Raw genomic sequence first — 288,358 nt, forward strand, 5'->3', positions numbered from 1 at the left:
GGGTTGCGCTGCGCAAGCCCTGCCGAGGGCGAGGAACGGGAGGGACGGGAATCCCGGCCCTCTTCTGGAGCTTGGGGGCTGGAAGGACGGACAGCCATTTGCCCGACAGGCGCTCGCTCTGCGCTAAGGCTGCTTTTCCTGCCCCTGGCCAAGTCTGAGCCCTCCTCGCCTTCCCCTCCGGCTTCCCGCCGGAGTCGGCGGGATTTCGGGGAGGTAGCAAGGCTATCAAAGCTATTGAGCTGGGAATCAGCGGGCCTTTCACGCCGATTCTTTGTAGGGAGCTCTGGGGTTGCTTTTCCCCTCAGCAGACGGCCGTTTGCGGGCCCCGTAACGCCGAGAACCGCGACTGAGAAACGAGCCAGCGGCCGGATCCTTCCTGGCCCGCCTGTCGCCCTCGCCTCCCGAGAGCTTGGAAGGAATCCAGTGGCGCGGGGGTGGGGTGGGGTGGGGGGCACGGAAGACCCCGCGCGCCTTCTGGAGGCCGCTGGCGGCACGTGGGAAGGGGGCGTTTCGCCGTCTTCGGCACTTCGCCGTCGGAAGAGGTCAAGGTCAGACCTACCCCGGGAAGAGAACGAGGAAGAACACGCTGCTTTTCCGGGGAAGCGAGTTTAATGCCGGGAGAGACAAGGCAGCCGCGCAGCGGGCCGCCTCGACCTCTGGAAGGGCAGGAGCGCGGCGCGAGGTTGAGAAAGAGCGAGCGGAGCAAAGTCGCCGTGGCGTGGAGCTATGGTCGCCGCTGAATCCCGACGGGAGGAGATGGGACGGCAGGGAGAAAGATCTTCGTTTTAGTTCAGACATGGAAGGCGGGGGTTGACCCTAGCAGCGCGGTTGGACGGTAGTAATCTTGAGAAACGGGGGGGGGGACCGGCCAAAGACTTCCCGGATGGAAGAAGACCGCGGTCCTGTGCCTACTTTCCTGGGCGTAAATCTCATTGAGCTCTATGGGATCGGCTTGTTAGTTGTCAGGACTGCCTGGAGGAGTGGAAGAGAGGAACGCAAAAAACTTTCCCCCGAAAAATTAGCTTTACAGAATTTCCTTTCGTTTCTCCCACAACACACATACAGCTATGTACCCGATCTGAGTAATCAGCGTACTTCGGTTCGGTGTAAAGGTTAAGGCACGAGGTTAGACACCAGGAGACTGAGTTCAGGTCCCACCTTAAGCATGAAAGCCCAACCCACCTCACCGGGTTGTTATTGTGGGGAAAATAGGAGGAAGAAGGGGCATTAGCTATGTTCACCACCTTGAGTTACTTATAAAATAATAATACAGTTGAAATAAACGATCTAAAATAAAAGATACGTATGGTGGCCTGGAAGTTTTGTGCCCATTAATTTGGATGCGTTCAGCCATGGAGAGGGCTGGTGATGTCCTAAGACTGAAGTTATTTTGGCCCTTTCCAAAGTGATACTCAAACATGGCACTTGTCCACAAGAAACCCCTCAAAGCAGCAGCATCTTTTCCTGGGATAGTTCAAGAAAATATGTCTTTCAAAGAGTCACCTACAGGTTCAGTCTGTCAAAGGAGGGTTCAGCCCTCATTTGATTGGCATGAATGGTTGCGAATCAGCAGAAAGAGGAACTTTTCAGTATGAAACAGAAATGGAATTTGCCCCTAGTTGGAATTTAACTATAGTTCTCTGTGATTAGTTTTACTACCCAGAATCCGAACAATCACCTTTTTTGCCCACCCAGAAGTAGAACTGGCTACCTCTGGTTCTCTGGTGGAGGCAAAGGCTGTGAAGCAATCTTCCTCTGTGCCCTCCCTTGTTTGCAGGCCAAATCAATGTTGCCTTAATGGGCTTTCTTCACCTGCACCTAACCACAGCACAAGCATCTTCTGGCAGCATCTTTTTTCCTCCTGCCATTCTATTCTCATGGCATTACCTGTATCACATCCACTGCCCCAGGATGGAGAGCATCTTCAAGTCATCCTTAAATATATACATGTTAAAAGGGTGGGGTTTTTTCCCCAACTCCTCCACCCTCCATCACTATCCAAGGGCAGCATCACTGTATGCAAAAATCTGTGAACCTTTGTTACTCCTTACCGTGAAAGAAAGTCAGGCATCTGCAGCTACAAAGTTGAGAGAAATCATCATTGGGTGTGGTCAACATCAGTTTAGTTTTCTGTTGAATCAAGGATGGGAATCATAGCAGAAGAGCATTCAGCTCCAAAGCAAATGAGGGTGATTTGCATCACAAAGTCACAGTTTTAGAGTTAGGGACACAGTTTTTGCTCTCTCCTTCACTTTAATGCTAATTTCCCCGTAACCCACAGGACTTCCCTGCAAGGCCCAGAAGTGCCCCTTTAAGGAGCCCTTAACAGGTACAATGCTTTGAGTCTGCCTACTTGATTGTGTACTCATTCAGCAGCAGAGAAAGACTTGTTTCTCTCACACACCCTCTAAGTTGATGGAGCTGTGGAGTAAATGCTCTCACAACATAAGCCTGTACAGGTAGTCTTCAACTTACAACAGTTCACGTAGTGACCATTCAACGGCACTAAAAAAAAAGTGACTTGTGGCTGTTTTTCAGTTACGACATTTGCAGCATCCCCTTGTGATCGTGTGATTATGTGATCTCCTTTTGCAACCTTTGGACAAGCAAAGTCAATGAGGAAGCCAGATTCACTTAACAGTTTACTAACTAATCAACTGCACTGCTTCACTTAACAACGGTGTCAAGAAAGTATGAAAAATGGGGTAAAACTCACTTAAGAAATATCTTGCTTAACATCAGAAAGGTTGGGCTCAATTGTGGTCATAAGTCAAGGACTACCTATATAGGCTGTGTTTGTGTGACATTTTCTTATGATTACCTGAGTGCTGATTTACTGGTTCAGTTCATCTAATATTCTGGGTTGGACACCCAATGAACCATGTATTAACATCACTGAGCCAGGTTTGCCAAAAGATAATAGCCTAGGTCCTGCTCTGACTGCTCTTGATTGGAATGCAAACTTTCCCTTTGCTGGAGAGAGTGCATGAAGGACACTTAATTTAGGCTCTGGAGCACAACTCTAAGCATGGTTTTCCCTGGTGCCTCCCTCTCAGACTACTAGCATACATGGTTATTGTTTGCACAGACTGGGAAGCAAAACACTGTTTCTTAGCAAAGGCTATCCAGGCTGCGAGTTTGCTGAACTGTGAGCAGAGCAGCTATTCAAAGTTTCTTTTGACGCCAAGCAGCTTTCCCCCCCACCCCTCAAGAAACAATATTGGCATTTCAGCAGCCAAGCAAGGCTCTTCACCTTTACACTTCCCAAAGCTTTCCAGTGGGGACAAATCCCATTTCCTCTGACACTCACAGCAATTCTTCTATAGGATGCAAGAACAAGCCTACTGAATTGAATGCAATTTCTCTTTTAAAGAAACCCTGCACAGATCCCAACACTCCTCATCTGCTCTTGAGGAGGCAGTTTAGGCTTTCTGTTTCAGGTGGGGAAAGGTGAGATCTGCCCTGTCTAGCTTGGCAGAAGTGAGGCTGTCTCGGATTTCTATGGGCTGGGCGGTGCCTAATTCTCGGCCCCAACAGCTGTCCCTCTATTGTCTCAGATGCGCAAAGGTGAGGCGGGCGGGAGGGAGGCTTCTAACTTCCTACTCTTGCCCTTAGGCATTTTCTGACGGGCCCGCAGAGCCAGTAAATCGACTTTGAGAAGGGATTACTCATGCTCCTCCAAGGGTTGATTCCTTCCCTTTCTGAGATGGGGGGAAAAGCCGAGCTCTAAAGGAAGGGCAAAGAGGCCACTCCGGAGGCGTTTAGGAGACTTGGACAGCTCCGCAAATAGTTACCGTGGGAGGCTGGGAGAGCGAGTGAGGCTGACGCTTGGCCCTAACGTGGGTGCTTCAGACCGCCTTCGCCACGCTGCCAGCCAAGCACATTTTGTGCTAGGCAAGAACCAGGTCTCAATTCAGGTTGCGTTATGCTGTGTGCCAGGCACTGTACAGGTAGAAGTGCTTGGCCCGCAATCGATGTCTTTGCCCCGCTCTCCACCCACTCCCCCCCCCTTGTTGCACTGGGCTGCTTAAAGAGGGAATCCGACCCCTCTGCAGAGGGTGGCAATTATAGGTTAGCGCCAACCCACCTGCTCTAGGGAAGAGCTCCCATTAACCGTCTCGCGGAGGTCGAAATACAAGGAAAAAGTGGCAACGCGTGGGCGGGGGAGAAGAGAGGATGGTGTGGACCAACGCGATCTGAAGAGGGCGAGGGGCTCGCCAAGACAGCGGGGGGTCGTCCGATATGATACACTAATTTTGAGCAGTTTCGCCTGTGGTTCCATTAAAAGGTATAAATAGTAACAAGCGCCCAATGACCTAGTCTTCCCGGTTTTTTTAAGATGATGAGGATGAGGATGACAGCAACAACAACAACAACAACAACAACAACAATAATAATAATAATAATAATAATAATAATAATAATAATAATAATTAATAATAATAATAATAATAATAAATCTCTGTTTTGGGGCCAGGAGAACTCTTGGTCTGTTAATTTTTCTTTCACTGTATTTCGGAGCGGCCTTTTTCTCTTGGCCTTAGCCTCTCCTTGCAGCCGGTTAATATAGCTCTTGGCCTGGGCTGCTTGAAGGGCCAGGTGGCTCTAAGGAGGGCTGATCGGAGCCGAAAGGCTGCCCTCAGCCGTCCTCAAAGGGCCCAGAAGCAGCCTAGCCACGCGCAGCAAGAGGACGCCTTGGGGCCCGTCCCAGGGATGGATGTACCTTCGGCACACTGCACCAGGGCTTTCTGCAGGATTGAAAGAAGAGGACCAGCTCAGAATAGGGAAAGGAAGCAGAAATCCTATTGAGAATGGTTGGTTCGACTTTTTACTTTTTACAAGAAATCCACGCATTTCCAGGATCCGGGAGGTGCGAGCAGAGAAGACAGATCGCATTCCGATCAACGGGGCTTCGGTCAAGGCACCGCCAAATAGGCGGAGACCCAGAGAAACGGGCGACACTACAGGGAAGCGCAGCCCCTCGTCTGCAAGGGGAACAATCCCTTCGGACCTGCCCCACTCAACTCTGAGTCAAGGGGACTCGGCACGAGGAATCCGATTCCTCGCGGGTGGGATGCCCGGTAAGGTCGGGCAGCGCTCTCTCCTCGCCTCGCTCGTCCCTGTTTCTACAGAGCCGAGCCAGCAGCCACCTCGGGGGTCCCGCTGGAGCGCTACGGGAAGCGAGCGGGCGAGTCAGCAAGGCAGCGGCGGAGCAGCCAAGCCCTGCTCCCCGCCTCGCCCAGCCTGAAAGGGACAGCGAGCGGGCAACGCAACTTTCTCCTCGCTCGCTCGCTCAGCACTGCTTAGAAACCCGCGCCCGTCCGTCACGGGACCTCTCCCGACGCTGACCGGGTCGCGCGAGTCCTTGGTCTTTTGATGAGAGGAGGGGGAGGAGGGTTACCAGGAGTGGGTTGAGGGAGGGGGCTGGGGCTGGGTCTCCGATTGATCCTAGCAAGAAGAGGCAATTGGAGGCTAGGCGAGGTGAGGGGGGGATCCAGAGCAGGGGCGATCTAGAGAGAGGGAGGGGGCGGGCGAGACGAGCCCCCCTTCTTTCTGAGAGGAGGGCGGAGGGAGGCGCAGGCACCAATGAAAAGGAGCCACTGGCTCTCCGAGGTGGTAGGGAAGAGGGACTCAACTTCTCTTCCCCCCCCCCTTCCTCCCGATGCCTGTTGGACGCGAATTGAGCAATTATCTAGTTTACCTTCTTGGAAGTTAGCGATTGGCGGGGATCGTGGCTGCTGCTATTGACCCAACACTTTCCATCGGGGAGGGGGGGGGGGAGGAACCGCGAGAGACGCTGCCAAGGAAGAGGAAGAGGAGGAGAGGTGTGCCAGCATCCCCCGCCAAGGAAGCACACCGGCGGCGGCGATGGGCTGGCGCGAGTCCATCGGGACGGGCAGGCGGCGTTCGCCGGCTGTCGGGATGGAGACCTTGCCGGAGCTCTTGCTGGTGCCGCAGGCGATGAAGACGCGGAGGGCGCCGGTGGCGGCAGCGTCCTCGGAAGGCTTGAGGTCGGGTTCCCGAGTGGCGGCCGCGGCGGCGGTGGCGCGAGGTTCCCTGCTTGTCGCGCTGTGACCGGGTGCAGCGGGGCCAAAGCATCCCGAACCGCGCTGACCCAAGCGAGACGCCGGCCATGGAGAAGAGCCGGCAGCAGCAGCAGCAGCAGCAGCTCCCCCCGACGGCGGCCAAGAGCCTCGCCGTCGCGCGGGGCAACATGCTGAGCGCTCCCAAGCCCCTGGCCTTCTCCATCGAGCGCATCATGGCCAGGTCGGGCCCCGAACCCCAAGCCGTGCCGCTGCTGCCCCACTTCTTGCCAGGGGGAGGCGGGACCCCCAAAGCGGCTGCAGCCACGGCGGCGGAGCACCTGAAGCCGCAGCAGCAGCAGCAGCAGCAGCAGCAGCAGCAGCAGCAGCAGCCGGCGTTCAGCCTGGGGCCCTCCATCCCTTGCATGATCCCCTTCGTGCCGCTGGCTTACGAGCCCTTCGCCAAGGTGGGGTCCGAGCCCAGGAAACCCCCCTTGGAGCCCGCCTCCTCCTCTTCCTCCGCCTCGTCAGCTCTCAGCTGCGCGCTCAGCCTCAAGCCCCAGGCCGCCGAGCCGGCCCTCAGCTTGCCTCAGCAGCCGCCCCACTACAAACTGGTTCGGCCGCGGGTAATCAAGCACTCCTCCTTCCACGCTCTGGGCGCCCTGAGCTACTTCAGCCGAGCGGCAGAGCCGCAGCCGCAGCCGCCGGGCCTGAGCCTGCACCCGGTGGCCTCCTATTTCCTGGGCTCGTCGCTGCCGGCGCCTGCCTTGCAAGACTCGACGGCGCCCAAGACCTACCTGGCCGAGCGCAACAAGCTCCAGGTGCTGCCGTCCGGGCCGGAGAAATACTCCCAAGCAGCCTTCAAGGACCTAGCACAGGCCCAGCTGCACAACGCCGCCGCCGCCGCCGCTGCCGCCGCCGCCGCCGCCGCCCACCTCCTAGCGACGGAGAAGCTGCCGTTCAAAGGGGTGTCGGCCGACTACAGCCGGGGCTCGCCCAGCGCCAAGCCCAAGGTCTTCACCTGCGAGGTCTGCGGCAAGGCAAGTGACCCGCGTGCATGGCCCCATCCTCCTCCTCCTTCCCCCCCCCAAGACTCCCCTTCTGATCGCGCCTGGCTCTCTCTTGCAGGTCTTCAACGCGCACTACAACCTGACCCGCCACATGCCTGTGCACACGGGCGCCCGGCCCTTCATCTGCAAGGTCTGCGGCAAAGGATTCCGCCAGGCCAGCACCCTCTGCCGCCACAAGATCATCCACACCCAGGTAGCGCTCCCGGCCGCCTCCCGCGTTAGCCTCTTTGGCGGGGCCGGTTTTCCACCTGGCCAACGGTGGTCCCAGATGAGTCCCGGTGAGCCCAGGACCCCAAGACATCCCTCGCCCGGCCAAGGTCCAGACTCCCAGGCCGTCATCCAGGATTCTCCGCCCTTCCTGCCCCTTATTCCCCGTCGGGGTTCTGGGGGCTGCCCCACTTTCCCCTCTCCCTCTCTTTTGCGGTGCTCGCTTCTCCTAAAACAGGAGCGGAAAGAGAAAGAGAGGCGACGAGGCGTACAGAGACGAAGGAATGGGGGGGCTCTCTTGTTTTGCTTCCTTTCCGCTCGTTTCTCACTCCTTTGCTGGGAAAATGTCCCCCATCTCCCGGCCTCGTCTGAAATAAGGGTCTTGGTTTGCGCAACCGATTGGTTATTCGGGAAACCTACTCAGTCCTTCTCTTAATGTGTTGTGTGAACTAAACCACGCTATGGTTTGTGTCCGGCTGGCAGATAATGCGAACGCAGCAATTGTGCTCTAATAATCTGGTTTAGGTTTTAGAGTGTTGTGTGAAGAAGACTCTACACTGGACAGGGCCTCCTTAAATCCATTTTAGTCTAGCAAACTCTTGAGGGCTCGACTCGGCTTCAGTCCCTCGAGAGAGTCCCAGAACACCCCGAGTGCGCAGAGGCCACAGATTTTCCACTTCGGAGCCAGCCCCACCTCATCTCCTCCCCTTTGCTGCCTTTTCAGGAGGGTGGGGCCCCATTCAATGAGCCTTTGGGACAGGAGATCAATGGCAAAATTCAAGCCCGTGATTGTTGCTCTTTACATCACATTACAGCCGCGGGATGACCAGGACGAGGTGCTGCCCCGTTTCTCCCAAGCGCGCATCTGAACGTGGATGTGCTTTTGATGTTGTTTTTCTCCCCACAGGAAAAGCCCCATAAGTGCAACCAGTGCGGGAAAGCGTTTAACCGGAGTTCCACGTTAAACACCCACACGCGGATCCACGCGGGCTACAAACCTTTCGTCTGCGAGTTCTGCGGAAAAGGCTTTCACCAAAAAGGTAAACCAAACCGCTGAGATTAAAGTGTCAAACAAGGACTGGCTCTGAATTATCGCTGTAAAACGGAGCCTGCAGCTGGAATGGCTTGGGGGGGGGGTCTGCCCATTTGTTTCTGGTGGGAGGCCTGACAAGTAAACCAGCAGCAGATTCTGCCCTAAAACTACCATTCCCAGCCACGGAACTGGAATTCAGCGCGTCTAGTTTTAGAGAAGAGTAATAGGGAAATGGCACTGTGAAAATGTAAATACCAAAAAGTGTGTGTGTGTGTATTAAAATATATGAAATTGTAAATGTAAAAAGTTTTTGACGTTCGTTTCTCAGATGTGGGAAACCGTTGCTGTCCATTTCTGCACAAAACCGATAAGGTTTTGCCTTATATCTAATTGTTTAAGTTTTATTTTTCGATGTATTTAATCGGGCAGGTAGAGTAAGAAATTTCTTTGATTTTTAAATGTTAAGCATGATTGTAACTGTAATTTCACAGTTACAATTCTTTACAAAAGAATGTTTACCTGGAAATAAGTTCCACGATTGGGCACAAATTTCAAAATACCGTGCTACTTGTACTGCAGTCTGAGAAAATTCTTAGTCTACTCTCCCTTTGTCAGAAAACAAAAAAATGATATCCCTATTCAGAAATGTCTAAAATTACAGCCTAAGGTTGGCTTTTTTTCAGTTACTGAAGAGTAATTCAAGAGTGAATGGGATTTATTCCCCACAGAACAAAGTTAAGCTTAGAGACTGTGTCAGTTGAGGAAATTACCCCTCCTGCTCTTTTTAACTCTTCCATTTCTTCTGAGAAAAATATCCGTTGTTGTTTTAGCCGGATCTGTAAAGAACAGAAGATAAAATCCTAAACTCAGAGTTACCGATTTGGGATTAAACCTCACTGTTTACAACGACTATGTAAACATGTACGCTATTTTCGCTGGAAAGTTTTATAGTTCACTTTTCGGAACTTTGTTCTGACAAAAGCTAATTTATTTCTTTAGTAAGACAAAATGTCTGTGCATCCTTGTATCCTGCTGGTGGTTGGCATTTCAGAAATGGGATGCTAAGGAAAACCGATTTCAACTGATCTACCTGGGGAACCCTGTGAATCTCGCAAAAATCTATTTAGTGATTGGATGCCAGACTTTGGGAGATTCCAGTTTGGGCTTTGCGCCTGAGTTGGTTCCTCCCTGTTCAAGATCATGGTGAAATTCTGTTCCACTGTGGCAAAGTTTTCTGTTCAAAGAGTAGCAGGCAAAACACAGAAGCCCAACTTAAATATTTGTTACGAGGGGAAACCTGCATAGAGGGCATGAAGTCCGCAAGTTGTGTGAATGAAACTATTCTGGCTGATAACGCGGATCTGGACTTCAAAAGGCTGGCTAAGATGTGAGTTGCAGACTCCTAAAATAAAGTATGCGCGCTGAGTTACAGAACCCCCATTTTTTTGTATTATTATAGTTCATCCAAATCAGCCAAACCTTTAGGCAGGATTGGGCATTTTTATTCACCAACTCCCAAGGACAAGACACGGAAATCTGATAGTATTAAAAGCTGTTCCACGTAAATATGGTTTTTTGTGGTTGACCGATGGTGATTTTGTATTATTATTATTATAGGGAACTACAAAAACCACAAGCTGACCCACAGCGGCGAGAAGCAGTTCAAGTGCACCATTTGCAACAAGGCCTTCCACCAGGTCTACAACCTGACCTTCCACATGCACACCCACAACGACAAGAAGCCCTTCACCTGTCCCACCTGCGGGAAAGGCTTTTGCCGGAACTTTGACCTCAAGAAACACGTCCGCAAACTGCACGACAGCGGCGGGGGCGGAGGCGCCTCCCTGGGGCTCCCTCGAGGCGGCAGCGAGCCAGACCTGCCGCCGCCGCCGCTGCTTCACCGCCCGTGAAGCGCCCTGGGCGCGGCCTTCTGCACCGCCCGCCTTCCCCGGCTTCTCGCGCTCGCTCCCGAGGAAGCCGCGCTGCTGCTGGCAGAAGCGGCGGGACTCCGTGAACTTTGGCTCCTTGGTTGCTGCCGGGGGAGGGGGAGCAAAAAGACTGCAACCGCCGCCTCCCCCCACGATTTGCGGAGGGCGAGGCTCCGGGCATGTATTTATTGAGCCTTGCCAGATCCAAGCCGCGGCCCGCTCTGTAACCCGGACGCCTTGGCGATCTCTCTCTCTCTCGGTTGTTCGTGTGTGTGTGTGTGTCTGCGGACTGATGGTGCTTGAGCTCGCCCGATAAGGAGAGGGGTGCTGGTGACAAAATGTAGAATGTCAAAGAGTGCGTGTCTTTCCACGTGGTCTCCTTTCCCGTTTCCTTTCCTTCCCCAAAGAGACTTTGCAGCCCGTAGCAAGCAAATGAAGAGGCGCGTCCTTTGGAAGGAAGCACTTTCGCTTTTAGTTTCATTTTCAAGTTTCTCTTATTTCTCTCCAAGCGTTTGGAGCTGACTCAGAAAGAAAAAGGTGGAGTGGGATTCTCCGGACGCCGAGCCCAGAGTTTGTTTTTCATCTGGCCACGAACTCAGCAGGCTCCTCGGCTGGCTCTTGGGAGTTCCCTGTTTCCCCGGAAGCATTTCCTGGAAGCAAATACTTCGGGCACCCTAACCCCCGTGCGGCCCCTTCGCAGTCACTAGCGAAGAGGATGTGCTCCCCTCCTCCCTAAAAAGACGGCCCCTGTCGGTCCTGGTCCTTAAGCCAGGAGGGGAGCAAAATCGCTCCTATTTGTTCCTTACTCCTAACGGAACCCGGGAAGAGAAATTCGGTCCCGTTTCCTCTGAATTACCTGGATCGGCGTCGTTCTGTAAATCGGTTTAACCCAAGACCCTAATGTGGATCTGGGTAGACTCCCTTGACAAGCGGGTTGTTTTAAGAGGTGAAGTGAACTCGTGAAGGGGCCTGGTAGCCCCTTTCCCGAAATGTTAGGCCTCTAAATGAAACCTGCCCATTAGAAAAGGGGCTATACTAGACTCCTCCTGATTTATTTATTTTTTGCCCCTAGGGGCCAAGGTGCTTCTTTTCCAACGAAGCTGAACCCTAAGGGCGCTTCTTTGTGGTATCCAAGGCGCCCATCTCCTTGCCAGCCCGGTCTCCTTGGCCGCTGCTTCACTAGCTTAAGGATCCCGGCAGACTCCCCGCGCTGCAGAAAGGGCTGACCTGAAAGGCCAGTCCAAAAGAAAAAGGGGAACCCGCGTTAGGTTTCTTGTCGAGGGCCCCGTTCCTTCTGCGGTGTCTGTCCCCTTTCCCCAGGACAATCCCAAAGATGTCCCTGGACTGCATGTGTGAATGGGTGCGTGCGCGAGTTTGAGTGTCTTTACCGAGAAAGACCTAATTTTGTCACTAAATACCTTGAAAGTACTCCAGTGCACCCTCGGGGGGGGGAAAATCCCCCCTCCACACACACATCTCCTTCCTGGAGGCCTCCACCGTGTCCCCTTGGATCTGACAATCCCCGTTTAGGCGTCCTCCAGACTCCTTTGCTGTACATAGAGATTTTTATCACCTGCTGTGTTGGTTGACTTTGCCTGCTGGTCGCTTCTGTTTGTCTCTCGGATTCTCGATTTCTCCATTGTGGGTCGCTTCTCCTTTTTCCTCCTTCGCCGTTTCCACGACCCACCTTTCATCTCCTTCCCACTTCCCCGATCATCCTATTCTACCCCTTGTGGAGGTTTGTACGGATCTGAAATTTCCAGTTGTATTTTTTTAAATTATTATAATTATGATTATTGCACGTGCAAGAAAAAAACAAAAAACAAAAAACAGGGACTGGGGTTGGTGGATTTGGTGGCAAATAAAAGAGGTGGCTCGCCTCTTTAAAACAGAAAAAGCGGTGGCTGTTTCTCCTGCCTGGCAAGGAGGAGAGGCCGGGGGAAGGGATTCCTCGGGGGGGGGGGGACCGCCCGCCCGCCTGCCTATCAACCTCGGAAGGTGAGCCAAGTAGCAGAGGTGCCAACGTGGGTCCTTAAGAAGCCTAGCCGGGCGTGGGTGTTGTCTAACTACGAAACGCTCCTGTCCGCTTGCCAAGCCACGGATCTAACTGCTAAAAGAGTTTAATTAAGACTCGAGGGTAATTAGTTCGGATTGATCAAAGCTCCGGGCCTCGAGAGACGATCCTCTGTAAACTCCGCCGCCGCCCCCCCCCCCCGGCGCGCGCTTCTTGGCAAAAAGAGCTGAAAGGGAGCTTTGTCCTTACGCCGTTCACTTGCAATAGCTGACCGGTAGGGGGGGTGGGGTGGGGGGAATCTGCCCTTCTGTGATACTGAGTGAAAGTGACGCGGAGAGGGGATGCAAGCACCGGCATCCACCCCTCGACCGGATCGCCCCTGAAGTGAGAACGGCTCTACTCCAGGCAGAGGCCAGATTGAGGATCTGAAGTCTTTCTCTGCCCTTTTCAAGCTACAAGTTTAGGGGCTCTTACCCCTCGCCTACTCCGCCTCCCCCCGCCCCCGCCGCCCCGGTTTCTTCGGCGGCTGACTAGCCCGAGGAAGAGTCGGCGGACTTGAGAGCTGGCACGGCGCTAATTGGTGACCAATAAAAAATCTCCTGGTTCTGAGCTGGGCGTTTTTTTGTTTTTTTGTTTTTAAGAGGGAACTTTCCCCCTCCCCTTTGACCGAGCGATCGGCTCTGAGCGATCAGGGGACCCAGAGAGAGTGGGGCAGATACAGTGTGTGTGTGTGGGGGGGGATGTAAAAGTCAGGAGCAAGCGAGCAGGCCCGACCGTCCTCCCCCGATTTTCCAAAGAGAATGAGACCGATTCGCTTCCTTAGACCAGGAAAAGGACGCGCCGAATAACTAAAACCGGAACAGATTGAGGGACAAGCGAGGTTGTGAGCAGTAGAAGGTGCGCAGCACTCGGACGCGTGCAAGCACCTCTTTACTGACTCAGGATTAAAGCCTGCCCCACGTGCTCTACGAGGCGGGTTTCTGAAAGAGCTTGGGCTGAAACGCCGGCTTCCACCTCACTGTGTCGTGAGAAACAACCCCCCCCCCCCAATAACGGCAGTGCTTAAAAAGGGCAAAAAGGGTCCAAAACCAGACTGGCGGGTCATCAGCAGCCATCTCCAAGTGCTGGACTGCGCCTCCTCTCATCCAAGCTCCCCGGCGTAGCCGCCTGAGAAGGCTGCCCTTTGGAATGACCACGGAGGGAGCCCAAGGAGAGACCGACGCTCAGTCCCGAAGCCCGCAGAAGGCGCGGGAGACCAGCCTGGTGGTGACAGCGCCGGGGACCCCGAAGAAGGTGGGAGGGGGCAAAGGAGGCAAAGGCCACCCCTCCCTCTCATATGGGCCTCCTTTGAGCTCCGCTTGCCCCCTCCCACCAAAGGCAGGCGGTCGTCATGCGCAGCCCCTCACCCAGGCTCCGAACCCTCCCTCCACCCAGGCGCAGCCCCATGGTGCTTGGGGTGGGATGTCAACGGCTGTCCCCCTCGTAGGATGCAAGAAGGGGGCGGGAGGACGAGACTCGCCCATTCGCTGGGGCGGGAAACTTTAAAAAAAAACAACACCCGCTTTCTGCCGGGGGAGGAGAAAGCACGCAAGCCGACCCGAGTCGTGATTTTAATTACATCCGACCGTTGCAGCCCACCCTGCTGGAAACTTTTGAGTTTGCCCGGACCGACCGCCTCCCGTCCAGTGGCTTTGCCTGAGTGCTGCGAGATTTTTCTCCGGCATCCGGTCCAGTGGGCTTATCAGCACCGAGCTATTTTTGGTTCGGGATTGGTTTTCCGCCAGAGAATCTCTTAGGCGGCGCCCAATTTTGCCACTTCAGGGACGCGGTGTCAGGATTTCTTTGACCTAAAAAAAAAGTGGGGGAGGGAAAGCAATCTTGGGACTTTTGCTTGGAAGTGCCCCACGAAGGGCTGCCGCGTAGAAACCCCGCTGGATTGTAGAAGCCCCCGCGATGGAGGGGGGAGGGAGTGGGAGGCTGAAGTTGTTAGCAAGGAAACATAGCTAGATCAAAGCCTCCCCTTTTGTTTCCCACTTCTGTTTCGGGCGGTTGGTGCGCTGGTTAAAGATAATGGGAGATTAACCCGAATCATCTGGAGGACACCAAATTAGGCAGAGCACTTTAAATGTTCCCAAGGACCACTCGTCACTGTTTTATATTTAGTTCGGTTTAGTTTGGAACACTCAGCTAAAGTAGAAACGGGTGGGGTGTGTGTGTGGGGGGGGAAGAGGACCTGATATTTTTACAGATGAGGTGATCTCTTCCTTCTTTTCTGGCTGTATGAAATCCGGAAAACCGAGAACTTCGACGAAGGTTTTTTTTTTAAAAATATGATTTTTATTGAAAACTTTTATAGGTGTATAAAAAAGATAACTAATACAAACTAAGTATAAAGCAAGGAAGAAAAAAGAAAAGGGAAAAAATCGAAGAGAAAGTAAAACGTGCAAGAAAAGCGAAAAAAGTTTTAAAAATAGAAAAGAAAGGAAAAAAAACCAGAAACACGAGAACCGGCTTCCGGCATTCTGCGCGGCAGTTCTAAGCGCAGAGAAGGAAGAGTCGTTTAGGGCGTTATTAGGGTTCTCAAAAGATGCGCTTCCTCTTGCGCCACGTGCGCCACATTGCTCCAGAACAAGGAGAGCCTCCGGCAAACTTCCCAACTTTTGCCCTCCGGATGTATTGGCTATTGCGAACCCTCTGGCCGGGGGAAAATGGACAATGTAGTCCGACGTAACTGGAAAGCGCGTGTGCGATATGTGTTGGTATGTGACTGTTCTCCTTAAGTCCCCAAAAGGTGCTTGGCTTGACTCTGGTCTCCAAAGAAAGCGGATCTGACCCCGCGGCCCGGCTCCCAAAGTGAACCCCGTTGAAGTCGCGGGATTTCATCTTGCAGCTGTACCGACGTGAGGACTCGAGGACCGCTGGGTGTCTCCCATCTGGCAGAGCGTCTGTCCCATCAGCTTCGGCTCTCCCTGAGCCCTGAAACCCTGTTTTCTTTCAAGAAGGTGCTTGGAAGCTAACGGAGCGCTTTCCTTTCTCCCGATGGAAAGAGCCGGGCAGGTAGAAGGCAACGAACTTTGGACCGCCCATTCTCAAATTCTTTTGAAAACAGATATTGAACCCAATCTTGGAGACTGCGGGTCCCCCTCCTAGCTCTATCCATCGTCCCGTTAGGCGCCAGGCCGTTTGAACAGCGTGGCGCTTAGAGGTCTTAACCCTCTAGCAAGCGTGTAATGGTCGGATCGATCGCAGGTTTAGAGGGCTGTATTCGCATGTGATCCATGGCCCACGGCGAGCAAGTGGGGTTATATACTCTTAAGTTGGCAGGACACGCAGAACCAGAAGCAGGTCGCTCCGGGGCGTATTAGCTCTGCTTCTCCTCCCTGTAATTTCCCCCTTCTCTCTCTCCGCCCCTCCAGCCCTCCAGTTGGCGAAGTAAGGAGTGGGAAATGACCTTTGCTTTCACTTTTCTCCCCCTTTTCCTGCTCCAACGGCGGCCCATCGATCCAGGAGATTAGATGAAGGAGACAAAAGCTCTAGGAACGCAAAGGCCGAAGCAAAAGGCTCCACGGGGGTGGGGGGTGGGAGTGGGGAGCGGGTTCCAGTCCTGAGCTACTCATTTCGAAAGGGCTTCCACGCCCGCGTCCCAAGCAATCCGGAATCTATGGGACGGTGCTGTTAAAAGAAAAAAGCTGGAGACCAATTGACCTGGTCGGCAGGAATTCCCTTTGAGGGGTCCTTGGTGCTCTCTCAGCTTGGTTGTTTCCTTGCACACGTTTCATTACCCAAAGTAGGTAACAATATCAGTGCATTCATGACGTTACCGAGTTCGGGTAATGAAACCCCTCATTTCAACCTTGAGCTATAAGTATTCTCCTTTATTGGAATTTCCCTTGTTAAGCGGGGCTGGGGTCCAATGAAGCGCCAGCAAGCAAGGTTGCTGCTGCTGCTGACGAAGACCAAAGCATGAGCCCTCTTCGTCTGTTCCACTCCCAAGAGGCAGAAATAGGGAACCCCAAAACTGGCCGGGAGGCCTTATTGTTCCCTCAAACCGAGAGGTAGAATGGGGGGGAGGGGATCGCGTTTGGATTAAGGAGATTTGCCACGGAGGATGGCAAAAGTAACAATGAAGATGCTAGTCCGTAAAATTTATCCTCGTATTGAAGGAGCACGGTTGTTATTTGTGCATAAGATTTGCATTTGCCTGCGCTGTACAGTTTCCCCCGCATTTCAGTTTTTTTGGTCTCAAAGGGTAGGTGGGATAAGGATAAGGATAAGGCTTTCTGCTTTTACTGGTCGTGCATTAGAAGGAATTTCAGCAAATGTTGCTTTGTTCTTTCTGCACCTCATCTGCTGACATCATATTTGCCATGTTTTTCATGCTCCAAAGCTTTGCAGGCAAGCCAGGTGGAAGAAACCTGATTATTTCTATTCTGGATTCACCTTCCTGCTTTAGTGGGGGTGTGTGTGAAGTTCAATAAATAAAACTTTAGCAATTCTGCTCTGACGATCTTCATCTGTCACCCAGGTCTTCATCTGTCACCCAAGCAATTACGTATATATTTGTTTGTGCTTCTAGGATGAAGAGAAACAGAGAAAATACCTTATTCCATACCATACATAAAGCTTTCACATTTTTAACTGTTTCAGAGATAGCGGGGACCCCCATCGGTAGTCAATCAGGATTCACTCAACCCAGTATTCTGTGATTGTTTGTGTATTAGTGTGTGAATTTAGATAGTTCAGTATGACATACTGAAATTCAAACTATCAACAGGGGATGGCTTCAGAAACCGACCAAGTTAAACAGAAAGTAGCTGGTTACAAAGCTCATTCTTATTTTGATTTGTTGGCTTATCTTACAGATACACCTCAGAGGTTTTATTGTACAGCTCTGTTATTTATTTATTTTGCAAACTGCCCAGAGTCCCATTGAAATCAATCAGTCAGTCAGTCAATCCATTGCTGCCTACCCTTATTCATATCCATTACAGTTATTTGCAACCTGGCACAGACTGGAATGCTTTAGTTCAACAGGTGCTGCTTTTCCTGGCATCAAATGGTGATGAGCAAGGAGGAAAGCAACCTCAAAGGAGACCTAGCTTGGTTCCAGCAATCCTCTTTTTTTCTACCTGAGGGTACCATTGCACATCTGCTGAAATGTCTGGGTTATGCTTGTCACTTCCTCCCTCTGCAGGGGCAGCTTTTGTGGTCAATCTTCTGGGGCTGTGGTCTCTGGGTTCCCCTGGATTTCAGCAGGGCCTCTGTCCTCAGATTTTGAGCTGGGGAAACAAACCACCAATTCTCCATTGTTCGCAAGTGATCATTTGAAAGATTCTGGTCTGTTTATCATTGGGGAAAGTGGTTTCTTCCTAACAATGCCTATAACTGGATTTGGTTTGTTTATAGGTATTTTCTTCGAAGAAGGAAAAAAAGGCTATTATTTTTTAATAGCAAAGAGCCTTCCACTTACACATGGGGAGGAGTGATGGGAAGAAAGAGAAAGATACTCCTCCTTAAATTCTTCGTTCAGTGGGATTCATGATTTTCATCACACTAAATTGGACATTGGTTTGATTGGTAAGGCAAAAGGTGGAATGACTTGCTCCCTCCCTCCCTTCTCCTGTGCAATTCCCCCCCTCCACGCCCTGTGCAATTCTACTCAAAAATTCACTCATTTTGGGCTATGTTCCAGATGCACTCCCCACCTAATGCTGCAAAACATGGAAAATTTCACAGAAGAATGGAATTTCTTCTCCTTCTCCTTCTTCTCCTTTCTCCTTTCTTCTCTTTCTTCCTTCTTCCTTCTTCCTTCTTCTCCCTCCTCTTCCCTTTCTCCTGTTTCTCCTGTTGAATTTGGTGGCCCTTCGTGTCTGAGCTGATGAAGGAAGGTGGCCCTTATTTCTCCTCATACATTCTAATTGCTATACATTCATCTTCTGAAAGGAGTGCCATTGTTATAAGTAACATCTATTATACAGGAGTGATCCAACATTATTTTCAGCTACAGAGAGACTTGTCAGAGAAAACAAACTGACTTAGAAACTTCAGTAAAGTGGGCTCAATCCTACTTGGAATTTCTCCCCTTAAATCTGGGAGTTCTCCTTATTGGGTTCCTCAGTCCATGGAGAATTTAGTTGTATACAATACAAAACACCCTTCCCTTAGTCTTTCCCCTTCACTCTGCTTCTCAAACTTCCCTGTTGGGGCTACTCTCATGGCTTCTCCAAAGCCCATAGTTTAAATTTTTGTGCACAAATTTATTTTGGAAATCAGAACTATCACTAAAGAAGTGTCAGAGTGAAGGTGAACATTACTTGTTTACTTCCTCTTGTCCATTAATATTTTCACACTAATAAACATTGATGCTGGATTGGACTCGCTTCTCAAGAGCTGCCTAGGAGCGCAGACCTTCTGTGGATCAGAAAGGGAGAAGCACAGTGAACATTAGATTACTCAAACAGGAACATCCAGTGCAAAAACCTAGATGGATTTTATTTCAATTTCAACTCATTACAAAACAAACACAATGAAAAAGGACCATTTTCTGCGCTTGTAGTTACACTATAGCGTACTACTGTTGCATTACTTGCAATTCACCCTGATCAATCTAAGATTAAGCAAATCACATCTTAGTGTGATGTCTGAAGATAGCAAATGTCCAGCGAAACAGTCATCTGGCTGGACTTCTTCAGTGATTCTAGTTCTGCATTAAGAGACCCCTGGCTGTACAGAGGTGGAAAAATTGAAGAAATGTTTGGCCAGCATTTACATTTTTCTTTTTCTTTCCTGAGAGTTCATCCCTATATATGTGGTTCTGCAGAGCTGGCAGTTGCACCAGTTTATGAATGACAATCATTTTTAAATTGTGTTGGCAGTCTTCACATTATACAGTGACCCTGAGAAAAAATGTTCTAAATGTTAAATTTGCAGCTCTCCTGATTACCCCTTGTTTAGAATTTAAACATACAGACCAAAACGGCTTTTTGCCTAAAAGACAGATTAAAAAAATAACTTAAGAATGATCCTTGATGTTTTAGAGCACTATGAAGTCCATCCAGGGAAACAGATGGCATTAATATTCCTCGATGCACAAAAAGCATTTGATAATCTAAACTTGCAATTTATGATCCAGCAACTTGCTGAAATGGACTTTGGGAAAAACTTTATGAATGCAATCCATGAAATTTATGATAAACAGACTGCTAGAATAATTGTAAATGGAGATTATACAGAAAATTTTAATGTCAAAAAGGGTACAAGACAGGGATATCCTTTATTCCAATTGTTATTCATATTAACATTGGAAGTATTGAACAGAAATATTAGGCAAGATATTGAAATTAAAGGACTGGAGATAAAGGATGAAAAATATAAATTGCAAGCATTTGCAGATGACTTGGTTTTTATATTGGAAGAACCTCTTGAAACAAGCACGAAACTGCTGGAGACAATAGAAAAATATGGTGAAGTGGCAGGCCTGACAATAAATAGAGAAAAGACTAAAGTCTTGACAAAGAACTTAACAGAAAAACAGAAAACCCAACTTACAAAAAAACAAACCTCCAAATAGTCAAAAAAGTTAAGTATTTGGGAATTTACTTAATAGCAAGATGTACAACAGTAAAAGAGGATAATTATATAAAATTGTTAAAACAAATAAAATTGGACTTAGAAAAGTGGAAAAATCTTCAACTGTCAATGCTGGGGAGAATAGCCACAGTCAAAATGAGTACCTTACCGAAAATACTTTTTTACTTTCCAGTAAAACTAGGAAAAGCTTTCTTTGACGAACTAAATATAACAATATTGAAATTTATCTGGCAAGGGAAAAAAGCACAAATCAAAGCAAAAATGCTACAGGAAGCCAGAGAAAGTGGAGGATTTGGACTCCCAGATTGGAGGTTATACTACCAAGCAGCTATTTTAACATGGATTAAAGAATGGATAATGCTCAGAGATAAAAGACTATTATACCTAGAGGGGCATGATCTGCAGATTGGCTGGCATGCCTTTTTGTGGTATGGGAAGAATAAAATTCACAGATACTTTCAGAACCACTCTATAAGAAATGTGCTTCTTTTAGAATGGGAAAAAATAAAAGAAAATAATTATATTAAGATACCCGAATGGCTTTCAACAATAGAAGCCTTTGCTTACCCAAACTTAATTAACTATGACAAACTTGTAACTTATAAAGATATACTGGGCAATGAAGGAAGATTGAAATTTAGACAAGACTTACAACAACAAGGTATTGACCTAGCATGGTGGCCATATTTGCAAATCCAAACAAGATATGAAAAAGATGTGAAAACAATGGGACTCTATAAAGAACAGACAGAATTTGATCTTATATTGTTAAAAACAGATGAAAAGCTGTTCAAAAAGCTTTATAGATTTCTGCTTAATCTAAAGATGGAAGAAGAACAAGTCAAAGATACAATGATAACATGGGCAAAAACCTTTGGATACACTATAGAGCTAGAAGAATGGGAAAAACTATGGGACAGAAATATTAAATTAACCAAAGCTGTACCATATAAAGAAAACTTGTATAAAATGTTTTATAGATTGCATATGATACCAGTGAGATTAGCGAAAATGTTTAAAAATACTTCAAATGTTTGTTGGAACTGTAATCAAAGACCAGGTACTTATTATCAAATCTGGTGGACATGTCCTAAAGGTAAAAGGTTTTGGCTTAAGATACCTCTATGGTTGGAGAAGATGACTAAAAATCAAATAGAATTTAAACCACAATTGTTTTTGCTAGGAATGATAGGACCTAACTATGAAAAGGAGAGTGGATATATAATATTACACGTACTAACAGCAGCAAGAATTGTATTTGCCCAATATTGGAAAAATGAAAACTTACCAACTGAAGAAGTATTAATTAAGAAAATATTAGAGTGTGCAGAAATGGATCCGATAGACTAACTTTAGAGATTAAAGAGAAAGAACAGTCAGTTTACTACAGAACTTGGAATAAATTTTATCAGTGGCTAGAAAAACAAATTAAAGAGAAAGGAATGTGATATGTAATTTTGACTATATATTAGCAAGAAAAATACTATGGATTGAAAAATTAACATTGTTTATGATAATTAACTATATTTACTATTGTTATCAATCATTAGATCTATTAGTGTTATGTACGTACTGTATATCTACCCAGACCATATGCTGTTTGCCAAATATTGGAAATACTATTGGGGGAAACCCCAACCCCAACCCTGACTCCAACCTCCCTTTGACCCCAACCCTAATCCCTATCCTTCCACTTTATTTCCAACCCTATAAAAACCAATAAAATCTTTTTTTAAAAAAAGAAGTGAAAAAAATACAGAGATCTATTCAATAATTAAATGGGAGAATTCTGATCTAATTCTGTTTTTCTACATTTTTACCCAATGCTTGCCTGTCACTTTTCAGAATGTAAGTGAACAATAATGACAATGCAGAGGACCAGCCTTATTACAACAAATACAAGTTTCTGACCTTTAATAAAAAGGGATTATTTGGGAAAAGTGCTACCAGATTTCTTTTAGTCTTCCCAGAGAAATATTTTTGATAAAGAGTCAGAACTGGAACTGCCACAGTACATTTTCCTAGAAGTTATTTTGAAGAATCCTTATACTTGAGATACTTCAGTTTTTTAATTTTGTGTTTTGTTTCATCTGAGAGCCATCTGACTATTTACTTCATTTCTGTTTACCTCAGATTACAAGTGTATTTGACGGAGAATTGAACTTGCCTGGGGCTGGTCTCACAGCTGAGCTCCTTACTCTTTTAAAAAGATTTAATGAATCTCTTACCGATAGCATTATGTAGAGAAAATGGTAAACTAATAAAAGGATATAAGATTCTACTATACGTGGACAATGTCTAATCCAACTAAATTAATACCTTGCCTCCTTATTCTATAAATTGGCATAAAACAGATCACACTGAATTACTGTAAAATACTGACAAATATAAGTATCGAGGTGTTGTGTTCTGATTATTTGTTATTGTATAAAGAAACTCAGCTACCTTTCTTATTTGGTAAATTTACACTAATTCCTACTTTGCAAGAAAAAAAAAATCTAGGTTGATCATTTACAATTCCTTTGAATTTGGGGTAAAATAAAGTTGATTAAGATGAATTTAACTCTAAATCTGAATTACATTTTAAAAGATCATCCTATTTTTATTCCACCAGATTACTTTTTTTAAAATTCCATTTATATCCCGCCCTTCTCCGAAGACTCAGGGCGGCTTACAAGCCTAGCAAATTAAGATAATTTATAAGATACCAAATTTATTTTGTTCAAAAAATTGAAATTAATTTTCCACATTTTCAGGTTAGCATTAATTTAGCATTAGTCAGTGTATGAAATAAGAATCAGAATTAATTTCCTCTTTGGCTCAAGTATTTGATTCCTGGCAAATACAGGGAACTTTGTCTGTAGGCCTTCATGCTGCAAGATATATTTGGAGAATATTAGTTTACAGATGCAGTGTTGGTCTTCTATATATATTTTTGTGCCCATTGAACACTTCAGAGAATATTTAATAAGGATGAGTTTTATTGTTGGAGTTGCAGTTTAGATGTTAGAACATAAACTTATATAGTTTGAGCTTGTTTTATTATATCCACATTTAGGGCTCAAATTAGGGTATAATGATTTTTTTTGATCATTGGGTATTAAGGATGAGTATGTCCTTCTTGACTATCTGGATTTATCCAAAGATGAAGAATTGTAGGGTTTGGTCAAAATAATTGTTATGTAGCACTGGAACAAATAATCTACACCTGATCTGTAGTAATGGATTGAATTGCAGTATTTAATAAAATTTGAATTTGATTATTTATTCCCTCACCTCCTCATCTTCTTCCAGATTGGAGCAGTAGGTTTCAAATGTTAAGACTTTCCTTGTTATTATTATTACTGCTATATTTTTCTTCTAAACATTGCTCAGCAAATGTTGTTTTAGGACTAATTCAAGCTTTAGTCAAATTCTATAGTTATGGCTCCTAATGCTCCAGTAACTATGAAGCATTTGCCAGTTTATTCCAGGATGTAAGCTGTCTGAATAAAGCTGTGTTTTGCAATTGACTAATGGTGAATTTGTCAATGTCAGTGGCATTCAAGTGGTGCTTGAGTTGTTTTGGGATTTCACCAAGGCACCTTTTAGTATTTGTTTGCTTTCTTTTGCCACAGTCATTCTATTTCTATCTGCAGGTCTTGTATTTTGTTATCTTCTACAGTTCTTTCTCTTCTATTCTGCTGTCTCTGGGTGCTGCCATCTCCACTATATTATCATTATCATTATTATTGTCATCGTTATGATTACTGATGTTATGCTGTCTCATTAACATTGTTACGAGTTTGTATTCCTGCATTAGTTTAATAAACCAAGAAAACTTATTGAGATGGGACAATGGTGACATGTATGTCAAGGGTCATGGACAGATTGTTGTGCTGAGACTTATTGGTTGAAAAGCTTCCTTCTACAGAAGCAGGGCAGGGGGTTGCTTGAAATGATACCTCTTATGGGAGCTATGTGGGTTGGCTAAACTAGTTAACTGGATCCACTTTCTCTTAATTTGATCAGAGAGACATCCACTTCATTGAAACTCTCTATTAGTGTCCCCTATCCTCGTTTTTTATAAAAGTTATCAGAAAAGGGGTACATGAAGATCACTGAGAAAGGGCTCTGAAAAAACCCTTATGGAGTTATGAGATTAATAAACTAAAATGTTGGATGAACCTTTATTGTCAAAGTACAACCATGTATACATTGAGATTGGCTGAGCCTCCCTTCGTGCCCCCACCCTCAACTTACAGTGACACAAACCCTCCGTCTTATTACACCATGTGAGCTAATTGCACAATGCACTGGCCTCGCAAGTCAATTATACATAAAGTTTATAAAATTATTTTCCATTCAAAAGCCTAACAGCCCATGGATAAAAGCTGTGCTTCAGCCTGTTGGTACGGCTGGCTATACTCCTATATCTCCTACCCGATGGTAGGAGAGTAAAGAGATACCGTCCAGGGTGTGAGTCATCCCTGAGAATTTTCCTCACTCTTCCAAGGCAACGAGCCCTGGCGATTTCATCCAGTGGTGTCAGGGGACAGCCCACAATGTCTTGTGCTGTGCTCACCACCCTCTGTAATACTTTCCTATCCACGGCTGTCAGGCCAGCATACCAAACCACAACACAGTACGAGAGGACGCTCTCTATAGTAGACCGGTAAAAGAGGGTCATAAGCCATTGTTCTACTCTGTTCTTCCTCAAGACCCTGAGAAAGTGATGCCTCTGTTGGGCCTTTCTGGTCACCTGGGTTGTATTAACTTTCCAGGTCAGATCTTCGCAGAGGTAGACTCCCAGAAATTTAAAGGAGGAAACTTTCTCCACACAGTCCTCCCCGATGTAAAGTGGGGCAGGTTCCTCCTTTTTCCTCTGGAAGTCTAGCACCAACAGAGGCTTCACTTTCTTAGGGTCTTGCGGAAGAACAGGGTAGAACAACGGCTAATGACCCTCTTTTACCTGTCTACTATAGAGACCGTCCTCTCGTATGGTATTGTGGTTTGCTATGCTGGTCTGACAGCCGCGGACAGGAAAGTATTACAGAGGGTAGTGAGCACAGCACAAGACATTGTGGGCTGTTCCCTGACACCACTGGATGACATCGCCAGGGCTCGTTGCCTTGGAAGAGTGAGGAAAATTCTCAGGGATGACTCACACCCTGGACGGTATCTCTTTACTCTCCTACCATCTGGTAGGAGATATAGGAATATAGCCAGCCGTACCAACAGGCTGAAAAATAGCTTTTATCCATGAGCTGTTAGGCATTTAAATGGGACATAATCTCTGTGAACTTATGCAGAATTGACTTGGGAGGCCGGTGTGTGGTGTAGTTGGTTCACATGGTGTGGTAGGATGGAGGGTTTGTTGTCACTGTGTGTTGGGGGGAGAGAGCATGGGGGGAGGCTCAGCTAATCTCAATGTACACATGTACTTTGACAATAAAGGTTTATTTATTTATTTATCATCTCTTTCGTCTTGCCAATGTTCAGGTGCAAGTTGTTGTTACAACACCATATAGATAGTTTTTGTACTTCTGCACTGTATGCTCTCTCATCCCCACCATCTAGATATTGTTGCCATCTAGATATTATTTTCTAAACATCTTCTGTCTTTTCCATTGTGCAAATATATATTGCTCAGGTGGGATAGTGTCTGATTTCATGGATGTCCTACTTAAAAAAAGAAGCAATGAAAATATTGCAAAAGCTGTTGAAGACTACCATTAATCTAGAATGGTCATATGATTAGATATCAGTTTCTTTGTTGTGTCAGACCACGGAGGCAGGTAAATATTGGGACTACCCAAAGCAGTAGGACAAACAGTACAAGTTTTTTAAGAGTAGAACTATATTCTCATTCTTTGGCAGAGTTGGGGGAGCTTGTGGAACATCAGATGAATGGAAGATCTGTAGGAAATTATTTTTATCTCAAAAGTATAACAGGGCCATAACAATGAAGGCTATTATTGACCAAATGTCCTGGGATGGAAACCTACAGTTCCTTGAATGTTAATTTGTTGAATATTCCAAACTTGATCTCTGTGGCTAATGTGAATTTCAAAATGAGAATCTTTTATCACAAACATTCTAGAACAAAAAACTCATTCTTTCTTTCTTCCTCCTATAATTTGTTCTTCCAGCAAAGCTATTGTTTGCCTTGCAACAAATATATAAGGAAGGTTAGACTGAGAGTTGTATGTTGTTTGCCCCAAGGATGTTAATGAACATAAAGGAGGTTGAATGTAGCATGCTAATCTTTTCACTATGTTAGTTTCTTGGCATGCATTAGCCATACAAAGAAATGAAGAGGTGACCCACAGGGGCTTCATCCAAGAAAGCAACAGTTGTTTTGAAATGTGGGTCCTAGTAAATATATTTTCCTAGAGCAGGGAAAGCTAATCTGCCAACTCTGATCTGCCACCAGGAGCCCTGGTGGTTTAGTGGTTAGAATGCAGTACTGCAGACTGACTCTGCCCACAGTCTGGAATTTGATCCTGATAGGGTCAGGGTTGACTCTGAAGGGTTAGTGATCCTTCCATCCTGTTCTTTGCCAGAAGAACAAAATGAAGACTAAATTGTTGGGACCAATATGCTGACCTTGTAAACTTCCCAGAGAGTTTGTAAAACACTATGGGGCATCATATAGCAATAACAATAGCACTTAGACTTATACCCACTTCACAGTGCTTTACAGCCTTCTCTAAGCAGTTTACAGAGTCAGCATATTGCCCCCAACAATCTGGGTTCTCATTTTACCGACCTCGGAAGGATGGAAAGCTGAGTCAACCTTGAGCCAGGGAGGATCGAACTGTTGAACTGCTGGCAGCCAGCTGTCACAAGAAGTAGCTTGCAGTATTGCATTCTAACCACTGTGCCACCACGGCTCTTTTTAAGTCTAAATGCTACTGCTATTGCTATTATGGGGTCCTTCTTGGAACATGGTCCATAACAATTAATTTTAAAACAACATCCCTGCTACATCAGGCCAATGGCTTATGTAGGCCAGCTTTCAATGTCTCATGATGGCCATTCAGATACATACTGTAGACAAGAGTGACTGTCCTCTTCCACTGTTCTTCCCAAATTGCTGATGTTTAAGGAATGTTCTTCCAGCACTAAGCTTTGATAGGTGACACTAAATTCTAACAATGGGAGAAAGGGAGAAAAGATCTCTATCCATTTATTCCTTAATGTGTCTGACCTGATCCATCTCTATCATGTCTACTCTCACATGCCTTCACTGAATTCTAAAAAGTCTCCAATCCTGTACCCTTTCTTTGCAGGATAACTCCTTAATTATGTTCTTAGCTCCTTTTAGTACTCTTCTAGTTCTACCATGAACTTCTTCAAGTGTCATGGGCCACCTTGTTCTCTCCCATGATGGTTAACTATAAAAGAGAGATTGGGCTTCAGAGATATGGGACTCATATGAACCTGATCATTCAACAATAAGTCTTGCTGAACATTTGAAATTTCACACAGTTACCTGGAATTCCAAAGTGACATGAAATTGTTGAATTGTACATGAAATTGTTCAGCTATCACAGGATTCCTTATTTCTTCCCATGCAGAAAATTTAGTAATCTGAAACAGAACTGACTTTTCATAGTTAAGGAGAAACAAAGCTAATAAGTGCTCATGTGAATAACTACAAGGAAATAACAGGCAGTGGTGGGATTCAGATATGTGAACAACTGGTTCTCTGTGTGGATGCCATTTCTGGAAGTCAATTCTGGGCCTAGGCAACAAAAAATTAGCTAATGGTTCTTCCAAAGTGGTGCAAACTGGTTGAATCCCACCACTGATATCAGAGCTGTGGGATAGATAGGAAAGTGGACAAATGAAGTCTCCAAGTCTCCAAAATACTTGTGCATCACTATCAAGCAGAAGTCATGTGGGTGCCCCTGAAGTTGCCAGGAGTAGAACAGTGTCCCCAAACTTTCTGGGTTGGTGGCCCAGTGGGAAAGGGAGGGGGTGGCACCTTTATGCGTGCATGCGCACACATACAAATGTGACTGTGCATGCATGCGAACGGGGCTGTGAGCATGCACGCTCCACAAATGGGGCTGCTAGCACCAGCATGAGGCTCATGGTGATGCTAGCGCTGGTGCAAGGGGGGATGAGCGCATGTGTACTGGCCAGCCACTCACTCATAGGTTGGGGACCTCTGGAGTAGAACACCTCTGAAAGAAAACTATATCTCCAACCAGATGTTTTCTTAAGATGCATGACTAGCTAGGAATAAATAAGAAGGAAACATCCAGATATCCAGAAGGCAGTAGGTTGTGAACATGTATATACAGATCTGGTCAAGAAGGCTCTTTAGAGAGCTTGCAGAAACTTGTGAAAAAATAATGCAAGATACTTCAGTAAGGAGCTGATGTTCCTTATGGGGAAGTATTATGAGTTCAGCAATGTTGATTTAAGACAATAACCTTTTCCATTTGATTTTATAAAGCTCATTTTTTGGCCAGGATATTGTAGGGGATTTCCATTTAGGCTATCATCCTGATGTTATGTCTGTTTAGTAGCACTTTGAACTCAGTTAAGAAAAGAAAGAACAACAATCAAAGAAGTAATGACTAGTCACAATAATGTCAGTCTGAAGACCTCTGGGGAAAACGAAGTGAGAATTGCCATTTTTAAAACTGAATTCTATTGCCAATCCAGAAGTGGAAATGGGATGAAAAAGAGATTTACACACTGTCTACAAAGAGAATAAAGGTGCTGAAATGGCAGCTGGGAAAAGACACCCAACCCCATTTATTCACTTGGGATATTCTGATGCTTTGTTTCCGTAATTATCACTTATCTCAGTACCAGAACATGCTGTCAATTCCAAGACAATGGTATCTTGGTACTCAACTGCTTTGAAACTCATTGAACTTGGTACTCAGCACATTTTGACACAAACATTTTGTTCAGGTACTCATTTGTTTGAGCTAGAACATGTCAGTATCAGCTGTCTTGTGATTCACTACATTATTCCTTATGGCAAAAATTGTTTGGTACTCATTGCCCCTCCTGGAACCAATTAACCATGAGTACTGGGGTACCACTATATTCCTTCATTTTTTTTAACATGTCCCCATTTTGAGTCCAGAATTTAAAGAGCCTTACCTGTATATTTTTCCTATTGTTTTGAATGGTTCTTTTTTCCTTCTTAAACTGACAAGGTCTCATTGCAGTGATATGGAAGGGAGAAAAGATACAGCATTTTGACACCTCATTTTAAGGAGCTGAAGTCCAGCAACCTGGTTTGGGGTGTGACCAGAGGTATGTCTTGGGAATGTGGGAATGAGTTAACCTCCTATCTCAGCTTTTTAGCTGGCATGTAATTTAAAAGGCGTCGAGTAATTTCATTCAGTTTGGAATTTAAATTGATCAATAATCGTATTTCCAATCTGCATTTTCTACCTCAGTAGAAAGAAAGAAAAATCTTTTCAGAAGTTTTAGTTGCAGGCTGGGGAGATTTGCTCCTTCTTCCCTTCTTTAGAAAAGAAAAGCAGAATATGAAATATCTAATGATGCAACATTCTGCAGTTGTCCAACTTACCCAATTATCTTTTTAGCTTCCAAGGGGATTACACTGTCCTGTGGGCTCTTCCTATCTTGAGGAGCCGGGTTGGTGCAGTGGTTAGAATGCAGTAAAAAGGTAAAGGTAAAGGTTCCCCCGCAGATGCGTGCTAGTCACTTCCGACTCTAGGGGCCGGTGCTCATCTCCGTTTCAAAGCCGAAGAGCCAGCACTTCTCCGAGGACATCTCCGTGGTCATGTGGCCAGCATGACTAGACACCAAAGGCGCACGGAACGCTGTTACCTTCCCACCGTAGTGGTCCCTATTTTTCTACTTGCATTTTTACGTGCTTTCGAACTGCTAGGTTGGCAGAAGCTGGGACAAGTAACAGGCGCTCACTCTGCTATGTGGCACTCGGGATTCGACCCGCCAAACTGCTGATCTTCTGATCGACAAACTCAGCGTCCGAACCCACTGAACCACCACGTCCCTATTAGAATGCAGTACTGCAGGCTAATTCAGCTGATTGCCAGGAGTTCAATCCTGACAGGGCTCAAGGTGGACTCAGCCTTCCATCCTTCCAAGGCTGGTGAAATGATTGTGGCAGGTAATATGCTGACTTTGCTACAGCTTAGAGAGGCCTGTAAAGCACTATGAAGTGGCATATAAGTCTAAGTGCTATTGCTTTTGCTATTGAGGCCTCCCAGGAACCTGTCATCAAAGACCACCAGTGGAATTCAGAACTGTATTTCTTTTCTCTTGCTTTCTTTTAAATTGTTAAAAACTATTACTAATTTTCTTTTCTTTTATTGAAGACAAGAGTGGTACGTAGTAAGGTAATACCTAAAATGACGGTGTCTTTCTGAGGATTAAAAAAAGTGCTTTCAGTGAACATTTTTTGCCTTTACCATTTCACATGTCTTCTTTGAACATGGGAGGGGGGGAAGGGGGGAGAGAAAGAATCTGGGTCACTACTGGAACAAAGAATTAGAGCCCCCTTCCTCCTATTGGGGGTCTACCTCTGAATTGAGGATGGTCCTTGGTCCCTTAAACCCCAAATAATCCAATTTATAAACGTAATATAAAATCTGAAGTGTCTCCCTGCAATATATTCAGAACAAGCTAAAAGTTATGGGGATAAAAATACTTTTCTTTTTTACATGAGCAGCCATAAGAATAAGGATCTCTCCCCCCATTAAGCTAATTTCTATCAGCAGTCATGCAGATTATATTATAAAATATATTATATTATATTATATTATAAAAACAGTTTTGCTTGAATCCCCAGGTAATTGTGAAGAATAGTATGTTGATAAGAAAAAGAAAGATGGGGAAAATGGATTTTATACATATTGGCAGAAGAATTGGTTTTTATGAAAATAATGTATACCTAGGCTAATTCTCCACATGTAAATTGCCTCAGATGGGTATGAATTGTGGGTTTTCTGCAGGTTACAGCCACAAACTGATTTTGTGCAGTTAGCGATGTGAATGGTTTAGTTTCCTGATGCTTAAGAAAAGAAGCTTCATTTCATAACGTGCTAGATGCCCATTCTAGGAAATCTGAATTCAGATTGGATTAGCTCACACATCAAAATGAGTCTGACTGTCAAAGGCCAAACTCCTGTTGGAGCTCCCTGCACAGAATAAAAGCTATTCAGTTTGGCCAGCTCTGGGCAGAGTAGCAGACCTGGTGTGCAGGCCATAGCTGAAGGGTATTGGTGAGGCTCTTGCTTAAAAAGAAGGGGGCACCTTGCCAAACCCTTACAGGCATTATCAACTCCTTAGTCAGATAGGAAAAGCCAGAGATGTTTAAGACAGCTCCTGAAGGAACCAGCAACATTTTTTTTTCCTCTCTGGAAAAATGCAATTAAAGTGGCTGAAGAAAAATACTTAGTTTTGGGAATTTATAAAAGCTATTCTAGAGTGCTGGTCAATTTCAAAACTTTCTAAGGAGGAAACATGAGTGAACAGGAATCTGATCCCAATAATAACATTAAGGAGATCCATGGTCTGCCTACCCACTGCTCAGTTTTCCAATTGTCATAGTCTTGGTTAATCTAGAAAACTGGGGGGGGGGAATCTATGAGGAATAATATTACCACTTTGGGTCTTCTGTTAGAAAAAAATTGTGCATTTTGGTTAATGTCATCATTTATTGCATCCTTGTCTATACAGTATGATAGCTAGTCCTTACACAGCATTATGTAGGACTTCTCCAGCATCTTCTCCAGAGAACTGCCTTTTACATAATGTATCTGAAGTAGGATAATTTAAACCTGGTCATTTGTACATTTTGCTTCTTCCTTGTCAAGTACTAAATTCCTTATACTTTTAGTGATACAGCTGTGAAATGTTGTAGTTTGAAATAGCTTGCCATGCGACCCAGTAGAGTGTACTGCTTAAGGACATGTTTCTCAAACTTGGCAACTTTAAAACATCTGGACTTTTTTAGGATAATGGCTGGGGAATTCTGGGAATTGAAGTCCAGACATCTAAAGTTGCCAAGGTTGATAAACACTGGCTTAAGGTGTTGGACTGGTGCTGAGGAAACCCAGATTCAACTCAATCCTTTTGCTCAGCTTACCTACCTCAAAGAGTTATTTTAGAAGGGAAATGAAGGGACAAAGCACAGTGTATGTTTCTTTAAACTCCTAAATCCAAAGTGCTTCAACAAACAAATATTATTCTATTTTTCATAGTAAATATTTTACTGGGCAGTAGTATATTTAGGGGGATGCGGTGGCTCAGTGGGTTAGGACGCTGAGCTTGTCGATCAGAAGGTCGGCAGTTTGGTGGGTCGAATCCCGAGTGCCGCATAACAGAGTGAGCGCCTGTTACTCATCCCAGCTTCTGCCAACCTAGCAGTTCAAAAGCACGTAAAAAATGCTAGTAGAAAAATAGGGACCACTACGGTGGGAAGGTAACAGCGTTCCGTGCACCTTTGGCATCTAGTCATGCTGGCCACATGACCACGGAGATGTCCTCGGACAAGCGCTGGCTCTTCGGCTTTGAAACGGAGATGAGCACCGGCCCCTAGAGTTGGAAACGACTAGCACGCATGTGCGGGGGAACCTTTACCTTTAGTATATTTAGAAAGTTATTATAGCCTTCATTTAATAAGCTTAATAAATTGACATAATCTAGATTTTATACTATGACATTGTTCATAAACCAGTATGTACAAGACAGGAAATTTCCAAAATGTGGGAAAAACATTCTCCTGTGATCCCTATTTACACATAATATGTAAGTAAAACCAGCCATTGAAAAGAGCCTTGATATTTTATAGACCTGTAGCTACAAAATATTCCCTTAAGAGAAGACAAAATATTTCAAGCAATAAACAAGTAAAATGTCCTGCTGATTACAGACATTTATTTCCTGCACACCGCTATGCATATCATAGAATTGGAAGGGCCTGTGGATCATCATTTAGTACAGCCCTAAGCAATGTGCAGGAAATCCAAATAAACCATGCTTGAGAGGAGACTTCTTAAAAATCTCCAAAGATAGACAAATTTCAACTCTAATAAGTAAACACTTTCTCTGTTGTATGGATCTTATCTTTTAGAATAATTGACTGGTTAGAAAATGTTTGGAGGTTAAAATAGATTTGGAGGATAATTTCAACATTTGGAATTTTGGTCCAGACTGTACATCCAATTTCAAGTGTGATCCTGCCAATACAGAGGGCAATCAAGACTCCATATCTCTTTCTTTATCATACAATATGATTGTAGCTTCCAGCAGTTTATTTATTTATGTATTTAATTTATTTTATTACATTTATATCCCGCCCTTCTCCCTGAGGACTCAGGGCGGCTCACAACAATAACAATTAAATAACATAGAGTAAAAAATTTAAAAGAGAATTAAACAATAAATGCAAAATTACGAGACAATTTAACCCAGTAAAAAGCCTAATTAAAAAATGTAGTCAGTCCAGGCCCGCTTGTTGGAACAACCAGGTCTTCAGGTCACGGCGGAAGGACCGAAGGTCAGGGGCCATCCGCAGCTCCGGAGGCAACTCATTCCAGAGGGTTGGTGTGCCCACAGAGAAGGCTCTCACCCTGGGGGTCGCCAGCTGGCATTGCCTGGCCCACAGCACCCTTAGGAGGCTGACTCTATGGGAGCGAACCGAATGATGGGAGGTTGACAATGGCAGCAGGTGGTCTTGCAAGTACCCCAGGCCTAAGCCATGTAGGGCTTTAAAGGTTATTACCAGCACCTTGAATCGCACTCGGAGGGTAACCGGAAGCCAATGCAGCTCGTGCAGGAGTGGTGTAACATGGGAGTACCGAGATACTCCCATAAGCACCCGTGCGGCCTCATTTTGCACCAGTTGAAGCCTCCAGGTGCTCTTCAAGGGCAGCCCCATGTAAACAGCATTGCAGTAATCCAGGTGAGAAGTGACGAGGGCGTGGGTAACTGTGCATAGGGCATCACACACACAGGCTCATATTCAGAGTTTCATCAATGAACACAATTAGCAGTTCTCTAATGTACTGTAGCATTTCCAAGTCATTAATCCCCCATTTTGCATTTCTGTCCTAGATGTTCAGTCCTTAAATGTAATACTCTCCTCCCTATGAAAGGACTTGTTCTTCTCAGTCTAGCTTTACAACATGTCCAGATTTCAACTCATTCTTTATCTTGGGTGTTGGCTGGACCAATTTTGCATCATCCACATCTCTGATAAGCAGCCCATCCATTCCGTCATCCAGATCATTAGCAAAAAGTTAAATAATACAGTAATGGATACAAGGCAGATCCCAGGGACAACCCCCTGCAATTTCCGCTCTGCAATTTGCTCTGCAATTAAGCATGAGTGAGTGTGATCAGACAGACAATTCAAATTGCACTTTAACAGTTTGTCATTGATAATATATGGAAATATGTCAACCTTTCTGAAACTGAGGTAGACAATAGCCTCAGAGTTCCCAATGTCCATCACAGTTTTTACTTTGTCAAAGGAGGTAACAAGATTTGTTTCACATGGCCATTTTTTTTGACAAAGCCATGTTCACTGCTTGCAATCTTTTCTTCAAGGTGCTTCTAAGGGCCTTAATATCTTCTCTAATATCTTTCCATGTATTTTTTAATTCCATTTATATCCCGCCCTTCTCCAAAGACTCAGGGCGGCTTACAAGCTTAGCAGTAAGCTATTGATGCTAGGCTCATAATTATGGGGATTCCCTCTTTTCTTGAAGACAGGGATCATATTTCTTTTTTCCCAGTCCTTTGGCCTTCCCTAATTTAGGGGTCCTTGGTGGTCTCTGAACTTGGTTGTTTTCTTTCAGACGTTTCATTATCCAAACTAGGTAATATCACCAGTGTTAACAATGATCAGTCCTAGCCAGGGCTTTTTTTCTCATAGAACGCTCAGAACGGAGTTCCAGCACCTTTTTTGGATGGAACCTTGTAGAGTAGGCAAGGCAGGTTGTATGACATGTGTGAGTTCCGGCACCTTTTTATTTTACAAAAAAAGCACTGGTCCTAGCATTGAGGATGTTACCTAGTTTGGGTAATGAAACATCTGGAAAAAAAACAACCAAGCTTAGAAGGCACCAAGGAACCCCCCCATTTCAATCCTGAGTACAATATTCTCCTCTATTGGTACTTCCCTAATTTTTCCAGGATTCTTCAAAGATAATCAATAGAGGTTCAGACAGGTGTTCAGATAGTTTCCTAATATTCTAGGCTTCATTTCATCGTAGCCTAGGAAATTGAAGGTGACTAGAACATCTTTTCTTACATTCATATTGATGTATACCTCCACCCCCTTGTATTTGTTTCCAGACTTTGTTACTTAAATCATCATTTCCTTTGATGAAGAGGCAAACAAGGAGTTGAGCTCCTCTGCTTTCTCTTGGTTTTAGATTTACCCAATTGAAATAAGCAATGAGCTATTGCCTTTTTTTGTCTTGTTGTTGACATATATGAAGAAAACTTCTCTCTAGATTGTGCCTGCTTGATAGTCTTAGCTTATTTTCTGCCTAAGCTTTCCTAACCTTATTCTTGCATTTCTGAGTGAAGCTTTGTAGTTTTCCTTGGTCATTAACCCTTCCTTCCATTTCCAGTTAGCATCCTTTTTTAGTCTCAATTCTTTTGTAACTTGCCTATTCAATCACACTGGCGTCTTTAGGAGGCTAATTTTCTTCTTCAGTGATATTGTTTGAGACCATCTTATCCTTAATTTCCTTTCCAAGAAGTCCCAGCTAGCTACAACATTTTGCCTTTTAAGATCTCCTTTCTCTGGTATCTTGCTTATTATTCCTCTTTCTTTATTACAGTTGGGCTTTTCAAAATCAGTGCTTTTTGTTTGATTATTTTTCCTAAGCTTTTTGTTAAAAGCAAGAATTCTAACAATATTTCATCACCCAAAACCAAAATTTCTATTATTTTAACTCTTAGGCATCAGGCTAAAAACTGGGAGACCATGAGTTCTAGTCCCATTTTAAGAACAAAGCCAGGTGGGTGATTCTGGGCCAGTCACTTTTCTTCAGCCCTAGAAAGGAGGCAATGGCAAACCACTTCTCAAAAACCTTGCCAAGAAAACTGCATGGATTTGTCCAGATATTTTTCTCTGAAATTTTATGCTCGGATGCCAGAAATTCCTCATCACAGTTGTGGTATGATTATGTTGTTGTTTTTTTGTGGCTTTAGTTATGTGCTAAAATAAATCTTCACCTCCTGCTTCTGACTTGTTTGTCACAAACATTTCTTAGCTGAGTTTTTTATTTCATATCTAATATTCTGCTTAGAATATAATTTTGAAGGAAAAATCCATTGGGATTCTTTGCAGGTATTTCATATGAAGAAATCAGAGCTGCTCGCTAGTTTAAGTTGTCCAAGATTCTACCTTCGCTATTGGAAATAGTGATTTTTAAAGAGAAAGATGTGGCGCCCTCTAGTGGACATCTATTATACTTCTAAATTGAAACATAAGTGCTGTACAGTTTATCTACTAATAATCCAATTTACTGATACTATTTAAAATTACAGTATTGTGGTTTATAAATATTGTCCCATCTCTCATCTTCTACACTTCCAACTCTTACAATGGGAGATCAATATTCTAAATAAATGAAATAATAAAAAGATTTTCTTATTAAGCACTAGAAAAAAATAAAGAGAAATTTAAAGCTAATCTCTTTTTCCTTCTCATAAAATATGCCTACCATATTTGGGCTTTGAAAATCCAGGCAGAGAAACAAAGAGACTTTCCCATATGGTTTTCCTCTCAACATTGGTAGTCAAATCATTAAGATTGTAAAACGAAGATTATATATCAGTTGTCTAAATATATCCATATGCAATAAAAATAAAAATAAGCAAACTTAAAACCTTTTAAAAGCAAAGTGATCCCAGTATAAACAATAAAGCATTACAAGGTATTTCACAGCCATATAACTCAAACAAGAAATTAATAAAGAAAAAACCCAAACATACAGTATAATTGATGGTAGAAAAAAACCCTGTACATCCATGAGATAAGAGCAAAGAGTTACAGATTTCTGTATGTCTTTGCTATACCAAGAAGCAGCATTGTGAGTTACAGCCACTTATTGGTCATCCACTAAGAAGGTGCCCACTTGAAAAAATTAAAGGGAGGAAAAGGAAAGATGCAGTGTCACTGAATCTCCTTGTGAAACCGAAGAATCTTTTTTTTTCTGCGCAGAAAGGCTTTGTAACATTAATTGATTAAACTGAAAAAGTACATGAGAAAGTCGCTTAGTTAAATGCTATAGAAAAAGGGAGTCTTATTGATCCAAGGTAACAGTGTGCATCCTGACTGCTTAGGGTGGATTTCAGAGGTGCCTACAGGGTACAGTAGCAAAAATAAAAATGGCAGCCACAATGACGCAAACAAAGTTCTGCCTTTCCTTAATGTGTATTGCACAACATAAAAAACTGGCAATTTTGATTATGCCATTGTGGCCACCATATTGTTTTGTTCTGTGGACACCCCTAGAACTCCTTGTGGAAGACTTACAAAGAAAAAGTTTGTGAATTGGGGTTGGAAACATCCTCCTTTTACAGTATTCTGTGCTATTCAGCTTTCACAGGTGACTAACGTGGGATTAATCTAATGAAATATTTGAACAACGTTCAGGTTATGGAAATGGTTTGATGGAGCCTCAATCTTTTACTTTTTATGAGACTACTGGAAAAGACAAACTGAGCTAAAAACTGGATGTAAACATGGAAAAGGTTACAGTTAGGATTTGGAGCATCTTTTTCCTGTTATCCTGGTGGTCACTCATATACAGGGAGTCCTTCAGTTATGACTGGAATTGAACCTGGCAATTGTGGTTGTAAGTTGGTCATAAAGAAGCTCACCATGTGGAGACTTCTGGTCTTGCATCATAGTGACACAGTCAAGGGTTGCAGGGCTCCGCACCCCACAGCTGGTTTTGCCTTGCCTAAATGTGTCTAAAGTCATCCCAGAGAGGTGGTGAAGAAGGAGGGGGCCCCCCAATGATCACAGAACAATGGTGGTTGATCTGTTTGATCTGGGGGAAGCCCTCCAAGCTGACAAGAGAAAGGCTAGGTACACCTCGGTGACTAGCCAAGCTACCAGCAGCCGAAGTCCAAAAGCACTAACCAGAACAACTGTGAACAGTGTGCTTGGAACTGGATGAGGATATCGATCTTCTCTCGTCTATTTTGTAACTGATTTCTTGGAAAAGATCCCCAAGAAGCAAAAAATCCTCTGAAAGTGAGAAGGGAGGGGACCGCACCCCCACCCTTCCATAGACAGAAGTGGCGATTTAATCTTTATGGGAGACAGAAATATATTTAAATGAAGTTAATAATACTACAGTCTGGATAAATCTGAAAATTATGAAAACTGTTAAGATTTCATATTTGAAAGAGTACTGATGAAAACTCAAGAAAATAATTCTTTGTTTTAAAAGTTGGAAAATGAATAGCTACTGACATCTAGTGGAGGATTGGAGCATAGAACACAGCTATATTGACTCAAAATTGGCAAAATGCCCAGAAACAAAGAACAGCTTATCCCTTTTGTTAGGCATATGGTGCTAGCCTACAATGTTGGGTTGAAAATATATTAACCATAATGCTATGTCTTTAAGAAGTTAATTGGCCAATGGGTGTGTAAGTGTTCTCATGGCCATAAGAGGAAGCTAGGAACGTAGCTTCTCTCTCTCTCTGAATTCACTGATCTCTACTATTACTGTTTTTGCTCTGCTGTTGGTTTACTACTGTTGTAACCTGAACTGTGTATTGACCTCTGGACCGGTAAGAAGACTTTGTAGCTTGGACTGTTGCTATTGTGTATGACTTGGACTGTTTATTTTTGACTGTGCATTTTTGTTCTTACACCACCTCAAAAGTAAAATACTTTTTGCTTTTTATAACTCAGTGTATTCTTGTGTGACTTTACTGCTCTCAGTACCATTCCTTGTCTGTGCAAACTCTTTGGTAGCACAAGGAGACCTCTGCACAAATAAATTTCATATCACTGGTTATGGGCCCAGGCCTGTACTGAGAGTAAGTACACACAGTATTCCTAGCTGAGTTTGTGTTAGTTATTTGGTGTACAATGGCACAAGAACTGTTGTCAGGCATCTCCTGGGTAACCCGGTTGGATGGGACAAACTATGTTTCCTGGTCCACTAAATGCTGCTTGCTTTTGCGCAAGGAAGGACTATGGGCTGTTGTAAATAACCCACCAGATACTACTGCTTGGAATCCAGATGACGAAGAGGATGCAAAGAAGTTAGACAACTTTAAACGAAGCAACGAGAAAGCTCTTTGCATTATTGGACTAACACTGAATGACCAGCAGCTTGTCCATATTCGTGGTGAGGAGTCTGCTGCTAGGTGTTGGGATGTTTTGCGAAGGCTTTATGTTCGTGACAGTGTGGGTGCACATATACACCTTACACGTAAGCTGTTTAGGGCTCGTCTGCAGACGAATGGAGATATGCTGCCCATTTAAATTACATGAAGGCAACTTTTCAAGAGCTTCATGAAAAGGAGCTGATTTTTTCAGAGTTGCATCAGGTCTACATTATTCTGTCATCTTTGGATGAGAGTTATGATGAGTATGTTTCTTCTTTGGAAGTCCTGACCAGAGAGGAACTGACATTGACTAACATTACTGGGAGACTGCTGGAAGAGTCCAGAAGAAGGCGTGACAGAGACCAGCTGAGAGAGACACAGCCACAAGAGGAGCAGCCATTCTCCACTGCTTACAACATCAAGAAATGTTATTCTTGTGGGGCTAGAGGGCATATAGCCGAATTCTGTAGAAAGGGTAAAAAACAGAATGTGAATAGCAGTGGGAAGGCTAAGAAGGGCGTTGGTTTGGCTGTTTCTGGTGAACCAACATCCAGAAACAATGAATTGTGGGTTGTTGATAGTGGGGCTTCACAATGCATTACTAAAGTGAAAGAGAGGTTTGTTAATATGAAAAACAGCAACCAATATGTTTCACTAGCCAACGGTTGGAAGATGAAGGCCTCTGGTGAAGGTAATTCCTATTGTCCATGCATTGATGAACAGTTACCTATGTTATATATGCCTAAACTAAGATTCAACTTGTTATCTGTAAGGGAATTGGTTAAGGTTGGGTTTGTGGTAACATTCAGAGGGGAGCAATGCACTATTGAGAGGAATGGAACCTGTGTAACTGCTAATTTGAAAAATGGTTTATTCGTTCTCACAAGTAACCAGGTTAGTACAGTTAAAGCTAACTCGATATGTGAGAACAAGAAGCCACATGATGAATGTATACATTTATTGCATAGGCGGTTAGGGCATGTAAACTTTAACTCACTACGTAAAACAGTGGAATTAGTAGAGGGAGTTAAACTGAAGCCATGTAGTAAGTATTTGAATTGCAATGCCTGTAATCAGGAAAAGAGTAAGGCAAGTCCGGCAAACAGGATAAACGGCTTCAAAACAACTGTACCTTTGGAAGTTGTGTTTGCTGATTTAATTGGACCCATGAAACCGAGTTTAGGAGGGTCATGTTATATTTTAAGTATATTGGACCACTACTCTCGTTATGGTTTTTGTTATCTGCTTAAGTCAGAGGCAGATACTTTCCAACAATTTGCAAACTGGCTGGAGTTTGTGGAGAGAAAATCAAAGAGAAAGGTTCAGTGCATAATTACTGATAATGGTACTGAATTTACAAACAAGCGTTTTGTTGATATGTTAGAATCTGCTGGCATTGAGCATAAACGTTCAGCCCCATATAGGCCTCAACATAATGCTTTTGTTGAGAGACGTGGGCAAACGTTACAAGCCATGATGAGAACCATGTTAAGAGATTCTGGCTTAACAGATAGACTGTGGGGGGAGGCAGCAAAATGTGCAAACCATGTTCTGAATATAGTTGTTAATACTTCTACTGGTAAAATACCATATACTATATGGCATGGTAGAAGACCAAACCTTGATTACCTGCACACGTTTGGCACCCCAGCTTGGGTCCACATTCCTGCACAACTCAGGAGTAAAGGCCAACATAGGGCTAGGCAATTATACTTATACTTTGTAGGTTATGAAGCTAACCATAGATCCTATCGTTTCTGGGAACGAGGCACAACTAATGTATATAACAGTGCTAGTGCAAAATTTCTTGAGCACGTTGGTTGGGATAGGTTAGAGCAAGAAACTGTTAATACTGATCCTCTAGTGTTTGAGGACTCCTCTGATAACGTAACTAGTAATGATAATACATCTCCTGTAAATATAAAAGATGAAGAGGAGATAGGGGAGATAAAAGATGAATCAGAGGAAGGAAAGGAGACAGAAACTCAAAGCCCTGTAATTCCTTGGCGTTCAACGCGTATCAGACATCCACCTGATCGCTATGAAGCTAGTATAATATGTCAAGTTAATGTAGAGCCATCTAACTATGATGAGATCAGGATGTATCCTGAAAAGGAATAGGCATCATGGAAAGCTGCGATAAAGATGGCTAATAATGCTGCAGTAAGAACAAGATCTAAACATACTGATCTTCGTTATTTGAATGTCAGACAATGTATCAAAGATAAATTAATACAGTTAGAGTATTGTTCATCTGATGTAAATATTGCAGACCATTTTACAAAGGTACAAAGTGCTGTGAAACACAATGCTAATTGTGAAAGAATGTGCATAAGATTGTAAGAGTTATATATTATTCTACCCAAAGGGGAGAATGTTAGGCATATGGTGCTAGCCTACAATGTTGGGTTGAAAATATATTAACCATAATGCTATGTCTTTAAGAAGTTAATTGGCCAATGGGTGTGTAAGTGTTCTCATGGCCATAAGAGGAAGCTAGGAACGTAGCTTCTCTCTCTCTCTGAATTCACTGATCTCTACTATTACTGTTTTTGCTCTGCTGTTGGTTTACTACTGTTGTAACCTGAACTGTGTATTGACCTCTGGACCGGTAAGAAGACTTTGTAGCTTGGACTGTTGCTATTGTGTATGACTTGGACTGTTTATTTTTGACTGTGCATTTTTGTTCTTACACCACCTCAAAAGTAAAATACTTTTTGCTTTTTATAACTCAGTGTATTCTTGTGTGACTTTACTGCTCTCAGTACCATTCCTTGTCTGTGCAAACTCTTTGGTAGCACAAGGAGACCTCTGCACAAACAAATTCCTTAACACCTTTGAACCTCAGTGACTTCTACCTCGAGTACAGCTGGGAACAGAGGAAAGAAAATATACTGGGCCACCTACTACAGAGTGAGAACTATACTTGTTTTAAAAACTGCTGACCTTCTAGGATTATAAACTTTTACTGAGCTGTGATCTCTAAACTCAAGAATTGTTTGCAGAAAAAGAAAAACCTTGACTTTGGCTAATCTTCTAGGGGGAAATTTACTGGAAAGCTCTTAGATGGTTAAACATTCTGGACTGCAACTTTGGCTGGCTGATAATCGTAAGACTCCTGAATAGAAGAACTGTTATAAAAGACTGTTTTTAGTGGTGCTTTGACAATTGGAAACATACTGGATTATAAAAACCATATATAAAGAACTATACAAGATTTGGTTGTTTGGATTTTACTATTGGCTGGTTTGCAAGGCTAATTATAGAGGCTATGGTACTGATGAAAAACTATCTGGAGGGGGGAGATAAAATAGATGTTTCATACCTATATAAAAGTGACAGGAAACCACACTTAATAACTCCTTCTTAAGGCCCTAGTCTGGAACATCAGAGATCTGCAGGAGCAATACTCCAAGATAAGGCAAATATTTTCCAGGAGGAAACATACACAATGTTGTGACAGATTCAAATGACAATGGTTTCAAATCATAATGAAATTAAAAACAACTTTGATGACATAAATGAGTACATCTTTAACCTAAACGTATAATTAAAAAACTCTCAGAAAATGACTACAAAGAATGAACAAACAAACCAGATAACAGAACATAAACCAGAGGACAGTGACCTAAATATGGAAGCTACAAATGAAGAGAACCACAGCTTAATACAAACAAAAGAAAATTTGCAAGATTTTGCCACAACAATGGAAATGGAAAAGATATTTTATTTTTCAGGGCTTCAAAATAGACCTGAAGATAGGAATGAAGATCTAACAAAATGGATTATAGAGCAGCCAAGAGAATTATAGAGTTTGGGAGACAAAAAACACACATCCTACCTAACTTGTCTTTCCTATTCCCAATAACATTCACAAAAATACAGTAAGAATCCTCTGACAAGCTGAACACACTGACTTGGAAAGCTACTTGGCAAAAGAAGAAGGCTAGAGTTAGATTCAAGAGATTTGATTCGACTTACCAGATGGAGTACTATATGATTAACACTTGTTTGAATATGGTTAAAAGAATAGATAGGTTATGGATACAAAGGGGCCCTACAGTAACAGGGATAAGATATACAAGTAGTATAGTACTTTTTATAATATAGGAAATGTAAAAACTGCAACACTCTCTACATGGGGCTGCCCTTGAGAACCACTTGGAGGCTTCAGCTGGTGCAGAATGCGGCCGCACGAGTTGTGATGGGGGTTTCCCGATACTCCCATGTAACACCTCTGCTCCGCGAGCTGCATTGGCTCCCGGTTGCCCTCCGGGTGAGATTCAAGGTGCTGGTGATGACCTATAAAGCCCTAAATGGCTTGGGTCCGGGATATCTGAGGGAACACCTGCTGCCGGCATCAAGCTCCCTTCGTCCAGTGCGCTCCCACAGGGAGGGTCTTCTCAGGGTGCCACCGGTAAGAGATTGCCGGCGGACGACACCCAGGGATAGGGCCTTCTCAGTGGGTGCGCCTGCCCTTTGGAACCAGCTGCCAGTGGAGATTAGGACTGCCCCTGACCTCCGTTCATTCCGCCGGGACCTGAAGACCTGGCTCTTCGAGCTCTCTGGCCCAGACTGAGAATTTTAATTTTAATTTTAATTTTAACTGGGGTTTTATTTGTTCAGGGACGGATGTAATTTTTTAAAATTGTTTTTAACTTTTGTATTTTTTGTTTTAATCACCCTGTAAACCGCCCTGAGTCCTTCGGGAAAGGGCGGTATATAAATGTAATAAAATAAAAATAAAATAAATAAAATAAAAATATTGAGATGGTGTATGTGAATGAAAAGTTTGGATATTTAAAGGTAATTAACTTTGAGAAAATTATGACTACTAAGAATGGTTTAAATACAGAGGGGAAATTAAGCTTAAATAAGAATCTTGAAAACAGGACATATAGTGACTTAATAAGATGACTTTTATAAATACAATTGAAACATAAATATATGTATATATGTATGTATGTATGCATTTGTTACGGGTTAGTTTTTGCAGAAACTGGAAATGTTGATTTCTAGCAAAGCAGTCATAAATTGAGGTTATGTGTGGCACTGCAAAAAGCTATAAATGAGGGCCCGTTGTCAAGAACTCAAAATACAGTCATGTAACCATGGGGAGAATGCCCCTGATGTCAGAGCTTGAAACCGGGTCATAAGTAGTTTTCTTGGGAGATCTGTTATAACGTCAAATGATCGTTAAGTGACCTATCGTAACTTGAGAATTACCTACATTTGCAGCCCACATTTGGTAGCCCCATAAAAATGATTGCAATGAAATCTTGATTTATTCTGCCCTCACTTAATGGATCACATGCAGAATGCCAAATATCCATCTGAACGTGCCACTGAAGTAACATACAAGTCCATTGCATCTGAAAGAGGCAAATAAAGTACCGTATTTTTCGGACCATAAGACGCACTTTTTTCCCCCAAAGTGGGGGGGGGGGAAAACAAGGGTGCGTCTTATGGTCCGAAAAATACGGTAGATTAAAAGTTTATTTTATCTTAATGTTACAAACTCTGTAGTGATTTACACCTTTGTGTCAATTTGCATAATTTGTACACTAATGAGTTGTTATGTATATGATGTAAATTGATACCAGTGACATAAATTGCACCATGTCTGAGAGATTAAGGAAGGAAAGGATTGATACAACCTGAGCCTGCCAGAGTAATCCACATGCATGTTTAATGTCATCACAGTCTTGGTCTGAATGGTTAATGGGTCCAGATAATATATTTCAGTGTCTATTGTTCTCAGCCAGCAGGGAATTTGATGTTATGTTTGTGCATGATGGACACTGAAATGCAATACATTTGGATGAGCACCAGGTAGGAGAAGATTGCTAGAACACGGTGGATATATAAATACAACCTTATGCCTGAGTTATGACAATGAAATGGACATTAAAAAAGGGGAAAATCCATTTTTTGTTACTGTTTAAACATTTGTAAGCAAAAAAAAAATCCCTTCCTAATCTCCTGGAAGAAATAGAGCAATCTAGATCTAGCCAGTAGATTGGGGTTGATAACCTGAGACCTTAAAGAGACATGGGGCTCTCTAAAACCCTTGAGTTCAACTCCAGAGCTCATGCACAAATTTCTACTAATGCATAACATATGGGAAGTAATAAAATTGTATCATACCAAACCATTTTTTCCCCTTCATGGATTACTGCCTTGTCGTGGCGAAGGGGCTTGCGTAATTCAATGAAGCTATGAGCTATGCCGTGCAGGGCCACCCAAGATGGACAGGTCATAGCAGAGAGTTCTGACAAAACGTGATCCACTGGAGAAGGAAATGGCAACCCACTCCAGTATCTTTGCCATGAAAACCCTATGGACAGTACCAAAAGGCAAAACGATATGACGCTGGAAGATGAGCCCCTCAGGTCGGAAGGCGTCCAATATGCTACTGGGGAAGAGCAGAGGGCTAGTACTAGTAGCGCCAGAAAGAATGAAGCGACTGGGCCAAAGCCGAAAGGACGCTCAGCTGTGGATATGTCTGGTGGTGAAAGGAAAGTCCGATGCTGTAAAGATTTTTTCTCCATAGGAACCTGGAATGTAAGATCCATGAATCAAGGAAAGCTGGACGTGGTCAAACAAGAGATGACAAGACTAAACATTGACATCTTAGGTATCAGCGAACTAAAATGGACAGGAATGGGTGAATTTAATTCAGATGACCATCAGGTATACTACTGCGGGCAAGAATCCCTCAGAAGAAATGGAGTAGCCTTCATAGTCAATAAAAAAATAGGAAAAGCAATACTGGGATACAATCCTCAAAATGACAGAATGATCTCAGTTCGAATCCAAGGCAAACCATTCAATATCACAGTAGTCCAAGTCTATGCCCCAACCACCGGTGCTGAAGAGGATGAAATTGACCGGTTCTATGAAGCCCTACAGCACCTTATAGAACTAACACCCAGAAATGATGTCCTTATCATCATGGGGGATTGGAATGCTAAAGTAGGAAGCCAAAAGATAACTGGAATAACAGGCAAGTTTGGCCTTGGAGTACAAAATGAAGCAGGGCACAGGCTGATAGAATTTTGTCAAGAGAATATGATGGTCATAGCAAACACTCTTTTCCAACAACCCAAGAGACGGCTTTACACATGGACATCTCCAGATGGTCAACACAGAAATCAGATTGACTATATGCTCTGCAGCCAAAGATGGAGAAGCTCTATACAGTCAGTAAAAACAAGACCAGGAACTGACTGTGGCTCAGACCATGAGCTTCTTGTTGCAAAGTTTAGGCTTAAATTAAAGAAAGTAGGGAAAAGCGCTAGGCCAGTCAGGTATGAATTAAATCATATCCCTGTTGAATATACAGTAGAGGTGACAAATAGATTTAAGGAATTAGATCTGATAGACAGAGTGCCTGAAGAACTATGGACAGAGGTTCGCAACACTGTACAACAGGTAGCAACCAAAACCATCCCAAAGAAAAAGAAATGCAAGAAAGCAAAATGGCTGTCTGAGGAAGCTTTGCAAATAGCTGAGGAAAGGAGGGAAGCGAAAGGCAAGGGAGAAAAAGAAAGATATGCCCAATTAAATGCAGAATTCCAAAGAATAGCTAGAAGAGATAAGAATGCCTTCTTAAATGAACAATGCAAAGAAATAGAAGAAAACAATAGACTAGGGAGGACCAGAGATCTTTTCAAGAAAATTGGAGAGATGAAAGGAACGTTTAATGCAAAAATGGGCATGATAAAGGACCAAAATGGCAGGGACCTAACAGAGGCAGAAGAGATTAAGAAGAGGTGGCAAAATTACACAGAAGAACTATACAAGAATGAGCTTAACGTCCCTGATAATCACAATGAGGTGGTCACTGACCTTGAGCCAGACATCCTAGAATGTGAAGTGAAGTGGGCCTTAGAAAAGCTGAGCAACAACAAAGCTAGTGGAGGTGACAGTATTCCAGCTGAGCTATTCAAAATCTTAAAAGACAGTGCAGTAAAAGTGCTACACTCAATTTGCCAGCAAATTTGGAAAACTCAACAGTGGCCACAGGATTGGAAAAGATCAGTTTACATTCCAATTCCAAAGAAAGGCAGTGCCAAAGAATGTTCAAACTATCGCACCATTGCACTCATTTCTCATGCTAGTAAAGTTATGCTTAAAATTCTACAAGCTAGACTCCAGCAGTATGTGGATCGAGAACTACCAGAAGTACAGGCAGGAATTCAAAGAGGCAGAGGAACTAGAGATCAAATTGCTAACATACGCTGGATCATGGAGAAAGCTAGAGAGTTCCAGAAAAACATCTACTTCTGCTTCATTGACTATGCTAAAGCCTTTGATTGTGTGGATCATAACAAACTCTGGCAAGTCCTTAAAGAGATGGGCATACCAGACCATCTTATTTGTCTCTTGAGAAATCTATATGCGGGCCAAGAAGCAACAGTGAGAACTGGACACGGAACCACTGATTGGTTCAAAATTGGGAAAGGAGTCCGGCAAGGCTGTATACTGTCGCCTTGCTTATTTAACTTATATGCAGAGCACATCATGAGAAAGGCAGGGCTAGATGAATCAAAAGTTGGAATTAAGATTGCCGGAAGAAACATCAACAACCTAAGATATGCAGATGATACCACTCTAATGGCAGAAAGTGAAGAAGAACTAAAGAGCCTCTTGTTGCGGGTGAAGAAGGAGAGTGCAAAACTTGGGTTGAAACTAAACATTAAGAAAACCAAGATCATGGCATCCGGCCCTCTCAATTCCTGGCAAATAGATGGGGAAGAAATGGAGGTAGTGACAGATTTTATTTTCCTGGGCTCCAAGATCACTGCAGATGGGGACTGTAGCCAAGAAATTAAAAGACGCTTGCTCCTTGGGAGGAAAGCCATGGCAAATCTAGACAGCACACTAAAAAGCAGAGACATCACCCTGTCAACAAAAGTGCGTATAGTCAAGGCTATGGTCTTCCCAGTTGCAATGTATGGCAGTGAAAGCTGGACCATAAGAAAGGCTGAGCGCCAAAGAATTGAAGCCTTTGAACTATGGTGCTGGAGAAGACTCCTGCGAGTTCCTTGGACTGCAAGGCGATCAAACTGGTCAGTCCTAGAGGAGATCAACCCTGACTGCTCTTTAGAAGGCCAGATCCTGAAGCTAAAACTCAAATACTTTGGCCACCTAATGAGAAGGAAGGACTCACTGGAGAAGAGCCTAATGCTGGGAAAGATTGAGGGCAAGAGAAGAAGGGGACGACAGAGAATGAGGTGGCTGGGTGGAGTCATTGAAGCAGTAGGCGTGAGCTTAGATGGACTCCAGAAGATGGTAGAAGACAGGAAGGCCTGGAGGAACATTGTCCATAGGGTCGCGATGGGTCGGACACGACTTCGCAACTAACAACAACAACAACAAACCATTTTTTTCCTTCTGATTCCTTCCATCTTTTGGAGTTTGCCCCAACATGTCACTTCAAGGACAGGTGTGTCTCTCAGTCTCTTTTAGGTTATGCTTTTCTGCAGTGGATTGTCCAGATAAACCTGCTGATTACCTTTTATGCAGGCTCTGGGCAGGGAGCTACCAGCGGCCTCCTTTTCCCATACATATTGTTTCAAACTGTTTATTGCACTTAGAAGACTGTGAGAAAATGATAAAAGGGAATCATTTTTGTGGGGCTACCAAATGTGAGCTGCAAATGTAGGTAATCGTCAAGTTACGATCGGTCACTTAACGATCATTTGACCTTATAACAGATCTCCCAAGAAAACTACTTATGACCCGGTTTCAAGCTCTGACATCAGGGGCATTCTCCCCATGGTTACATGACCGTATTTTGAGTTCTTGACAACTGGCCCTCATTTATAGCTTTTTGCAGTGCCACACATAACCTCAATTTATGACTGCTTTGCTAGAAATCAGCATTTCCAGTTTCTGCAAAAACTACCCTGTAACAAATGCATACATACATGCATGCATGCATACATACATATATATTCCATTTATGTTTCAATTGTATTTATAAAAGGGAAAAACTTACCATGCTTCAGTGACTCAGTTCAGTTGTGTCTCTCAGATCATTTTTTTTAGCAAATTACATAAGTTGCTTTTAGCCCAGGGTTACTTTAGGACTAAAAACAAATTATGTCCTTTTTTTAATGTGCTATAAAAACTGTACTTTTTCTTGGAGCTGCAATAGTCTGATTCTGTGTTGCTATAATTATTTGTCGCAAAGATATATTACTTTGCTTAGAGCACTAGATTCTTTCCTTCTAAGAAGTTATTTCAAGTGCTTAGCATAGCTAGTCAGTGGGTGAACGTTTACTGCAAATTATAGCACCGCATCAATAATCTAATTGAAATGGCAAGATTAAAAAGCTCATATTGTATGAAATGAAATCAAGGTTTCCCTGTATGTCTTGCCTATTTAAGATAATGAATACTTCCATAGCAACAAAATTCAGATGATAAGCAATTACCTTCTTCCAAGTCCTTGAAAAAGAAGACATTTGACACAAAACAAGAGGTGGAAATCAAAAGGAGAGAAGAGATTTGGACGAATAAGACTTTTTGCAACCCACTTTTTTTCTCTCCAGATAATAGCAATACAATTTAAGACTTATATACAACTTCACAATGCTTTACAGCTCTAAGCATTTTACAGAGTCAGCCTATTGCCCCCAACAATCTGGGTCCTCATTTTATTGACCTCGGAAGGATGGAAGGCTGAGACAATCTTAAGCAGGTGAAACTCAAACTGCTGAACTGCTGGCAGGTGGCAGTCTGCAGAAGTAGCCTGCAATAATGCATTCCAACCACTGCGCCATATTTTACTGATTCAATTGTGACAGAAAATGGAAAAAAGATAGAGGACTTCAAGCCAGAGTTGTTTGGGAACAGGGGCATCTACAAAATAGTGGTGCTAAAAGAATTAAAGAAGGCAATTAGGAATGGGTGGTTGAAACTTGTCTTGAGGGGTTTTAACATATGCAAAAAAATGATGCTTTGGTCACAAAACTGCAGTCTCCACCATTACTTTTCTGTGTCTCCCTGTGGAGTTTTTTTTGTGATTCCTTAAGGTGTTCATGGTCTCTAGGTCACTTCTGTGTCACCTTTAGAATCTCAGAGAACAGAGATTTATGTGACCTTAAAATAATTCAGTCTTATAAGCACCATCCTTATTGTTGTTGTTTAGAAAGAGCCAAGAAATAATCTTTGGTCATTCGGGTTTTTTCCCACGTAGAATTGGAGGTATCAGGGCGACGTTTCGACGAAATCTCATCTGTCATCCTCAGGCTGGTGGCTTCAGCTTCGTTCTTCTGGGAGAAGTGTGTGGTAGTGGCTGTTTGTTCTTCTTTTTTAAACTGCCAGAGGGGGTGTGTTCTGTGGGTGGAGGTGTGCTCTGATTGGGTGGGGGGTTAGCTGTGTTCTGATTGGGTGGAGGTGTGTTTTGAATGGGGGCTGTGTTCTGATTGGGTGGGGGTGTGTTTTGAGTGGATGGGCTGGTCTCAGCTGCCAGCCTTAGACCTGAACTGGTGAGTTGTGCTGCTTTTGTTTGGCTCCGTGTTTGTGGTGGTGCCATGTTTTTATAGTGGGTGTCAGTTTGCTTATTGTGTGGTTTGGAGGGGTTTAAAGTGGCTGATGTTGCAGCTGTAGTTAGGTTTCTGTTTTGTGGCTGTGTGTCGTTATCGTTGTGGGTTCGGATTTGCTTTTTGAATGGTTGTGTGGTGGTGATGTCATGTGATGTTATCATGAGTTTGGGTCTGGTATCATTCTTGGTGGTTGGAACTCATCTGTCAATCAAGGCGGGTTTCCAAATGGCTGGTAGGTGAGAGGTATCATCTCGTTTGTTCATGCTGTGGGGGCGTTTTTCTATCTCGATGGCTTCTCTGATTATTCTGTTGTTAAAATGTTCAATTTTGGTGATAGTTCTGGTTTTTTAAAATCAATTTCATGTCCCGTGGCTTTAAAGTGTTGGACCAGGGATGAAGTTTGTTCTCCCTTTCTGAGTGAGTTCCTGTGCTCTTCAATGCGTGCACTTATTTTTCTGTTGGTCTGTCCGATGTATGTGGTGGGGCAGGTGGTGCATGGGATTTCGTATACTCCTTGGTTTTCTAACCCAATTATGTCTTTGGGGTTTCTTAGGATGGTGGATATTTTTCTGTCTGTGTAGAATGCTGTTTTGATGTTGTGTTTTTGGAGGATCTTGCTGATTCTGTCTGTGGTCCCTTTTAAGTATGGGAGGAGGGCTTTGCCATTTTCTTGTTCTTTGTCTTGGGTTTTTGTGGGTGTCTCTCTTCGGATTAAGTTGGTAATCATGTTTCTTTGGAATCCATTGGCTGTTAGTACATTACTGAGAGTGTGTAGTTCGGTTTTTAGGTGTTGTTCGTCAGCTAGGTGTTTTGCTCTGGAGATGAGTGTCTTGGCTACGGAGTTGATCTGTGCTGGGTGGTGGTGTGAGAGTGCGTTCAGATAGCGGTTTGTGTGTGTTTTTTTATGGTAGATAGTGTGTCCTAGGGAGCCATTGGATTTCTTGTAGACTAAGACATCAAGGAAGGGAAGTTGATTGGTAGCTTCTGTTTCCATGGTGAATTGTATTTTGGGGTGTAGGCTATTGAGGTGTGTGAGGATGTCATCCAGTTTACACACACACACACACACACACACACATATATATATATATATATATATATATATATATATATATATATATATATATATATATATATATATATATATATATATATATATATGTAAATTATTCAAATTGCTAATAAAGAATTAGGGAGGCTGAGATGGCCATTTCGAACTTATTTTGTTCTCATCAGTCAGTCATACCCTTTATCTGAGATTCGAACCTGGGCTGATTATATATTAGGCAGTTGTTTTAACTCCCTGAGCCACAGCTTCTTTCTCTCTTTATTAGCAGGAAGCAAGGGAGATATGTGTTAAGTATTTGTCAAGGCTTTTTTTTAAATACACCTTGCTAATTAACTCTTTCTTTCCTGTTTTTGCCTAACCCAAGGCTATCCACAGGATATAGTCAATTTATGACAGCTCATTATTTGTGTAAATTATTCAAATTGCTAATAAAGAATTAGGGAGGCTGAGATGGCCATTTCGAACTTATTTTGTTCTCATCAGTCAGTCATACCCTTTATCTGAGATTCGAACCTGGGCTGATTATATATTAGGCAGTTGTTTTAACCTCTAGGCCACCGGTCAGTCCTAGAGGAAATCAACCCTGACTGCTCTTTAGAAGGCCAGATCCTGAAGCTAAAACTCAAATACTTTGGCCACCTAATGAGAAGGAAGGACTCACTGGAGAAGAGCCTCATGCTGGGAAAGATTGAGGGCAATAGAAGAAGGGGATGATAGAGAATGAGGTGGCTGGATGCAGTCACTGAAGCAGTAGGCGTGAGCTTAAATGGACTCCAGAAGATGGTAGAGGATAGGAAGGCCTAGAGGAACGTAATCCATAGGGTCGCGATGAATCGGACACGACTTCGCAGCTAACAACAATATATTGTTCATCCTTCTTAACTACATTTAAATAATTCTAATGCTCCATGAATAATGTGTTTTGTCATTGAAAGTTTAAAATATTCTCACACAATGATTTTTATACATCATTGTCTTACAAATAGAAAGCTGATTTACAAATAGATTCTATTTTTTCTATTCCCAGGATTCTTTTGAAACCATGCTCTTTCATGCTCTTAAACATATTTGTTTGGCAGAATAGTTTTACAAATCACACAGGCAGTTTTCACAGGCACTTCAGTTAATTATGTCTTCAGCTATTGCAGTAGGAGAGCCATGTTAGCTTACGGTATCCAAAAATCAGAAGGAGTCTGGTGGCCAATTTTCCAATTAATATATTTTATTAAAAGTTATAAGCTTTTGTGATCTGAAGGCCACTTTTTCAGATGCAAGGAGGAGTTTGACCAATGTAGAATTTGGATTTTAATGAGAGGAGGAGGAGGAGGAGGAGGAGGAGACAGGATGGCTACACAGATGAAGGTTATGTGGAAAAATCCCTCTTACAATTGTATTTATTTATTTAAAAGATTTGTGTGGCTTCCCATATGAAGAGTACATTCTGAGCAGCTCATGGAAAAAGTAAGAAACCATACAAACTATAAAAGCACAAACTAAAACTAAACACCAGTGCAAGCATCTTCCTAAGGTGCCCCAACAACCCTTCATAGGCCCAGTCGCTCTGTCCCAGGGCCTGGATGAAGAGCCACATCTTGATGGCCTTTCAGAAGACTAAAATAGTGTGGATAAGGTTTCTTCCTGTTATCTTCTTCAGGGTTTGAATCTGAAGCTTCTCAGATGTGGTAGATATTTACAATAGCTTCAATATTCTTTCATTTTATTAGCTGGCCTAATTTATTTATGTAAGACATTTAAATAGCTGTCCCTCTTGTAACAAACCCTGGTTGGCTCCCAATCAAAAACTGATACATTAAAACCATAAATCCAAAAGATAAGAATAGAAGAGTGTTGCCAAGTCAAGCTTCTGAAATGGAGTCATCTTATCTCATTTTATTTGTATTCCACCTTTATTATTTTTACAAATAACTCAAGATAGTGAACCTGTCCAAAACACCTTCCTCCTATTTTCCCCACAACAACTACCCAGTGAGGTAGGTTGGGCTGAGAGTGAGGGACCAGCCCAGTCACCCAGCTGGCTTTCATGGCTACAGCAGGACTTGAACTCACCATCTTCCATTTTCTAGCTTTATCTTACAGTTTAGGGAAAAACAAGGTCTTTGGTGCTTTTCAGAAGGCTAGGATGGTAGAGGCCTGCAGAACTTCAGGGGGCAGAGTGTTCCTTAGGGCAGAGGCTGGCTTCTTGGCTTCCATAAGGTGCAATCTTTAAAGGAAGGGATTAGGAGTGATCCCTCCATCTTGGAGTTCTCCAACCTTTCCACTTTTGCGGACTGAGTGGCTCCACACCAGAGGCCAGGATGTGCACGCACTCACCCACTGGTCATGCAAGTGGGGATGATGCATGTTGACTCACTGCTTCTGCGGACTAGTTCTGAACGGCTCCTGGCCCAGTAGTGGGCAGCAGGGGTTGGGGACCCATGCTCTATCTAGCCTGGTAAGCTGGGTAGATGTTTATTATTTACTTTGCATTCAATTTTACTTACAATTTTTATATCCCAAGCAACTCTCCCCTGTGTTGTATCTCTTCCTCATCTGTATTATCTTTACAATAACTATGGGAAGTTGGGCAACATTCTTACCAAAGGCCATTTCATTACTGAGAGATCTTTAAATGTGGGTTGAGTTATACTGGCAATATTTTATGCATAATAATTAAATTAGAGTAGATAGTTTTGGTAGTTAAAGAAACACCTTCCAACTAATTTACAGACTTCATGCCAGAATGGCTGGATGCAAAGGCCTTCACTCATCAGCGGGGCAAAGGCCTCTAACAAGAAATAAGAGTATAGAGCGGAGTCAGGCAAACTAAATCCTATCAGGTAGGGTGATGAGTTGAGGGCTGAGCTCGTAGTTTGCTGGGCTGAAGAAATGAAAATGCAGATGTGAGTCCTTCCTTCCTTCCTTCCTTCTTTTACACCTGATCGCCTCGCCTCGCCACGCGAAACAATCCAGAAAAGTTTTAAGGCGCCATTCTGGACTTGCAACTCTTCTGGAGGAACCATCGCGACTCCCCGAAGGATGCCCAGGGCACCCACCCAAGGAGGCGCGCCGGGCAAAGGGGAGACGAGGGCTCTGCCGAGCGGCCGCGCCTGGCGGAAGGGGAAGGCTCGTACCCATGAAGTGGCACGGGATTGGCTGGCGGGGAGGGAGGCATCTTTCGCCTTCACTCTCCCCGCCGCGCCTCCCGGTTCTGTAAATAGAGTCGCTTGGCAGGCTCTGGCGCCTGCTCGCCGGGGTGCAAGTCGAGCCCTCTTCGGGTACTGGTCTGGCGTTACTCTCTACCATTAAGGTAAGCGGTTCCGTGTAGGCTGGACGGGAGAAAGCAGGATGGGTTGGGCGAATCGGGCCTAGGAGTCTCGCAAAGTCCCGGCGCGCACACGCTGCTGCTTTTGCAGAACCTGCTTCGTCCTCCTTGCGGAGCCCCCTTGCAGTAGGCCTCGCGGGGAGCGCATGGGCAGTGGGAGCGGCTCGCCAGGTTAGCAAAGGGAGGTAGGAGCGAGTCCTCTTCCTCTTCTTCCCGTTTCTACACTCAACCTGCATCTCCTATGAACTTCTTCTTCTTGTTCCTGGCATTTCATGGGAGCTTCGGACCCCCCCCTCCCCTTTTCTCTCTTTCCCATTCCCCCCCCCCCCCGAACCTGTGGCTTTGGGTGTAGAGCTCGCTTGCCTTTTCCAAATTGTCTGGGGCACATTCCCAATCGGCATTCGGGAATTATGGTTTCAATACATGCAAGGTCCCTTCACGTTGAGGGGTTATTATTCATGCAAAGCTTGGGAGAAACATACTGGAGATGCATCAGAGGAGCAAAATAAAAATGTTCGTGTTGTTTTTTTTCTCGGCGTGAAAATTCCTCAGGCGCTCAGAGCTAAGGAAAGAGAGTGAGAGAAAGCGCTTGGCTTAAAAGTGTCTTTAGCCACCCGATCATAAAGCGAAATAGAAAGTTTAAGAAGTTCTGGGCTCCCAGATCGTCCTGTTAACAGAAATTCTTGGGAGTACTGAATGTTCAATGGTCTTGGGGCAGTTGGAAAGATTTTGCTTTAGCCAATTGCTTTGGAGATTAGCCACTTCCAAAGGCAATTTATATCTTTATATTTAACATATATAGCATAGCTGGAGAGGCGGTTTGGTGTAGCGAATACAAGCACTAGGGTAGAAACCAAGAGGGAGATTTCTAGTCCTGTTTAGGCACCCAGTTAGCTGGGTGACTTTGGGCCGCTCCTTCTCCTTCAACTCTGCCAGAAAGAAAGCAATGGCAAACCACCACTGAAAATGCTGCCAAAGAAATTGCATAGGAAATTGCATAGAAAGCAGCATTCATTCTTTAGAAGAGGAAAGTTTCCCCATCCAACATTTTACTATGTGAATTGGCTTTTAGATTAGTTCTATTTTCTTGTTCTTGCTTAGATTAACAGTTTGGCTATTTTATTAAATACTACTTTTGCAACTTTTCTGGGATTGTTTCTGTATCAGATAATGACTTTCTGTTTCCATACTGTAAAGTTCAGGCCAATAGCACAATTCAGAAATGTAGAGGAGACAGTGATTTCCATTTCCATTTCTTAGCAACTGTTAGCAGGGCTTTTTTTCTCATAGAACGCTCAGAACTGAGGAGTTCCGGCACCTTTTTTGGATGGAACCTTGTAGCATAAGGCAAGGCGGGTTGTCTGACATGTGTGGGTTCCGGCACCTTTTTCTTTTACAAAAAAAGCACTGACTGTTAGTCAGTATATGCTCCCTCTGACCTCAGAGAAAATAAATAGGTGTGTTGGATGCCTAGTTGTAATTGTAGTACTTATTGAATTTGATTTTATTGTGTTGGTTATAAAAATTCAGAGTATTTCTAGCATTTGTTCACTTTCATGAGTGGCAGCAAAGAAAAATAAGTAAATAACTTATTAAGATGAATTCTCACGGGTAGATGATCCTGTACAATTTTTTCTAGAGCCTTTTAAAGGCTAACTTAATTGGTGACCATCAACACATCTTTTTACAAGTTACATCAACAAACTCATTCATTCATAAATGTATTTATATATTTTACAGAATTTTAAAGAGCTCGCCAGAATAATTCCATCTTGAATTTCCCACATTTAATTTTATTGGATATTCTGAGTTCTAACACTGGGGGATGTTTTTCATACCATGATGATATATTAAATTCTTGTCATGTTTCTTCTTCTTTGGTTTTGTTGCAAGCTAAAAAGTCCCCCAAACTGTAGGCTTTCCTTGTAGAGGCCCAAGGTTCCCCCACATCACACTTTGACAACCAATACTGTAGAACAGGGGTATCAAACTTGCCGCATCACATGGCATGTTGTGAGGTATCACGATTTTTTTCCCCTTGCCGGAGCAGGAGTGGTCCCCAATCTTTTGGGTGCCAGGGACCGGTTCCGTGGAGAGAGGTTTTTCCAGCACACGTGGTTTTGTGTGCTGCCTGCATCTTGCAGATAGGGCTTTGCTTGTTTGTGTGGACCGGTTGCTGGCATGCTGCAGCCCTGTACTAGGAACCCCTGCTCTAGAATATCCTTTTTTCAGGTGTGGTGATCACAATGATAAGGAGTGCTCCAAATTTGAAGTCATCATAAAGTCACATAAGGAAATTCGGTTACTGTTGTTTTTATTCTTGGTTCCCAAATGATTCCATTTCAGCACTGGGTTGATACTTTTTATTTTATTTATTTATTTGTTAAATTTATCTGGCTATGGGGCTACTTTAGACATATTTTTCTTAAACTACCCATTTGTGACTCAAAAATAGGTCTTCTGATCTGCTTAGATCTTATTAATGTGTATTTGAAGTTTAGATGTTTTAAAAATGTGAATGACATCCTTGTTTCCATTTAATTTGTTTGCTGTTTGATAATTGGGATTGGTCCTATTAGAGCTTATTATAATCCCTTTTTGCTTTAAATATAATTAACAACTTAAAAACATAAGTAAATTTGACTAGTCACTGCTCTCCTTATAGAATCCCAGTCTGCATATTTTTCAAGCATGAAAACTGTCCATTTTTTTCATTTTCCTATATTTAAGTCAGTTAACAATTCAAAAGAATATGTGCCTTCTTATTCCATGTTACTCATTTTGGTAATTATAATAGTCAAGGTGTTATGTAATTGTATATTGATTCTAGAAGTGGCAACTAAACGAAACAATATTGCTGTTGGCAGAACAGTATAAATATCTTTGCTACAGAGTTTAAAATTGACTGTACACAATTACAAATTTATTTGTGGGACATTTTTTAAGGCTAAGGTTTTTTGTTACTTATATGTTTTAATGCTAGTGCTTGTATACATTCCAAAATTGCAGTGACCATGTAAATCACTGAATTACAAGGGCACTCTAACTTTGGAGGTGTAGGGGTGGTTGAAATGGTGGGTACAGTGGTTGAAAACTCCCAACAGCAAGAAGTAAAACTTCTTTCTCTTTGGTTCCATTGGAGATTACTTCTAATCTTGAACAGAGATCTATTGTTATATAGATTATGCCTTATCTTTTCCCCTGGAGTAGCAGAGACCAGGCCTTTGTCACCTTCTAATTCACAGAGTTTCATGTGTTTCAAAAATGTATCACTGTGCTTGGGTAAGACTGTATCACAGCAAGACTATAAAATGTTTGTAAGTTAGTCCAAATATATCTCAAGTCCACACTGGCATAAATCAGTGTGCAGTTTGAGAGTTTCTCTGGTAAAGAGGTAGAAGGCGATGTCCAAATTTGATAAATAAATAAATTCTTGAAACCTAACTTTCTTTTAGGCTTGTTGCTACTAGTAGTACTACTGCTAGGAAATTAACTGAAACTTGATTTTATCATACTAGTTCAGAAATATCTGTCCTATGTTTTCCTGAGCATAACTGAAGTAGTTCTGGTTATTGCTTTGAAGCCCAAAGTGGCCTCAGATATCCAGAGTAAACCTGAATATGAGAAATGCCACTTTTTCTCTTGTGGACCTACTTATGAACACAGATATTGATCTTCTCCAGGCACTTTTGATGTCAAACAATGCACATATCAGACATGGAGAACGCTTTCTGTGATGGAATTTGGAATATTTTCCCTGAGGAGTTTCACTGGGCTCCAATTTGTATCGATCTTTCCAGTAAACTAACTCTTTGAACTTTGTTTTACCTAATTCTTTAAAAAAATGTTAGATGAGGTCAGATCCTTTCTGCTAGCCTCCTTATAAATATATGTTGAAACATTATTTCATTTATAATAATATTACTTCTTAATATTAATGTAAATATCTAAGAGAAATTTAAAGTTGCATTGTTTGGTGTTTGTACCCATTTGCACCAGTTTGGTATGGTTGTCAAGCCATCAGATTAGACATTTGGGGAGACTGTGAGTTCTGGTCCCAGCTTTGGCACAAAAACCAGCTGCATGATCTTGGGCCAGTCACTCTTTCTCAGCCCTATGAAGTAGGCAATGGCAAACCATGTTGGAAAAATCCTGCAAGAGGTTGTCAGAATTTTTTTAAAAAAGAATTTATTTGAAAGCACACATGTGCCCCCCTCCCCCTGAAAACAACAACAACATTGGATTGTGGTCCTTCTGGAAGAGAATTAAAATCTGGCTGTGCAGGCTGGCTTGGAGCCCCTATAGGAGCACTCAAGGCTGGGAGCGGCTGAAGGGTTAGAGAGAAGATCCCCACCTCTGTGTCACCTATCCTGTAGCTTTTTAAAATCTATTTCATTTTTCTTAATTTTAATTGTTTTGTATTATCTTTTTATTATGCTGTAACATGCCCAGAGTCACTGTTACAGTGAAGAGATGGCATATAAGTTTCATAAATGAATAAAATAAGATGATAGATAGATAGATAGATAGATAGATAGATAGATAGATAGATAGATAGATAGATAGATAGATAGATGGATGGATGGATGGATGGATGGATGGATGGATGGATGGATGGATAGATAGATAGATAGATAGATAGATAGATAGATAGATAGATAGATAGATAGATAGATAGATAGATGATAGATAGATAGATATTGGAATTGTGGATTGTTATAATTTTGATCAATGTGGCTGCTAGGAACTTTTATTCATAACCATGAACAATGTGAATTCTAGGGAAAGGCTAGGATTGATTGGTTTGGATCTGTTTTTTGAGTTCTTCTTGGAGCACCGTTGCTTTTTGGAATTACACATGTATATATATGGCACTTCTCCTTTTTTGATGTGTTACCTGCAAAGTTCTGTTATGATCTTGTTTAGTAAAGAGGAAGACTGAAAAGGACTGAAAAGTGCTTTACTATTAGTATGGTAATGCTAATAGCAGTAATGGTAATAATAATGGCAATGTGCAATTATGGCTTATTAGCTGCCTAAATTTTACAGCAGATTTCTAAGGAGTCAATTTTTACTTCTCTCTTGTTCCATTAAAATGCTGCTTCAAAATATTTTTGTGCTGTATTTGTTTGTTACTGCATCTTTGCTGTGGCAAGGTTTTTAATCATGCTGCAAGCATTCAAGCACACGGGAGATCGGTTTGAGAGACATCTTTCAAGATGGCAGCATCATCATAAATCTGTCCTGGCAATCAGGAGGGAGGATGTTAATGCCTGGGAAAGAAGAGCCCCTCTAGCACCACGCCATGTCAAGATGTTGACCAACTTGGGGTACAAAGTTCTGGTGCAACCATCCAATCGCAGGGCCATCCATGAACAGGTATGTTTGGGTTGTGGTGGTGTTTGTGGGTACTATTTTAATAGAATGAATACATGTAATGCACGGGCAAATTAATAAGCAAAAGCTGTCTATACTGTGTATAGATGTTTTGTGGAAAGCTAATGAAATCCTGGCATGGATGGGCTGAAATGCCCTTATTCAGGGGTAAAGCAGCTGGAGGCTTTCAGGAAAAGAAAGACTGAAGAAGTAGTGACTTTGGGAAAAGATACCTGAGATGTCAGTAAACTCAAGCAGGACTTAGATCAAAAGCAAAACTCAGAAGAAGGAATGTACCAAAAAAAGGATAAGAAGAATTAGAGATAAGCAAGAGCAGCAGAGGTGAAGAAGGATGAATTTCACATTGAGGAATCTTTTGTTCAGAAGCTTCTAGTCTCTTTTAATGTGAAAGTAATCATATTGCAGTTCTGCTCTGGGCTGATCTAACTGGAAATCAAAAGGTTTTTTTTTCCCCTACAGGACTGTAGAACGGCTCCATGGGGAGGATTCTACTGTAGCTTTGTGATCCTGGAAACAGATGTGACTGCTTTAATGAGTGGCAGACTCTGTACAGGTGGTCCTTGACTTACAGCCACTCATTTAGTGGCCTTTCAACCTGACAGTGGCTCTCAAAAAATGTCACTGGTACCCACACTTAATGACTACATGATTCACCTTAACCACAGTGAGTTTGCTTAATAACCGTGGTGGAAAAAGTCATAATGTTGAGTACAACTCACTTGACAACTGAAATTCTGGTTCCAATTGTGGTTGTATTTCGAGGATTGCCTCTATTCAGACTTGCTCTTCAAAATCAGGTCGGAAGAGCTGCACATTTCTCTTGACCAGTATAGATATAAAAATTATACTCATTCAGAATAGCATCTAGAAAACGTATCTGTGTTTCCTGCTTTTGTTCATCTTGGCTGTGTCAGTAACCTTTTAACAATTGGTTGGCAGGACTATATTAAAGCGGGAGGCATTATACAAGAAGATATTTCCCAGGCTTGCCTTATTGTGGGTGTGAAGAAGCCTCCAGAAGATAAGCTAATTCCCAACAAGAACTATGCATTCTTCTCTCATACTATCAAAGCTCAAGAGGCAAATATGTCCTTGCTGGATGAGATCCTAAGCAAGGTAACACTGCACTTACTGAGAACTATTGTTATGATATTACCATTATGAAATGCAAAAGAAGCAGTGTGTAAATCCTTGTCAAGTGTGCAATTAGCTTGCCATACTATGGCAATTATCTATAATGTGAGTTAGGAGTTTTAAAGGCAAAAGGGAGGAGAAAAATACACACTCAATCTACTCTTGTGCGTTTTTAGACTATATTAATCTAAGCAGACAACATTCCCATAAACGTGGCTTACATTTCAGTAGACATGCAACAACTTGATTTAATTTCTTATTATAATTAAAAGATGTGTATCTTTAATGATTTCCTTTCTGTTCCCATCCATATTGTTCATGAACTTCCCTTCATTCACACAGTAAATTATTAATTGTTAAGTTAGGCAAAGGATAGGAGAGAAATTGTATTTCAGATTATTTAAAGAAATTCAAGTGGAGAATAATAAGTCAAATGCAAATTAAAAAAATCAAGATTGTACTGAAATAAAATAGTCATTAATAGTAGGAAATACCCTCTGCAGACATAGCTGATTTTTAATTCATATCATGATTTTTTAAAGCATACATAATATTTTAACTGTATTCAGATTGTGGGGAAAATAAAGGCATATTTCTCTTAAGCTATTATTTCTGAAATGAAAGATATTAAGGCTGACTTAATCTTTGATACTTCTTTCAATCTTATTTATTCCAGTGATATATGCATAGGATTTATGAGGCGCTCAAACCATATATTTATTTATTTATTTATTTTGGGGACTTATATGCCGCCTTATCTCCCGAAGGACTCAGGGCGGCTAACAACAATAAAAACAACAATACAAAAGTTAAAAGAAATTAAACAAACAGCCCCAAAATAAATTAAACAATTAAAAATTAAAACATTTTAAAAACCCGTCGTCAATCCAGGTCAGCCTGATGAAAAAGGAAAGTTTTGAGGTCGTGGTGAAAGGACCGGAAATCCGGGGCCATCTGGAGCTCAAGGGGGAGTTGGTTCCACAGGGCTGGCGCTCCCACAGAGAAGGCCCTCCCCCTGGGGGTCGCCAGCCGACATTGTCTAGCCGACGGCACCCTGACGAGGCCCTCTCTGTGTGAGCGCACTGGGCGATGGGAAGTCGTCCCCGGCAGCAGACGGTCCTGCAAATATCCCGGGCCTAGGCACCTTAAATCTCACCCGGAAGACAACCGGTAACCAATGCAGCTCACGCAGGAGGGGTGTAATATGGGAGTATCGGGATGCTCCCATCACTACCCGCATGGCCGCATTCTGCACCAGCTGGAGCCTCCGGGTGGTCTTCAAGGGCAGCCCCATGTAGAGAGCATTGCAGTAATCTATCCGAGAGGTAACGAGTGCATGAGTGACCGTACGTAGGGCATCTCAGTCCAGATAGGGGCGCAACTGGCACACCAGGCAAACCTGGGCATAATGCCCCCCTGGCCACGACTCCAATATGATCTTCAAAACTGAGTCGTGAGTCCAGGAGGATGCCTAAATTGTGTGCCCTATCAACAGGAGGTAACACCTCTCCTCCCATAACCAAAGATGGAACCTCTTGGACAAGTCGAGATGCCGGTACGTAAAGCCACTCAGTCTTGGCCGGGTTGAGCTGGAGCCTGTTCTTCCCCATCCAAATCCGTACCGCTTCCAGGCAACGGGACATCACATCGAGGGCATCGCTGGGTTGGTTCGGGGTGGAGATAAAAAGCTGGGTATCATCAGCATATTGATGATACCTCACCCCGAAACCACGGATGATCTCACCCAGCGGCTTCATATAGATGTTGAACAGGAGGGGCGAGAGTACCGACCCCTGAGGCACCCCACAACTAAGGGGCCTAGCTGCCCTCCTGCCAACACCGTCTGCGAACGGCCCGAGAGATAGGAGGAGAACCACCGTAAAACGGTGCCTCCCACTCCCAACCCCTCAAGACGTCACAGCAAGATACCATGGTTGATGGTATCAAAAGCTGCTGAGAGGTCTAAAAGGACCAGGACAGAGGAATAACCCCTGTCTCGGGCCCGCCAGAGATTTTATTTATTATTTATTTATTAATTTAATTTATATACCGCCCTTCTCTCAAGAGACTCAGGGCGGTTAACAGGGCAATACATAAAAACAGATACAAAAAAATTAAAATTATTAAAAACATAATTAAACAGTGCCCATAATAATACAAATTTAAAATTAAAATCATAGTAACAATCCCACCCCGTCCCATCAGGCCAGGCCCGCTTCCTTAAAGAGATGGGTTTTAAGGTCGCGCCGGAAGGAGCGGAGATCGGGCGCCATCCGGAGCTCTACCGGAAGATGGTTCCATAAATCCGGTGCACCCACAGAGAACGCTCTCCCCCTGGGGGTCACCAGTCGGCATTCTTTGACTGGCGGCACCCTGAGGAGGCCCTCTCTGTGGGAGCGTACTGGGCGGAGGGAAGATGACGCCGGCTGCAGGTGCTCCCCAAGGTATTCTGGACCCATGCCATGGAGGGCTTTGTAGGTCATTACCAACACCTTGAACCTCACCCGGAAGACAACTGGCAACCAATGCAGCTCGCGGAGCAAAGGTGTAACACGGGAGTATCGGGAGACCCCCGATACAACTCTCGCGGCTGCATTCTGTACCAGTTGGAGCCTCCGAGTGGTCTTCAAGGGTAGCCCCATGTAGAGAGCGTTGCAGTAATCAAGACGAGAGGTCACGAGCGCATGAGTGACGTGCGCAAGGCATCCCGGTCTAGATAGGGCCGCAACTGGCGCACCAGGCCAACCTGGGCGAACGCCCCCCTAGTTACAGCTACAATATGGTCTTCTAAAGAGAGCTGTGAATCTAGGAGGACTCCCAAGTTGCGAGCCCTATCTACAGGAGATCATCCACCAGCGCGACCAATGCCGTCTCTGTGCTGTACCCGGGCCTGAAACCCGATTGGTACGGATCCAGATACTTAGTTTCCTCCAGGACCAAAGGGAGCTGCCATGCCACCATGCTCTCAACAACCTTCGCAAGGAAGCGAAGGTTGAAGACAGGATGAAAGTTATTTAAAATAGCTGGATCCAAGGCAGGTTTCTTGAGGAGGGGCCTTACCACCGCCTCTTTCAAGGTGGCAGGGAAGCACCCCTCACTCAAGGAAGCATTGATAACTGCCAGGAGCCAGCCTTGTGTAACCTCCCGAGCCGCATAAACCAGCCAGGAGGGACACGGGTCCAACAAACACGTGGCGGCACTTAATTTCCCCATGATCCTGTCCACTTCATCCGGAGTCACAGGATCAAACTCTTCCCAAATATTATCGGCCAAACCCATCGAAACCATATTCACTTCTGTTAAATGTACCTATCTGGGTTATGGAGACTAATATGAGAAGCAACTTGCAGTAAGGCTTCTATGACACGTGCTCTCTGCTTTATGTTTTTAGAATATTCGATTGATAGATTATGAGAAAATGGTTGATCACAGAGGAGTGCGAGTTGTAGCGTTCGGAAAGTGGGCTGGAGTTGCAGGTATCTGGACTGAATATTAATATTGTGCACTTATTTTTCAAGAAGATATTTGGGGTAACTATGAAGTGATAATGTGCGTAGTGATATTTCTGTTTCTGCTCAGTTTTAGTCTTAAATCTGTGCAACATATTGCACTCTTAGACCATAAAATTCTACCTTATCACGTCAGGTTATTTGTATACTCAGTTTCATTTGGGAGGTGGTTGTCTGCCTGGCAGCTACTCATCCTGCCTCTTCCCATTAAAACAAAAACTAGAATGCAATGCCTCACGCAGGAGTGGATGGTCCACAATATCTAATCAATAGGATAAGTAATAGATTATCTTATCCAGTATTTATTTGAATAGGAGATTACATTTATGTGTAGGATCTGGTCTGGCTCATTTTTAGATAAGAATAGATAGCAACTTTCTCCAACAGGAATCTTTCAAACACTAGAGGCTAGAGTTCCCCTCATTCCTAGTAATTTTTTTGATAAAGGTTTGAAGGGACTTCTAAACTTCATAACTGACCTGTTTTGGAAAGGATGATGATATAATTTTGATATATAAGATATTTCAATTCCTTTATGTTTCAACACTGATTTTTTTTGGCAACATGATTGCAGCATATGATTAATAATTGGATGTATTGCAATTCTAATCCAGGTATGATCAATATTTTACATGGAATGGGATTACGTTTCCTTGCTTTGGGACATCATACCCCATTCATGGTAAGACTATGTACCAAACTGCCAGCCAAATGTTGGATTATAAGCATTTTTAACCTTTCTGAAAGTGTTACTGACAACAGTCTTCTGTCTTTGGTTTCAGCATATTGGTATGGCCCACAATTATAGAAATAGCAGCCAGGCTGTTCAAGCAGTTCGGGATGCTGGCTATGAAATTTCCTTAGGCTTGATGCCAAAATCTATTGGGCCCCTCACATTTGTGTTTACAGGAACTGGCAATGTGTCTAAGGTAAGACACAAATATCCCACATTAATACATTTTCTCGCTGAAACCATACACTATTATCTAGATCAGGGTAATAAATAGTTTTTAGAAGTACATAATACCTATCTACCTTATAAATACAAGGGACACGGTGGCTCAGTGGGTTAGGACGCTGAGCTTGTCGATCAGAAGGTCGGCAGTTTGGCGGGTCGAATGCCGAGTGCCGCGAACAGAGTGAGCGCCTGTTACTCGTCCCAGCTTCTGCCAACCTAGCAGTTCGAAAGCATGTAAAAATGCAAGTAGAAAAATAGGGACCACTATGGTGGGAAGGTAACAGCGTTCCGTGCGCCTTTGGCGTCTAGTCATGACCATGGAGACGTCCTCGGACAAGCGCTGGCTCTTCGGCTTTGAAACAGAGATGAGCACCGGCCCCTAGAGTCGGAAACAACTAGCATGCATGTGCAGGGGAACCTTTACCTTTGCTTTTTACCTTATAAATACTCAGTGCAGTAATGTGGTTGCCCCAGGTGGCAGATAGAACAAGGCATTGCCCTTATATCAAAGAGGAAAACTCATGGTCGTCATTCCTGATGCCTTGTTCTTACCTTTTTCTTTTGGCCCAAGGACCATCGCTGCAGATATGACTAAATCTCTCTTATTGTTGTGAGCTGTCTTGATAGTCAAATATGCCAGTTGTTTTCAATGTGTTTTCTATGGAACCACAGTTCATCAGAACTGGATGGAGTTTTGCAAAAGACTTAAGTGTAAAGTCTCTCCCCCCCCCCGAGACAGACACACACAAACAATAGACTTTTTAAAAACACACACTCACAGCTTTATGGCCTCAAACAGTATAAACACTCCTGCAACAGTCAGAAAGGTAAATTAGGAGTCCAATATGAAATTTCATTTACAAAGTTGATATTAGCCAGTAAGATTTTTTTAATGCTTTGTGGAAAGAAAGTAAGGGCAAAATAGGTGTATTATTTAATTTATTTATTAAATGTATATCTCATTATAAAGATTCCACAAGACTCAACACACATTTTCCTCATTCCTTTTTTTCAAAGGTAAATGAAAATGGGCTACAAACGTTTAGTCATATTAAAACTGACTATATCCCACATTGGGACAGTGTATACTCGGTGGTGGAATCTCCAGGATTTTAGAGGCTTTCTCAGATCTCCCCATAGGATTCCTAGGCTGAAAGCAGATATTTTGCCCCTTGGAGTTTGAAATAACACGGGGAAACAAATGTCCTTTTGTGGTCTGTGGTCCTTCTCTGTAATATCTTACCTCACGTGAGCTTTGGATTGGAGTAGTAGGGTCTACAGGGAGCAAGAAATGAGAACGAGGATTGAGAAGGAGGCAGTGGTGATCTAAAGTCAGGTAGGATTTGAATGGCATTTTTCCTTGGCCAATTTGAGCATCATACCATTATTGACTCATTATTGACTCAGCATACTGGCTCTATAAAGTATAATATACAAAGGCCTTTAGTATAAATATTATTTCCCATTGCCTTGCATTATTTCTAAAGTCTTATGCTTTTATCTGCAGGGTGCCCAGGAAATGTTTAATGCTCTGCCTTGTGAGTTTGTGGAACCCCATGAATTGAAGGAGGTCTCTAGAACTGGAGGTACTACTAAATCAATCATATGTGCATTAGAAATTTGCACTTTGTAGTAGCATCTTTATTTGATTTACTATCTGTTTCATCACAGACCTTAGAAAAGTATATGGAACAGTACTAAGTCGACACCATCATCTTGTAAGGAAAACTGATGGGGTATATGATCCAGTAGATTATGACAAGCATCCAGAACTCTATACATCACGGTTTAACAATGATGTAAGTAGGACCTCTAGTTTTTCCATGTTAGGAGTTACTTGTTCTTTGACATTCACCAGAGATTGTGAGCACCTGCCCTCTAGTCATCAAACATTGCCTGAAATTCATGCTAATGCTGGCAATTCTTGGCAACATATCCTACCTGAACAAAGCTTTTTTATTTTTTTTGGAGGGGAGGGTTCTTTAACTCTTAATTATCTAGATCTACTTCTGGAAAGCCCATAATTTTCATGTAGCCCTCAATGGTTAAAAATATCAGCTTCAGAAGGAACCAGGTTGCTGTCACCAAAATTCTCTCCCAATTATCACCAAAGGGTCCCTGTTCAGTGGCATAGGCAGGGGTTTTTTGGTCATTTTTCGATGGATTTTCCAGAGTTGCATTCTTTTCCTATTGTTGTCCTTCCTATCCTCATTTGCTTTTGAAAATGCCCCACTGGCGGTACGGTGCGAGCCCACCCAGGCAGGGTCCCCTCCAGCACTGTCCTCCTCCTCTAGGAGGAGCCATGAGGCACCAGAGCATGGCTTGATTGGCTGGGTCAGGCCATGTGGTGTGGAAGCCGATAGTGGGGGTGGGAGACACATAAACATGGAGGCCACCCTTCATGAGAGGATGAGCGAGCCTTTTGTCTTCCCTTACAGAAGGTGGGGTGTGAAGTTAAAAAGAGGTGAAGTGAGAGGAAAGAAAGGCGCCTGGCGTGGAAGCTTGCCCAATAGCGAAACTTTGCTGTTTTGGTTCCTTGGGTAGTTCAAAGGCTGGGATGTCTCCGAAAATCTCTTTCTAGTCTTTTATACTTTATATTCAAACTGCAGAGAGGAAGATTGATAATAAAGCCAATGTCTTGTGATTCGGAGGTATTATTATGAATAATAATATATTAATTATGTATTGGTCAGATGTAAAGGTAGACCCAGTGGTGAGATTTAACAACTGGTTCTCTGCAAGGGGGGAGGCAGGGGGCCTCTGCCATGAGGTAGGTGGGGGAGGGGGGCAGCTGCCCCATGCTCCCCACTTACCATGCCAAAGGACCCCCATAGCCAGGCCTACCACGCCCCGACACCCATCACACCTCGCCAGTTCGGTAGTGACTTCTTCCACTTTCTTCTTCTTTGAACAACCCTTTGCTCCCATTGCTGCTTTTTCAGTCCCAGATCTTGGTTTGTCTGGAGCCTGTGCAGAGGGTCTTTGGAAATGAAGCCCTGCAGTGATTGGGTGGGGTGGGAACCATTCCCTTCGCTTTTGGACCGGCTCCGAAATGGTCTGGAAGGAGCAGCCCGAGGACGCCAATTTGGCTTTGCAGCAAGCAAGGAGATTGGAGGCTTATGCATGCACGCCAGTCTGCAATCTCAAAACACCGGGGTTTTCCCCCTGCTGCCAGATTTTCGCTGCCATACTGTTTAAGTTTCTTTAAAGATTACTTAATGCAGAATGCAGATCCTTCCTGTTCTGCATCAAGTAAACTTTAAAGAAACTTAAACAGTATGGCAGCGAAAATCTGGCAGCGGGAAAAACAAACTCTGGTCTCCTGCACAGGGAATCTGCACTGCCCACCTCCCCACGTGCCTCTGCCTGCCCGCTTAGCCTGCTAAACCTCATTGCTAGCCAGGTGATCGATTTAGCAAAGGCACAGGGGGGAGGCAGGTGGTGCAGATTCTCCGTGCAGGAGAAGTTGGCGAAGGAGGAAGCAAGTGGCAGCCCCAGTGGCAAGAAGGGCCACTGAAAAGAGCGGAGTCTCTGTGTGCGCCTGCCTTGCCTGAGCCAGACCTGCTCTCCACGGCATGCTGCAACGGATCTGAGGCGTGGTGAGGACAGCTGACAGGTGAGCGTGTAGCAGGCACGCATGAGGAGGAAGGCAGTTGGCAACCCCAGCGGCAAGAAGGCCTGCCGAAAAGAGCGGAGTCTGTGTGTGCACCTGCTTTGCAAGGCAGGCACACACACAGACTCCGCTCACTTCGGCAGACCTTCTTGCTGCTGGGGTTGCCACTTGCTTCCTCCTTCGCCAACTTCTCATGCATGGTGAGTCTGCACTACCTGCCTCCCTCTGTGCCTTTGCTAAATCGATCACCCGGCTAGATATGAGGTTTAGCAGGCCGAGCATGCAGGGGAGGTGGGCAGTGCAGATTCCTGCTAGACACTAGGCTGGCTTCGGTGGTGCCAATCTTGGCTAGGCTGCTGCTGCAGTGCTTGTGGCTCGACTTCTTGCTGACTGGCAGAAGCGCCCCAGTTCCAAGCCCTCTGGGTCAAGGAATGCAAGGGGCAAGCTGCTGCCGGGCTCCTGCGTTTCCATAGGTCCCGGATTCAGGCTGCCGCAGGGCTGTGGCGTGGGTGGAGGCACCTCCTGTAAACTTTGGAATTCACTATGAACATTTGCATTAAATACAATAAATTAAATTTATGTTAACTGGATATATAATTTTTTAAATAAAAGATTAACAAGATGTATGTTTCGGCACCTTTTTTTTCTTTCTTTCTTTCTTTTTTTTACAAAAAAAGCACTGGGCATAGGGAAAGGATAATTTTCCTGGAGGTGGGAATCAGAGTGGTACAATCTCAAGTATTCAGCATTGTAAAAGGAGGTCCATCTTGATTGACCCCCTGTTATCAGGCAGCCTGTGCTGCACCCAAATCTTTTGATGTCAAAATAAGCGCAAGGCATTCAGTTGATGGAAACAGCCATTCAAATAACTAATTTGACTCATGTATATTTGACACCACAGGGAATAAGTAAAATACAGTTTCATTTACAGATTGCACCCTATGCTACCTGCGTGATAAATGGAATCTACTGGGAGCAGAACTCCCCGCGCTTGCTAAACAGGCAGGATGCTCGAAAGCTTTTGACTCCTCTCCAGCCTTCTCCTGCTGCTACAGAGGGCTGTCCTGAATTGCCGCACAAGTAAGATGTTTTAACTGGGACATGATCTGGAAACAAACCAGCTCAGTCTCACAGTGGGATGGATGGATGGAGTGGCAACCAGCTTGACTGGCACTGAAAGAAGAAGCTGGAAAAGCATTGGAAAAGCAACGCCCTTTCCGTCTGTGATTCCCTATATGCCATTTTAACATTACTCCAGAAGATGCTCTGATGTTCTGGAACATGATGAGAGAATGCACTGTAGGTTGCAGGACAGATGATTGGAGAACTGGCCCTAATGTATCCAGAGTAGCCAGATGCCAAATTATGTTCTTCAGCTACTATCTTCATCATTCCCATTATTAGTCATGCTGGCTAGGCTGGCAGAGTAACAGTGACAATTAATTTATCTAGTTGTTAGTTAAATATATCTCACCTGTACAATAAAGACAAATAGTAATAAAATAAGGTAAAGGTAAAGGTTCCCCCGCACATGCATGCTAGTCGTTTCCAACTCTAGGGGCCGGTGCTCATCTCCGTTTCAAAGCCGAAGAGCCAGCACTTGTCCGAGGATGTCTCCATGGTCATGTGGCTGGCATGACTGGCACGGAACGCTGTTACCTTCCCACCGTAGTGGTCCCTATTTTTCTACTTGCATTTTTACGTGCTTTCAAACTGCTAGGTTGGCAGAAGCTGGGACGAGCAACAGGCGCTCACTCTGTTACGTGGCACTCAGGATTCGACCCGCCAAACTGCCGACCATCTGATCGACAAGCTCAGCGTCCTAACCCTCTGAGCCACCGCGTCCCTTAGTAATAAAATAGCTTTTCCCAATTTATAAGGAGAACATTAAACGGCCTGTCAGCAACAAATATAGGGCAGATATAATTTAAAACTTGTTACGGCAAGCATGGCAGTTTCAAAACTGCAGATAAGTTAGGATGAAAAGTTCTTTGCCTGTTGATAGGTAACATTGAAGAATTCTTTGCCAATCTGAAGAAGTTAAAATCCTCACAAATAGCATGTTTTCAAATGATGTCAAGATTTATAGATCAATCATTTGAGTTTGAATAGAATACATCAATTCTAGAAAGGGACACATTTAATCCCAGTTGTAGGGGCTGTCTGGGAAGGATCCTGGAATTATATTTCTAATGAATAATTCTGTACTGAAGTCATAGTTGACTAAATTGGCATCCTTCTAGTCTATTCTTACCAACTCAGTAACTTTTCTGTTACTGCTAATAATAATCAATTTTTTTCTCTAGTGAGTTCAGATATTCATATGGATTCAGCTACACTTCTCTATCTTGTTTAGGTAACCTGGTGACCTCAGATAGTTTGGATTTATACAGTTTCTTGTCACTAGCCTTGGTAGTTGGTGCTGATAAAAATGAATCCAAACTATTTGGATGACAACAGTTACCTATCTCTATCTTAATATGACCTACTGTATGTGGTTATTGCGTTATGATTTCATTAATGTTAGGCATATCACTTTCTGCAGTCTTGATTTTCAATATACCTTTAAAAATACCCAAAATAAATAGAAAAAAATATTCATACTACTGTAAGTAAAGGTAAAGGTTCCCCCGCACATGTGTGCTAGTCGTTTCCGACTCTAGGGGCCGGTGCTCATCTCCGTTTCAAAGCCGAAGAGTCCAAGGACGTCTCCGTGGTCATGTGGCTGGCATGACTAGATGCCAAAGGTGCACGGAACGCTGTTACCTTCCCACCGTAGTGGTCCCTATTTTTCTACTTGCATTTTTACATGCTTTCGAACTGCTAGGTTGGCAGAAGCTGGGACGAATAACAGGCGCTCACTCTGTTATGCGGCACTCGGGATTCGATCCGCCAAACTGCCGACCATCTGATCGACAAGCTCAGCGGCCTAACCCACTGAGTACTTACATCTAAACTTTACCTGTGTGACTAGCATTATGTTAGCATTCTTCCCCACTGCTTTCATTCCCTTTTAATTTTACCCTGGAATGCTTCTCAGGTTTCCAGCCTTATCATTTTTTATGATTAATGAAAATCTTGCTTAGATGAATGTAGTTAAATCAACCTCACTATATAAGCTATAAGTAATGTTGAATAGACACATACATGCAGAGAGAGACAGAGGAAGCTGTCTCTAAAAACTCCTAATTTGCATCATTGTCCAGTTAGAACAGACATGTCAAACTTGCGACATCATGTGACGTCGCACAACGTATTGGGAGAGTTTCGCCATTGCTGGCAATAGGGTGGGTGCGGCTTCCGGATGACGCGTCCGGCCCACAGGCCAGCAGTTTGACACCCCTGAGTTCGAACATGGTTAGAAGTTCTTACATGTATTCAAAAATATAATTCATATAATTTCTGAAGATAGCAATTTTTTTCACTTATCCATAATGACATACAGGTAGTCCTCGACTTATGACCACAAGTGAGCCCAAAATTTATGTTGCTAAGTGAAACATTTGCTAAGTGAGTTCTGGCCCATTTTACCACCTTTCTTGCCACAGTTGTTAAGTGAATCATTGCAGTTGTTAAGTTAGTAACACAGTTGTTAAGTGAATATGGTTTCCCCATTGACTTTGCTTGTCAGAAGGTCCCAGTGATCCTGGGACACTGCAACTGTCATAAATAAGCATCTGAATTTTGATCACGTGACCACAGGGATTCTGCAACTGCAGCCGTAAGCGTGAATAACGGTCATAAGTCATTTTTGTCAGTGCCATTGTAACTTTGAACGGTTACTAAATGAACTGTTGTAAGTCTAGGACTACCTGTATTTCATTATTCTGAGGGATATTTTTTTGTCAATGGATTGTTATTTTGTTTTACTCAATTCTAGACTTGTTGCAATATGTGACATCTCAGCAGACACTGAAGGATCTATAGAATTTATGACAGAATGTACAACAATTGATAGTCCATTCTGTATGTACGATGCTGACCAGCATATTAATCATGACAGGTAAGAGATTTTATTCTTAAATTTTGTACTGGGTTTTTTTGTGTGTCTTTTTAATAGTGGTTTTGGAATCCTTTACTTAAGTAGGATGAATGTAATCAAGCATTAGGGATGCCAAAATAATTTTGTTTAAGAAATTTCTGGAAATAAAACTTCCCTCTCTCACCACCCCTTTCTTGGCAGTCATTTGTATATGAGCCTCTTCTCAAACCACTCTGGAAGGGGAGGGGTTCTCTTAAATAGTGTGCAAAAATTCATCAGACCTTTTGGAAGAGAGATTTTTTTTTTAATTTTGTGTACTGCTTACTTTAAGATTTGGGAAGTAGATCATCCTCCCTAGCATTTCCTAGGACCTAGACCCTATCTGATAGGTGGTCTCCTCAATCTTAAGAGACAGTTATTTTCTCCCCAACTCCATCCATAGCATCTTTTTGGCTGTTTATTACATGGAATGTCTCTCTCTTCCAGTGTGGAGGGATCTGGGATTTTGATGTGTTCTATTGATAACCTACCAGCTCAGCTTCCTATAGAGTCAACAGAATGTTTTGGAGACATGCTATTCCCCTATATTGAAGAAATGGTAAGTAGATGATGCACCTTTTGGACTATTCAGAATAAAAGAAATCTGCTGTAAAATGTAACGGGCTTTCATGAATTGATTTCTAGATACTCTTTTTCTTCTTGCTAAAGTTTTAATATTTTCAAATATAGTTGGACAGCTTTTTTTTCTTCCTCTGCTCACATTGATTGAGAAAAATGCATCATCTGGGGATAAAAAATGTGGGAGTTCAAAGTTGCATATGTACAGTATATCATAGAAGGAGCAGTTTCATTAAAGTTGTCTTCCTAGCTAAATTATGATGGCTCTTTTCATCTGTGCTAATTTGGGCAGTTCTTCAAAAGATGGCTAATGAAACATTTTTTAAAAAATTGCAATGGATAATTGCAATGGACTGCAATCTGATTGACTGATGTCGTGATATTTACGTTTGTGATATTTTAAAATGGAAAATGGGTTTTATTGGATTGAGAGAAAAAACAGCTGTAAATAGTTATGGTAAAATCAGTGAAAACTTAGACAGCAGAAAATCAATACAGGAACACTTGCAGCTAATGGTTACAATATTTAATACAGCTTTAATTTGCACTGAAAATATATTTTGGGTAGAGTTCGGTAAAGTAATAACTCTATTTGTGGAGTCTCTGAACTTGGTTGTTTGCTTTCAGGTGTTTTATTACCTGAGTAGGTAATTTCATCAGAGCTAGTGAGTGTACAGTTTACTCCCTGTTTATATACATATGTATTAGCTTGCCCTACCACTGTTGATAGGGATGCGGTTTTCTCCTCATAGTTTCTTGAATAGGGTATTGGGGGTTTTGCTAGATTTTGTCTGCTGTTAATTTCTGCTTAACTGGGTGTTGGTTGCTTGAGTGGAACATGGTCTTTCTTTCCCTGTTTAGCTTTTCTATTGGTACTTTTGAATAATGTGACACATGTCACAAAGGTGCAGCAACGCTTTTGACATTTGACGAAAGCATCCAATCCTATCGATGCCTCTGGCAACTATAGTTAGCCCGATTTTACTTTTATCGTTATTGATTCAGCCAATAAAACAATTTTCTGACAACTGATAAATAGAGGTTAGGAAAGATCTTATCTTGAGAGGGCCATTTCTATTGCAATGATTTTCCAGATACTAGGCAGCAATCCCATATCTTAAATCACTAATTGAATGACATGAAAACAATGAATTAAATAAATAACAGCATTATTGACTGTTTTGAGGATACTATTTTCAAAATAGCTATTAAAAATAAATATATGTTAAATATCAAATTTTAATGAATTTGGATTCTAAGTACATCTTAAAATAGAGACACCAGTGACTGAATTTGGGATAATCTCACATAAAACTAAGCAAATCTGTTGGCTAGAAATGGACTTCAAGTGTCTTCATAGCACATCAAAAGTATTTTATGGTGCTTCCAGTGCAAATTATTCCTTTCCTATAGAGAATTATTCAAATATATTAGACTACAACATTCACAGTTATTGGTCTGATATCAGTTTGCTTACCCCTATTTTACACAGTGCTTCTGTTAAAATCCAGTTGTTAAGCTGGTTGTTTATAGTTTCCTAAATAGTTTCTTTGTTATTGTGATATGAAAACTTTTTTCTGTTAAACTTAGTTCCTTTCCAAATCTTACTCAAGCAAAAAGAATAATCTTTTATACTACTTTCCAAGAATCATAGTTCTTGCGTCTCTTGCCTTTTAGGTGAAACCTGTAATTATCAGAGAATGTCTTGTAGATTTGGCTTTTTGTTTGTATTTTGTCATTATTCTATCTAATCCCACTCCCTGCCTTCCAGCTTTTCTAGTGCGTCGCAGACCACGCGCATCCTTCTGATAAAAAGTTGCAACCGGTTTTCCTCTTTATATAATATAGTCCCTGGTATAAAAATATATTGTGCTTGTATCTTTCTCACCTCAGTGCCGTTAATAATAAGTTAAAAGGTAGAGAAGTTAACCCTAGAAAAGTTTTAATTGCCAATTAACATTTTCAAAATAATGTGGCTACTACCATGCTGCCAGCGTTTTCATCTGAGTTTCTGTCTTGACAGTTCCTACATTTTTAATAAACATTTTTCAAGGTTCTCTTACCTTCCAACATAATTACGTATCTGAGGATGTGTGTCTATGTGAAAGCAAGTATTCTGACAGAAAACCTTGTTCTCCACAGCTCCTCTCTGATGCTTCAGAGTCCCTGGAAAGCCAGAATTACTCGCCTGTAGTTAGAGATGTAAGTCTTATAAATCAATTGTCTTTCTTCCACACACTTTAAAAAAGAAATCTGCACACCAAGGTCAATTGTAAGGAGAGTAATTATGTCTCTCATGTACTTTTCTAGGCAGTGATTACATCCAATGGTTCACTGACTGATAAGTATAAATATATCCAGAAACTGAGGGAGAACAGGTAATACAAGGTTTACGTTTTTTCCTCTTCAGAATATATTCATCTCAAGTATAAAATTATTGAGTCTATATTTGCATGCTAATATCAATGTTTTGTTTTATGGGATGAATTTAACACAACAATCACAACGTGTCTATATAAAGTCAGGCAAAAACAAAAAGAGCAAATATGGACCATTCCTTCTAGTGTCATCACGAATGATTAGATATTTGTGATACTTTGGAAAAATGTCCAAAGTTTACTTTTAGATGTGAACAGCTGGATTATAGTCTCTTGCCACAGAAATGTGTGGTATATAAAGATTCACTTGAAGATGACATTCAGATTTGAAGGATTCATTTGAAGGCAATTCAACTTAGTGCAGAATTTAGTTGGTATCCGTGTTTCCCCAAATCTCCCCAAAAGCCTGACCTTTTCCAAAGGCAACAGTATCATCCGGAAGGAACAATCTCCCTCCCCCTGGATCCACACAAGGGAGAAGTCCCCCTTCGCATCTATCAGAGCAAACCGGCTCTTTGATTTTTCCCCGCAGGGATCCATCCAGCCCCTATGGCCAGTAAGAGATCATTTGTTGGGCTTACAAACAACCCTTTCTCCAAATCCATTTCCACCTCGGCAAATCCAGGCATCCCGCTGTAAACTCTCCCCAAGGTTGGCACTTGGCTCTCGGCGTTACCACACACACACTCAGCAAACCACAATCCAGCCGCTCCATCCATTCACGGGAAATTAAAGAGACACGGCTCCAATTTATTGCTTTTTGTTGCCCCCCCAACTCAAGATAATGAAATAGCTACCGCTTCCCAAAACAAACAAGCCCAATACTACCGAGAGGGTTCCCACGCTTTTGCAAAAGTGACCCAAACACGGCATGAGGAACAGCCACCGCTTTTCCCAGGCGGATGTGTGCGGGAGAAGCATGGTGAGGCAGGTACCCTAACCTTGTCCTGGCAGCTGGGAACGATGGGGCTTTTCATTCCTCACCTCAGAAGCAAGGGGAAGGAGAAGGAGGGAAAGGGAGAGTAGTCACTCGAGGGCTGCTTGCTCGTGGGAACCTGGTGCGGAAGGAAGTGTCTGTTTCTTGGAAGATTTGTCCCAACCCTCCCATCCTCTTTAAACTTGGTCTCCTCCTAGGAGGGAGATGGAGGGCTAGGCTGGGCTGAAGCCGAGGAGAAAGAGGGGAGGGGGGAGAAGCTGTGCAGCTACGGTAAGGATGAGGTGCTCACCTGTCTTTCTGCAAACCCTCTCAGGAGACATGGTGTGCAAATGTAAAAGCCACTCCTTCCAGGTCAGCAGCAGTGGGGCCACTTCTTCCTCTCCTGGGAGTGTCTTGTCAGCATTCCCTTGATGGCCCTTCCCCTGCCCCTGCACAGTTCCCAGGGATGGAGAGGGGGGCGAGAGAGAGAGGAGGGGAGAACAAATGGAAAGGGCGATCGGACTTGGGGTGCTTTGTTTTGATTTGCATGCCACGTCTCCTGAGAGGCCTCGTGAAGAGGTGGGTGAGGCCCTCATCCTTAGCTGCTGGATGGAGGCCTAGCCTGGGTTGAAGCAGAGGAGAATAGGAGAAGCAGCCGCATAGCTAAGGACGAGGGGCTCACCCACCTCTCCGCAAGACCTCTCAGGAGACACGGCATGCAAATGTAAAAGCCGCTCCTTCCAAGTCAGCAGCAGCGCCTGAATCAAAACAAAGCGCCATGAGTCTGGGTGCCCTTCCCGTTTGTTCTCCTTTTCGGGAAGTGTTTTAATAGCAGGTCAGGCAGGGTGTTATTCACATCACATCCCGGGCAACAGCAGCTGTGCCTTGTCCCTTCCAAAACATGCCGGGATGTGATCTGAATAAGACCCGGCTTAACCTACTATTGAAACATTTCCCAACTCTTTCCCAAAATGTGCTTGCAGCAGCTGCTGGACATGGAGTGGGCAGCCCCTGTGCCTTTGCCTCCGCCTGCTGCGGGTGCCACCCACAGCAGTCCCAGTTGCTGCAAGTGAGCAGCGAGTGCATTGAAAATAAAAAGCAGTACTTGCCGCCATGCCTTGACTGCAGAAGGCAGTGAAACATAGATAAGAGGCATTTCAATAGCAGGTCAGGCTGGGTCTTTTTCAGATCACATCCTGGCGTGTTTGGAAGGGAGAAGCCGCAGCTGCTATTGCCCATGCTGGGCTTTGCACGGTGGTGATGAGAGATTGCAGGATTTATTTTTACCTCCTTTCCAAAACATGCTGGGCCCTGTTGGGCGCTGCAGCTCTCGTGCCAGCTGTGTGATGCGGCACGGCTCCACCGGCAGTGGGGGGGTGCTCCTGAGGTCATAGATCTTGGCTGACTTGCCCTGTGCCAGGCAGGAGCAGCCCGACAGGGTGGCCGAAAGCAGCGCTGCCAGGAAAGTGAAGAGCCCCCATGAGGCCAGCAGCAGCACGGGCAGCTGCTCAGTGGCCAGGGGCTGAGAAGTGTCCCGGCAGCAGGCAGGGCAGGCAGAGGTTGGGGCATGCCAAGAGTTTGGTGTGTTGTAGTTGCAAGCAAGTAGACAGTGGGACGGTGAGGGTGGGGCCTGCAGTAGCAGTGCTCCCACTTCTGTTGGCCTCTGTGCTCTCTGCTTCCTGTATGTGAAAAAAATAAGACATCCTCCGAAAATAAGCCCTGGTGCTTATTTCGGAGCCAAAAGAAAATAAGACCAGGTCTTATTTTGGGGGAAACACAGTATAATAAAATGGTTTCTGCATTTTCTGATTGTAGCGACATGCAGACAACAACACATATTTATACCTGTTCTTTGTTCCCTGATCAATGCACACTTGAGGACCTTATGGCAGTACAACAGAAAGCAATTAATGTTGCTAGTTTCTGGACAAGATCTGTTTAACTTCTACATAATTTAATCTTGTATTTAATATTTTAAATTTTATGTCATATACTATGCATTATTTTGGTTGTGATTCTTCTGACATTAATAAACAAACAAAGTGGCCTTATATAGCATTAATTCTGAAAGAGTTACACTGGTTGCCCTTTGGCTTTTGAACCCAAGATGCTGTTTCCCACCTTTAATGTAAATTCAGAGTCTGCATTTAATATTTACCGAGATGCCAAGGATCACAGCAGTAGAAGTATTGATGCTGAATTTTTTCGTCTTTTTCCCCTTGGGTTTTTGGAGGGATTTGGATTCTTTTTTGTTTTAATACGTATGTCAATCATGTTTCAAGACTTAGGCTATATTTCTATGTGTTTCCCATCTCACAATTCAGAAAAAAACCTGTTACCATTTTTAGCAATTTTGGACAGAGAATCTTTTAGGGGTTGTAAGTGAATGATTCTATTTCTCTATAGAAGCGTTTCCTTCAGTACCCCTCCCAGAGAGAGGGAGGCGCTTACAAGTTGCACAAGTTGCTTATAGAAGCTTTTAGAGAAGGGCTGTGCAGCATTTTTTAAGAGTGGATCTCACTTAGAGTTCTTTTGGAAAGACTTCCACCAGTATCATACAGTCCTGGATCTTTCATTGTACACTCCTGGCCCCAGGCAATAGATTTAATACTGCCCTTGTAAGTCTCTGTAAGTTTTGGGTTGTGACAAGATCAGTTGTCCTGATGGAGTTGGGATGTAGTAGTCTCAAGGCTGGTGGACAAAAAACACGCTCAGTGTCTCACAGACAGTTCATGCCTAGGTAAAACACTTGCCTTCTAGCTATGAATATCTAAATGGGCAGAAGCATTGAGGAAGAGTGTTTGGACACTCCTGGAGTTATTTTTTGCATGGCTTGGACTGGTGATAGATGTAATGTGTACAAAGCAGGATCAGTCTGCAGTTGGCAATCTTGCAGGAGCAAGCAGGAGCCTGAGAAAGCGATCTGCCCAATGAACAGCTGGTGGAAAGCACTATTGTTTCAGGAGGGCAGATTACAGATCAGCGAGGACAGTTTGACCAAGATGCTGGAGTCCCAAAAAAGAATTACTCTTCCTGTTCACCTTTCTAGGATAGAAGTGAGCCCAGAAGCGAAAGAAGAGAAAGAAGCTGCAGGAGAGAGACAGGGAGAGAGTGATTGAGTGAAACAGATAAGACAGTGCAAAAGCTCCACTGAAATTGTATAGATTTGTATATGTACAGTTTGTTAAGCTAAAGCCAGAGAAGAACTGTGAGTTCCATCCTTTTCCCCACCCTCTGGCACTAGTCAAAATTCTTATTTGTCACATCCATGTTATTTTCTTGGCAGATGTATGTAAAATGTTTTGCCACAGCATTCTTCCTGGATCTTTTTCTGGACTTCTTGGTCTAGCTAGCTTATAACCCTGCTTTTTCCTAGTAGTCTTCCATCCAAGTATTAATCAGTTCTGATCTTGCTAGTTTTTTTTTAAATCAGCCAAGGTCAGATAGGTACTGCCTCTAGCTACTTCTTAATATAAATTAGTTGCCTTTTAATTGGGACATGCAGTAATTGTCTGATACGACAGGAATAATATTACATATTGTGTCCTCTTTGTTGAGGATTTTAAGATTCAGTTTGGGAATAGTTGTGGGATTCAGCTCTACTGTCTATTTATTTTCATCCCTCTATTTGTGAATGAATTCAGATTCTTACACCTATATTTAAACAATCCTCACTGATCAATAGAGTAATGGCTATACTCTCTTGGGATGTTTGTGTTGATATTATGATTGCAGCAGAAAGAAATATATATTGATTTCACTGTAATCTTGTAAGTGTAAAGCTACTGCTAGAATTAGTAGAGGCATAGGGACAGAGGCATAAAATTGCACATCATTAAACTGACCATTTTTCACCATCAAATGCAAATGCAAATGGAATATTGAAAATATTTTCATATGGGCTGAGGTGAAATGAGCTCTGAAGGCATAAAACCCTAGTAATCAAAAATTTTTAAAGCAAATTTATAATGTTAACAATTTTGATGCTTATTTTACTGAAACTCACTTTTAATTGTATATATTGTAGGGAATATATGCAATCCCTGACCATGGATAAGAAAAAGAAGGTTTTAATACTTGGATCTGGATATGTTTCTGAGCCTGTAATAGAATATCTTACAAGAGATCCCAATGTTGAAATAACAGCAGGTTTGTAAGTAAGGTCATAACCCTAAAATCTCAGCATTGTTGAAACTAATGGAGAACTGCTTTGTATTTGTAAATATTTCTCATTTATTTGAGAAGGATTCTGTCTTTGTTCCTTCTTCTATTATTGGCTAGGGTACAGGTAGTCCTCAACTTATGACCACAATTGGAACCAGAATTTCCATTGTTCAGCAAGTCAGCTGTTAAGTGAATCACATTCAATTTTACAATCTTTTTTTGCAATGGTTGCTAAATGAATCAATACAGTTAACTGAGTCAGGCAGTCATTAAGTGAATCTGGCTTCCCTCATTGACTTTGCTTGCCAGAAGACAACTGGGAAGGTTGCAAAAAGTGGTCACATGACTCTGGGACACTGTAACCAATGTAACTACATGCTGGTTGCCAAGTAGCCAATATTTTTTTTTGCCTGATCGTGGGGATTGATTGTAATGCAAGGGCTAGTCATAAGTCATTTTTTCCAGTGCCATTTGAATGGCCACTAAACAAATGGTTGTAACTCAAGGACCACCTCTGTAGCCATTGGGTGGAATAAACATAGATTCTACTTGCAGAAGGGCATCAGTCTTACAGAAGCATCCTACCATGAAAACATATTTTTGAACTAAATCTTATGAAAACAACTACTTTGTATCCCACTTACTAATTTTTGAATTACATCAAAAAATGGGTAAAAGCAGAAGAAGGCAAGCCTGTGTTTCAATACTGGATGGGATTCTGTACACCTGCAGGCCTGCGTGTGTGGATATTTGCTTTGCTCTTCCTCAATGCCCTGTTTTTTATTATTATGTTGTGTGTGTGTTTTTTTTAAAGTCTAATATGGAAGCTGCCTAGAGTTGCCTCTGTGACTGAGGTTTATACATGTTTATAAATTAAAAAAAACACATCTGAGATACTTAAGATGAAATTAACCCAATATACCTCTGTGCATTTGTGTTTGTAATGTGCTGCTTGATCTTCTCCCTGAAATATGCTGTGTTCTTTTGGAATTAACTTTTCCAATACTTGCATTAGCATCTCTGCATTTTTAAAAAAAAATGCAGAATTGAGATTTTGAGAATTGAGATTTGGATGGAATCTTGGGCTAGCCCTTCTTACTGTGAACTACTCTTTAATTTTTGAAATTTTATTTAGTGATGTTGTCAACATCTCTCCATCCAAGACTGATAAAATTGTTGGGTGGGATGTTTTTTTCTTTTTCTTTATTTATTTACTTGAAGATCTCAACTGCAAGTTGAGTTAAAATGTACCTGACTGCCTACAGTGTCATCCACTTTAATTCCCTGCCTGGTGGAGAATGTGGGAGTAGTTGACCTGAATGGCTTAGAATGACTAAGCCATCATTTCATTATTTTCATTTGTTGATACTCTCGATTTCTTTCCCCTCCAAACAGTTTCTTCGGTGAGCCTTTGTCCTAGAACAGGTACTGCTTTGCCTGCATGGATTAGCTTAGTTTTAGCTAAATATCGATCAGAACTACTCCTCCTGTTCTTGCCACTGTGTACCACAACATGGTTTTAGAGAATATTCACTTTTTGGTCACTGATTCTACAGATAATATTTTTCAGCAATAAGCCTTGTTTGTTGAAGTTTTATTGCTCTAATCTATTTGATACCTCATACTCCTTTCATCTTAAAATGCTGCCCTCCCTGCCCCCCGTTCTAATGGCTGCCTTAAGAAACCATTGCAAATCACGTAAGTTTATTACACCTATTTTATTGCTTAAGAAAATACTTTTGCCAACTTGTGATGGCTAAGGTACTAAAAAAAATCCCATTATTGGTTTACTTGACCAGCTGGGCTTTATATCTCAGAGGTAATCCCCTTCTTTTCTGGATGGTTCAGCAAGCTATGCCTAATCTGATAAGGATGTGAAACTTTCTGACATTTTTTCAGTGGAGGAGGAGTGCATGAGAGCAAGGTTTTCGTGATCTCATCTGCTAACGCTAAGCAATGGTTCAGGTTCTGGTTTTGAGAGGCAGCATACCTCTCAAAGATGATATACAAGTTAAAAATGTTGTGGGAGTCAGTCTTTTTCATCTATCATTCATACTTTCCAATAGCCTCTATCATGAAGACTCAACTTGAGCAGTTGTCCAAGAAATACAATAATGTTGTTCCCATCATTATGAACATCACAGAAGACGAGAGATTATCATCATTGGTGAAGAAACATAATCTTGTGATTAGGTTGGTATTTGATCATGAATTTCCAAATGTGCAAATTGAACTGTTCCAGAATAAGGCTTGATAATTTAAGCATCTGATTCCTAGCAGTCACTCAGGTTGGAATTTTATTTATTGAAACCTTTTAAGTGTTTACATCCAAAATATGGTCCCGTTATTAGATAGCATTAGCACTTAACAATAAAAATGAATTATAATGATAAAATGATCTCAAAAATAAAATCTAAATCTTTATGTTCATATCTGTCATAAGTATACTCTGATGAAATATAGTGAAATTCACCAAAGATTATATGTCAATACATTTGGTCTTATATAGATGTTGCCTTTTTATTATTGTTTAAAACCTGGGGGTTTTAAAACTAAGAACATGTTCCAGGTTAGTTGAAATATACAGTATATTCTCTGGTTCTGTGTTTTTCCCCCCAAAGAACTCAGGTTTATATATGCTAATGAGATGTAAACGCCCACCCTCCCATTTTATTCTTACAATATCTGTGTGAAAGAAGAAAGATAGTAACTGGCCCATATTCACTCACTGATCTTATATATTTAATTAATTTATTAAAAATGTACTGCATATGGCTGTGCATCTGAAGCAAATAACTGGGTGAAACAATAAAAACCTACATTAAACAATAAAGATACAATTAAAAAGAGACATAATAAATACAAAAGCATCTTGGACTTCAGTAAGGCATCTGATAAAGTAGACCACAACCTACTACTTGATAAGATAGATAAATGTGGGTTAGACAGCATCACCACCAGATGGATTCGTAGCTGGCTGACAGGCCGTACTCAGCGTGTGGTCATCAATGAAGGGAAGTGTGTAGTGGGGTTCCCCAGGGCTCTGTTCTGGCCCCAGTGCTCTTCAACATCTTCATCAATGATTTGGATGAGGAAATAGATGGGGAACTCATCAAATTTGCAGACGACACTAAGCTGGCAGGAATAGCCAACACTCCAGAAGATAGGCTTAAGATACAGAAGGATCTTGACAGATGTGAACACTGGGTGCTTTCTAACAAAATGAAATTCAGTGGTGAAAAAAGTAATGTTCTACATTTAGGGAAGAACCAAATGCACAGGTATAGTATAGGTGGTACCTTGCACAATACAGTAGTAGCAACTGTAAGAGCGATCTTGGAGTCCTAGTGGACAATCACTTAAATATGAGCCAGCAGTGTGCTGCAGCTGCCAAAAAAGCCAACCTAGTGCTAGGCTGCACTAACAGAGGGATAGAATCAAGATCACGTGAAGTGTTAATACCACTTTACAATGCCTTGGTAAGGCCACACTTGGAATATTGCATCCAGTTTTGGTCGTCACAATGTAAAAATTTTGTTGAGACTCTAGAAAGGGTACAGAGAAGAGCAACAAAGATGATTAGGGGACTGGAGGCTAAAGCGTGTAAGGAACGATTGTTGGAATTAGATATGTCTAGTTTAATGAAGAGAAGGACGAGGGGTGACATGATAGCAGTGTTCCAATATCTCAGAGGCTGCCACAAAGAAGAGGGAGTCAAGCTAGTCTCCAAAGCACCTGAAGGCAGGACAAGAAGCAACCGATGGGAACTAATCAAAGAGAGAAGCAGCCTAGAACTAAGGAGAAATTTCCTGACAGAACAATTAACCAGTGGAACAACCTGCCTCCAGAAGCTGTGAATGCTCCAACACTGGAAGTTTTCAAGAAGAGACTGGACAGCCATTTGTCTGAAATTATTATTATTATTAAAAATCCCACTGCACATACATTATATCAAGTTCTTTTAACCACTCCGCCTTCTACTATTTTAAACCCAATTTATTCAGTGTCAAATTAGTCGTAGTGACTGAAGAAGATCATAATTCTGATTTCAATGGACTATGACATGGACCTAAGAAATGTTTTTCTATGAGTGAGTGTGTGAGTGCTTGCACACAGACGCATACAAACACACACACACACACACACACACACACACACACACACACACACACAACATAAGCTCATGCAGCAAGAACTAAATATATTAATTGCCTCAGTTTTAATTAAGTATTTATCCATTTGAGTTAGCACTGCCAACTATTGATTTCCCATAATGATTGAGCAGAAACAGGAAAAGGTATAGGTATTTTACCTAAAAAAATTCATGAGAGATTCCAGGTTTAAACCTGGGCCATTACATATGTAGCATGTGCCCTGGCCCTCTCAAAATGTCATTTAGTAATTTTTATATGTTGTTGCAAAAAATGCTGCTTAATAAAATAAAATAAATAAAAATAATGTTTGAAAAATAAGTTAGAGCAATTCATATTTAGAGACAAGTTGGATCATTTCTCAGAATATTTTTAAAAAATCTGACAAAGATTCCCTTCTTAAATCTTGATACTGAACACTATTTGTGGATCTAAGTGTGCCTGAAAAAAAAGATATTTTTCTTTTCACTTTCTAAACTTATTTTAAAAGTCAGAGAGTGACCTTTCCAATTAAACTGATTTTATATATTGGTAATTATGGCTATCTTTCTCTTGAGAAATGAGACAACATTGACTTGGGTTTTCTGCCTGTTTTGACAGCATAGAAAAGAATTGGCATTTTCTAGTGATGACCTTCCCCTCACTTCCCCCCCCTCTCATTTTAGTTTGTTGCCATATTCATTCCATCCTCTGGTTGCTAAGAAATGCATTGACAGCAGAGTGAATTTGGTGACCGCAAGTTACCTGACTCCTGAAATGAAAGAGCTACAAAAAAGGTATGAGCATGTTTGAGTACTTAGCGTCCTCTGCAGATTTCTCAACATCATTTTTGAAGCTGAATGTATAAGTCAGGAAAATGACTTAAATGTGGATTATCTCCAGCCACAGAAATTTGCCATTTTAATCAGAATATCAAAATCCAGCATGGCTAAGTCACAAACATACAAATGGGGCAAGGTTTGTGACAGCTCTGCAGTGCTGCTAACTCACCACAGTCTGGCCGGTCTTCACCTCCCCTTCAGATGTCACTTCCTCCAGCAAGAATGGATAGCTAGCCAGGTTTTTTTCCCTCAAAATCCTTTGCAAACCATTGCTGGATTATCTTGCTTAACAAATACAAACAGCCTTTTGGTGGCAATACTTAGCTGAGGATGAGACAAAGCAGACTGGATGATGACATGCCCCTATATTCTGGGCTTCTCAGCCATCCATCCCCAAGTTTTTGCTTTGTTTTATAAGCTATTAAACATGTTGTAGGGACATGAAATAACTTTTTTTTTTCAATTTTCCCACCTCATTGGGAACTCATGCCAATGACTTTTGACAATTATAATAGGAAGATATGATAGATCGATAGATAGATCGATAGATAGATCGATAGATAGATCGATATAGATATAGATATGGATGGAAGGAGGGAAGGAAGGAAGGAAGGAAGGAAGGAAGGAAGGAAAAAAAGGGAGACATAGAGAAGAAAAGAAGGAGGGAAGTTCAAAGACTATGACCTACCATATTTTTCTGTGTATAAGATGTTATTTTTTCCTGCAAACACCCTGTTCAAAAATGAGGTACATCTTACACAAGTGCAGCGTCTTATACACGGAAAAATAATGGTAACCTCCGCAGCCCAGGGCATGCCTGTGTGGGTTGCCATGCCGTCTGGTGCAGGTGTCAAGCCCCTGTGGGCTTGCCACTAATGGGAGGGGGGAGGGGGCAAGATCGTCAGCTGGCTGAACTTCCAGATTTGCTGGCTCAGCTGTTCGGCATGGAGAAACTTGCATGCTAGACCGTCTTATACAAGGGTGCGTCTTATACATGGAAAAATACGGTACATATGGATTGAAAGTTTGGTACCCCTCTTTGAAGAAAAGTTAGTTAAAAACTGTTTTTTCCACATAATTGCTTATGTGTAGAAAACACATGTATACCAGTATATCCTACTCACTGAAGGAAACAAGTGTGGCCCATTCAACTCACTGCAGAAATACTGTATTTGAAAACAACTTGAAATACAATTCATTGTATGTACCCACCTGCTAGAGCAGTGTCTTTCAACCTTGGCCTCTTTAAGATGTATGGGCTTCAATACCCAGATTTCCTCGGCCAGGATGGGTTTCAATTCTGGATGTTGAAATCCACACTTCTTAACAATTGCAAGTTGAAAAGCTCTGTGTTAGAGGATGGTTTGGGAGCTACTGAGTTCAATCAGCAGGGGAATATATAGGTAGTCCTCGACATGATCACAATTGAACCCAAAATTTATGTTGCTCAGTGAGACAGTTAAGTAAATTTTTCCCCCTTTATGACCTTTCTTGTCACAATTGTTAAGTGAATCACTACAGTTGTTAACTTAGTAACACAGTTGTTAAGTGAATCTGGTCTCCCCATTGACTTTGCTTGTCAGAAAGTTGCAAAAAGTGATCACATGACCCCAGGACACTGCAACTGTCATAAATATGAACCAGTTGCCAAGCATCCAGATTTTGATCACTTGACCATGTAATGGTTATAAGTTACTTTTTTCAGTGCTGTTGTAACTTCAACTGGTCACTAAATGAGTGGTCGTAAGTAGAGGGCCACGTGTACTTTATAGAGATACCTTGCTGTTGCCTTTCACCTGATAGCTTTCCTTGTATTATAGCACAGAGGCAGCTGGCATTACCATTATCAGCGAAGTGGGTTTGGATCCTGGCCTCGATCATATGTTGGCAATGGAATGTATTGATAAAGCAAAAGAAGTGGGTGCTACGGTAAGCTCAACTGAAAAAAGAACCCAAGTCATAGCCCATGCTCCTTGTCCCCAGTTTTGTTTTTATCCTCCTCTTCCTCCTTAAAAAAAGGAAAGCTTTCCTCTTTCCTTTGCTTTTTTATGAAGCATCAACTTTTACCACACACAAAGACAAAATGGAAAAGACAAATTCTGATTAATCTTAAATTTTGAATTTCATCTGAGAAAAGCAAGTCCATAAGCTGAGAATACATTTGAAATTAATCTTGATTTAAGTCCCACAGAAACCAATAATGCTGTAATTTTAATAAATTTATTGTTATATGCTGGATTCGATGCTTGATTGACGAGACGAGGTGAGTGAGTTCAGCAAGAATCATTCTTTATTTGGTTGCAGGAACTGAACTGGGAAACAGGGCTGCGAATGCAGCTATTTATACCCTGGCCTCTAGGTGACGGCCAATAGGTTTAAAGCAACCTATTGCCGCCCTAGAGGCAGCCAGTGGTGGCGCTGGAGACGGGTTGTCTGAGGAGCTGGGAGCCGTTAGCCAGCTTCCCTGCTTAAACAACCTTCCACAATTAACCCCATGTGATACTCTTTAGTAAGACAAAAACCCAATACATTACATTTATAATGAATCCCATCATTTTATTTATTTATAAGGGGTTGTGTAGTAGAATCCTGTTCATGTCTACCCATTTCTTTTTCTGAAGCTCATAGACAGCTATAGGATTGCCGTGAACTCACTGTGTGATTGGTTTGTGCTTAGAATGTATAGGCTTTATATGAATAGATTCTAAGTTTAATTTTTAATTCTTTTTTGATACTAGATGTTATAAAAGTTGAATGAATTTCTAAAGAAAACTGTGTAAATGTCTTAGATGTTTTTCTACATTTTACAGTAGAATACTTTAAAACTAGATTAATCAGAATTATACAATTAGGCTATGTTAAATAAATTCAGGAATCTCTATTGGATAAACTAACTGAATTTAAATTGAGATCTTTATTTTCATCCACTCCAGGTGATATCCTACACTTCCTTCTGTGGAGGCTTGCCTGCTCCTGAATATTCTGACAACCCCCTGAGATATAAATTTAGCTGGAGTCCACAGGGAGTCCTACTAAACACAGTTAAATCTGCAACCTATTTAAAAGATGGAGAGGTGATGTAATTTCTCTTTAAAAGTATACACATTTTTTTGTATGTATGAGTGCCAGCTGGCTTCATATCTCTAGGGCAGGACCAGAACTCCTGGCTTCTAGCTTTCTGATTTTAACCATTGTACTGAACTGGTTTCCGTGTGTATACAGTACATATATATGTTAAAATGAAAAGGTGGCTTATAGCTGTATCTGATTGAGGAGTTTTGAAAACTCTTCTGATGTGAACAAAGTTAGTTCTTAATGGAACATTTTCAATTTAAGTTAGGCAGGGCCAGATACAAAAGCCAATCAAAGGACAGCCATTTTCATATCACTACCCTTTCCAAAGTTTTCATTCCCATCTCATCCATGGCTAAAGGAAATGTAGCCTTAGTTCCCAAACACCTGTTCTATTAATTAAATTGGCTAGTTCCTCCCTGTTAGAATAATCAATGGACAATACAGTGGTCACCTAACTGTTATGTGGTTAGGTGATCAAGGAAGATATCACTCCATGGGGGAGATAAATTTGATAAGTAATAAGAAAGCAAGAAGAGTCTTCATGTTGCTATAATTGGCATGGAAACTGTTTTAAAGAAAATCAAAACATTGATGAGCTACCAGCAAGGAAGGGGAAAATCCACTTTCTCCTAATTCCGAATAGTAACCTTGGCTTTTAGGGCATGAATCAGTAAGATCAGTAAGATTTGCAGCAGTGCTAAAACTTGTCTTAATAAGGTTCCTGTTAAGGGAATGCAGGCTCTGTGTGGAATGTAGCACACTGAAGGTCTTGTGAAAAAACAGAAATTAGGACACAGCAGAGACCTTAAAGGAAGTGGCCATAAATAAGACTTGGCAGAGATGTTTAACCTTCATAATTGTGGGAGACAGGCATTTCTCAAGGGGCTGCCCTTGAGAACCACTCGGAAGCTTCAGCTGGTACAGAGTGCAGCTGCACGAGTTCTTTTGGGGGTCTCCCGATACTCCCATATTACACCTCTGCTCCGTGAGCTGCACTGGCTTCCAGTTGCCTTCCGGGTGAAATTCAAGGTGCTGGTGATGACATACAAAGCCCTACATGGCATGGGTCCGGATTACCTACGGGAGCACCTACTGCCGGTGTCAACGTCCCTCCGTCCTGTACGTTCCCACAGAGAGGGCCTCCTCAGGGTACCACCGGTCAGAGAATGTCGGCTGGTGACCCCCAGGGGGAGAGCATTCTCGGTGGGTGCACCAATCCTTTGGAACCGCTTACCAGCTGAACTCCAGATGGCCCCCGACCTTCGCTCCTTCCGGCGTGATCTAAAAACCTATCTATTCGAACAAGCCGGCCTGGCCCGATGGATTTGGGTTTTAATATTATTTAATTAATGTATTCTTATTTTATTGCCCTGTACACCGCCCTGAGTCCTTCAGGAGAAGGGCGGTATATAAATCAAATAAATAAATAAATAAATAAATAAATAAATAAATAAATAAATAAATAAATAAATAAATAAATAAATAAATAAATAAATAATTTTAAAGAGCAGCTTAAAGGTTTGGCAGGCCCTGTCCTCAAATATAGTACACTTACATGATTGTTGTTTTTCATAATCCTTAGATTATTAATATTCCAGCCGGAGGAGCTTTGCTTGATTCTGTTACTGTCATGGATTTTTTCCCAGGATTAAATTTGGAAGGTTTTCCAAACAGGGATAGTACAACATATGCTGAATCTTATGGTATTCAATCAGCTCACACTCTTTTAAGAGGAACATTAAGGTACACGGTAGGTACATTTGCATTATAGAAGTGTGATTGATCATAGAGAGAGCATGGGCACCCGCAGGGGAGGGGGGAAATGGCAGCATGGATGTCATGACTCTAACCACATGGATTATGTATTTGCATAGGATAGGGAACAAAAGCATGAAAAGCTGGGCTTTTGTGTTTTGATATCATAATGCACACATCGTTTTTGCACCATTGTGGTTTGTAATAGATACATGCCTGTGTTAGAGAGCTGAAGGTACTGTATGTCTGCACCAATTAAAATATTAGTTAATTGCTCTTTGGTTTTTAGTTCTGGAACAGGAGGCATTTTTTTAATTGCCCCTGCTTTATACACAGGTAGTCCACAACTTGCAACCATTCATTTAGTAACTGTTCAAAATTAAATCTGTACTGAAAAAAATGACTTACAGTGAGGGAAAAAATTATTTGATTCCATGCTGATTTTGTACGTTTACCCACTGACAAAAAAATGATCAGTCTATAATTTTAATGGTAGGTTTATTTTAACTGTGAGAGGGAATAACAACAAAAGAATTCGAGAAAAACGCATTTCAAAAAAGTTATAAATTGGTTTGAATCTTAATGAGTGAAATAAGTACCGGTATTTGATCCCCTATCAATCAGCAAGATTTCTGGTTCTCAGGTGTCTTTTATACAGGTAACAAGCAGAGATTAGGAACACACTCTTAAAGGGAATGCTCCTAATCTCAGCTTGTTACCTGTATAAAAGACACCTGTCCACAGAAGCAGTCAATCAATCAATCAGATTCCAAACTCTCCACCATAGCCAAGACCAGAGAGCTGTCCAAGGATGTCAGGGACAAGACTGTAGACCTTCACAAGGCTGAAATGGGCTACAAGACCTATCACTAAGCAGCTTGGTGAGAGGGTGACAAGAGTTGGTGTGATTATTCGCAAATGGAAGAAAAACAAAATAACTGTCAATCTCCCTCGGTCTGGGGCTTCATGCAAGATCTCACCTCATGGAGTTTTAATGATCATGAGAACCATGAGGAATCAGCCCAGAACTACACGGGAGGATCTTGTCAATGATCTCAAGGCAGCTGGGACCATAGTCACCAAGAAAACAAGTGGTAACACACTACGCCGTGAAGGACTGAAATCCTGCAGCGCCCACAAGATCCCCCTGCTCAAGAAAACACATGTACACGCCTGTCTGAAGTTTGCCAATGAACATCTGAATGATTCAGAGAACTCGGTGAAAGTGTTGTGGTTGGATGAGACCAAAATCCAAGTTTTTTGGTATCAACTCGATGTGTTTAGAGGAGGAGGAATGTTGCCTATGACTCCAAGAACACCATTCCCATTGTCAAACATGGAGATGGAAACATTATGCTTTGGGGGTGCTTTTCTGCTAAAGGGAAAGGACAACTTCACTGCATCAGAGGGATGATGGACGGGGCCATTTACCATCTAATCCTGGGTGAGAACCTCCTTCCCTCAGCCAAGGCATTGAAAATGGGTCGAGGATGAGTATTCCAGCATGGCAGTGACCCAAAACACACAGTCAAGGCAACAAAGGAGTGGCTCAAGAAGAAGCAAATTAAGGTCCAGAAGTGGCCTAGCCAGTCTCCAGACCTTAATCCCATAGAAAATCTGTGAAGAGAGCTGAAGGTTTGAGCTGCCAAACGTCAGCCTCGAAACCTTAATGACTTGGAGAGGATCTGCAAAGAGGAGTGGGACAAAATCCCTCCTGAGATGTGTGCAAACCAACTACAAGAAAGTGTTGTGGTTGGATGAGACCAAAATCCAAGTTTTTTGGTATCAACTCGATGTGTTTAGAGGAGGAGGAATGTTGCCTATGACTCCAAGAACACCATTCCCATTGTCAAACATGGAGATGGAAACATTATGCTTTGGGGGTGCTTTTCTGCTAAAGGGAAAGGACAACTTCACTGCATCAGAGGGATGATGGACGGGGCCATTTACCATCTAATCCTGGGTGAGAACCTCCTTCCCTCAGCCAAGGCATTGAAAATGGGTCGAGGATGAGTATTCCAGCATGGCAGTGACCCAAAACACACAGTCAAGGCAACAAAGGAGTGGCTCAAGAAGAAGCAAATTAAGGTCCAGAAGTGGCCTAGCCAGTCTCCAGACCTTAATCCCATAGAAAATCTGTGAAGGGAGCTGAAGGTTTGAGCTGCCAAACGTCAGCCTCGAAACCTTAATGACTTGGAGAGGATCTGCAAAGAGGAGTGGGACAAAATCCCTCCTGAGATGTGTGCAAACCAACTACAAGAAACGTCTGACCTCTGTGATTGCCAACACGGGTTTTGCCACCAAGGACTAAATCATTTTTTTTGTGAAGGGGTCAAATTCGTATTTCATTCATTAAAATGCAAATCAGTTTATAACTTTTTTGAAATGCATTTTTCTGGATTTTTTGTTGTTATTCTGTCTCTCACTGTTAAAAGAAACCTATCATTAAAATTATAGACTGATCATTTCTTTGTCAGTGGGCAAACATACAAAATCAGCAGGGGATCAAATATTTTCTTCCCTCAGTGTATGGGTGGTCCTCACAGTTATGAATGTTGCAGCTTCCCCATTGTTGTGTAATCAAAATTCAGGCTCTTGACAACTGCCATGTAACTGGCTGCGGTGTGCTAGGGTCATTTGATTACCATTTGTGACTTTCCCAACTGGCTTCTGACAAGCAAAGTCAGTAGAGTCAATTGCTTAATAACCCTGTGATTCGTTTAACAACTGCAGTGATTCGTGTAACAGCCATGGCAAAAAAGATTGTAAAATTGGGCATGACTCACTTAACAGTTACCTTGCTTAGCAATGGAAATTATGATCCCAATTGTGGTCATAAGTTGAGGATGAGGGAATTCTTTTATGTGTTGTATTTAAAATATTTCCATCAAACACTTATTACAGTGGGTCACAGACTAGGGAAACATGGCATACTTTGTATGAGTTTCAATTCATTTGTCTAATATTTTTAAGGCAAGACTCTCTTGCAGCAAAATTCAACAGAAAATTTGCTTAAAGCTTTGCAGATCAATGGCTAATTGATATAAGCAGTAATGGGCTGGATGCATGAGTGATTTGGAAAAAAGAAAACTATATTTTATTTATATAATAGCCTTCTCATACTAGATTTTATAATGATACCAATGCTAAACAATGCAGAATTATACAACTATTGTTCCAGCATAAATGAGTGCATGATTTTCAGATTTCTGACGAAAAGCCTGTTGGAAAAGCTGAAAAATCATTCAGTGGTATTCCAATATTGTCTTGAGCTGTTTTCATGCTTATTAGGTTAGCAGGTCTGAAGGCTTGTGTCATTTCCTAATCCTTTCCATTTTTCTTTTCAAGGGTTACTGTAAAGCTATAGAAGGTTTTGTGAAATTGGGACTAATAAATCCAGAACCATGCCCTATGCTTAGTGCAACTACACCTTCTGTAAAATGGGTAAGTACCTGTTCCAAAGGAGAGAAATAGAATTGAGGTTGGTATGATAATCAATTAGTTCCTATAAATTTAGTATGTTTACAAAATGTAATGTTTTAAATTAGTGTAAATGAGAGCCAACCTGTAAAATCATTTTATCTTGAGGGATTCCGGGTACAGGGGCTACCATTCAGAAGGCCCAATCTTTGGTGTCTGCCAGCCTTTTATAATTTTTATTGAATTTTTTTTTTGCAAAGTTAAAATTACAGAAAAATTAAAAAGAACATGGAAGAGAAAAAAGATATAAAAAGCAAAATAGAAGAAAAATGTATAGCATCAAAAAAAGAGAAAAAAAAGCAACTTCAATCTTTGCAGAGGTTGCAGGCATGATTAATTCCCCCCCAAATTACATGATAACATAGTTCCCTTCTTCCCATCTATAATCCCCTTTAATCAATGAGTCCACAGATCACCAGTTTATTTTTATCTATTTTTAGCAAAAAGTTCATAAAGGATTTCTAGTTTTTTATAAAAGTAGTTATTGCTCCTTCCCTAGTCAAATAAGTCAATTTAGCCATTTTCCCACATTCTGCCATCTTCCTGATCCGCTCTTCCATTGTGGATATTTGTATATTTTCCCATCTTTGCACATATAATAGCCCCAATTGCAGTTCCCATATATAAAACCAAAACTTTCATAAGTCTTTTCTAGTTGTCTGCCTTTAAGTCCTATTAGGAAAAATTCTGATTTATGTGAATACTAATTTTTAAAATTCTCTGCATCATCGTATGTATTTGTACCCAGCTTTTTAAAAAACCTTTTCACAAGTTTAGCAAATGTGGTAAAGTGGCCCTTCCTGTTCTTGGTGTTTCAAACAACAATTAGTGATATCTATCTATCTATCTATCTATCTATCTATCTATCTATCTATCTATCTATCTATCTATCTATCTATCTATCTATCTATCTATCTATCTATCTATCTATCTATCATTGACAGAGATAGATAGATAAATAGATAGACATATGTATATATATATATATATGTATATGTGTGTGTGTATTGATATATATTGATATATATATTGATATATATATAGTGAATCCAATTAAAGAGTTACTTTGAGGAAAGAGGGAGTGTGTGTGTGTCTCTCTGTGTGTATAGATATAATATATTGATATATATATTGATATATATGTTTTAAATGTTTGTTAAGCATTCAGAATACACTTGCTTGGTTCCAGACACGGGACAAATCTTATTTGCTGTTTCAGCCTAGCCCAAGGCCATCTACAGGCAGTAGCCACAGCAGTGGCAGTTCATATTTGTGTAAATTTTTTGGCTTGCTAACAAAGAATAAAGGGAGACCGATATGATCATTTCAAACTTATTTGTTCTCATCAGTCAGCCATACCCTTCTGAGATTCGAACCTGGGCCGACTGCATCTTAAGCAGTTGTTTTAACCCCTCTTTGTTAGCTGAGAAGCAAGGGAGATATGTGTTAAATGTTTGTTAAGCATTCAGAATACATACATACATATATATATATATATATATATATATATATATATATATATATACATATATAGTGAATCCAATTAAAGAGTTATTTTGAGGAAAGAGGGAGTGTGTGTGTGTGTATTGATATATATTGATATATATTGATATATATAAATATATAAATATATATATATAAATATATATAAATATATATATATATATATATATATATATATATATATATATATATATATATATATATATATATATATATATATATATATATATATATATATATATATATATATATATATATATGTTTAAGTATTTGTCAAGGCTTTTTGAATGGACCTTGCTAATTAACTCTTTCATTCCTGTTTTGGCCCGGTTCGAATCTCAGATTTGGTTCGAATCTCAGATAAAGGGTATGACTAACTGATGAGAACATAAATGAGTTCGAAATGATCATCTTAGCCTCCCAAATTCTTTATTAGCAATTTGAATAATTTGCATATATATATATATATATATATATATATATATATATATTGAATCCAATTAAAGAGTTACTTTGAGGAAAGAGGGACAGCCTATACATTTTATAAATAAATAAATAAATAAATGAAGAGAGGGAGGGAGGGACTTGGAGGACCCAAATGTTGGACTTGTTGGTCTGAACAATTTCTCAAAGTTCTGTAATTCAAACATTACAGATAGTTCTCACCGTATGACCATAATGGAGCCTATTGTATGTTATAATGGTCATAAAACAGGTTGGTCACATTTTTTTGCAGCAGTCGTAAAGCAAACCACCACAGTTAAGCAAACACCATGGTCGTTAAGCGAGCCAATGGTTCACTATGGGCCCAGTTTTGCCAAAAAGTGGAAGTGCTGGTTTTCGTCAAAAATAGTAAAGTGCCGTCACATGATGGCAAACAGCCATAAATGGCATCACATTGTTGAATATATGTCAGAAAATCTCTCTAGTGATATATACCTACAGTATATCATTTTATAAACAAAATCTCTCTTAAATTATAAGACAGTGTAAGTTTCACTTCTTTTAACCACATTCTCATTGATCGATCTGTATGTTGTAATATGTTCTTAGTTCATGTTATCATGCACTTTTTAGCTCATCTTATATTTCATAATTCAACAGTCATTTATACATTTCAGCAATTATATGTTCATCATTTGTTCTGTACCTTGTAGCTTTTTATCTGTATTCAACTTCTCCCTTAATTGTGTATACGGAAACCGATGAAAAGCAAATCCTTCTATGGCAGGGGTAAGCAACTATGGCCCTTTTACAACCTGTGGACTTCAACTCCCAGAATTCCTGAGCCAAAATTCCTGACTCTGGAATCCTGGGAGTTGAAATCTACAGGTCAGAGGTGCCCACCCCTGTTCTATGGTCAGTTGTTCTCATGATTTCAAATTCTCAATTTTCCTGTATTAACAAATCTTGATATGTTATATGTTTTTTTCCTTGCCTGCTGTTTTTTTTTTAATATTTTTTTTCTGCATTTTTTAAGGCTGTTTACCTTGGTCTTCAGAATTTCAATCATTTTTCTTAAAACTGTTTGTTTTTAGAAAGAGCTAATGTGTAAGTTGCTTGGACTTCAGTCTTCTGTCAAATATGATGAACTCCAACAGGCTGTCTATAATCATCTGAATGAGAACAAAAAACAGTTGGAAGCAGTGGAATGGTAGGATAGAAATTGTAGGATTTCCTCTCTTTTTTTTCTCCACTTCTAGCATTCAGATATTTCATATACTCAACTGCTATAATGTTTTTCTTTAAAATGTGCATCAGTCATGTTTGTCTTGAAATGTTTAGCTCAGGGAATAAATCAGTACTTGGATTTGCTTGCAAGATTACTGGCAGAGGTTAATTTACTGTTTTTTTTAGCTGCCAGCCCCCAAATACCCATAAGGAGAGTGTAATAATGTTTAGAACAAAAGTAACCTTATTAGCGAGACTAATTATAGAGAGAGCAAAAGACAAGTCCTGGTCTAAAAGTATCAACAATATTCTGATTTTTCTGAATAGGCTCGATATAGAACACTTTATTGAAGGTCACAAAATCATATGACTGAGGAAATGTAGGAGGGAGGGGCACATTCCAGAGGAGTAAGAGACAACTCAACCTTGATCTTATGTGAGAGAGAAAGTGGGTGAAGACAGCCCCGCCATTATAGTTCACATAGTAAATTGCAGATACAGATACTAAAGTCCTCAGTCTGGCAGGATTATGTCTATAAATGTGAAAACAACAATTCATCTTCATTTTAGGCCTGATAGCAACAGAAAAGTCTGTTTCCCAAAAAAAGACCATAGCTTGTACCAAGGCACAAAAGTTCTCTTAGAGTTGATGCTTAATCATTAGGGCAGAGAATTGCCCCCTGAGAAGTGGAAAAACTGCGACTTCCCTGCTACATATCTTATTTATACTATTTCTTCATAGAATCCCTTCTTTGCACAGCAAATGTACACAAGGAGACTAAAAGCATGGTACCAACCTGAAACCCCTTGAAAGAAATGCTTCTGTATGTTCATCTGTCATTTATATCACAGTACCAAATTGGTGTACACCTCATAAATATATGGGGTGAACTCAGAGTTTGGAGATAGGCTTAATAAGTCCTTGACTTATGACCATAATTGAGCCCAAAATTTCTGTTGCTAAGCAGGGCAGTTGCTAAATGAGTTTTGCCCCATTTTATGACCTTGCTATTAAGTGAATCATGCAGTCTTTAAGTGAATCTGGCTTCCCTCATTGACTTTGCTTGGCAGAAGCTGGCTGGGAAGGTTACAAATGGTGATCATATGACCCTGGGACAGTGCAACTTTCATAGATATATGCCAGCTGCCATGTGTCCAAATTTGGATCATGTTACCATGGGGATGCTCATATGTGAAAAATGGTTAGTCACTTTTTTCAGTGCCGTTGTAACTTCAATGGTCACTAAACAAATGGTTGTAAGTCAAAGGCTAGTGTAATTTTGTCAGTTATTCCTGCGCAGAATGTGAAATTCATATATCTTTGTAAATTTTATATGTACTTAGCAGAGTATAGATTTTCAGGCTTCTTTTCCCTGTTTGATATTTAGGGTGTGAATTTTTAATAAGAAAATTGTCTCTGAAATTTGTGTAAGTTCAGGTTAATAGCCTACCTACGTCCATGAAAATATAATTTTCAGGGTGGCAGTAATGATACTTGTTCAGATATGGATAGAATAAAAAAAACCAGTTCAAGTGCTTTATCTTCTGTCCTTTACACCTGTTGATCAAACTCTGCTGCACTGGGGAAAAGTCTTCTTATTGTTCTTGGCATTACCTGTTTTTATCCACCTTTCAGGTTGGGGTTGCTTGGAGATGAACCTGTTCCAACAGCACATAGTATAGTGGATGCATTGGCCAAACACATGGAAGCAAAGCTCTCATACGGTAGGCAATATGCTCTTCACCCATAGTTTTATTTTCCAATACAGGTAGTCCTCAATTTACAGTCATGGCTGAAATTGTTGGCACCCCAGAAATTTTTCCAGAAAATCAAGTATTTCTCACAGAAAAGTATTGCAGGAACACATGTTTTGCTATACACAGGTTTATTCCCTTTGTGTGTATTGGAACACAACAAAAAAAAGGGAGGGAAAAAAAGCAAATTGGACATAATGTCAAACAAAACTCCAAAAATGGGCCGGACAAAATTATTGGCACCCTTAACTTAATATTTGGTTGCACACCCTTTGGAAAAAATAACTGAAATCAGTCGCTTCCTATAACCATCAATAAGCTTCTTACACCTCTCACCCGGAATTTTGGACCATTCTTCCTTTGCAAACTGCTCCAGGTCTCTCTTATTGGAAGGCCGCCTTTTCCCAACAGCAATTTTAAGATCCCTCCACAGGTGTTCAATGGGATTCAGATCTGGACTCATTGCTGGCCACTTCAGAACTCTCTAGCGCTTTCTTGCCATCCATTTCTGGGTGCATTTTGACGTATGTTTGGGGTCATTGTCCTGCTGGAAGACCCAAGATCTCAGATGCAAACCCAGCTTTCTGACACTGGGCTCTACAGTGCAACCCAAAATCCTTTGGTAATCCTCAGATTTCATGATGCCTTGCACACATTCAAGGCACCCAGTGCCAGAGGCAGCAAAACAACCCCAAAACATCATTGAACCTCCACCATATTTCACTGTAGGTACTGTGTTCTTTTCTTTGTAGGCCTCATTTTGTTTTCGGTAAACAGTAGAATGATGTGCTTTACCAAAAAGCTCTGTCTTGGTGTCATCTGTCCACAAGACGTTTTCCCAGAAGGATTTTGGCTTACTCAAGTACATTTTGGCAAACTGTAATCTTGCTTTTTTATGTCTCTGTGTCAGCAGTGGGGTCCTCCTGGGTCTCCTGCCATAGCGTTTCATGTCATTTAAATGTCGACGGATAGTTTGCGCTGACACTGATGCTCCCTGAGCCTGCAGGACAGCTTGCATTTCTTTGGAACTTGTTTGGGGCTGCTTATCCACCATCTGGACTATCCTGCATTGCAACCTTTCATCAATTTTTCTCTTCTGTCCACGACTAGGGAGATTCGCTACAGTGCCATGGGTTGCAAACTTCTTGATAATGTTGTGCACTGTGGACAAAGGCAAATCTAGATCTCTGGAGATGGACTTGTAACCTTGAGATTGTTGATATTTGTCCACAATTTGGTTCTCAAATCCTCAGACAGTTCTCTTCTCCTCTTTCTGTTGTCCATGCTTAGTGTGGCACGCACAGACACACAATGCAAAGACTAAGTGAACTTCTCTCCTTTTTATCTGCTTTCAGGTGTGATTTTTATATTGCCCACAACAGTTACTTGCCCCAGGTGAGTTTAATGGAGCATCACATGCTTGACATGATCTTGTTTACCCACAATTTTGAAAGGGTGCCAATAATTTTGTCCGGCCCATTTTTAGAGTTTTGTTTGACATTATGTCCAATTTGCTTTTTTTCCTCCCTTTTTTGTTGTGTTCCAATACACACAAAGGGAATAAACCTGTGTATAGCAAAACATGTATTCCTGCAATACTTTTCTGTGAGAAATACTTGATTTTCTGGAAAAATTTCTGGGGTGCCAACAATTTCGGCCATGACTGTATGACTGTAATTGAGCCAGGAATTATGGTCTTAAGTCATTGCAGTCATTAAGGGAGTCACTAGGTGATTGTGTTTGATTTTCCAACCGTTTTTGTGGCAGTCATTAAGCAAATGCTGCAATTGTTAAGTGTATCCATTTTACCCAATGAATATTTTTTGGTGGAATCTGGAAGTTAATAAAAAGAAGGAGGGAAGTACCAGATGGATTCATCCAACCTGTCCTAATTAAAGTCCAGGGAACAGCCGAGCATTGAGATGGTCAGACATTCAAATAAACAGTACAGATAGTGTTAATTGGGACTTGAAAATCTGTTGTTAATCAGCACGGTTGTGTCAGCCGTCCCAGGTTCATTTGTTCGTGTCAGAAGCATCACAATTAAAATAAGGCATACTATATGACATAACATTTAAAATATAAAATACAAGATTAAAATATGTACAAATTAAACAGATCTTGTCTAGAAACTAGCAACATTAATTGTGTTTCTGTCACACTGCCATGAGGTCCTCAAGTGTCCATTGATCGGGGAACAAAGGGCAGGTATACATATGCATTATCGTTTGCATGTTGCCACAATTGCAAAGAGCAGAAGCCACTGGATAGCTCCATTTGTTCAGTGTGTCTCTGGAACTTGTTATACCTGTGCACAGTATATTCAGTGATTTCCAAACTTCCCAGCTTTCATCAGACTCAGGTGCCAGATCCTCTATAGGTTCATCCAGGGTTGGTTCTTTGTAGCTTTCCATAGATCCACTCTGCTTTCAAATTCTTCAGTCTTCCATCGACCTAAAGAAGCTTTTCTTGGATTTTAATCTCTGCTGAGCTGCTTATAGGCCATAGAGTGGGTGTTGTCTAGATATTGATGATTAGAATCTCTCTGTAATGCTGCTGCTTCTCTGTGAACAGCAGGCAGGGCAATGCCAGCTAGGTGGTAGATCTTATCTAGAGGGGTAGTTTTAAGGCATTTGGCGAGAAGCAAAACATCTTCAAGGAAAAAAGTCCAGTTGCCTTTTGAAAAAGCATTTTTGGGATGGCTAAAACCTGGAAGACTGAGAATCTTTATAGGCATTCAGTAATAATTCTGCTACCTTTATTCAGAGCAACTTTCCCAGTATCTGCTGATTTATACTAGACTGGGCATAATGTTGTTCAAACTCCTCAAATGTTTTTTTCCTGTGTAGCAATCACATTACCTTTTTAAATAGAGAAGCAAATCTTTAGTATGATTTGGATGGGAGTTAAACTGCTGGTGTTTTTAATGAATTTTTATTTTATGGCAAACTTAGTGATAACAGAGTTTCATAATGTAAGTATAGATTTTTTTTACCATTAAAACTTTATCTAGCAATAACAACACATACAGATATACATAGAGATATATATTCAGTTCCTTCTTTCAAAAGGTGCATTAACAGTGCTCTGTGCTAATGTTTTTATTATAATCCTTTTATTGTACTTAAAGATGTATTTTCAAAAAAACATTGTCTATGAATAACAGATATTGCTCAATATCGAATTAGTAAAAGTTGTGTTGTTCTTGAAATAGTTTTGCAGTTCACTTTTAATACACAACTTGTCAATTTTTTAAGAACAATTTCCTTTTGTTTAGGGTCTGGAGAGCGAGATATGATAGTTATGAGGAATGAAATAGGAATTAGGCATCCCTCTGGTCATTTGGAAGATAAATATATTAATCTTGTGGTGTATGGAGATGATAAAGGGTATTCTGCGATGGCCAAAACGGTGGGATACCCTGCTGCTATTGCAGCAAAGATGATTCTTGAAGGTATGTATCTTTCTTCTTTTAATTAAGGAGTCCTTGAAAGTAATGTGATTGCTTTAGGTAATTGTTATAAAATACCTCCTGAAAAAGCATAACTTACTTATTATACATGTCTATTATACCTTTCTATTTATGTAGTAAGTTAAGCCTCAGTGCCCAGCTACTTATTTTAAAGGGCTTCAGTTACATTTAGTGAGATTTTGTTAAGGTATGTTCTGTTGTTCTAACCTAGAAATATGTTTGGAGTAACTTCCCATAACGGTCCTATTCTCCTATTTCTAGTATGTTCCACATTTTAATTTTTCTTTCACCTTTCTTTCTCTGAGTAAAAGGAAATGAATTGTTCATTTGAAATTAATACACGTGCAGTAATTTTTCAAGAATAAATAAAGACGCAAGTCTTAACTGCAAGTAGAATGCCATTGTATTTTTTATTAAATGAGTACTGTTATGCCCCTATAAAATTTGTTCAAATAATAAGTTATTTCTTATTTGGTATTTCAGGTGAAATTAACAACAAAGGTATGATCGTCCCATTGACAAAGGATATATATGGACCAATACTCAAGCGTATTCAAGCAGAAGGCATTGCCTACACAACCCAGAGTGTTATTAGGCAATAAGGCAGACCTCATGTTCCTCTAAGCCACCCATCCACTGAGTTTCTAATATGCACAAATTGAAGCTTGAAAGTCTGCCATGGATACCTTCAGTTGAAAAGTCTTCTATGCTGAACCCATTGAAATGAACAAAAGAGCAACACAGTTTCTATTATCTTGAGAACCTCTAGCCTTTAGTTCAGGTTTTCACATGAGATTATCCTATCGAATTGGGTTTATTAAAGGCTACAGTCCCAACTGACTTATTTGGAAGCGAGTCTCAATGACTTCTGAGTAAGCTGTTTTATTTGTGTACTTATCCCAATATTTATCATAGTATGGCATGGTATTTTTCTTCAGAAATGTAGGATTTTTATACATGAGGCAAGGCTCTTAAGGTTGTACAAAAGTATTTTTCATTGTTTCATAAAGGCTGCAAAATTGCTGCATATGGTGAATGTTTCTAGTACAGTATTTAAAATGAATTTTTAAAACATTCTAAATTTAGAAATATTTGCTCTTTATTAGAAATGAAGAAGTTTATGATCTAAGTGCCCAAAGTATTGGTTTTCAAAAGCTCCCACTTCATCCAGATATGGTTATGTTTTACTATATCATTGGTCTTTTAAGAATGTATAAGGGATAATTCATTTTTCCATGAGCCATTTTTGTAATCACTTTGTGATTTGATCCATATGCTTGATGAGTATCTACACTAATTCTTCAAAAGTAGTTGGCTTTCTTAAAACCTACGCCATATTGTTGAGCTAGCTCAGTCTAGGTATTTCCAGTTAAAGGCTACAGTTAACAAAATTGGAAAAGCTCTGTTACTGGAACTCTGAAGACCTTCTCCTAAAAAGGAGATGCTAATGTGCAATAGACCAGCCTTTCCTAACCTGGTTACCCTCCAAAGGTATTGGGACTGCAGCTTCCCATATTCTTAGAATGTATGAACAGTTCTTTGAATGTCATAAAACTGATATAGTTGTGATGGAGATATGATTTTTATAGCCAAAGGGAAAACTATTTTCCAGTTGCACTTTTAATTTCTAGAAATTAATCAGTGGCATTTTTATGTATTGAGGATATGATTGTTCTAGACATTTCTATAATATATGCTGAAAATCCTATTGTGGAGGGAAAAAAATCTGCTTTACATTTGCCAATTGTTATATTCCTTGAAATTATGTTTTATATATTGGACGACTTCTAAATTCTGAAGTGCTATGTAAAGTTGCCAATTAGTTTATTTATTTACATTATTTTGTAAACAGAATATTCTGCAGTGCCTTGTAAAGTCCTTACATGGTTCAGTATTGGAGAGAAACAATATATCAGGTAGATATCTGATACATATAAACATTTGTTCTTGTTCTTCAATGGACTTTCAGACCAGTGTCACACAAGTAATATGAATTATCCGTTTTACTGCATAGAGAGGAAACCAGGATGTTTTCCTTAAAACCATTCTCATAAGGAGAAAGTTGTGGTTTTTTTGTTTTTGTTTTTTGTATCCCAGGGAGGGGGAAAAATGTGGACAGACTTCGGAAGTACAGATCGGAAAAATGTGGAGTTTCCACTGACATCTGCAGCCAACACTGTTGACCATTCAGATAGTTAAACTAATGCTAGCATAATTTTCCCAAAAGTTTTAATTCAAAGATACAATGAGTGGTAGCTCTGGCTCTTTTCTTAGTATTTTTGGAATTGGTTAAATCTGCAAATACTAAATTTACATATGGCCCCCTGATATTTTGATGTATTGGGTCAGAGCAATTTTTAATATTGTATAATCCTGTGCACATTTACCAAAGAGTAGATTCCACTGTAGCCATGAAATTTAATGTATATATACAATTGTATCAGAGGTTTAGTATCTATATGATTACAGCATTAACACCCCTAATTTCATTTTTTGATGCTCACTTATGTTAACAAAAGATAATTGCTATCTGAAATTGTTTAATTTTTTTAACACAATGTCCAGTGTTCTTTCTCTGCCTGATGAGCTCACTAGGAAAAGTGAGTACAAAATATTCACTGGAAGGTAGTGGAATTGCTTCATTTACACTTAGCAAATTTTTCAGAAAAAAAATTGAGGGCTGCTGGCCTGGAAACAATTTGCCACCTAATTTCACAACAATAAGCCTCAGTTTGTACAATCCCCACAACATAAAAAACCCTGCTATAAAATAAATCTGAAAAGGTTAAATCATAAAGCTGTGTTACTGTGCATTTCTATGGCTCATGCAGTAGAGAGAAAGCAGAGCTGCTTAACTCACTCTTTGCATCAGTCTTCACACAAAAAGAAATTATAGACCAAGCTACCAAAACATAACTGTAAAAGATGGACTAGAAATAAAAATTAAGATAAGTAAGAAAATGGTAAGAGAACACCTGTCTGACCTTGATATTATATAAATCACCAGGACCTAATGGATTACATCCCAGAGTTCCTAAGGAACTGGCATATGTTATCTCAGTATCATACCTTTAAAAACTCTTGGAGCACTGGGATTGGAAAAAGAGGCGATGTGGTTCCCATCTTCAAAAAAAGAAAAGAAAAAACAGACCCAGGAAACTACAGATCATTGAGTCTAACATCAATACCTGGGAAGATACTGGAAAAAATAATCAAAATACAGATCTGTGAACATCTAGAAACAAATAAAGTTATAATTAGTAGCCAGCACAGGTTTGTTAAAGACAGATCATGCCAAACCATCTTATTTCATTCTTTGACAAAGTGACTAAATTACTAGACCAACAAAATGCTGTGGAAATAGTATATTTAGACTTCAGCAAGGCATTTGACAAAATAGACCACAACCTACTTTCTGGTAAGCTAGAAAAATATGTGATAGAAGCATCACCACCAGATGGATTTGTAACTGGCTGACAAACTGTACTCAACAAGTATCCTTAATGGTACTACATCAACATGAAGTGAAGTAAGCAGTGGGATACCACAAGGTTCCGTCTTAGGCCCAGTACTCTTCAATATCTTCATAAATGACTTAGATAAGGGAATAGAAGGGGATCTCATCAAAATGACACCAAGCTGGAAGGAAGAGCCAACACATCAGAAGACAAGCTCAGAATCCAAAAGATTTTGACAGACTTGAACAATGGACCCTATCCAACAAAATGATATTTAATGTGGAGAAAAGCAAGGTTTTACACCTGGGCAGGAAAAACCAAAAATACAAGTACAGATTAGGCGAAATCTGGCTCAAAAACAGCAACTGTGAGAGGGACCTTGGAGTCCTAGTGGATGATCACTTAAACATGGGTCAGCAGTGTGCAGCAGCAGCCAAAAAAGCTAATACAATCCTTGATTGTATAAACAGAGGCATAGAATTAAAATCATGTGAAGTTTTAGTATCGCTTTATGAAGCCTTAGTAAGGCCACATCTGGAATACTGCATCTAGTAGTATGTTGAGACTTTGGAAAAAGTGCGAAGAAGAGCAATTAAGATGATTAAAGGCGTGGAGACGAAAACATATGAAGAACGGTTGCAGGATTTGGGAATGGCCAGTCTAGAGAAAAGAAGGACTAGGGGGGGGGGGACATGATAGCAGTATTCCAGTATTTGAGAGGCTGCCACAAGGAGGAGGGGGTTAATTTATTTTCCAAAGCACCAGAGGGAAAGACAAGAAACAATGGTTGGAAACTAATCAAAGCGAGAAGCAAGCTGGAATTAAGGGGAAACTTCCTACAGTGAGGAGAATTAACCAGTGTGTTGTGATTCAGGGTCAGCCTGTGGGTTCGGCAGTTGGGTCGGACGACTCAGAAGAGGAGGAGGGGGGTGTTGAAGAGCTTGCTGAGGGGATTGGACAGCTTGATGAGAGCCCCCAGCAAGGCCCCTCTCATCTGGTCACGATGCAGAGCCTGACAGCGTGGATGAAGATGACCCACAGCTGGCCCTGTTCAAGGACGCCCGACGCAGGAGGCAGTCAGTCAGGAGTAAACAGAGGAAGGCAATGGGGTACCTCGGAAGGAGGCAGAGAGAAGCCACGCCCTGAACTGTTTAAAAGGGGAATGTGTGGGAGGGCTGGTTTGCTGAAGGCAACCGCTTGGATTGTTCCTGCTTCATAGCTCCTGTTTCATGGTTGGTGTCTTGTCTTGCTCTGTTTTATGTTAATAAATTTGGCAGGCGTAATTCCAGCCTCTTGCCGTTTGTAGAGGGGTTGTCCCTGCCTTTTCTGCAGGGCCGGTAGCAGGCTGGTACAGAACACAGTGGAACAGCTTGCCTTCAGACATTGTGGGTGCTTCATCACTTGAGGTTTTTAAAATGAGACTGGAGAGCCATTAGTCTGAAATGATATAGGGTCTCCTGCTTGAGCAGGGGGCTGGACTAGAAAACCTCCAAGGTTCCTTCCAGTTCTATTCTGATTGAAGTGGGAGAATAAGGAAACTAAGGTGAGTAAATGTATCAGTAGAGTTTCAGGAGGGATGATGTACAAGTTTAGACTTCACTCAGGGAAAAAGGCACAACCTGTTCAAGAGAACTACAGAGAAAAAATCTTAAACCTGCCCTTTGCAACACAGAGCCTGGGACTAGTCTTCCTGATTCTTAGACAGACTGTTTTGGGGCTTTGAAAGTCTGAATCATTTCTGGATTACTTGAAATTTTGTTTCAGGTAATCCAGAGTTGATTCAGATCTTTACTCTTTTCTCCTCCCCAAATAAAAAGATTATCATGGAAGCCTTAGTTTTATATGGTTTTCAGTTTATAGTATCGGAAAGGGACAAGGAATTGCCTAACTAAATCCAGAGTCACTGACATAAAAAGTGTGCCTGTGAGAGATTATTTTGTAATTTGTATTGTTTTGAAAATTACTTTATTGCAGATAAAGTGAAGGGTAATGTGTTACATTGGGTTTAAAGAATCTGGTGCTTTGGCTATCCTGCCATGCAAAATAAAAAATGTTTGATTTGCATGTGTGAGAGCATCTTTAGAGTAAAGCTATAGGAGCAATTCTTCACATACTCGAGACCGTTCATACTGCTTTATTATTATAATATAGTTTTTGTACAGTTAGTGCAAAGAAGCATTAGAGGTACACGTAGAAATATTTTGAATTCTTTTAAGGATAAGGCATCTGTCAGAGGTCCCATAAGGCCTTCTGTTTGAAGATCTCAATTTCTGATGACTGCATTCATTAGTAAAGTATTAACCTCAATTAAATCTCCTTAGCTTCTGAGATCACTCAGGTTTGGTTAAAAAGAAAAGTAGTTACCCATATCAGTGGCTTGTTCACTAAAAGGAAGGCCTTCTATGGATCATGAACTGAATTTTTTTCCACAATTAATGAAGATTGATAAAGTTGCTGCAATGTTAAAATGAATGTCAAAATGAATCTTAATAAAAAGGTAAAGGTTCCCCCGCACATGCGTGCTAGTCGTTTCCGACTCTAGGGGCCGGTGCTCATCTCCGTTTCAAAGCCGAAGAGCCAGCACTTGTCCGAGGACATCTCCGTGGTCATGTGGCTGGCATGACTAGACGCCAAAGGCGCATGGAACGCTGTTACCTTCCCACCGTAGTGGTCCCTATTTTTCTACTTGCATTTTTACATGCTTTCGAACTGCTAGGTTGGCAGAAGCTGGGACGAGTAACAGGCGCTCACTCTGTTACGCGGCACTTGGGATTCGACCCGCCAAACTGCCGACCTTCTGATCGACAAGCTCAGCGTCCTAACCCACTGAGCCACCGCGTCTTAATAGATAAGCTTATATATTGTATATATCTTAATATATATTATATATTATATAATATATTATAATATTATATTATATTATAATATTATTATAATATAATTATAATATTATATAATATATAATATATATTATCTTAATAGATAAGCTTATATATTCATAGCCATAGCATCTTTTACAGGATGCACTTCTTTAGCGTGTTGCCTGATTTTGTAATGAAAGATCCAGTCATGTGATGACTCACTTAACCACATTGTTTACCAACTGAAATTCCAGTCCCAATCATAAGTTAAGAACTACCTGTAGTAAAAAAAAAAATGAAAGCAACAAGGAAAATAACACCATCTAAATACCCCCCCCAGTAACAGTAAGATGTCTTGTTGAATAATACAGAGTCATCTTACTTGCCTTTTATAGGGAAAGACCTTGCATAGATGATACCATGTCCACAGTCCTTAAAAAACAGTAACAGCTTGGAGGATTTGAGTGCCAAATTTAATCCTAAATATTAAGGCCTGTGAACATTTTCCTGTCTTGCCAATATTTTGCTGCTGAAAAATGAAAAGGCATCTCTGAAGGTACAACGGAGGTCTTTAAGAGTGATGAGGCAGATTTTATTTTTGCCAAGTATTTACCGGTAGTACAAGCTGAAATATTGATACTCATTTTTGCAATGCTGTGGATAAAAACCATTGAAACAATGCTTAGTACAGACGTTATTTTCATAGAAACTTCATATTTCAAAACAAGTATATTTCAATTTCCCACAAAAGTTAAAATTACATGCAGAGATAGTTACCATTTAGGATGCGTGATAGTATATCAGAAGCTATTAAAATGAAGAACAGGTAATGAACTACATTATTTTAACAATGCAATTACACAGAACTAGAAAACTGACTTTGTAGTAAAATATAAAAATCTACAATTATAAATATAAATTTGATCCATGGAATCCACTCTAGAAATATTTACAATAAGTATCAGCTCTACTAAATGCCTACCAAAATTTTAAAATGTTGAATATTACAGAGAATATATTTACATCTACCATATTAAAAGTTAAATTTCTAACAAATGGTATTAGGAGTGCTATAAATAACAGGGAATTGGATACTAAAACGTGTGTTGTGCTGAACACTTCAGCATCTATAGTTATGATAAATTTAAGTGAAAATGTAATCACAAAAATTAAAAACTAATACTGTAAAAGACTACAATATCATTCTTAGAAACTGCAAAGTTCAGTAAAATTAGTTCAAACATAACAAAATGCATTACGAGATATTTTTTTTCAAAAAGGCACACATTGTTAATGCATTTGCAAGAAATGTTTATTCAAACCAAATGAAATTAAAAAAAGATTATCTAATAACTGGACATCACCCTGCCCTATGTAAAAAAAGGAAATATTTCCAGCTCTGGATAATTGCTCCGTCATATTTTGATTGAAGTCAAACTAGTGATTCCAAGCTCTCCGCTGCACTGCCATCTGGTAAAGCTGAACCATTACTGTCGATGGATATCGAGGGATTTTCTTCTTGCCTTGAACTAACAAGACTGAGGACAGTTTTGTACAAAAACTGGTAATGGTCCTAAAAGATTGTGGGTGGGTAGAAAATGATGGGACATTAGTGTGGCTTGTATGGATTACAAGAATCACTAATAGCACATTCAGTGACCAGATAGTAAGAAACAAGCAACCGCATGCTCAGGAGATTGTTGAAAGAGACACAATTTGTCCATCAACTTGTCAACCTCAGAGAAAGGATAGCATTTTCTTGACCAAGAATAGTGCCTAGGTCAGGACTTTTCAACCAATGGTATGGGTACCACCTGTGGTACATTGGCACCTGGCAGGTGGTACACGACCATCCTAGAAAAGTGGTAGCCGGGGAGGGGAATGAGCTGAACCGGTGGGAGCACCGCACAAGCCTGAGCGATAGATGGCTGGAGCTGCAGGGCTGTCAGGGCTCAGCGAAAGCACCAGGATCAGTGCCAGGCTCCAGCTGGAGCTCAGCGCTGATCCTGGCGCTTCTGAGCCCAGAAGAAGCGCTGATCAGCTGGAATTTTGCAGCATCCCCAGGGTCTTGTGATTTACATTCAGATGCTTGGCAACTGATTCATATTTATGACGGTCAGTGTTCCAGGGTCATGTGAAGTGACCAAAACCTGCTGCAACCACCCAGCAGACGGGGGGGGGGGATAAAAACCAAACATCCCCCACCCCACTCCTGCTGCCAATCCTCAACAGAAATGCTCACAATAATAAAGACCTCGGATAGGAGGAAGAGCGCCGCCAGGCAGGCAGGTGTCTTGCTCGGCTGTGGTTTGGGGGACACTTTTTTCAGTGCCACTGTAACTTTGAACAGTCACTAAGTGAACTGTTGTAAGTCAAGGACTACCTGTACTTCATCACTTTTTTCCTTTTTTCTTTTTTGGGTCATCAAATTTTTGACACCTTGCTAGGCGACTGGTGGTACTCGGATGTTGCCATATTCTAAAAGTGTTACAATGGGTGAAAAGCTTGAAAAGCCCTGCCCTAGGTGATGGTAGGGAGAAAATATAAAGTGATATATTCAGAATGGTAAAAGTAGCTGTTCCTGAGTTATAGATCGAGTATATCCATGGCCAGGTAATTGGCAAATTGTTGCCAATATGAAGCAATGCCAGACCTGCTATTTTAAATACTTAAAATGAGATTTTATCTCTTTGGGAATGGAATTTCACCCCACAAAGAATGCAGTTTTATTATGCAGAGTAATTCTTGCCTACTTACAATATCTGTGAAGACACCAGGTCTCATCAAATTGATCATCTTAGCTACATGATAAACATCCACACAATTTTCATTTTCTAATTGATGCATAAGTGTTGTTAAAGCACAGAAGGTACCCGCCGTCACTCCTCCATGCCTTATGGGAAAAAAAATACACAAATGTATATCTAGAAAAAGGATATGCTCTACATTTTGATAAAATACACAACTGCTTAATAAAAATGCCATTTAGGACTTCCTATAAGGGTGTAGAATCAATGTGATTTATTTATGATCAGCTATTGATTCTACTCACCATTAGATGGGCATATCCATTAAAAAAAACATTAAAGGGTTCACATTCTCTTACTGAAGAGCACCCTTAGTTACAACTTGACCTGCTTGATTGTTGCAGTTTTTATGAAACATAAAAATATTTTAAAAAATGATGTATACTCACTACTTTTGGATCTTTTAACAATTGGGTCATTATAATCCAGTAAATCTCTTGCCTTCTACTCCAAAACTATGCTTGCTGTTCTACCAGCTTTCTTTTCTCCTTTTTTCCTATTTCTCAAAATCATTTCTTGTATGTATTTCTTGGGTCTATTTTGAAGCTTAATTAATGTCTTTGTGTTGACATGACAGTTAACTTTTCTATGCTACTACATATTTTATTATTGTCCTTTTAAGTAGTTTTATATACATGCTGTTTTAAATGTGCAAATAGACCATGTAAATACATTTCATTGTCTTAAATTATAGAAGATAGTGTTAGGGCACCTGACAAAAAAGTGGGGGGCCGTGAGTTCTAGTCCTTCTTTAGCCAGGAATCACTTTGGGCCAGTCACTGTCTCTCAGTCTAACCCTCCTCACAGGGTTGTTGTTGTGGGGAAAATAGGGGGAGGAAGGAGGAACTCAAGGTATGCTCACCACCTTGAGTTATTTGTAAAAATAATAAAGGCCGGATGCAAATAAATAATAATGCAAATAATAAGTAAATAAAAATAAAACATATTCCTGTTTAATTTTTCCCTGACACAGCAATGACTGAATAGTATGAAATTACTAGTTACTGCTTTTGCATTATCTTTTACTTATAATGATATTTTTATTCTATTAAAGTGTTGCTAATTCTTTTCCATACACTGTTTAAATTGTTTTACTCCATGGACAGTTCCCATAGATGCCATATATTGAACTACTGGCAGAGTCAAGAAGGCATTATTAAGAGACATTGAATACTGGCAATTTTTAAGTGGCAGAGAAATTTGGTTCCAATTTCTTCCTATAAATATGACTTTTATAAATCACAGATACTGTACAAAACATAGAGATGCCAACTTAACTATTTAAATTGAATTAATACTTACTCATCATGCACAATCATAGGGCCATCTCTGTTGGAAGTTTCTTCTTTTATGACGCTTATAAGTTCAAATGTTTTACTAATAGGGCTATCTGGATTTGGCCATTTTGGACACTGAAAATGTCTCACTTCAAGAACGTAATCATCCTCAAAGATTAAAAAAAAATAGTGCATTTAATTGATTCACATTTTTGAAACAGGCGAATCAATACAACTAAAAAATATGTTTCACTTGAAAATTTTCCACAGTTCCATGAAAAGAAACTTGCCCCCTTTAGGATTTTCTGAATGGTTACATATCTTTGCCACTAAATGTATTAGAATTATTGATATATAAAAACCTCAACCTCCTCCTCAAATGTTTGGGACATGTTCATTCATGAATAAATAATCCTACACACAATGTGCCAGTCAATCTATATTCCTTTAAGAAAACAGGAGTGACCTGAGTCAACTCTGTCTTATATAATTTTTTAGCTCATTCAACTGAAATTCTCATCATGAAAATTCTAAAGGCAAGTCATAATACCTCTCACATTAACATTTGAAAACCCGGATAAAAAAGTCACTGATCCCTTTCAATCAGGAAAAGATTACAAAACTATTTCTAAACTCTGGGGCTCTACTGATCTCTGGTCAGAGACATACTCTTAAAATGGAGAATGTTTGGAAAAACAGTAAACTTTTCCCAAGTGTAGCAATCCTGTTAAAATGAATAAAAAAGTGTAATATAAAATTGTCCAGAAAGTTACAAAGAAACTGAGAACATCATCAAGAGAACTGTAATCCTTTTTTTTGCTTCGCAAAAACCATTGCTTGCCAAGACGATTGCTTATCTCAGTTATTAAAAAGTATCTCTATGGAGAAATGTTTTGTGGAGAGATAAATCAAACATGCCCACATTTGGTGTACATTGGTATCGTTATGCCTTCTGGAAGCCAAATTCTGCATTTTACAGTAAGACTTTCATACCAACTATGAAGCATGGAAATAGTGTCATGGTTGTTGTTTTGCTGCCTTGGGAACTGGACACTTGGTCATCATTTAAGGAACTAAATTCTCTGCTTGAGTCAGAAAATTGTACATGAGAAAATCAGGACATTAACAATTAACTAAAGAAGCTAAAGAACAAGTGGGTTAAGAAGCAAATTACTAACATGCAAACAGGTCTACACAAAATGGATTAAAAACATTCAAGATTTGCTTGGAATGGCCAGGTCAAATCAAAACCTAAACCTTATATTAATATTTTGACAGATTTTGAAATGAGCTGCTCACGCTAGAAAATTCTGAAATGTTATTGAGCTGAAACAGCTTGGCATGGAGTAATGGCCAAAGTTCCAATAGAGGAATATAAAGAAGTAATAATAGTAAGAAGCATACTAATCAATTAATAATTAACTCACTGCCTTGAGTTTTACTTATAAGGTGATAAAGGTGCAATGAAATCTAATAAGTAAATAAATAAATATGGTTGCAAGGTATTATAACCAGATACTTAATAAATGGAAACAATTACTTTTTCATACTTGTTCTCCACATATTGTATGAAATGTTTCTGAATGAAATGAAATGAAATTTCATAATGTATGAAATAAATGAAACAAGTATCAATGTGACTTATTCACTCATTTGCATATCAGCAAGACTACATGAATTTCTGATAACATTCAATGGCAAAGTTAAATAAAAAATAAGAACCTTCAAAATGTTAAAAAGTTCTTCATAAAACTATATATACATATGTACTAGTTTAGAAATGGTTACCATGAAGATTTTAACTTTAATCATTTTCTTTATATCTCTATATATATCAATAATCCAAATTTCGGAACATGTATAAAAGTGTTTAAAATTATATTTTTGGTTGTTATGAATAAACACTAAGAATATTCCAACCAAAGAAGGAATTATTATATTCATGGCTTTACTTTATGTCTTATTATGGCATATTTAATTATGACACTTGGAATTACAAAAATATAAATTACAGGGCTGGAAAGCAAGCTATTGTAATCCCCCCATAAAAGCAAAACAATCATCTGAGTTGAGTCTGAATTCAAATGAGAGTAATACTCTATTGTATAATAGGAGAGCAAGTATACTTGTGTAGCTTCTAAAATGAAATCCTGGATTATGAGTTTCTCTTCATTGGATAAACACTTATGCTCTTCTGAAATCAGGCTGACTTTAAAGCTCTCACAATTTATAGGATCTTGTTTGTTAGGCCAGTAGACAAATTCATCTTCTGCCTGCTAAAAGGAAAAGAAAAGAAAAAGAAAAAAAACCTTTCAGATTTGCTATGAAGAAAAGTAATGGTTATTTTAACAAACTAACCACGATGTAATTTAATTGCACATTCTAAAATAGGTCAAGTAATCATGATGACCTTAAACTTTATGAGTACATTCAAGATTTTTAGAATATGTTTTAAAAGACATTGTCATGGTTTTTAGAAAATCAGTAACGGTTCAGTGCATTTTAAAGCATAAATACCAACTTTTAAACAAAGTTATCATGATAATACATGCCAGGCAACAATTTCCTATCTTTATTCTTATGGCACAAAGATACTATCTTTCCAGAATTCCATCACTTTAAGTATTTTATTTTATTATCCCTATTATGTCCAAAAGACTATTTCCCATGTCTTCATTAAGATAGTAATGAGAAAAGTAGTTTTTATATCATTTTCTTATTTTTAACATCAAGTTCACTAATCATTAAAACGATGAGATTCTGTTTCGTGATTAACAACTCTAGTAAGTAATAAAAATGCTGATATGAAGCAAAGCATTTAATCTTACCATATTCTGACTATCAGGGAGCATAACAATTATTTGAGCATTGTGATCCCATATCATTTTCCAGAAATCTTTGATAGTGTGTAGCAAAGGATGTTGGGTAATAATAAATTCATTACTTTGATAATAACCCTGTAAAGAATACAAATTAAATTAAGGACACCCTGTTTCTTATAAGCATGTGTTTCTTATAAGGAGTGCTCTTCCTTTTAATAGGATTGTGCTGTTTCTTAGAAGCATCAGAAACAGCATAATTTTATTAAAAGCAAAAAGATTCCCCTAGAAGATAAAATATTAAACCAGTGCATAGAACCCAGACTACTGCAGAAACACTTAAGAGGGTTTCTTGTTCAACCTCTTCCTTTGACCTCTTTTATAACTACATAGTTTAGGGGTTTTTTATTGGCAAGGAAGAATATTCATTTTCATTTTTTTGACAGCAATTATGTTAATTTTTGTCTAAAAGTTATTCCAAAGGTACTTTTTCAAAAGGCAATTTGACTTCCTTTGTTTTTCCTTGAAGACATTTTGCTTCTCATCCAAAAAGCTTCTCCTTTTAGCTGCTTATAGGTTTTTAATTTCCCTCTTATTTTCTAGGGATTTTTTTCCACTGTTTTTTTCTCTTCAATTAGTATAGTATAGTATAGTATAGTATAGTATAGTATAGTATAGTATAGTATAGTATAGTATAGTATAGTATAGTATAGTATAGTATAGTGCAGGGGTAGGCAACCTTGGCTCTTTTATGACTCGTGGACTTCAACTCCCAGAATTCCTGAGGCAGCTTGTGCTAGCTCAGGAATTCTGGGAGTTGAGGTCCACGAGTCATAAAACAGCCAAGGTTGCCTACCCCTGGTATAGTGTCTTACTCCCCCCTCTTCACTGTACAGCTTGTTAAAAGCATTTAAAAATAAGGAAGCAACAACACAACAAAAAAGATGGCAGAAATGACAAAACTCAATTCTTGAGATCTTTGTGTTGAAAAATTAGTCTGAAGTATTGTTTTATATATATAACAAAATGTGTTTTTGTGATACGTTTCCTCTTCCTTTTATTGTAATTGTTTTTATATTTTTCCTCTTTTAATACTGACCCACGGAACATATTCAGATTGCACCATGTATTTTCAGTGGTACCGATTATTTAGCTTTGTTTTTCTTCCAAAAGTTACAAAATAGGTGAATTAAGATGATGCCTTCATTTAAAAGACCCCAATATGAGCCTGCAGTCCCTGGCCTCTATGTCCTTTCAGTCTGTAATCAGTGAGAAACGGACAAAACTGGAGGGGAGGAGATTGCTTGAAGCTGCAATTACTCCATCCAGGGATTAGGATGGTTTAAAAAACTACAAATAAATATTAAACTGCCATCACCAGTTATAAATAGCTCCTGTTTCCCAGCCTTAAGGACTGGCATGGATTTCTGAATAACTCTTCAACTTAAAGAAAGCTGCATCATCATATCAAAGCCAGATATTGTGCAATATAGTACTGGTCCTTGCACTTTACTTGATTACACATGTATTTATGCCAATTGGCACAACCTAGGGATGGCACTTAATTCACACAAGATAATTGCAGCTCTTGATGTTCTCCTTGCCCTTCTAGGTCCACTGCTACTTTGTTTGGTCAAATGGGCAGGCCTTGGCTGACACAAAGGAAGTTCCTCAGAAAGCTGACACCAATGTGTAGATCAATTCAAATTGCAGTATGATTTACAAAGTAACTCACCATAATATAAGAAGCATTAATGTAATCAGTGCCCTCACCAGACAATGATGAAATACCAACTCTAGATCTTTCCACTGTAACACAAAGATAAGAATTTATTGGGGAGTGTGGTGCCAAACACCAACCATTTTTTGACATATATTTTAAAATTCTCCAAATCAGAGAAACTGGAGGAGCACCTGCTATTAACACAGGAGCTACATATCTGCAGTTGTATCTATTGTAGTTATTTTACTGAGAGGCCTAGTTTCATGAGACCTGGAAGAATAATGGGGCCTTCCTTCCTTTCTTCTTCTATCTAAGCAAATGATACATTTTGGATCATTTGTACATTGGATCCATACATTTTATCCCTTCAGATGAAGTTATGGTAAATTGCCCCTCCTCCACTTAATAAAGTGTGAAATGTCTGTAAACTATGAGAAGGAATCTTTCTTTCTTTCTTTCTTTCTTTCTTTCTTTCTTTCTTTCTTTCTTTCTTTCTTTCTTTCTTTCTTTCTTTCTTTCTTTCTCTCTCTCTCTCTCTCTCTCTCTCTCTCTCTCTCTCTCTCTCTCTCTCTCTCTCTCTCTCTCTCTCTCTCTCTCTCTCTTTCTTTCTTCTAAAAGCCTTGGTGGAGCAGTGGGCTGATGCCTCCTTAAGTAACCAGCTGCCTGCAATTAGTGCAGGTTCGCATCCCACCAGGCTCAAGGTTGACTTAGCCTTCCATCCTTCCGAGGTAGGTAAAATGAGGACCCACATTGTTGGGGGCAATAAGCTGACTTTGTAATGATGCCGCTTGGGGTGTGTGTGAAAGCCCTAACAAGCAGGCATATACATAGAATGAAGGCTACTGCTAAGCTTGTAAGCCGCCCTGAGTCTTCGGAGAAGGGCGGAATATAAATGTAATAAAAAATAAATAAATAAAATAAAACTGCATGAAATACAAAACTGAAAAGAGAGGGTTGGAATGATTTGATCATCTGAAATGTATAGTCTTTCACAAATGCATTGACATTTCGAGGTTCATCCATCTTATTCATTTTGAATTATATCTGTGTAGGCTTATACAACGAAATACCAAAAGTTAATGTAAATGACTACTTACCATGATTTTTAGTATACTACATAGCTAACTTCAGAACTGGCCACAAATATTAAAAAGAGAAAGTGCAAAACAGCAAGTTTGTTTTTCCCAAATTTCCTTTATACTGGTATACTTCTGGTATATTAATAATAACTGCAACAAAATCAGTCTTAATTTTGTATTATATTCAGTGAATTTTGTTTTTGACAAACCTACCAGGAATTATAGATGAAGTCCTGTTCTTTTCTCTGTTGCACTGTTTCAATGCAGTAGAATAATCACATTGCTGTATATTAGATTGGTTCAGAAGCTGAATAAATACACACATGATAATACTATTAATATTAAATAAACAACAGTAGCACCACTTGAATACCATCAGCACTGACAAAATTACCATCAGTCAATCACAAAAGGCAGCTTTATTCTGAACAGACTACATCCTGTGAGGATATCTTTAACACTATCAAATATCCACATCTGCCTATCCCAGATCCTTGGGAAGAACTTGATAGATGAATAAAAATGCCAAGCCCAATCTGAACATCTGGCTGACTTTGCAATGGATCATAATAATATGAAGGCTTGCTTTAGGGAGGCATTGCATGTTTCTCTTTATCCTCTTATCTCAGAATAGTTAAGGTTTATTGCCTTTAACATGACTGCACTGCTTGTGCATGAAGGCTATTGACCTACATTCAGTTCCCTAACTACCAGGATACATCTAGGGACCATATAAAAGGTTCTGACCAGCCATCTATAATTTTTCTAAATCTCAAGTTATAATAAACATTCATCCATGAAAAAGCAAAATAGGTTAACGATAGAATTCCAAAGTACAACAAATTTACTTATATTCTGCCTTTGATATTTTTAGAAATAACTCAAGGCAGCCGATGCTCCCTTCCTTCTTTTATTTTCCCCACAACCAAGTCAGTGAAGTGAGTTGGGCTGAGAGAATGACTGGCCTAAAGTCAACCAGATGCTTTCATGTCTAAGGTGGGCCTAGAACTCATGAACTCTCAGTTTCACTAGACTTAACTGGCCCTCAGTGAAAGAGGTTTTGTAATTAGTCGTGCAGTTTAAGATTCAAAGCAGTTGATGAGGATTAAATATCATTATCTGGGTTCCATAGCAGCAACTGGGACATGATGTATCCATAAGGATACTGCCTACTGCCAAGTATATTCATTGCCACAGATATCTAGGCTATTATTATTCATTTTCAAAAGCAAGCTCCATTTTATTCCTGTTATGCCTTGCAACTGCAATAATGGAAAAATGACAAAACATGATGTCAAAATGCAAACCCTGGAGTTTTCTCTTGCATCCCAATGTTGTACACATCTGTGTTGTTGTTGTTGTTAGTTGCGAAGTCATGTCCGACCCATCGCGACCCTATGGACAACATTCCTCCAGGCCTTCCTGTCCTCTACCATCTTCTGGAGTCCATTTAAGCTCACGCCTACTGCTTCAGTGACTCCATCCAGCCACCTCATTCTCTGTCGTCCCCTTCTTCTATTGCCCTCAACCTTTCCCAGCATTAGGCTCTTCTCCAGTGAGTCCTTCCTTCTCATTAGGTGGCCAAAGTATTTGAGTTTTAGCTTCAGGATCTGGCCTTCTAAAGAGCTGTCAGGATTGATCTCCTCTAGGACTGACCGGTTTGATCGCCTTGCAGTCCAAGGGACTTGCAGGAGTCTTCTCCAGTACCAGAGTTCAAAGGCCTCAATTCTTTGGCGCTCAGCCTTTCTTATGGTCCAACTTTCACTGCCATACATTGCAACTGGGAAGACCATAGCCTTGACTATACACACTTTTGCAGGGTGATGTCTCTGCTTTTTAGTGTGCTGTCTAGATTTGCCATGGCTTTCCTCCCAAGGAGCAAGCGTCTTTTAATTTCTTGGCTACAGTCCCCATCTGCAGTGATCTTGGAGCCCAGGAAAATAAAATCTGTCACTACCTCCATTTCTTCCCCATCTATTTGCCAGGAATTGAGAGGGCCGGATGCCATGATCTTGGTTTTCTTAATGTTTAGTTTCAACCCACGTTTTGCACTCTCCTTCTTCACTCGCACTTCTTTACACATCTGTGTAAGTCATATCAATTCTATTATAAAGTCATAACAGACATTTTGTCATTTGCTCCTTAATCTGCAGACCCCAGAAACCTATGGTAATGGTCCTATGATTTCAGTGAGTCAAAATGTCAAGCGACAAAAGCCTAGCGTACTGTATTTCTTTATGGCTTACAAGTAGTGTGAACTTAGTTTAAATTTATTTTTTCTTATTTATTTATTAAACAAATTTATATAGTTGCCCAACTGATGCACAATGACATTAGCATGCAGAAGGCACAGAACAAAATGCCAGGTACCATAGTTAAGAGGTAAATAAACTTGCATGCTTCACATGGAGCATTGCAACACAGTTGAGGAAACAGCTGAGGCAGAATTGCCAATTTTGCCTTTGACTTTTTGAAATCCAAACAGCCTCACCTTGAACTGCTTCTCTAATCTTGTCTTTCCCATTGGTCCTGGTATTAAGAGTGAATTCACATAGGCATGAATGTGACTTTCGGGTACTTCTGTTTCTTTGCTTAGTATGGCTTCCACAAGTGCATCATGAATGAAGATGTACTGTTCCTGATTTACAACATGAAGAAATAGTCTTGGTCATAGCATTGATATTTAATATGATTCAATTCCAGTTAATATGTTTTACTATGAACTATTCAGCAAAACAGAATTGATCCCTTTAATGATTATACACATTATACACATTCTAAAGTCAGAAACATATTTTCTACAATTACAATAATTATAGATATTGCTACATTACCATGATTATATTCATTACTAATCACTAGGAGGCAACAAAAAACTATAATGTTTTGTTTTTTTGTGGGTCAGGGGTGCCATTTTATAACTGGGCTCTGTAACTGGTATTGGAACAACAGAGTATTTTGATTTGCTTCTTTTAAATCCATTTAAAAAGTTACCTTTGTGAGTTTTCATGATAAAATTCAAGACAAACCTTTTTCTTACCTCTGTCTGCACCAAATAATTCCTTTGTGTTCGTATATGCTTCAGGAATCCAAATATGTTGACAGTCCCTTCATGTTGAATTTGCTGGAGCATGCTGTCTAACACTATGTATGTGCCTGTCCTTCCAACACCAGCACTGTTAAACATTAAAAGTGAAGAATATATATAAATCTGAGAAAAAGCATTATACATCTATGCTCTCTACATGGGGCTGCCCTTGAGGACAACCCGGAGGCTCCAACTGGTACAGAATGCAGCCGCGAGAGTTGTGTTGGGAGTCTCCCGATACTCCCATGTTACACCTCTGCTCCATGAGCTGCATTGGTTACCAGTTGTCTTCCGGGTGAGATTCAAGGTACTGGTAATGGTGTTTAAGGCCCTACATGGCATGGGTCTGGAGTACCTTAGGGAGCACCTGCTGCCGGCATCAACTTCCCTCCGCCCTGTGCGCTCCCACAGAGAGGGCCTCCTCAGGGTGCCACCGATCAGAGAATGTCGGTTGGTGGCCCCCAGGGGGAGGTCCTTCTTTGTGGGCGCCCCGGAACTATGGAATCGGTTGCCGGTTGAGCTCCGGATGGCGCCCGACCTTCGCTCCTTCCGTCGCGAGTTGAAGACACATTTATTTGAACAAGCCGGCTTGGCCTGATGGGTTGGGTTTTTTATTATTTTTAATATATGTATTTACTGTTTTTAGCTTGGGCATATGTTTAATTTTTTTTAACTTTTGTATTTTTGTATTTTTTATATGTCTGCCCTGTTCACCGCCCTGAGTCCTTCGGGAGAAGGGCGGTATAAATAAATATATATTATTATTATTATTATTATTATTATTATTATTATTATTATTATTATTATTATTATTATTATTATTATTATTATTATTATTATTATTATTATTCAGATCTGCTCATTCACAATCTGTTATTCAGGAGCTACCCACAGAAAAAAGGGATTGATACATCTTATGAACAGTTGAAAATGACATTTTACACTTTATGATTCAAAATCTGCTATGTTAAAGTGAAACCTAAATGAGAAAGCTAAGTTATAAAGCAGATTGAAGTTCACTTGAATTGAAAACCTAAGAAAATATAGCTTGCTTATGGAGAGGCTCATTATGTTTTTCCTAATAATTAAAATGGGAAAAGTGGGATATACATCCAACAAATGAAAGGTGAAAACTACAGACCTGCAATGAACCACCACAGGACCTACAGCATGTCTTTTAGCATAGGATGCCTTTCGAACAAATGTCAGCACTGGCAACGTATACTCAGGAACACCCATGTCAGGCCACTGAGTATAATGATACTGAGAAACTAAACGACCACTTGACCTTCCTTTTTGTGAGCCCTATGACATAGAATAAAAATTAAATCACAGCATTTATATTTATTTTATAGATTTATAAAGCCACATCTGAAGTTTGTGACTCTGGCAATGTATAAAATGAGTATGATATTTTACAATACAAGATATTATACAATGCAATACAATGCAATACAATACAAAGCAAAACCAGCAGATCCCAACAAAATCAAAACCATAAGCAACAACCAACTGGAATATCTACCTTTTTCACTCTGGTGTTCCTGATAGTGAAATTCCTCACGGTGTAATAGGCAAGAACATGAATGCTCTTTTGTGTCACCAGAAAGTTTCCATATTCTTCACTGCCATCAGCAGGCCAGTACTGGTCACATTTTCTCTGGCAGCCAAGAAATATACAATGTTAATATGGAAAGGAAGCTTTAAAATAAAGCATTATTTTAACTAGTAAACTGTCCAGACATGTGTATTTAAATATCTCTACTGCTAAATGACTACACTGCATAAAGTGCCTGTGAAAGCTGTTATTTCCCCCCAAACTTTGGAATTTTAAAATATTTTATCTGATTTGAATGGATATAGTTGGAATGCTAGGCATGGAAATGGCCAATCACATTTGAAAAATAATACTAAACTAAATTACTTTCAATCAAGGATTATTTTTTTCTTTCCAACTTTCTTCAATATTTTCATTAATTTTGTAGAATTATGGAATTCACCAATACAGATGATAATAAGATCATATCCAGACTTCTGCCTTCAAGATTCCTGAAAAGGCAGTTATCACTTTTGAAAGCTAGAGAGAGGATTTTATTATGCGCAGATAAAAAAAATCCCTTCTCAACTCAATTTGAACAGCTCAGGTTTTTTAATGACTTATGTTAATTGAACAAATGATTGCTCCATACTAGTATTAGGTCTTCCATGATTATGGGTCATTTTCAGGGGAGTTTTGTATTTCAAACCTATGTGAGTTTATTTAAAATGAAGCTGATTTCTAATGAGTTTATCATTAGAAAACATTCAATTAATAGGCTTTATTGAGAAGTTCATGCAACATATAAAGGTAAAGAACATTAACTAAGAGGTTTATACCCGTCCTTTCTCAACAAGGTTGGTTATCATTACAATGACTTCCACATTATGTTCCCATATCATTCTCCAGAAATCTTCTGCTGTTGATTTTAAAGGCCCTTGGGCTGCAATATAAGCTTTTGGTCTGTTGTAGCCCTGCAGGAAACAAAGCGAAGAACAGAGTTTATGATAGGACAGTGACATATGTTTCCTCTTTATAAACGCTTGCTCTCCTTCCAGCTTTTCAGCCCACCAAAACTCTTATCAGGACTGATCTTGATTCTCACACAGAAGTATCATTATGGCTAACTAAGAAACTTAACATCCCCCCTTCTCCCTCCTTCATCTAAATTAATCTCTAAACTAAACTGGCAATGAAGACAAAATGAAAAATGGCTTCAGTTCAGTTTGTCCCAACATTGACATTTAGTTCCAGGCAATACTCTAGAAGTATATTCATTTTTTTACAAAATGAGAAATAAAAATTACTTTTTTTCTTGGAGGATGAAATGTTAAATATTCCTTAGCATAGATTTCTCAGACTTTCAGGTGGAACTAGATCGATGATTGGGTCTCTCCTCCTTTTACACACTTTTTTCAAAAGGGAATAACATGAATTAGTATGTGAGAGACCAATATTTTATGTAAATTTGTTCCATTTCCTAACCAACTGCTATTTGACCCATGAGGTAAACACCAATATGTAACTTATCTTAAACAGGACAGATGAAAGAGAGAAAGAGAGACAAAGAGAGGAAAGAAAGAAGGAGAGAGAGAGAGAGAGAGAGAGAGAGAGAGAGAGAGAGAGAGAGAGAGAGAGAGAGAGAGAGAGGAAAGAAAGAAAGAAAGAGAAAGAAAGAAGGAAGGAAGGAAGGAAGGAAGGAAGGAAGGAAGGAAGGAAGGAAGGAAGGAAGGAAGGAAGGAAAAGAAACCAATCTTTTAGTAGCTAAGGCCTAATCTGGAGCTAATATTCAAGGAATTACTTCAAAATGTATAAGGCTGTCCACAAACACAACTTTGAGATTGAATGTATAAAAATAATTATGCAGCAGGCATAAATAGCACACAAACCCAAGTCACATATATGGACCAGACATCAGGTTGAAAATATACAATGGCAGCATTTATGTGATGACTTCATTTTGAATGCCATTAGGGTGTCACTATAGTTTTTGCAGACGCCTTTGTATCAGTGAATCCTGTATATACTTAATGGATCTGTTTTTAAGGTTAACAGATTGTGGAGAGGAAAAAGGGATATAAAGGGATATTCTTTTATACAAAGAATGGGATAAAGATGTAAGAGCTCTCCCCCTTCTTCAACAAATATTCTCTAAAGCAATGTTTCTTAAACTTGGCAACTTTAAGAGGTATAGACTTCAGCTCCCATAATTTCCCCCAGCCAGCAGAAAAACACTGCTCAAAAGAATATTTTTTCTTAATGTGCTTAATTTATCTCATTGATTCTGTGACTTTAGCTCTCAACTGGGTCCCTTTTCCCTTTTTCTCAGCAACCTGGTATACTTCTCTCCAGTTCCTGATGTCTAGTGCTGGAAAAGGACAAATCTTTCTGGAATCCAAGGCCAAAACTCACATAGAATGGTGAATAAACAAAAATAAAAGAACCGTATGTGGGAAGATGCAAACTTACATCAACATAATTGGCATTAATATAGTCAGTAGGTTTTCCATCCTTGTCTGCAAGTTGGGTAAGTTTAACTCTGCTATGATCATCTACATTGGAAAGAAAGTGAAAATAAAAATGTTTTAGCAACAGGAATAATAGTTTTTCTTAGCAGTGAACTAATTTAAAAAAATCAGAAATTATTTATAGTGCATCCACTATCCTATGCTATTACTAGTCATAATGCAATAAGGTGAAAACAAACTAAAATAAAAATATACAGGACACGAAGAGAGAGTGTAATTGCTTTTGGTAAAGTGTTTTGCTATACATGAAAGCTTCTATGTGAGTTTTTAGTGAAATAGTCCTTTTTGTAGATAGTCCACACTATTCCGAGGGAAAGAGTTTACTTGGAATCTCTAGAGAGGGAAGTGTTTGCTTTCTGTTCTGTACATATTGACTTTGCCTTGCATTATCATTGAAACCAAGATGTTATGAATTAAAAAAATCAGCACCCAAACACAGTATAGTTACCTGTTTCAAGTTTATAGCTTAGCTTCCTTCTCTAGCAAATAGTGAAGATGGCTTCTACAGTTACATAGAAGTATAGCAGCTAATTTATATCATATTTCTTAACACTAACAACTTTAGGATGTTCTAGAATTTCTCAGGCACCTTGCTATTTATATTACTGTATAAAACAAATAATATGTATAATTACTTACAGGCAACAATATTTATGTATCTATTCTTATTCTTGTTATCTGGATGATTAGAACTGTCTGATGTAATACCTAGATCTACTGTGCAACCCTGGATTTCCTGAAAAAAATAAAATAGAAACATGCTGCTGAATACACATTTATATTTGCATGCATGGCCCTACCCCACCAAATATCCATATGTTGCCACTATTTCTTTACTAAAATAAGATTTGTTTAAAAAAATTCCTTACCTGATAAAACTCTTTCAGTGTCTAATGAAGGAATGAATGCAAAAATAAAAATAAATCAAATTTCACAGCACACAAATGAATGTTTATATATTACAAATACAATGGAAAGCAATTATGGTTATGAGATACACATATATAGATATATACATGTTGATAATTGAACATTGCAGAGTATTTCCAATATAAGGCATGCAATTAAAATCATTTCAAAACATAATTTTACTGCCTAGATATATAATACAATGTTCACTGAAGTCAGTGGAAATACATCATTTTGCTATCTTAAATCACAGGTTGCTGTTTCAATGCATAATGCGTAAAAAATAAAATAAAAAATCAGCAGTATTGTCTTGAACAGAAAGTTGCTTGTAAATGTAACTAAAAATATTTAAAATATTAATGGCAATGCAAATAATGCAAATAAAAATATTAATGGCAATGTTTCTATTAAAACATGCAAATAATAAATCATGCACAGAATGGGTAAAATATATGAACTGCAAATGAAGTTAAATTTCTATTTCATTGACACAAGACACAGAAATTAGATATCTAAGGGGATAACATTTAATGTTTTCAATGCCTTATATCAATACTATTCATGCATTGCTTCCTAGAGGAGACTCACTAAAATCAGTGGTGCATACATGTGTTCTTATGAAATTAACCACCAAACACACTCTGGGAGTTTCATAAATATAAGATGAAACTGAATAAGGTAAAATTCAGTGTATTATTCTGTTATTATACTCAGAGCACACTCTAAGTATAGTGAACAAAACCATTTTACTTTCAGATTTATTATTCAGAATTAAGGTCAGAAGCAGCAGTTCTCAGGTGAAACATGCCAGTTCTGTCAAAACCCACCAACTGCTCAGCTTCAAGAGTATAAAGTACAGAATGAGAAGTCCACTGAAAAAGGAGAAAGGGCAGAAGAAAAATTAAGAGGTTTAAACTACAGTACTGTGGATCTAAAAGTGAACTGTATTTAAACACAGAGGGCAATTCAACTATGTCAAATGAAAGAGTTCCACTGAGTTCACGTTTAACACCTAGTGCAGTTAGGAATGTGTGATTTTTTTAGCCCAGTCCTCATCCATGAACCTCACACCTATGAAATGTATAATGTATGAAATGGGAAAACAGGACAATAATAAGTTTGAGATGGGGATATCTCAAACTTATTACTGTGGACTGCCAGAATAAAACTTCCTCTTCAAATGCTTCTTGTGGAGTGCAGAAAAAGCTCAAATATAGTTTCTTGCACTTTTTTTAGTTAGTTCTTATGTGTACTTTTTGCAGCCTTATTACTACAGTTTTCTACTATAGTAATTAAAAGTGTGGTTCAACCCTACACAGGCCTAAATATTCTTTTCGTACAGAAACTTACATTCTGAAAATGTTAAGGTGAAAAACTATTTATACACTCAACTTGATCATTGCCACATATCCAATACACTCTGTGCTTGTCATAACATGGCTGAAATTAAATATGTCTTTTCCATATATAAATATGGACATTCCACATTTCATTCTTTTCATTTCACAAAATCAGATCTTTTTTCACCTATGCATATTCTTTCAACTGTGCCTTTAATTTTGAAGGAATAATAGTTCATACCTCAAATTCTTCAGCAAATCCATTACTGGCATGCAAATCCACAACATGTTTTGGAAAATGTTTTGTTGGGATTGCTCCAACATCGTCTTAAAGGTAAATTGAGAAAAGCGGCAATGGGTGGGGAAGAAGAAATGTAAATAATGTAAATAAATATTTATTTTTGAACAGTAAAAGCCAGTCAAGTGTTCATGAGTTCCTTCATAAACATGTCAGAAGATGGATCTCTCCATGATTGAAATGCACCAATGGAACATAGAAAATTGTTTCTGAAGCCACACAATGTACACATTTATCTAAGGACATCTGTTCTAGGATAAAATATACATCAGCAAACTATATACATTTAATTATTGGTCCAAGACTGATTGGTTTCCCCTGAAAACTAGAATAACCACATTGCAACTGTATGCCTTATTTCACTAGTTTCTACTTTTGGGAGAATCAACTCCAGCCAGAGTTCTTTTAGTCTTTCTTTTTAACTTTAAGAAATCTGACTCTAAATATCAGAGATATTTATCTGACTAATCCCACATTAGCTTCTTATGAATTTCTGTGACTCTATTAACATTTAAAATAAAAATTTTAAATTAATTATTATTTTAACATACATATTTTATACATATTGTGTATTTTTGGGGCTGATAATCATTATCCATGGGAATAACACTATTTAAGTAAATATTCAGCGCAACTTGTATAACTCTAGAAGGACTGAAAGAATGACAGTTTTCAGGAAAAATAGAAAACCATAAGACTTATTAAAAATGTAATTCTGGTGATAACAATCATTGGCTCGCTCAAAGCTAACCAGTTTTAACTCCAAAGCACCTCACTGTGTGAAAATGTTCCCTTGAGACTTAGAGCAGACAGTCTCACTGATTTCATATACTGATTTCATATATCCAAAGTTTTCCAAAATGATAATGTAAACAATATTAATCTCTTCCCACCAGATCTGATAGGGAGAGTGTGCTTCAGGTCCTTCTATTAAACAATGCCATTTTGAGGAATTAGGAGCCTTCTCTGTTGCAGAGTCTGCCCTAAGGAGCAGCCTCTTAAGATCTGGAGGTATCCAACTTTCTTGGCCTTCCAAAAGGCGGTTAAGACTTGGCTTTTCTCCCCAGCCTTTGGGCTCGATGATACATGAGCCCGATATATTTTCTGTTGGTGAATTTGTTATGTGTGCCTTAATTATTGTACTAAGTTTAATTTTGAATTAAGCTTTGTTTGTTTTATAGAGACAATATATATACATATTATATATTATAAAGATTTTATTTAATTGTTTTTGTTGACTGTTTTTAGCTGGATGAAATCTGTATATTAAATGGGTAGCCATATATATTTTCCAAATAAATAATCATAACTTCAGGAAGCTACCTGCACATTTTTCAGGTCCTCAACTTATTAAAGCCAAAAAAGGCTAAAGCAGTGATGGCGAACCTTTTAGAGACCGAGTGCCCAAACAGCAACCCCAAACCCACTTATTTATCGCTGGGTGCCAGGTGGGCATGGCCTACTGGGTGGGTGTGGCTGTGGCGGTCATGGAAGATTGGGTGGGTGTGACCAAGGTGGGTGTGGTCACCTCAATGTCGCTCGTGGGGAGGGACATGTCTGGGGGACAGCTGGTTGAAGAGGGACAGTTGCCACCTCCGAAGCATGGTGCGAGTACCCAAAGGGAGGGCTCTGAGTGCTGCCTCTGGCACCCGTGTCATAGGTTTGCCACCACTGAGCTAAAGTATATATAAACATTTGCTGTGATAAAAGGTTAATTAGCTTTGTGTCTGAATGGCATTTTTCCATAAAATGTTTAAAGCAGACATGTGAAACACAAGGCCCAGGGGCTAGATCCGGCCCGTGAAGTGGTTTCATGTGGCCCGCGAAGCCATCCTGGAAACAGTGAGGGAACGGCCCCCACTACCTTGGCCCTGGCCCAGAGACCCTCCTTCTGCCAGAGACCCTCAGATCTGTCCCACTCCTGCCCAGGCCCCCATAGGCACCCTTGATGCGAACGATGTAGAGCTGGCCACGCCCACCCAGCAGGCCATACACACTCTAGCCATGCCCACCCAGTAGGCCACGCCCACCCTGGCCATACCCACCTGGCCCCCTGAGGGCAACCGCAATGCTGATGCGGCCCTCAATGAAATTGAGTTTGACACCCCTGGTTTAAAGGATCTGGCTGATTATTCTTGAGTTTCTTGTATGTTTTTTGGAGGGCTAATGTGATTATCTTATTAGAAATAAGATATTGAACTAATCTCTCTCCCCCCAATATGACCAATAGGTTGCTTTGCATGTTGTTCATATGTAATTTCAAATGATGAATAAATATTGAAAAAAGTTTCTATTTATGTCAGCAGATGTTCCCTTATTTAAGTTAAATAACTTTTTAAAGCTCCAGCTAACAATAATTTGCTGTTTTGTATTAGGATCCATCTGTTCCTCTTTTATTTGAATAGGCCTGAATGCACAGATCAAATTGGCAGTTCAAACCTGCATAAAACTGCATAAATGTGCAAGAATAACTTCACACCTTGCTGAAGGAACCTGTCAAAATGTATTTCTTAATGAAATTAGACTATATGTTAATTTCTTTTTAAACACACAGCCATACAATTTTACTATAGTGAAAAAACACATGCACACTTGTAATAGGCATAGAAATTACATATTATATAAACTGGGATAAACTTGCATGAAAATATTCATATACAAACACACAAGGGATAAAGATCCAGATGTGGCAAAATAAATAATTAAAATGGAAATATAAGCTGTATGAAGGTCAGCTTGTGACTGTTAGGCTGCTTAGAAAGTTCAACAAGATGGAACTCAGAATAAAATAAATCTTCTTGAATACAATTTTATTTAGAGAATTGCTCACTAGCATATTGTGAGCATATTGTATATGCTTAATGTTGAGACAGTGATTGTCATTGTTCATTGTCAATGGAAGCTTGCCAGCATAGCAGAGATAGAGCCCACACACATTTATTTAGAAAACCTAGTAATAAGGACTCTTTTTTCAGCCTTTTCTTTTTGCTTTTTCTGTGTGTTGATTAATCCTGGAATTTTTTTACAGACTTTTATATTTTCTTAAATGTAAGGCACATACATTTAGCTTTTATCTCCCTTCAGAAATAATTTTTCGATTAATGTCTACAAATGGTAATTAAACCTGACATATTCTCTGTATATCTATATATACAGACATTGTTAACAATGAAGGTGGCACAGGAGATGATAAAATAGATTTAAGTTTAAACTTCTTTGCTTTGTGCTCTTATATAGTTTCATAAATATAACATTTTAAAACAATGAATAAATTTGCCTTTCAGGAACCACTTCTAGAAATGCAGAGGACCAAGAATCACTCATGATTACATTTCATAGTGAAAACGGCCCATGATTATGTACTGTGTTCAGAAATTTCCAGAATGGGCTACCTCCATTCTGCATATAGCACTGATCTTGATGTTTTTCAGCTGGATGCTTAGACTTTATAATCTGAGTGTAAAAACCTGAATGGAATGTCTATTCAACAGATAATTAAATGGTATATCACATTGATATCATGTCTCTTCGTCAACTCACAATTCTATTTAATGAAACAGTGCATTAATCACCATTATGAAAACTAGCCATTCTTCATAAATTCTAAGCATACTACCTGCCACAGGAAAGACTGGTGCTGGGGGAATGGATATCACCCGCGGGGATGTGTTATCTTCTAAATAAAAGTGTGCAGTTTGAAAGCATTTCCTAAAACAAAAGAAAACAAAACTTCACATAAATATAAGACAGTTCCACTCAGTATTAGGGTGATGTGCAGTTATTTGTCTGTTACATCATGACCAAAACACTTTGGGGGGAAAAACCTCCTCTGCATGCATCTTCTGGCATCTACATGTCAACATTATTACAGTACATTCCAAATAATAATAGGGCATTCCTCAGCAAAAGTTTAATACATTTATATTTCCTCGATTTCTAAATGAGAGTTAAAAAAAGATATATGCAATGATACCTTAAAATTTTAATTTTGGCTAAAGATTATACGACACAACTATTTTTAGACAATTTTACCTGAAGAAGATGCAGAAAATATAGCAGACATCTGTCATAGTGGCAAGGGTTTACCACTGAAACACATATTATTAGTAATCAAGTTCAATGTTTCAGTGATAATAAAACTATTACTGCAATCAAATCCAAATGCTTCCTTAACACGTGTTTTTCATAAGCTAGCTAGCATAGTTCTGCATCTGCTCTTTCAAGCACCTTTTTTATTATACCGAGGTATGTTTCTCCAGGGATATTGGATTTAATGGAAAAGTAAACCATTGTGAAGAGGATCCAGTAGTTTCCAATAAAACAGCTAAAATTCAGGGAGGAAAGGTTAGTTAATCAAATGATCATCACCCTGTTGCACTCCTCATCTATACCCATTCATTATAGATTATAGAACATTTCATTTTCAATATAGATTATAGAACATTTCATTGAACAATAAGAAAGTTAGCAATTTAAGTCAAAACATTTACTGTGTTGCACAACATAATTTGAATATTCTTTCAGTACTCCAGATGTGATGATAATAGAAATAGCATCTGGTAAGAGCCTATTAGCAAATTAAAAAAAAGTACTAATCAACTTCAGCTTCAAAAATGTAGTTCTTCCTTAATTAAAATAATCAATTTTAGATAATTATATATATAACACTTTATATGGATCATTTATTTTAACAGAAATATTATTTGCAAAGTGTGCTTTTTTAATATGAGACAACTGCAAAGAAAGCATTACTCATCCAAATGAGTTTTTTTTCTTTTTTCGTTTTGCATTTGCTTTCTGGCTAATCCATAAATTAATGAAGCTGGATTTTTTTAATTTTCAAATATATTATCTTCCACTGATTTAAATACTAATATATTATAGTGGACAGAAAATTCTTTTACATTGCACTTAATAGACTTCATTAAAATTTCCTTCAATAAACTTTTTGCCCTGGAAATAGGAAAAATACTGATACATTAGTATTTTTTTAATATGAAAGCACTATAAGTTAACATATAAGAGGATGAAATAATATTAAAACATGTGTAAACAATAGCTAATTTGGGCAACTGAAATAGCCAGAATATTCAGCTAATTAACCTAATTTACTAAGTCAAATCAGATCAATTCCAATCAACAAGAATTAGACGTTTAAGTCAGAAAATATTCCAAACTTCTGGAATATTTCTGTGTTAAGACAGAAGGAAAGCTTTTGCTCTTGTATGAGACAGCACTGATCTTTTCTTATATGACACAAGTATTAAATGTCAAAAGTGTCAAAAGAAGGATCTGAACACAGCAGCAGCTCAAGGAAGGATAACCTCAAATACATGGCAAGTACAACAATTGATTTCTTATTCTGGGAAAATGGCAGGAAATTGGTTCAAGTCCAGCAGCAGTTAGAATTTGCAGGCTTTGAAGCAGAGAAATGGCCTGAAGAGGATAAGGAGGTAAGCTCAGGCAGTGCTTTTCTTATAAAAGAAAAAGGTGCCGGAACTGACACATGTCATACAATCCACCTTGCCTACCCTACCCATCCAAAAAAGATGCCGGAACTCCATTCTGGGTGTTCTATGACAAAAAAAGCCCTGTCCATAGGTGGGAAAGAAGTGTGTGCGTGTGTGTGTGTAGATTGCAAGAGTTACTGGCCAGCTACTGCTTAATCACAAACTATTATTTATCATCAATTAATTATTGTTTACTGTTTATTATTATATTATTATTTTAAACCTTTTTGCCAAGAACAAGACTATAGAGAGGAGGTTTACTTATGGGAAGCTGCAAGGACAACGTGAATTCATAGGTGAGTTGGCTAGACATTGTCGTAAAGTTTGCAAATTTCATGAAATGGCCCAAACACAAATCTTTACTAACTGGCACAAAATAAACAATCAGTAGGACAAAATGAAAATTCCATCAAATTGAGATAAAGCTATAGATATTGAAGAGCTGAAGAATCAGAATGCCCTGTAAGACTCTGTTTTATATGTTAAATGAAATATGTAATTAATTCCTTGTCCTACAAAACCATTTTAATATTCCTTATCTGTTTTTGTGTAACTTTACCACATCCAGAATTAAGAGAGCGCCTAAACTATCCTTATAGTATTTATGAAAATAAATATTTTGCATGGCCAGTTCATAGACATTTCCCTTTTCACATGTGCCAAGAAGAGGGATAGAAAATGTTGCTTGGTTTGTACTTTAACATGAATCTGATAAATTTGTGTTTTGAAACAATGTACAGAGATTCAATTATTAGTTGAAATTCACATCTTGTGATGTTTAAAGTCCCTCATATCAACTGAAAACACAGAACCTCAATTTTACACACAGTACTAATAATCACAATAGCTACATGAGTTTTCACATTATACAGATATTAACACAACTGGCTTAAATGTGCCATAAAGAACAACTAGGAATTCACCAAAATATGCTTCAACCAAACACTACTAGTGCCCAGTCAAATATGTGTATCTTCATACTAATAATTTGCTTGGACTTTAAGTTGTGGAGAAATTATCTCCTCAAACAATTCAATGGAATGGTCCCAGAATAAATAGCATAACTCAGAAGACCATCCATTTATCCAGCACAATGTATTACTTCAGTTGAAAAAGCATCAGACACCATTTATTCAATATCATAGTGCATATTTAGGATTGTTCTTATATATATAAGTCTTTATTGATTAGCCCTTGGGCCATATCAAAGTGCAAAGTTCCAGCAACAAATTGTTACTAAAATTTGATAAAGGCAATTTAAAATGGAATTTGATAAAATACAATTTAAAATGGAATTTGATAAAATACAATTTAAAATGGAATTAAAATAAAATACAATTTAAGATGAAATAGTAATAAAATACAATCTAAAATGAAATTGTAACAATGTACAATAATTTAAGATATAGATAAAATATGATAACATTATATTTCAGAGTCGCCCTTGCAATCTACCCCAATCAGTCCCACATATGCAGATCTCAACTGGATCATTTTGTTTAAGTACTGTGCTACGTTAAATGTTATTTTCAAGTTCTGGCTGGACATAAGGTAAGTTATTTTGATGTGGGGATCCCAATGGGTCATTTGTTTGGTATACAGACCAAGATAGCTGTCTCTCACCCTTTTATACAGACAACAGTCAAATAGGACGTGAGCCAGGTCCTCTACCTCTGCCGCTCCGCAAATGCAGAGATGCTCATTGTATGGTATAGCATGAAATCTCCCATATCTGACCATTGTGTCAAGCTGTTTGATTCTTGCTCTCGTAAATATCTCCCTAAGATGTTTTGGGAGTTGTAACTTCAAATAACTGTCTACTTGAAAAGTACATTTGTATTTACTCAGCCATTTCATGTTACCCACCTTACTAAGGATAGCTATATCAGTTTGTGCTTCTATATCCTTAATTCTTTGGGCAACTCTTTTTTTAGATTGTTCTCCTGTTACACAAGAGACAGGAAGGCCACAGCTTTTTACAAAATTTGTTAAGTTTGATGATCCAGGAGATTTGTGATTGTAGTTTTATTTGCTCTAGTAGGCATAATTTGGGGAGTCTATCAGTCTCCATTTCATTAACTTTGCACCAGTAGTTATAAGCTCTAATTTTAGATAATGCCTGAATTGTATGAATTCCCAATTCAGCTCTAACTGCTGCAGCAGATGTTCTTGGATATACACCCAAAATACATCTCAAATGCTGGGACTGTGTTTGTTCTAGGACTGTGGTTGAGTAAAGACCCCAAATTTCTGCTCCGTACAAGAGCACTGTGGTAACCTTAGCCTTATAAACCTTGATTAATGGGGCTAGGGACCCTGGGTATCTATGGTTCTTTAGTATGAGCAATAAATTCAAATAGGCTTTTGCTCTAAATGTACTCCATTGATGATGGCAGGCCCAAGATCCAGTCTTGGAAAAAGTTACGCCCAAATATACAAAAGTGTTAACCTGTTCAATTGGTTCACCATCTAATTGCCACTTATGTCTCTGATGGTTTCTTCCAAACACCATTATTTTTGATTTAGATTTGCTAATGATTAGGGAGTTATCCTGACAATAAGAGCTGAATCTTCTTAATAGCCTACGTAATCCTACTTGTGAGTATGATAATAAAATCATATCATCAGCATAAAGCATGCTGTTACAGTAAGTATTTAGGATCATCGGCATGTGTACCATGGTATCCTTCATTAACTCTGGCAAGTCATTGATGTATAAATTAAATAATAATGGGGCCAGGATACACCCTTGCCTTATCCCTTTATTTGTGTGAATCCTGTTAGTCAGGGCCCCATTAACCCCATACTGCACCCTCAAACAGGTACTTGTGTAAAGGGCTTTAATCAAAGCCAGGATTCTGGGTTCTATTTTAAGAGATGTCAATTTACTCCATAGTACGTCACTATTTACCATATCAAATGTTGCTGTAAGGTCTATGAAAGCAGCAAACAGGGGTCTCCTCTTATAGGCATATTTGGCAATTAGATGGTTCAAGACAAAGCAGTTATCAATAGTAGATCTGTTTTGTCTAAAAGCTGCTTGTTCTTCTGTGAGGATGTTGTTTTCCTCTACCCAGATTTCAATTCTGTTCAAAAGGTACCTAGCATATATTTTTGCTACAATGTCAATCAGACTGATGGGCCTATAATTACTAGGATCCTTTATATTCCCTTTTTTAGATTGTTCTTGATATTTTAACAGCATTTTAATGTGGTTGAAATTTTACTTCAAACAAGGAACTAATGTTCAGACTTTCAATTATGATTTTCTATTAAATTCATTCATCTGAATTCATTAACTCTCTCTACATTTAAAAAGTTACCCAAACAGGATTTACCAGTATCTGGCAAAGAGATTATTAACAAAAACACAAGAGTATAAATGAGGCTGACAAAAAAGGAAAGCTTACCTCCAGTATATTAGAATAGCAACAAGTATCACTAGACAGGTGAATGTCAAAGCTGATACGATCACAAGGGGTATAACTGTCTTCTGTTCTGGGAGTCCAATAATCAACTGATGGCTACTATTACTTGCTTCTGCAGTCGGAGAAAATTGAAACAGCCTATATTTAAACTTTGGCAAAAGACACCACATAACTGGCCATGATTTCAGATCCCTAGGTTATTGTCACTTACCCTAATGCTTTAGCACACAAAGCAAAATGTGTGTGAATATGTGTATACATAGAGAATACATGTACATTTGCAAACCAGTTTAAGAGAAATAGACAGAAAAGGCAGCACAGCAGGAGAAGTCACGCTTAAGCAACTGAACCCCCTCAGAGTCCAGAATCCCATTTGCCATTCATGATCTTTATGGTGAAAAAAGTTTGATTCAATCCAGAAAAATAAAGTAGGCATGTACTTCATTTATGGTTAGAAACAATAAAAATAATTTCATATATAAGTTTCCCTACGGATTAATCTGATAGGATGCAATTACTGTTTCTAACTTACCATTTTCATTCTTTACTCATACTTTATAATTAAAGGTTTTGAATATGCTCTTCACTGAAGATCAGACTTGCTTTAAGGTAGATCCCTTAGGAAAATAGGGTTTTGCTATAATAATACAACCTAGAAATAGACCAGGCTTAACCTTTCCACCAGGAGAAATTGAAAGAAATTGTAGAATGTTTTGTATCAAAATGTCTGCTTTTCTTCATTAATATATTGATATCAAACAGCAGGTATTCTTGTAAGTATAAATGGTTCCATAAAAGCTCAATATATTGTAATGATCTAAGGAAAACAGTAGACGCTGGAAGCTAAAATTAACCTTCTAAGTCTTCATAGAGTACATCTGAAATATTAACTCAGTCTGGAGACATAGCCACATATTGTGAAATACTTCTAAGTAAATTTCCCAGCAATGATAATATAAATGCATTTGTGGAACCCATACATAAATCTGAGCTCTTGGTTGAAAATGAAGACAGTAATAATAATGGGATGGGGGAGGACAGCATGCCAGGGTGCCAGATTGGAAAGTTACCATCTGAAATATATGATTCTATCAAGAAAACTAGAAAATGCTTTTTTTGGCCAAATTCTGAAGTTCATACTTTAGTAAATATCCAACTAGATGGAAAACTCTGTATTTAAATTGCACCATAGGAGTAGAGAAATTAGCCCTAATTTTTTAAAAAATGAGGATCAATTCTAACGTATTATTGCACTTAAAAGATCCTGACAATGACTTCAAGAAGATGTTGTGTGGCCCATGGAGTTATGTCCAACAATCAACAGAATGGATATGGCTAGCAAAATAGATTTCTCCTTCTGCAAAGGGGTCAGTGATTCTGCTAAGTAGATTTGGAAAGCACAGGAAAAGGAATGAAACAAAGGGAAAGACTGATTAAGTTTGTATGGAATCCATCGGAACTGGTTGGAGACAGCCCTTCATTCACTGTAACATTATGAAAAAATAGGTGCTATGCAAAAGAGGTGGGTGCACATAAAACTTCACAAAATCCTAAGGGAAAAGGCAGTCACTACTCATACCAAACTACACACATGTATTAGCATTTAAAATAACATTAGGCTTCCTATTTTAAGCTATCAGCATGTCCAACTACACAAGATTGAACAGAATATTGCCTGTAAAGCAATTGAGTTTTTTAAAAAACTTCTTCAGATTTCTGAATTTATATTACTGACAATGGAAGGAGATAAGCTGTGGACTTCATACACCGAAATGTATAGTAAAAAAAACCCACACAAGCAGCCTTTTAAATAATCCATTTGAAACTATCTATTGGCTGGTCAAAAATCTGTTCAGAACTGATTCTTCTGCTTTCAAGTTTGTTTTACTCACACAGATCTGACCTGCATAATCTGATTAGAATATCCACATGGTTTTAGTGCAGAAAACAAATCAAAACATGTAAAACATTGAAGAGATGTTTCCTCCACTGAAGTGGCTGGGGTATTTAGGAGCCTTGCAAACATAATGAGTACTGTATAGTGAATGCAGAATAATGGACAGCATTTAAAGACCATTTATAGAGAGCAACACATCTTAATCTATTTTTTTGCCTACTTCTAAAGGAATGCTATTAATAAAATTGTCCTCTTTGCTAATATTCATTTATTTACTACAACCCTGCACACTTGGAATAACAGGTCTTTTTGTTTAAAGTCAATGGCATAAATGCCGTCAAAGCAGGGATGGTGACCACCTTGGGATCTGCAAGAATTGGAGCCCATCCTGGATATTCACTCTAATCCACTGCCACCACCACCACCCCCACACCCTGGCCTGCTGGAAGACTAGCGCACATTCACAGAAATACCTTGGCATTTGCCTAGGTTGGCAGAGTGGAAATAGAATTAGTCACAGGCAGAGGTGGGCCACAGATGGCACAGAGGCCGGCCTTATTCTGTGCTGCATAGTAAGAACTCTGGGTGGCACCAAAGAGATATAGAAAACTCTCAGTTTTGCTGCCTTATAGTTGCCTTGATTTGTGCAATTCAGATATGGTAACAACCTGTAAATGCTGCTCCACTCAACAGGACTGCTCTAAGCTATGCTGCTGCTGTCCATTCTGAAAATAACTTGTATATGCAGACCTGCTGCTTCAAAAGTAGCCACCATTCTGTAATGATTAATGATTATAATGGGGCACCTCATCTATTTAGGGACAAAAAAGCTTTAGGTATATATATGGTTTAGAGTCAAATAGCCAGGTCACTGAATTTTGCATTTTGTTTCATTGTAAACTGCTAAATAATAAATGAAGTCCCTCAGCCACAGTCTGTAGCCACAGTTAAGTCTAATATTCAATCCATTTGTTTAGAGTTGAAAATCCATGAAGTAATAGATGTTCTCTTTTTGTGCATGAAGAACACTTTAAAATCATTTACACCACTTCAGGCTTACTCAACTATCCTATTTCCCGTACTTAGATTTCATGTGCATTTCTAGTTGATTAGCAAACTACCACTTCATAGAAAACATTAACGTTTAGCTGCTGCTCTGCTGAAATAAAAATAAAGCAGAGTAGAAAAAAATGCTGATAATTAATTGTTATAATACCAGGAAGAGGTAGAAAATCAAGGGTTGCTTCCCATGAAGTATGGCATGCAACATTTTAATGTATCCTTTAATTGCTGCGAGTGTACTGTACACAAATTTTATTGTTAGAGTAAATTAAATGTATAGTCCTCACTTAACTCTTTGTATATTTCATTCCTAACCTTTATACAAATTGTCAATAACCTGATTAATGATACTATTAGAATGCTGTTCAGTGACACATGGATATACATTACTGGATTGTTCCGATGGTGAATACTTCATTTGCTGATCTAAAATTTATGCTGGATACTCATAACATCATTTCAGTAAAGGTAAAAAGAAAAAAGAAAACCATGCACAGTAGCTTAAATTGTTGTATATGAAGCTGAAGTCTCAAAAACATAAAGACACAATTCTTTCCTACACACAAAAGATAAAAGGTTGTATAATGCTGCCCTCTACAGATACAGTGTGCAATTTACACTCAATTTATCAAATTTAATTTAAATGTGTATTATATGAGATCATAATTTTGACACTGCATTATTTATCATGTGAATAAAAAATAATTTTAGTTCCCTAATGTTTATTTTAAATTAAATCATATTGCTATATAGAAAGATATTTAATTCTTCTTTCAGTTTTAGTGTGAGGGCAGATAGCAAAGCCTTTATGCCAGAACAATTGAGATCAAAAGCTTTTCCTTACCAAGAGTTGTCTTATCATTAGCTACTCCAGCTGAATATTACATAATCAATTCATAGCTCTAAAAGTCAATACTAATGCTTTGTCTTCTTTCTGTCCCACTTCATTTTTTCTTTTGTATTATATTAGAATGTAAGCTAACATAAAGAAAATGTTTTGAAATTAATCTCCCAAAAATGTCATATTAATGAACATTTCATAGATTCAGGGAATACATTGTTTTGAATGAACATGGGGCTTCTCACAGTATTGTGTCCAGGTTACAAGCCACGGAATTCTCTTTAAAAAGATATTAAAATCAAATTAGAAAACTGCTATAGCTATGCAAATCATAAATACCCACCCACAACTAACCTGCCTCAGAAATGTTGAATACTGTGGAGACAGCTCTAGATACGAATTCTATTGATGACTGTTGCAGTCCAGAAGTTAATTCTGAGTTACCTGCTCCAACTACCCCCTCCAAGTCGTGTTCATTAACATCAAAGAAACTGAAATCTGTTGACATCTCCTCATTTATGCTATCTGGGGTACCTGGGCCAGAACCACTTTCTTCATCACTGGTAAAAACTGCCCATGATTTAGATTCTAATGTTTTTTGCAATGGGCTGCTAAGAGTCTGAATGGAATTATCCAGTAAAGCCTGATCACCGTGTTTCTTCATCTTCCTGTTTGAAGCCATGGCCAGAGCTGATGCTTGCTTGAACTTGTCCATCTCCTCAGTAACTGTATGGTCTGATAAAGAACTGAGGATTTTCTTTGCTTCCTTTTTCTGAGGCCTTTCAAAATGTAGTTTTCTAATTATGTTCTGATGACTGTTCAGACTGTTTAGGTCAGTATCTGGCTCATCTACTTCGTCCTGAGTTTCTCTGTTGGAAATGCATGTGTGGCAACCACTTACAGGCAAGCCACTATCATACTCATCATATTCATGATCAACAAAAGAAGACCACAGTTCAGGATCAGAAGTGGTTGTGGGGAGCAATTGAGTGGGAATTAATAGAGGATTTAAACTTTTGCTGCCTTCACTCCTGGAAGAATCAACCGTAAGAGAACTATGTGTATCTGGTGCATTGATAGAGGCATGCTGAATAGAATCAGAAATTATTTCAAGCATAGGAAATATCATATCAACTATCTTAGCACTTGAGGATAAAGTGAGAGACTCAGTTTTTGGCAAATCATTTGGAAAGCTGTAACTGTGAGCATTTGGCAACATTTCAGTTGGCACAATAGGAATAGTCACTGTATTCACTGCATTCAGGGGGAAAGCATTTTTATTTTCAAAATTGGTTGGTGGATATGGCACACCATTATTATACAAGGAAGGAGAAACCTGTTGTATGTCTTCACTGTTATGCAAATAGGGAGAGATGTATTCATTACTTATATGGGGAAAAGTTAAACTTTCTGGTGAACTGATAGCCTTACCAACAGTATGAGAGATATTTACAGCAGATGGTTTTGATTCAGAATGCAATACTCTTTTGTTTTCAGCTGCATTTGTTGCCATCTGAGGCAATATTTGGTTAAAAACAGAACTACTATTGTGACCTCTTGTAACCTTTTCAACCAGTACTGGATCACCAGGCACAGATGTTTTACGCACTGTATCGTCATTGGAAGATTGAAAGGAAGTTTGCAGCAATGAAACATTATTTAGGGTAGCTGAAGCCCAGTAAAAGTGCTGCTGGCTGGGAGAAGGCAATGTTTTGCTAGAAGCAGGGGTAGAGGAAACTTGCTGTGAGGTTGCACTAAGCATAGGCTTAAGCAAAGTGTCATCAAAGGTCGGAGTTGTAACATGCAAAGACTGAATATGAACATGTTCCAAGCGCTTACTAACATAATAATCAAACACCTTAGTAGCAGGAAAAGCAATAGATCCTGGCAGGATTCCCTTTGCGCTAGAGACAGTAATGAGGCTTTCTTGAGAATGTGCATCCTGCTTAGGAATCTCATAATTAGAAATGAGTGTAGGAGGTTCAGTCATTTCATTTTCAGTATGAGAAGCCATTTCACTGAAAGCAGAAATTTGCAGTCCTTTGTCATATCCATGCATTATACCATTTTGGGGAGCCATCTCAACCTCACCTGTGAACACAGGTGTGCTGCACATTACTTCACTGGAAGAAACATGCGAAGAAGCTTTCAGTATCGACCAAATATCTGTGTCAGGCAAAAGGGACTCACTACCAGAATGAACTTCAGAGCAATCCATTTCACTAGAAAGAAAACATGGAGGCCGCAGAAAAGTATCAGCTTGCGAGACTGCTGAAGAAGGCTTAGGCACCGGCATATTGCTATAGCTGCTAAACAATGGACCCTGGTGAAATGTGCCAACAGACTCATGCACAAATTCAGACGTGTAATAAGAAGCAGCAACAGTTTGAGGAGAGCCCGCATTACCAGATAAAGCATAAATAGATTCAGACATTGTAGACACCGCATGCCCATTGAAATCATTGCCTGGTGATTCTACTTGAGATAACAAGTGCGTTCTATCATGGCCAAATCTCAATGTCTCTGAAGCAGCATGAACCATCTGATATGATGTCACATCAAAAAACTGAGTGAGTCGTGATTGGGTTAATGTGCCACCCTCCTCCAATGTCAAAGAAACATGCAGGGACCCTTTATCATTTTCAATAGCTGGAGCAGCTTGTGGAAATGTTTGAGAAACCATATACAAATGGTGAAACATTTTACTATTGGAGGAAGCAGAGGAAAATGGAAGCAAAGGTACATCACCATAGGAAGACAAGGTGGATTCAAATGACACATCAACATTGGGAAATACAGGTGTAGCATGCAAGGTCACATCACTACTTGATGCTTCAGGGGAAGTGTTGAGCAACTGAGTGTCAGACAATAAAGGGGTGACTAGAGGAAACACTTCACTACTGTAGGAAGGTTGAAGTGGTATCTCACCATTATAAACTGCTTGAGTTGTCTGAGAGAGTACCTCACTTCCAGAAGAAGCAGAGCCATGTTCTTCAGAATTTGATGAGACAGAGTAAGATGACAACTCAGAAGAGGATAGAGCAAAGGTAGAAGAATGTGGCAATACTGTAACTGCAACTGAAGTATCTTGTGGCCCCTCTGGATCATTAGGATAAAGTGCTGTTGTAGGAATAGGGGAATTAACGTTAGAAAGATCTTTGCTATCCAATGCAACAGCAGTACTATCTGTGCTATTAGGATACCATTCATTTTCATTGATTGCAGATATTTTGGGGTCAAATTCTTCTGCTTTTGAGGGTAACATGTCTTCTGAAAGAATTTTGACATAGTTTTGAGAAAGATCATCCTGTGTGGTTGTTTCTGGACTTCCAGAACTAAAAGTATTTTCCTGAGATGTCTCCATAGTAACTAACCGGGTAGCAGAGGTGATAGGAAGAGAACCCCAAGAGTCATCAATTTCTAGGTCAGGCTTAAAAGCAGATACCTCTATATCATCTTCATTACTATCAGCAGCAGATTCTCTGTTTGTTTCATTGCCAGAAAAAGGGTGTGCATACTCTTCCTCATTACCTTTGGTGGAGCTGCTTGCAGGAGGAACAATTGCTGTTGCTGCTTGAAATTCCATGGGGTTATCCTCTTCCTCCTTTAGTCCTTCAGTGATAGGTGGAGAAGTTCGATGAAAAATTGTTTTGGAATGATCGTGTTTTCCATGCAAGTCTTTCTCTTCTGTGAGATATCTCTGTGTTCCATCTTCATTGAATTTTGTTTCCATTCTTTCCTGACTGTAGCTAGATGTGGTAAACTGGAACTCGCTTTTTTGTATTTGATTTGTTGCACTACCTCTACTGGCAACTACAGTGGAGTCTTCATCAAATCTTGTCCTTTCATCTTCCATTTCATCTTCTTCCTTTAAAAACAAGCAACAAACATTTGTAAATTAATGCCCTCTTAAATAATGCCTGAGTAAATGAATTAAAATATTACAAAGAATTGTATTTCTGTAGTTTATAGTAGTAGAACAGTGATCCTTTATGGCTTTGTGGACTGGAGGAAGGGGAGGAAGAGGGAATGATTATGTGCAAGCAGCGGGCAAGTGCGTGGCTCCATTTGCACAAGTGGTCACATGTGCTCACCGCTTGCACAAATGGAACTGTGTGAACGGTCTGGTTCCAAATGGGCCGTGGCCTGGTAGTGGGCTGTGGCCCGGGGGTTGGGGATCCCTGTAATAGAGTACTGCAATGTGGTCTTTTTCTGGACTATCCTTTTGAAAAACACTGCCAAAAGTAGCAGCCAAGTTGTTTTTGGAATCAGCAATATTCCACAATTTTGCAAAAATACAGAATGCTTTCAGTGATATACATAATCATTATTAAGAAATACACATAATAGGCTTCCGGTGGCGACGCGACGCTGAAGACAGCCGTTTTCGGGCTGCCCGCTCCGCAGCTGTGTTTTTCCATCGTAAACAGCGCCGATCAGCTGTTTAGATGGATTTGAAGCCCCCTCCTCGGGAGAAGAGGAGGGGGTGAGGCCCCAGGTAGGGGTTGAGCTCTCCGGGGCCGCCTGAGCTGAGAGTTTGGGCGGCTGAAGGATTGAGCCCCCCCGAAGCCTGGGTTGCTCCGAGCTGCGCAGCGCCCCTGCTCCGGGATTTATGGAGCAGAGCCAGGCGTTAGCAACCACCCCTGCCAAAAGGAAATACTTTTGATTATCAAGATGCAGGCAGAGCGGTACAGGAGGTCAAGGTGATGTGGACTCTTATCTTTACTCTCTAGCTCAATGGATTTTATAGCTTTAAAGTGAAAGTGCGCAATAAGTGAAAGTGGGGGAAGATGGCGGCTAAAACTTCTAAAGCTCTTCGGAGTGCGGGGTCTTCCCTGGTGCAACAGACCTCATTGCAAGCTTTGCTTCCTCCTGCACCTCCTCCGGCATTGACGCTTAAGGATTTACAAGATGCTCTTGGAAAGCATTCACAATTGATGTCTGACATGATGGATGAAAAGCTGAAAAAGTTGGAGGAGAAACTGGAGAAGAAGATGGAAGAGAGGTTTAGAGCAATGAGGGTGGACATGTTGTCTATGATTGAATCTGTAGCTGAATGTGTGCAACAGCTGGATGAAAAAGTGAAGGATCTCAGTCAAAAGAACTCTATATTAGAAGCAAAGGTATCAGAAAATGAAAATATAAGGGATAAAATGGACGGAGAATTGAGCCTTGCTCAGTATCATCAGATGCAGTATGCTATTAGAATTAGGGGTTTAAAGGAGAACTGTAAAGAAGATTTAAAGCAGCTGATTTCTGAGGCTCTGGAAGGGGCATTGGGCCAGCCAGCATCTGAAATTGAGGGAAATATGGACAAAATCTTTCGTGTAAATTCATGGATTGCAAGACAAAGGAAGTTACCCAGAGATGTGGTGGTCTATTTTACAAAGAGAGTAATTAGAGATGAAGTTATTCAAGCTGCTTATGATACTAAACTGGTAGTGGCTGAGCAAGAAGTCTTGGTTTTAAAAGAGATTCCTCCGAAGATTTTAAGGAGAAGGAAAGATTTTGCATTTTTAGTACAGTGATATTAAGTTTAGATGGGAGATTCCAGTTGGACTGGTGGTGACGCATGAAGGTAAAAGACATCGTCTGGTTACTGTGGCCCAGGCACGTGATTTTTATAGCAATGTGTTAAAAGCAACCCCCCTATCATTTTTGGAAGCTGTTAAGGGATACGGCGAGGGAAAGCTTCAAGATGTTGCAGACAGACAGATAGAGGACAATGGTGTTGGAGGGGATCAAGATACAGTTTCATTGGATGTTGCAGGAGGCCAGAGGAAGACGCGTGCCGCCCTAAGAAGAGCGAGACGAGAGCAAGAGCAAGACCAGCAGATAGTTATGGAATCTCCAAAGTGTATTTACAGTGAAGATGTGGGAGGGGCGCGGTCCAAAGAAGTTTTGGGGGTCATGACAGACGTGCTCCAAAAGTTTTGGGGCGTTAAGATTGCTGATTAAATTTTTAAATTAGTATCTTAATGGATTAAATTTATCATAGAGGAGAAAGAAAGTTTTTTTTTTTAATATTTAACACAATTTAAGATGGATGTTATTTGCTTGTTAGAAAAGTATATTAGGGTTATGGACTAAAAGTATGTGTTGAATTAAGAATGGGTATGCAAGCTCCTAATTAACAACAAGTTGTCTTACAGACTGCTTAACCCTTTTTTTTTTTTTACTCTTTTTATTTGAACTCAAGGATGACTTGGAACTGCGAGACATTTGGTGTGATACATGCAAGAATTATTTTTGATTATGGTTTAGTTTGGTTGGAGATTATTAAGGTTAATAGATAGGTGCTTTTGGCGCGTAACTGAGAATTTCTTTATTTTTTTTTTCTTTGAAATTAATATGAATAAGGACTGGGATTAAGAAAATCTATTCTGAGTAAAGCTCTTTTCTGTTTTTCTCTTTTTCTTTTTTACCTTATTTGTAATATTAATATTGTTTGTATTCATTTTACATGAGCTAGAGGGAGATAGAACTAATAGTTTATTGCTGATAACATAGGGGTGCTTATGTTTGCTTTTTGATTTTATACCCTGTATTTAGCTCTGGGAAGTCGGGGGGGGGGGAGGAGGGAATGGGGGGAAGGGATAGGGAGGGTTGGGTGGGGGTGGGGGAGGGGGGATTAAAGTCAAAATGTATTGTAAAACTTTTTAAATAAAAAAAAAGAAATACACATAATAATAAACCAGAAAATAATTTCATTTGACATCAAGAATTACACTTATTTCCCATCCAATAATAAGCTCTATGCATGATTATTTTTTTTCTCTCTCTTGATAATAGTTATTGATACAAAATGTACAATATATGATAATATTCAAAGTCTTCGCCTCCTCAGTATGAAGTACAGCATGATTGGGAAACCTATTTAAAAGAACACGTGGTAAACCTATTTTCGAGCACGGCTGTTTTCTGCATTTTGTATAATGCTTATTTTTGAGAAGATGCTTTAGCATCTGGTCATTGATATAAATCGGTCTGATTCATTTAGCCAATCAATAGCCCTGTCCTATAAGCGTCTACTGAGATATATGTGCTATTACATTCAATGGACCTACTTCTAGACACAGGTTATAAAATTGCAGCCCTGTAATCATTTTTCATGCTTTAATATAATTTGACATAGTATTTAGAATGCTTCAGACTGACTTTGTGCTAAATAGTTTACTTTAAATGTCAAAATATTCCCACTAAATATACTATTAAACTCAACAGTTTTATTTTCTAATAGCAGTAGCTTAATATCTTGAAAGACAATGTAATACCTCATAATCTTCTGTTTCAGTCAATTCAGGGAACAGTTCAATTTCTACAAAAGAAAAATATGAATGTTTAAACTAACATTTTAAATTCATAGACAACAAATTGCTTAAGTGCTTAAGATCTATTCTAAGGTTTCTTTAAAAAAAAGAAAAATCATGTTACAAGTATTTTTTTAAAAGTTGTAATGGAATTACTGAATAATTTCTGTCCTCTGGTTTCCAGCAAAATTATTCCTGAGATACTAGTAGTATGGTATATAGCAAAAACATTATAAAGTATTGATATTACATGACCAAAGGAGCAGAAATAATTATCTAGAAAACTCTGATAGACTCAATCTATTCTAGGATATAAATGTATAGGGAAGATTAAAAAGCTAATCTTTAATTTAATATTGGAACTTCTATGACCAAGGACCAAGTTATATATGATTGTGGTGATAATAGGATCATAGATCACGCAGATAAAAGAAACACATAGTAATAAAATAAACCACGTGTATTGGGAAAATGCAATTCAGGTAGCTATCTTTTGATTCATATAGTACCAGAGATGTATTTGTGTGTCTTAAATTTGGAACTGGCCATACTATACTTTGGAAGTTAGTCTTAATATTGCTCATCCCATATTTTACTTATGATATTACCACCTCTGAATTATGTTCTGTTTTAATATTTTATGTTTTAGTATTTTGATGAATGTTTAAAGTTGGGATCAAATATTTTAAACAAATGATATATTTAAAATTGATATTGTGTAGCACAAATAATATTCTAACCACTTTCCAAAATATTAAATTTGTGACTAGGTTTATGCAAACAAAAGATGTCAAATTTCCAGTCATGAATGCCCACATTATACCTTAGTCTGTTTATTAAGGAAGCAGGAAAATAAATGCACCCTTGTAACTTTCTTCAACTTGAATCTATTGAATATGTGCATCTATTAAACAGCCCATTCCATAGGAATGTTAAAATTAGTCTAAGAAGTTAGTCTCACTTTTTCATTTATTACTGAATGTAATCCCTTAACAACATATAAGGCTGTGGTGTGGTATGGCAGCACAAAATAGACATTGGGAACTGATTGCTAGTAAAAGAAGACAAATATCGTATTAATACATGTGCATTTTTGTTCATAATCAGTAATTATTTATCTTTTAGTTTTTTATTATTGTATTATATCATAAATCTCACTCTAATGTAGGGCAGAATTTAAATATATTTAAATAGTCAACTCAAAATACAGCATTTGTTATCTTAGGCTAGTCAACCATATCAAGATTTTTTATTTGATCAGAGGAAAAACAAAACTCTGTAGCCATATGCTATTTTTTGCATCAACAGGACCAAATCACAAGCTAAAAAGGAAGGTTACAAGGTGACAAGGTTACAACAGTTGATATGCTGGTAAATGTTTAAAACTCAACTTTGGCAACTCCATTGCTGCACTGCTAACCCAAAAGCTAATTGGCAGGCCAGTCACTGGGACTCAGTTTCACATTCAACCAATTCACAAAATTTCAGGAAATTTACCAATTGCCTCTTGGAAGCCAGTGTAATCTGGCTCAAGAACTAGTTGTACCCCTTAACTAATAATTTAGGAATAATTGGAATATGTTGGGCATAATTGGAAGTTTCATAAAAATTTTAAAAAATTGCACCATACTTTTTCTGGTGTAGAATGTGTACAAAAGTGTTTAAACAGTGTACATAAATACACAAATGCAGAAGAAAACATATTTAGGAAAAATAGCATGGAATGCAAGATTTTTTTTAAAAAAAATAAAGCAAAAAGAGATGCAGAATTTTATTAAATGTTTAGGAAAAATGATCTTACCTGTTATGTTCTGAAGACTAAGAAGCTAATGAATAAAATGATGATAATGTTCCCTGGCTTCTCAATACTGAAAATCACACACACACACACACACACACACACACACACACACACACACACACAATTATAGCACAATCTTACAGATATTTTGGAAACTATAACCATGGAGAACTGATGCCTGAACTTATTTACCTTTTCCCCTTTTATTACTCTTTAAAAGTACTTATTTTCAGATTCTATACTTTCTTATCTTAATTATATAAAAACTACACTGGATGGCTGCCAGCCAAAAACTTTATGCTTTAAAAAAACAAATGCCGCTTCTCTTCATTTTTAAAAACACTCACTGATAAAGTTTTACACATTCTTGTATTTTTGCCATCATTTGCTCAATTTAAATTACCAAGAAAAACACTGAACACAGCATTAGCTCACGATGAACAGCCAGGTGTCCCTTGAATACTGATCAAGAAATAAATGTGAGTGAACTTTATTTGCATAAACCAGAAACCATGCTGAAAAATCAGGATGCATCTTGTTTGAGAAGACGCAATAGCTTTTATCAAGTTCATCTCAATAAGTCTAAGACAAAATAGCTTCTCGAGCTTTCTATAACAAAGAAGCTTCCTAATGTCGTACTTCCTTGCTTGGAAGAAAATACATGTTGGATAACTTTATGAGTTCTTGTTGATAAAGGCAGTGGTGGGATTCAAATATGTGAACAACCGGTTCCCTGTGTGGATGTCGCTTCCGGAAGTCCATTCTGGGCCTGGGCAACAAAAAATTAGCTACAGGTTCTGTCAAAGTGGTGCGAACTGGCTGAATCCCACCACTGGATAAAGGGAATAACAAATAAATTTAATCTTACTAATTCATTCATTTATTAATCTTATTAATTCATGCTACTCTGATGGAAAAAAAATAAAAACTATCAACTTAAAGCTGTTTGGAAATATGTTCTTTAAAAACAACAAAACTTTACAACAAGCAAGGGAGCAAATTCAGTGTTTCATGAATGGATGTTTGTTCTCTTGTGGAATCCTGAAAGTTCACCAACCCTTCTGAACTAGACTGAAAACAGAAAGGCTGTAAGAAGAGCATCTATGAGAAGAAAGGGACAATTTGTTCTGCTGGGAAAAAAATTGTTAAAGACAATCATATTTATAGTTCCCTAGTCAGCATAATATGTTTGCTCAAAGAATATTTCACAGAAATTCAGCCCTTCCAGCAAAAATGTGCAATAGCACTATTGTTTTACATGAAAGCTGAGAAATTTTAAGAAATTAGTGACAATATAATAGATACTAGCTGCAAAATTGGACAATATTCATTTCAGCGGGAAACAGATGAAACAAGCAAGTCATACTAGGTCTTTGAAGAGTGAAAATAAAGTTTTGAAATAAGTGAAATTAATTGTTAGTCTTCTAATTTTAGCAATTCAACATTAAAAAGCAAGGGAATTCCATCACCACTGCACTGAAATCTCATTTCAGAAAAGTTACATGCAATGGAATTTCAGAATCATAAGAACAGAATTTGTTAATTACTGTGTCCCATTATCATAAGCTTTTCCTTAATAAACAAAAATTAGTCATGTTTTACACATTCTTTTAATCATAGACACTTTTTTTCTCCAATTGGAATTATATTGAGTAGGAATCTGAATCTAGATTTAATTTATTATTTTTAAAATAATCTTTGGTATATTTTATGTACCAGCTCATAAGAAAAGTTATTATGGATCCCCAGTTATTTTTATTCTGGTTCTAACATTTGAAATATATCAGAGAAAATGAGATATTTAAGGTGAAGAACACCGATATTGAAATACCATTGCATTGTATTTTGAGCTGGTTTGCAAATAAATTGTGGATTTTTAAATAAAATTTACCTCTGTAAACTTACCTGGGTCATCCAAAGGCATGTCAACAATAACTTGATCACTATACTTTCCATACAGACCATTAGCACAAACAGCTACTATCTGAAGAATATAACTTGTATTGGGCAGCAGATTATTCAGAATTGCTCCCTGCAATGATTTAAATTCATAAACCATATTTATTACTTTCTGTATTTCATACAAAGTTACATATTTTATTTCTTTAGTCACAGAAAATTCCATTGACAAGAAAAGGATTTCAAATAACTTAATGTAAAAATAAATATGCAATTTTAATAATTCCAACACTTTCACACATCCATAGCTCATTACATGGACAAGACAACTGAAAATTAAGTCACTTTTTAGTGCTATTATAACTTAAAATTAATAGTTTGAAATAAAGGATTACCTGTACTTCATCTACATAGTTTATTTAACATCATTGCAATCAATTTGGTAATAGACAGTATTAATGTTAACATATGTGGACTCAGAGTGAGTGGCACGGCAAGGTGGCCATGAGGTAGAGTTCTCATGTCACAATTCTGAGGCTGTCAGTTTGATCCTAGGTAGCATCCGGTTAGTAAATGCTCATCTTTATTCAGTTGCCCCAACTCTACCCTGATGCAAGGGATTACAGGGTTGTTAAAAGAAAAAAAAATGTGGACTTAGTGTACCACTGACACTATTGGTACAGGCTACAAAAAGCACCAACTTTCCACGTTGCAAATTGTATTAAAGATATAAAGGGCTGATACTCATAATTTCATATTCTCACCTGTCTGCTAAAGGTCCCACAGCTTTTAAAAAGCATTTCTGAAAATAAGATGATATCCAAGTCAATCTGCAAAAGGGACTGGTAGAAAAAAGTGGGTAGCAAATCTTCCTTTTTCTTAATATCCCTTAAACTAATTTACCTAAGATTTGGAGTGAGTCTATTCTCCAGCTATGCCTATGTCCCACTCCGTGTTAGAGACAATCCAGAGAGTTTTGAAAGAGTAGATGGAAAAGAAGAATTTGGAAGTTTTCTTCATGCAGACTTTTTAAACTTTTTAAAGTTTATTTATTTTGAGATAGAGTATCTCTAGCTAAGCCCTAAAGGTTTTGCATCAATATATGATTCTATGCAGCTGATTCACAGAGCAATTATTTTATAACATTGCAAACAACTATTTATAATATAATCAGATGGTATTTTAGATACCATCCACAAGGATATTTAACATTAAAATTGTTATGTATGTAAATAGTTAGCAATAGGCCTTGGAAGAGATTGCAAACACAGTGCAGCTTTGCAAGGTTTTAAGCGGGAAAATAAGGTGCATTCATTGGACGCCACAACCAAGGAGCGGGAAAAGAGACTGTTTGTATTGGTTACAGTTCAAACGCTTTCCCTATAAAAGGGTTGCAACATTTGACAGTTAGCAGTTGACTTTGTGTATTCAATAAACTCATTCCTTGTTAAACCACTCTGAGTCCTCGTCTATCAGAACTAAACAACTGGCGACGAAGGTGGGATAGACAGAAGACCAGAGAATCGGCAGAATTGTCGCGCAAAGGCGGCGGAATTCGAATACGTGTCAAGTCAACTCAGCGGCCGCGGCAGAATAAAAAAAATTCTCCGAATGGCGCAGATTGGGTCACTGAAGGAATTTGACCCTAACTTCCCCGAGGATTGGGAAGAATACATCGGGCAGGTCGAGGGATTCCTGTTGGTGAACGGAATCACCGACGACCGGAAAAAAGCGGCGGCACTCTTGACAATCTGCGGCACACCGGTCTACAGAGTTGCTGTCGGGCTGTGCCAGCCTCAACCAGTCTCCAGCGTGCCCTATGCCGACCTCCTCGCAAAATTAAAAGTTCACTTTACTCCCCGAAGGTCCGAACTCTTTTGGCGGCGCATCTTCGAGAAGCGGAATCAGAGACCGGGGGAGTCCATACAGAAATTCGTCGCTGCCGTCCGGGAAGCAGCAGTTCGTTGCAAATACGACAATTTAGAGATTAGAATTAGGGACAGAGTCGCGCTGGGCTTACGCGATGAACAATTACAGAATAGAATAATCGCCAAACCTACCGGCGATTTACAGGAAGTGTTAGACGAACTCCTCACGTATGAGTCAACCGGGTACCGCGACCCCCCCCGCAGTAGCATGGCGACAGCACCCGAAATTAACCAAGAGGGCTATGTGGACTGCGGGGAGGTGGATCAGCAGTGGGAGGAAGAGATCGCAGAAGTCTCCAGGCGATTCGGAAAGATGGCACCAAAACAACTCAGAAGCGAGGGGCCTGACCCTGGCCGCCGGCAACAACCCGCAACACCGCAAAGACCACCGACCGGGGCACAACGACCGTGGCGGGACACAGCAACCAGACCGCGCGACAACGAAACGCAGAACCGATGCGGCAGCTGCGGCGGCAACCATTCCCGCGCTTCCTGCCGATTTCGTACCGCCAAGTGCAGGGCTTGCGGCAAGACTGGCCACATCCAGGCCATCTGCAGAAGTCGCGGTCGGGACACCCGTCTGAACGAAGTCGATGTGTGGCCAGAGGGTAAGGTAACCCCTAATGCTAGTGGCAAGGAGACCCCTAAACCCCGGGTGGAAAGTCCAACTCTAAGGGAGGTGGCCCGCGTCAATCGGAGACGGCGGGGAAGGGGGCACAATTTTCCGGACGGAAAATTAAAAATTACAGTCCTTCTGCAAGGGGTCCCTTGCAGAATGGAAATCGACTCAGGGGCTTCAGTGTCGATAATTTCCACTGAAACCCTTGAGAAAATTGAACAACTAAGTGGAAAAAGAATTCCACTTAAACCAACAACTATTCAATTAATGGACTTCCAAAAAAGTCCAATAATCGTAAAAGGGAAGACCAGCCTTAAAGTAAATTTTAAGGGGTTTAAGGGGGTCTTAGATTTGGTAGTTACGGAGGGGAATAGGACCAGCTTAATAGGGCTTAATTGGTTTCCAGCCCTAGGAATTTGGATAGGAGGAATAAATTCAGTGATTAGAAATAAGACCCTCGAATCCGTCTGCAAAGAATTTGCAGACGTATTCGATGGATCTCTAGGCAAGTACAAAGGGCCCCCCATTAACTTTAACCTAGACCCCTCAGTAAACCCGATCAGGCTAAAGGCCCGGAGAGTGCCTTTTGCCTTAAAAGAAAAAATTGAGGCCGAGCTCGACCGGCTTGTAGGCCTCGGAGTTCTAGAACCTGTTGAGGGCGGTTTGTGGGAGACGCCGATTGTCACACCCCTCAAACCCAATGGGGATGTGAGAATCTGCGCCGACTATAAAGCCACCCTCAACATTGGGATGAAAAAACATGCTTACCCGGTCCCGACGGTGAAGCAGGTCCTCGCCACGATCCAGGACGCCGCCATCTTCGCCAAGCTCGACTTGGCGCATGCGTACTTACAGTTAACTGTTTCCAAGGAGGCTGCAGAGGCACAAACAATTGTTACCCACAAGGGGGCGTTCCGAGTCCACAGGCTGCAATTTGGAATTGCAGCAGCTCCAGGCATCTTCCAAGAAGTGATGGAGAGGACCTTAAAGGGCATACCTGGAGTATGCCCTTACTTTGATGATGTCCTAATAGCTGGAAAAGATGAAGGAATGTTAGTAGAGCGGCTGGAACAGGTACTGGGCAGATTTAGGAAGGCTGGGTTAAAATTAAAAAAGGAAAAATGTAGCATTGGGGTTAAATCCACTGATTTTTTGGGGTTCAGGATTGACAAAAGTGGAGTCCATCCTACCCCTGAAAAAATCAAAGCAATAAAAGGGGCTCCTGAACCAAGGAACAAGGCAGAACTACAGGCCTTCCTAGGCTTGGTAAATTTTTATCACACTTTTGTACCACATAAGGCTGCCATTGCAGAACCTCTGCACAGACTCCTAGATAAGAAGACCCCTTGGCAATGGCAGAACAAGCACAAAGAGAGTTTCCAAACTCTAAAAGACATCCTTTCCAGTAATTCAACTGTGACTCACTTTATTGAAAACAAACCAATCTTCCTGGCATGCGATGCTTCGCCTTATGGCGTAGGGGCGGTGATCAGCCACTTAGACAACCAAGGAATACAAAGACCCATTGCATACTACTCCCGCACACTAACCAAGGCAGAGCGGAACTATGCGCAAATAGACAGGGAGGCATTAGCTATTGTGGCAGGAGTTAAGAAGTTCCACGATTACCTGTATGGTAGGAACTTTACTATACTGACTGACCACAAACCCTTGCTGGGACTGTTTACCACAGATAAACAGACTCCTCAGATTATGTCACCCAGGATGCTGAGGTGGTCCATTTTCCTCTCAGCATACTCATTTTCCCTCCAATACAGGCCAGGTAAGGACATGGGTCATGCAGACGCTCTTAGCAGATTGCCTCTAAGCACAACAGAGGAGGACCCTGCCCCAGTGGGACAAATAATGTCCCTACAGGATATTCCTGATTTGCCATTAACGGCAAAAGACATTGCTGAGGCAACCAATAGGGACCTCATCTTAAGGAGAGTAATGGCCTGGGCCATGAGTGGTTGGCCCAACGCCAACCCGGACGTAAAATACAGTCCATTTTTCAGAAGGAAAGATGAACTATCAGTTCATATGGGGTGCTTACTCTGGGGAACTCGCGTAGTCATTCCGGAAATCCACAAATCAGCTATCCTAGTTGAATTGCATGAGGGACACCCTGGAATAGTAAGGATGAAGGCCCTGGCTAGGAGTCACTTGTGGTGGCCAGGATTGGACCACGACATTGAGGAATGCGTTGCCAATTGCCATCTGTGCCAACGCTCCAGGCCTGAACAACAACACATCCGCACACATAAATGGGAGCTAGCTAGGAATCCTTGGTCCAGGATTCATATTGATTTCGCGGGACCTTTCCAGGGGTTAACGTTCCTTGTAGTGGTCGACAGTTACTCTAGATGGCTAGAAGTAATACCGGTCAGTTCAGTAACGGCAGGCAGAACAATACAGGCATTAAGGGGCCTCTTTGCCACTCATGGGTTGCCAGATTTAATAGTGTCAGATAATGGGCCACAATTCACATCTATTGAATTTCAGGATTTCCTCAAGGCCAACTCGATTAAGCACAAGACTTCTGCACCCTTCCACCCCTCCACCAACGGATTGGCTGAAAGGAACGTGAGGACCACGAAGGACGCGCTTAAAAGGATCATTCGAGGTGACTGGCATCAGAGACTAGCTGAGTTCTTGTTGGCTCAACACACAACCCCCTGTTCGGCTACGGGGAAAAGCCCAGCTGAAATGAGGTGGGGCAGGAAAATATTGACCAAGTTGGACAGATTACATCCTGACAGACTCCAACCAAACATTGAATTTGACATTCCTAACAGAACATTTGCAGTGGGGGACTTGATTTGGGCCAGGAACTACGCCCAAGGGGACAAATGGATTCCAGGGGTGGTAACTGAAATCTTGGGTCCCCTATCTTACATCATTGAGGGGGAAGGGAATAGGATTTGTAAAAGACACGTAGACCAACTGAGGAAAAGATCGAGGGGGTGTGTGCCTGCTGAGGGGGACCAAGGATTAGTAAGGGGAAACAGTACAGACAACATTAGGCCTGGAAGCGTTGTGGGGGTTGGGCATGATAACACATTCCCTGATGCCCAACAACAACAATTCAGTCCAATTGATTGGGAAATACCCCTGCGAAGTAGGCCAGTGACCACTGAATTCCAAACACATCCTATTATTCAAGACAGTACATCTGTAGACAGTAACCCAGAGCCCAGGTCCAGTAGTAACCAGCAGCCTAGCAGTCAACCAGAAAGAAGGGTCCCTAATAGCCAAAGCAACAGATACCCGTCCAGAATACATAGGCCACCAAAATACCTAAGGGATTTTGTAAGAAAATGACATCAACTGGGGGGTAAGGGGTGTTATGTATGTAAATAGTTAGCAATAGGCCTTGGAAGAGATTGCAAACACAGTGCAGCTTTGCAAGGTTTTAAGCGGGAAAATAAGGTGCATTCATTGGACGCCACAACCAAGGAGCGGGAAAAGAGACTGTTTGTATTGGTTACAGTTCAAACGCTTTCCCTATAAAAGGGTTGCAACATTTGACAGTTAGCAGTTGACTTTGTGTATTCAATAAACTCATTCCTTGTTAAACCACTCTGAGTCCTCGTCTATCAGAACTAAACAAAAATGGGTGCAAGAATAAAAACATTTGGACTTAAGACCTGCACTAAATGTCAATTAAGGCAAGTAATCAATATGAATTTGAATATCATTGGCTTAAATGATGTGTTAACTGCACACCATTGATTTTGTCATTATTTCTGATAGTAAGTTATTTCAGATGAGTAATTATTTGTAGATTTTTCTTGTGCCTCTGATAATATCTTTCTTGTAAGAGATTTATACTGTATATTTATTTACACAGGTTATGTGGTTTCCCAACCTGCTGCAATGATCCTGGCAGGCTAAAAGTAATAAAACAAAAGGAACAGCTGATAGAACAATTAAAAACAACTACAATAACAATTGATATGCAGTGTACTGAGGTCCAAACCAATCCCTTCAATCTTGCAATAGGCAGCAAATAACCAACATGGTTCATGCTTGTGGGGAAAATCAAAACTTTTAAGACTTTACAAAACACCAACAGGGTCAGGGCCATATGAATCTTGGAGGTGGGGGGATATGCTACTCCACAGGTGCTGGGACAGAGAAAGCATGTCTGGGTCTTAGTCTGCTTAATAGGGGAGCGGGCCAACCTGTTGCATCTGGTGGGTTTAGCAGAAAAATAAATAAAAAATAGGGTGTTCCACAAACAACTTTGCTCTAAGGCTTTATAGTAACAACCACCACCTGGAATTGCACTCAAAAGCTTACTAGAAGCTAGTTCAGCTCATGAAGCACTGGTTTTAGGTGGACATTTCAAGCTGTTCTTAATGCCATAACTTGGATCAATTGCAACTTCTAAATGTTCTTAAAAGCAGGCCATGCAGAGCACATTGCAATAATCTAAACAGAGGGGAACTAAACCAGGGATGCCCAGGAGTAAGTACTGTGGATCAAGAAATGGGCATGATTAACCTTACAATGAGTGCAGAAAAAGCCCGAAATAGTATAATAACTCTGTTTGGGGAATGCAACTCCACTCAGAATTAAAGATGGAAAATCTTCAGATCCAGAAGTGTTCTTCAAACCCATAGCCATTGATATTGGCAGGGTTGAGCCAAAGTTATTCCTTATCCAGACTCTCACAGTGCCCAGACACTGACAAATGCCAATTCAGGTAGTTCTTGACCTACAAGCATAATTGGGACCAGAATCTTGTTTGTTGAGTGAAGTGATCATTAAATGATACATCACACAACTGTTTTGTTTAATAACTGCAATCCCAGTACTCCTGGTTGTGGTTGTGAAGTGAACTTGCCAGTTGTTCAATGGATGGAGTCTGAGGTAGTCTGTGCAGCAGGGCCTCAGGAGCAGCCTGGTGCAGATTACAGGACCCACCAACATCTTGGGCCTGCTTCCCACCTCAACATGCCCAGGAGGCCCAGGAAACCCAGGAGGCTCATACTCAAGCCCCCCCCCACACACACACAATCCTGCCAAAGTTCATCAACAGTGTTGTAACCAGGTCTAAAATTTGGCTGAAAAGGGTCCAGATAATCAACATTGAGAGTTCAATCATCATTCCAAGCATCTAAGCCTCTGGTGGAACCATGTACCAGAGCACCAAGGCAAGACCAAGTTTCCTCTGAAACCCAATAAGAATCCATCAGGTGATGGGACAGACTACTCAACTAGGTCCTATCTTCCTGCAGTGGAGCAGTCACAGATTACTTCAAGGCAAATAGAGAGAGAAGTGATATCACTCTATTCCAGATCATGTCTCCATAGAGCTGAATTAAAAACCAGATCTAATACATGATCCCCACTGTGAGTTAGGTTAGAGATAAACATAGCTGCCATGATGACCATATATTCCTGGTTCATTTCTAAATCCATATTCATGGATGGGAGGCTGATCTTCACTAGTACCATAAGCCTGGGAAACTCCACTGCTAAACCACTTGCAGATTCCAATAGCTAGGTAGATGACTAGCTGTGAGGCTGGTATATTAGTCTCCTCATCAGCTCAATTTCACCAACAGAATCTCAGTGTGAATTATTTCTGTGGCAAGGGTTTTGTTTTGTTTTTTGGATAACGATCCATGAAGTGTATTAGTAAAGGGGATGGTTGTATGGAATGGGAATGGTTACAGGGTACTGCATGAGGTGAAACCAACTTGGTAAGCAAAAGCTGTCGTATTTTCAAGCTTATACTAATCCACTATATATAGTATGTGCAATCCCATACATTTTGATTCACTGGAACATATTCCGAGCTCTATAGAAAACCTTCACAGAAAACCTTTTAAATGGTCATTTACCAAGTCCTGATAACCATCTGTTAGAAATTCATGCTTGGTCTGGTCTTCTCCTTCCAACTGTTGGTAAAAAACAGCAAATTTTTCTATCATCGTGTCATATACAACTCGTGGCCTTTCCCAAGTAACAAGAAGACTGGTATAGTTCTTTGGATCGGCTTGGACATTTTCTGGTTCTAAGCTGCAAACTTAAAAAAAGTAAAGGTGGTTTACAAGTTATAGTAACTATGTATTTAAAAAAAAACAACTACAACATAGACCTACAGAGAGAAAATTCACAGATTGACTTTCATCCATAAAATAAATCTATTTTTTAATTAAGCAATATATGGTCCTCCTCCCCATAAGACTTTAGTAAAGCACCCTGTAATTCTTACCAGAGCTACTGCCAAGTTGTAATTTTTACTGTTACAGAAAAATATCATTAAAATACATGGGGAATAATCTAATTAACTTCAGTCATTTCATTTAAATAATATTTAGTTTTTGTCACTTTCTACTACTCCAGAAGCTATTGAAAAGGCTAAATGTGGCCATTGGTTAAAAAAAAATACTGTTCAGCCATCTATATTTAAAAGACTAGATTCAGATTTGGAACAATGCACATCTCATGAGGAAAGAGATTAAAGTATTTTTCCTGGCAACTCTAACAGAAGACAGGTAGTTTGGTGTAGTGGTTAAAATACCAGACTAGAAACTGGGAGATCATAAGTTCTTGTCCTGTCAGGCTCAACACCAACTGGGTGACTTAGACCAGCTCCTCTCTCAGCCCCAGGAAGGAGACAATGGCAAACCACTTCTGAAATCTTGACAAGAAAACTGCAGTGACTTGTCCAGGCAGTTGCCATGGGTCAATATTGCCTTGAAGGCATATATACATAACCTGACACAGAATTCACCTCCCCTGCAGACATTAAAAAACATCTGCTAGTATTTTAAGATGTTAGCCTTACATTTTGGCTTTCATACTGCAACATATGTCTTTATATATTATGAAAAGCATGTTAACTTGTTAAATTTATGTCTTTTTTTAAAAAATGGGGAATTTAATAAATATGATAAGGAAATAAATTAGACATGTACTATTGCTATAATATAATTGCAGGAACTAGAATTACAAAACATAACCAAAGAATTGAAATGAATAACTGATACGATCATCTCTGTTTCAAATATATGATATTACCCTACTCACATTTTTTTAAGCTTGGAGATTTAATCTGGAAATCTCTTCTCATTTTATGATGGAAGATCTTGAATGATGTATCACATCAGATTATGAGATGGTTTTTGGTTTTCAAAAAAACAACAGTGGGTATTCTATATCCAATTAAGTATGGAATTGCTGTGAATGCTTGGATAATTTGGGTCCAATGAAAACAAGTTCTGTGGTATTGTGGTAAAAATCAATGATTTCCCACAGGCCAGAAAAGCTAAACTGTCTTTAATTAGATTTAAACTAGTTCAATACAGCCTCCTTAAAATATAAATTGGCCTAAATTCAGATTTTAAAAAAGCCTTAACTCATTTACTGAGATGTCACCATTGCCCAATCAATTTTCATTAAATTGATTTCACTTAAGTTTTTTAATGTGTTTTTTCTCTAATATTATTTCAGAATTTGTCTTTTGAACACAAGGGGGCACTCCATACTCAGTATAGTATTCCAACATTAAAAATGCATAATAAAATACATTTTAAATTGGTATTTTTCCCATTTTATTAAACTGAAGTTTAATAACACAATCTTATTTAATGTGTGACCCATTTAAAGCTTATTTTAGAATAAAATATTAAACAGATAATGTATCAATGATCATTTGCCTGATTTTGTTACATATTCCTTTATTAGCCTACGCAAATACTCTGAGCCCTTGATTTATCCAGTGGGCAAAAAGCCTTCACTCAGTTGTATCTATTGCTTTTTGGACTTTTGACTAAGCTCATGCACAGTGTAGTTGAATTATACTAAAACAATAAATCATGGAATCTATATGGAATGGGTCATGTGACAAATGTGTGTGAAGGTATAATCAAATACCACAGCTTATATATTTGTTTTAGATCTCAGGATGGAAATACAAAACTGTGGCATTTGCAAGATGCCATTACCACATATGGATGATACTTATTATACATCTACACTTTTTGCTGTGAATGGGGGTTATTTCTATTGCAAGTAATAGCTCACTTAAGGTGAAGGTAATATTAGCAGCCTTTTCCAATTTGTGTTTTCCAGATGTGCTAACAGTCCCAAGGTATAATCATGCTGAACAAATTTTCAAGTTTTGGAAAGGTTGAATTTATCTACCCATTTATTTTTTTCTCCTTGCTTCATGTCCCACAACTAATTAGCACAAGATATAACAGCATTCATACCTCCCACATGACCACAGAGACATCCTCGGACAAGCGCTGGCTCTTCGGCTTTGAAACGGAGATGAGCGCCGGCCCCTAGAGTCGGAAATGACTAGCACGCATGTGCGGGGGAACCTTTACCTTCACCTTTACCTATAATTGTCTTAAAACTCTCTGCATATGGACAGTTGAATAAGGATCTCTTGTTGTTTTCCTTAGGAGCAATTCATTGTGGCAAAAATTATGCTTAAGCCCACAATTCTAACAAACAAGTACCTGCTTCATGAATTTCTTCATGCCCAGTGTATGATGAAAATACTTGGCCAGAAAACTTATGCTGTTGATCTCTAAAATTATTTTGTAGATAGTCCATCAGCATCACATAACCAGATTGCTGCATGGTTAGAACATCACAAAACACGGACAGCTGGAAAAAGACAACAAATGGAAATACAGAAATAAATTATTAAGGAGTACATTTTCGAAAAGCCACATTCAGATGATGGAGAAACACGCTGACTTCATTATTAAACTCTTTCCATAACTTCCATTCCAATGGACTTGTTTCTTTTCTTTATGTCACTATAATTCTAAAGAAACTCCAATGCATTATGCAGGGATTTTCACTTTGATGCCGCCCCCACTTCATTTTAATCTTCAAGCAATTGTTTAAAAGAAACATACTCAGAACCTCATTTTGTCATTCTTTTTGTCAATAAAAGAATTCAGATATACATCAAAATAGCATTTTAAACCACAATAGAAATAAAAGGTGATACATGAGAGAAGAGAAAGAGGTAGCACACTGTAAAGTTTGACGTTCATTCTGAGCCTTAACAAAATACTTTTTATTGGTCAACATTGTTATAGATACAGTCCATACTATCACAAAGTCAGTTTATAGGTACAGATAACATTCTAATCACCAACAAGCAAATATATTTTGTTGGTTCAGAAAAGCACATACTTTTCCTAAAGCTGGTGTAGATATAGATACCACAAATTTTTATTTTTTGAGGAAATTCTGTCCTTATTTCACTCTAATCATGTAGATTTGTCGACTGATACTGGCTGCATATCATTTTTCCTTACAAATAGGATCAACTCTTTCATTCAGACATGTATAAATCACCTGGGTTTCTGAAATGTTAACAGTGTCTTTGAACACAATCCATTCAACTGTTTCTGAGCATGGAGGAGTTGACAAAGATCCATTGTAAGTGTAATATTTGTCTGTTGAATTTGGCAAAAGATTCAACAAAATGAAAGGTTCCAGTTCATTTTTCTTCCCTGCAAAATATAAAGAAGTTCCCATGATGATATTTTAAAATCCAAATTGCATAGTGTAGAAATGGGGTAGCTAGATGAAGGCATGGCTCTGTCTAGGTTAAAATGTTTTGTCACTTTTCAAGACTAAATTGTCTTCAAGATGATTCAAAACCAATATATAAATAAGGAAACCTGTAGTTTGCATTGTCCCCAACACCTAATTTATACCTCATAGAACTCTAGAATGCCAGGGCCAAAACGTGGGGATAAAGGGTGCCTTAAACCTTGCAATGGTGTAAGTCTCCCTTAACATCTTTTAAAATTTCCCAAGTCTACCATGAAGGTAGCCCATTTGCCCAATGAGGAAAAATGGAAAGGTTAAGGGGCAAAATTAGTGCTTTAAGTCTATGAAAGGAAACCAAATTAAAGCATCCCTATTACATCAATTCATGTACAATAGATTGTTAATCAGTGACCACTAGCTGTGGACTAAAATGTTCAATAATCCAGTCATCCAGCCAAGTCCCTTTTCAAGCTTGGTTGCTTAGTTTTGCTCCTCCTACAGATCCTGGAATCTCTCTGTGCCTGCTGATATTTTCCTGCTATACCTGAATAGCTGCATCTATAGCTGTATCAGTATCAGAAATAATTAAAAAAAAAGAACGATCAGATTAAGATACCAGTAGAAGAGATGAAACAAAGCGGAGGTTGCTTCTTTAATGCTATGCTTATGAGCTCCCTGAAGAATCTTGTTAGCTTATGGTAGACTACATGGTCTTTTTTCTTAATCTAGGAAAATAACTCTTAAAATGAATGTATATATTTAATTAATCAAGGTAAAAAGGTAAAGGTTCCCCCGCACATGCGTGCTAGTCGTTTCCAACTCTAGCGGCCGGTGCTCATCTCCATTTCAAAGCCGAAGAGCCAGCGCTTGTCCGAGGACGTCTCCGTGGTCGTGTGGCCGGCATGACTAGATGCCAAAGGTGCACAGAACGCTGTTACCTTCCCACAGGAGTGGTCCCTATTTTTCTACTTGCATTTTTACATGCTTTCGAACTGGTAGGTTGGCAGAAGCTGGGACAAGTAACAGGCACTCACTCTGTTACGCGGCACTCAGGATTCGTCCCGCCAAACTGCCGACCTTCTGATCGACAAGCTCAGCATCCTAACCCACTGAGCCACCGTGTCCCTTTAATTAATCAAAGTCTCCTTTAAATTGTCGTGCTGGGAATCTGATATTTACAGATTCCACTAAACTCCCTGAGCCTGTGATTGTCTTCAACCGGATCTCTTATAAACAATAGAAATGATTACGATTCACCAGCTCTGCCATCTATCTTGTGAACCACAGCAAGTGTCCATTGCTGCCACACATTTTCCATCATGATGGCATAGTTTCCTTTTGGTAGAAAAAGGGAGGCAGTTCTCTTCTCCATGCTTCCATGCCTTTTCTTTCCAAACAGAACACATATGCAGAGATCTCTCTGTCATGGAAATGGACTCATTTCAGGAAGGGTGGGGTGGTAATTATACAGCAGAGTTCCAATGCTTTAAATCTGTTCTTCACTGGGGTTGCTGAACATGTCATGGTGACATCTTACTGACAGCAATGCATTATATTTGCTCTGTGTTGTATTTCAAAATCCAGATCTCTCAAATAAACAATTTGCTATAGCCACTCTCTTGATATATGTTATTCTAATCCATAATATTTAAACCAAATATAAAGGAGGCTATTACAGCTTGTTTGGGTGCAATTTACATTATCCCTGACTTAAATGCTAATGAAACACTTTGACTAACTATTTTTTTTTCTTAGTTTACTTATATTGATTAGGGTCTGAGGGAGGCGCAAAGGTACCATGTGCACTAAAGTCTCTCTTGCGATGAACCTGATTCCAGGTGATCTCACATATCTTATGGAAATAGTTTGTCATTCTGATTTTGTTTTATTTTGTTGTTGTTTTTTAACCAGCAGAAAGAAGGTTCATGTTTTGTCATGATATGTAAATGTTTTTTTGCTTTGGAAGAAAACAGTATGTTTATTCAAATAAAATGGTATTGAATACTATGGCTGTGATAATGGGGGAGCAGGGCTGATTAAAATCCTTTGCACAGCATTAGAGTCATGTTCTTTTGAAGATTTGGCATGGCATTTTGCCACATTGTCTAAGCATGTTCAGAGGAATTTCCACTGGGATGCAAAGTGCCTGTTGGATGGTGTGTAGAACCCTACTATTTATATAACTTCAGTTATAGGATTTAAATAAATTTTCACCATGTATCCAGATTCCATAATTTCATATATCACCAGGCTTAGAATCTTAAAATTGATAACTTTCATATAATTTCTTATATTTTATCACAGACTCACCAAACCGACTAACACTGGCCACGCCTTCAGTAATTGAATTATAATCTATATTATCTTCCAGACCAACCTGTTGAAGAAAGATTGAGTTTTTTTTCAATATCATGCGAGATATCATTAGTTTGACAATTATAAAAATTACATTTTAAAAATATTTTACACAGACAGACCTTAATGCTCAAACTTTTTTGAAAATAAAGTTAATTCATTTTATGCAAAATTAATTAATAATAAACAAATATATAGTACAACTCTTACACTCAAAATGGAAACAATTACCCTTCAAAGTTGAACAATCAATAATTAAAAACTATTACCTCAAATAAAACTGATAAAGTTCTTAATTTCCCATTTCCTTCAATTGCTTTGTCTATATCTGAAAACTCATTTGAATCATAACAGTAGATTTGCATCTGTAATATAATACAATTTAAAAAAGTTAATAGAACTGTGAAAAGAATCTACAAAGGACATTTATTAATTCGGGTCTACAAAGAAGTTTAGAAATTTAAAGCACGGATATGCTCTGATGCATATCAGTTGGTTTCAATCAATATAATGTATAGATATTAAATTAAATAATAAATTAAATTTATTATTTTAAAATTATATAGTTAATGATTATTTTTCCATTCTCATATGTTTAGACTTTATTATGATCAGAAAAGAAGGAGGAGAAAACATTGCATATATAACATCACTTAGCAACATTTAAAGAATCAGAACAGTGTTTGCTGGGTAATGCAATGAAGTAGATACTGTAATGGATAATGTAAGTAAAATACAGTACGTCAGAATACCCTGCAATTTTAGAAAGAAAGGAGATCAACTCCTTACTCACAGCCATAAACAATTTCACCCAAATCCCAAGGATTTGGCTTGGCTGTTATAATTCCAATTTGTAAAAGAGATAAAAGAGGTGACCCCACCAATTTCTGCCCTATCAGCGTGCTGAGGCTAATTAATAAAAAGTATACTAAACATTTGCAGATTAAACTCCTAGAGTAGCTTGAATCTAAAAGCTGAAAAATAATAATAAAATACATATTGAAGTTATTAGGGGACACTGGACATTAGCAAAATTTTAAATGACTCAAAAGCCATGCATAATCCTCTGTTATGCAATTGTTATTGTGCTAGATTTCGGAAGAGGTTGACTCTAGATTGTTCTGATTGTTCTAAAATTATCATTAATAAAAAAAATAACAAGAAAAATGACAGGGCAGCCCATAAAATACCAAAATGGTCTCTGGTAAGAGACAACAAAACCAAAAAGGGGGTTGAAGAAAACATTAAGGCACAAGAAGGATTCAACCAATGGAATGAAACTTAAATCTGTGCCCCTTGAATGATTAAAAGCAGCACCTCGAATTGGGTCGAGAATTAGTAACTAGCACACATGGCAAACTGGCTATATTTTTTGGAACTAATTGAGGTTATCATATCAAAAGTACAATTAATTGTTCCATTTTATCAAAGCTATTCTGAAGACATTAAAAATGAGCTATGTGCTTTTTAAAAAATCTGAAACGAAGTGATTCTGTAAACATTAATGCCATTTATAGCTATTTAATTATGTCTTGTCAAATTAATGTGCATAAATATATTGATACTTATAATGTTATTAAATCAATTATATTCATTACCTCAAGGGGATATTTTTGTCCATCTATGCTGTGTTCAGATCCATCATGAGATATGTTACATTTTCCCCAGTGAAAGATTATCCTGCTTGCTTTAAATGTAGTTTCCGATCCTCCTCCAATTACATAGTATTCATTTTTCAGCCTAATTTCCACTGAAAAAACAAAACAAAAAATAACTATTACTCATTGTATTTAAGAAGAAAAAAGTGACTTGTGTTTCAAATTTATCAGCATTAATTTTTAAAATTATCAGATCAAATGATGTCACTCCATGAGTGAAATTTAAAATAGGTTGACTTCATTTTTCCTCACTAAAATCAGCAGGATTTGAGCTAAATTAGGCATAATAATAATAACAACAACACAACTCAGAATACAGCTTGAATTTAATCTAGTAAGTATAATTTATACTTTATGGATGGGAATTATGGAAATATACAGGTAGACTCAAATATAGAAAGTGCTAGGAAATATTATTTTCTACTCTCACTGTGGCACCACTGTTTATCACTTTTAAGGATTTTAGAGATGAGAGTCAAGGAATTACTAATGATTCTCCCTCCCTGCCTCCCACCTCTAAATGTTCACACACCATTAAGCATTTCTTCTACACATTTCTATGAAAACATGTCCCATTGCCCATGTGGAAAACCTTGTTTACTGTTAACATAATGTACTTAAAAATGAATTTAAACTAACTATTTGGTGTTCATATGTTAGATTAAATAAGAATACTTTTGTGAACTTTAATATATTTTGAAGACTCTAAGTACAATGTTTTTACATATCAGTTTTGTTTTCCAATTTATAATTTTCAAAAGTTCAGTTTGCTTTAAAAATTCTCTGAAAATTAAAAGAATAAAATAAATTATGTAGCAATACAATTGGTTTTTAAGTACATAGTTTCAGCAGATAAATGGTACAATATGTTACGGTAGGGAACCTATTAATATTAAATATTATACCAAATTTAATTTAATGGATAGCTCAGTTTCAAATGTTGAAATATATTTTATAGGCCTGGTAAATATTCAACAGATTTCTATTCCATACTTGAAGTTTTTGGAATTTCCCTTCAGTTTTCAAATGAAGCATTATTAAGTAATTTAGTGGTTCAAATGTATGTTTGTGAGGAATAATTCAGCACTTTCTTATACAAAAGAAATACAAATCATTAGAACCAATTAATATGAAGATTTGTAGATTTCAACTCAGCATATTTGGGATTTATTTCAACTCATTTATTTATACGATCTATCAATACATTGAAAATCTGTACATAATAAACTCTCAATAATTAGAATGATGCCTCTTGAATTAGAACATTGCAATTAATTACAATAAATTTTTAAAGATATCTTTATAAACCATTCTGTGAAAACATTGGCTGGGTCTTTGTGACCTAACATTATGCATAATGTGGGTTGTATTAATAGGCATGCATATTATGCTGAAAGTATATTTATATTCAGAAAATAGAGAGGATGGGATTATAGGAATTATGTGATTTCAAGGGCTATTTTTGTTAATATGTTTCTTTTGTCCCTGGAGGCCTCATGATTTAACGCTTGTCTGCTATTGCCAGCTGTCTTCCCATTAATTGCAAGAATCTTAATTTCAAAAAGATAAAAAAGGAGAAAATAAATCAAGAGACTGTAAAAAAATGATAAACAATTGTTTCACATGTGAACAAAAACTTAATAGGAATATTAAATCAAATATGAATATATATTCTGTACCTGTTTTGCCTGTATTATAGATTAAGGTGTCTCCTGAAGTTTCTTCTTCCCAACCTTTGAACTTCAGTTGCTTGAGGTTCATGTTTACTTGAGTTAGATCTTCGTCAATATTTATAGGTGACTGCTTGGCACCATTGCATGCTGGATATTTTTTCCCCCACTTAGTTTGATTTAAGGCTCCTAAAAATCAAAATGAATTAAGCAAGTAATTTAGTTAAACATATTTGATAGCTTTTCACTTTTTTTATATAAAAGCAACAAATTATGCTCTAAAGCATATCCCATTAATCTCTTAACCAGAAGGCAATTCATATTAAAGCTCCCCTCTAATTCACATGCTTTTACAACAATATATGACAATGCCAGGAAAGTTGTTAGAAGTAACATTTAGAAATGTCCTGCCAGATCACAAATCCTCAGCAAAGCTAGTACATCAAAGTATGAATCTTTTTCCCCCCTTGAACATGAAGTTTGAGTTTTAGTACATGTATTATATGTAAATAGTTCCATTTAATGTATTAACTCTAATTCTCTAAAACTATAACGTGAGGTAAAGTATTTGACAGCCGAACACGCGGGAGTTTTGACAGCTGTCAAAACTCCCGACTATACGCAGGCGCACCGGTTGACAGCTCTCGGCTGTCAAAGCAACACAAGCCGCCCAGCCACGAGGAACCGAGCTGTCAGACGTTTCGCGAAGCTGATTGGAGCGGAAAGCAAAGCGGGAAAAGACCGGCCGCTGATTGGTCCAGACGACCGGTTACAGACTATAAAAAGCCGAATGTCTCTGTTATCTGTTGCTCTGTTCTAATAAATCTGTTGACGTTACCAGCTGTCTTGAGTGGTCTGTCCAGCCACTTCACTGGCGACGAAGGTGGGATCCGCTTCCCAGAGCTGAAGTCACGGCCAGGAAGAGAGTTCCAGGCCGGCAGAGCTAGTCACTGGAAGTTTTAACTTCCATCGCGAAGCGGACCTCCGGACCCAGACAGCATGGCCAATTTCGGACGAGTGAGGGAATTCGACACCCGCCACCCGGAGCGATGGGAGTCGCATCTGGGGCTGGTTGAGGGATTCCTCCTCGTCAGCAAAATTACGGACGACAGAGCCAAAGCCGCAGCACTCCTCTACATCAGCGGTCCGCCCGTTTACGATGCCGCTGTAGGGCTCTTCAGCCCCGTGCCGATCACTGAGGTTCCATACACCGAGCTCATCGACCGGCTCAACAAACACTACATGCCGGCCCGCTCGGAACTGTACTGGCGGGTACAGTTCGCCCAGAGAAGACAGCGGCCGGATGAAGCTGCGAACGACTTCATCGCAGGAGTCCGGCACGCCGCGCGGAGCTGCAACTTTCCTGACCTAGAAGATTGGATCCGGGACCAAGTGGTCATCGGGTTGAGGGACGAACGCCTCAAGAAAAAAATCATGTCTAAACCTGATATGACTCTCGCCGAGGTCTCCCGGGAGATCTTGGCATATGAAGACAACCACAGGAAGACCCTCGCCCGAACTACGGCGGAACCTCAAGGAAGCGTCCATCAGGACGAAGCGTCCTTCAGTGACGAAGAATCCATAGACCTGACAGACACCGACGCAATACAACGCCGGATGGAGAGAAGGCAAAATAGACGAAGTGACAACAACGACCGTCCTAAACCTAGAAACATCATCCCAGCTCAAAGAGAACAACGCAACAACTGTGCCAGCTGCGGGGGCAACCATGCCCGGGCCAACTGCCGGTTCCGGAGCGCAAAATGCCACAATTGTGGTAAGACTGGCCACATTAAACCCGTCTGCCGAAGCCGTTCCCGCGACAACCTGCACGAAGTGGAGGCTAACCCCCCAGGTATGGTCACCCTCCGAGCCAGTAAGGAAAAGTCCCCAGAAGGGTTAGTGGAGGCGGTAGACAGGGTGCACTACTTAAACCCTAAGGTAAAAATTAAAACAAAGCTTCAGGGAGTCTACTGTGACATGGAGGTAGACTCAGGTTCAGCAGTAACCCTAATTTTGATAAAAACGTACAGGGAAATCTGCCGGCGCAGTAAAAAAGCAATACTGTTAGAACCCCCACAGGTTCAGTTAGCGGACTACCAGAAGACGCCAATACAGCTCAAGGGGAAAGCCAAGGTTTGGGTGGAGTATAAAAAATTCAAGGGGCCCCTAGAGGTAATAGTCACCCAAGGGGATCGCACTAATCTAATAGGGTTAAATTGGTTTAGGCCCTTAGGCATTGCCATTACTGGCGTCAACACAGTGCAAACTTCAAACCTCGAGGCCGTCTGCAGAAAATATGCAGACGTCTTCGATGGTTCATTGGGCAAATATACAGGTCCTCCTATCGCCCTTAACTTAAACCCCGCCATACAACCTGTCAAAATTAGGGCCAGAAGGGTTCCCTTCGCCCTCAAACAAAAAATTGAGGACGAACTGGAACGCCTTGTCAAGCTGGGAGTTTTAGAACCTACTGACGGGGGCAGCTGGGAAACCCCCATCGTAACCCCTGTAAAACCTAATGGGCAAATTAGATTGTGCGCTGATTATAAAGCGACCCTAAACTTAGCGCTCAACGCTCACTCTTACCCCATTCCAGTGGTGAGAGACGTCCTCGCCTCCATCCGCTCCGGCGCCATTTTTGCAAAATTAGACCTCACGCAGGCGTACTTGCAATTGCCTGTGACCGATGACACCGCGGTCGCCCAGACAATTGTCACACACCGCGGAGCATTTAAAGTGACAAGACTGCAATTCGGCATTTCGGCAGCCCCGGGCATATTTCAAAGCATCATGGAAAAAACCTTAAAGGGAATCCCCGTGGTCTCCCCTTACTTTGACGATGTACTCATCGCCGGAGAAACAGAAGCCATTCTAGCTGACAGATTGTCAGCTGTGCTAGAGCGGTTCAGAACTGCTGGGCTTAAACTAAAGAGAGAAAAGTGTTCCATAGGAGTTCCCTCTACGGAATTCCTCGGGTACAAAATTGACGCCCAGGGCATCCATCCTACCAACGACAAACTTAAAGCTATTCAAGCAGCCCCCAGCCCCAAGAACAAACAAGAACTTCAGGCGTTTTTGGGGCTATTAAATTTCTATCACGCCTTCCTTCCCCACAAGGCTACAATCGCAGAACCTCTACATAGATTATTAGATAAGGGCAACCCTTGGACCTGGACAAGAGCACATGAAAATAGTTTCCAGTCACTTAAGAATATCATTTGTAAAAGCTCCACTGTCACCTTATTTAAGGAGGACGCCCCTGTCTGCATCGCTTGCGATGCGTCTCCGTACGGAATAGGAGCCGTCTTAAGCCACCTGGACCAGGACGGCACTCAAAGACCTATCGCATTTTATTCCCGGACCCTGACTAAAACGGAAAGGAATTACGCTCAAATTGATAGGGAGGCACTGGCCATCGTCGCCGGGGTAAAAAAATTTCACGACTACCTGTATGGTAGACCTTTCACTATCTTCACAGACCACAAGCCCCTATTAGGCATATTTACCTGGGACAAAACAACCCCTCAAATATTATCCCCTAGAATCCTGCGCTGGTCCACCTTTTTATCAGCATACTCCTACAAATTAGTATACAAGCCAGGCAGGGAACTAGGACATGCAGACTGTTTAAGCAGGCTTCCTATACAATACCAGGACCCAGACCCCGCCCCCGCTGGCAACATACTTGCTATCGCCGAATTACCAGAATGCCCCCTCACAGCAAAAATCATTGCTGACAACTCCGCTAAGGATAAAACTCTTAGCAGGGTCCTGCGATGGGTCACAACAGGATGGCCACATAAGTGCCCAGAGGAAATGTTCCGGCCCTTTTTTACCAAACAATTAGAACTAACATCACACTTAGGCTGCCTATTATGGGGAAACAGGGTGGTGATACCACACAAAAACATACAACAAACATTAAAAACCCTTCACGAAGGACACCCGGGAATGGTAAAAATGAAGCTACTTGCTAGGAGCTATGTGTGGTGGCCAGGGATCGATAAGGACATAGAAGAACACGTAGGGGGATGCTACACTTGTCAATTAACCAGAAGCGAGCCACCCCACGCCCCAGTTCACAAATGGGAAACTACAAAAAACCCATGGTCCCGCATCCATCTAGATTTCGCTGGACCAATACGAGGGCAGAATTTCTTAATAATTGTTGATAGTTATTCTAAGTGGCTCGAGGTGATACCCCTTAATACAATTACAACGAACTCCACTATACAAGCACTTAGAAAAGTTTTCGCAACACATGGCCTTCCTGACGTCATAGTTTCTGATAATGGCCCACAATTCACTTCTCGTGAATTTCAGATGTTCGCTTCGAGGAACTGTATTAGACTGGTGACGTCAGCGCCCTTCCACCCATCGACTAATGGCATGGCAGAAATAATGGTAAGGTCCACCAAAGAGGCACTTAAAAAATTTATAAAAGGAAACTGGCACCGGCGACTCAGCCAATTCCTCCTGGCCCAACACACCACACCTGGCACCACCACAGGGAAAACACCAGCAGAGCTACGATGGGGCAGGAGGCTAATAACTAGGTTAGATCGATTACACCCAGATAGAACATCAAATGACCAAGAACCACCAACACCATCACCACGAACCTTTTCACCTGGCCAAACCATCTGGGCCAGGAGTTACACCGGCAACCAAAAATGGATACAAGGGGTCATAATAAAACAAACAGGACCCATCTCATACCTAATTCATTCAGACACACAAGGACAACTGCGGCGACACATCGATCAGCTATGGAACCGCAAACCACAAAACACACCCCCACCAACCCACCAACCCTTTATACCCCCCTTCATACCTGACGACCTGCCCCCAACTTCCGACGAGGCTAGACCACAACCACCGCAGGAGGAAGGGGAGCCTGGAAATGGGATACCCCCCTGTCGATCCAGCCGAACGAAGAAAGCACCTGCCTACCTACAGGACTATGAATGGGGAGGCAGCAACAAACAAACACACGGGGGTGGAAACAATCCGGGGGAAGGGTAAGGGGTGTATTATATGTAAATAGTTCCATTTAATGTATTAACTCTAATTCTCTAAAACTATAACGTGAGGTAAAGTATTTGACAGCCGAACACGCGGGAGTTTTGACAGCTGTCAAAACTCCCGACTATACGCAGGCGCACCGGTTGACAGCTCTCGGCTGTCAAAGCAACACAAGCCGCCCAGCCACGAGGAACCGAGCTGTCAGACGTTTCGCGAAGCTGATTGGAGCGGAAAGCAAAGCGGGAAAAGACCGGCCGCTGATTGGTCCAGACGACCGGTTACAGACTATAAAAAGCCGAATGTCTCTGTTATCTGTTGCTCTGTTCTAATAAATCTGTTGACGTTACCAGCTGTCTTGAGTGGTCTGTCCAGCCACTTCAGTACAATCATTTTTAGTTTCAGTAGGAAGGCAAGAGGGACAAATGGTGGCATGTGCATTTGGTAAAGATGGTTTCACTGGAAGATGGGTGAGGAAGAATTGGAAAGATGTGTGTCCTTACGATTTTAAAGGAGCCTGCCCATTATGGTTGTAAGTTGTGACCAACCTGATTTTATAACCTTTTTTATGTGGTTTTAAAGTGAACCCATTGTTTGCTATGAGGTGTTTTTGCCAAAAACCAGAGATAAGCACTATTTTTGTCAAAAATGTGAGTTGCAGTCATATGACTGCAGGATGTTGCAAACAACTGTTTGCTGAGCACACAAAATGTGGTCATGTGGCTGTGGGAAGGGCGAATGGCTGTTGGAACATAAAAGTTCTATATTATATTTGCCTATCAGAAGAACTGCTCTACAGAAGATGAACTTTCCTGTGTGCTTCATCTTAACTTGGTGCACCTGGAGGGAAAGAATAATCATGTGCAAATGCTGTTTGTTGATTTTAGTTTGGCGTTCAACAAAATCATTCCCAAACATTTGGTGAACAAACTGGGCCTATTAGGTTTTAATACTCCTTTATGTAACTGGATACTTGATTTCCTTATTGATAGGCCCCAGTTTGTGCAACTTGGAAGAAAAATTTCTAACTCCATCTCCTTGAATACATGTTCTCCATAGGGCTATGTCTTGAATCTGTTACTATTCACCTTGATGAGCCACAACTGCTGTGCCAACTCTGCTACAAATCACATTGCAAAGTATGTGGATAACACGGCAGTGGTGGGTCTTATCCCAGGATGACAATGAAGACGCTTATAGGGAACAGGTAAAGGTTCTGGTGGACTGGTGCAATAAAAGTAATCTGGTTCTAAATGTTAATAAAACAAAGGAGATCACTGTAGATTTTAGAAAGAGCTGGCATAGTCACACTCCACTCAATATGAAGGATGCAGATATAGAGGTGGTCAACAGTATTAAGTATCTGGGGGTACAGATAACTAGCAATCTGAATTGGACTCTCCACACGTCACTCTTAGTGAAGCGTGCAAACCAGCATCTGCATTTCCTGCATCGGATGAGGAAAACACATCTTTCTCCTTCTGTCCCGGCCACTTTTTACAGAGGCACAATTGACAGCATTTTAACAAATTATATCACTGTTTGGTTTGGTGGCAGCAGTGTCTCAGACAGAAGGTCCATACAGAGAGCGGTAAGGACAGCCGAGAAGATCATAGGAAGCTCACTACCTGGTATTCAGGATGCTGCTTATAAGCGCTGTGTGTTTAGAACTCAAAGCATTGTTAGAGAACCCACAAATCCACTTTACGGTCTGTTTCTGTTGCTCCCCTCTGGGAGGAGGTTTCCAAGTATTTCCAGCAGGACTACCAGATTCTGTAACAGCTTTGTTCCCTATGCCATTCATCTGGTAAATTCACAAGATTCATTTTTCTCACCATGAACATGTATACATAACCTGAACTAGACTGTTGTTTCTCTGTGTCATATAATATATGTGGGTATATGCATAATTCTGTATTTATTTATTTTTGTCATATTTATGTAGTGTATATCGGAGGTGGTGACCCTTTGAGAGCTGAATGCAACAAAATTTCATTTTAATGTATGCCGATTAGTATACATTTAAAGTGACAGTAAAGTTATTCTATTCTATTCTGTTCTATTCTATTCTATTCTATTCTATTCTATTCTATTCTATTCTATTCTATTCTATTCTATTCTATTCTATTCTATTCTATTCTATTCTATTCTATTCTATTCTGTTCTGTTCTGTTCTGTTCTGTTGTTTTATTTTATTCTATTGTCCTCAACTTACAACCAGCCACTTAACAACCACTCGAAGTTTCAGCAACCCCCCCTCCCAAAATAATTATTACCTGGTTCTGAAGTGCTGTGTAATATTGAGTCAAGTAATGTTTCAGTATGTAATAGACAATTAAGCAAGCATTTATTTTAACCACTAAAGGCTGATACTTTATTTTGTCCTCTCTTTGGTATGGGACACCTGTGAAAAGTTCGATGATCTTTCTCATCTTCAATAATGCTTAAATTTCGGGTGGTCTTATCTTTGGCAGGAATGGGTGGTGCATTCCTCTTAGGCTTGGCAAAATCAAGTGAGATAATGCTTTTGAGAACAGAAAGGACGAATTATGCTTTGGAATCTATATAAACTGGTTGGCAATCCCCATGAGATGGACGTTCTATGCAGACCTGATTGACACAAGGAGCTATATATCGAATAGCTTTGAAGAGGCCCACCCTCCCATCATTTTTCTGGGTTCCTTGACTGGCAGAAGAAGTCTTTTGTCTTTCTTTTGTTCTTGAGTATTTTTGAATATTCTCTGATTGCTATTTTATGTTATGAAGTTATGTTTATGCTTAATGTTATGTTATTATACTGCCTTGGAATAAAGCCATATGTTCTTATATTCATATGATTATTGCTTCTGAATCCAAAAAGTACCTGTGAAACCTACTGGGCTGATACAGAGCAATATACTGCATGATGCCTGTAAATTTTGAATCAGGCATCAGGACACAAATATACAGTCATGGACCATATATGACATCACATACCCATGTCATCATTGTGGCATCATTGCAATTTTTTCTAGAGGCTACTGGTCATTTTCATTATCCTCAACTTCTAGTTCATTCATTATTAGTTTCTATTTTAAAGTTATCTGGAAATTCAACTGGTCCTTAGAATGATATTCAGCCCTTTTTCTCAATCACTTTGGTTTCAAAATTCATTTCTTCAGCAAAGTTGACCTATCAAAGAGTGACTCCTCTCAAGTTTGAATTTCTATATATTTCCTCTCTTTCATCCAATGTCTAATTGACCATAAGTATGTGAAATATTGTTTTAGTGCAATCGTAGCAATGTGATGTTCATAGTCCTTCTTTCTGATATAGCATCTGTCAAATTTAAAATGCCCCTGTCATGTGAGGTCAGCAAATCTCCCTAGATTTCCATAGTCTTTGAAATTGTTACAAGGTTACAAGTAGACTGAAATCCTAGTAGATCACCAAATTTCTCACGGAAAGATAGATGCCTTGTTGAAATTTAACATTTACAGAACATATAAAAGGATGGAATCATGACAGGAAATCTATTTTCCCCATCCTTCATACGACAAGAAAGAAATGTATATTACTTGACAGATGCCCAGAATCACCAACTTAGGTCTGACAGCATGCTAAATGCATTTAAAGACAACTTTATTTACTCTACGGCAGCTCCCATTCTGTAAGACAAAAGGTTTAAGAAATGAGTTATGAAATATACCATATTCTAACATTTCTGACACCAGCCCCTTTCAGCCAACTATTGGGGCCTTTAGAATAACTTGTTTAGCATTGGTGATACAGTATCCGCATTGTTCAGGTGTATCCTTTGTTCTATGTATCCAGATAAGCATCAGACACCATCATATTGCCTTAAAATGTACAAAATAGAATCGATTTCTATTTCCACAGTTTCTTGTTTTTGTCCATTCCAGTAAGGGAATGGGTAAGGGTAAGGGAAACTGGAGATCAAAACCTGTGGATGATCTCATATTGCTTATTTCTCCTTTGAAGCAATGCAGATGAGCCATGGCATTTTTAGTGCAAAAATAGTAGAAAAATAAACTGAGATCCACCAGCAAACATTGGCTAGAGATTGTAGATCCTCAACATTCTATTTACCAGCTGGGATTCTCTCAAAGTAATGCATGGCTTATTTGCTTTTTCCCTCTGTCACAAGTAACAGCACAACTGGTTATCTCTCTGCTTTGGCTATTAATTGAGTCTTTTTTAAATAACTGACAGAGCTGTGGGCAAATATATCTAGTTCCAATCAATAGAAAAAAGATAGCTTTTTAGATGGAGCGATATAAACAGATGTTCTTAAAGATGATTACACAGGAGATATATATATATATATATATATATATATATATATATACACACACATATACATATACATATACATATACATATACATATACATATACATATACATATACATATACATATACATATACATATATATATATATATATATATATATATATATATATTTGTTTTCTGAGGTTTTCGTGGGTGTTTGTATGTGGATCTTTGGTCATTCGGGTTTTTTCCCACGTAGAATTGAAGGTGTAAAAGCAACGTTTCGACGGAATCCCATCTGTCATCCTCAGGCTGGTGGCTTCAGCTTCCTTCTTCGGGGAGAAGCATGCGGTAGTGACTGTTTGTTCCTCTTTTTTAAACTGCCAGAGGGGGTGTGTTCTGTGGGTGGAGGTGTGCTCTGATTGGGTGGGGGATTAGGTGTGTTCTGATTGGGTGGGGGTGTGTTTTGAATGGGGTGTGTGTTCTGATTGGGTGGGGGTGTGTTTTGAGTGGATGGGCTGGTCTCAGCTGCCAGCCTTAGACCTGAGCTGGTGAGTTGTGCTGCTTTTGTTCGGCTTCGTGTTTGTGGTGGTGCCATGTTTTTATAGTGGGTGTCAGTTTGCTTATTGTGTGGTTTGGAGGGGTTTAAAGTGGCTGATGTTGCAGCTGTAGTTAGGTTTCTGTTTTGTGGTTGTGCGTCGTTATCGTTGTGGGTTCGGATTTGCTTTTTGAATGGTTGTGTGGTGGTGATGTCATGTGATGTTATCATGAGTTTGGGTCTGGTATCATTCTTGGTGGTTGGGACTCGTCTGTCAATCAAGGCGGGGTTCCAAATGGCTGGTAGGCGAGAGGTATGATCTCGTTTGTTCATGCTGTGGGGGCGTTTTTCTATCTCAATGGCTTCTCTGATTATTCTGTTGTTAAAATGTTCAATTTTGGCGATAGTTCTGTTTTTTTTTAAAATCAATTTCATGTCCCGTGGCTTCAAAGTGTTGGAACAGGGATGAAGTTTGTTCTCCCTTTCTGAGTGAGTTTCTGTGCTCTTCAATGCGTGCACTTATTCTTCTGTTGGTCTGTCCGATGTATGTGGTGGTGCAGGTGGTGCATGGGATTTCGTATACTCCTTGGTTTTCTAACCCAATTATGTCTTTGGGGTTTCTTAGGATGGTGGATATTTTTCTCTCTGTGTAGAATGCTGTTTTGATGTTGTGTTTTTGGAGGATCTTGCTGATTCTGTCTGTGGTCCCTTTTAAGTATGGGAGGAGAACAAGAAAATGGCAAAGCCCTCCTCCGGATTATTTACGGGAGCACCTACTGCTGGCGTCAACTTCCCATCGCCCCATGCACTCCCACAGAGAGGGTATCCTCAGGGTGCCGTTGGTCAGGGAGTGCCGGCTGGTGGCCCCCAGGGGGAGAGCATTCTCTGTGGGCGCGCCTGCCCTCTGGAATCAGCTGCCTGTGGAGCTCCAGATGGCTCCCGACCTTCGCTCTTTTCGCCGTGACCTGTAAACCTGGTTATTCGAGCTTGCCGGCCTGGACTGAGGGATTGGGATTTTAAATTTCATAATTTAATTTATTTTGTTTGGGGCTAAATTTAATTTAATCTATTTTTAACTTTTGTATGTCATATTTTAATTGCCCTGTACACCGCCCTGAGTCCCTCGGGAGAAGGGCAGTATATAAATCTAATAAATAAATAAATGAAAGCATATCCTGGAATTAAGGTTCTTTTCACAAATTCCAAAAGAGTGAAACAAGAACACCTATAAAGCTACTCAGTTGCAGACTAGCCATTGCTGAAACATTGATGCAGTACACAACATGCTGGACAGCTGCTTTGCTAACTTGAACCCCAATACTAGATGACTCATTAAAGTGAGAAAGGAAACTGACATCATACATATCATTATACTATTGTGCAAAAATGTATTATGTGTCAATCATGATTACATGAAGATGGGCATAATGCTGGACATGATGTAATACTGTCTTCTACTCTACTTCTACCCTTGATAGATATAACAATAAGGCCAGATTTTACCTCCTTGGCAAGAATAATAGGAGCAGAACAAGATCATGCCAAAATCATATTCTCTTTAGGGTCTGATAATCTGGCAACACAAAACTTTGAGGAGGGCATAGAATGTAACAATGTAACTTATTAAACTATGATTTTCTACCATTATGGCAGGATTCTGAGCAATATTTCAGAACAGAAAATTTACTTAAAAATAAAAACAATCATACTTCTTCCTCCTAGTTCTATTTTACACATCTCTAAAAGTTAAGAGAAGGGACGCGGTGGCTCAGTGGGTTAGGACGCTGAACTTGTCGATCGGAAGGTCGGCAGTTTGGTGGGTCGAATCCCGAGTGCCGCGTAGCAGAGTGAGCGCCTGTTACTCGTCCCAGCTTCTGCCAACCTAGCAGTTCGAAAGCACATAAAAATGCAAGTAGACAAATAGGGACCACTATGGTGGGAAGGTAACAGCGTTCCGTGTGCCTTTGGCATCTAGTCATGCCGGCCACATGACCACGGAGACGTCCTCAGACAAGCGCTGGCTCTTCGGCTTTGAAACAGAGATGAGCACCGCCCCCTAGAGTCGGAAACGACTAGCACGCATGTGCGGGGGAACCTTTACCTTTACCTAAAAGTTAAGAACTGTCATCTATTAAACAACTGGCTTCTGACTGCTTAGATTTAAAAGTCATCAAATTTTAACAAAGCTTTTAATTATAAATCTAACCTTGCAAATTCTGTCACCCATTTAAATTCATAGCAGACAGCCAGAATTGCATCAAAAATATTGTTACATTGGCATTTTGCTTGATTACTCTCATTTTTGCTGATTTCTATATTATCTGTCACAAAGAACAGAAATATATAACAGTCTGTCATCTCCTCATTCTCTGCCAGAGCAGGTAATTACTATGATTTCCAAGCAGCAATTGTTCTAGTCCTACTCTGAAAATATTCTTAGCACAGTATTTTCCCATGTCCTCTCTCTATTTCACTGTTGCTTATTGGAACTGATCCTAAGATGCTAGTCCTTCAGCTGACAGATACTGTATATTGTATTTTATCCTTTCCAATACAACAGAATGTTTGAAAGAAAGGAGGTTGAAATTCTGTCCACGAGTTGAATAAATTGATGGAAGAGAAGATTCGTAGCTCAGGGTTGAAGTGTGGCATCATTGGTGTACTGATGATGTTACCTAACATGGTAATGAAATGTCTGCAGGAAATCAACCACACTCAGAGAGCATCAAACACCCCACATTTTAAGAAAACTCCGAAAACTGAACAGTCTGTAATCAAGTAAGTTATCAACTTTGAAAATGAGTGTGGATGCAGCCATTTTCCCTACTCATTTTCAGTTGACATATATAGCACGGAGGGAGGGGGGTTTTACCAGGTGCTCCGCTAGACAACCAAGGTCATTGTCTGCTCCCAGGACTGCAGGCTGGGTGTTTTGTGAAAAGCCCACCAAGAAGTTGTACTAGTGAACATAGTAGCTTGCATAGCTTTAGGGATGGGATTTCTTAACTTTGTATTGGGGAGTGTTATGTGTCTATTCAGACTTGGTTTCACTTTTGACTTGCCAATACTTTGTATCAATAAACATGTTCTTTGAGGAACTTGCAAGCCTCAGAGTTCTTTAGTTGTCTCTGTCTGTTGGAACCTTGACATAAATAGGGAGAAGCCAGCAAAAGAAAAAGATCAGGGAGAGGGCTACAAAGAAAAAAAATCACCAGTGGATCCCTATATTGGTCAGTGGCTTAGAATGTTAGAGATTTATCTAGTCTAAGCCCTAACCCCTCCCAGTCACCTGATTCAGTGTGGAGCACATGCAGACTACACAGCCTTTCCCTGCACTCTCAGTGCAACATGAATGAAAGCAAAAATTTACACCTAGAAACATCACTTGGTTAGAAACAAGAAAACACAGGTGCACCTTGGCTCTTGGTAAGAAGTTGGAACTAATTCCAGGAGTCATTCTCTGCATGACGTGGCTACATTATTTATCAATTTATTATATACACTAAATATTTTTTTCTTTCTATTTCTCCCTTTTGTTTTGAATAACTAATACACACAATGGCACATTTTGACTTCTCCCTGCTTGTCAATGCATTTCCTATTTAAGAGGTTGCCAATCAGCTTTGAACCATGTTGTCTGCTTAACTGACATATAGGAAACATTTTAGGTTTGTCATTTTGTACCTCGATTTATGTATATTGTTTTTAGTTACATCTAATAGCAATAGCACTTAGACTCATATACAGCTCCACAGTGCTTTACAGCGTTCTCTAAGTGGTGTACTGAGTCAGCATATTGCTCCCAACAATCTGGGCCCGCATTTTACTGACCTCGGAAGGATGGTAGGCTGAGTCAACCTTGAGCCGGTCAGGTTTGAACTGCTGGCTGTTGGTAGAGTTAGCGTGCAATACTGCATTAGCCACCATGGCTAATACAAATTATAGTTACATATTTCCAAGCACTCTGTTTCTCTCTTTCATATAAACTTCAACACAGGTTAAACATTTATAATAATAGAAAGAAGTAAACAAGGCATAACCAATTCTCTTATTCAACAGCAAATTGTTTTTTCATCTCAATCACAATAGCATTATTGTTTGTACCAAAAACTGCAGCTAGCTAATGCTAGAAAGATCTGTTTGATTTGATACTATTTTCTCATCTCACTTGCATGATAACTGGTCTTGTGATTGGAAAAGGAAACCAAGCAAAGTAATTGCTGGAAAATGGAAATAGAAACAAGCAGCCACTTTATCCTTTTTAATAAGAAATATGTTCCCTAAAGTTGAAAGGCTGCCAGCTTTCTCTATGTGCAACATGGGATATGGTAGGACAGAGCAGTTAGGACAGTGTATGATTTTGCCTATTTTAGGACAAAAATAGATCAGCTCATAGAATTTAATAGATTATTTGTGCAAGCAAATTGATTAGGAAAACTACCAACCTGTTGATTATCATAACATTGTGAAACAAAAGCAAGACAAAAGGTTTTGCAGAGAGGAAGTACTTCCATTTGCAAAATATCATTGCACTTAAATATCACTAATGCTGTTCTGTCTTAATATTCCAATAATGTCAAAAGCATTTCAAGAAATAACATAGTTTTGCAAAAATGATGCTTTTCAGATAGTTGTACTTGAACCTGATGAATAAAATGTTAACTGAAACATATACAGGTATTTCAAGAGCCCAGGAAAAGCATCAAGAGAGGTTGCCCTCTCTTGTTCAGCGACCATTTAAAATAAGAATGAAGGAGGGGACTTACAGTTAGTCCTTGAAGTTGCAATGATCACGATTTGGGCACTTGGCAATTGGCTCTCAGTTACAACAGCTGCACCCTCCTATGATCACGTTTGCAACCTTCATTGCTGGCTTCCAACAAGCAAAGCATAGGGGAAACTGGCAGGAGGTTGCAAATGTCGATCCCATGATCCTGTACCCAACGACCATGGGCAATGTACCTAACAACCACCACCAATGGAATGGCTGCCATAAGTCAGCATGGTCACGTGACATCACACTTTATGACATCATTGTTTAATGACAGAGTTCACAGCTCCAATTACAATTGTTAGCCAAGGATTACCTTCACTATAGGGAGTTGAACCATTTTCAGGTTAATGTATAAAATATCCCAAAGTGTTCTTGGATGAATTAACAAGAATTGAGATCACAGTAGGCAAATAGAATAAGATGTGATAAACAGTAAATATTTATGCCATTTCTTTAACTGCATAGATTTCCTCCCAGAGAAAATACCAGAACTTTTAATCTGATAATCATTCTCAAAATTTAAAAGTTCATTTTCCACTAATTAAAAAAAATGGACTGCTGTGAACAGCTGGCTAGGAAGTGACATTCAAGCTAAGCTCCTTTCTGAATTATATCAGTACAGATGACCTTTAAAATAATTGTAGTCTTAGTAGCTATAGTTGATTCTGAGTTATAAATTTATAGATCAGAAAAAAGACAAACCTCACAGTCCGTGGAACAATGTCACATTTTTTGTGGCTGTATTATTCCATATATATTATTTTGGGATTTTTTTCCACTTTAACTGAATTAAGCATATTTTAAAGTTGGGGTTTCTGCTACAATCCCACTCCCTTATAATAAATATTTAGAAAGTCTTGCTGAATCTTTCAGATTCAAGTTTATTCTTGTGCTCCATTAGATTATTGCTAATTACTTTTATATCTGTACAGTAGTAAACATCACTATTCACTTGTTAGATAATAGTGATGTTTACTACTGTACTCTGTGTGTGTGTGTGTGTGTGTGTGTGTGTGTGTGTTTGTGCTCTGTCTGTGTATATACGTGCACATGTGCATCTGTATGTTTAACCACATTCCTATCAATACCTACCCTCTGACAGGTCCCAACACAAATTGTCACAATGGCCATCTGAGAACATATCTACTGCATTAACTTGAGGGTTACCACCCCAAACACTTTGTACACTGACACAAAAGTATTTTAATAATTACACTATCATATGCAACCTGTCACACTCCAGATATTACTGAATTGGAAGTTCTAGCAGTCCCAGACATTCTGGATGCTGTAGCTCAATATCAGCAGAGCTTCTTCCAAGGGAAAGATATTGCCCAACAACCACGATGGCTCTCCATATTCAATGTATCTGCATCTCGACAGAGGACCTAACAGAGTTTGCACTTTAGATATTAAAATAAGAAGACTTTTCATTTATCATAATTCTGCATGTTTCTGCATGTTTCACCAGATGGAACAACTGAGCATCTAAAGACCATTAATATTCTGCATCACTTGCAGAATCAGGAGGCATAGAGATAAGTAAATTAAGGCATAGAGACAGTAAAATAAATAAATCAGCAATTCATACTCAGTGAAGTAACTCCGTAAATTCCTTAGCCACTATGCTACAACTGAATAATTTCACCAATAACTTAACTATGGCAATATGTATGATTCCACAAACTTTAATATAGACTTGTTGACTTATTTTAACAATTTTTTTCATATAATAATTTATTAAAATTATATGGGCCCTATTCCCAATGACTCTGGATGATTTACAATTGCTGAAACATTTAAAAACAAAAGCAGCAGACAAAAGAATAACACTGGCAAATAAAGTATAATTTGTATAAGCAAGTTATATTTGAATCCCCTTCTCCCCCACTCAGTCATATCTAATTCTTGGAGATTGCTTGGACACAAGTCCCTCCAATTTTTTTCACAAGGTTTTTCAGAAATGGTTTGCCATTGTTTGCTTCCTAGGGCTGAGAGAAAGTGATTGGCCCAAGATCTCTTTGCTGGCTTTGTGCTCAAGATGGGATTAAAACTCACTGTCTTCTGGTTTCTAGCGTGATGCTTTAACCACTGTACTAAACTGGATCTCATTAGAAGTTTAGTTCTATGCATGTTTATGTCTCCTATAGACAGATGAATACTGAATTTTCATGAAGTGCAAAAGTTATTATTTCAAAGGACATAAAATGCTCGTAGGAAAGGAAACAGGCATTTTCTACTCTCTTATTTTGTTTCTGTCTTTAATGTTTTAGGACACTTTTTAAAAATGTGTAAATGATGTAAAACAATCAGGAATTGTGCAAACCCAATGACATAATAAAATGCAGATGTTTGTAATTGATTTCTTAGGAGATAGATGAAGATTGTTCATAATTGCAGCAAAATTTCTATCCCACTGAAATGCAATACAGTTCAAATGACATCTAGATTCTACTCCAGCTATCATTTGTATGAATTGGCTGGATTAGGGTAAAAGAAAGCTGGCCTAGTTGTGCCAAATGTGATGCATCTTTCTATCTCCAAACAATCTGGATGCAGTTTTCTTCTTATCCTGAAAGCATTTTTGGAGAGGTTGATTGAGCCTCTTTCCTCCTTTTTGTTCTCCCCTGGATCTATTTATTTCCCAGTATTGTTCTTTTGTCTTGTGTTGCTTTTGTCTTGTTCTTTGTTTTTAAATGTTTCAAGAATTGTAAATCATCCAGACTCATTGGGAATTGGGTGTCATATAATTTTAATAAATTATTATTATATGAAAAATATTTCATAAAACAAGTCAACAAGGCTTTATTAAAATTTGTGGAATCATACATATTCCCATTGTCAAGTTATTGGTGAAATTATTCAGTTGTAGTATAGTGGCTAAGGAACTTACAGATTCACTTCACTGAGTATGAACTGCTGATCTATTTATTTTACTACATGATTTTAAAGTATCACCTATTTCTATAGGATTAAAAATAGCATACAAAAACCAGACAATATATAGAATAAAACAAGAGCAAATACTATATCTCTATCTAACTACAGTAACTGCTTTATAGACCCCCTATGCACCCATAAGTCATAAACTAAGCCAGTATTTTATTACTAATAACTTTTTAAAGGGTCATACTTCAGGCAAATTATTAATAAATGCATTGTTTTTAATTCCTGGAGACTGCCAAGATATGTTTTTGCAGTTTTTTTGATAAGGTTTTTCTTGATAAGGTGTGAGAGAGTGATTGGTTGTCTAGTCACCCAGTTGGGTTATACGTCTAAGGCTGGACTAGAACTTATAGTCTTCCAGTCCCTAGCCTGAACTTCAATCACTATACCAAATTCATGCTAAAAGAGAGTTCTGAATAACTTTTTAGATGCTATATAAATTACTAATACATTTATTAGTGATGGCGTGAAACAACAGTTAAGCTACAGTGAATAAACTCCTTTGAACTTAGTAAGATTCTCTTCCCAGTGAATATGATTGATGATTTCATTTATTCATTGCATTGGGAATTAATTATTCACGAAGCGAATGTTGATAAATGTGTTAGGCTTTGTATTTTAAACATTCCTCTTCTTTCACATATTTATAACATTTATAAAAAGGATACATTAATTATGCCTATTTGAAATGCAAACTTGCATCCCTCCTGGAAGAGAATATGAATATACTTGTATGCAACTTTTAAGATTCGTCAAGGAAGAGGAAGAGCACACCAGGAAGGTACAAAGTGCTCTCTGTGAATGCCAGTGGAATGAGACCTCCAAAGAAAGTAGGCCACAGGAAGCTGTCCAAGAGCAGAGGGTCTGGGGGAGGAACTCAGTGGGATTATTGAGTACTTGGAGGCTTCTAGCAGAAAAAACAAGAGAAGGCCCATGCCACTGCAGCTGTTCAACAACTTCGAGCTCTATGTGTGGAAGGTGGTATCTGACCATCAAAATAATTTTATTATCCTAAAGTCTTTAGATGAATGAAGGTTAACAATCTTATTTCCATGTGGATCAACAACAAAAAATTCTCAACTGGGGAACAGGGTGTGGGAGAGACAGAGCTCACAGTTAGAAGGGGAAGACTTCGCTGCATATGGTTCTGACAAACTATGTTATCAACATGAATTTATTTTCAATATAATTTGAAACTTACTTTTTAAATAACTTTTTAATAACTGTAAATATACCTTCGTTTTAATGAAAGTTATTCATTAATTTGGAGCGTTCAAGAAGTCTCATCTAAATTTAAGTTTAAGTTTAATCCAAATTTAGGCCCATCAGCAACCGTTACTTTGACTGTTTCTGATGTCTTATATTAATCAAATAAACTACTTGATGCCAATGGCAACTGTAGAATTCACTAATTTTAACCTAAGTTATAATGTATTAATATAAAATATTGTCATATAATAAACCATAAGATGTTAATATCAAGGAAACAAAATTCAACAAAAATTGGGAAGAATAGAAATGTTGCAGTACACTAATTTATTCATCCATAAGACCTATATCACTGCTCATTTTGAAACACAACTCTGCAAACTCACAACAATTAAATCAATCAGATGAAAATAATAAAATAATACTTATTTTGGTCAATGACCAGAGACGTAGTTACAGTATAACACTAAAATAACATATAAACCCAACTCAAATATACTATGAACAATAAAACAGTACATCTCAACAGGGGCAATGTGAGGCAGGGGTGGCCTGGCTGCAGGGCCCTGAGGTGTGCAAATGCACTGCAGGTGGGGCAGGCACCGAGCGCAGCTTATCAGACACCTGGCAGGCTGTGCTGGCCATTTCCTCCAGGCTTGTGGGCTTCCTGGGCTGGAGGAGAACGGATGGATGACGGGGCTCCTGCTGTTGCTGTGGGGAGGAGATGGCCTGGCTGCCAAGCCCTGAGGTGCGCCAGTGCACCCTGGCCATTGCTGCTGGCCAATGAGCGGCTGAGGGGCCAACGAGCTGCAGTTGTTGCTGGGCTCCACCAGCCCCAATGCGCTTGCCTCCTCCTGTGCGCACTGGCCAGGACGGCACTGATGTGGCTGGGACGAGACCCTCATCATTTCCAGGGTGGCTCCATGGACCTGTTCCAACCACATCATGGGCCTTGTGTTTGACATATCTGAATAAGTCAAGCAAAAGGACACACATTTTCTGTTTTGCATTGAAGAATCTTGTGCCCACTATCCATACGGTGCTGATTAGTGCTAGAAAAAAAAAACTGGCAACAAGGCAAAACCCAAGAATGCATAAAATTGCTATCCTGAATAGCATGATTTTTTTAAAAACAAAAATGAACTACTGGAAAGCAAATAAATCAGGAATCCCAGCAACAATAAAGAACAGAATGGAAATAGAATCCCAAAGAGGCACTTTTTCTTTCCTTTGCCTAATAAATATCTCATAATCCACAAACATGCATGGAAATTCTACAGGCATCAAATGATGGAATGTATAAACCTTTTATAATTTTGTTTTGGTGCAGAAATAATGCTGTTAGGTTTTTGATTCTTTTCAATCAATAGTAAGAAATGGGGGAAGCAACTATGAAAAGTCATTGGATTTGTGGTGTTTTTTAGAATATACAGTAGGAGTGATGATACATGCCTCACCACTAAGAGTAATTCAAACTAGTTATAAGAATCAATTAAGTTGATAAATGACCTGAATGTTAAAATCCTAATTGAAAAATATACATATGAATCTTATTTTTTATTTGCACAATTTCTGTACTAAATTATGCATTTTCACATTACTCATCATAGTATTATTTGCACCATAATAATATATGTCAAAATAAAAGTTAAAATACGCAGAAATGTTACTTTGTATTCTTTTTCTGACATTTTCAATAATCAATATTATTTTAAAGCCTACAGAGCATGAAATTAATGCTATTATTCTGGTCCTACATAATGAAATCTTACATTTGGAGAGAAATAAAATGTTTTAGAACTGAGTATAACTAATATATTTAGGATATATATTATACATACATAAAATTGCTTTAATTAAAAGTTCTAATCTTTCATACTGGTTATTAAGAAAATGGGATAACATTTGGGGATTTTTAAACCACTATTACACTATTATATTGCTTCTAATAACAATGTACATTTCTGCATGCATGTTTTTCTATATTCAGGAACATTTATTCTTAGACTAAATTTATTGCTTATTATGGTAAAATCTTTGCTACATATGAACAGGGCCAATTAATTTATTTAAGGAACTATTGGTTTCTCCCATTATCCCATTAGTCCATTATATGGAAACTCTTAATATTCATCTCCAAATTCAATATGTTAAAAAATGGAGAATAAGATAAAAACATTAAAACTATGCTGTTCTTTTTCTTGTTCTTCAAACTATACATATTCTCTTGACATTTTTGTTAAATTAAGTTAAATTCTACTTTGAAATCAGTGTATATTTTATTAAAACTCTTTCTTCTCATATTTCTGCAGTGTTATAATAAACTTTCTCTTAGTATTATCACTGTTTCAAAACTTACTATGAATCTCTGACAGAGAAAGTATATAATCAGTAATAATATAATTGGAGACTAATCAGAAATTACAATATACTTCTGCAATTCCAGGATTTGAACTATAATCATGTGAAGAAGGATATTTATATAGTTTAGCCATGAAGTATAATCAAAGTCTTAATATTCATTTTCCCCTCAACTTTTAGTACCCCTTTCACATCATTTAATGTAATCTTCCTTTAGTGTTAATTTCTTTCACTGATGTCAACACTACATCAAACCATTTTTCATGGATTTGTACATTTTTATGCTCAAGCAATTCATCCCTGAATCTTTCAGCAGCCAGTGAAATGTTCTTTCTTTGACTGTATGTAGTTCAGCAACACTGATCAGGCTTGAGAAAACAATTAAATAAACTCGTTAATTCACAGTTTAGCGCATTCATTAATTAACCCAGAAGAGATGGGACAGAAAAGGTCACTTCTTGTGTAAAACAATACAGGAATTTACTCATCATGGTAATCCTTTTCCAGATAAACAATATAATATACAATTGGAAATAGAGTAAAATATAATAAATCAAAGAATTCAAAGATGTATACAACTAAATTTATTCTACACTAGCACCATTCATATATCTCTTTGTAAATCATCTGTGCTTTTACCAACTCCACGTACTATTTCAGTATTGTGTTTTTGTTCTTAAAACACCCTGCCTTTAAAAAAACTCCTGTTGTTGAGAACATCATCATTTCCATCCAATTATGACTATCCTGGTCTTCCCCTTCCTCACGTTCATCCATTCTCCCTTAATATATTTGTTTTCAATTCAGTTCCCATTAATTCCTTCTATAAGTCATTTGAAAGCAAGATGGATAGCATATAAATTTAATAATATGACCAATTCATCCAAATTTACTTTTTATCCCGGTCATCAGTAATCAGTCCATATTTATTTTTTTACTCTATCTCTACACAAACGTCATAAGTACCCATTTTTTATTTTTTTAAAATAATATATATGTGATAAATATTACAACCTGAAGTTATGAAAAAGTATAACCAACAGTATAGCAGTGCTAATAAAAACCAGAAAAATATATAGAAGAATCAGTAACATTATAGATATTATAGAAACCAAATGTATCTACAAAGTGCAATATAAAACTACAATTCTTTAACAAATTTTTACTGCTCTATCTTCTCAGATTTAGTAATACGTTATTTTGATAAAAGATTTATATATTTTGCTTACTATAATATATGCTTATTACATTAAGTGAAACCTTAGACTATTAACTCTTTGCAACCAAATAGATAGGCCTTCTACAAGTTATTTTGCCATCCTTAATACACTTGCTACCAAAATACAAACATTCATCTAACTTGCTCCAGGTTTTTGCCCTTTCTGTTTAATTGCAATTGTTTCCTGTCAAATATGACTATCCTGATCTTTGGTACATTACTACTAAAATGCATAATCCTAGTGGCATTTTATACACTATCTGCATAAATATAATCTCTACACACATTAAACACATTTTAGAATCACGCTCCAAACTCATTTGATTTCCTCATCATAATTTCCTCATCATATACTGTATTCTATCTTATTTTTTGGGTCCTGCAGGAATATAACCAAATCATCAGCAAATGCCCTCAATTTGTAAACTTCTGTCTTGATGCTTATACCCATTATTATCTCATTTTGCCTAATTTAAAAGTTTCTAAATGCTATTGGGGACATCTTGTGGCTAAGCTTGGCACAATAGTTTTATTATTTCTGACAAAGAGACTTGGTCATAGCCCAGGTCTGACCTTGGTTTTATCTATGAGAAACCTATTTCTGAGAGACCAGCTGAGCAGTGGAACTGGCTTCTAGGAACAGTAGAGGTGAACATTTACTGACTTTTCTCTAATAAATAGCCTTCACTAGAAATATCATTTTTAACTATGTCAGAAATGGAGGACGACTTCCAAAAGATCCGGGATATGTTTAAACTTATACTTAAAAGTATTCTTGCAAACACTGAGAAACTTAAATCTAATTTGAAAGATAAAGGTGCCAGCTTACCTCCAGAAAGCGAAACCCTGGTTGCAGCTGGAAAACTACTAACCCAAAAAACAACAGGAGTGGAACAAGTCAACTCCAAGGCAGAGGGATATACAGAACAACAAGCACACTCTACTGAAAATCCAGATAACAATACTATAACTCCAAAACTGGAAATGACCTTTGACAAAAAACAGAAGAAGAAACTTGAGGAAGAAAAGGACCAGATCGAATTGAAGACAACTATAAAAGGTAAAGATAAAGGTTCCCCCGCACATGCATGCTAGTCGTTTCCAACTCTAGGGGCCGGTGCTCATATCCGTTTCAAAGCCGAAGGGTCAGGGTTTGTCCGAGGACATCTCTGTGGTCATGTGGCCGGCATGATTAGACGCCAAAGGCGCACAGAACGCTGTTACCTTCCCACCGTAGTGGTCCCTATTTTTCTACTTGCATTTTTTACGTGCTTTCGAACTGCTAGGTTGGCAGAAGCTGGGATGAGTAACAGGCGCTCACTCTGTTACGCGGCACTTGGGATTCGATCCGCCAAACTGCCGACCTTCTGATCAACAAGCTCAAGTCCTAACCCACTGAGCCACCGCGTCCCTTGAAGACAACTATACCAGAACAAATATGGGGATCTGGGATATCAGGGCAACTTAATGATTATAAATGGGCCAGACTTCTTAGAAAATTTGCAACTAGATGGTCTCCTTTAATCCAAATAATAAATACAAGAATGAAGACAGATCTATCTGATGATTTAAAAACATTGGTATGGAAGCCTGGTTGGCAAAAGAAGAAAGCTAGAATTAGGCTGAAAAACTGGGGGCCCTTGATTTATTAGAGAGGATCCTAAAATGTCAGTTAATTGGCTAAAGGGGGACTTTGAAACAAAGGGAAATTTGAGTGCTAGATTTAAAATAGTCATAAAAATAGTAAAAAATAGGGGATTAATTGGCTGAATATTGAAGATTTAGATTAACAAGGGAAATCTAAATTAACTATTAGGAAATAGGTTTGAATTAGTGATTAGCCCAGTGAATATAGATGATGGATCTGAACTAATAAAGGACACTCTATTATTAAGGCAGTGATCTATTAGGATGGGAAGTAGAAAATGTTTATGGAATAGAATAAGAACATATTTAAGTTCTAATACAGGGGTGTCAAACTGCCGGCTCGTGGGCCAGATGCATCACGACAAAACCACGCCCACCCCATTGCCAGCAATGGGGAAAAAGCTCCGATACGTCGCACGATATCATGTGACGTTGCGAGTTTGACACCCCTGTTCTAATAGGTGTATTTTAGACATTATAACTTTAATGAAGTGAGATAAAGGAAATTTGGGTTACCTGAAAGTTAAATACTATGGATATTAAAGGTCAAACTGGAATACTGCAATTAAAAATTAAAATTAGCTATAATTTAACAACAGGACATTGATTGTTTATCGAGATTTATTAAGATATGTATAAAAAAAGAAAAAAATGTATTTATAAATGTGATAATAATTTTTACTGAATTTTGATATAATTAGAAATTTATTAGCTTAAATATGAAATTGCAAATGTCAAGGGAAACTGAGAAGAAATATTTGATGATGCAACCTGAGATACTCACTAAAGAACGTATTACTGATCTATTGTTTAACCCAATTGCCACATTGCCTTCTAAAATGTTATCCTTAACCCTATAAAATCCAATAAAATCTTTATTTAAAAAAAAGAATGTGTGTCAGCTTGTTGGAGAACAGTGTGAAGCCAGCTTGCCAGGTGAGCAGAAGATCAGAGAGAGGGAAAGGGGGGAGAGAGAGAGAAAGAGAGAGGAAAGAGAGAGAGGGGGGAAAAGAGAGGGGAGAGAGAGAGAGAGAGAGAAAGAGAGAAGGAAAGGGAGAGAAGAGAGAGAGTGGGAGAGAGAGGGAGAAAAGAGAGAGGGAGAGAGAGGAAAGAGAGAAAGAGAGAGGGAAAGGAGAGAGAGAGGGAAAGGAAAGAGAGAGAGAGAGAGAGAGAACTCATACACAGCAGCCTCTATTTCTTTTTAATTAAACTCTTCAATCAAGCTCCCCCCCTCTTGCGTGAGTTTTGTGGCTCCCAGTGTTTTCTTTTCTCTGGAAAACAGGTCCAAGTGGCTGACCCCTGTCCTATACTATACTTTACTCTCTTTCTCTTCCATGTGAATTTTTCCCCCATGATCTATTCTTGATGCTATCAAAAATGATCTCTCCCATGTCCAAAATCTTTCATCCAGACAGCCTTCCCTAATTTGTTCATTCATATTTAACCAAATCATTCAAGCTTTATGATTATGACGATAAATTTACATTTATATTCATTTCTTTGCTTTGTACATTATGAATAGATTTGTGCTTAAACTAGGTATTGTCATTCAGTATGTCACACAATTTCCTCCTGAACTCTTTTCTAAATTCTTCCTTGATCATCATTCACTGAAGCATAACATGCAACTATCACCACTTAGAAATTCCATCCACAAAATTTACTTAACATAGATGCATATTTTGTGATGTACATTTTAGTCTTTGCATTCATAATTAAATCAACATTTTCCTTTCCATAGATGTATTCATAAATTCTATTCCACAAACTCAGGAAACCTTCACTCTGACTTATCTCCCTTTTTTGTTTCAGAGATACATATTTTTATTGCTTAAATTCTTGCTTTTTTATTATTTACTTCTATTATTTTCCAAATCTCAATATTCCACATCTCATGCTTATCCCCAAATGAGTCTACAGATATTGATCTTCACCACCTATCATAGCTTTGGTCAACTGAGGTTTTAACATAAAGCATTTTACCTATACTGACAGCATTAAGTTACCAAATAACTAATTTCCTGCTAGGTATATGCAGGTAGTTCTCAAAGAATTTCCACAATTGAGTCCAAAATTTCCACTGTTAAGCAAGAAAGTTGTTAAGTGAGTTTGGGCCCATTTTATAACCTTTCTTCCCACAGTTGAGTGACTCACTGCAGTTGTTAAGTGAATCTGGCTTCCCCATTGACTTTGCTTGTCAGAAGGTGGCATCAGATGATCACATGATCCTGGGACACCGCAACCATCATAAGTACATGCAAGTTGCTAAACATTTGAATTTTGATGTGACCGTGGGGATGCTGCAATTGCTGAAAGTGTGAAAAATGGTGATTAATCACTGTTTTCAGTGCTGTTGTAACTTCAGATGGTCACTAAACAAATGGTTGTAAGTTGAGGACTGCTGGTAGATGTGCCACAAGCATAATCAAAGTCCAACTTTATGCCCAGCAGACTCACTTTGGTCTATGGAAAACTTACAATAGCTACTTCTTAAACTTACAAGCAACCTTGACTTTTATAGTCACAGAGTGTGCTATTAAGAAAATAGTAGGCACCTGTACTGAGCTTTCTCCCCAATGTCAGCAGGTCAGAATTGGTTATGAAAGCCACAACCTTGAAGCAGGTGGGGGAGGAGACAAGAGGAGCTGTGTGTGTTTTGGAAGCTCAACAACCACCACAAACAGAGAAAGCAGCCAAATAAAAGTATGTTTCAGAGACTGAAGGAAGAAAAAGAGGCACAGCACTTAAAAGATCCCAGTACTTTATCTGTTAAAACACTGTTGTAGCCTAACAATAATAGCAGTATAGTAGTAGTAGTAGTAATACACTTCTAATGGAAATAATACAGTACAGCATAGAAGGATGAATACCAGTATAGTAAAATAGTAGAGAACATTGTATAAATATAAGCAGTAATAGAAATAAAGTATCACAACATACATAGAAAGAGTCACACACATATATTTTTGTATCTTGGATATTTTTTCAAAATAAAACATCTCCCTAATCCTTATATGGAGATATAAAAATCCCCTTGTCTAAGGTCCTGTGTACGTTTTGAGTTGGAGTCAATCAAATTGGATACAGTTTAAAAAGAACCTGTGACACAGGGCAATTTATGTGACAAGCAGCATTTGACTTTCTTTGCTACCAATATCTTAAAGACAGAGGTTCACCTCACAAAGCTCAATGAAGAGAGCTGGCAGTAGCCAATTAATGACCTGGATTAAGACCAAAAGTCGTCCTTGTGAATGCTGAAAACAATTTATTTTGTCACAGATCATCTAGGAAACCCAAACAATTTACTCTGTGAAACAGAATGAAACATTCAATTTGCATTCAAAAAATGTGATAATATGCAGGTCTCTTAAAGAATTGACTTGAAAGCCAGTGGTAAGTTATCTGCCTTTCGAAAGGAGCATGATTTCAAGAAGGCCATTTCTTTGCATCATTTAATATTTTTGCAAAGCCTTCATTATAATGGAAAGTGGCATGTTCTTCTTAATGTTTGACAATGGTAGATGAGTGAAACATGCTTTGACTGCTATTTCAAGAGCTTTGGTATCTGAAACGAAATACACACCTCTGGTAAGCCATCCGATTCTACCCATGTATACCCATAAATCCTACTTTCTGCAAATGTATCTAGGACTGAAACTTTAGTCCTTTGTGAAATGAACTAAAATACTTTTACTCTATCTTCAGTTCAAACTAGAAATAATAATCTTATAAGTTTTTTGTGATTTTCTACAAAATTATAGTTGCAGAGACACATGGACCGGACTGAGAAAAGACACTGCAATAACTTCAAATCTGACTTGACCCTCTGTGCTTGTGTTTTGCCCCAGAGGAGAATTCATCCTGGGACCACAGCAGGTAATCTCCATGCCCTTATGCCATAACTGCAAACTCTTCCCTCTCCCACACAAAACTACTATAAAAAGAACCACACAAGATTTAGCATAGGCTTAGTGTGTCACCTGCCATTCTGGGTGACTATCCCTCTTTTGGCAGCAAGTCAATTTCTTTTGGTTTTTAATTTATATAAAACAATATGAAGTCATTATAGTTTAAAGTCTTAGGGAAAATTAATTTGATGCAGGAGATTAGTGATGGAATTGCTAATTTTATGGGGGAATCTGTGAAGGGTGGGAGAACACATCTATTTCCTCCCATCTCCCTTTAAGTTTCTGACAAAAGTCTAGGTTAACTTGAATCAGATAAAATCATTTTTATATTATATTCAATGGTTCCCTGACTTGCTTCCAATGGCATGGTTCATATTAAGTAAGACAAAATAAACAGAAAATTGTTTAACATCATAAAAACTAAAATATAATTAAAACCATTAGTGAAAACAAGCTTCAAATCAAGCTAAAGGTCTGGGAAAAGAGAAACAGAAGGCCAGAATGCCCAAACAGTTGGAAGCAACTATTATTTATACAGGTTAAGGATTTCTATACCACACGTATTCAGGCAGTTTACAACCAAGAAAATAATAAAACCAATTTTTCCGAAGTCTTTCAAACGCACTACAAATCCTAATCAAAGTTCAATAATAGAATAGAATAAAAATCATATTATTATATGACATTGAGCATTTAGATTCTACACTGTGGCGAAACAAAATACTTTTGGTGCCTCCCAGTAATGGGTTAATTAATTAATTCAAACTGACAAACCAATACATTCTGACCCCGGAATTCCAAAAGAAGATATTGTTGCAATAATTTAATCATCAGTCTCCAGTCATTTTGGGCAGGATTTATGTGCTTCTTTGGCAGCTGCTTCTATATGTTTCTACATGTCTATGCATGCACATTCCATTCCATTACCCAAAGAGAAAGATAGTAAGAAGCAAAATAATAACAGCTCTGAAAAGATCAATCTAATTAATTAGAAACATATTAAACAATTTTAAAAGAGAATGTAAATAAGTCATAGAAGGAAACCTCTACACAAACTACATCTGTTATCTCTAGTGCAATGAAGCACTGCATATTGAAGTGGATCTTCCAACACGAAGCACCTCTTTCAAAAGCTTTGCATTGAGACCTACCCCACATGTTCTGGAACTTGTTTTGATTTCAAGCAATTGTAAAAGAATCAAGACTATTCATTCATTCATACTATCTTTATTGTTTTTATAAATAATTCAAGGTAGTTGGATTAGGAACATATCCTATTTTTCCAACAACAACAGTCCTGTGAGGTGGATTGGGCTGATAGAGAGTGACTGGCCCAAAGTCACCAAGCAACGTTTATATGCCTAAGGCAGGACTAGAACTCAGAGTCTCCTGGCTTCTAACCTGGACCAAACTGCCTCTTTGAAGTCTCAGGTGATTGCCTTCTAAAAGAAAATTTGTTTTTTCAGCTTGGTCTGTCAGCTGAATGGGCCACTCATTAGTTCCTAAGTGTAGGGATGGATGATATCATCCTCCTTCCCCTCCCCAGCTCACTCTAAATGCACCCCATACCCATTTTAGCTTTGATTCAAAACTGCTGTGTTCTGACCTGAGCCCATCAAACAGGTGGACTTTAGCAATTCATTTCATCCTAGTAGCAACCCCAACTCCAACTGGCTACAGGGCCTGACACACCCCTTTCCCTCCAGTGGATGGTCACTGTCAAGGGGAGCCATTTTGTTCTGTTAACAGATAAAAGAAGGTCTTCAGTCTAATCCCCTACTCAAGCAGGCAACCCTATACTATTCCAAACAAGTGGTTGTTCAGTCTCTTCTTAAAAACTTCCAGTGTTGGAGCATTCACCATTTCTGGAGGCAGATTGTTACACTGGTTAATTGTTCTAACTGTCAAGAAATTTCTCCTTACTTCTAGATTGATTCTCTCCTTGATTAGTTTCCATCCGTTGCTTCTTATCCTGCCTTCAGGTGCTTTGGAGAATAGATTGGCCCTCCTTTTCTTTGTGGCAGCTCCTCAAATAATGGAACACTGCTATCATATCACCCCTAGTCCTTCTTTTCACTAGACATTCCCATACAGTTGCTGCAACTGTTCCTCATATGTTTACACTGATATGTTTATATGAAGTACCCTTCATATGTTTCTATCTACTGGGCTCTTGCATTCCCTGTGATTGGCAATTTTTATTTTTTCCATAGTGTGATCAAAGAATGTTCAGATTGATCTAATAATGACCCATTAAATCAACAAATTATCTTTAACTGTAGAAGCTCATACTTCATTGAACTCTTAGGTCTCCCAGTGGACACAACTTTCTATGCTTCCACTGCATTCCCACCTCTTTCAAACCCACAGTACATTTCCCCTTTCTCGTTTTCAAAAAAAACCTCTTTAAGTTGCAGTGCTACTTACTTCTATGATACTGAATCACTTTTTCATCCTTGCTACAAAGTTTCCATGGAACTACAGAGCAATATAGGAACAAAAGAACAATCTGTTTCCTATTGCTTTGATTACTGCAGCAGTAGAATAATGATGGAACCGTAAGGGAAAAAATCTGTAGTAATCTCAGAGGAGATAACTGAGTTCTGGTAGTGATGGTGAAAACATAGAGGAAAAGGACTGGGGACTAGTGGGAAATCAATTATATCTCTTAAAAAAAAGCAGAGTCTGGTAAACCAGATCTGAACAGGATCCAGCTAGCAAGACTTTGCTTTGCTACACAGGTAGGAAAAGCAAAAAGCTTGAAAATGACAAATCAGACCATGCAGTGGTTGTAGACCAGATTGAGCACCAGCCCATTGCTAATCAAAATGATATATCAAGAAAATTCAGAAGCATCATGGGAAATGAGACTGCTGGGCAAAATTGTCCTAAATATCCTGAAAGTACAAAGGTTTGTAGTAAATGCATTAGTGTTTTTAGTGAAAAGAGGTTCTGCCTCTTTTCACTAAAGGAAAAAAAGGGGAAAAAAATCTAGCCAAATGCAGTTCAAAAATTAATATTTCTTTGCCATAACTCAGGGTAAGCAACCTTTTAATGACCAACCATGCATTTCAAGTACATTGACACACAGGACCCAATAGTTGGAATGGTTAGAAAGATTTTAATTCTTTTCTGGATCTGAAAGATTGATCAGCACTTTTTTGCTTCACAAATTATACTGCTTATTTCAAGAATTACCACCTTTTTTCCCCATGCTAGAAATAGTACAAAATCATGACACTGATTTCTGAAAACTGTAGTCAAGTGTGGCTTTGGGAGCTATAAAAAATTGTCCAGAGGCTTCATGCAATAGGTGAATAAGTGACCGGCATAAGACCTTCTAATATTTTTAATTAGGTTCACAGAGCACATTTTTAAATAACCGATCTTTATCAGCTCATACCGCAGCCAACACAAACAATTTGATTTGGCCAGGAAAAAAACAACTTGCTGAAATGTAGTAATGAAGCATTGTGAAATAGGAGTATCCAAAAAATGTCAAAATGGTATGATCAATGGATTGCTTGCTTTTATGTGAGCTTCTCTCTTGATGTTTTTGACCATACTCTGTGAGCACCCTTGGTGAAATAGCAGATAACGTACTTACCTGAATACGACCAATCAACAGCTTCTTCAAATTTTCGCTGTGGTCGAAAATAGCCAAGAATCAGTTCTAAAGACAAACAAGCAACATAAAAAGTTAATGTTAAACAGCAGAGGATTATTTTAAATATTATTTTAGTGACACAGTGTAATTGCCTGTACAAGAGGTAGCATCTGGTTGACTTTGGGCCTGGAAGCTAAAATGTAATGCCTGGAAGACTTCAGGGAGACTTCTCTATGGACTGCCCTGGGAAGTGGAGAAAATACCTTGATAGGAAAACCACGGCAAAGTCATGTCTGTCTTGTGGCCAAGAAAAGTACATGGACATGACCCTAAATTCTCCAAGAGTCAATATCACACTGAAATTTACTTTGACCTTTCTTAAAAATAACTAATGCCTATCTGTCTAAATATGCATTTAATTTGTACTACTCTATAAGAAACCTTCACTTAGTTCTTCTTTCCATTGTCCTAGTCTTTACTTCTTAAATCAATGTAGCTTTCCAAAGTGCACTGGGAAACTATTTATTTATTTATGTATTTATTTGTTTGTTTGTTTGTTTATAAGATTTGCATGGCCATCCACTCACTCTCAATGATTCTGAGTAATTTACAAACATAAAAATATAAAATATAAAGAATATAAAAGAATAAAAACAATACCCACAACCACCACCACCCTGGCGACAACAAGCAATCAAACAAGCTATCTGATGGGCTCCATCCCACTCTGGCTTCCACAGGACCATTGGCAGAGCCAGGTCTTCAGGGCCCTACGAAAGAATGTCAAATCTCTGTGGGGGTGATATTCCAAAGGGAGGGAGCCACCACAGAGAAAGCCCTTGTTCTGAGTCCTGCCAGATGTACCTTCTTAGGAGATGGAACCCACAGCATTCCCTGTCTTCCCATTCTAGGTGCAGGAAACACAAAGCTAGACCAAAATCTGAGAACTGACAACATTTCCTAAGCCAGTCTTCACCATCTAGGACACAAATATTCTTTCATGAGTACAGAATTACTTTTTTGCAACAGTGAAAGCTTTCATATGTTGAATAGTCAAGATTTCTTGTGTGATGAAAAAAATCACATTCAAATTTTCTGCCCCGATACATCTAACTACTTTAAATGCTGGAAAAGAAACCAAATTCCTACTGTTAGAACCAAGAACTTTCCAATCACCTATAAAAGTGATGAAGTAAAACTCTCAAGCTGTGTCCAAAATGGTCGAAGTGAATATTATGTGCATTCCACTATTATGATTAACAAATCAGCTAGTATCATTAGCATTATCAAAACTCGTGTTCCTTCCATAAAAAATTAACATTTAAGCTTATCTGTCTTCTTGAAATATATAAGTAGAACCAATGTTGCTTTATATTATCTATTAGTCTTAATGCAAAATTAATTTTTGCAATAAAAATATATTTTTCCACCATAGTATAGATATTTTTATCTGGCTCATATCTTTTTCTATCTTATTTCACATTGCATTTTAATTAATAGTGAAATAATCCCATTGATTATTGGTTGTATGAAAGAAGGATATGGTATTCCAAGATATACATTCTATTAAAAAACCTAAGCTTCTGCAACACTTAATTGAAACTTGATTTGAGCAGAATTCTAATAATTCTAGAGGTATACATTAGATAGCTGTTGTTATTTTCTGGTACATCTATAATGGCATACTATGACTTGGCAAGTGAGAAAAATAATCTCCCAACTACCTGTCAAATATAATTCTATTAGAAAAGATTGAGTCTAATTAATTGTTATCTCCAAAGATCAAATTATATCTACAGACACTTATAGTTTATGAAATAAATATGCCTGAGTCATATGAAGAGTGTCTATCGCCACTTCCTTTTCTTGAATTTCTTTATCTGCGTTTTCTATTATCTGTTGCTTTTCTTAATTATTAAGCACCCACTAAAGTATTAATTAAAACTATGTGAAATTTGCACATAAAAACTCCTTAAGGATTTTAATGAAAAAGAAAATGATAATCCAATGAAACAGAAGTGTATATTATGTGCACATTCACAGGCACATACATTTATCATCAGTTAATAAGTGTCAAATGATGCTAATTCCAATATTTAAACTATAACAATATTTCTTCCTCAAGCCATCATTGTTTTAAATAAATAAAAATGGATGAACAAAACAGGAGCAAAAGTAATTTAGAATGCACTTGACAAATACTGAATATATTACATAATTAAATAAGAAAAACATGATTACTATGTGATGGATGACTATTATAAATTGAACAGGTTGGAATAGCATTGTTATTGTGTTATGTCTTAGTATAATACTTTAGAAGAATTAGCATATTGTCAAGAGAAAATAATGAAGAAAATTTTGGCTTTCGGATTATTTTTAAATTTACCTTATTTATTCTGGACCAGTCTATGGATTTATCTACTGCAGTTTGTCTTAAGACTACCCAATACAATGTTTACAGGGGACCCACAAATAGCATGTGCTGTTTATGTTCCCTAGCAACTAGTATTGAGAAGCATGAAATTTTTGATATTAATAATAAGTAACCACTGAGTTTTACTCTTCATGAAATACAGGTATGCACTTGTCTATTTTAATGCATTCCAGAAGATATCAAATTGCTGTCAAGTTATCCTTATATCTGCATTGTACAATAAGATAAATATGAGTGTGCATATGTATTAAAGTCAATGGATTTATAAAATTATTTTTTCATTTTAAACTAGGGCTAGTTGAACTCTCAGAGAGGAAATTTAAGAATTCACAATGAAATCATAGCAAGCAAGAATACTGAGTAGGATAAAAACTACACTGAAATCAAGCTTGAAAATGTATTTGAAGAACTGCAAAATCATTGCTGAAAGTGGATTAAGTAGCCAATTCGTCTTATTTCCAGAAGAGATTCTCTATCATACTCTGTAACAAGGTAAATGTAAATGTTTGTACATAAAATCAGTATTTAACTCTCTATAAAAAGGAAACCAGCAACACTGAATTGTATCTACAAACGGACTGACAGACAAAATAACTCCATTATTTCATCAAGAGGATGCATTTAGTATTTCAATCCAGTTTAGTGTTTTAGTTTCAGTTCTTAGAAGTACTTAAAGATAACTTCACACAATCCGCTGCAGAAGTCTCTTTTAGAAGATATTATGCCATGGATATTTTTGGCCAGGTCATTCATATCTCAGCAACACAAACGCAGTGCAAACATTTATGGAAATTCACAATGTTTTCATTCATGCATTGATCATTACTTAAAACTCAAAGCCAGATTGAGTTACAGTTCCAAACAAAACCGTCTTCTAATCCTTAATACCGATAATAGAAGCTCTCTCTCTCTCTTTTTTTTTTTTCTCTCTCTTCTTAAAAGGAACACTTACCGGTATTTCCATTAATTCCAATGTTTAAGTGGAAATTTTACAACTTATGTAGCCAAACCAGTACCACTCATGAATAAAAGAAAAGTATTCAGTAGCCTCTGGAGTATCAGCTTTGCAAAAATAAAGCACTTATTGAGAGAATGCAAAAATGAAGAAAAGCACAGCCCAGTGAGACACACACTGTGTTGCAATGGCTACAAAATGCTGACTGATTATTGCAGAAATGGAAACTGAAACGTGTGGATTATTGGAATGAATACTGAGAAGGGAACCCTTGTTTCCTTGTATCTCCAACTCTCCCCTGAATGCCAGTCCTCAGGAAGTTAAATCTACGTAGATAAAGGATTCTGAGAAGAGAGCTCTGTCCTTATATTTAGGATTCCTTCAGTGGTGGGATTCAGATGGTTCACACCGGTTTGGTAGAACCGGTAGCTAATTTTTTTTCAGTTCGGAGAACCAGCTGGAGGAGGCCTCCCAGGCCTAGAATGCCCTGCCAGAAGTGCATAGGTGCCAGTTCCAGAAGTCTGTTCTAGGCCTTGGAGGCCTGGAGGAGGATTCCCAGGCCTAGAACGGCCCATTGGAAATGCGTGGATGCCACTTCTGGAAGTCCGTTCTAGGCCTTGGATGCCCAGGCCTGCATACACTCAGAGAACCAGTTGTTCAGGCATTTGAATCCCACCACTGGATTCCTTCCTTCCTTCCTTCCTTCCTCCCTCCCTCTCTCACTTAGCTCTAGATAGCTAACAGCCTTTATTTTGATAGACCTGGGCCTAGCTTCTTTTTTCTGGTCTTTTGAAACCTCTCAATTGCTGAGCTACTTTAGAACCCTTTCGCTGATTTGATATGATGTTTGATCTTTTATAATTTTATGTTCTTTGTAATGCTGTACTGTTTGCAATGCTGACAAGTTTTATATTGTATTATTTTGTGTGTTAATTCATCAAGAAGTGGCATTCTTTGTTTTGGTGACTACAGCTACATCATATTCTATGTCCCATCAATGACATATAATGATAATACAATGAAAAATAAATATTGCCCAGTATTTATTTTATTTTGCAGCCCTATTTCAGCTACTGTGCCCAAGATTAAAATCAAATTATATATCAAATTATAAATAAAAATCAGAGTTAAATATTAAAAAACAGCATTTGGGATATACTTTATGAATTTAAATAATATTCTACTACAAAATATACAAATGTATCCAATGTCTAAATACATTCAGAAGGACATGATCAGAAATATTTCTCTGGAATATATGTCACTATAAAAATATATAGTTATAATCCATTTAATATACTCTCAAATGTGAAATTATCACTTACAGGTACAATTGCTGAAATAATCGAGAAATATGTAACAGAATTAATAACTTTTATGGCAGTTTCATTTTATATTCATTTGATTAGCTCTTTTAAACAAAAAGATGTGTAGTAAATGCATGAGCACACACATACACACACAAATGTTCTATTAGCTAACTAGAAAAGTAATACTATATAATCTCATTATTGCACTGTTTGAGAAAAAATGATTGTATAAAGATTTGAGTATAAAAATATGTAATATGCAGTCCTGAAACAGCTGACTCAGGAATTCTGGGAGTTGAAGTCCATGAGTCATAAAAAAGAGCCGAGGTTGCCTACCCCTGGCCTAGAGGCACCATATACCATTTGGATTAGCAACACAGGAGTCAGAGCCAGTGTGCTATTACATGAATGAAACTAGGACAAAAAGTCATCAGAAAGTACATTCCAACTCCCACCTGGAGTTGGTTATTCACAGCCTGAAATTGCTTTCAACATTTTTCCACAGAATTGAATTAGATTTTCTTTCTTCGACCCTTTAAATAGAGAACAACTTCTATAATCTTCCTCAAACCATTTGTCAGTTTTGGTTTAGTTATGCAAACATACACAGCTACAGAACAGTTTCTCAGTTGAAAATTGTGCCAACTATTTGTATTATCATAGAACTGGTTCCTTGTTTAATCCTTAACAAAAGTGGTCTAAGAATCATTTTCCGCAACATTTCCTTTAACAAAGCTCAGGGCTTTTAAAAACAATTTAAAAGCATCCCCTTTTCATCTGGAATAAACTTTTATATCATATAAACCTAATTAGGGAGTTGACGTATTTGCTTTTGAGCCCAAGGCTGGAAATTTTTTAAGGTTTAATTACTGCTTTCTGTTGCAAGCTGTTTTTCTAATACGGTACCTTTGTTAAATCAAGAGCAGATGTAACTACTCTAATCATACAGGAGATGTCATTGCATTAAAAAAAATCACTGACTGAAAAGTATAAAAACATAAAGATGAAATCTATTGGTGTGGTTTAATCATGATGTATTATACTATACATTATTATTATATTTCAGACATTATAGATATATTTATTTGTAATTATTTCATATTTAGATAAGATTAATTTTAATAGCTGAAATATCTTCTACTTTTTATGGAATTGATGAGATCCTGTCATTTGGTTATATATTTACAACTCCCATCTTTCCTTTTTTTAAAAAAAAATGAATTGGCCTCGATCCTTCTCACTAAATGTTAGAAATTCACCTAAAGCTGATGAAAGAGAAAAAGAAAAAAAAGACAAGGAGAGAAAATGGTTGGAACATGATATCCATGTGGTGAAATTTCTGTAATATACCTCCATACTACTGCCTTTGAAGACCACTTCAATTATTATATCAGTCCTAAATGCAGCAGCTTGGATATTGATTAGTGCAAGTTGCTATGATCATATTATACCTAATTTGCAAGCTATACATTGATTAGTAGGGTTATTGGTGCAATGCAAAGAACTACAGGTAGTCCTTGACTTACAACAGTTCATTTATTGCAGACATGTCAAACTCGCGATGTCACGAGACGTCACGCAACGTATTGGTACGGTTTTGCCATTGCTGGCAATGGGGTGGATGCAGCTTCCAGATGACGCATCCAGCCCACGGGCCGGCAGTTTGACACCCCTAATTTAATGTGTATTCAAAGTTACAACAATACTGGAAAAAGTGACTTATGACCGTTTTTCACACTTATGGCCATTGCAGCATCCCCATGGTCACATGATCAAAATTCAGATGCTTGGCAATTGGTTCATATTTATGATGGTTGCAGGGTCCCAGGATCATGTGTTTACCTTTTGCCACCTTCTGACAAGCAAAGTCAATGTGGAAGCTAGATTTACGTAACAATCTTATTAACTTAGCAACTTCAGTGATTCACTTAATAACTGTAGCAAAAAAATATGGTAAAATGGACCACAACTCACTTAACAAATGTCTCAGCAACATAAACTTTGGGCTCAATTGTCAAGGACTACCTGTAGTTTTGACTTTTATGCCCTGCTGACTTTTATGAGATAAGAGAGATTGAACCAGGCAACTTTGCCTATATAAGTCCATATATTATTAATGCAGAAAGGTGTTTATCTTAGCTGGGTAATACTACAAATCACTGGTGTGGAAATTTAAAAAGTAATTCTGTCTTCATTGCCAGTTGCTTATTTAAATTTGTGAGAAGGCTCATTTTTGCACAATGATTTCGCATCATAGAGTCTACAAATTTTAGAGATGTTCTTTTGGATTTCATTAGACAAAATCAGATAATTAAAAAAGCCATCAAGGGTGATATATCTTTTATGTAGTCCAGTTCATTAAGTCATTGAACTGTTTTAAATAAAGGAATACAGTGCTCTAAAAAAATGTAGCTTTCATTCAAAGTGTTTCCAGGAAAAATAATTGTGCTTAGCTTAATTTAATGCAGCTTATGTCTTGGTAGCTTATAATAATGGAATAAAATAAAAAGCCTGCACAGACCTTTTTAAAAAAAAGTTACTGAATTATTAACTGTTATTATACAATTAAAGAGATGGGCGTACCAGACCATCTTATTTGTCTCTTGAGAAACCTATATGCGGGCCAAGAAGCAACAGTGAGAACTGGACACGGAACCACTAATTGGTTCAAAATTGGGAAAGGAGTCCGGCAAGGCTGTGTACTGTCGCCTTGCCTATTTAACTTATATGCAGAGCACATCATGAGAAAGGCAGGGCTAGATGAATCAAAAGTTGGAATTAAGATTGCCGGAAGAAACATCAACAACCTAAGATATGCAGATGATACCACTCTAATGGCAGAAAGTGAAGAGGAACTAAACAGCCTCTTGTTGCGAGTGAAGAAGGAGAGTGCAAAACTTGGGTTGAAACTAAACATTAAGAAAACCAAGATCATGGCAACTGGCCCTCTCAATTCCTGGCAAATAGATGGGGAAGAAATGGAGGTAGTGACAGATTTTATTTTCCTGGGCTCCAAGATCACTGCAGATGGGGACTGTAGCCAAGAAATTAAAAGACGCTTGCTCCTTGGGAGTAAAGCCATGGCAAATCTAGACAGCATACTAAAAAGCAGAGACATCACCCTGTCAACAAAAGTGTGTATAGTCAAGGCTATGGTCTTCCCAGTTGCAATGTATGGCAGTGAAAGCTGGACCATAAGAAAGGCTGAGCTCCAAAGAATTGAAGCCTTTGAACTATGGTGCTGGAGAAGACTCCTGCGAGTCCCTTGGACTGCAAGGCGATCAAACCGGTCAGTCCTAGAGGAGATCAACCCTGACTGCTCTTTAGAAGGCCAGATCCTGAAGCTAAAACTCAAATACTTTGGCCACCTAATGAGAAGGAAGGACTCACTGGAGAAGAGCCTAATGCTGGGAAAGGTTGAGGGCAAGAGAAGAAGGGGAGGACAGAGAATGAGGTGGCTGGATGGAGTCACTGAAGCATTAGGCGTGAGCTTTAATGGACTCCAGAAGATGGTAGAGGACAGGAAAGCCTGGAGGAACGTTGTCCATGGGGTCGCGATGGGTCAGACACGACTTCGCAACTAACAACAACAACAACAATTATACAATAGCTAGTGATTTTTAGGGGAAAAACATTGGTATCTCACTAGTATATTTATAAATTAAAAGATCTATTGCACTATTTTTATGGATACTAGCAAAAGAAGAAAAAGAAAATACTTAAGAGTTTGGAGTGCAAATACAATATAAAGTATCCTGGGAGATTTGCTGCTGATAAGACTCTGTAAAAAAATGATATTTATTTGAGTTGTATTTCTCAAATAATTTACTGTTCATTCAGTTACATTTTTTTCTAGTTTAAGTCCTATGTGCTCTCGAAGCAGCAAAAATCAGGAAAAAATAAGTTCAGTTTAAAAAAATCAGTTGATGAAAGGGACCTATTATTCCCAATTGGCTGTTAAATCATTATCTACAGTAGCATCACTACACAAATGACAATACATATATATGTACACAAATGATGTAAACTGATGCAAAAGTTCTAAATGTAATGTACTGATCCATATTTAAATGCCTTATCTGGATTTCTTTAGTTGAAATAAGACTTCTTTTTAGTGGTAGGTGAAGTTTGGACAGAAACCTTATCACCTGTACCTGAAGTTCGATTCATCAAGTTCTGTGAAACTGAGGATACATTACACTACATTTTTAAATTAATAAACTCTAAATTTGTATTTCCAATAGATCTTAGTTCTAGACTGACCTTCAAGACAGGGATGGATGACAACCATTCTGCCCCAAAGATATACTCTGTCAAAACTGCTCTCCATGTATTCCTATGTGCTTAAGCTTTGCTAGTGAAGATTAATTTTATAATTAATAATTAATTTTACCAAGAATCAGCATTATGAGTTAGATTCAGATTTATTATTTGCCTTACTTGAAAAAAATCCAACTATTTTTTCTAAAGAGTGTAGGACAATTTATCTAGGTCATCCATCATTTTATCTGAATTTTAATCTAAGATTACATTGCAACAGATCAGAGACTTCCTTTGCAGATTACAAGGATAAATATAAACAGGCTGTAGGATAAACAGGTATATTGCCATGTCTCTGGGTTACAGTTACAGTATGTTTATTTATTCATTTATTGATCAAACTTATATCTTGCTTTCCCTTGGAGAGCTCATGATAGCTAGTAGAGATTTAGTCCACAATCAGTCATGGAATGAACTGGATCTTCCTAGTCTCGTTCCCACATTTTCACTATATCATATTGGCATTGTATGTGAAAAATGCCTTCCTTTCAATGCAACAAACATATGTTTGGGTCTGACATATATTGTATCTATGCATAGAAATGCAACACTAACTATAGTTCATCTTTAACAACAAAATGAAGGTAACTTCATATATAGAGGAGCAGATTTTCTCTTGTTTATGTTGCATTGAGTGAATACGGAAACATTGTTCAGATTTTCCATGCAGTCATTGTTTCTTAGATGTTCAGTGGAGACATAACAATTATAACAAGCATCTAGTGCAATACAATAAAATAAAGCCACTGTTACATACAGTATGATAGACTATGATGAAGACACCATATGCTTCTTCCCATGGCGGGGTTAAAAGCCTTTTGGTTACTGTACATACAGGAATATACTTGATTCTTCATCTTGAAGTTTTTACTGAACGCTGTGCAATTTCAATAAGTTGAAGTATTTTTAATGACAGCATGTGAACATAGGTAGAGTAGATTGAACATAAGCAGTGTACATGAACTTTTCTAATTAAAACCTGAAGAGAATTGCAGAATTTATCAGTATCACCACAGTGTTAATGTACCATGGTATATTCATTTATTTAGGTTAGACTAGCCAAAATTATTTTATAAGGAATTTGAAGACAATTTCGTCTACTTAGTTTTATGAAAATTACTTGGCAGAAAAAAATGAAAGATTTTTTTATTTACAGGACTTTTTAATTCTCTTGACTGATGTATGGTAGTTTTTCTTCTTGAGATAATTGCTTATAAACCACCTGACTCCTTTTAAAAACATTTTAATGGTGCTATGCTTTCAGATCTATTATGTTCTCAGCATACAACTGATCCATTCACCTTGTTCATTTGAGCTGGGCTATTTGTTGCCTTAATCTACTTTTCACAACCTTGTCATTTATTCTTAGTCATAATCCACACACTTCACATTATTTGTTCCTTTAATTCATATGGCTGCCTATTGTACATATGTGATTCTGGATATCCAACAGCATATTAAAAGCACTAGGATAAACAATATAAAGAGAACATTCTAAAAAAAATCAACGATAACTGAGAATAAACCTCAAAAACATTCAACCATACAACAACATTTCATTTAACCTTTTGACCATTTATGCCCTGGAGCACAAACAGTACTTCAATGCTGCACAAAATGCTAGCAGGGTTGTGGGCCCATCTAATCTCAGGGATATATTGTTCCAGAAGACAAAAAAAGATCCATTCCTGGGCCCTATTACATGACATTCTTTAATTGAGAGGACCTGGCCCCATGCCATGAATTTTTTAGCTAAATTTTTTAGGGGGTTGGGGAGGGGGGTGGGGGGTAGTGGTTGTCTGGCGGTGGGGGGTAGCCAAACAACTTTGTTGCAGGCCAGGCCTGGGTCTGACGGCGTTCGGGGGGAGCGGGTTGTGGTTACATCTGGGGCTCTTGAGCGGGTCGTGGGACTACCAATTCCCACGACGGGGAAAGGCAGCAGGCGGATAGACAGGGGGCCATATCGTTACCGGGAGGGCCGTCTCCGCTGTCTTCAAGCGGTGAGGCGCTCCGACCCTCTGGTTCTTCCCCGAGGTCCCGGGAGCGGGGATGTGCAGCCTCCTGAGCTCCGGCTGGTGTACCTGAATGCCAGGTCCGTGGTTAATAAAGCTCCCCTCGTTAGGGATTTAGTTGAGGGTGAGCATGCGGACCTGGCTTGCATCACGGAGACTTGGTTGGGCCCAGAGGGTGGGGTCCCTTTGGTTGACCTCTGCCCACCAGGTTTCCGGGTGCTACACCGGCCACGAGCTCAAGGTAGGGGTGGGGGAGTGGCGGTTACCATTAGGGAGACCTTATGTCCGCGGGAGGCCACCGTTTCTCAGATAGTCGGGTGTGAGTCTCTCTTCATGAGATTTGGTCCTGGGGCGCAGTTGGGCTTGCTGCTGGTGTACATTTCGCCTAGTCTCACAGCGGCAGCCCTGCCCGAGCTGCTCGATATCCTCTCGGGTTTGGTGGTTGAGTTTCCCAAACTTATAGTTTTGGGAGACTTCAATCTACCATCCCTGGGAGGTTCATCTGAGCTAGCTCGGGAGTTCATGGCTTCCATGGCGGCCATGGACCTGACGCAAGTAATTTCAGAGCCAACTCATGAGGGAGGCCACACCCTTGACCTGATTTTTTTATCTAGACGGTGGTTGGATGATCTAGGTGGGGGCTCTCCATTTATTATGCCCCTGTCATGGACCGATCATCATCTCCTGCGGCTGGTCTTCCGCTTTGCCACCCCCCGCCGTGGGGGTACGGAGCCAATTAGATGGTACCGCCCCAGACGCTTAATGGATCCTGATAGATTCCAAGCGGCGCTGGGGTCCCCACCTGCCTCCACTGCTCACAGCTCGGCTGATGCCTTAGTGGAAGCCTGGGGAAGGGCAGCCACTGAGGCACTTGACCGGGTTGTACCCTTGCGGCCCCTGACCCGGCGCAGATCCCAGCGAGCTCCATGGTTTTCCGCGGAGCTCCGGGAGATGAAGCGCCGGAAACGGGGCCTAGAGAGCTGCTGGAGGTCTAGCCGATCCGAACCCGACCGGTTGCGGTTAAGAACCTATATTAGGTCTTATCTCGCAGCGATGAGGGTGGCGAGGTGTAATTACTTCTCCACCCTCATCGCGTCCGCAGATAATCGCCCGGCCGCCTTGTTTAGGGTGACTCGCTCACTTCTCAATCAGGAGGTGAGGGAGGATCCCTTGCAAGGTCGTGCCGAGGAATTTAGTCATCATCTGTCGGATAAAATCGCTCGGATTCGGACCGGTTTGGACTCCAGCTGGGCAGAGTCAGGCGATCAGGACACGGGCGGTCTTGTCAATGTTATCTGGGAAGAGTTTGATTCTGTGACCCCTGATGAAGTGGACAGGATTATGGGGAGGCTGAGCTCCTCCACATGTTTGTTGGACCCGTGCCCTTCCTGGCTGGTTTATGCAGCTAGGGAGAGGACACGAGGCTGGCTCCAGGCGGTTATATCTGCTTCTTTGAGTGAGGGTTATTTCCCCACCGTCTTGAAGGAGGCGGTGGTGAGACCTCTCCTCAAGAAGCCTGCCCTGGACCCTGCCGTTTTGAACAACTTTCGTCCAGTCTCCAACCTTCGCTTTCTTGCGAAGGTTGTTGAGAGTGTGGTGGCGCATCAGCTCCCTCTGGTCCTGGATGAAGCGGATTATCTGGACCCCTACCAATCGGGTTTCAGGCCCGGGTACAGCACGGAGACGGCATTGGTCGCTCTGGTGAATGATCTCTGGAGGGCGCGGGATAGGGGACATTCCTCTGTCCTAGTCCTATTAGACCTCTCAGCGGCTTTCGATACCATCGACCATGGTATCTTGCTGCGGCGTCTCAGGGGATTGGGAGTGGGAGGCACAGTTCTTCAGTGGTTCTCCTCCTATCTCCTGGGACGCTCGGAGTCGGTGTTGGCAGGGGGGCAGAGATCGGCCCCTAGGTCTCTCGTTTGTGGAGTTCCTCAGGGGTCGGTTCTCTCGCCTCTCCTGTTCAACATCTATATGAAACAGCTGGGTGAGATCATTCGTGGTTTTGGAGTTGGGTATCATCAGTATGCCGATGATACCCAACTTTTCTTTTCGACCCCAAACCACCCCAGTGATGCCCTCGCCGTGATGTCCCGTTGCCTGGAGGCGGTTCGGGTCTGGATGGGGAGGAACAGACTTCAGCTCAACCCTGACAAGACTGAGTGGCTGTGCATTCCGGCATCCCGGGACATTCCAAATGTTCCATCTCTTTCTATGGGGGGTGAGCTCTTACCCCCCGTGGATAGGGCTCGCAACTTGGGAGTCCTTCTAGATTCACGGCTTACTTTGGAAGAGCATATAGTGGCCGTGACTAGGGGGGCTTTCGCCCAGGTTCGCCTGGTGCGCCAGTTGCGGCCCTATCTGAACCGGGATGCCCTGTGTACAGTCACTCATGCGCTCGTGACCTCTCGCCTTGACTACTGTAATGCTCTCTACATGGGGCTTCCCTTGAAGACCACTCGGAGGCTCCAACTGGTACAGAATGCGGCCGCGAGAGTTGTCTTGGGAGTTTCCCGGTACTCCCATGTTACACCTTTGCTCCGCGAGCTGCATTGGTTACCAGTTGTCTTTCGGGTGAGGTTCAAGGTGTTGGTCACGATCTTTAAGGCCCTACATGGCATGGGTCCGGGTTACCTCAGGGACCACCTGCTGCCGGCATCGACTCCCCTCCGCCCTGTGCGTTCCCACAGAGAGGGCCTCCTCAGGGTGCCGCCAGTCAGGGAATGTCGACTGGTGGCCCCCAGGGGGAGGGCCTTCTCTGTGGGGGCTCCGGCTTTATGGAATCAATTGCCGGTGGAGCTCCGGATGGCACCAGACCTTCGAACTTTCCGTCGGGGCCTGAAGACCCATCTGTTCGAATTAGCTGGTCTGGCCTGATGGGGGATTATGGGCTTTTAATTGTTTTTAATCTGTACTTCTGTTTTAATTGGGCATGGATTTAATTCTTTTTAATTTTTGTATAGTGTTTCTTATGTATGCCCTGTGAACCGCCCTGAGTCCCACCAAGGAGAAGGGCGGTATATAAATCAAATAAACTATAACTATAAACTATAACTATGAAGGCTTTGTAAGTGATAACCAGCACCTTGAATTCTACTCAAAAGCATACTGCAAGCAAGTGTTGCTCATGGAATAGAGGTATAACCTGGGTGTACTGTGGTATACCCATAAAAGCCCAAGGTACTGCTTTCTCAACCAGTTGTAGCTTTCACATCATCCAGGCAGTAATCCACTCAGGAGGTACCACCCAGGAGGCAGACAACTGCCACACAAAATGAGATTATGAGAAGTCCTCCTGGTCACAATAGCCATCTGCCACCTAGAAACCGTGAGTCCAGAAGGACGTCCAGATTGCAAACCGGTTTTGCCTGGGATGTGCATCCAAAAATGGAAAAACACTGGGTCCAGCGGGGGCCCTACAACCCATAGCCACTCAGTCTTGCCGAAGTTCAGCCACAAATATGTGAGCTTCTGCTTACTGATCATTTCCTTTCTGAATTTTCTTAGAAAATAGGATGAATACCTTACTCAGGGTAAAAAATTAGAACATTTCTCTGCTTAGATAGATTCGTTGGGAAAAAATGCAATGCAATCCCACAACCTACAATTATAAAAAAGAGGGGGGGGAAACTCTGATTCGGAATCCCTGAGAATAGTAGCATTTCCAAGTTCTCTTGGAGAGACCAATTGGTTATGAATGAGCAAAGAGAATAATTCATAAATTAACCATTTTTTTAAAAAAAAACTTGCAGTAAGCAAATGCTACTGGCTTTAGTTGTATTCAGATGCCCACATTACTTACTGCTTGTTTTCTTGCCTGAACAACTGGTGCCAAAAACCTAAAACATTGCAAAACATGAGAGTGCAATACAGTAACTCATAAAAGTCTAAAGTTAAAACTCCTGTTTCCCCATTTCCTGGTGAGTGGTAGGCATATAAATAAAACTTAAGTTGCCAAAATAGAGCCAGTTTGGTCTAATGGTTAAGGCACTGGGCTACAAAACAGGAGACTATGAATTCTAGTCCTGCCTTAGCCATGAAAGCCAGCTGAGTGACTTGGGGCCATTCACTCTCTGTCCGTCTACCTTACCTCGCAGAGTTGTTGGAGTACTGAAAATAGGAAAATGAAGTTGTGGACTATATAATAAAGGTGGGATATCAATCAATCAATCATGGAACATCTACTGTACTTAATTTATTTATTAAGACAATATTGTATGTTAAACTGCTATTGCCAACTTGCTTTCTTCTATATAGCTGTTCAGAGCAATAAGTTGTAAAAGAATGTTGCATTTTTAAATGCACTGTGTTCTTGTTGCAATTGACTGGACCATTTGTGACTCTGAACTACTACAGCAATCAAGCAATCAAAGTTAGAAGAATTAAACAATTTATTTTTCTAGCTTATCCTCAGCTTCTGAAGATCCTTCTTCTTAGATAACCTAAGAAATATTACAAAGTTGCCTCCATCTGATATTATTTATTTCCTTCAACTTTACAATATATGCAGCATTTGATCAATAAGGATCTATAGCAAAGATTCTCAATCATAGATGTGAGTGAGCTTACCTGACATGCCTACTACATACATTTAAAAAAACACATGTGGCCAGTGGTCTAGTGCAGTGTTTTTCAACCACTGTTCCGCGGCACACTAGTGTGCCGCGAGATGTTGCCTGGTGTGCCGTGGGAAAAATTGAAAAATTCGAAAGATTTTTTTTTAAAAAATGTCAAATTTTTGCCCACTAGGCGGGCGCCGGACTGTGTCCTGGGTATGGGGGGGTGGGGTTTTGACTCCGCCCTCGGCCAGCAGGGGCGCCGATTGGCACTCCTCAGGGGGACACCCTCCACTTTTCTGATGTCCGGGCTGTGATTGGTCCAGACTCCAGCCTGGACCTATCACAGTAGGACATCATCTTCCGACTTCCTTCCCGCCCGAGCACAGTGTGCGCAGCAGCGGAGAGAAGAAGACGTCACGACTTGAGTCACCAGGAGGACCGGAGCAGGAGGAGACAGACGGAGACCAGGATCAGCCAAGGTTGCGCACTGAATAAAGTATTTTATAATTTTTCATATTTCTGTTTACTTACTATTTCATAACAAAGTAATTATAAAAGACTTTCTTTGTGTTTATTTGATTCCTATTCAAGAGAATTACTTTATATATAGTCAATATAGGCACAGAGTTAAATTTTTTAACATTTTCTAATGGTGGAGTGCCTCGTGATTTTTTTCATGAAACAAGTGTTCCTTTGCCCAAAAAAGGTTGAAAAACACTGGTCTAGTGATCTAATGGTTAAGGCACCAGACCAGAAATTAGGAGACTGAATTCTAATCCCACTTTAGGCATGAAAGCCAGCTGGGTAACTCTGGGCTACTCACTCAGCTCAACTTGCCTCACAGGGTTGCTGCTATGGCAAAAATAGAAGGAGGAAGGAGTATGAGGAATGTTGGCCACCTTAAGTTAAAGGCAGATTAAAAAAAAATCTTGCAAGTGTTGCTCACACCAGCAAATAAAGCTACCTAAAACTATTTTCATATAAATAGATAACTACAAATCTGAGTTAAATACCTGCCTAATAGGTCACAGAACAGCACCTAACCAGTGAAGTGTGTTCTGGAAAGGAAACAAGGAAGAATGGCATATGCCTGTCTAACTTAGCAAATGTCTGGGGTTCTTTTTTTGTTTGTTTTTTGTTTGTTTTTTAGAAAAGCTGGATTGAAGCATTTCATCCTGCTGGTCCACAAAATGAATTTTTAAACTTTTGATTCACATTGTCCCATTAATTCACTGGATAATTCATACCAGACCATGCTTAAGGACAGCATTTCTATAAAATTAAATTTAAGGCTTTCAAGTCACTCTTGCAATGGTAAATGTAGCTGATACAAAATTTAAAGCAAGAGAAAGCCAGTCAAATTGGAAACTCTTAATGGTTTGCCAAGAAAATGTACAAGTTACAGTTGTACAGGCTGAGAAAAGGGTCTTTATTCATTAAACTCCATCTGGAGCCCTTTATTTCTACACAATACATTCCATTTGAAAAAACACTAATATGTCAGTAAAACTAAAAACCGAAAGTGTCTTCCAAAAATGTATAATTTTATATCTCATTTTTCTATAAACAACAATGTTACTTATCTATAACTTTTTTCAGGCTTTAATTAAAGTATTGGATTTAAATTAATTTAGATTTTTACTGAAGCATTAATTAGTGGAGCATTAAAAGCAGTTTTCTAAGGATTCTGCTCTTTTTTAATTCCAGTGTCCAATATTGCGTTAGCCTGGAATGTTTGTGGCTAGTAATGAGTTTCGCAAATAGAATTGGGATTCAGGTGATGTAGCAGCCATTCTTCGGCCAGCAGGCTCCCTCTTTCACTGTTGATAGAAACAGACTTTGAGGAAATAAAACATTCACGTCAAGGTGACTTCAAGTGGAGCAGCTTGAGATTTCATGACTTTGTATTATGTTGCAAGTTATAGTAAGCTTGTCATATGTTAGACATGTTTTATTATACTAGAATAAGGAATAATAATCCAAGAAATGAGGATACAGTTATGAGGACATCTATAACTGCTGAAAGATTGACCAATAAACAAGGTCTGATCCAGAAAGCGATTAACATTGTTCAAGATTTATATGGTTTTCCTCCACATGTAGCCTGTAGCCCTTTCCTTCATTCTTGGATAGGCTGTAGAATCATTGAATCTCTTTGACGTAAGGAAAAGAAAGCAATAGATGGAAGAGTTTGAAAATCAGGGCCCACATTTATTTATATATATATATATTACAGTAATATATTCATCAGCACCCTATTCATCAGTTGCTACCTTCCAGTTAATCGTCTTTATAAATACTCTATGGAAGAGGTTTGTTTATGTATTTATTGTTTTTTTTAAAAAATTAGATGGCTGCTCAGCACATTCATGGTGACTACAAGAGTGCCTTACAGAAATAAAACCCTCAAATACATAACCCAATAAACTCCACTCCCAGCAACCACAGTCAAACAAACCATGTTCTTCCAAATTCCTCGAAGGATGAAAGAATAAGGGTTGGTGTGACTTCTGAAAACAAGCAGTGCTACAGTTAAGGGTCTACCATGGAGAATGTCAGTTTCCAGTTTTCTCAATGTATAGCTAGATAATTTACAGGAAACCCCTCCAAACACAGATCAGTGTTTACATTTTGATTCTCATCACCCACTGGAGCACAAAATGGGAGTTATCACCACACTACACCACAGAGCTGAAGGCCTGCCTACTAGCAAAGAAGGAAAAGAAAAAGAAATAAAACACATCAAGGAAAGGAAAAAGAAAAAGGAAAAAAAGAAATTATAACTGGTATGTTTTGATGGCACCATTAGAAGGTATCAATTTTAAGGTATAAGCATGTATATTTGCTTGTTTAATTAATTTATAGGCTGCCTGACTCTATCATTACTCTGAATAGCATACAGTATAAGACAATTTAAAGCAATACCAACCCAGAAGCATATCTCTGGAAACAATACCAAACTTCTGACAAACCCCATAAGGAGTCCATCACCCACAATAACCCAAGGCCTAGAGAATAGACCAGTTTTAAGGGTTTATTTGAATAAGGTAAACATGGAGGAGGGCATATGAATCTTGGGATAAGCTGTATCAATCCAAAGGGCAGGAACTAACAGAGAAAGTCCACTTCCCAAATTCCATCATATGACACTATTTAATCTATGGACCCACAACATGCTGACTCTGCCAGATTGTAGGATGACCAGAAACTATGGGAGTCAGACAGTGCCTTGGACCTGTTCCATAAATGGCTTTATAGCTGACAACCTACACCATGAATTGCACCTACTGTAGAAGCCTATTAGTAACTAGTGTGGATCATAGAGAAAGTGTTGCATGAACATACCATGGTATGCCTATCACTGCCTGTGTTTCTATGTTCTGGGCCAGCTGCAGTTTCTATGATATTCAAGATCAGTTCCATATAGAGTGCAATGCATTCATCTAAACACAAGGTGACCAAAGTATGATTGACTTTCTAGAGGGTACCGGTACTTAACAGTGAACGGATGATATCTGGCCCCAAAGAAAAAGAAATTATAGCAGTCTCCTGCAGAAATTAAACAGAAGCTGTTTGCTGGTCCTTGACTGAAATAAAGAACTTGAGTTGAAGCAAGAAAAGTGAGAGCACTGAGCCCTAAGGCAGTTCATATGACAGAAGATGCTGGCTTGATGTCTCCCTCCCACAATCAATCAACATTAGCTTGATCCGACCACAAGAGGAAGGAAGATAACCACCGAGTGCCATGATTCTTACCTCTAATCCCTCTAGGAGGTCAAGAATGATACCATGTTCATTAGTATTGAAAACCACTGTTTTCCCAGATTCTTGGCCCAGTTCCAGGATATCATCAGTAAGATGACAAATGCTGTATCAGCGTCATGTTCCAGTTTGCAAACTGAATGAAAGTAATCTAGACAATCCATATTTTCTAGGTCTGTAACCCAACTATCTTCTCAACAACCTTCCTTAAGAAGGAAAGATAAGACACTGGATAATTTTTCTCCAAGACTGTCAGGTCTAGTGAGCAGAAGGCATACCATTTTCTATTGGTATTATCACCCTTTCTCTAAATATATATATTATCACATGTGTTCAATTACATACCATTCCCTCATACAGCCTTTACCAAACAGGAAGAATATGGAACTATTTAGCAAGTCACTGCATTACCAGATCTGAAGATCCTGTCTACTTCATCAGAATTACTGGTTCAAATAACTATACAAAAACATGCTTCTATTACATTGGTATAACCTGCTCAAATGGAGTCCAATTCCAAGCAACTCTGAGCAGTTTTGTCTACCGTAGGCCACAAATGTTCCTCACAGTGGCCATCCAAATATTCCTGTGTCCTGTCCCTTCCCAGCAAAGATAATGTCACTTTAAATATGGTCTCTGGTATGTCTAGCTGCAGATACATAAGGGTAGAAAAATATGTTTTGCTATTCTTATTGTTACAACATAATCTCTAATATGGTTTTGGTCAAATTCATTGTTCATCTTCCTCCAATGATACTCTAGACATCTATTCTGCCATTTCATCTCTTGACATTCCTCAGAAAACCAAGAAGCATCCAGGAACAACACACAGTGAGAGTAATCTGGCTCAGTAATCTGAGCCAACACCCATATCACTTGCCCATTCCAAACAGAAACCTATAGGCCTTGGGGAAAACCATAAGCCCAGTAAGGTAGGAAGGAGGGATGAAGCAGGGAATTAGCCTTGAATTGTTGTACAGCTGCAAAAGATCCAGGACTAGCAAACACGCAAACACAAACACAAACCTCATCTATCTGTTCCCATGAACATGAAAGCATGAAAGATTCCTGTATTATAAACAGAATACAATAAAATATTTCGGTTGAATCCTTCATACTGTATGAGGATCTGGTCACTTGTGTCTGACAGTCAGGGGCAGCACCAAAAAGTCAAAAAACCATCAGAAAATGATTTGATTGTGACAATGGATTGATATTTTAATTGATATTCCTAAATCACATCACAATTATCCCAAGGCAAAATGCAATTCCCATTCCATGGTTGCCATGTTGGACATGAATTACTGGGCTGTCCCAGACTGCACCTAGGAGCAGTTTAAAGTATCCAAGAACCATAAACTGCTAAGCTTGTAAGCCGCCCTGAGTCTTCGGAGAAGGGTGGGATATAAATGGAATTAAAATAAAAATAAATAAATAAATAAACCTCAGGGACTTGACTGTCACCAGGCAACGGAATGTAGTAATTTAGGGAAAGATGTAACTGCAGCCATGACAAAATCCATCTGCTTCTTAAAACTCAATTTCAACCAAGGTGTCTCATACCAATGATTTGCCAAGCAAAGCCTCTAAACACCATAATAATCCCCACCTGCCCCTTTGTGTCCTGGGCTTGCGAATGTGCAAAACATGAAAAACAGGTGGACATATCTCCAGGAGGGTAACTTTCTTCCCTAGGATCCTCCAGGTCTCAATTATAGCACCAAATGGTAGTCTCATCTGCAATCAGATTATGAATGAGGGTTGTCTTCTACTGAACTAAAATTTAATACAGTAAAAGTAGGTGGAGGCCACAACAATCAAGGATTTGATGCCTTGGCTACAGGAATAAATATTAGAGGGCAGAACAGGACAGATCTGAACCACAGGCCCCGCCTCCCCTCAAGCAGGTCATCCTCAGTTTCCCCATCATGTTTTCCTTGGTGAAACTGCTTTCCTTCTCCTCTTTCCCCCCCAAGTCCCTCTCACCCTCACTCCTCAACTGATGCTGCAGAGAAAAGAATAGAATACAACAGAACAGAACAGAAACTTTATTGTCACTTTAAATGTACACTAATCAGCATTCATTAAAATGAAATTGTATTGCATTCAACTCTCAAAAAATACCATTATGCATATACCCACATACACATACATATATGACACAGAGAAACATCACAGTCTAGTTCACATGTATACGTATACATATACTTGATGAAAAAAAGAATTCTGTGAATTTACAAAATGGATGGCATAAGGCAGAGGTCCCCAACCTTTCTGGGTTAGCAGCCCAGAGGGAAAGGGAGGGGTAGGCACCTTTACATGCACATGCACAAATGGGGCCATGAGCACACACTTGCCACAAATGGGGCCGCTAGCACAACAATGATCTTTGTTTTATTAACATTCAAAACCAGGTTATTTTTATTGTACCAGTCCACCAAACCCTTCACCTCCTCCCTATAAGAATCTTTGTTATCATCTCAGATAAGACCCACCACCACTGGTCGTGTCACCCACATACTTCACAATAGGATTTATAGCAGACTTGGCACAGCAGTCATGGGTCATCAAGGTGAACAAAAACAGACTCAAAACACAGCCCTGTGGGGAACTCATACTCAAAAAGATGGAATTGGAAACTTTCCTTCCAACTCACACAAACTGAGGCCTATCAATAAGGAAGTCAAGTATCCATTTACATAAAGAAGTATTAAAACCTAATAGGCCCAGTTTGTTCACCAAATGCTGAAGAACGATTGTGTTGAATGCTGAACTAAAATCAACAAACAGCATTTGCACATGAGTATTTTTCTCCTCCAGGTGTGCCAAACTAAGATGAAGCACACAGGAAAGTTCATTTTCTGTAGAGCAGTTCTTCTGACAGGCAAACTGTAATGAGTCAAACGTAGAGGGACACCTGGTCATCCCTATTCTTAACCTCATGCAACCACAACAACGTCCCTCACTCTATTGGTTGTAGACCATCCTTTACTTAGCCGCCCTATTGTGACAATAATGACACAGAAGGAAATTGTTTACCAGAAAATGGCTGTTCAGATATTGATAGGGAAATATGGCCACCCTTGGAAAGCTGTGCCAATCCCTATGAAACTTTAACATAATGGTCATTATTGTCATTTTAAGACTCAATAGTATCTAAAATATACCTCTAGGTACATGTGAATATAAATCCATTTCATACTCTGGCCCAATATTGCAGCTAATGAACAGTTTGGTTATTTCACATAATTCTGCATACTAATATGTGATGCATATTTTTAAAACAATACCTGAAAAGTACACATTAATAAAGCAAACCCATCCTCAGTATTATCCGAGCAATCTTGCTGCCACAGAAACCCCTAATTAGCTTATCTGAACAGAGCCAAATAATTATGTTGCACAACTTAATTCATGTTGGGCTCAAAGCTAAAACAATTCCGCAGGCTGTCCTATATTACATTTGTGCAATAGTTACACCACACCTAATCTCACTGCCTCTTAACCAGTGTGACATACCACAATTGATTGTGTTTTCATTCTAGAAACTCTTTGGAGATACTTACATACCTACATACGTACGTACATATATACATATGCTGAGTTTTGCTTATGCATTTTTAAATCAGTTTAAATTAAAGTTTAAACAACAACAAAAATGAAAGCAATATGTGAAAGATAAGTAACAGAGAGGGTCTTAGGCTGTATTGTAAACACTAGCCTTTTTCAAAATTGATGTTTTAGAATTCCTAGATTTTCCAACACAACTGAAGAGTACTAGATTGATGATAAAAAATATCTGTAAGGTTTAGTATGTTATAAATGACATTAGAATATCATATATTCTCATAAGGTGTCCAAAAATTTTGGAATACTACCATATGTATGTATAAATAAAAAACCAATTAGGATTAAAAACTTACCTGCATTAAGCCCTATCATCATTTACTTTTGGAAAATATTTCATGCTAAAATATCTTATATATACATATACGTATACATATACATATATACAGAGAGGGACATAATTTTGTGAAGTATCAGTTCCAACAATAGCTTCTCAAATTGCTGTAATATTTTGAATAACAGAGAGGAGTAGTGAATTCCCACAGCAACCTATGAAGAAAATGGAATCTCTGATAGATATCTACTTCTTTGAGCAACATAGTAGTTAAGAGAATCAATTATGCACCAGCAAGATCTCTGCTTATATTTAGTTCATATTTGTTATATTTAAGATCATCTATGCGCTGGTCATAGGGAAGCTGAGATGTCCCAATATTTTTCACTTATAATAAACAGCTTATATTATTGGTCTACTAAACAGAACATCATTAATATATCTGAAAACTTGAATACTAAAAAATGTGAACAACCTAACAAGATTGCCATTATTGAAAAGACTTTCAGAGTAAAACAATCCACACATTCTTGCTGCACCTCTTGAAAGAATAATTAACACATAAATTGCCCCTTGTTGTTGTTGTTAGTTGCGAAGTCATGTCCAACCCATCGCAACCCCATGGACAACATTCCTCCAGGCCTTCCTGTCCTCTACCATCTTCTGGAGTCCATTTAGGCTCACGCCTACTGCTTCAGTGACTCCATCCAGCCACCTCATTCTCTGTCGTCCCCTTCTTCTCTTGCCCTCAACCTTTCCCAGCATTAGGCTCTTCTCCAGTGAGTCCTTCCTTCAGGATCTGGCCTTCTAAAGAGCAGTCAGGGTTGATTTTCTCTAGGACTGACCGGTTTGATCACCTTGCAGTCCAAGGGACTCGCAGGAATCTTCTCCAGCACCATAGTTCAAAGGCCTCAATTCTTTGGCACTCAGCCTTTCTTATGGTCCAATTTTCACAGCCACACATTGCAACTGGAAAGACCATATCCTTGACTATACACATTTTTGTTGGCAGGGTGATGTCTCTGCTTTTTACTGTGCTGTCTAGATTTGCCATGGCTTTCCTCCCAAGGAGCAAGCGTCTTTTAATTTCTTGGCTGCAGTCCCTGTCTGCAGTGATCTTGGAGCCCAGGAAAATAAAATCTGTCACTACCTCCATTTCTTCCCCATCTACAGTATTTGCCAGGAATTGAGAGGGCCAGATGCCATGATCTTGGTTTTCTCAATGTTTAGTTTCAAAAAATTGCCCTTTATGAGTGTTAAATCAATTTTATTCATTTTAAAAATCCTTAATGAAATTTGATTACTGTGATTTGAAAAGACATTCATGCAACAGTACTAGCAAGATCACCAAGGTCCTTTCCAAGCCTATGATTTTATGAAATTAACTTGAATTTACATGGTTGCATGCTTCCCTGAGTTTTCACACTGCATCATATAGATTTAAAACATTACAGTTTTAATTAACTGACATTAAATTGCTTGGTAAAATTGATAGAAATAAAACTAGAAAATAATTAAGCAAGCACATTGCCTAAAAAAATAATGATGAGAGGGGAGAAAAAAAATCTTCCCTTCTAATATGTCTTTAGGATCTTCTGCAATTAAGGATAGAGGGTTCTCTGATATTGTATGATTTTTTTTTAAAAAAAGAAATGACATATTTGAAACTAAATAAGGATGCTTCTTCAATCTCATTATTCTGGAATAATCCTATTAGTGTATTTTAGTTATTCTATGAAAATAATCTGTCTTCTTTTTAACATATTTTTCAGTAGTGCTGCATTTTTTCTACAGTACCTATAAAACAGAAAATGATTTATGTCTACCCTCAAAAAAAACCAAAACCCTAATATGTAAATATTGTAAAATGTAGCGGTTTCCTTAGACAAATAGCTCTTGCAGTGATGGGTCGCATTTTTCAGTTTTATTAATCAAAGCTTTATCATCTTTTCCAAGATTACTTTTGTTTCCTCGGGCAAAAAAAAAATATTCTGGTATCTCCAAATAGTCCCTCGCCTTAATGAGAAAAACAGTTGATAAAGATAATGAGTTCATTATCCAAAATATGAGTCAAATTGGAAAAGTTTAAAAAGTACAAGAATTTGCAAAGAATAAAGTTCTTTGATGCTCTTCTATTAGAGATCAGATTTCCAGGGATTGAATCAAACTGTTTCAAGAGGAATTGAAATTGTCAGTAAAAGAGCTGAACCATTTCACCCTTAAGTTCCTAATTAAACAGGCAGCCACAGTGGGAACTGACCATTTAAATGACAAGTAGAAGAAAGGAGGGAAACAAGAGTTGCTAAGATGACAGTACTCAAATTAATTACTTCACAGTAATTCCACAGTTCTCAGTGGAACACACTGCCCAGAAAAATAATGCAAGGATGCCAGAATACTATTTAAGCTATTTTCAATCCTGTTGCAGTGTGTAGGTCTAAATAGGCTCAAAACCAGCACTTTGACACACTGTATTGATTGCTGTAAACTATCCAACTACTTTGAAGAATAAAGAAAAAGTGAGGGCGCATCAACTGATTATGGTATCGGTATCGGTTCAGCATTGTTTCTTTTAGATAGCTTATATATTGCCTCAAATACATGCAAATAATCTGTCATCTTTATTGGGCTGGGTTTTGTGTGGTTATTGATTAGTTATGCTGTGTTCTCCATTGGATTTTGTTCACCACAGAAATGTTTTGGCTTGGGGGGGGTTCACTATATAAGTTTAAATAAATAAAATATTAGCTAATAGGATTGCTCCCATATGATGAACATTAACATGCGACTACTTCTGTTCCTCTACATAGTAGCTGTGTACTATTTTAATCTATCTTTTATCTTCTTCAGATTTTAAAATAACATTTAAGTAATCCAGGACTTCCTAAAGAAAGGTCACCAGATCAGGCTGCAAAAAATAATCTGACAACTTTGAAATAGCAGAAAAAGGTTAAGAGTTCTCTACATCTTTTTGCTTCCATCTAGTGGTCATCCAGATTTTTGCAGCGCAGATTAGCAGCCCCTAGTTTAGAGAAAATATCATGTTATACCAGGGGTCCCCAACCCCGTCTGTGGCCCAGTGCGAGGTTGGGCCATGGAAGTGGTGTGTGTGTATGAGCATGAGCCATTACATTTGTGAAAGTGGCATGTGCATGTGAAACCATCCCCTCTCCCCTACCCTGCCACCACCATCACCGCCTCCGCTGGTTTGCAGAGCCAGAAAGGTTGGAGACTGCTGTGCATTTAAGGCCTTGGAATATGATCTCAAAACTAAAACACCATTTATAGCATTTTAAAATGTTTGTTTTACTCTCTGACCTTATCTATGCTTTGCCAGGGTTATCAATCAAAGGCCTCTCTTGTCATTTATGTAATGCGGTTGTCCAACATTAATATTGGCTCCAGGAATTCCTGAGTGTTCAGTCTAATCTGTCTGAAGAAATGCAACCCAATCCTGATCAAATTCCCAAATCAAGCCATATTCTTGAACTCTATTCAGTTCAGTTTCTTCTCTTTACAGCCTAAAGTTATGCAGAGCAGAAGAGAATCCAAACCTGGACTTGAAATAAAAAGACTGCAGCTGAGAACCATCAGCATACTACTAATGATAATTAGTTGCAAATCCACAGTGATACTTACTAGTACATTCTTATATATAAATTAAATAAGAGATTAATATAGCACTTTTTGTAGGAATCCCAACTTCCTGGGATGTCATGGTCAATAATATCAAAAGTCAAAGATAGATCCAGGAGTATCAAACTTTTATTTTGCCATACAGATCATTTATTGGGATGATCAGAACTGTCTCCACATCAAAACTGGAATATATGAATCAGAGATGGATGACTTTTAAGGAGTTGTGGGCTACAGAGTTGGCCCTCACATTATGACCACAATTGAGCCTAAAATTTCTGTAGCTAAGTGAAAAAGTTGTTAAGTGAATGTTACCCCACTATAACTTTGAATGGTCACTAAATAAAATGTTGTAAATCAAGGACGACCTATAATTCATCCTTCTAACTTTCTGGAAAATTCTAGGAAGCCCACAGGAAAGCAGGAGACCAATTAAGGGAAGCAACTTATCCAGATAAACATTAAGAGTGTACAGTGCTTGGATTCAATTCCAGAAAGATGCCTAAACATAGCACATATCAGCAAATCTTTAAATTACCTGTACTTTTTTCCAGGAATGTATGACAGCTGCAGAAGCCAGCTGCACAATCTTGAGAAAAGATACAGATGCTTTGAAGAATTGCAAACAGGTGCCACTTTTGTGCCCTTAAATACTTCAAAGAACCTTTTGTGATGTGAATCTGAAGTACACAGTCCTAAGAAATCAGATTACATGGTGCATTAGACTCATCAAGAATACTACTTCTCAAAATGGCATCAAACCAAGTATACTTCTAAGCAATATTACACAGAGAAAGAGAGAGAGCTCAAGGTGCTCATAATGTAATCAGATGGTATTAGTGTATTACCCAGAGCTACCAATGGCAACATCCTTTGGCCAATAGTTAATACAAGCTCTGAGACCCTGTGGTAACTGCTTGATATGGTCAGCTCTGTTGGAACTTAGTGAAGGTTTTCTGGGCTAGGTGACTGACCTATTCTTGGGCAATTCTGAAGCATCCAGAATAGAAGCATTTCATTCAGCATTTCATTTCATTCATATATGGCTAAAAGGAATCTGCTCTCTCAACACTGTTCAAAACCACCTGAATTACTTTGTTGAGATGGATCAGGTAGACTTGCCAATTCATGAAATGAATCTCTTCATCTTCATAACAAAAATTACTTGGTTCAACTGTACCTATATTGCTTCTATTTCGACTGATCAGATTCATCCTCAGATGTGCCCAATAGTCACTCAGGTTACATCACCTGCAACCATTCTGTATACTATTATACACCATAGACCCCCAACATGGGGTAAGGAAAAAATATCCTGGGGGAAAACATTCTTTCCTATCTATACCAGGTTGCAACAGAGTGGTCAGCCAAGTTCAAGAAAGCACTCCCAGTTAGCTCTACCATACTTAAGATCTGGACCAGCCAAACTTACAGTATATACTGCCCTGTTCAATGAGTTTGGTTTAATAATAATCCTGCACCTGGCAATGATCCATCCATGGCATTGACACTACTCTGAAATTGATATAAAGATTATTTCAATAAAGGAGAGTATTTGTAGCTCAGGGTTGAAATGAGGGGTCCTTGATGCTAGAACTGATGAAGTTACCTAGTTTGGGTGAAACATCTTATAGAAAGCAATTAAACTGAGAGAGCCCCAAGGACCCCTCAAAGATTATTTCCCACTGTGATAAAAATGAGATTAAGGAATAAGATTACTTGCCTCGTGGGCATTCTGTGAAATGGACTGGTAAAAGATGAAGAAACCAGGAAATCCACAAAAACCTAAGCTTTCCTCTCAAGGATGACAGCTTCAGTATGAAGTCCTGAAGTCCCCCAATGCCCTGAGGGTCTCCAATATCATATTCAAGATTACCCAAGCCAGCTCAGTTAGGTTTTCCATTATGCAGCATTGTAGTCAATATACTAGTGGAATTCCTGTCTTCACCTGACATTCTGCACAAATATCATATTCCTAAAAGATATGACTAACCAGTGAAAGGGCCTGAAAAGGAGATAAAAGACCTAAGGACTATAGCAGCCTCCAAATGCCCACAATTCATGTACAGAATATTCTGTAACAGCAGATCTATCTTAGGAGACTTACCTTATCTGACCAGGCTGTTTTTTACAATCTATTACACAATCACAAATCATGAAAAGGTCCCCTAAATGCTTCTTTTTTTCAGCTCCTTTTATGAAGCTGCCAAGAGCATGATTTTTGGTTGCAATACCGATAGCCAGCTTAATTTATGGTAGTGCCAGGGTTAGGGCTAATATATGCCAACACAAATATAATTACTATTACAGTTATTGCTATAGACCTGCTACAGCAGATTTTATTGGGTCTTTTTTTAAAGAAATCTATTAAAGCTTCAAAAATAACTAGCCAAAATGTGTATCATTGGAAATGGCATCTCATAACAATGCTCTCAACCTTCCAAAGGAACTGTAATAATTTATATAATAATTAGCTCAATTCATTCATATCTGGGAACAATTCCTTAACTTAGAAATGTCTACTCAACAAAATCCACAATAAAATACCCTGATCCAATAGCCCATCATTTTTTTTAGGTTTCCTTCATCTGAAAACAGTGGTGTGCCATCCATAGGGAACCAACTACTAGACAATGGCCAACATTACACTCTCTGTATAAATTTAAAAAAAATCTTATCTATATCATGCTAGTTTGCATCCCAAATCATATTTGTACTTCTCACCCACTTCAACAAGGTAAGCTTATTGAAAATATTCAAGAAAAAAACAGTCCTTCATTATAGAAAGATAACTTGTGTCTTTATGCAATTGATATCGAAAATGTAAGGTCCCATAAATTCAAGCTGTGCCCCATTAAAAGAATCAGTGTCCAGCAACTGGAGAAAGGTTATTCATTTGAATATATAACCTGAATTCTGTTCACATTGAACTATTGATTTTAGATTTTTTTTCTGCCAGTCTACATATTTTGACATTCATTTATTTCTTGTTCAACCTATTAATATCTAGTACCATCACTGAAAGAATTCAGTTAAAACCATAGTAGCTACCAAAGCATTAAGAATGTTATATCGCTCATCTGATTCTACTGGAGCCTCTATTCAATAAACTCAGCTAGTTGCAAATTAAGTCTTTCTAGCAGGCTTTGATATATGAACCCAAATTAATTTACTATGTGAAATAATGACAGAACTAGTTGAAATAGGATACTAATCGTCATGGTGTACAGAGGTTTAATATAATAAAAGGATGTTTACCCATTGGATAAAGAATATAGATTAATGCTTTTTGTAGTAAAACTGGTCTTGAATATAAATTATTGCACCAAATCATTACTTTCAGTACAGAAACAATAGTTTCTATGTCTGGCAAATATTGATAATATAATGTACAATAGCCTTTAAAATCCAGTGTTGGCTTATCAACCTGTAACACTTGTAAAATGATCGGTGTAATGTGATTCCTACTTTTGCTAGTATCGGTATTAATTACAAAGGAGAAAAGGCACTGTTCGACTGAATATTGTACTTTCAACTGAACGTGATTATGCAAGTTGCAGTGTTAAAAAACCCCAGTATTTGAATACGTAAGTGATGGCAGCACATAGATTAGTAATAAATTGTTTTGCAACTGTGAGATATCCACCTAACACATTTCACCTCCTCCCTCCCTTGCATTCCACTTCTAACTACATTGGAGGTAAGAGCCATTGATTTCAAAAGAAAGAGCTTTCACATCCAGGGCTAACTGCCTGAACACGTAATACAATGTAATATCCAGGACACAGACAGGTTGATGCCTGTTGTCAACACCCTGCTTGGACTGTAGGCAATTTTTTATTCCCTATCTCATTCTCTTTTTTAGGTCATATGTGCCGATGTTCACCTAAATGTTTCATTTTGCCAGGGAGAATGGCTGAAACGGGTTTCCTATGCTCTCCCTCTCTCTCTTCCCCCCTCCCCCCCGGTTGCCGATTTCATGGCAATCCGTATGAAATCCTACTGGATGTGGCAGAGAGGGAAGAATGCAAGGAGGAAGCTTCTTCAGATCTACCGATCTGCTGGTATATAGGGGAAGCTATGCTTCCTACACACCGGTAAACAGAAGCAGGGGGAGAGCTTTCAAGAACCGTCCCTTCCTTTAAATAAACTCCCGCCCCTCCCCAATCTGAGGCCACCACAATCGCAGAAAAAGAAAAAGAGCAGGTGCGTCCTTCTAGGCGCCCTGGTCCCACGCCCACCGGCCAAAGGGGCTAGTTCCTCACGCCAGGCATGGCACCCAGAAGCGCCTGCCTCATTTCTGAAGTTTTGCTCCAGCCGCCTAGAAGGAGGCAGGGAAGGGACGCGATGGAGGAAGGCAAGGGAAGAAAACCGACTGGGAGACCATTCCCAGCCTCCTCGACGGCGCGGTATACAAGCACGGCAAGAGAATGGGATAGAGGCGCCAAGGCAAAGTTGCCCGAGCCGGCGCCGCGCAAGCGGCCCTCACTCACCTATTGGACAGAGGCAGAAGAGCTGGACGGAAGCAAGCAACAAATGCCGTAGGAGGCGCATTTCCAACCCGTCCTGTGGGTTAGCCTTTTTCTTCCAAGTAGCCTCCTTTGCTCTCTCTTCGCCGGCTACGTCGCCTTTTCTCTCGCCGGAGAAAAAGCTCGCCGGGCTGAAAGGCTGCAGGGCTGGGGGATAAACTCCAGTTAGCGAGGACTTGCGAGAGAATCCAGCTCGGGCTGAGCAGCCAAGCGCATCTCGGAGCGCCTTCCCCCAGCCTCCTGGCAGCAGCCCGAGGCGCTCGGCGAGAGGCAGAGCGGAGAGGAGCGGAGAGGAGCGGACGCCGGCTCTGGGCTCGTCCGCGCGTGCGAGAAGAAATGCGCGGACCCGAGCACGAGCGTGACAAGACGCGCGCTCCCGCTGGGGCAGGAGCGCCCGCCTCAGCCGAGCTGGGGCCGCCGCCAAGCTGGGAGGAGCGGCGTGGAGCGGGCTGGGGCGCGGGGGCAGTCGGGGGTCTGAGGATGGGACGAGGGGAGGGGAGGGTCGCGCGCCCAGAGCGGAGGAGGCAAGGGAAAGAGGGCGAGCGCCTTAAATCCTGCAGCCGAAGCATCCTGAGCGCTCGGGTGGGGGTGGGGGCGACTCGTGGTTGGAGTGTCCTTATCAAGCTTGCTCTCCCTTCCCTCGCCTAGGAAAATAAGGTCAAGAAGGGGGGGGAGGGATACAGCCTTTCATACAGATGATTGTTTAAAGGTTGTGTGTGCCCGCCGGAAAAGAGATTAAAGAAATCGGGGGGGGGGGGAGGAGGAGGAATCGTTCATTATTCCCCCCCTACCCTCCTTCCGGCAGAAAAAGAGAACTGATGGTGGCCTCTAGCTCCCAGGGGCGGCCTCCGTCAATGGCCACACCACATCGTCACAAAGCCAGTGGGGGGTGACAAAAGTATCGGTAGGCATTCCGTTCCGTTGCTATTCCTGCTGTTGCCACCAAAATACAAAAAGGAAGAGATGCAATAGTTGCAGGCGCATTCCCTTGCTGCCCATCGCCTTCCCCATATAGCGATCCAAACTCTACGGAGAGGTAGGGTAAGGGAGCACAATGGGGTAAAGTGAATCGTTGCAGATTTTCTCACCCACCCTTTTTAAAAAATAAAATTCCAGCCTGCCTTTCTCCAAACTACTCCGCTGCTGATGAAGTCATGTTTCCAGGATGGTACAAGGGTTTTATAGAAAGAAAACAAAAGACAACCTAGTCAATCTTAAGACTCTTAACAATATGCAGAGTTTGCAACTTGAACTAGCAACTGCTCCATCGCTCCCCTCTTTCACCTTTGTGTGTGTGTTTGCTGTCTTGTCTGATGAAGATTTGGGGGGAAGTCCCAAATTCACACCCCATGATCAGATTTTGTTTTAACTAAAAGGCATGCCTTAATGGATTTGGGAGCTGAAAGTGCTACTCAAGGGCACCTTGCCTAAAGATGAGGACTAGGAAAGTAACCTAATTGGCCTTGCCTGGTTTTGTAGAATTAAGCATGCCTTGGTCTAGTTTAGTGATGGCAAACCTTTTGGGCTTGGTAACTAGAAATTTAGAAAATGTCTAACTTGGCTCTGCTGATGGATCTCTCTCTTTCTCTCTCTCTCTCTCTCTCTCTCTCTCCCTCTCTCTCACAAACACACACACACACACACACACACAGCCTAAACAAAAGAAATTTCTGTATCTCTTTCCTGCCCCCACCCCCATCTAATCCATCCTAAATAATGACGCTTGGTGGCAGCACCAAAGCTAGGCCTGAAGTAGAGACCCTGGCCTTGACTCCAGCCCTGGTGCCATCTTGGCAATTCAAAAAGCTCATCTTACACCATTTGACCAGGCATGTAAGACTTGCGGAATGGGGCAAATGCCCCTGCAGCCCAGCCGTTTCCAGGATCCGTCACACGCTGTTTGCCTTTAGGTGATAGTCTCTTTGTGTCTCCAGGTCCCTGCAACCTATCAGGGTTGCAGTTCAGGGCTGCACAAGACCTTTGTTATTGAAGCAGCTTCAGAGAATGCTGTTTGGTAGCCTCTACAGCCTCCAAAACCTGCACAAAAGCACCTTCCATGATTTTTGGAGGTTCCAGAGGCCGTGAACACAGCCCTCTCTCACTACTGCCAGAAGGCCTAGAGGCTGTGCGAGAGCACATAGCCTATTCTTGTATGGTCTCCACAGCCTCTGAAAATCCTGCGAAAGTGGGGCATGTTTTTGAGAATAGTTATTGTTGGGTGCTGGTGTGTACAGTACGTTACTTTTGACATATGCCATAAGTTGCCATCACTGACCTAGTTAGTAGCAGAGCTGTAAACTAGATTTGGAAGTTTCAAAAGTTCTGAAATAAAGCTATACTGTGGCCAAATAAAGTAAATGAATATGTCTATGAAGCCATCAAGAACTGAGGGAGACTCTTTTTACCTTGATCTCTCTTTTGTCTCCTGAACTCACTCTTGTCAATCCATGCAGTGCTGGCAGACCTCATTTAACAACCTTAATTGGGACTGGCAACTCGGTCACCACTGTTGGTAAGCAAAACATTAGGTGATCTTCCTGCTTAGCAGTGGCAGTCATTAAATCTTTATCTTTATCTTTATTAGACTTATATACCGCCCTTCTCCCGTAGGACTCAGGGTGGTTCACAAGGTTTTTAAAATAACAATACAACAATTACAAAAATTAAGAACAGTTAAAATGATTACATTTAGACCTTGAATAAAACCCCAATTAAAATTCAATTAAAACCCCAATTAATACTCTCAGTCCAGGCCAGAAAGCTCAAAGAGCCAGGTCTTCAGGTCCCAGCGGAATGAGCGAAGGTCAGGGGCAGTCCTAAGCTCTAAGGGCAACTGGTTCCAAAGGGCAGGCGCACCCACAGAGAAGGCCCTCCCCCTGGGTGTTATCCGCCGGCAATCTTTTACCGGCGGTACCCTAAGAAGGCCCTCCCTGTGGGAGCGTACAGGACGAATGGAGCTTGATGCCAGCAGCAGGTGTTCCCTCAGATATCCTGTACCCAAGCCATTTAGGGCTTTATAGGTCATCACCAGCACCTTGAATCTCACCCGGAGGGCAACCGGAAGCCAATGAAGCTCGCGGAGCAGAGGTGTTACATGGGAGTATCGGGAAACCCCCATCACAACCCGCGCGGCTGCATTCTGCACCAGCTGAAGCCTCCGAGTGGTCCTCAAGGGCAGCCCCATGTAGAGAGCGTTGCAGTAGTCCAATCAGGAGGTCACGAGCGCATGAGTGACTGTGCGCAGGGCATCTCAGTCCAGGTAGGGCTGCAACTGGCGCACCAGGCGAACCTGGGCAAAGGCCCCCCTGGTCACGGCTCCTATATGGTCTTTAAAACTGAGCTGCGAATCCAGGAGGACGCCCAAGTTGCGAGCCCTATCGATGGGGGGGTAACACCTCACCCCCCCATCATTAAAGGTGGAATGAACTGGTTAGTCCGAGATGCCGGTATGCACAGCCACTCAGTCTTGGCGGGATTGAGACGAAGCCTGTTTCTCCCCATCCAGACCCGGACCGCCTCCAGGCAACGGGACATCACAGCGAGGGCATCACTGGGTTGGTTCGGGGTGGAGAAAAAAAGTTGGGTATCATCAGTATGCTGATGATACCCCACCCCGAAACCACGAATGATCTCACCCAGTGGCTTCATATAGATGTTGAACAGGAGGGGAGAGAGAACCGACCCCTGAGGAACTCCACAAACGAGAGGCCTCGGGGCGGACCTCTGCCCTCCCGTCAACACCGACTGCGAGAGGCCCAGGAGATAGGAGGAGAACCACTGCAAAACAGTGCCTCCCACTCCCAACCCCCTGAGATGCCGCAGTAGGATACCATGGTCAATGGTATCAAAAGCTGCTGAGAGATCTAATAGAACTAGGACAGAGGAACAACCCCTGTCCCGAGCCCACCAGAGATCATTCACCAGCGCGACCAATGCCGTCTCCGTGCTGTACCCGGGCCTGAAACCCAATTGGTACGGGTCCAGATAATCAGTTTCCTCCAGGAACAGAGGAAGCTGATGCGCCACCACACTCTCAACAACCTTCGCCAAAAAGCGAAGGTTGGAGACCGGATGATAGTTAAATGAATCACCCATGACTATTTGCAATCTTCCTTGCTGGCAATCATGTGGGACTCTGTGACCATCATGAATGTGCAATTGTTGCCAAGGACCTGAACCACAATCATGTAACTGGGATGGCTGTGTAAGACGTAAGTGCCAGGAGAGGTCATAAGTTCCTTTTTTTCAGCACTGCCATAACAGTCCCTAAAGAAATGGTCATTAAGGGACCACTATCTCTCTCATCTATCTAGAAAAAAATAATGATTTTTTTTCCTGCAGAAATCTCTTATTTAGCACCCACAGCAGTCAACGACATGAGATTCTGCCCTTATAATGCACCCTAGTGTACAGTTCTGGGTTAAAACCTCGTATATGCTGAAATGCCAGTTCTGTCATGTCTGCCAAATATGTATTCACAGGATAAGTAGGGCTGGTATTAGGCAATGAACACGAGGGATAAGCGACACAAAGTCCAAAGGAAAGGACAAACAATTAAAACAGATACTGTGCAAATGTCTCTTAACGATCAACGTTCAACAGTTCAAAATTGTAAAGGTGATTTTACTTCAGTAAATGAGACTCTGCCTATTGTTATCACAGTGGTGAAGGTAAGATATAAGGAATTCTTGACTTATGATACTCTCTAAGCCTGGAATTATGGTGGCAAGTCGTGCCAATGGTTAAGCAGGTCATCTTATGACCAACTCGATATTATGACTTTTTTGTGGTGGTCATTCAGCAAATCACCGTGGCTGTTAAGTGAATATGCTATCATTAAGTGAACTCCTTGTTCATAATGGGTGTTCTTGGCTGGAAACCAGAAGTAAACACCAATTTCCAACAAAAAAAGACATAAATTGCAGTCACATGACTGCAGGATGCTGCAAATGGTCCTGTTGCTGAGCCCCAAAAATATTTGTTTATTTGTTTGTTTCCCACCTTTATTATACATATTTATTTTTTATAAATAACTCAAGGTGGTGAATGTACAAAATCCTCCTCCCTCCTACTTTCTCTACCCTGGCGACCCCGTGAGCTGGGCTGGGCTGAGAGAGGAGGAGGGGCCCCAGGTCACCCAGCTGGCTTTCCTGCCTAAGGCAGGACTATAACTCACAGATCCCTGGTTTCTAGCCTGTTGCCTTAACCACCAGTCCAAATTGATGATCACATAACCACCAGGGGAGGAGCCAGTTGTCAGAACTTTTAATCAAGGTCATAAGTACTTTTGGGGGGGATCTGTCGTAACTTTGAATGGTCACTGGTTGTAAATTGGGGACCACCTGTACATGTAAAGGAAACTTCCAAAGGTGGCCTATTTATCATTTAAAAAGGAAAAGTCATGTGACACTTCAAAGCCTGCTTTAATTAACATGTGTCCTGTGTTCAATTCCATACTTAGCCAGTTTTTAATAATATACACTTATCTTTTTTTCCCCTATGACATACATTCCCTTTTGCTGTTGGAGAAAAGGTAGGATATAAATCTAATGAAACAGGATGTCACAATAATTAGACGAAACTAAAAGCCTTGTGTCTTTTCTATAATATTAATTTTCATGCTTTTGATATACAATGGAAAATTACTTACCCTAGGCTGACAATTATTCCTATCTGTAACTTCTGTAACATATCTTTAACATATGCAAATTCAAACAAGATCTTAATGATTTCATCTAGAGTACCAGGATATCTAGAACATGATATGGAAGCCAGTTTTAAATCATGTTGGTATATCTGTGTGCGTAGGTGGAGTTTTTGTTGTTGTAGATGACAGGTTTAACTAACCACATATCTCTACAGTTGTTAATGCTCTTAATTCTCATTTTCGCAATTGGCTTTCAGTAGACTTGAATCTCTGCTGCAGCAGTTAGTAAAAATCAGTAGAGGTTGTCAGTTTGTCTCCTAGACCAGGGGTCCCCAATCCCCGGTCCATGGACCAGTACTGGGCCGCGGCATGCCAGCAACTGGTCCGCACAAACAAGGAAAGCCCCATCCACAGGATGCAGGCAGCACACAAAACCACGCCCCCTCTGGTCGTCGGAAAAACCTCTCTTCATGTAACTGGTTCCCTGGTACCCAAAAGGTTGGGCACTCTGACCTAGACTGCCTGTACTTAGTTGTATTTGTAACATTAACTTTGCCTCTTTGATCCCCACCTAATAAACTGAATCAGTCTTCACTGTTGAGGATATAACAATAGGTCACACAAAAATGTATTTATTACATGTATTAAAAGATTTTGTTTTTTAAAAGGCAAATGTCACCATTCCAGGAGACATTTCAGTGGAACAGAAGCAGCAGCAAGGATGAATGTTAACTTTTTGCTTTGCTTCAAAATTGCCCTCAATTTCTTTTCTTACCATGTATGGCCTTAGCAACATTCTGGGCACAATAATCACTCTCTGATATAATTTCCATGAGGCTTGATGCACTGATTGCAATATGGTGGCACCAAAGGTACAAACACCCATAGCTCTTGTAAATTGATGGTAGTGATGGCAAGAGCCTTGGAAGATTATGGATACACCTACACCAATTTTCTACTGAGGTAGAAGAAAATATGTCAGAACTATCTTGGCTTATCTAACTGATCTCTTCTTTGTCTTAGTAACAAAGTCTGACTTGCGAATGGTACTGTCCTAAGAATTCAGAGCAGGAAATTCTTGCTAGCAGGAAAAACACCTATCAGTTTGTCTTGCTCAAGTAGACTAGTAATGGGGCTGGAGGAAGAAATGAGCAATGAAAGAGTGAAGTGGTCCTGGAGATGGCTAGAAAAAATGGTGGACCAGAAACTTCTACAACTTTCTCTCCTAGTAGATAAACCAAGTATTTTTGAACTGGTAAACAAGAACCTGAGGTTCTAATCTGTCATTTATTATAGAGAGGTCTTGATGGCTCTGTTCTAGCAATAGCAGCAAAACAGTCATTGGAAAAAGATTGTGATCTATGGCTTTTTAAAATTATATTGGTGCTGCTTTCTTGCCTCTGGGATCATGTCAGTCCAGCTAGACCGATTAAATTGGCTATGAAGAAAATTGACAGCAATAGAAGAGGAGAAGACTTGCCTGCAGCAAAAGCCACCAATCAGAACTGCACAGTTCCCATCCCCTGCCAAATCATTGTCATAGTCACTGCCAAAGCACCACACATCATACAAAGTTTGTGCCAGGAGAAGACAGAAAACCCCGCTTTCATATAAGATCAGAACAATCTGAACAAGTTCAGATTTTGGTTGGGGTTCAGAGCTGGGAATGAGAAGAATACAGTGTTGTACAGTTGTGTCCTTAAGCACAGTTAGTAAGATAACTTCAGTGAGAGGAACATGTATATATGCCTTGTGTTCCCTTGATCTTTAATTTCAGAAAACTGCCAGTTGCTTATGAATTGGAATAAAAAATTGAAAGGTTTAAAGAAGGTTGTTATTACTTTAGGCCAGTGGTGGTGAACCTATGGCACACGTTCCAGAGGCAGCACTCAGAGCCCTCTCTGTTGGCACACATGCCACCGCCACCAGAAGGAGGTCCATCAGGCTGCCACCACCACAGGAGCCCCTCCCAGCACAAAGGAGGTGACCAATAGCAAGCTTGAGTAGAAGTGGTAGAGCAGAGGTCACCAACCATTGTCGATTGGTGGACTGGAAGAAAAGGGAGGGGGAAGCATTTTACATGCGTGCATGCATGCATGGGGCCGCAAGCATGCACACGCTGCAAATGGGGTGGGGGTAGTACCTGCGTGATACTCACTAGTCCTGCCCCGTTCTTGCATGGTACAGTGCCTTGTATCTGCACCCTGTGGCAGCCATTTTTGCGCCTTGCAGCACGGTGGTCCATTTTTGCACCCCCCTGGCTTTTGTATGGCAGAGGTGGCATTCAGAGGCACCTCCCTGCCCCCTCCAGAGGACACCTCAATGCTGATGTGGCCCTGGCACTTTGTGATAAATAAGTGGGTTTTGGGTTGCAGTTTGGGCGTCTCTAAAAGGTTCGCCATCACTGCATTAGGCCAACTTCAGGCCAGGTTTAAATTGTAATGGGCTTATATTTTTGAATTACTGAAGGTTTCTAAATATTGTCATTCCAAACTTCATCCTTAAAAATGTTTAATTATGTTAATCTACACTAGGGGTGTCAAACTCGCAACATCACGTGACATGTCGCGACATATCACGGCTTTTTTCCATTGCCGACAATGGGGTGGGCGCGGTTTCGCCATGATGCATTCAGCCTGCAGGCCAGCAGTTTGACACCCATGATCTACATGAACTTATTCATGGACAAGGTATATATAGTGTCCTCCTTCTGACATTATTTCCTATTAATATTCTTGTTCTTCCCCAGGGTACTGTTATGATGGTTCTCTTGTGTGATTGAAGCTTTTCTTTTTTTAAACTACTACTGCAAATAAGTATCATTACATCTTTCAGCATTATAATTCCTACTGGTAGGAGTGGTTTCAAAGCAGTTACAAGGATGGGCAGCATGACAGAACTGGTTTTCTGTAAATGGGTTTGTCATTGATACCTCCTTTGAGTGCCTTATAAGAAAGTGACACCATGATAAAAGATAGTATATAAAAGAAATGCAAAGAAATTCCTTTGAAGTAGTAAAGAAATATTTTCTTAAAGGAGAGTTCCTCCAAGCTGGGAGGATGAGACTTGCAGTAAAAAAGCACCAATTTATTTTAGAGTAAGGATTATAATTTTCATACCTGCATTCCTGCATAAATATGGAGATATTCTTACAATTATTTGACTTGTTCAAAAGCTGATATAGCAAGATTTGGAGATGACAAGGGTATAGGTCAGTGTTTCCCAAACCCGGGTAAATTACGGTACCCAAAATTGATTGAAAGTGGCTTTTCATACTAAACCATTAATAGTTTTTTTAAAGCAAATGATCAAGCTTAAATCAAGTAGTCAGTGCAAAATGTTATTTGAAGAAAAGGAGGACAATTTGGAGTCCTTTTTGGTTAACAATTTACAATGAACAACTCGTGACAGTTGAGAAGGCCATAATACAATTATTGCTGTTTTCAAGCATCTACATCAGGCATGTCAATCTCCTGGCCCATGGGCCGGATGCGTCATGCCGAAACCGCGCCCACCCCATTGCCAGTGATGGGGGAAAAGTCACGATATGTCACATGGCATCACTTGATGTCACGAGTTTGACATGCCTGATCTACATGTATGAAGTAGGATTTGCCATTCTTGCTTTCATAAAGAGCATAAATAAAACTGCTGACTACTGAAAATGGTTTGGGTAATGAATGAGAAAGTTTGGGAAATACTTTTATAAGTGGTAAGCATTAATGCCATTTACTTATACTTTCAACTCCATGAATTAATATGGGAAAAACTGTATGATCTACATTGTGTTAATCTCATGTACCCCCTTTCTTCCAAGAAGCAAGTATATTTGGAACAAATACTGTATCTCTATGGTGATGCTACACATACAAAAAAGATTCTTGTGTAAAACTGCTCATTATCCTAGAGGATAACTCTAAAATACAGTATCTATTTGTTTGTTTGTTTGTTTATTCAACTTCTATAATCCAACATATTAAATTTTATGACTCAATGGGTCATAAAGCAAGTCCCTAACACAAGCATCGAACACTGGTTTTTCATATCTCCTACTTTGAAGTTGAGAAGGAAAGGATTTTGAGAAGACTATTGGTTTTATCCATCTTTTACCATGTTTGCCTATAAAACTGAATATTGGAAGTGGATAGAATAGAAATAGCAAATGCTCCATGACTGTTGTGCTACAGTATGTTTGCCACCAGCCATACTGTGAAGTATGGGGATGATACAACAGTAGTGGGCCTTATTCAAGATGATAATGAGGGTGCTAATCGCAAGGAAGTAGAGGGTTTGGTGAACTGATGTAATAAAACAGCCCCTTTTAAATGTAAGAAAAACTAAAGAGATCATTATTGATTTCAGAAAAGGCAGATACATCTACACACCTCTGTGTATTAATGATTCACCTGTGGAGGTGGTTAGCAGCATCAAGTTTCTGGGTATGCAGAGTAGGGTAGCTTGGTCGCTCAACAGTGAGATACTGGTGAAGTGGGCACAGAAGTGCCTGCATTTACTGTGTTGCATGAGAAAAGCACATCTTCCTTCCCCTGTCCATATTGCATTACTGTCTGGTTTGGAAGCATCACTGCTTCAGTCAGGAAGGTGGTAAAGAGAGCGGTGAGGATGACAAAACATTATTGGTAGTTCGCTCCCTTCTATCCAGGAAATAGCATATAAGCAATGCTTGAGCAGGGTCTGCAGGATTGTCTGGAATGTTACACATCCTCTTCCCAACCTGTTTTCCTTGTTACCTTTTGGGAGGAGGCTTCGTGCTATCTGAAGTAGAACATCCAGATTCAGCCACAGTTTTGTTCCACATAGTATCAGCCTTGTTAACTCTCACATTTCCTCTTTCTGCTGTGTATTCAAAATGGACAGCGATTTGTGTGTGTGTGTGTGTGTGTGTGTGTATGGGTGTAGGTGTGTGTGTGTATGTAGCATGTGTATATGTGTGTATATGTATATAATGCATATATTTCTATAACCAAAAATATGGCCTCACAGTTTGTCCAGACATCAAAATAATTATCAATCTTCATTTGTTTTCATAATTAGCATTATCACTTAATGACTTCTAGGTATTTTGAAGGAGAATATGTAGAAGAAGATAAAAAAGTGATTCATACTATCCCAAAGGTGCTTTTTTAAAGGCAACCAGACTTTGTTTTTCCTTGAAGACGTTTCAGTTCTTTCACTTCATGAGAAGTTAAACAACTTCAAGGAAAAATGAAGGAAGTCCAATTGCCTTTCAAAAAAGCACCTTTGGGAGAACCATGACCTGGATGACTGAGAATCTCCATAGACATTAAGTGATTCATATGTATCATCTTCCAGAATAGTCACATTTCTTCCTAACCTGCATTCTTTATAACTGAACTGCTAATTGATTATTTGTATTAAAATGCTAAAATATTCCATCTTCTTCTTCCTTCTCTCTGTTCAGTTTTAAAAAACCTCTACTTATCTTGACTGTAAATACCTTTTGCATTTATTTTGCTGGGTGCTTTCCTAATGTATGCTACAGTATAAAAAGGTAGAACAAAACAATTTAAATGAAATAACCCTATTTTATTTAGATAAACCTGTGAACTATTCTGATAGAAAACATGCCAAAGGGATTTTAGAAGAACAAAAGTTATCCAAGAAACTGTCACTGCTATTTAGCAATTTAATCACACTTAAGCAACTGGCTGCTTCTGCACTAAGTAACCCACTGTCAGCATTTCTCACAGAAAGTAGTATCCACTACTGGTATCCACTAAAGGTGGCTTTTGTTAGCGAAAAATATAGGGCTGGAATGAAAATGTTTTTTTTATCAAACCAAAATTATAATGTCAAATATAAAAATATCATAAGAATATGATAAGATTATCAAATATAAGACTTTGCAGTAAATTCAGAGAAAGTGCAAGGAGTGCTTTCCTAGATAAATGGAAAAATTTGGGATGGATTTGTTGATAATGGGGGAATCAAATGTTTTCAATAAATAAATTAGTTGTTTTTTGGGATTTCGGAAATAAGCAAAATCACAAAAACTGATTATATTGTAAAACTGTGATATGAAATAAGTCTCATGACTACAGTAATGATATGAGGGGTATATGAAAAGTGTTTATATATTATAGGTAATAAGGTATCAAGCAACATTTAATGGAGAAGACACTGTTTCAGTCCTGTAGCTTGCATAGATGCAGAAGTGAGAAAACTTCATATGAACTGCCACTTAATAAAGCTGAAGGATTTCCCAGGCATCTAACACTTGAAAGTGATGCATCATCAAATATGGGTCGGTCACCAGAACCAGAGGTTTACTCTTCCGAGCTTTCAGGCTCATGCTGGAACCCATCTTCAGGGAACTTCTCTCTACTGGAATATGTGCTTTGGGCTATTCTATAAATTCTATTTATGTGGTGCCTTCCTATTGGTCGATTGGTGTGCTGATGGCTGTGATTGGCTGTTGTTTCTTTGTGCTGCCAACCCCCAGGACACGTATATTTGCATTTATACTTGAAAGTGATTTACAAAGATACACAATGAGTTGTTCTTCAAGACACTAATAGATTGTTTGTAGAAGGGGTGAACACCCCGTTTTAAAGCCAATAATGCAACAAAGCGTAAAAACTCCCTCAAAAAAAAAAGCTACCTTTATCTAAATGTACGGATAAGTAGTAAATGTCCCTACCAATATAAAACAATTTGATTTTAAGCTAAATGGGGTTTGAACAGGCACAGGTACTTCAGCAGCATCTATTTTCTCTGGGATGCAGCAAAAACAGCCTCAGATCATTTTACATGTATTTATAACATACAATATATCCATGCAATCTGTTGTAAAAGTTAATTAGGACTGCTATCGTGTAGGTTGCATATTAGCGGTTACACAGTGTTAAAATAGAGTGCAAAAGAGCCCAGGTAGCATTTGTTATGTGGGAGGAAGGAACCGAGACATGCTTTGCTAAAAAATTCACAGTATCCAGAGAGTCACCATAAAGTAAACAAGCATATTAACTAGACTACAAACAAGCTACATTTGTTTATCTGACTTCATTTTTCATATTTATTTCTTTGATTTTTGAAGTTGGGAGTGAAAGTGCTTTATTGACTACAGAATTCTGTTCCAAATACTTTTTGACAGCAAATAATTACTTGAAAACTCCTGGAAAATTGACATGCATTGAGTGAGATGAAGTGTGGTGTAGCAAACAGTAGATTGTTTTCTCTTTTATTTATACTGTGTGGCAAGTATGTTAGCATACCATATGTGAGCTTATTCTTCTGTAGCAATTAGCATCCTATCTGCTTGCAATCATAAACCTGTATACTATACATAACTTAATTCATAATAATAATAATAATAATAATAATAATAATAATAATAATAATAATAATAATAATAATAATAATAATAATAATAATAATAATAATATATAAAGTTGGAAGGGACCTTGGTGGTCATCTAGTCCAACCCCCTGCTCAGGCAGGAAACCCTATACCATTTCAGGCAAATGGCTGTCCAGTCTCTTCTTAAAAACCTCCAGTGTTGGAGCATTCACCACCTCTGGAGGCAGGTTGTTCCACTGGTTAATTGTTCTAACTGTCAGGAAGTTTCTCCTTAGTTCTAGGTTGCTTCTCTCCTTGACTAGTTTCCATCCATTGCTTCTTGTCCTGCTTTCAGGTGCTTTGGAGAATAGCTTGACTCCCTCTTCTTTGTGGTAGCCCCTGAGATATTGGAACACTGCTATCATGTCACCCCTCACCCTTCTCTTCATTAAACTACACATACCCAATTCCAGCAACCGTTCCCTATATGTTTTAGCCTCCAGCCCCCTAATCATCTTGGTTGCTCTTCTCTGTACCCTTTCTAGAGTCTCGACATCTTTTTTACATCGTGGTGACCAAAACTGGATGATGTGTGTATATAATTTATATATATATGTGTGTATATAATTTTTCATTTAAGAATTTGAAATCAAATGCACTGGCAAAAAGTTCATTTAACTGCATTTGAAAAGAGTCATGGAATTGTGATTAGCCAAGGCTGAGTATGAGTCAGCAGGATGATATGGTGGTAAAAAAAATGGGAAATAGAAATCAATTGACTGATTAATTGAATAATTGATTTGATGTTTGTACAATCAGTCACATTGTTTCTAAATCATGACAGTTCCTACACCTGATCTAAGTTGCACTGAATGGACTACAGTGGAGAATTATTTCTGGTTTCATTGCCACTCATTAGGAATTCAGATAAATTGGATCAGGGTCAGATAAAGGAAGAAAATAACTGATCAGAGGATTGGTATGATAATCCTATCTGAGGGAACATATACTGGGTAGGTTTAGTCTTCAGAGGTAAAGATTGACTGAGAGATCTGTCACTCTTTAAGTATCTGAATTATACCTGAATTGCTATTATACAGCAAAAGACACAAATTTAGTTAACTTCTTTCCTAATGAACTACTGTCTTTAAGCTACAGAAAGGCATATTTCAGTTGAACATTTAACAAAAAAATTCTCATGACAAAATGGTTCAACAAAGGAACCAATCTACAAGTAAGATAGTAGGCTATTTGCCTTTGGGTGTAGTCTAGCTAAAGTTATAAAGTCATCTATCAGGGTTGTTTTGTGCTGGATTTCTGTACTAAGTAGACCCAAAGAATTTATGATTCCTTCCCATTCTAAGAGTCTATCAATATACAGGGATATATTTCCAAATAAACTAAAACTTGAAAAGTTCTAATCCAATACATTGTGACTTGGAAAAGAATAATATTTTCTTCCTTGTAAGTCTCAGTAAAGCTTAATAGTTCAATAAACATACTTTAAGCATTTCTGTACAGTAATTATAAGCAGACTTGGTAGATCATCATTACCATTGACAACACTTAAATTTTGAGTAAAACCTTCTATCTCAGACATGTTAAACACAAGGCCCAGGGGCTGGATCTGGCCCATGAAGTGGTTTCATGTGGCCCACGAAGCCATCCTGGAAACAGTGAGGGACCGGCCCCCACTGCCTTGGCCCTGGCCTAGAGACTCTCCTTCTACCAGAGACCCCAGATCTGTCCCACTCCTGCCCAGGCCCCCATAGGCACCCTTGATGCGAACGATGTAGAGCTGGCCATGCCCACCCAGTAGGCCATACGTACTCTAGCCACGCCCACCCAGTAGGCCACACCCACCCTGGCCATACCCACCCGGCCCCTTGAGGGCAACCGCAATGCTGATGCGGCCCTCAATGAAATTGAGTTTGACACCCCTGTTCCATATATATTACTAGAAGGAGTTTGTACCTTGAGGACAAGTTATAATTCCTTGTATAGGGTGGATTAATTAATCATTAAAGAAAGGATTAATTTCTGGTCAACCATAACTGGTTTTAATAGGACCCAATGTTTTATTTAGATTGCTTGGTATTTAATTAAAAATACCTAGGATTCAGTCTTTAGTACAGTGAAAGCTTCAGCATTTGAAAAATGTTAAATGCTTGGAATTATGATTTGAAGAGAAATCAGAATTGAGATGATTCAATTATATATTTCTTTCTTGCTCACTGTTCACTTTCATATTATTCAATTTTACTGAATTGTTTATCTCTCTGAATTGCTAATCTCCAAATAAACTAATAAAATGCAAGTTTCTCTTCCCATATATGAGCAGTTAATTTGGGAGAGGAAAAATATTATTTATACAGAGTCAGTCCCAGCAGAATAGGTGAGATAAATTGTATGCACCATGTATTCTGTCCTATATCCCCTGTAATTAAAACACTATCCTATAAATAAGACTGAAATAAGATTGAATCCTCATACTGAGAAGCATTGGTGTTCATGCCATTTTGTCTTGGATACCTTTCTCTTCCTCCTCAGTTTCCTTCAGTGCCAATTGATTGTGCATATCCTAGGAAGTAGTCTAGCAAGTGACTTCTTAATAATTAAGTGTAATTTTACTAAATTTGTTATAGTATATCAGAAAATCTTAGGTTTATCCATATATATTTGTTTTAGTAGTTACACTTTGCCTGCTTGCCTGCCTATCCATCCTTCCCCCTGCCTGCCTGCCTGCCTACCTATCAAAACAGTACTGTTTGTACGTTTAATATTTAATTTAATAATTTAATTTGTATACCGCCCTTCTCCCGAAGGACTCAGGGCGGTGAACAGGGCAATACATAATAAAAAACAGGATACAAAAATTAAAAAGTGATTAAACAACTATGCCCGTAATAATTAATACATATTAAAAGTTAAAACTAATTTATAAAAACCCAACCCCATCCCATCAGACCAGGCCAGCTTGTTCAAAAAAGAAGGTTTTGAGATCGCGCCGGAAGGAGCGAAGGTCGGGGGCTATCCGGAGCTCGACCGGCAAGCGGTTCCAAAGGTCTGGCGCGCCCACAGAGAACGCCCTCCCCCTGGGGGCCACCAATCGGCATTCTTTGATCGGAGGCACCCTGAGGAGGCCCTCTCTGTGGGAGCGCACTGGACGGAGGGAAGTTGACGCCGGCTGCAGGTGTTGCCGTAGGTAATCCGGACCCATGCCATGTAGGGCTTTGTAAGTCATCACTAACACCTTGAACCTCACCCGGAGAGCAACCGGTAGCCAATGCAGCTCACGGAGCAAAGGTGTAATATATCAGACAATTTCACCACTGCACTGCAGCTCCACTCTGCCACGTCTCCCCCCCTACTCATTGTCCCAAAGTGTTTATTTGGTACAGAACAAGTTGCTATTGGCATCAATGGCAATATCATTCCCTTATCAAATAGTAACCTCAGGATATGATGGTTGGCTTGTATTGGTCTTTGGGTAACACATGGAGAAATAAATGACACAACTGTACTCTATAGGCCTGATCCAAACCTTTTTCTGCAACTGCTACTTAAAGTTCAAAATCTAAAAACAAACAAGAAAATATTCTATTTTTGTAAAGACAAATAGACTTGTACATCCAAGCTAGCCCATTCACAAATAGAGCCCCACAAAATTGTCCCCAAGAAAAAGAATAATTTCATAATCTGGGTCAGCATGAATTTTAGCATCTGAATTAAGCTCTGCTTTTAGCCCACGATGATGGGATTATTCATTGGTACCTTTAACTGGGGGGAAAAACATGATTTCTTTTTACACACTTTCTAAAATCCGAGTAGGACTTTTTAAAAATTCAAGAAACCTATGTTGATCTTCGTTCAAAACATTTACAGCTACAAATGTTGATAAGACATTACATTTTTTAAAAAAAAATCTAGAACATTGTTTAGCAAAAGGAGTTCAGTAGCTACCGAAATTATTTGCAGATTAGACCATTGTCTAGTTCTACAATATTGTTTTTTTAGTCAAATCCTCTGACTCAATAGAGCCCTTTGGAGAGTACTGTTGGGGTATGTTCCATGCACAATAAAACTACTCTCCAGATATAAAGCAACTACTGTTGAGAAAAATGGGAGCTTTCTAGGAAATAAGGAAAACAACAACAAAAGAAGGAAAGAAGCAAAGGAAAGAAAGAAAAAAACCCCACTGTTGATCATGAATGTGAAAACATTCTCTTTATCCCTTGACCTTGTTTGTAGATGAATTTAAAACCCTGATGCATATTTAGTTGGAAATGTCTCATTAAACTCGATGGAGCTGAGCTTGTATAGAGATTGCCCTTAAACTCGGTGTTTTAAATTTAACTACTGTAAACATTTTTTTGTCAAGACTGTTTCCCCTGGGTATATTTTTAGAGTTATTACTGCACTAATGTATAATCATTATTTTTTTATATATGAAAGATGAAAAAAATAGATTACATGTCAGAAATACATGATACTACAATTGCAATAAATATACAGAAAGCATTGCGCACAAGTACATTTGAAAGTGCACTTTTAAGATGTTAAAACAGTAGTATGCAGTCTTCCAGTTCCCCTTTAAGGAAAACCCAACTCTATTTCGCCACCTAAAATCTTTTATAGTCAGGAAGACTGCAAAGTATCATTTGTCTCGAACAAAAATATATTTTAGATTAACTTTAGATTTATTTTAGATTGACCTTTAGCTAAACTCATTCATTTCTAACATCGTGAATAATACTGTTCCTGTTGTTTTTTTCTGATAATAATCTACTAATCACAACAATATCTTTACTGTCAGAAAAAGAAAGTAGATTATCGTATGATTTTTACTTCTATGGTATTGAACATGTAGTTTTACGGTGGGGGGAGGTTATTCTTTGAATTCTTGTAAGCATCTCTGATCCTTTCAAAGCCCATTTAAAAAGATATATACGTTGTTATCAAACTACCAAGGTTATACAGTATTCATTTATTTTATTTTTTCTATGTTGTGATTCAATTTTTAAACAACACACTGAAGCTAGATCACACAGAAGCACATTGTCTGCCTCGCCATCCTTACAGATGTAATTCAAAGGTGAAAAATTGACAAATTCCATTAAGCCAAGAATTGGGGATGCAGACATTCTTTCCCAAGTGCATAATCATCCTATGTCCAAGCGTGGCATATCATACATTCTTCCTAAACTGAAACTTGCCAGATATTTGGGATATAGTTTAATTTTTTAAAAATGGATATCTTTAGCCCAACTTTCTTTGAGAAGCCAGGATCATCGTAGCAATAACCTATAACTAATATGGAAATATAAATAGATTAGCACATAGCATATATACCAAAGTTCCTTTAAATTTATTACATCTTCACCATAAAATCAATGGGAACCAACCTTTTTTCAACCTTAAAATTCTCATACGATTTATTTGCTGAATGAGCTTTTAAAACCTAAAAACATGCCTACTGTTAAATAGTGGGTTCTTTGGCGCAGGAATAAAGACGTGGAACAGAGTACAGGGTAACTCATTGTTTATTTTGTGCAGGAACTGTACTGGGGAAATGGCTGCAACTAGCCGCGATATATAGTCTAGCCCCTAGGCGGCAGCCAATAGGTTTGAATCAACCAATGCCACCTGGACATAGCCAATTACAGCACAGGAGACTTGTAGTCTGGGTTGCTGGAGTGCCGTTAGCGGCTCCAGTAACCCATGTGGCATTCCTCAAAGAGCCCAGTACATAACACCCCTCCCCTCTTAGATCAGACCATAGTAACACCAATTAGTCTCAACAATTGTCAAGACTCATTATCCAACACACTAAAGTAAAATTGATAATAATAATAAAAATAAAAAAAACAATGTAGGTTACAATGTTATTAAACAACGTCTGAATGAATAGGCTTCAAAAGATGGTACTTTTAGATAGTTACATCATAGCACTAGTTTCTGTAGTCTAGTGGCAACAGGAATTACAATATATAGCTCTTTATTTTACAATGTAATCTGCAAGATATGAAGGAGGCTTGTGTGCCCTAGAGGAACGTCTCGGAGTTCCCAACACTTTGTGGTCTACCAGCTTACCCAGTGGGCTGGGTACACTTGTGTCCCTTTGTGCTCAAGGGAATTCGATGCACTCTGGCTGGCCTCTCCAGGTTGGCCCACCCCAGAGTCAGACTGTTCAGCAGAGTAGGCACAGCAATTGCTGAGGTTCGGTTGGCTTGCTCCTTCAGGGGACCCATGTTGCACTCCAGGGCTCCCCAGTTCTTCCTCCAGTTCTGCCTCAGTTAAGAAGGAAAAGTCCTGATAGTCCTTGTGAGGACTGGCTTGGCCACAAATTTGAGGACCTTGTGAGGGACCTATGATGCAGTCCTCACTTAGTGGCCATTCTGGAAACTGTTTCCTGAGCTGATCAATGTGTCGTCTGACAACTCACCCTCCTTCCAACCCCACTTCATAAGATAGGGGTCCAGATGCCTTGGTAATTTGACCAGGAACCCACAGATTCCCATCACCATAGTTCCTGGCCCAAACCCAATCGCCCATGTGCAGCCCCCTCAGGGGTTTTGGTCGAGAGGCTTCTGCTGCCACTCTATCTGGATGCAACCTGTCCAGTTTAGTGATCAAACACCTCCCCCAATGTAGTTCTGCAGGACTTTTGCCTGTAGCAGTGCAGGGCATAGAATGCTGGCAAAGTAAAAAATTTGCCAATCTGTGATGCCAGTCACCTGTAACAATGCACTTGAGTGCTTCCTTCATTGTCCTCAGCATGCGTTCAGCTTGACCATTCAAAGATGGATGAAAAGGCGCAGACGTTGCATGTCTGATAAGATTAGCTCTAAGGAAAGCCTGAAATTCAGCAGCAGTGAACTGGGCCCCATTGTCTGAAACTAAGACATCTGGCAACCCATGTGTGGCAAAGAGTTTTCTCAGCACCTGGATGGTCCTAGTAGTAGTCATGTTAGGAACTGGAATTACTTCCAGCCATTTGGAGTGGCTATCCACAACTATAAAGAAGAGCTGTCCCTGAAAGGGCCTAGCATAGTCTATGTGAACCCTAGACCAGGGAGTGTGTGTTTCCTCCCACCTGTGAACTGGAGTCTGTGGCATTTCAGGCCTAGATTGCTGGCATGTATAACAGCCATGGACTTGAGCCTCAATGTCCTTATCAAGGCCAGGCCACCAGAGGTAGCTTCTAGCTAAAGCTTTCATTCTGACAATGCCTGGATGGCCTTCATGTAATGTTTGCAAGACCCTGTCTTTTAGGGAAGTGGGAATTATGACTCTGTTTCCCCATAAAATGCACCTTTTATGGGCAGATAACTCATGCCTCCTGACAAAATAGCTCTGAAATTCTGAGCCTGGACTTTTATCCAATCAGCCCATGTATACCCATGACAACACTCTACTAAGTATTTTATCTGTGGCAGTTTCAGCAGCAATGTCCCTTGCATGGAGGGGAAATTCAGGTATGTCCTGTATGGACAATATTCTAGCAGCTGGAGCCGGATCTGGATCCATTAGTGGCAGTGGTAGTCTGCTGAGGCCATCAGCATGGCCCATTTCCTTGCCCGGTTTGTGAATTAATTTAAAATTGTATGCAGATAGGAAAATAGACCATCTCAACATTCTTGGAGAAAGTATGTGGGGGGTTTGTTTGTCCATTGTGAAAAGTCCCAACAGAGGCTTGTGGTCAGTGTAGACCATGAAATCCCTGCCATATAAATAGTCATGGAATTGTTTTTATTCCAGCAACGATGGCTAGGGCCTCTTTGTCAATCTGAGCATAATTGCACTCAGCAGAGGACAATGTCCTTGAGTAAAATGCTATAGGAACCTGTTTCCCATTTTTTTCTATGTGACTTAGAACTGCCCCCACCCCATAGGGAGATACATCACATGCAATACAAACAGGTTTAGACTCTTTGTAGTGAGTTACAGTGGACTTTTCTGACAATAGTGCTTTTAAGTCCTGGAAACTTTTTTCATGTAAATTAGTCCATTTCCATAGAGCTTTCTTATCTAGAAGCCTGTGCAGGGGCTCTGCTAGTGCGGCCTTATGAGGTAGAAATGTGTGATAGAAGTTTAGGAGTCCCAAGAATGCTTGTAACTCTCCTTTTGATTTGGGCCTAGGAGCCATTTTGATGGCCTTCACTTTAGAATCAGCGAGTGAATGCCATTAGCATCAATTTGAAAACCCAGGAATTCTGTTGAAGAAACCCCAATACTACACTTGTTCTTTTTTAATTTGAGGCCTGCTTCGCGAAGCCTCTGCAAGACAGTCCTGAGCCTACTGGCCAACACTTCTGGGGATTCCCCTGCAATAGGTACATCATCAAAATAAGGGCAGATGCCCTGAATACCCTTGAGTGTACGCTCCATGATTCCCTGAAAAATACCCAGTGCAACACTGACTCCAAACTGTAAGCGTTTAACTTTGAAAGCTCCCCTGTGAGTCACAATCATTTGAGCCGTGGCTGTGGCCTCATCAACCAGCAATTGCTGATAGGCCTGTACTAAATCAAGTTTAGCAAAAATAGTACCCCCTTGCAAGGAGGCTAAAATATGGTTGACCACAGGGACCGGGTAAGCGTGTTGCTTAAGGGCTTTATTTAGAGTGCATTTATAGTCAGCACAAATGCGAATTTCCCCATTGGCTTTAAGTGGAGTGACTATAGGAGTTTCCCACTCCCCACCATCAACAGGCTGTAACACGCTCTGTTCTACAAGCTTATCAATTTTGGAATCAATTTTATGTTTTAAGGCAAAGGGGACCCTACGAGGCTTAACCCTGATTGGAACTACATTGGGATCTAGCTTAAATGAGATAGGCGGGCCTGTGTATATTCCTAGGGTTGAATCAAAAACATCCGCATATTCCTCGCATACTGACGCGAGGTCTGCAGTTTGTGTCTGGTTTATGCCAGTAATCTGAATAACTAAGGCATCAAACCAATCGAGTCCAATGAGACTCATTCTCTGGCCCCCTACTACTATTACATCCAGGTGCCCCAAAAACCCTTTAAACTTTACCAACAAGGTGGCTTCTCCCTTGACTTTAACGTGAGTATTTTGGAAATCCATTAGGATTATAAATGAGGGTCTTAGTTTGGCCCAATTGTTACTGTGCCTACACACGAAGTTAAAAGTGTCTTGAGAAATAATTGACACTGCAGAGCCAGAGTCCAGTTCCATCTTACATGGAACTCCTTGTAGCTCTACCATGAGCTTAAGTTTGGGTTTGAGGGGGCGTTGAGCCCCAGTGCGGCATACGCTGCTACAGCTTCTGCAAAACCCCACACTAACTGGACCCTGGGCCCCAGTACCTCTCCTAGTCGGTTCTTCTGACTGGTGTTTGGGTTGCCGGTCTCTCTGGCGGACCCTGCAAACCATTGTGATGTGGCCTGTTCTTCCGCAAGCTCTGCATGTGGCTGATCGAAATCTGCAATTGGCACAAAAATGGTTGCCTCCACACCCCTTACATCTCGGTAAGAGAACTGCCTTGTAACCGTCCTCTCGCTGCTGTCTGTTGTAGTGTTGTGCATTGGGTTGCTTTTGGAGTTGGTTGATTTCAGGTTCTTCGTCCTCGGAAGATTCTTTGGTGCATTTGGCATCCTCAAGGTGAACCGTTTCTTCAAACTTTGTCAATCTGGCAGGCTGAACTGTTTGAACTGCGCCCCCAGCAGCTTCGTTGGCCATCACCTCGTCTTGTGCTTCAGAAAACATTAAATTTGGCCTAGCAAATAGTCTCTGCTGAAGCGTTCTGTCCCGTAGGCCGCAGATGAGCCAGTCTTGTAGTCGCTCTTCTAAATTTGAAAATTTGCATAGGTGTGCGGCCTGCTTTAGGCCGTCTATGAATTCTGAAGCAGACTCCCCGGGTAGCTGCACTCTTTGGTTGAACTTGAACCGCCAAGCCATTTCAGACATCTTGGGCTAGAAGTGCCCAGTTAGCTTCTTTTTGAGATCTGCGTAGGAGATCGCTTCGATTGGTGTCGGCACGAAAAGGTTCTCGGCTAAATCAAAGGTTGCTGGGCCGCACACACTGAGTAGTGTTGTGGCCTTCAGTCCTTCTTCTGCGATCTGATTGGCCCTGAGGTAGTTTTCTACTTGTGATAAATATGATGGCCATTCCTCTGGGTGTTTCACGTCGAATTCTCACAGTTTTCCAAACTTCGGCATTCTTCCTTGCTGGTTCCTGCATTCTTCAGAATCCTGCTTCTAGGCTTAGGGAATGAGTCCACTGAGCACGAGGTCGCTAACGTAGCTTGCTAGCCGACCTTGAGAGAGGGGGGGGGAAATGCCTTTTCCCACCGGAGTGCTCTGCCTTTCCCTCGTAGACTTCCACTCTCTATTCAGTGAAGCAGGAACCCATCCTTTTCACCACTGTTAAATAGCGGGTTCTTTGGCACAGGAATGAAGTTGCGGAATGGAGTAAAGGGTAACTCATCATTTATTTTGTGCAGGAACTGTACTGGGGAAATGGCTGCAACTAGCCGCAATATATAGTCTAGCCCCTAGGTGGCAGCCAATAGGTTTGAATCAACCAATGCCACCTGACGATAGCCAATTGCAGCACAGGAGACTTGTAGTCTGGGTTGCTGGAGAGCCGTTAGCTGCTCCAGCAACCCACGTGGTATTCCTGAAAGAGCCCAGTACATAACACCTACTATTTTAAAAAAAACTGGCGCCATTGATTGAGTACTCATGGATACTCCAATTCATTATTGCAAATTGCTTGGGTATTATCCAAATTTATTTTGATATTTTTTTCAAAAATGGTTTTGTTTCCATGAAGATCATTTCCAACAACTTTAATACTTCTGGTATTTATAAGGCCACAATGGCCTGAGGGCTGAAGAGTATAGATGTTTTTTAATGGCATGTATTGCCATTCAGTCTATCTAGATAAATTCCTTTTGCAGAATTTCTAACTGTACTTTTAAGTACAGTTATTTAACATCTAAGGGCTTTACCTTCCTGAGAACTAGGGAAGTTCATGTCTGAGACACTTTCTCAAATTACATTTCTGCCCTGACTCAGAGCTCTTTTATCTGAACATGTCTTGTTTCCTCTTGTCCCTTGAGATTATTCCTTCTGTCCTTTACAACTTATCATGGGTGCTATGCTTAATTATGGTCATTATGGTTAGAAAGTTCAATATTAAGATTAATTACACTGATTGCATCAGTTTCCAAAATTACCCAGCATTATTGGATTGCAGACTAGACATATTAGTATTTTAATGTAATTCTGATAAACTATCAACCATTGGAAAGAATGAGACTTATTGAAATCAAATCAAGGTACATCCTTTCAATTAGATTTGGATACTTAGTTTTCTCATAATTATATGGATGTAGTAAAGGTAATGTCTAATTTAACACAAAGAAAATGATTTTCTATCTTTGATCTTCATCATGCAAATAGTGTTCATCTATAGATATAGAAACTTCATATTTATTAATTGAAAACTCTCCTAAATACAGTATTAGTTATATAACCAATGCTGCATTATATTACAGCAATGCTGGAACTCGATTTAGCATTTATCTTTCCCATAGGCTGAAAAATACATTAATAAGAAGGTAAATTGATAAAAAGGAAAAAAAATCAATATTATATTCCAAGGAGGTTTTTGGCCATCAGAACAGCCAAGCTCTATAGACATTTATTAAATTAAATTTGGCTGCAAGCTGAGAAAATTTCAAATATGTTTATTCAATACATAAATAAACTTCGTAGCAAGAATATGGGAAGGGAGAAAATCTCAACACTGATAGTAATTGTTGAGAAATAACAACTATGGCTGCCAGAAGTAAATTGCACCGAAAACAATATTTTTAGTCCTGCATAAATATGATAAGCACCTAAAGGCCAGACAGGGTTGCCTTCGCACAACATAGCAGCTAGACATATTTTCATATGCTTTAGCTTATCACTAATTATAATTCACTGATAACACTGATCCAGACTGAAGCCACAATTTACAAGGTTAAAATTCATAATTCTAATCAAGACTAGAGCAGCTGGGGAAAGGGTTAAATAATCTTGTAGTCACCTTCATTCAAGATTCCGTTTATTTTCTTTTGAAATTTTAAAAAAGGATATACCTTTATTTCTTTAAATTTTCTACCTGGAGAGGAAGAAGCATTCTGAATTAAAGTGATTAGAGGTAGCCCAGGTTGGATTAAGATCCCACACATTTCCTCCAATAAAATGAAGAGGAGCAATTGTATGCTATGTTATTAGCACTTAACGCGTAGTCTAACCAGGGAATTGCAGAGTTGAAGATTGAACTTACGTTCCACTACAACCAATGAACATGGGCATACTGGGGGTTATACCCTTTTCATCTAGGACAAACATCTTAGCAAGGGAGAGACCAGCTTGACTTAATCAATTAGCCCAAGAAGAAATTGCCATATACAATCACTGAGGAAATGAAACACATAGCAGGATAGAAAATATTTTGGCGGGTTTGTTGTGGGGCTGTCACAAAATAATGCTAATAGGAACTTAAATATTCAAAAATCTTGCCACAATAAGTACAGCCAGATGCAAAATGCTCATTTAGTACTAGCCAAACTGTTAAAGTTGCTATGTCATTCCTTCTAGACTTTCATAAAGCTATTCTAAAGTTGTGCATAGATTGTCTCGGACAATGACCAGAGAGACGGCAGGCTGGGTTCCAAATGTTTTATTCGCTTCAGCTCCGGACGGACCGACAATCGGAGAAACACGTCCTTTTATAGCGAACTGTCAACAGTAACAACGAATCGGGAAATCGTATTCTCCCGCCTCGAGGGCGGCGACCAATAGCCTGCAGGTAGCTTTGACAGCTCCCGGGCAATTGCACTTGCGCGGCTTGGCCAGGGAATCCGTCAGCTGGCTGGCTTACCGGCTGAGGGGAGGCGCGTTCCAGGAGCCGGCATTCTGACAGCTCAGCTGTCAGCTGGCCGGCTCTGCGCCTGCGCAGCCTTTTGACAGCTGTCACTGTCAGAGGTTGCTGCTGGCCTGTGCGCGTGCGCGGTTTCTTCCGGCAGCCTTTTGACAGCTGTCACTGTCAACGGCTGCATGCATAGGGATTCCCTGGTTGTTCTCGGGCCGGGAGATTGTCCATATAATGTCAGTATGTAACACCCCTTCCCCCCCCTTGATTTGAACTGTTTAACAATAAACATAGAAGTATTCAAACACAACTGTTGAACGTCGGCATGCTCCCAGCCCACTCAAAGTCCGCGAGGTAGGCGGAAGGCCATCTGGTCCTGCTGGAGCGGCAGAAGATGGGGCCCTCTTCCTCCGCTGGTGTATCCTCTGGAGATGGTGGAGGTGGGGATTGTAAGTTCGGGGATGTTTGCGGTACACCGGGGTTGTCGCTGCTGGACGGTTTGGAATCTCCAGGTAGTGGGCTCAGGGGGAGGTTGGGAAGTGACCTGGGTCAGAGTTGGTCGGTGTGTCTGCGGAGGGTGAGTCCCCCTCCGATGTCTATGGTGTAGGATAAGGGCCCAGTTTGCTCCAGGATGACACCCTGGGTCCATTTATTCTTTCCCCCATAGTCCCTGATCCAGACTTTTTGTCCTTGGGCGAATGTTCTGGGTGGGGGCTTGTTGGCTTCTTCAGCCGCCGGTCTGTCTGGGTGAAGTCTGTCGAGTCTTGTCACCAGCCGGCGGCCCCAGCGCAGTTCAGCGGGGGATTTCCCGGTGGTAGAGCAGGGCGTAGAGTGGTGAGCTAGGAGGAACTGGGCTAGGCGGCAGTGCCAGTCTCCTGCGATGATCTTTCGGAGGGCATCTTTGGTGGCCTTCACCATGACCTCTGCAAGACCATCGAACGAAAGGTGGAAGGGGGCCGACGTGGCGTGCCTAATACAGTTTCCTTGGGAGTCTATTCTATAGCCCAAGAACTCCGTTAAAGCAGCCTGTGCTTATGTGTGAACCTGAAAAAGATGTTGTGACATGCGGGCTAGTTCGTTTCTGACTCTAGGGGCCAGTGCTCATCTCCGTTTCAAAGCCAGCACTTGTCCGAGGACGTCTCCGTGGTCATGTGGCCAGCATGACTAGATGCCAAAGGCGCACAGAACGCTGTTACCTTCCCACCGTAGTGGTCCCTATTTTTCTACTTGCATTTTTACGTGCTTTTGAACTGCTAGGTTGGCAGAAGCTGGGACGAGTAACAGGCGCTCACTCTGTTATGCACTCGGGATTCGACCCGCCAAACTGCCGACCTTCTGATCGACAAGCTCAGCGTCCTAACCCACTGAGCCACCATATCCCTTACAAGATGTGTATACCTATCTGCTAAACCTACTCCATGTAATTACCAAAGCATTTGTTATTCTTGTTTTTGTTGATGATATCAATTGACACAACTTTCATGTTCCCTATGGAAATCTGGTTTGGAAAGCAGCAACTCCATTGCTACCAATGAACAAGGGATGGAAATCCTTTGTATCCTTTATGAATAATGAGAGCAGTGACAACACTAAGTCGCAGATATAGATCTGCATAAAGTCTTGATTTGATTGAACTCATCATTATCACATTTGAACTCTGTGCATTTACAGTTCCATGAGAACACCAAGTTTAGAGAACATTAAAAATGTCTACAAAAGAGCATTTCCTGTATAGTACATAACTATCTAATGGATCTAGTCTAAACTATGAATTTAGTGGTACCCTTCATTATGTTAAATATCAATTAACCCATATAAGTAGAGTGGTTTTGCTGCTAAGAAATTAGATTCTTGAAGTAATTCAACATCCAGTGTTGGATGAAATCTGATATTCATTCCACATTTACTCAGAAATAAGGTTTCTCATGTATCACTGGCATTTGATCAAAAGAAATTATTACTGCTTTCAATTTTGCCTCTCTAGTAATTATGTAGAAGATTGCAGCTTTATCCACTATTTTTCACTGAAAGCATTTGTTTTCCCAAAAGAAGAAAGTGTTAAACATTCTACAAATACAAACAGGTCCTTTTCTCTCTGCCCACTATATAACTATACAATACAATTACAAAAAAAGTAATATGTATAAAATCCTTATGTATAATGCAGAAAATTGAATATTGTACATGTTTATAAGCATAAATACCAAAGTCTTTCCTGCAGTTGTAATATAGCTCTTTCTCCTACTTCCAGATGACAAGATCTGAAATGAGCACAGCTTGTAATCCAGAGCCTTCTGTTCACCTAAAAAAAAATAAGCTCATTGGCTTTCTTTCCAGTGGAAGTTTCTTTGGTAGAAATGCCACTGATTATTTTACAGAGATAAAATGAGTCAAGATCCTTGGATTAAAGTATAGGTTCCTGATCAAATTGTAAAGCTTTCTAGGAAATAATCTTGAAGGCTGCAATTACTGTAGAATAAACCTCAGAATCTTCTAGCTTCTTCTAGGTGAGCAGTGGATAGGGTGAGATGGGGAGGAGAGAGGAAGATGGTTACTCATGGAGTTTTTCCCATGGCAACTGATATGCCAATTTTGTCTTTTCATTTATTCCATAGCCAAAAATATGAGTCATTAGCAGAAGCATCAGGGTTGTTGCATGAATAATAAATGGCACAAAGCTTTTGAAGTCTCTCTAGGTACTCCTCAATATTAATGGCTTCTTTGGTGTTATTTACTAGGTAGCATATTAAGACAGAAGCAGCTAGTATTTAGAAATGCAATTTGCCAGAATGACACCTTTAGAAGATAAGGGTTACTTGGTTGCCAGGCAACAGATATTCTAAAACCAAAAGCTAACTGCAGAATGTTATATCAGCCTCAGTAAGCTGTGATAAGGGAAAGTTCTACTTTTTCATTCCATTTATTATGTTCATAAAGAGACTGTTTGTGACATTTGCAATATCTCAGAAGGGAATTAAATGTCCAGGGCTTCAGAGTTGATAGAAACAATATTTTATTATATTTTCTTCTTAAGATGCAAAGGAATAGTGCATGTCAAGCTGATATGCATCAAAGGATTGTGAAGTAAATTCTAAATCTGAATATGATTCAAGAGACCAATAACTGGCTAGAAGATTGCATAAAATAGTGGGTGGAAATCACTGCACATTCTGGAGCATTAGATTAATGTGCAGTGGGAAGATGTGATACTGCAAAGGAATGCATCCTATGGTGTGTTTTTAGTCAACACCAAGATCATTTCTGACCAGATCAGGTCTTACTTGTTCCTGGACAATGGGTTATACTATTCTAGGAAATGAAGGACAAATTGGGGCCAGCGGGAACAAATTCCCCAAATTAAATATAAACTCAAATAGCAAGAGGATATTAAAAAGTAAATCCAAGAAGGATTTGACATATGTTCAGCATCTTCTTCTAATGAAATATGTGTTTTTGTCATGACCTCTGAGTATTATGTCTCACATATGCATTGCAAAAACAAAAGGGGACAGTGGAATGCATCCCAGACAGTCAAAAACAACAGTTTCTATAAAATTTGCCACATGTGCAAAGTTATCCTAATTTTAATAGAAATGCAGTGTATTAACATTGTATCTTCCCATACTGGGAAAGGCTGACCTGATAAAGTGTGCGACAGTTGTGACCTGATAAAGTGTGTTGCCAACTATTAACGGGCAGTTTGAAGACTCTGGTTCTTATGGTCCTTTATTTTAAATTCAGAGCAATCTGGGATGATCAGCTTTCAAACAGAGGTCACCTTTTCTGAAGAACCTCTAGTCATTAACTTCAGATATAACTAATATTTATTCCTACCAGTGGCATGTGAGCCGGGAATTCTCAGAGCTGTGGTCCCAGTACTTAGGGATGGAAAGGTTTTACTTATTCATTCCAGATTGCAAAGAACTGTTTATACCATCAGATGTTGTGCTGTAGTTTTTTCCTGAAGCTTAGTAGATAGGGAGATGGTGAGAAGGAGAGGCTAATATCACATGCCTTTGCTCCCCTCCCCAATGTCTTTTGTTTCCGCTGAGCTAATCCTTTTCACTATTAAAATGGCCTCACTTGCCATCCTTCTTGCTTGTTTAGATGACTTTTCCCAAGCTCTCTTAGTTGTGCACTTGACTGATGGTTCTTATATTGGCAAAATGATGAATGAACTAAAGCTCAATTCTGTGTTTTTTCTGCTGAACTGAAACATGAAGCTGTTAGTTTCTCACACAAGATCTCACACAGATTGAAAGCAGCCATCATGATATGAGGGAAGGAAGTCTTTAGTTCTCATAAATGAATCATGAATGTTTCGTATGTTGGATTTTTTTTTCTTTCATAACAAATGTAAATTTATAGTAAAATATTATATAAGTCTTAAAAGAACATTTTGTAGATCAAACTTCTATAACAGTAGCCAGCAGTGCTTTTTTTGTAAAAGAAAAAGGTGCCGGAACTCACACATGTCATACAACCCGCCTTGCCTACCCTACAAGGTTCCCTCCAAAAAAGGTGCCGGAACTCCGTTCTGAGCGTTCTATGAGAAAAAAAGCCCTGGTAGCCAGTATTGTCTATAACAGTAGCTAGCATCAAGCCAATTTGATGTCAACATGATGTTTTTGTCATGATGTCATTGTACAAATTACTTAACTATGTACTTGTGCATAGTGTATTTCACTGTTTGCTTCCTTGTCTCCATCATAGCACTCATGAGTGCAGCTTTTACGTATACCGCAGCAGTATATTCAGTAATTCAGCTATTAGCTTGAAGCTGTGGGCAATTTGAAACTAAGGAAGAAATAATTGTTCTACTTAAGTTAGATATAGAGTCATTGACTGAGATGGGCAGCTATAGAAATTAAACAAACAAATTAACTAACAAACAAACAAACTAGCTGTGTAGATAATTTAATGCCTTAAGTCCTATTATTTTTATAGAAATTTCACTGTGTGAATTGAACAGCCATTTTGTGATGAACTTCCTAACTCTGCATCTATTTCGGGAAAGTACTCATCATATCACCTCAAAAACTCATTCAATATATTACTTAAAGCTCAATAGCATTGCCTATCCTTGTGTTATACAGTATCATCACTAGGTGGTGGAGCAGTGGTCAGAATGCAGTACAGGTAGTCCTCGACTTACAGCCACAATTGAGCCCAACATTTCTGTTGTTAAGTGAGACGTTTGTTAAGTGATAAATACATGCCAGTTGCCAAGCATCTTAATTCTGATCACGTGATCATGGGGATGCTGCAATGGTTGTAGGTGTGAAAAATGGTCATTTGTCACTATTTTCAGTGCCGTTGTAACTTCAAAAAATTACTAAATGAATGATTGTAAGTCAAGGACTACCTGTTATTAATTCTTTGCACCTATATTTATATTTTCCTAACAGGAAATTAAAGAGGAATTGTAATTAAAGACAAATGACAAAAATGCTTCTTCATAGGTAAAATCATTCTCACTAATTATTTAAAGTTGGCTGTAAATTTCAGGAGGATTAGGTAAGGGAATGGGATCCTGATGCTACTGCTCAGGGTTTCTTTTCGTGTATTGGATCTCACAGTCCAGAAATATAGATTGGTCAAAGAACCAGAACACAACCAAATGCTGACAAGTGTTACCAGTAAAGGAGAATATTTGTAGCTCAAGATTGAAATGAGGGGTCCTTGGTGCTCTCTGAGCTTGATTGTTTTCTTGCAGATGTTTTATTACCCAAACTAGGTAACATCATCAGTGCTTAGTAAGGAGTGGAGTTGGCTGTCGGTTTATATTCTAGTGACTTGCACTGTCAGTGTTGGTGAGGGTGGTCTTAAAGATACTTTGATTGGGCTGTTTGCTGTTGGCTTCTTTGGCAGTTCCTTGATTGGGGTATTATTTACTTGATTGTTGGTCTGGTGTTAATCTTGGAGATTACCTCTATGCTCATCTGGGTGTTGATTGCTAGTGGGGAGGTGTTTTGATCTTTTTGTCCCCTTTTTGGCTTGTTGATTGTATCTTTTGCATAGTATATAGATATTGTTTATGTCTATGTGCTTATTGATGGCTAATTTGTCAGAATGCCAGGCTTCTAGAAATTCCCTATCATTTTTGGACTTGGCTTGGTCTAGGATGGTCACAGTTTCTATGGTTAAGTCTGTTTATATGTTAGTATGTGAAAAAACATTAGTCTGATACATATGCAAATGTATCAGAGGGAGGAACTGGGAAACAGGTTTATAGAGAAAGACAGAAAAGGGAAAGGGAAAGAGAGATTAGAATATTTAGGCAGATAAGTCTTTTTATCTATGTTCTACAAATGAGACTCTTTAATAGGGATTGTTGCAAGTTTCCTTTTAATACCCCAAAAGAATTCAGCCGTGGTTCTCCTTTTGCTGGTCTTCTTAATGAAACCTTAAATTTAAATGACTATTAGCTCTCTTCTCACATATTCTGTCTCAGCTTTAGAGAGCTCACCTATTGTAATCAAATACAACAGTTTCTTTAGGGGTACTGAATTTCCTCCCCTCTCAATGGGAGCTACCAAAAGGGAGAAGAAAAAAATTCAGTGTGTCAGCAAAGGGACAATCTAATCCTCTTTGCGACTACATCAGCTCTTGCAGTTTTGCTCTACAAATCAAAAGGCATTCCGTTAATGAAAGACCCTTTCCTTTTCATTTTTATTCAGCTTGTGAAATGTGACTAGTATTCACAAAGAGGAAAGGGTGGGGGAGAAGAAGTTTCAGCAAACTTTCAACACCAATATCCACAAGAAGAGTCTACACTTTGATTTGTTGCCTGGTTTCCGTTCACTATTCTCCTCTCGTTTCTCTTTCTTCCCATTCTCACTCTGCTTCATTTTATGCTGTGGACCTTCTCCCGTGGCTAAGTGCACTACATTCAGAGAGTCTTACAAAAACAAAGCTCTTGTTTCTTGATCAGCAACAAACTCATCTTTGTTTGTGCAGCTCAGTTAAGGAAAGCAGGCCAATTTGATGCAGGTTTCTATGGTTCATGGGTACAAAAGCATCTATTTGTATGCAGGCTCTCTGGCAGCCACACAGCAGACTGTGAGATCATCAAGTGCTGGAATGACCAGCTGTAATAAGGAACTGTTAATATAGACACTCTCAATCTTACACGGGAAAAGACCCAAATACGCCAAGACCTACACACACACACACACACACACACACACACACACACTTTTTATTCAGTGCTTTTATTTTCTCAGCTGTCTGTGCCATGGATTTATTCACAGTTCTATGAGGTGGTAAGAAGGGCAGCTACGAATACCTCTGAAAACTGAGAGCCCATTGGACCTTTTTCCCACTTTTGTTTAAGGACTAATGATATTTGTCTTAAGCAGGAAATGATGCTTGACTGCTTCATCCCAGGATTATAGTTACTGGAGCTGAAAGAATTTTCACCCTGTGTTTGACAGACTTCCATAGCACTTGGGTGATGGCCCCATAATGTCCTGCAGCAGATAATCATCCATTTCACAGTTGCTTCTCTAAAATCAGTCACTTGATATGAGGTATTTAGAGATACTAATTTTGCAGATTCAATTAGTTTCCCTAACAGTCACTTACATTGCATTCTGATACGTAACATCTTTAAAAAAATGCCCCATTAAATTCAGTGGAACATAGGTTTGGGGTATCTGAGATTGCAAGCTTAAATGGAACCATCTATCATTCCTTTGCATTTTATTATGTTGGCTTCTTTGGAGAAAAAGGAGTTGTTACAATAGGATTTTATAATTCATTTTTTTTAAAAATGAACACAGTCCAGCATAATTTTAATCATGGAATCATTTCATTGAAGATACAACAATGGAACAGTCTGAGGAGTCCTTCATGGTCTCTGGCCATGGTTGTTTTCTTGCAGATGGTTCATTGCCCAACTATGTATCATCTTCAGTGCACTTATTCAGTGCTATAATATTCTCCTCCATTGGAACAATCTGGGTTGGATGGTTCTTAAAGATGAGTTACTTGCCCTTTCCTCTGTAACCCAGGAAAACTCCAAGTTGCTTAGAGAATCATCTTGACCTCAACTGCCATATACCCTGTACATACAGAATATGGAATATAGCCAGAACGTTTTCTTCCTAAAATCTAAGGGATGTAGATAGATCTGTTGCATATGGCAACTGACTTTATAGGAAAACCCATTCCTATAAACCCCTTTCTCTATTATGTGTCCTTTACAAGCAAAGGACATTCCAACCCCTGGTTCAAAATGCATGTACTCTTCTTGCCTCACAGATGTCCATGCTAAGTGATGCCTGTATTTTGGTGGTTTGGGTGGGCTTATGCTAAGGACTAGTAACATAATTATTTAGTTCAAAACAGAATTAAAGTCAAAATAGTGTGTGTGTGTGTGTGTGTGTGTGTGTGTGTGTACACAAATTAAGAATGACTTCAACTTGAGTGATTATTTGATTTTGGGAAATTGGTCTAGGTTTTGCACATTATTTTGTAGTAAGTGGTATACCAGGCAAAATGATGCATTGGTACCAGATCTGGAATTCTTGCCAACAGCTGTGTTGTATTATTGGCAGAGTCTGCTGTTACATCTTCCCATATGCATATTCTCCATCACTCTACTCCAGGGGTGTCAAACTGCCGAACTGTGGGCTGGATGCGTCATGGCAAAACCTCACCCACCCCATTGCTGGCAATGGAAAAGAAGTCACAATATGTCGTGACACATCACATGACGTTGTGAGTTTGACACCCCTGCTCTACTCCCTTTCTTGATCTAAAAAAAGCTGCATGGAGGCAGTTTCATGATTCTTTTCTCATGATGTAATTGAAGCCTAGAAAGCTATAGTGGCTGCAGTTCACCAGAAAGATTATTATATCATGAAAGATGGGATATTCATATACATCCCTTGATCAATTGATAAAAAGTAACTAAAAAGTTAAATGTTCTTTTCTTTTGAAAAGAAAAAAAATCCCAGTGGATCTGAAATTTGGGATGATTATAAGAATTGAACAGACTATGTGTCTAGCATAATGAATAACAATCATTAATATTGCCTTTCATGAACTTGATTTGAGAAGTTTAAAACAACTGCCAAGGACATTAATATTTCATATGTTTTGGATATTGGATCCTATAGTTTGGAGATATTTGAACTTTGTACCTAGAGAGCAATGTGTTCTCTTCATGAATGCAGAGTATTTCCTAGCCACCATAGAAGCTTCACTCCTTGTAGAAATCCTCAACTTGCATCTATTTCATATTCTCCAACACATGAATATTTATTTATTTTTATTTTTTTTAAATTCCATTTATATCCCGCCCTTCTCCGAAGACTCAGGGCGGCTTACAAGCTTAGCACTAGCCTTCATTCTATGTATATCCCTGCTTATTAGGGCTTTCATACACCCTCCAAGCGGCATTATTGTCTAGCAAATATAGTTGTAAGTGTGTTGGGAGTTCTGAATTAATTAATCAAAATATAATGTGAACCAAATGGAATAAAAATGTATGCAGAACTACAAACAATGTTAAGGATCTTTTTTGTTGCAGGGGGGGGCATTTCAACTTCAGGATTAAACTGTATACTTGCTTAAAATAGGTGCTTATCAGTGACATCATCTAAGTAAACAAAGTCCACATGGTGCAGATGGCACCAGGTCATGAACTCTATCAGAAATGAGGTATTACTAATCTCATCAGAAAACGCTGCTTGCCAGCCCTAAAATTGATGATTAACAATGCAACTTCATTGCATTGACTCTGTAACCCCAGGCTGACTTTGCTGTAAAGCTGTATTTTGAAGCAAACCAAATTTTGATAGTTTCTGAAATAAAGAAAACTTTATTAAAGTTATATTTTTATTGGTTTTTTTTTAATCAGCACTTTAAAGTCCTGGAAATGAACTTTGAAAACTACAGTTGGGGTTTTTGTTTTCTGTTCTCCTTTTCTGAAAATAAAATACATACATATATTCCTCATCCCACACAGTCCTTAGAACAATCATTCTCTGTTTTGGCATGTCAAAAATGTTTATAATGCCACACTATATAAATTTCCCTCTGATTCTGCAAATCTATTTGACCAAATCCTGCGCTACCTCACAAACTGGCGACTGCAGTATCTGCTTTTTGCATTTTTCCTAAAGCTTAGATAAGTGTCTTAAATTCCTCTTAAATTGTAAAAGTTGCCTTTCATGTCACCCTTTCACGGCAATAAAGCTCATAGATATGTATGCATTAGGTTATAATACGATTCTATAATATTGACTTGGAACTATAATTGATATAGATCAGTTAAAATTTTCTTATAAATATCTGGCAATTGAGGAACCAATTTAAATGCAATACATCAATCTTCAGCTTTGATCTTTTTAGGCTAAAAGGCTTGGGGACAGTCAGAAGCTTTGCAGGAAGAAAAAAAAATACATGAAAAGCAAGAGTAAAATTGTAGTCTTTTAAACTCCATGGTAACTCAAATTGCCTGACAAATCCAGGTCACATTTCCATTTTGGATTTCTTTTCTCCTACTGAAGAATAAAATAGCCTCTTTTAAAAACTTCTTACTGACTGAAAATTGGTGAATCTTCTCAAAGGCAGCCAGTTGGAGCTGACCAACTTGTGGATTATACAGAACAATCCAATGGTTGGGAAACAGAGAGCATTTTTTTTAATAAAGAAGGGAAACCAGCACAATAACGTCGGGTGCCCTCAGGGCTGTCAGTGCCAGGGGCCTTAAGCATGAAGTGTTAGTGAGCTCAGAGTAAATAGGAAAAAAAATCAATTGGCAAGGGAGAGCTGCTCGAAAACCTATTTGGTTCAACAGGAATGCTTCAGTAAGCTCATGATGTGGCCATAAAAGTAGGCTACACTTCAAGCAGACTTTCAAATTTCAAGCTAAGCTGAAAGACCCACAAATATGGATGTAAAAAGCCTTCAACTGACCCAATTATCAGAACTTGCATTGTAAAAGCTGCATGGTCAACATCTTTGGATAGGGTTAAGCTTGGTGAGTGGTGATTAGGTCAAGGAAGGAAGTCTAATTTTTATCTTCTGATGTCATTCATTTGTTTGAGGGGTGAGCACTGATGATGTTATCTAGTTTGGGTAATGAAATGTGCAAGGAAAAAAACCAAGCTCAGAGAGCATCAAGGACCCCTCATTTTAACTTTGAGCTACAAATATTCTCCTTTATTGGTATTCATTTGTGTTTTTTAAAAGAAATGTAAATATCCTTCAATAAAACTGAAGAATTCAGATAAACTAATCTCATGTTCCTCCAGAATAATTCATTTCCATAAGTAACCATCTGTGAATTTACTGAAATGTAACAGTGGTCTCCTATTCCTATAAGAAGGATCTCTCAAAACCTGAGAAACAGAAAAACTGAGTAATGATTTATTAATAAATAACATCTTCCAGGTAAGCCTTGGATGAGGTTGGGGAAACTCAAGCTTAAAGTTCAATTCCAGACTACTGAAATAAAATTTGTTTTATTTCCATATCACATAGCCATGCCCCATTCTCTGCCCATTACTTCATTAGGGAAACAATGCTTGATTTTTAATTTCATTAAGGCACTGTTGCTACACCTTCAGAGTCATTGTGATTTATTGTGGATTTTATTTAGCAGTTTGTTTATCTGATCTAATAAAACATCCCAAGTGTGTGTTTGTGTGTGTGTGTGTGTGTGTGTGTGTGTAATATTTATACTGAACGAGTATTAAAAGATTCAGGGACTGCAAAAATTTCAAAAATAAATACTGAATTAGCAAAGGATCTTTCAATTCATCTAATGTTTCTTAAAATTAATGTCTTAAACTTAAGACATGTCTGCATGCATAACTCTTCAAGATATGCATATGATGATGTATTCCATGATCATTTTAAATTTTTCCAAAGAATATTTTAAAAGCAATATTAATAGCACAATATGACTAGTTTGAAATAAGCCCCACTGACGTTTACTGTCTGCGTAGCTCACTCTTTTCCAAAATGACAGAGAATTAAAATGTCTCTTTCCATACACACTTAAAAATTACAAATATATTTTCAATTTAAATCTACATTTTCAAACTCTGTTGTATTTAGTCTTCCAATATTTTATATTTAGTGTCTATTATATTATAATAGAGTGTTTATTACATGAATGTTTGATTTTAGTACATGAACAATCTTCCTATTACAAAGTTACCTTCCCACAATTCCAGCCTTAAAATTATAATAGAAATTATCTATGGGAGTATTCTCTTTCTTAGGAGCTTTAAGATATGTGGACTTCAACTCACAGGATTCCCCAACTAGAATGCTGTAAGTAAGTAACCTCAGTTTCTTCCTGTTCTGTAAATGAACTAGAAGTTAACCTGTTTAGCTGCTAAATGCCAGTATTATGAGAATACAAAAGGTATGATAACAACCCTTGATTGATGCACACATTGAATTTGGAGGCACATAAGGCATTCGTTCCTTTGATCTTTGACATGTTGAAAAGTATAGTGGCAAAAAAGTAAATAAAATCTATGCTGGGAAGCATGGAATTGAGGTAAGTTCTGTTTCATTGGGGTAAAAAGAAATCATAAGAGAGAAATGTGTAATTTTTATTATGAGCCACTAATGAATAACCACACTGCTGAAGTGCAACTTCTAACACACCTGACAGTAATTAAGACTTATCCATCATAGAAGTATATAAGTAAAAAGTAGTTTCTATTGTGTGATAGTATAATGTATTGATATAACTTATTGCAGTGGTTATTTTATTGTTTTGTATACAGTCTGGAATCCAAGATGCTGAACAATTATTTAGTCAGGGATAATTCTTAACAGCATATAACAGCTTATCCTGAGATACTTGGAAGTGCTTAGGAGTCAAGGATGGTGCCTGACCTACCTTTTTTACATCTATGAATTACATAGTACAGTAGAAGGTACATTTGAAAACAGAATGCTAGTACATATAGCCATTAGAAGAGAATACATATATCCTTTGGGTAAAGCATTCCAAATAATTCTTTAAAATATCAACTTGTTTTCATAAAGCTAGGAAAAAGGTGTTATGTATTCTTAGTGAATGGCTTGGCTGAATATTCATGATGAACTAGCAGTTATGTGTTTTAATATCCCTCTGATTTTAATAAAAGAGAATCTCACTGAAAACAATAGGAATTGTGCTTAGTTCTGGTAAGGAGTATATATCTATCCATTGTCAGATGGAATATTCTGTGCATGCTTGAAAATGGAAAGAGATTATTTTGACTGCATGAGTACCATATGTTAACACCTTTTGGGGATAGCCACACCTTTTTTCAGGCTTCCATTAAAGCACCTATGCCTTTGAATGACTTATTCAAAATCATTTTCAAGGCATGTATTGCCCCATAGAATATCTTTTGAAATTGTCCTTTAAAAATAGTGTTAAAATAATCCTGTATCAAAGAGATGAGTGAGTTAATAAAGAGTACCTACAATCTGCTTGCAAAAATCTGGATGACTGCTAGCTGGCCATAAGTAGATACAAAAATATTGCCCACCTAACATAGTAGCCCTGGTTAATAAAAAGTGATTTCATTTTTTTAAAAATGGTATCTGTTTGAGTTGTAAAAATTGCGAAGATGCCATAGATCCCATATGCTCCAATTACAAAGTCTATAGATTTTTTTTGCAAATCATAGAATTCTTTTCCTTTTATGTGCCTGGTGATTAAGGTGCTGGTTTGTTGAGAAGAAGGTTGGCAGTTTGAGACCCAACTACCACATGACAGGGTGAGCTCTCATTCTTGCTCCAGCTCCTCCATATAGCAATTTGAAAGCATGCAAATGCGACTAGATAAATAGGTATCACTTTGATGGTGTTCTGTACCAGCCTGCTACCGGCCCTGCAGAAAAAGCAGGGACAACCCCTTTACAAACGGCAAGAGGCTGGAATAAAGCCTGCCAAATTTATTAACATAAAACAGACACCAACCATGAAACAGGAGCTATGAAACAGGAACTATTCAAGCGGTTGCCTTCAGCAAACCAGCCCTCCCACACATTCCCCTTTTATACAGTTCAGGGCGTGGCTTCTCTCTGCCTCCTTCCGAGGTGCCCCATTGCCTTTCTCTGTTTACTCCTGATTGACTGCCTCCTGCGTCGGGCGTCCTTGAACAGGGCCAGCTGTGGGTCATCTTCATCCACGCTGTCAGGCTCACACAGCTGGGTCTCCATCGTGACCAGGTGGGAGGGGCCTGGCTGAGGGCTCTGCAGAGCCTCAAGGCCATCATCAGCAAGCTCTTCAACACCCCCCTCCTCCTCCTCTGAGTCGTCCGACCCAACTGCCAAACCCACAGGCTGACCCTGAATCACAACAGATGGGAATGTAACAGCATTCCAGAAGGTAACAGCCTCGGCATATAGTCATGCTGCCACATGACATGGAAATGCCTTTGGACAATGCTGGCTCCCCGGGCTAGGAAGTAGAGATGAGCATCATTCCCTAGAGTCACATACAAGAGGGCAGGGGAAAACTTTACATTTACCTTGTGACATTTGACATGACCAAGATCTATATTATATTGTTAGGTCCATTAAACAATTAAGCAGGAGATGGAACATTTGAATTCATTTGTAATGTTATTAGTAAAGATGCAGGAGCACAAAATATAGTAGTATTTGGGTATTAAAAAGAGACTTAGGTTTTAAAAAATGAGGAAAGGTAAAAATAGAGATGGTATTGTAGCTTTGGAGTAACTTACAACTTTGGTCAGAAATCTTTGTCGTCATGCATTTATAAGGAGCCTAATTAGCCAGCAAAATTTTGCACTGACTTTGTAAGGGTTAAAGTAGTCTTAAGCAACACTTCTTTTGTTCCATCTGTATTTGTGGTTGTTCCTCTGAGTCTCTCTGACTCTGGGTTCTCCTCCCCATTCCCATCTCTTTTTTCGACGTGTAATTTTGTTGTTTCCTGCCTCTACCACTCAAGGCATCTGTTTGTTTGTTTGTTTGTTTGTTTGTTTGTTTGTTTGTTTGTTTAAAAGAAAGAAAGAGGGGGTGTCACTGAACTGGGAATGGGCACCAGGCTGTAGGGCTCAACCTCTTTATCTGGACATTTACTGCCAGCAGTGCAAATGAATTTCCAAACCAGAAATAGGCACATTGAATATGGTGAATCTATTTTCAGCAATTTTCTATGCAAAATGAAGACGGCACACCAAGATACTTGAGAATGTTTACATGGGTGGTTGATTAGCACAGCACTGCACAAGCCTATGCATGAAAATCTGATAGATGATTTTTTAAAAAAACGTTAATAACAGCTGAAAATGTGCATATATTGTACTGCTTCATGGAGGTGGAATACAAATGAACAGAATATATTCCAGCTGCATCTACCAAATAAACGGGGAGTTACTAATTTTCTTCTTAGGCTATCCTATAAATTACAGATTTTACTGAGTATAAGTAGGGTTTAATTTTTTAGGCATAGCCTTAGAGATGAATAAAGGAAAATTTAGACTTGAGTAGCTAGTGCAGATCTGAGAAATAAGATCACATTGGTTGATACAAATATTGATTTAACTATACCAGCATTTTCAGAATTTGCATTTTTGTAACTGGAACAATCTTAATCCTGTTTAAATTTGAGACTCCTGTCTATGCTTCTGTTTCCTTTTCTTATGTTTGAGAAAGAACCAATCCCACATTTAATAGTTATGTGAATGCACTAACTTGGATTCCAGACAGTCTTCGAAAAGAATGGACAAAATGGACACTAGGAGAGCAATCCTAGTGAAATGAATGCTGAATTGCTCTAGAAGCCTACAGTACATATTTGGCCTATGAAAAGTCCTGGGTTTTAAATTATAGAATCTCCCATTAGAAGAGAGCTGGGCTTGTTAGTATATGAAGACATTAAATGCCAGGAAGTCGCAGCAAAACTTTGGAATGGAGACGTGTCCAGGTACTTTACTCTAGTTCCCCAATCTGGCTTTCAGATGTAATGAAATACATTGTCTTATTATCAATGGCAAAAAAATATTCAAGTTGCAATCCCATCATCTTTCCTACACAGAATAAAAGAGCATCTTGTGTTATCTCAAAGTACTGCATATCTTACATCAGATTTGAATTATAACAATATCAGACAGCAAGACTGATAAAGATTGTCATCCTTAGATCTTGGAGACGTAGTGCAGATGAAGTAGGCATCACTTGATCAAGAGAAATAGATTATATTTGTGGTAAGAAATTAAATAAAAAAACTAAAATGTGGCTTTTTTTTAAAAAAAGATCCACATATAAAAAAGTATATCATGATGTTTTCAACCCAGTTTATGGAGATTGGCTTGCATGCTCAGAATTATTTGTGACCTATAAATCAATCAATCATAAACAAATGTTCAATGCCATCTGAAACTACTTGTCATGGAGATGCTAAGCTATTCTGCCTCTCAGGATTGAGCTGCCAGAAACATGTGACTTGTATATAATTAAATAACTCACCTCCATATGTTCACCTTTTGTCTTCTTGTCATATGCAATCTCTGTTGTTGGTGTCTCTTCTTTTGTTCTTCAGAGTTGAAACATAATCCCATTACCACTCAAAGACCTATTGGTTTGGCTATGACTACCAATGCCTTTTCTCTCTGGAAACATCTCTCTCTCTCTCTCTCTCTCTCTCTCTCTCTCTCTCTCTCTCTCTCTCTCTCTCTCTCTCTCTCTCTCTCTCTCTCTCTCTCTCTCTCTCTCTCTCTCTCTCTCTCTCTCTCGTATTTATCTGTCTATCTTCATTAAATCACTATTAAATCACTGTGTTGTGAATAGATACTTTTCATAATAAACATATCTATAGGCTATAATTCCTTGACTTCATACATATATACATATATATATATATTAACCCTGTCATTCTGAGGTCTTTCTATGACTAAGACTCCCAAGTTTTATATTGGTATAGTTGTTCATAGGCAGCATATTAGGCCAGTGATGGCGAACCTTTTAGAGACTAAGTGCCAAAACTGCAAACCAAAACCCACTTATGTAATGTTGGGTGCCGGGTAGGCGTGGCCCATTGGCTGGGTGTGGCCAATTGGGTAGGCGTAGCGCATTGGATGGGTGCAGCTGTGGTGGTAACGGCAGACTGGGTGGGACTAAAAAGTTCAATCAATCAATTCCAACTTTGCGAGATCTTTTTTTTTTTCTGTGAAAAGTTGAAATTGATTGATTGGTTGAACCTTTTTTTTTTGCACATGGCGGCAGAGGCCTAAAGTGAAAAGGTTTTATAAAACCCAGCTGAAGGCCTAGGACTGGGATGATGGTGTGCGTGCCCACAGAAAGTGCTCTGCGTGCCACCTGTGACACACATGCCATAGGTTTGCCACCATGGTGTTAGGCAGTGCTGGACTTCAGGGTTTAGTGACCTCAGTGCTATAGAAAATATATTGTCTACATGGGACAATGTACAATCATGGGACATGTTTGAAACCTTTAAATATATTAAGGGTGTGTCAAGTTTTAGAAGGCAGTATTTTTAATATTAAACAAAACTCAAGAGCAAATAACCTCAAACTGACAGGAGGGAAGGTTAAAAGTAATGTTAGAAAGTATTACTTCACAGAAAAAATAGTGAATGCTTGCAACTAATTTGCCACAGAGATAGTGAGCCAATCATTAGTATCTGATTTTAAACATACTTGGGATAAATGTAATATAGAACTATGTCTATAATCTTACAAAATTAAAATAAAAAATAATGCAATAAAAAAACATAATTAATTAATAAAAAATACTGTTTTCTATGTTTCTATGTTTTGTGATAGCAGGCATCTTCAGATGTTACAGACCACTTTGCCTCTGAAGATGCACATCACAGTTGTTAATGAAAATCAGGAAATCTTTATGTAGATCATGGTCACTAAACTCAAAAGACCAACACTGACCAACTCCAAATCCCTCCTCAGTTTTCCTCAGCTCTCCTTTATAGTTTCTCCTATAACTTGGTAAAAGGACCCCTATGTTACTATGCTTAGATACTGTAAGTAGTTCTACTTCTAATAATTGTATTTTCCATTCTTGACTATATACACATTACTTAATTACCATATCAAAAATCTTTCCTAGCTAGAAAATGTTATTGAAACACCATGATTCTTCTAATAAAGATGGTTTTCAGCATTTTTTAAAAAAAAATATTAATTGGCTAATAAGAAATGCCTTCAGTTTCCTAGCATAGCAGTGTCATTCAGTAAAGAGAGCTCTCTTTCAGATTTCTTCTTTTAATTATTGCTTGGTATTTATGCTATAAATAGGGAAACTAAAGTCAGATCAAAACTTCAATTACGATTTAGAAAAATCTCCCCTTTAAGTTGAAAAACTTCATCTCAAAAACAGTTACTCTAGGACTGAAATTAATGCAATATTGATTTTAAAAATATAACACAATAGAAGAAGAGATGGAGAATGTTCTATAAAGTGTTTCTAAAGAAATTGTGCCTATTACTTTTCTTTTTCATTCTGCCTTTAATTGTTTTATGTAATACATTTTGCATCAGTACTTTTTCTATGATATGTATAGCATCATGGAGGAGGGGACTTTTTGGTAGGTAGTACACCAAACATTTCTTAAGGTTTTGAATTGTTTGCTTTATGGAATGGAATATTCTATCAATTATTCAGCTAAGTAATTAGTAACAACACTTAATTAACTAAGTAATTAGTAATACATGTTATTGTGATGAGATGTGTTTTCTTTACATAATTAAATAATTAATAATTCAGTGGTTTTCAACCTGTGGTCTGTGGACCCTAGAGGTCTGCGAAGGCTTGAAGAAATGTTATGATTTAAATATTTTATATACCTTTTATGGCCATGGTCCATGACCACAAAAGATATTTAAAGGGGAGTGGTCTAAAGTAAAGCAAAGGTTGAGAACTACTGATATAATTGATTACATGTTACATAATTAATGATTGCAAAAACAGCCCGATTTGTGCCATTATAAATGTTTTAAAAATAATTCCATATATTTATGTTATATGTGTTCCCTATTTTATTTATCATCATCATTAGTATTCCAGATCATTTTAAGGGCTCAGATTGAGCTACTCAGATAGCAATTTGAAAATAGGGATAGTAAAACTAAGATTTGCAAATATTTCTGCATATGCTCAGAATGCCAGCCATTGTTTACCCTCCCTTAATAGGTTAATATGCAATGATGGGCATGCTGTGGTCACATCCCTCATGTGTTCTTAAAAATTGTGTCCAGCTTGGATTTGGGATCTCAATATTAAAAAAAAATAGTATCAAACACTTCATTTTGCCATTTTCCTTACCTGAGTTTCCTTACTTTATAGGCCTCCTTTGAAAGCCAAACATCTGCACGAGCAGCTTAATGTATGATTTTTACAAAACTAATAATAAAACTTCAGGAATGCCCATGTCCACCAACACTAATAGTTGCGAGATACAGGGATCTAAAATACATAAATAAAATACAGGGAATCAGACAATCCCAGAGTACTATATTGCAAACAGATGCCAGACGTGAACAATGAAATATATTCTGGAAATGGCTTGAATAAAAAATAAGGATTTTGAGATGTCTTAAAACCTATTGTGATGAGACTTAATGAATCCCACCTGGCAATTCATCCCCAAGGGTGGGGCCACAGTAGAAAAGCCCAAACTTTTCCAATGTTAATGAATAAACAGGCTTTAAAGAAGATCAAATGAGAAGGGCCTCTTTCTTTTCTGAATGAAACTTGTCTTTCCTCATGAAACACTTGGACTTATCAAGGGGGGAACTTTAAGGCATTATATAGAATGAAAACCTACCAAGAGGTAAAATCACTATAACTTCAACCATGCAATGAAAAGTTACTTGTATATTTTTATTTGTACATAATTAATTGCTGAGAAGTGCTGTGCTAAGTATGACTCTTAAAGAGAAGAAGCCCAGATCTATTCCCGCTTATTTAAATGAAAAGCTTCTCACTCAGAACATGGCTGGGGGAAATGGGAGCTTTGATATCAAAGACACATTTAACCAGTTGATTCGAATGGGACATCTGTTTTCTTCAAAGTGACTTAGCTTTCTTCTTCAAGTTTTTCCTCAGTTGAATTATCACTAAGCATTGTTTGCATGAATGGTTACTCTTTAATTTATCAAACCATTTCATTCTTTAGCATAATTCCCATGACTATTAGATTTTTGCATTTAATTTGCCACAAAATATCTTATTGAAGTTTTTTTTTTGTTAGAGATTTTGCAGTATCTTCCTGGAGGCAAAATGTTGTCAGGAAATTATCTGGAGATTGTTTCCTTTGAATTTTAATTTTCTGTTGTCCTTCAAACCAGGACACCACCTAACTCTCAATTCAGATGCTATGTTTTAACCTGTATCTTCTTCATCTATGCTTATAAAACCTACTTGGAATATGTTAATACCCTCATTTCTTTTACATTGAGCTGTGAATAATAGTCTAAATGAACCTCTCATGACAGAGGAGGATATTCATTAAAATGATTTCCTTTTTATAGATCGTGAGTCCTTAAACTACTGTGCAAAGCAGAGCACTTACAAAAGCGGTTCTTGCTTGCATTCAGTAAATTCTCAATAGGCCCTGTAGCGTAGACAAGGAAGACTATGAATGGCATCTTACAAGGCTGTCATCTCTCAGAAACTCATTTTCTTTTCTTTTTTTAAAAAAGGCGGGGGGGAACCAATTTAATTCTGTACTGTCATCTTATTTGACAAATTGCCAGTCTGCCTAAAGCTTCTCAAAGAGCGTTCAAATATTATGCATGGGTATAAGGACGGGAAACTTTTTTGTGAATGTGAATGTATAAATCTCTTGTGATTTCTTAGCACTGGATAGCACCCTGGGGCCTAATGTTTTCCCCCTTGCTTTGAAACCTGCACAGGAGCTACAGAATATGGAAATTGAACAGATCATAATAAACTTATAATAAGGCTCCTATATAAGCCTACAGAAAGCTCTGCTGCTGCTACTTTTCTGGTGTGTCAGAATAGAGGTAAACCTATTCTGACATACCAGAAACCTCTAACATTATTTCTGGAATATTCCCTTTGCGTAACTTGTGATCTCAAAGCAGTCTCAGAATGAGTAGATAATCTTGACTTATTTGGTGATTTGGTGAATGGTGAAATCACCGATCAGTAGATTTTGATATTAACAAATGTAGTATTTTTCTGGATCACTTGGACATTTCAGCTTGGAGTTGTTCCTCAAGATAAGACTCTTATAATTATTCTGTAGTATAATTTTCCTCTGTTACCTTTCAAAAATTACATGAAATTATAGATCATAAGAAAATGTGAAGTTGGAAGTATCAGTATTCTGATGATATTGCTCTCAATATCACTTCTGTGGCATTCTTGATTACTTGCTCACAGATGCTAATTGATTGGACAAAGTATCATAAAACTATATAGTTTAAAGGGATCTTGTAGGTCTTCTGGTCCAACTTCAATAATACATCGAAGTTGACTCAGATAAGGTGGGAGTGTTAACTGTAAAATTTCTGACTTCAGGGAAATGAATTCTGAATGGGATTACATTCCCCTGAAAGAGCATGCATGTAGTCCTGAGGTGCTTTTTGCCAGCTTAGGACTTTCAGCTTTAGTTAAAATGCCAAAATATATCTTTTCTTGGAAGAAAATAATTTTTAAATGGTAGCACACATACTGATAGTTTTGACTACTGCTGTAAGCTCTATATTGAACTGCCTTTATGGCTGGGCCAGAGACATCAGTTAGTATAGAATTGTGCAGCCAAACTGAACTGAAGGAAGTCACGCTGCACTTGTGCTAAACGTGTTAAACTGGCTGCCAACTGATTTCCAGGCAAAATAGGAAGTTGTGATTGTCGCCTCTGATTTGAGGCTGGATTATCTTAGAAATCCCCCATCCTCTGAAGTCATCAGATGACATTTGGTTTTAGATCTGTGACTTCATTTGTACTGACTCAGAAATGAACCCTGTCCAGAGCCAATTTCTGGATCCAATTTCTGTTGAACTAAAAGATCTAACCAACTTGTCAATATTCAAAAAGGCTTTGAAGGCACAATATGATTTTCTTAAAGGATTTAATTTAATGTTCAGTGTTTATTTTTTGGGGAAAAAAACTGATTTTTCTTGATTATAATATTGAAAATAGGAAAGAAGAAATGTGGAGAGTCAAAGAGGTTGGTGGGCAAATATCATAAAACTCCTGTTGGTTAGAAACTATGGTTTGTCTCCCACATCAACTTAACATTAAATGGTACAGTTATAATCCTTTTAAGAAATATAAATTTAAGCTAACAATAAGATAAATAATTAATCTAATTAAGATGAAATAATGATGCATTTCAAGTATAGAAATATAGAAGAGCAACAAAGATGATTAGAGGACTGGAGGCTAAAACATATACGTAAGGAACGGTTGCTGGAATTGGGTATGTCTAATTTAATGAAGAGAAGGACAAGGGGGGGGACATGATAGCAGTGTTCCAATATCTCAGGGGCTGCCACAAAGAGGAGGGAGTCAAGCTATTTTCCAAAGCGCCTGAAGGCAGAACAAGAAGCAACGGATGGAAACTAATCAAGGAGAGACGCAACCTAGAACTAAGGAGAAACTTCCTGACAGAACAATTAACCAGTGGAACAACCTGCCTTCAGAAGCTGTGAATGCCCCAACACTGGAAGTTTTTAAGAAGAGACTGGACAGCCATTTGTCTGAAATGGTATAGGGTTTCCTGTCTGAGCAGGGGGTTGGACTAGATGACCTCCAAGGTCCCTTCCAACTTTATTATTATTATTATTGATCATCGCACAGTCAGCCAGATGTTGAGACTGGATTTGGCATTTTTGTCTACCTATCGAGTCCTTACCAAGGACCTGGGATAGGCAGATATGGATCTTTGGTGGTATTAACAGATATCGTTGCAGGATGGAAGCAGTTCCTAGTAAGGCCACCTTTGCAATTGACTAATGGCGAATTTGTCAATGCCAATGGTGTTCAAGTGGTGCTCCAGTTGTTTTGAGATTGCACCCAAGGTGCCTATTACTATTAGTACTACCCTTGCTTGCCTTTGCCACAGTCTTTCTATTTCTATTTGTAGGTCTTTGTATTTTGTTATCTTCTCCAGTTCTTTCTCATCTATTCTGCTGTGTCCAGGCACTGCCATGTCCACTATCCAGATTTTTTTGTCTTTCTTATCGACAATTCTTAAGTCTGGGGTGTTATGTTGCAGGTGCTTGTCTGGGACTGGGACTTTGGCCCCCTGGGAGCGGCCCACTGGAGCCTCCGCTGAGCAGGTCAGGTCTCCCACAAGCCACGGGCCTGAGGAAGCACAGCCCCTGTGATCCCCAACCAGTGCTATTGTTGGCCCTGCTGGCCGGGAAGGCATGCTGGAGTCCCTGCTGCCGGCAAGGTGATTGGCCCACTCCTCTCCCATCACCTGCTCTGCCCAGCTTGAGCCTGGCTGGAGCAGCATTGGTACTTCCAAAGGTGGCCTCTTCAAGGTCACATGGGCAGCCCTCGGCCGCTCCCCTCCCCTCCGTGCCTCCAAATCGATACGCGGGCCGCTGTTTGCAACCCCCAGCTATCGCCAACTGGCCCTCTTGGCCAAGCGGCTCTGGGCAAATGGGCTGCGTTTCTATTTGCTTGGACCTGCAGCTTTGAAATGCAGGTGACCCTGCCCCCCCAGTAATAGGCATCTGTCAATTTCCCAAGGGCTGCCTACTAGAAGAGGAGAAACGACCTGGGGGTGATCCCTATCTTAAGGGCTGGCTTGGCTGCAACTTTCCTGCCCTGCAGCCTTTGGTCAAACATGCTGCCAGTGGCTCACAATCGATTGGCCAAACCCAGCAGGGAGCTCTGGCAGGCTCAGGAGTGAGAGAGAAAAGCTGTAAGAGCCAAGGAGGGGCTGAATGGCTACCCTCATCCCCACCTTCACTCAAGATACACTCCTCATTCCCAGGACCTCAGACCTGTGTGATCCTCTCTCAAGGCATGAGGATGGACAGACATTTTAAGAAACCTTTTCATTTACAAAGGGGGTGAGGAACAGACACATGGAATGTGGGATGAAGGATGAGTGGTCAGGAACTGCTTGGCATCCCAGGATGAAGAAAAAATCAACCTGGAATCAGGAAGAGGTAAACAATTTGTCCCCAGTGCTGGGTTTTCCCCGCATGCAGAATCCAGGGCAGGGCTTACATTGGTGGCATCCCCTTTAGGTGGTGACACGCTTGGTGCAGAAAAGGAGGGTCCCAGGTACAGAGCAGCTTCCTTCATTGCCTCCTGGCTTCTAGAGTGCAAGGACTTTGTGCCAAGTTAGACCACAAGGAAACTTGCAAGCTTTGCTCTGTGAGCGAGGTTCCAATCCTCCCTGCTGCTGAGAGGCCACATGGGCTGCCAACCCTCCATGCCAGGGCCAAGAAACATGGCTACAGTTCTGACTTGCACTGCAGACATATGGAAATGCATGTGTAAACCAGTGTTGCCCAACCTTGGCAACTTTAAGACCTGTGGACTTCAACTCCCAGAATTCCTCAGCCAGCATGGTTTTCATGATGTTTCATGACCCAACTAGGTAACATCATCCATGCTAATGGCTGGCTGTGGAGATGCAGCAAGGGCAGGAGAGGAGCGTCAGTGTAAAGCCAACCCAATAAGAATGTCTGCGGTGTGTCAGCTTATCGGAGAAGAGCGTGAGGCCAGCTGGCCAGGTGAGCAGAAGATTGGAGAGAGAGGGAGGGAGGCAGGCAGGGAGGGAGAGAGAGAGGGAGGGAGGAAGGGAGGGAGGGAGAGAGAGAGGGAGGGAGGCAGGGAGGGAGGGAGAGAGAGAGGGAGGGAGGCAGGGAGGGGGAGAGAAAATATAAATATATGTGGTTGTCCTTCCTGGACTTTTAGTAAAGAATGTTTAATGAAATATTTTGATTTTTTTAAATTAAGAGATGAGGTATGGGGATAATTATGCTGTATTTAAAGATGGTAGACAAGCTACTAAAATTGTTTTTACTTGTTGGGATGAAGGAGAAAGGTTTTTTTCCCCTCTTTCTCCTGTCCTTTTCTTCCCCCCACACACAATTTTTTTCTTTTCTATTTTTCTATTTGTAGTTTTTATAGTTTGCACCGGCTTTTTATTTCATAAATATGAAGAGGACTCAAATAGACATCGAGTATTTTATTTGAAAGTAACCTTCAACCCAGCATCTTTTTTTTTTGTTCAAAATGTTTTTGTTGCATTCAGAAATAAAAATTTGTTTTCTTTGTAGCAGTTCATTGACTTCATAAATACAACACACTATAGTTTTTTATATATAGCATAAAGGTAAAAAACAATATATGCAGTGTTATCTTCATTTTAGATATCAAAAGGGTTTTGCGGCTCCCAGTGTTTTCTTTTCTGTGGGAAACAGGTCCAAATGGCTCTTTGAGTGTTTAAGGTTGCCGACCCCTGGGCTAGACACTGATCTCACACTAGCCTTTCTCCTGTCAGGTTCAAGGGCTTTCCCCAGATCAAACGAAGCAATTGCCGTCGCTTCATGATCAACGGGGTGCCTGTCCTTCACAGTCACCTCTCCGGGGCAATTTCGGACCCATCTAGGGTCCCCAAAGCAGGAAGAAACTAGCTGTGGGGAGTGGAGGTCCACTCTCGCGTGGCCATACGCCACAGATGCAAAACCCAGAAGTCCATCTTCAAGCTGATTATCATTATTCAGAAGACCATTTTCCTATTTTATTGTGCAAAAGCTTCCTGGAATGAACACGGAGGTTAGTGAAGAATTAAGCAATTTGTCCTCCAAGTTCTCTTCTTTGTAAAAGTGCTTCACTAGCCATTGCTTTGATAGATGACCACAATTCTCCTTTTAAATGTATCCCAAGGGTGTGAAGAGATGCAAGCTAATTAAAGAAAGTGCAGTGAAGTATGTATAACTAACCACAGCAGAACAGCCCAGGCAGATGCCTGTAAGCAGTGAAGAATTCCAGTCATGAAAAATAATTCTAACTTCCCTCTCAAAATCTCAAAATTTTACTCTTCTACATGCCAAGGCAGGCAGTGATGGTGCCTTACCTACTAAACATGATTTAAAGGATTTTACCTCTGTAGGTAACATGCAGTTAAGCGATTTGAGAGGCTAAACTTAAGAATCTTATGGTGAGCCCTTTCTTTGATGTCATTCTTTTATACACAAATGAAGTTAAGCCATCCTTGCTACATTCTTCTGATTGGGGCCCTTAACTTTGGCCTGGATGTTTAAGTTGTGCCTTAAAAGCTGCCAGGCTTACGTTAAACTTTCCACTTTCCAATACCCCATTTCTCCTGCCCTTGTTTGAATTCAGAGTCACCTTATAGGGTAGATGGGTGGCATAAAAAGTTTAATAAATAAACAAATAAATCTTAAACAAACAGGGTTGCTCAACTGTATAATGCAGCAAAATTCATAGAGCATAAGTGAACAAGATTAAAATATTCAGGAAACAGGAAATCTATAGCATGAATGGATAGTGCATACTAAACATGATCTTATTCAGACAATTATTTCAGTTAATACAAAATATGTAATGAAAAGTTACCAAGTTTGGACTTGGAATTTCAAGTTTTTCTTATAGGTATTTAAAAATGCTGCTTTTGAAGTTTAGACAGACATGTAGACACATATACAGATATGGTATCTGTGTGTGTATACTGTATGTGTGTGTATGTCCTTCTGGATGTGTTTTTTGGTTTGTTTGTTTCTTATTAACTTCCCAGAGGTACATTTTCAAAATGAATGTGTATGTCCAGAAGTAAATTTGACTGACTCCAGATCTGAACTTTTAGTCTTAAATTATAGCTCTGTGTCAATTCTTTTCACAATATTTGATGAAATTCAAAGTCTTAGGATATTAATATCCTTTGAATGACATTGAATGAGTCCTGCTGAGTAGACTTAAGGCAACTATGGCAAGTATCAATATATCAAATGTTGATACTTGTGAATTTCTTTTTTTTCAAAGTGTTTGTATGTATGAGTAGACATAAATGAAAACAAAAGGAACATAAATGTGTTTCTTTGCAAATTAATTTGAATTATAAAAGCTGCCTCTTTTTCTTGTGGATCTTAATAATAATGTCAGAAGAAAATATTTATCTATAGATGTTTTGTCCAGAAGTACAATCTTGGAGAGGAGCATGAGTATTGGTTGGTCCTGACAAGGCAGAAGAGGGATGTGATGTGAATTTTTTCAGTTTACTTGGTTTATTGGAGTAATTCTTTTCCAGAATAATCTCTCATTATTTCTGAAGACTGATGTAGTCTATCCTTGTTTCAGAGCCATGTTGAAAGTGGAACATGGAAGATTGTGATAGGTAATCTGTGGGGAGCCAATTGTCATGCTTAGACTTATACACACACACACACACACAGAGAGAGAGAGAGAGACAGACAGACAGACAGACATTGTCATGCTTATTATACACACTTTCTCAAAATGAAAGTGAGAGCAACTCAGTCTTTACTTTTTAAAGTTTTGTATCAACTTCAGAAACGAACCTGGCTAAAGCCATCTTTATCATTTTAAGTTGCCACATAGGTTAAGAGAGAAGGGGGGAAGAAAATGAAAGTAATGCTAGACTAAACACAGAGCGGTCCTGTGGGAACCAAGGTCATTCCCACAGGAGCTGGAAGGTGGAGAGAAGAAGCCGGCCAATTGCTTTTATTGGGTAGCATCATCAATAGCATAATAGAGGGGAGGGAAATGTTGAATTTAGTTACATTGAATCCCTGAGGGATATTTTAGAGTTGGTTTCACTTTTGGATATTATTGTGCTTTGAGGAAACTTCAAGCCTCGAAGTTCTGATTTGTTTAGTTTTATTAGTGGGAACCTTGACACTATGCCCCACAGAGGGTTTACTTTGGCTATGTGATCTGCCCCATCTAGCCCATAAGGCCATGTTGACAGTCTCCTTCACAGGAGAGGCCAAGCTAGACAGGCAGTTTAGCAGCCCTATTGGCAACCCAGAAAGCTTAATGATCAAAGACAGCAAAGCATAACTTGATGACAATCCAACAAAACAACTGAAAATGTAAAATTATTTCTTAATAAAGATAAATGTAAAGATTTCCCTGTCTAGGCTCATCTCCTTAATACCCTTTTTAAAGGTGTGTATTGTAAAAAGGAATGTGACACACACTGCATTGATTCAATGACTAGTTTATGAGCATTCTGCTAAATAATTTTAAGGTAACCATGTTGTCTTTTCTTCATTCCAGAGTCTTCTGGAAGGGATGCACCACCACAACCACCATCACCATCACCATCTGTCATATCTGACATTTAGGAAAAGGGAGACATTTCAAAGATTTATTTTGGCAAATCCCTTTAAGATATACAACTGAAATTTGCTGGGTAAAACTCTCTAAAGCAGGGCTTTTCAACCGGTGGTATGCGTACTACCTGTGGTACATTGGCACCTGTCAGGTGGTATGGGACCATCCTAGAAAAGTGCTAGCAGGGGAGGGGAATGAGCTGGACCGGCACAGCACTGCACAAGCCTGAGCGAGAGATGGATGGAGCTGCAGGGCTGTCATGGCTCAGCAGAAGTGCCAGGATCAGCACCACTTTTCAGCTGGTTAGCACTTCTTTGGGGCTGTCAGGGCTCAGGGGAAGCGCCAGGATCAGAACCAGGCTCCAGCTGGAGCTCGGCGCTGATCCCGGTGCTTCTGCTAAGCCCCAAAGAAGCACCAATCACCTGGAAAGTGGCACTGATCCTGGCACGTCCTGACAGCCCCAAAGAAGCACCGATCAGCTGGAAAGCAGCACTGATCCTGGTGCTTCCGGTGAGCCCAGAAGAAGTGCCGATCACCTGGAA

At 39.7% G+C, this 288,358-nt stretch overlaps 3 protein-coding genes across 4 annotated transcripts; 2 read left to right on the forward strand and 1 right to left on the reverse strand.

Moving 5' to 3' along the window:
- Positions 1–6,133: 6,133 nt before the first annotated feature.
- On the forward strand, positions 6,134–10,243 carry FEZF1 (FEZ family zinc finger 1; the record flags this gene model as incomplete). Its single annotated transcript, XM_081331949.1, has 4 exons — positions 6,134–7,063; positions 7,152–7,286; positions 8,208–8,340; positions 9,951–10,243. 4 exons carry the CDS (start codon positions 6,134–6,136, stop codon positions 10,241–10,243), a joined length of 1,491 nt encoding a protein of 496 aa, XP_081188075.1.
- A 44,774-nt stretch (positions 10,244–55,017) lies between these two features.
- AASS (aminoadipate-semialdehyde synthase) lies at positions 55,018–109,011 on the forward strand. 2 transcript variants are annotated; one of them, XM_081331180.1, is made up of 25 exons: positions 55,018–55,122; positions 60,294–60,516; positions 61,474–61,650; positions 65,060–65,144; positions 65,792–65,859; positions 65,960–66,106; positions 67,643–67,721; positions 67,807–67,934; positions 70,680–70,828; positions 73,629–73,751; positions 74,217–74,328; positions 76,491–76,550; positions 76,659–76,726; positions 81,670–81,791; positions 83,202–83,231; positions 83,873–83,999; positions 86,623–86,733; positions 88,599–88,707; positions 89,712–89,852; positions 91,436–91,603; positions 94,957–95,052; positions 98,130–98,245; positions 99,899–99,987; positions 103,295–103,471; positions 103,973–109,011. In XM_081331180.1, the coding sequence occupies exons 2-25, from the start codon at positions 60,304–60,306 to the stop codon at positions 104,089–104,091; spliced, it is 2,814 nt and encodes a 937-aa protein (XP_081187306.1). In that variant the 5' UTR covers positions 55,018–55,122; positions 60,294–60,303; the 3' UTR covers positions 104,092–109,011. The 2 variants fall into 2 exon arrangements, with proteins under 2 accessions (XP_081187306.1, XP_081187307.1); XM_081331181.1 differs by lacking the exon at positions 83,202–83,231.
- A 2,229-nt stretch (positions 109,012–111,240) lies between these two features.
- Positions 111,241–233,686, reverse strand: PTPRZ1 (protein tyrosine phosphatase receptor type Z1; the record flags this gene model as incomplete). Its single annotated transcript, XM_081330331.1, has 30 exons — positions 111,241–111,381; positions 112,566–112,701; positions 113,918–114,060; positions 116,019–116,168; positions 116,721–116,849; positions 118,447–118,520; positions 119,727–119,820; positions 122,005–122,151; positions 122,554–122,689; positions 123,743–123,906; positions 124,127–124,261; positions 124,978–125,112; positions 126,608–126,690; positions 127,306–127,402; positions 127,536–127,556; positions 129,157–129,242; positions 132,830–132,921; positions 138,134–138,263; positions 142,306–145,819; positions 149,226–149,269; positions 152,968–153,094; positions 161,364–161,548; positions 163,995–164,145; positions 164,851–165,008; positions 167,362–167,428; positions 167,676–167,771; positions 169,005–169,156; positions 170,744–170,923; positions 202,241–202,306; positions 233,626–233,686. 30 exons carry the CDS (start codon positions 233,684–233,686, stop codon positions 111,241–111,243), a joined length of 6,894 nt encoding a protein of 2,297 aa, XP_081186457.1.
- Positions 233,687–288,358: the final 54,672 nt, after the last annotated feature.

The sequence above is a fragment of the Vipera berus genome, assembly GCF_964194415.1.
Source record: "Vipera berus genome assembly, chromosome: 6".
Taxonomy (NCBI): domain Eukaryota; kingdom Metazoa; phylum Chordata; class Lepidosauria; order Squamata; family Viperidae; genus Vipera; species Vipera berus.

Bases quoted from the DNA above. Each gene is read 5' to 3' on its own strand.
- AASS (XM_081331180.1), top strand. From the start codon at position 60,304: ATGCTGCAAGCATTCAAGCACACGGGAGATCGGTTTGAGAGACATCTT. The intron at 70,829-73,628 runs GTAAGATGTTTT...ACTCAATTCTAG, and splicing joins TGTCCTGAATTGCCGCACAA to ACTTGTTGCAATATGTGACA. The intron at 74,329-76,490 runs GTAAGTAGATGA...TGTTCTCCACAG, and splicing joins TCCCCTATATTGAAGAAATG to CTCCTCTCTGATGCTTCAGA.